Source organism: Hyperolius riggenbachi, chromosome 2 (assembly GCF_040937935.1).
Source record: "Hyperolius riggenbachi isolate aHypRig1 chromosome 2, aHypRig1.pri, whole genome shotgun sequence".
Classification (NCBI taxonomy): Eukaryota; Metazoa; Chordata; class Amphibia; order Anura; family Hyperoliidae; genus Hyperolius; species Hyperolius riggenbachi.
In genome coordinates, this window is record NC_090647.1 from 48,174,354 (window position 1) to 48,383,525 (window position 209,172).

Below are 209,172 nucleotides of genomic sequence, written 5' to 3' on the forward strand. Positions count from 1 at the left end.
ATCTGGTGCTGGCAGTGGCACCACACCCATCACTGCACAGCCTTCAGCAGCAGCAGCAGCAACAGCAGCCACCCGCCCTCCTGCTCCTCCAGCAGCACCAGCAGGAGTGCGGAAACGCACTGCTCCTCCCCCCTTTGCAACTCCTGCCGCCGACACTGAGGCCTGTTCTGGCAGCCAGTCCTCAGTGGCCTCCTCTGCTGTGTCCGCTGATTCCCGTGCCAGCAAAAGGCCACGGCAGAGCCTTTTGAGCGAGTCCTTCCAGGGGGTGGTTAGGGCTCTGCCTCCCAGCAGCCGTCGCGTGCGTCAGCTGAACGGCTTGCTGGCACGGGCCATGTGCTCCCAACTCCTGCCGTACACGCTCGTGCAGGAGGGGAGCGACATGCGTGCGCTGCTTGCTTGTGCAGCCCCAGACTGGCAGCTCCCCAGCAGACACTTTTTCGCCCGCAAGGCCATTCCTGCACTGCACCGCTTTGTGATGGCCAATGTGGAGCGAGGGCTGGAGCACGCTGTTGGTGAAAGGGTCCACGTCACCATGGACTCCTGGAGCAGCCGCTTCGGGACAGGCCGCTACCTGTCCTTCACTGTCCACTGGGTCAGCTTGGTGGAAGGGGGTGAGGATGGGAGAGCAGCAGCGGGCACAGCAGCAGCAGCAACACAGTGGGTGGTGCCACCCCGCAGGGTCAGGGGAACTGCAGCAGGTTCCTCCGATCCTCTGCCATCCTCCGGCACACCTGGCCAACCCCCCCGCCTCAGCAGCAGCGTGAAGGCCCGCCACTGCCAAGCGCTGCTGCAGTTGGTCAGCCTTGGGAAGACCAAACTGACGGCAACCCATGTGTTGGCCAAACTCCAGGAGCCGGAGAGGATTTGGCTGATCCCCAGAGGCCTCAGAGTCGGAGAGGTGGTGGCCGACAATGGGGCCAATCTGGTTGCCGCAATTGACAGGGGAAACCTGACCCACATTCCCTGTCTTGCCCATGTGCTGAACCTGGTGGTGCAGAAGTTCTTGCGCACCTACCAGGGGATGGGCGAACTGCTGGAAACGGCAAGGAACGTTGTGCGTCACTTCCGGCGCTCGGCTGCAGCCTGTGCGAGCCTGGAAGACGTGCAAAAGGAGCTGGAGCTGCCACGCCATCGGCTGATCCTTGACGTTCCAACTCGCTGGAACTCCACCCTGGCGATGTTGGAGCGTCTGGTTGAACAGAAGCACGCTGTCAACCAGTACCTTGCCCTGGCCACTGTTTCCGCCGCTCAGAGAAGGGACAAGACCAGCAACATCCCGTCCATCGTCCCCGATGATGACTGGATGCACATGCCGCAGGTGTGCTTAGTGCTGGCTCCCTTTCTGCAGGCCACTAACATGGTGAGCAGGGACCATACTATGGTCTGCGAGTGGGTGCCCCTGGTTTGTCTGCTGAACAGGGCCCTCGATGCTTTGCTGGAACAGAGAGCGGCAGCCTTGGACCAGCAGGAGCGGCAAGCAGCTGCACAGTCCACCTCTGAGGGGGAGGAGGAGGAGGACTTGATGGAGGTCCCTGACTTTGCTGCTGATGAGGGGGATCAGCACAGCGCAGCTGAGTTGGTGCGGGGGTGGAGAGAGGATGAGGCGGCAGAGGAGGAGGATGAGGACAGCACTGCCGTCGATGTGCCAGCACACGTGGCCCGCCTCTTCCCAATGGCAGCGCTCATGCTGACGTGCCTGCGCAAGGACCCCAGGGTGATCCAGATGAAGCAGAGGGAGGACATCTGGATCAGCATGATGTTGGACCCACGCCTCAAGGGGAAGTTGAGCCAGTTCCTGCCGCCTGCAGGAGGAGACCCAGCGCAACAAATAAGGGGCTTGCAGCAGGCCCTTGTTGAGCGCTTGGAGGAAGCCTTCCCCCAGCCTTCCACCCCCACTGTCCAGCCAGCACAGAGGCAGCAGCAGGTGCCTGCATCCAGCAGCAAGCGCCCCACAGACCTGCTGTCTCTCAGCAACGAGCTCTACAGGACTGTAGAGGCTCCGGCAGCAGTGACTAGAGAGGAGGTGCATGCAGCAGCATCCTCCTCCGGTCACAGCCAGCGCCTGACCCGCATGGTGGCTGACTACATGGGGTCCTACAGCGGGCTTGACAGCGATGCCCCTGTTGATCCCATGGAGTATTGGGTCAAGCGCCTGGAGATCTGGAGCGAGCTGGCGCAGTACGCCCTGGAAGTGCTGTCCTGCCCCCCTTCCAGCGTGCTGTCCGAGCGCTGCTTCAGTGCAGCTGGTGGCGTGGTCACCGAGAAACGCTCACGTCTGTCTCACAAGTCTGTGGACAGACTGACGTTTCTCAAGATGAACCAGGCGTGGGTGGAAGGCGAGTTCCTGGCCCCTGTTGTCGGCGAGAGGGGGACATGAACTGGCTGCCGGAAGAACCATCGTTAATGTGCCTTACCACCTCCTGGCTCCTGCTCACTAAGCCAGCCTGGTTCACTTTGACTATTACGTCGCCTGCAGCCACACATTTTACATCTACAGTGGGCTGCTGTGTACTGCCCTTCTGCTGTCTGTCTGTCTGTGTTTTCCACTGCCAGGGTACACAGAATTACCTTCTGCTGCCACTCTGCCACCAGCTATTACGTCCAACAATAGCTAATCTGTGTAATTTGCTGAAAAAAAAAATAAAATTAAATTTAAACAAAAGTTTTAATTTTTCTGAGGTGCCCGGTTTGAAAACTGTGTTGTCCCAGTTGTGTATTGGACACGATGTGGGCTGCACGACCGCTGTCTGGGACCTCCTGTTGTGTTTATTTACAGCCCTGGTACCAGGGCTATTATGTCACGCTGCCTGCCTCATTGACTGCCTGCTGCCACACACTCATCCTCCTCCTCCTGCTGCTGAATTTACCTCCTGCTGTCTGTGTGTTTCCACTGCCAGGGAGCACATACAATGGCGCTTCCACCATGCGCCACCAGCTATTTGTTACGCTCAAAAATAGCTGCATTTCTTTAAAAAAACAAAATATATATATATACTTTTTATTAATACTTTGTGATATTATTTTTAGAGGTGTCCGGGTTGAAAACTGTGTTGTCCCAGTTGTGTATTGGACATGATGTGGGCTTCACGACCGCTGTCTGGAACCTCATGCTGTGTATTTACGGCCTGGTACCACCGCTAGGTACCACACAGCCTATTATGTCTCGCTGCCTGCCTCATTGACTGCCTGCTGCCACACAATCATCCGCCTCCTCCTGCTGCTGCTGCTGAATTTACCTCCTGCTGTCTGTGTGTTTCCACTGCCAGGGAACACATACAATGGCGCTTCCAACATGCGTGCGCCACCAGCTATTTATTACGCTCAAAAATAGCTGCATTTCTTTAAAAAAAAAATTATATAAAAGAGAAATAAGTGAAGAAGAAGAAGACGATATAGAAGAAGAAGAAGAAGATATAGAAAAAGAAGAAGAAGAAGGAGAAGAAGAAGAAGATATAGAAAAAGAAGAAGACGAAATAGAAAAATAATAATAAGAAGAGGATATAGAAAAAGAAGATATAGAAAAAGAAGATATAGAAGAAGAAGAAGATGAAGAAAAAGAAGATGAAAAAGAAGATGAAGAAGATGAAGAAGAAGAAGATGATGACGAAGAAGATGAAGAAGAAGAAGATGATGAAGAAGAAGATGAAGAAGAAGAAGAAGAAGATGATGAAGAAGAAGATGATGAAGAAGAAGATGAAGATGAAGAAGATGAAGAAGAAGAAGATGATGAAGAAGAAGATGATGAAGAAGAAGATGATGAAGAAGAAGATGAAGAAGAAGAAGATGAAGAAGATGATGACGAAGAAGATGATGACGAAGAAGATGAAGAAGAAGAAGATGATGAAGAAGAAGAAGATGAAGAAGAAGAAGATGATGAAGAAGAAGATGAAGAAGAAGAAGAAGATGATGAAGAAGATGAAGATGAAGAAGATGAAGAAGAAGAAGACGATATAGAAGAAGAAGAAGAAGAAGAAGATATAGAAGAAGAAGAAGAAGATATAGAAGAAGAAGATATAGAAGAAGAAGAAGATATAGAAGGAACATCCCCACATAATCACTTGCTGTTGTTACTTGGAAAAAAAGATGTTTCTTGCATCATTCACCCTCAAAACAAGTGTTGGAAGCTATTTAAGGCCAATTCGAATAGTCAGCTCGAATAATGAGCTCGAATACCGACTCGAATAGTGAGCTCGAAGTCCGAGGTCGAATCGAATAGTAAAAAATATTCGACTCGAATATTCGACTGAATTCGAATAATTTACTATTCGAATTCGACCAAACTTGAATAATAAAAAGGGGTAACCGAGCATCCGATCAGAATTTCTGATCGCTCGAACGATTTTTCGCTAGAAATTGGACCGTTAGTGGCCACTTTAATGCTTACAGTGTGAACAGTCAGAGATGTCAGTATGCGAGCCAAATGTCTTCACGGATCCAAGACCACATATGGCTCTTATAAACAACATAAAAATTCTAAAGGTGGCCATACAGCTAGCTATTTGGCTGTACGATAAACCATTCATTCAACCACTTTATCGAATCGAGAGAGAATCAAGTGTGTTCCAGTATGCCGATCGATACAAAGTGGTTGATATCATGTGGAATTGACCAGCTTAATCTATCAAGCAGTAGATGGAAGATATCAGTTGATCGCACAGAAATAGGCTATTGTATACGTATCATTTGATCAACACTGAATCGATTTTGTCATTCAGCGCATTGGAGACACAACATATGTCAGATAGGATATTGATTGAAGTGTGTGGGCCACTACTTGATCGACTTTCGATCATACTGACGTTGATCGCCCAATAAAGTCGATCGCCTAGTCGATTGAATCAGAATCTCTAGATGTATGGCTACCTTCAGTGCACTCTGTCAAGATGACAGAAAACTATACTTTTATTCCTCCTCAGTCAATATTTCTTATGTAATTGGCTCGGGGTGGAAAAAAAGAAGCCAGGAGCGGTAATACCGAGCCTAACTCGGGGTAGCCGCCGGGGGAGGAATGGGGAGACAGCGCAGCATGGCGGTGTTGTAACTCACCTCTCTCAGGATCCAGACGCTGCCAGCCATTCTTCTTCCGGTCCTCGGAGGCTCTCAATCCCTCAGGTGAGATCACAGTTTGTCATCATGACAACAGACAGCGATCTCACTACACGGTTACAGCGCCATGCTGAGGACGGAGAGAGAATTGCAGCACTGGAACCCAGGGAGGTAATTCTGTGCAGGGGCTGCTGCAGATCTCACTGAGGTGTGATTTTTTTCCCCTACTTTTAAGGTCTAAAAAGGTCCGGAAAAAATGGTACCGCTTCTAGACCCTTAAGCCCAATCTACACGATGCAATTCTTTGTGCAATTCGGTTACGATTCTGTTTACGATCCGATTAAATCTGGCATGTCCGATTGGGATTCGATTCAATTTCGATATGCCATTGCAAAACAATGGCAAATTGAATTAAATTTAATCGAATCCCGATCGGACATGTCGGATTTAATCGGATCGTAAATATAATCGTAATCGAATTGCACAAAGAATCGTATTGTGTAGATGGGGCTTAAAATCCGGAAATAATCACACCGCCAGGGGGGTTAAACAGAGGATGAAAAATTGCCTTCTATAAGCTTTTTTGAGCGCCGGCGATTTCTAAAAACGCCCTGAAATCGCTATTGCAATGAATCTTTATGGGATAGTCCTTGTCAGCGTGTTTTGTCCGCTTTCTGCTTAGCTAAGCGCTGCATGTGCCATTTTCGGGGCGATTTCGCTACAATGGGCTCTATTCATAAAACCTTACCGCAAGTTTTCCGCTCAAAACAGCGGATTTTCCCGTCCATTTAGCAAAGTGGGCATTCATAAAAGCTGTTCCCGCATGAAAATCTACAATCCCCCAGCAGAGCGAGAAATTTCCGCCTTCTCCAGTGTTTTTCTAGATTTATCTAGAAAAAAGTAACAAAATGGCCATTCATAAAGTTTAGAGGAAGCGGTATGTGGACGGGAAATAGTATGTGGACGGGAAATACCGCTTCCTCTGATTTTGCGGATCACATACAAGTAAATGGGACAAACCTCCCAGAGAGAGCAGTGCACGGAGGGACTCTGCCGGCTGAAGTGTTTCCGCATGCCTTCCGACAGCTTACCGCCAGCTTTCAGCGGGAGATCTCCGCTCTTGCATCGCAGCTGGTAAGATTTTTTTGAATGACCACCCAGAAGTGTAAAATACCGCTGCGGTATTTTCCCTCCAGGAGTTTTTTCGCCACAACTTTTTTATGAATAGAGCCCAATGGAAGGTATAGAAAGAATGCAAAACGCTCACAAACCAATTTATCCGGCAATTGCGTTCACGCTTTTATGAATAAATACATTGTATTTATTCATTGCGGGCTGAAAGAGTTCACTTTCTGACTAACTCAGGAAGTGAAAAAACTAAATCGCTCTGCAAAAGCGCTTACAAAGCGCTTTGTACAAAATCGTAGAGTGCAGTGGAGCGCTGGGAGGAGGAAAAAAATGCACAAAAAAAGAAAATTGATGGTGTCAGCAGCCTTTCATTAGCTCTCAGCCATACATCTTCCAGTACAATAAGGCTAATTTCACACCAGGACGTTGCGTTAGAGGGGGCGTTAAGGTCGCATAACGTCCCCCTAACTCAACGCCTGGTGGTGCTGGATCTGGACGTCAGAGTGAGCCGCGTTGTGCAGCTCACTCTGGCGTCAGTGATGCCGTGATGCGCACTCTTGTGCGCATGCGGCATCACGTGGTCCCGCCGGCCAATCGCCGCACAGAGCGGCTGCTCCAGGAAGTAAACACTGCACGTCATAACGTGCAGTGCATATTAATTAGCCATGTGCCTGGCCGCTCTCCGCTCCTCCCCAAAATTACTGAGCATGTGCATGCAGTCTAACGCGGCTCAGCCGCGTCTAAAGTACTGCATGCAGTACGTTGTCTTGTGACGCAGCGTTACAATGTAACGCAACGTCCGCACTGTGAACAGCCCCATTGATTTTTCATTACTGTGCGGTGGGCTGCGTTACAGGCTGCTCTAACGTGCGCCTGTAACGTCCCACTGTGAAACCAGCCTAAGGGTAAACAAATGGTGTGTATTATAACAGTCTAGAGGCAGATCCTGTCTAACCAGCTGTTCAGCAAATTGCTACAGGATTTGTAAAATTCACCAACACTTAAAAAAATGACCTTGGTTGACCTGCTAGTCTGGTAACCCTGCACTAAATGCTGTACGTGCCCGAGGAGTGGAAGATAGCGCACAGTCTGAAATCTCAGGTGCATGGAAACTGATTGATATGAGCATTGCTGCAGGTATAGTACTACAAGGTGGTAGATGATAGGGGCACTATGGCAAATAATTGTAAAATTTAAAATATATGCAAACATAGACAAAAAGGAAGTATGTTTTTTCCAGAGTAAAATGAGCCATAAATGACTTTTCTCCTATGTTGCTGTCACTTACAGTAAGTAGTAGAAATCTGACAGAAGCGGTTTTAGACTAGTCCATCTTTTCATAGGGGATTCTCAGCAAGGCTTTTATTCTTTATAAAGCTATTCCCTAAAAAGGATTTAAAAAATGATGCTGGCCAGCTTCCCTGCTTGCTACACAGTTTTTTGGCAGTTGAACAGAGCAACTGCCATTCACTAAGTACTTTGGAAAATAAATAAATCCCTGAGAATCCCCCCATGAAGAGATGGACTAGTCCAAAACCTGCCGCTTCTGTCAGATTTTGACTACCTACTATAAGTGACAGCAACATAGGAGAAAAGTAATGTATGGCTCATTTCATTCCGAAGCCAGAAAAAAACAAAAACAAATAGATACTCACCTATGGAGAAGGATGGCAGTGGGTCTTGTATTATACCAGTCAGTGCATACCTTTCACTGCATCTGTGTGATTGCACACTGTATTATACCAGTCACTGCATACCTTTTTATTGCATCTCTGTGACTGCACACTGTTTTATATACCAGTCGCTGCATACCTTTCACTGCATCTGTGACTGCCGTTCGCCCGCGAACATCTCTGAATCCCTGGGGATTTTACTACTTCCGGGTCGCTCTGACCTGGAGTAGTACGCCTGCGCTGCCCGGCGGAGCGTGTCCTCGATCTCGCTCCTGTTGCCGGGCACGTTCTGCGCATGTGCGTGACGTCATGAACGATCTAGGACGCACTCCGCCGGGCAGCGCAGGCGTACTACTCCAGGTCAGAGCGACCCGGAAGTAGTAAAACCCCCAGAGATGTTCGCCGGGCGAACAGTTCGCCACATCTCTAGTCAGAAACAGTGTGGAGTGTTGTGTGTCCCTGCAGCTTGGCCTTAAAGTTGCAGTGGCCCAATTAACAAAAAATAGTATGGTCTTTAGGGGGGTTTAGTACTATGGTCCTCAAGTGGTTAAGAAGGCAAATCACACCAAGCATTGATTGTTAGTAGGAGGGCTTTTCTGTCTCTTTTATCACCCTATACATTCCTAATAGTTTGGGTCACCCTAAGCTGCTTGGATACTCTGCTTTATTTCCAAATTGAGTTTGACATATGCATACCTCCCAACAGTTAAGCCACGTCCATGCCACATCCCTAATCACGCCCCCGGCACACCCCTAGTCATGCATGCCATAGAAATTTCATAAGAAAAATATGTTATTTTATAATGCAATCCACACTGGTCCTTTCTATCCTGGGTCATTTTCCTTCATTGTAACATTTGAAGATAAGAAATATATACATTTAAAGGATGGGAATAAAGTTGAGTCAATTAAACAGATTTTTCAGTAAAAAAACAAAAAACAAAAACATAAATGTACACAGATCTGTACATCAGTCCTGAAAGAGGGACACATGAGGAAGGAAGAGGGACAGAGGGACAGGGTCCCCAAAAGAGGGACTGTCCCTCCAAAAGCGGGACAGTTGGGAGCTATATATAACTGTAATAATATTTAATTTAACTATAATAATATCAACAAAAAGTGCTAGAAGAAACAGGTAACATGCAACAGAGAGAAAGCTTCTATCACCATAGCAATGACGTACTGCTTTGCTTTCAAGCAAGCATCGTTGTCTTTGTCTTGGTTTTTTTTTTTTTTTTTTGGGTCCTTTCAACTAACTTTATTTACAACCATCATCCATTCTCACCACCAGGGCCTTCTGAGGAACGGTGGCCGTGCGGAGTCAAACGCCGAGAGCAATGGCGGCGCACCTGAAGAAACGCGTTTATGAAGAGTTCACAAAAGTGGTTCAAGTGAGTGAAGTGTGGGCGGCTGAGGGATGGGTGGTATTGCGGGTTGACGCCGGTATCCAGGTACTGCCAGCAGCAATGGCTGCAGATGGTGTGATGAGCGAGTCTGGCTACAGTATAAGGCTGGGGAGCAGCTCAGGCTGGTGTTATGTGACTGACGAACTACAAGTCACGGCATCTAGGTGTGTCACGGCTGGAGGCCAGATCTCCAGGGACTGACACACAGGGGCATACACCTATACATACAATAAATAATAATAATGGCACTAGATTCCACCAATAGAGCCCTCTGTGGTCAGAGAGGGATCTGTCACACACTGCAAATAAGTGTTTAATTGATTTAAAGAGGAACTCCAGTGAAAATATTGTAATAAAAAAAATGCTTTATTCCTCTTCCTGATTTACATTCTGACATCACATGGTGGCATTTTCACTGTTGGCAGCTGATGTTACTGGAAGTAGCTGCTGCTTGCTTTTTTGGCAGTTGGAAACAGCTGTATATCCCACAATGCAGCTAGGTTCACAGACAGGAAACTGCCAGGACCATGGTCCTCACAGTTTCCTGTAAGAAGTTTTGAATCACACAGTTCACGTTTCTTGTGGGAGGGGTTTCACCAGAATATCAGCCATACAGAGCCCCCTGATGATCAGTTTGTGAAAAGGAATAGATTTCTCATGGGAAAGGGGGTATCAGCTACTGATTGGGATGAAGTTCAATTCTTGGTCACGGTTTCTCTTTAACTTTAAAATTTATATAAAAAAAAAATCTATTAGTCCTTGTTCACACTGCGTTCCGTTTGTGTGGCGTGTTTTTTTTCCCGATTCCTGGTGCTTGGCTGGACGATTCGTTTTTGTGCTAAGCGGTTTTCTAGGCGTTTTTCCTGAGTGGTTTTGTAATTCACTCCCTGATGCTCGGAAGTGAACTCTTTGACCCTGAAAAGAATAAATACAATGTATTTATTCTTAAAAAACGCAATCGCTACACAAAGCTATTTTGTGAGTGTTTTGCGGTTTTCCTATACCTTCCATTGAGGCGGAATTGCTTCAAAAATGGCCCATGCAGCGCTTCTCTGAGTGGTTCGGAAACAAACCGCTCAGATATGAACTCTGTTATAGAGAATCATTGCACAAGTGTTCTTAGATTTTGAAAATTGCCTGAAAAAAGGGCAAAAAGCCCTTAGTGTGAACGAGCCCTGAAGCTGTCTGCCAGGCCTCTCCATATCTATAAAGTGTTCCCCCAGCGCTTGTGCAGAGTGTTGGTAGCACTCACCTGTCCGCTGGAACGCTCCTCCTGCGCGTTCTGGCAGACAGACACAGAACATTTAAATCGCACTTTTCTCCTGGCGGACGCAAAGCGCCAGAGCTGCAGCCACTGGGAAGCGCTCTATAGGCATTAGCAAGTCTTGCCCAAGGTTTCCTACCAATTAGGTGCTGGCTTACTGAACAGGCAGAGCCAAGATTCGAACCCAGGTCTCCTGTGTCAGAGGCAGAGTATCAGATTACGCTATCCAGCCACTGCCCATTCCTTGTGGCAGCCTGTACCCTGTGCTTAGTCACGTAACCTAGATGCCACAGGGTACAGGCGCCCAGCACGGTTGGAGAGAGGACACGGGAAGGAGTGCGCTAGCAGACAGGTGATTATGTGCTCAGCTGCCAATCTGCATGGGCCCTGGGGGAGCTTGTTTTAGATGGGAACACCTAGGGGTAGGTCCCGAAATCTCCTGCCATGCACCTTTCATTCAAGAGCTTTCCGTTTTGGAGCAAATGATCATTTTAATTGATTTTGGCTTGAAATAAATCAAAATTACGATTGGGCAGCCATGTTGTGGTATCAAGAAAATTGACAAGTGTGTGGAGATACTGCTCCCCTGGACCCCCTGTAGAGTATTAATGGCAACTGAGCACAATCAACTGTCTGCCAAGGGCGCTCCCTCCTGTGTCCTTCCATGAACCTCTTGCTTCTCCTTCAGTTGGGTGTCACGTCCTATATGCTAATTAGTGGTTGTACAACTACCTTGCTGCTGGTCTGTGGAACATGTGGACGTCCAATAAAAGATGCTAAACACCACACAGATCATCTATAGGGCCTGGTGCACACCAAAAACCGCTAGCAGATCCGCAAAATGCTAGCAGATTTTGAAACGCTTTTTCTTCTTTTTCTGTAGCGTTTCAGCTAGCGTTTTGCGGTTTTGTGTAGCGGTTTTGGTGTAGTAGATTTCATGTATTGTTACAGTAAAGCTGTTACTGAACAGCTACTGTAACAAAAAACGCCTGGCAAACCGCTCTGAAGTGCCGTTTTTCAGAGCGGTTTGCGTTTTTCCTATACTTAACATTGAGGCAGAAACGCATCCGCAATCCAAAATCTGCTGCAGCCCGGGAGTATGCGTTTCTGCAAAACGCCACCCGCTCTGGTGTGCACCACCCCATTGAAATGCATTACCCTAGCAGATCCGCACCCGCAAGCAGATCGCAAACCGCAGCGGAAACGCTCCGGTGTGCACTAGGCCTAGTAGCGTGATTCCATGGGTAGGAGGTTACCTATACAAATGCTTTAAAGAGAAACCGTAACCAAGAATTGACCTTCATCCCAATCAGTAGCTGATACCCCCTTTCCCATGAGAAATCTATTCCTTTTCACAAACTGATCATCAGGGCGCTCTGTATGGCTGATATTGTGGTGAAACCCTTCCCACAGGAAAATGAGGACCATGGTCCTGGCAGTTTTCTGTCTGTGAACCTCGTTGCATTGTGGGAAATAGTTGTTTGTAGCTGTTTCCAACTGCCAAAAAAAAGCAAGCAGCATCTCCTTCCACTGACATCAACTGCCAGCAGTAAAAATGTCACCATGTGATAAATGTCAGAATGTAAATCAGGAAGAGGAAAGCTTTTACAATGGACAAACACTGTCTAAATCATTTATACATAATTATTGTAAAAATGATGCACTTTTTTATTACATTATTTTCACTGGAGTTCCTCTTTAAATTACACTGCAATATGTGCTGTACATCTCTAGATTCAGACAGCGTCTTTTTTTTGGACCCATTATTATTAATTGGATTTATATAGTGCCAACATATTACGCAGCACTGTACAATAAATAAGGTTACAGACATTTATTGATAATAGGGGTGACTAGAGTTGTTACCATGGTGATAAGGCATGTAGTATTCAGGAAACATTTTGCCTCAGGCAAACCTAAAGTTGACTCTTCTGTCTTTAAGTTAACTCTCCAATCCTTAAAATAACTTCAGAGTTAAAGACAGGCTGTTCATTAACAGCGTGTGAAAATAACTACAGAGGAGGTAACTTAACTACAGAGGAGGTAACTTAACTACAGAGGAGGTAAATTAACTGCAGAGGAGGTAAATTAACTACAGAAGAGGTAACGTAAGGAATGAAGAGATAAGATAACTCTCTCGCTTGTGGAGTTAAGTTTTCTCTTGCCTAATAATCTCCACCATGATCTTCGTGAATTAAGGCCAATGGCCTCAATTCACTAAGCTTATCTCCTGTCTTTAATAACTCTTCTAGAGTTGTTACCATGGTGATAAGGCATGTAGTATTCAGGAAACATTTTACCTCAGGCAAACCTAAAGTTGACTCTTCTGTCTTTAAGTTAACTCTCCAATCCTTAAAATAACTTCAGAGTTAAAAAAAATGGAAAAACCGAGAGCCCGGTATAGTGTAGTATGTATTGGAATAGGTAGGGTAGATTAACAAGTAAGTATTATACTCACAAACGTGGGTTGCCGTCCAGGCAACCACTATATAAGCAGGTGGGGAGATTAGACCTGTCCCCACTCAGGATTAAGATGTCGCTCTCTGAAAGAAGAAAAGGGTGCAGCACCCTTCCACCCAGGGTGAAAAACTCGATATTGCAATGTACAGAGGCGCCAATAGGATAAAACACACTAGAAGGTTTAAAAATATTCGGGTGGTGGTGGTGGACCAACCGACCCAAAAACAGACTCGATGCTGTCGCTTAAGTCAACAACAATTTATTTACATACTCCGAGAACTGTGACGCGTTTCACGGGCAAGATCCCGCTTCTTCAGGCATTAAACAACAGGAGTATCACGCAGCTCTAGGTCCTGATAAAGTTTGGCACCTCTGTCTGTAAATTTGTACGCATTGAACTAGTAAAAAATGTATGTGTTGATGTTCCTGCATTCGCGGGAATGCATAAAAATGTACGCAATGCGTCCCGCCGACCTCCCAGGTCGGCAAGCTGCCAGCGGGGGACTGGAGCAGCAGTGAGTGACTACGAGGGCACAGGATGGCTGCATGGGGCTGGTAGAAGCCCCAGGTAAGTGAAACTCATTTTTTTATTTTACTTGGACATTCCCTTTAACAGCCTAACCTACTTAAAGACCATGCCTCCTAAAAAAATAAATGTAGGCGTTCCTCGAGACCAAAAAAATGTTTGCAGGGGTTCCTTGAGATCCAAAAGTTATTTACAGGGTTCCTCCAAGGTAAAAAGGTTGAGAAAAGCTGATTTAGAGGCTTGCAAGTGCTCCAGGCCAATTTATTTAAGCTATTTTTTATTTCTTACTTTTACATTTCCCTGCTTCTAATTAGTACTAATGTAATGTGTATCTATGGCCACTTGTCACTAGGGGTAGTGTGAGGCAATAACAGAGGACTTCTGCCCTCAGCTTCTATATTTTCTGCTAGTAGAGAGAGATCAAAGCATTCCAAGAATTTACAGCACGACGAGTTCAGCCGATGAAGGTAAAAAGCAGTGCACTCTGCAGATAACTCTGTTGAAGCTGCTAAGGGATTAATGCAGCCTTAGTGGTCGGAAGCTGATGGATAACTGACCTTCGCCATAGCCCTTAGAAACTGTATTCCCCGTGATAATGATTCTAGGCATCCTCTATCTTTTTTTGCAGCAGGCGCCGCTTGAAGATCTCTCGGCAAAGAAGCTGCGACTGACCAAACCCAGCAAGTCTGCTGCTCTTCACATCGACCTGTGTAAGGCCACCTCGCCGGCCGATGCCCTGCAGTACCTCCTGCAGTTTGCCCGCAAGCCTGTGGAGGTGGAGAGTGTGGAGGGGGTGGTTAGGATCCTGCTGGAGTATTACTATAAGGTAGGAGAGAACCCAGGAGGGCCCATCAGGCTTATCTACTGCTTATTGAGCAGTCATACTAATCCTGACTCTTCATTCTTAGGAGAATGAGACGTCTGTCAGGGTGAAGATTGCCTCGCTGCTGGGCTTGTTATCCAAGACTCCGGGATTTTGTCCCGACTCCATCGTGGATGATGTCATCAACTCTCTCCAGAATGAAAGTAAGAATCGCTTATCTCTCCATAGCACAAATCAGAACTGTAAGATTAGGAAAACTGTGATGAACAACAACACAAAGACTAGAAAGCTTCACCACTGTGTAATGATTTGATTTTTGACATTCATACCTTATCAGTAGGATGCTGCCCTAAATATATACTCGCCTCTTACATTTCCTATTACTGACCACGGGACTGCCAACACATATGACTGGTAATAAGCCAGGGTTAGTGCTAAATGTGAACCTGAAGCAAGATTAAAAAAAAGACTCGCCTATGGAGAAGGAAGGCTGCCCCCTGGTGAAATTATTTGAACTGCAGGTCCAATGCATCTTCGGCCTCCTCGGACAGCCTGTGGTAGTACTTGCGTTCCTGAGTACTTCAGAAGATGGGTAGATCCGTACACTCGGGAACGCAAGTGCTTCCGAAGCTTTCTGAAGGGTCCCCCACACACATACAAAAGGCATACATTCGGGAAAGCTTTGGAAGCATTCTTTCCTTCTCCCCACAACGGGACAAAAAGGAGATGGCTTTACGTGTAGTGTGCCACCTCCTTTAATTGCTGTAATTTGGGTAGCAATGTCTGTTACTATCAGGGCTGTGGAGTCAGTACAAAAATCATCTGACTCCAACTTTCACTCGGTGTTCAAAATTGCTACGACCTCGACTCCGACTCCACAGCCCTTGCATGGCTATGGATTGAGTACAAAAATCATCCCACTCCAGGTACCCAAAAATGTATCAGACCCTTCAACAGGGCTGTGGAGTCGGAGTCGGGGCAATTTTGGGCACCCGGAGTCAGAGTTGGAGTCGGAGTCGTGGTTTCGTAAACTGAGGAGTCTGAGTCGGATGATTTTTGTACAAAATCCACAGCCCTGTTAAGTATTAGACCAAGGAGTCGAAGTCGAGGAGTCAGAGCCATTTTGGGTACCTGGAGTTGGAGTCGGAGTCATGGTTTCATAAACCAAGGAGTCAGAGTTGGAGTTGGAAGATTTTTGTACCGACTCCACAGCCCTGCTCTTCAACACCGACTCCACAGCCCTGGTTACTATGCATTTTGGGTCAACTTGGAATGATTAGAGTCTCTACTATAAAACCACGGGCCGCTGTTTGCATTTTACCCTGGAGGTTGGTTTGTTGTGTTTGACCTACAGTTTGCTTCTGCTTTTCCCATAGAGTCCCACCAGGTTCTGGCACAGCTGCTGGACACGTTGCTGGAGATCGGCATAAAGCTTCAGGACAGCGCGGCACTACGGACCAGGCTGGTGGACGTGGCCTATAAGGTAATTAGGGGAACTGGCATGTGTAAGTTAGAGATGTGTCTGCAGCTTGATGGAATGTAGATTTTATGCACTACTAGTGAAGATGAGGAACTTTTTGAAAGTGAAATGTAATATGATGGTGGAGAAAAGATAAAAAATACGTTAAAGCGGACCTAAACTCAGAACTTCCTCTCTGCTCTAAAAGATATGCACCAGCATAATAACCTTCAAAGAAAAACATTTTTGTTACAGCTGATACATATCGTGCAAAAAATCTACTTCCTGCTTTCATGGAAGCATAACAAGGGTTAACATCCTGTGTTGCCCAATTAGCTGACCTGCTGTGGCAGAGGAGATTCCTAAGCTAACACAGCTGAGAGATCAAATTACTCCTTGTGCTTAGTCACAGATGAGGGGGGACATGCTAAACTCTCTAAATACATACAGGGTGCATTTCTCTGTTTACCAACTGTCCTGTGCAAGAGTTCAGGTCCACTTTAACAGATAAATATTGAGGTGTCCATACATTAACCGGTTTGTGGCATCGATATCTGCCCAATTCGATCATGAGATTGATGGCGTAACATGGCTGCCGGATCTATTATTTTTGATCAATTTCCGGCCAAATCGTTTGAAATGATTGATCCGGAGAGCTGTTAAAGTGTAACTGTCGGGCATAAAATCAAAAATCAATTCTTTATTTTTATCTGGTAAACAAGTAATATAGGGGTGCTAACCAGGCAATCCAAAAGTTACAATCACTATTACTTTTCTTGTTTATAAATGATCATTCCCCAGTTTACCTGACTCTTATTTGGTACGTTGCCGCACAAAGGAAGTTGCAGAGCATGCTGGGTTGTCTTTTTTTGCTTCTTTATTTCCCCTCAGACTTAACTAATGTACAGAAGCAAAAAAGGGCAACCCAGCATGCCCTGCAACTTCCTTTGTGTGGCAACGTACCAAATAAGAGTCAGGTAAACTGGGGAATGATCATTTATAAACAAGAAAAGTAATAGAGATTTTAACATTTGGATTGCCTGATTAGCATCCTTATTACTTGTTTACCAGGTAAAAATAAAGAATTGATTTTATGCCCGACAGTTACACTTTAAGATCATGCTTCAAAGGGCTCGGTAAGGTGCGCTGCTGTGGCATTGTTTGACATTTTGACAACTGACTGACTCCTGGCCGTTCTCCCCTATGTGAGTTGTCTTTCTTTCTCCCCAGTCCTGTGGTGGGAGTGGAAGCAGCTCACCTATCTGGCGCACGCGCCTCCTCTTCTCTCTGTTGCCCCTGGGGGCGCTTGTATCCCGTGACTCCATCTTATGTACTAATGTGACACACACGAGACTGGGTCATGGCGTAGTGGTTTTCCCTGACGATGGAGAAAAGACACTAGAGGAGTGGATCTAAGGAGCACTTACCAGTTTCAGTGGTGGTTGCAGGACCAGTAGCCAGCGGAAATATTGTTTCATCCCCATTCACATCGTTATGCCAACAATCATTTCGTAGCCACACAGGGTCCCTTTTGTCAAGGCACAGTACAGATCATGACCCTAAATGATTGTCGACCGATAGCTGGCAACTTATTGAAACTCCAGGCCAGGTTTGTGGATCACTTATTTTCTCCAGCATCCTCCAACTTTAAAATTCCCACTTTAGTTAAAAACCCCACTTTTTTTCCCCCAAACATCTTTAGAAATTAAACTTAAAGTGTACTGGGGGGGGGATTTATACATACCCGGGGCTTCCTCCAGCGCCCCCCCCTCCCTCCCCCCATTCCTTCCCTGGCTTGTCAATCCCTTGTCGCCCTCCTCTGACTTCTGGATCCTCAAAAACTGGCCTCAAAAACTCCCCCAGTCGGCGCATGCTTAGTCTGGCCACGCGAGCTCCCACGTTGCACTCTTGTGGTGGGAAATGTTCTATCCCGTAGTTCTGCACAGGCGACGGGGGTGTACGTGCGGCCGGCACAGTACGCCGCAGACTGGATGACTTCCCGTGGCCAGTTCTAGGAGGCGGAGGACAGCGGCAAGAGAGTGAATTGTGTGTGTGTGTGTGTGTGGGGGGGGGGGGGGGCCTGGAGGAAGCCCCAGGTATAAAGCTTTTCTGTCCCTTCAACTCAGGTTCACTTTAAATGAAATTAGCCACACCATTTTAACATTGCAGATTTTGTAACACTGAGCTGTAATTTGTCCTTTTTGCAGCATTTATCGGACACTTTTCATGGGGTCAGGAACAAGTGTCTGCAGCTGCTGGGCTGTCTCGGCTCTGTAGAAAAAATTGTCCCAAAAGAGACAGAAACCACAGCGACCAAAGACGTGCAGAAGATCATCGGAGATTATTTCAATGACCAGGACCCCCGAGTGCGCACGGCCGCTATAAAAGCCATGGTGAGTTTTCGTTTCTGGCATTTAATGTGTCTAAGGACATTGTCTTTGGTTTCCCGGCTCAGAATGTGTATTTCAGAGCCGCAGTTTGGACTCCTCTTCCTCCATTTCCTCAACTGCTGCTGGGCTAAAGTTCTGAATAAGAACTGACATGGAACCTCACAGGGAATCATTCATGTACATGTCTATATTATATCACAGCAACAGCATTGGCCCGTCCATACCTTCAAGCGCACTTGATGAAAGTGTGGATGACTAAATGTTGTGCATGCTGTTACTGCGATATAAGTAAAAGCAGAATGTGCAACTTAATCAAGTGGTGCCCCAGATCTCTCTCTCTCTCTCTCTCTCTCTCTCTCTCTCTCTCTCTCTCTCTCTCTCTCTCTCTCTCTCTCTCTCTCTCTCTCTCTCACTTCCTCCTCCTCCTCCTCTACAGTCGCTGTGGTTTCTCCCCATGTTCACATCAGCCAATCACGGATCAGCGGGTGCCCAACGCGATCGCACATGCGCACACACGCGATCGCTCACAGCAGCAAAATAAACAGGAAATGCTTATCTACGCCCCTGTGACTCGGTGAATTTTAAAGCGGCGTAGATAAGCGTGGCAGAGGTTGCCAAGTGGTTAAGGCAGATCATTGTTTACATGCAGTAGACCGTCCAACATTTCTGTACACCAGTTACTTCCTGCTCTGACAGAACATAGGAAGGCGGAATTAGAGTTTAGCAGGAGCAGGGCAGGGAGTTTGTTTTGTTCATAAATGTTGCTCATCTGTTGTATGCAGACAGTGGACGTACAGCAGTGCCATGCGCATCAATCAGTATCAGTCAGGTCTTATGGTCTCCATGTCTCAGAACTGGTAGCACAAGTATTACCTGCAGTACTATATCCACAGTATTCGGCAGCGGGTTTAATGGTTTGACTGGTCAGTGTATATTGCTCTAAGGTCACTTGTGAATTCTTGTGTCCTGTCTCCAGTTACAGCTCCACGAGAGAGGCCTGAAGCTAACGCAGACAACATATAGCCAGGTAAGGTGAGCCAAGTTCTTTAGGGACATATAGTAGAATGCAGGAAATTATTCAGGATACCCACTTTTATGGTAAATATCCTGGTTTCAGGATCAGAAACACTTCCTGTATATTTTGGCATGAAGCCCCGCCCTCCCAACGTTGTCAAGCCTAAACGGATTAGCTATGCGTCCTCACAGAGCATTCTGGGAGACCAGGTGTTTCATTGAAACCATTTTCAGTGCCTGTCATGTTAACATATGGCAGGCACTGAAAATTGGCCTGAGGAAGTGGGTTCTACATCCCCACAAAGCGCGTTGCCAAGGTGCAAATCATTAATTTTTTAATTCTGCGGCATCCCTGAGGTAAGCCACCTCAATTTTCTCCTTTAATTGCTTTTATTGCACTTTTTTCAGCCTGGGTGCCTTTTTCCTGCTGTTTATACTGAAAGAGTGCAGTTTAGCCTCCCCCCATGCAAAGACTTCTCACACAGCACTGGTTACATGATAGTGCTGCTGCTAGTCATGTGACCTTATCTACATGAGATCTAAGCTACTGGTATTGGTTTACAGATATTAGTATTTATTTCTTGTACGTAGGAGGAATAGATATACATATGTTTGTTAGGCGGCTCAGAGTTTAGCATTAACATGTTTTGCAGTGGTATGTATGTGTAATTTGTCCTCTCTGTTACACAGGCTTGTAAACTGCTGAACGATGACTATGAACAAGTGCGCAGCGCTGCTGTGGAACTCATTTGGGTGTTAAGTCAGCTTTACCCAGAGAGGTACTTCTCTCTTTTAACTAATGCTTTAACCACTTCAGCCCTCAGTCGTTTTCACTTTATGCATCCAAGCAATGTTCACTTCCCATTCATTAGCCTATAACTTTATCACTACTTATCACAATGAACTGATCTACATCTTGCTTTTTCTGCCACCAATTAGGCTTTCTTTGGGTGGTACATTTTGCTAAGAGCTACCTTACTGTAAATGCATTTTAACAGTAAGATAAAATCGGAAAAAATGCATTATTTCTCAGTTTACAGCCATTATAGTTTTAAATAATACTTGCCTCCATAAATAAAACCCACGTATTGTATTTACCCATTTGTCCTGGTTATTACACCGTTTAAATTATGTCCCTATCACAATGTATGGCGACAATATTTTATTTGGAAATAAAAGTGCATTTTTTCAGTTTTGCGTCCATCACTATTTTAAAATATGGCATACACTAAAGTCAAACGCTACATGGTAAATCAAACACATACAAATAGGGTTGGCAATGCTTAGGAGAACTCCTAGAGAAGCATTTGATTTGATCAGGTGATAGATACAGCAAAGTCCCCATTATCTGGCACCTACGGGGACTGGCTGATGCCGGATAGCTGTGTTTTCTGGTTGCTTGAGACTGAATATTAAAAATAGGCCTAGGTAATACAATACAATCCCCAACTCTGTATACACATCATGAACTCTGTATTAGGTGTTGAAGTACAGTAATTGAAAGTATATTAACCTTGTAAGGGCCATGAAACCCAGTGTTTAAGCGCAGCAGAGCCTACAAAAAGCCTAAGAAGTTGGCCTTCACCGGCCGCTGTGAGTACTGATGAAGATTTGCTCTGGTTAGTTGAGTTCTGGATAACTGTGACTCTGCTGTGTAAGTCTCTGATTTGCTGATCGTGGTCATGCGTTAACCAGGAAGTCATCACAGCAAATCGGAGCTTTGCAAATCTATCAGCTGATCAAACTGATCACATGACTTCTAAGCATTGCCAACCCTACATACAAAGTGTAGTACAAAATATGAACAACTACTGCAAAAAGCTGCTAGTATGCTAACTGCAAATGATGATAGATGATATATCTAAACCTAATAGAGGGACCAAACCACTGAGTTCCCAGCTCGGCTACATGAAAAAAGGGGGCCCGGAAAAGCCGATACAGTAGAATATCTGTAAATGTACGCAATATATTAGTAAAATATTGGTAATAAATACCAATGTTTTATTTATTACAGCTAAACCTAACCCTATTCTTACACTGAACCCTCCCTCTACTGATGCCTAACCTTACACCCGCCCCCCCCCCCCCCCCTTCACGGCTAACCTTGAAGGGACACTTAAGCCAGAAAAAAAAAAGAGTTTTACTCACCTGGGACTTCTACCAGCCCCCTGCAGCAGTCCTGTGCCATCGCAGCCACTCACTAACCCTCTGTTCCCCCGCTGCCAGCTAGTTTCGTGTTTGCCGACAGGACTGGCCACGCGTAGCTTCCTCTGCATTCCCGACTGCAATTAGCGCTATTGCAGGCTATGCGTTGGTAATGCGACAACGCATATTTTTGTACGCGTTGCGGTCCGCAATATCGCTAATTGCAGTCGGGAATGCGGAGAAAGCTACGTGTGGCCAGTCCTGTCGGCAAAAACGAAACTAGCTGGCAGCGGGGGAACAGAGGGTTAGTGAGTGGCTGCGAGGGCACAGGACTGCTGCAGGGGGCTGGTAGAAGCCCCAGGTGAGTAAAACTCATTTTTTTTTCTGGCATCAGTGTCTCTCTTTAACCAGTCCCCACAAAAATACAAAAATGCACCCATTGAAATATTGGCAAAGGGGTGGAAGGGGGGTTTTGGGCTCCCATGCCGGCTAGCGGGGGCCCAAATTTCCTGCTTCCATCCTGCCCAACACAGCTCAGCCCATCCAGGTGTAACTTGCTGGTTTGCGGTTGTATAAATATCTGTGTGCATGAGGGATCACTGTGGAATTGCTGCTATTACACTATTTGATGTTGGCGTTACCACCGCTGTTGTACTCCCTGCATGTAATGCGTTTTTTCTATACTCAGTATTGTCCCTATCCCGTCCTCCAATGAGGAGATCCGGCTCGTGGATGATGCATTTGGGAAAGTGTGTCACATGGTCAGTGATGGATCATGGGTAGTCAGAGTCCAGGCCTGCAAACTTCTGGTGAGTTCTCTGTAACTTCTTCCCTACTACCCGCTGTGCAGATACTACAATGTATTTATTGGTCGATTGAACACCAAAATTGATTTATGTATGACTACCTTTACATGACTAGGGGGAGGGAGGGGTTAGGTTAATGAATTTTGAGGTCGCTCAACAGTATCTACATTCATAACTTCATGAAGTTAATTTTATATTACAAAACTATGAATCCTACCCCATAACCATGGCTGTAGCATATGTGTGTTGTATCCTGATTCGTCAAACCCCCGGCATCCCAACAGGACTTGCATGATTGTACTGGGACTAATAGCGCCTTTTGTGGGATCCCGTTGTCAAGTGAAACACCACCTGTTGGAGAAACGCTAATTTCGGAGAAAAGTGCCCCCTACTAACGCATAGCGCCTGGTCACCAGGCTTCCTCGGGGTTTGTGTGTACGGCTACCGTTACATGACTAGGTAAAAAGTTAGAGCCAAGTCACTTGAGCAACTTGGCCGACATAACTTATAACTGTGAGAACCCAAAACAAATAGAGCAAAGAGGTAAAATAAATTTCCATGGAGATAATTACACTGCAAAACTATTCAAGAAATCCATGATATGTAATGCAAAATTGTAAATCATAACTGTGACTAGACTAGACTGTTGGCCTTGGTTAACTATAATGGGATACATTCTGTTCAGTTTGGTGGGTATGACTCCTTTCCCCAAGCAGAATGCGGACTTTTTGTTTTTTTAAATATATCCTGCTGACCGCTTTTGCTGTCTCTCTCTGTGGTGCAGGGATCCATGCTGCAAGTCAGTCCGCACTTCCTGGAGCAAACGTTGGATAAGAAGCTTATGTCTGACCTGAGGGTAAATGTTCTATTTTCATGATGTTCCAACATACAGCTGTTGATCAGGGGAAGGCTCAACACACACCGTTCAATCTTGGTTGTACAGACTTACCAAATCTATGTAGTGTAAAGGCCAACAGATTGAAAATACTTTGAATGATTGATTGGATAAGCTCTTATACTACATGAAAGTGGTAAGTTTGAACAACCAAGATTGTATGGTATGTGTTTTTAGTCAGATACGTCTAACAGAAGCCTATGTTAACCAGCTTAGCGGCATGGACGAGTTCAGCTCGTCCATGACCGCCGCGCTCTGGATTGCTCCCGATTTTTTTTTTTTTTTAATTTTTTTTAAAACACACAGCTAGCACTTTGCTGGCTGCGTGTTGTTATCGATTGCCGCCGATGTGCCGCTACCCCCCCGAGACCCCTGCGCAGCCTGGCCAATCAGCGCCAGGCAGCGCTCAGGGGTGGATCAGGACTCCCTCCGACGCCATGACGTGGATGACGTCCTCCCGATTGTTGCCATGGCGATGGGGGAGGCCAAACAGGAAATCCCCGTTCTGAACAGGATTTCCTGTTTGCTCTGATCGCCGGAGGCGATCGGAAGGGGTGGGGGGATGCCACTGCACAGCGGCTATCATGTAGCTAGCGCTAGGCTAGCTACATGATTTAACAAAAAAAAAATTTTTTTTAAATGTGCTGCGCCGCCGCCTTGGCCATTCTAATAGAACGCCAGGGTTGTTAATTATCAGTTATCAGCTTGTAGCTGATTGGCTACTACATGGGAATTGATAGGTGTAGGGCAGGGGTGTCAAACTCAAATACAAAGTGGGCCGGAATTGTACACTGGGACCAAGTCGCGGGCCAACTTCAATATCTACTGGCCACCTTCCTCCCTTATACAGTTTCCTGGTGTCTAGTGGCCCCCACCCTCCCCTATACAGTTACCTAGTGCTTTCCCCTACCTCCCCCCATATGGCTTTCCTGGTGTTGTAGGGCTTCACCTCCAGTATAGCTTCCCTAGTGGTCTAGAGTGGGCCATACATAATGCAAAGTGGGGAAACCACTTGAGGGTCAAATTTAATAGCTCTGAGGGCCAAATTTGGCCCGCGGGACGGTGTTTGACATGTATGGTGTGTAGAGGATCGGGTACAATCAGCTGTCATTGCATCGGCACATGATAAAAGCGTGCTCTGTGGTATTATTGTTGTGTTGTTCCCACCACACAGAGGAAGAGGACAGCCCATGAGCGGGCGAAGGAGCTGTACAGCTCTGGGGAATTCTCCAGCGGGAGAAAGTGGGGTGACGACGCCCCCAGGGAGGAGCTGGACACAGAAGCTGTGAACCTGATAGAGTCCGGGGCCTGCGGAGCCTTTGTTCATGGTCTGGAGGATGAGATGTACGGTAAGGAGGCTAGATTGCTGGGGTGTGTCTCATAGTAACCAGGACTCTGCCAAGCAGCACCGAAACTGTCCATGTTATATAAAATGCATATGAATAATATTCTCGACTGGCAGCTTTGTAGTGTTATATTTAGTATCTGTGACTTGGGTCCAGTTTCATGTTAAAGTGAGCCTGAAGTAAAAATAAACTTATGAAATAATGAATTTTATGTGTAGTACGGATAATAAATAGAACATCTGTAGCAAAGAAAAGAGTCTCATATTTTTATTTTTAGTTATATAGCTTTTATTTATAAAATTTCATCAGACTGCCACAGTTGCAGTTTAGAATCCACACTTTTACAAACAAACACAGACAAACACAGAACACTTATATCGCGCTTTTCTCCTGGCGGACTCAAAGCGCTAGAGCTGCAGCCACTAGGACGCGCTCTATAGGCAGTAGCAGTGTTAGGGAGACTTGCCCAAGGTCCCCTACTGAAATAGGTGCTGGCTTACTGAACAGGCAGAGCCGAGATTCGAACCCTGGTCTCCCATGTCAGAGGCAGAGCCCTTAACCATTACTCCATTCAGCCACTGCTGTAAAATAAAGCAGAAATAATGACCCTTTCCTGCAGTCTAACCTAAGCTGTCTCTTAGGGCCTAAGCCCACTGACGCAGTTGTATCCGCTTTTCAGCATCTCTAACATTGATGTTTAACTGAAAAGCAGACACCAACTGCGTCAGTGGGCTCAGGCCCTTAGGGCTTATCTCCACTGGGAGACGCAGCCCGTTTCCGATTCTCCCATGATTTGCGTTCTTCTGTGTAGCTGCAGCCCGAATTGCTAAGCAGGCCATGCAGCTTGCCGCATACATCTGCAGCATGTTGCTCAGATTCACACCAAAGTACGGTCTGGACAGTAAAGGTGTTTGCGCGACCTAGTGGACAGTGCCGTGCGCAGCATGCTATGGGGGGGGGGGGGGGGGGGGGATGGGGTGCTGCTGCATAGCTAGCATAGTTGCCCCAGTATAGGGAGTTTAGTTGCCCCAGTATGGCTAGTATAGTTACCCCAGTATAGCTAGTATAGTGCCCCAGTATAGCTAGTATAGTCCCAGTATGGATAGGTGGTGCCCCAGTATAGTGCCCAGTATGGGTAGGTAGTGCCCCAGTATAGCCAGTAAAGTGCCCAGTATAGCTAGTATAGTGCCCAGTATAGGTAGGTAGTGCCCCCAGTATAGCTAGTATAGTGCCCAGTATAGCTAGTATAGTGCCCAGTATAGCTAGCATGGTGCCCAGTATAGCTAGCATGGTGCCCAGTATAGCTAGCATAGTGCCCAGTATAGGTAGGTAGTGCCCAGTATAGGTAGGTAGTGCCCCAGTATAGTGCCCAGTATAGCTAGTATAGTGCCCAATATAGCTTACTAGTATGGGTAGGTGTGCCCCTTCCCCCTCCGCGGCCACCGCTCCTGTCACCTTATCATGAGCGGGCGGCTTTGTCCGATTAGATTCCCCCGTAGTAGCCGCTCTCCTCTGTGGCATCTCCTATTACAGCAGCGCGCGCTCGGCGGCTGCTGTGATGAGCAGGAAGCGGTACAGCGGCTTCCTGTATCGGCGATATGCATCGCTGTTACCATGGGAACCGCTGTACCGCTTCCTGGTCATCACAGCAGCCGCCGAGCGCGCTGCTGTAATAGGAGATGCCACAGAGGAGAGCGGCTACTACGGGGGAATCTAATCGGACAAGCGGCCGCCTGCTCATGATAAGGTAACAAGAGTGGCGGCCGCGGGGAGAGGAGGAGCGAGAGGCCAGACCTGTACGGCACACCAGGCAACATCCCGACAGCGGTAGAAAAACGCTGCTTTAAAGGATACCCAAGGTGACATGAGATAGACATTTGTATGTACAGTGTTAAGCACTCTTAACTATGCTGTGTTCCTTTTTTTTTTTTCTTTCTCTGCCTGAAAGAGTTAAATTAAATATCAGGTATGTAAGTGGCTGAGTCAGTCCTGACTCAGACAGGAAGTGACTACAGTGTGACCCTCACTGATAAGCAATTCCAACTATAAAACACTTTCCTAGCAGAAAATGTCTTCTGAGAGCAGGAAAGAGATAAAAAGGTTCAATAGTTTATAGATTTTAGCTCTGGCATACTTCAATGAATGTGTCATTGAGCAAAATCAATAAAACAGTTAAAACTTAAAAAGTAGATTTAAACATGCAATAAAACTGTTAAATATCTTTAAAAGTCATTTTTAGGAGAAGGGAGATAGATGCAATAATTTATTTAATTAGTTTATTTTCGCCTCGGGTGTCCTTTAACCATTTCAGCCCGCGGGGATTTTTCCCCTTATGCATCGGAGCAATTTTCACCTCCCATTCATTCGCTAATAACTTTATCACTACTTATCACAATTTATTGATCTATATCTTGTTTTTTCCGCCACTAATTAGGCTTTCTGTGGGTGGTACATTTTGCTAAGAGCCACTTTACCGTAAATGCATTTTAACAGGATTAATAAGAAAAAAATGGAAAAAATTCATTATTTCTCAGTTTTTGGCCTTTATAGCTTTAAAATAATCCACGCTACCATAATTAAAACCTATGTATTTTATTTGCTCGTATGTCTCGGTTATTATACCATTTAAATTTTGTCCCTATCACAATGTATGGCGACAATATTTTATTTGGAAATAAAGGTGCATTGTTTCTGTTTTGCGTTCATCACTATTTACAAGCTTATAATTTAAAAAATGTTTGTAGTATACCCCCTTCAAATGCATATTTAAAAAGTTCAGACACTTAGGTAACTATTTATGTCTTTTTTTTTTTTTTTTTTTATTGTAATTTTTTTTTTTTTTCCATTCAAATTTTTATTTTGGGAATATTTTGGTGTGGGGCATAAACAGTTATTTTTTAATGTTGTTATCTGTGTAAATTGTAATGTACAAAATGTGTAGCTGTAGTTTTACTATTTGGCCACAAGATGGCCACCTTCATTTTTGTTTTCCGTCCTTGTACTTCCTGCTAAGCGGAAGTACAAGGGCGATGCGGAACTCTCTCCGGGCAGAAGAACTGAAGCCTCACAGGTGAGCGCTTCGGTTTTTCTGCGGGGGAAAGGGATCGGTGATCGGGAACCATGTTCCCTTTCACTGATCCCAGGGCTACCGGGCGGCACAATGGGGATGCGGGGGCGCGCCCAAGCGCGGGAGCGCTGCAGAGCTGCCGCCCGGACGTGAGCTTCACGTCCGGGCGGCGGAAATGGTTAACTAGACAGCCAGGCAATGTGCATTGTTTAAACGGAAATAAATATGGCAACCTTCATTTCCACCTCACTTCAGGTGTCCTTTTAAAGAGACACTGAAGCGGAAAAAAAATGATGATATTATTTGTATGTGTAGTACAGCTAAGGAATAAAACATTAAGATCAGATACATCAGTCTAATTGTTTCCAGTACAGGAAGAGTTGAGAAACTCCAGTTGTTATCTCTATGCAAACAAGCCATTAAGCTCTCCGACTAAGTTAGTCGTGGAGAGGGCTGTTATCTGACTTTTATTATCTCAACTGTTCCTGGACTATTTACTTTTTCTCTGCTAGAGGAGAGGTCATTACTTCACAGACTGCTCTGAAAGACCCATTTTAAATGCTGAGTGTTGTGTAATCTGCACATATTATAGAATAATGCAATGTTAGAAAAAACACTATATTCCTGAAAATAAAAGTATGAGAATACTTTCTATGCTGCTAATCTTCTAGTAATTATTCATAGTACACAACCAATTCACTATATCATATTTTTTTTTCTGCTTCAGTGTCTCTTTAAGTGTACCTGAGACGAAAGGAAATAAGTTTTATACATGCCTGGTGCTTCCTCCAGCCCCCTTCAGGCTTTCGGTCCTTTGCTATCCTCCTCTGCCTCCTGGATCCTTTGCAATTCAGTCCGGTAATCTCATCAGTCGGCGCAGGCGCAGTCCAGCCGTGCGCACTCCCCCGTCGCACGCCTGCGCAGTACTCTCCCGGCAACAAGAGCACGACGAGTTATGTGCCGACTGACGGGATTACCAGACTGAATTGGGGAGTATCCAGGAGGCAGAGGAGGATAGCAAGGGACTGAGCAGCCTGAAGGGGCCAGGTGTCCTTTTAACCCCCTTTGGCGTTGTTATTCTTTCCAAATTGTAGCGTGTAAAAGCGGTGCAATTTTTTTGCATGCTTTTAGATCCTAAAGCCTGGAAAAAATCATGCTGCTAGGGAGTTCTGCAGCAGCACAGCACTCGCTCACCTCCCTGGGATCCAGCACTACAGTTTTCCCTCCGCCCTCCGGGTGGCGCTGTAACCCTATAGTAAGATTGCTGGCTGTCGTCATGACGACAGACTGAGATCTCACCTGGGGAAGCAGAGCCTCGGAGGAGAGGAAAAAGAATGGCGGCTGACGTCTGCATCCCCGGGAGGCGTTAAAATACCCGCTGTGCGCATTGCTCTGCATGGACCTCCCGGCGGCTACCATGAGTTCAGCTCGGGGTTACGGCTCCTGGCATGTTTTTCCACCCTGAGCTGAACTCGTCATTACCGCTGAGGAGGTTAAGTGCTGGTTATGGAGAAGAGAAGAAGTAGGCCTGTGATCAGGCTTTGAGTCTTCCTCATAGATAACATAACCCATGCTGTCTCTGCAGAGGTGAGGATCGCCGCGGTGGAGTCCTTGTGCCTGCTTGCTCGCTCCTCCCCTCCATTTGCTGAGAAATGTCTGGATTTTCTGGTGGACATGTTCAATGATGAGATAGAAGAGGTGCGTCTGCAGTCCATCCACACCATGCGCAAGATCTCCGACAACATCACCCTACGGGAGGACCAGCTGGACACCATCCTGGCCGTGTTAGAGGTAAGCAGTAATAAAGCTTGCTAAGTCTTCTCGGTACAGTGTGCTCAATCAGCTTAGCAAGCTATCCCGGAAGCAATAGGAGGACTTTTACTGCTTCCTGTAGTCACAGTATACTGTATAGTTGAGGAAGTGTGTAGGATACACCCAGCCTAAGTCTCAAAGCATGTGTTCAAGTTGATCCCAAATGCACCATTCTACCAATCGATACGGGAAACAAAACCATCCATACACTCTTTTTATTTCTGTGTATAGCACATAAGACAGCGATGTGCAGTTTGGACAGGCTTGAGAAAGGAGCTACACTCTAAAACCTCACAGTCTTATGTCCTAAATAGTGTTGTGCACTACAAGTAGCTTTGAGCGCATAATCGAAATTTAAATTAGATAGCACTGCCCGCAGCAGGGGAGAGGTTAACTTACCTATGCTGCCGCCTATAGCCAATGCGTTCCACCTGTTGTCAACGTAACTCCGCTACTTCCTCTTTAAGAGGTTGAAGGAGGGAGTAGTGGAGTTATGCGGACCACAGGGGAACGCATCGACTAGGTGGCGGCGGCATAGGTAAGTTAACCCCTCTTCCTGCTGCAGGCAGCGCTATCTAATTTAAAGCAGACCTGAACTCAAAACGTCCTCTCTGCTCTAAAAGATAAGCAAAAGCATAATAGCTGTAACAAAGAAATATTTTCTTTAACCTCTAGCCGATCGCGTCACGCCGATGGGCGTAAAGTCCTGGGGTTTTGTTTTGCAAGCTGCGCGCACATCTCCTGCTTGGTGGGCAGTCTCCCAGTGGCGGTTGCAGCTCGGGAGACTGTTAGATGGCGTAATCGCCGTCTAATTACATGTACAGCGCTGCGATCAGAAGCAGCGCTGTACTGGGGACAGCCGTGTCACACAGCTGTCCCCTCCTGAGACACAGAGGTGATCGGCTGTCATAGGCTGAAGCCTATGGCAGCTGATCATGGGGATTGGCTGGTGGGGGTAGGGAGAGAGGGGGGTTTACAATGAAATAAAAAAAAAACAACACTTTTTATATAAAAAAACCCATAAATAAACAAACACAGACAAACAAACATTGGGGGGTGATCAGACCCCACCAACAGAGAGCTCTGTTGTTGTTGGTGGTGGTGGTGTGGGGGGGGGGGGGGGATCACTTGTGTGCTGAGTCGTGTGGCCCTGCAGCTTGGCCTTAAAGCTGCAGTGGCCAATTTAATGAAAAATTGCCTGGTCTTTAGGGGGGTTTAACACTGCGGTCCTCAAGAGGTTTAAAGGTTGATACAAATCCTGCAATAAATCTGCAGTTTGTCTATTTCCTGCCTTCTTGGAAGCAGACATAGGGTTAACATCCTGTGTTTACAAATGAGCGCTTTGCTGTAGCAGCCAGCTGACACAGCTAAAGGCTCAAATTACAACTTGTGCTTAGTCACAGGTGAGGGGGAATTAGACAGACTAATTTTTCTAATAACACACAGGCCAGGGTGCATTTCTATATGTTTTGCTTCTGTGCAGTGCAGAGTTCAGGTCCAATGTAAAGCCCGTGCCCGGTCAGGGGCTCTAAAGGGCACCTGAAGTGAGGAATATGGATATACAGTGGTGTGAAAAACTATTTGCTCCCTTCCTGATTTCTTATTCTTTTGCATGTTTGTCACACTTAAATGTTTCTGCTCATCAAAAACCATTAACTATTAGTCAAAGATAACATAATTGAACACAAAATGCAGTTTTAAATGATGGTTTTTATTATTTAGTGAGAAAAAAAACCTCAAAACCTACATGGCCCTGTGTGAAAAAGAAATTGCCCCCTGAACCTAATTGGTTGGACCACCCTTAGCAGCAATAACTGCAATCAAGCGTTTGCGATAACTTGCAACGAGTCTTTTACAGCGCTCTGGAGGAATTTTGGCCCACTCATCTTTGCAGGATTGTTGTAATTCAGCTTTATTTGAGGGTTTTCTAGCATGAACCGCCTTTTTAAGGTCAGGCCACAACATCTCAATAGGATTCAGGTCAGGACTTTGACTAGGCCACTCCAAAGTCTTCATTTTGTTTTTCTTCAGCCATTCAGAGGTGGATTTGCTGGTGTGTTTTGGGTCATTGTCCGGCTGCAGCACCCAAGATCGCTTCAGCTTGAGTTGACGAACAGATGGCCGGACATTCTCCTTCAGGATTTTTTGGTAGACAGTAAAATTCATGGTTCCATCTATCACAGCAAGCCTTCCAGGTCCTGAAGCAGCAAAACAACCCCAGACCATCACACTACCACCACCATATTTTACTGTTGGTATGATGTTCTTTTGCTGAAATGCTGTGTTACTTCTACGCCAGATGTAACGGGACACGCACCTTCCAAAAAGTTCAACTTTTGTCTCGTCGGTCCACAAGGTATTTTCCCAAAAGTCTTGGCAATCATTGAGATGTTTTTTAGCAAAATTGAGACAAGCCTTAATGTTCTTTTTGCTTAAAAGTGGTTTGCGCCTTGGATATCTGCCATGCAGGCCATTTTTGCCCAGTCTCTTTCTTATGGTGGAGTCGTAAACACTGACCTTAATTGAGGCAAGTGAGGCCTGCAGTTCTTTAGATGTTGTCCTGGGGTCTTTTGTGGCCTCTCGAAAGAGTTTTCTCTGCGCTCTTGGGGTAATTTTGGTCCGCCGGCCACTCCTGGGAAGGTTCATCACTGTTCCATGTTTTTGCCATTTGTGGATAATGGCTCTCACTGTGGTTCGCTGGAGTCCCAAAGCTTTAGAAATGGCTTTATAACCTTTACCAGATTGATAGATCTCAATTACAGTACTTTGTTCTCAATTGTTCCTGAATTTCTTTGGATCTTGGCATGATGTCTAGCTTTTGAGGTGCTTTTGGTCTACTTCTCTGTGTCAGATAGCTCCTATTTAAAGGGACTCCGAGCTCAGACTAAAAATAAAATTTGAACTTACCCGGGGCTTTCTCCATCCCAGCCCTGGTCGGGACGTCCCACGCCGGCCTCCTGGTTCTTCTCCCGGCGGCTGTCCGCATAGCGCGTACAGGCCGGTCCCCCGGGCGACACTGGCGAGTGTCGGGCCTTCTCCTTCCTTATACGTCACGAATGACGTCACACGCCGGCCGCCGCGCGTCATGACGGCGGCCCGCTGACAGCACGGCGCATGTGCGATTAAACGCGCGGCGGCCGGCGTGTGACGTCATTCGTGACGTATAAGGAAGGAGAAGGCCCGACACTCGCCAGTGTCGCCCGGGGGACCGGCCTGTACGCGCTATGCGGACAGCCGCCGGGAGAAGAGCCAGGAGGCCGGCGTGGGACGTCCCAACCAGGGCTGGGATGAAGAAAGCCCCGGGTAAGTTCAAATTTTATTTTTAGTCTGAGCTCGGAGTCCCTTTAAGTGATTTCTTGATTGAAACAGGTGTGGCAGTAATCAGGCCTGGGGCTGACTACAGAAATTGAACTCAGGTGTGATAAACCACAGTTAAGTTATTTTTTAACAAGGGGGGGCAATCACTTTTTCACACAGGGCCATGTAGATTTGGAGTTTTTTTTCTCACTAAATAATAAAAACCATCATTTAAAACTGCATTTTGTGTTCAATTATGTTATCTTTGACTAATAGTTAACGGTTTTTGATGAGCAGAAACATTTAAGTGTGACAAACATGCAAAAGAATAAGAAATCAGGAAGGGGGCAAATAGTTTTTCACACCACTGTATTTGTTTCCTTTTAACCACTCAAGGACCACAAGCTTACACCCCCCCAGTGACCTGGCTATTTTTTTTTACAAATAAGTGCTCTGCAGCTTTAACGGCTCGCTGCAGAGCCACACAACCGAGCACACAAATGAATATAAATATGGCAACCCCCATATCCCTCTCACTTCAGGTTCCCTTTAAGGTTAGCAATTACACACACAAGAATTGGTGCTTGTGATGATCTGTCTTTAATAGAGATGCTTATTTGCTTACAATCTGCCAGATAAAAGCTGTACCTGTGTCTCCCATCCTCTGCAGGACTCCTCCAGGGACATCCGAGAGGCTCTACATGAGCTGCTGTGCTGCACCAACGTGTCCACTAAGGAATGTATCCACCTGGCCCTGGTGGAGCTGCTCAAGAACCTCTCCAGATACCCCACCGACCGCGACTCCATCTGGAAGTAACTATCACACCTCATGCTTTGTCCTTATAGCCATGGCTGGATTTTCATAGTCATGTCTGCTGATTTAAACTAGTCCTCTAAGGAGGAAACTGCCCCTGGGGGATACTTACCTTGGGAGGGGGAATCCTCTGTATCCTAATGAGGCTTCCCCCGTCCTCTTCAACCTCGGGGATCCAGCACTGGCAGCTCCCGAATAGCGTGCAGCAATATTTACCTATCCGCACTTCTCCAGTGGAAATAACCGAGGCTGATTGGACCCGCTTTATGATATAGTAGAATCTGGTTATAGTGAACCTCTGGTGACAGTAAACTCAGTGCTCAGGTCCCAGCAAATGTGTCTGTATAAGGCTGCTTTCACAGTGGGACGTTACAGGTGCACGTTAGAGCAGCCTGTAACGCAACCCAACTCACAGACAGTAATGAAAAATCAATGTGCTGCTCACAGTGCCCACGTTGCGTTACAGCGTAACGCTGGACGTTCAATGAAGGTGCAGCATGCTGTGCATTATACGCGGTTTTAGCCATGTTAGACTGTTTGCACATGCTCAGTAATGTGTATTGTTGAGTAGCCACATGGCTAATTAATATTCACTGCACTGTGCGGACGTCACTGGCGGGACCACGTGATGCGGAGTGTTCCGATCACGTGGTCTCCACAGTCTTTTGCCGCATGTGCCGTTTTTGTTCTATCAGTATAGAACGAAAACGGTGCACCAAGAGACGCTTAACGCGTCTCTATGCAGTGTCCAACTTTAGCACCACCATGCGTTGCATTAGGGGAACGTTATGCAACCTTAACGTCCCCTGCAACGCAACGTCCCAGTGTGAAAGAGCCCTAAATGTACAATGTATGACAAATTCTGGTATTGTAAACTACTTGGCCAGGAAGTTTACTAATATTTGTATTATTATTATTGATTTATAAAGCGCCAACATATTCCGTGGCGCTGTACAAAGTAAGATGCAAACCTGGGGTACAAAATAATACAGACAATAGTATACATCAGTATACAAAATACAGAAACGGTACAAAGTACAGAATTGGTAATAACAGTGACAGATTTAATATGAATATATTTGTAACAAAATCCAAAACAAAAGGGGGAGAGAGCCCTGCCCTTGCAAGCTTACAATCTAAAGGAATGGGGGGAACAAGAGGTGAGGTAGTGTACAATATTCATACCTAGAGGACAATATTATAAGAGGATTTTACTTTATTGTGTAAAACTTTAACGCAATGTAAATAAAGGTGTGCTGAATGTATTGTTTCTGTTTTGCAGATGTTTGAAGTTTCTGGGCAGCCGACACCCCACCCTGGTCTTGTCACTTGTCCCCGAGCTCCTGAGCACCCACCCATTCTTCGATATGCCAGAACCCGATATGGACGACCCAGCTTGTATCCATTTTTAGTGTATGCTTTTGTGCCACATTTACCATAGAGGATTGCAGGCTGAGTAGGAACTGACATTCCTGTGTTGCAGTGAAAGTATTCCCTGTAATGTACTGAATGCAAAGTGTGCGTGTACAGAAGTGGTAAAGCAATACAGTGGATCTATCAAGCTCAGCTACCGACAGGTTTTGGACTGGCCCATCTCCTCATGGGGGGGTTCACAGGTATTTCTTTATTTTCAAAGTGCACTTAGTGGATTGCAGTTGCTCCGACCAACTGCCAAAAAAGTGTATGGTGAGCAGGGAGGCTGGTCAGTATCTTTGTATAAATCTTTTTCAGGGAGTGTTTTTATAAAGCATAAAGGCCACGCTGAGATGAAGAGATGGACTAGCCCAAAACCTGTCGGTAATGTCAGATTTCTACCACCTGCTGTAAGTGACAGCAACATAGGAGAGAAGTCATTTATGGCTCATTTTACTCAGGATGAAACGTACTTCTTATTTGTATGTGTTTCAAATTTTAAGATTTTCGCGACAGTTCCTCTTTAAACCCTAGATTATACCAGTACGCTATCCAGCTGACCTGAAGTATTCAAAATCATACTATGGTAGAAAGCAAAAAGTCTTAACAGTTCTGTTAATTTGCAATAACAATGATAATACATGACAATAAAACACATCCATAAGCAATTACTTAAAAATAATGATGGGATGAGAATAATAATAATAAAGATATATTTCTGCTGTTTGGGAAACATTACTTGATTACTATTGCCTTATAAGTGGTGGCGTCATTCTCTCCTCCCCCTCCGCACTGTTTCACAGTTGGGCGATCAAATTGTTTGTATACTGTACATCTGCCTGCATGTCATGTCTGTTGCTAGCTTAAGGTAAAACTAAAGCCGTTTGAAAAAAAAAATACTTGCCCACCGCTGGTCCTCGTTGAAATTATTCAACCAACTGGTCAAATACACTTTCAGGAGTCCTCATGAAGGCTTCAGAAGTACTCGCATCCCCAGGTTCTTCCTAAGATGCGTACAGCGCATGCATGAGTGGGCTTGCGCATGTGCAGTATTGGTACACCCGTCTTTGGAAGCACTTCGGGGGACGTGAATGCTTCCAAAGTCCTTCCTGGGTGTCCTGAAAGTTAGATGCTTCTCCATAGGCGAGAGCATCTAACTTTTTTTTTTCTTTTTTAGGCTTTAATTTGTTTTAAGAGTTGTACAGCTGTGGAGTTGTCTACCTTATGGCGTTTAAAGGGGAACTGAAGAGAGGGGTATATGGAGGCTGCCGTGTTTATTTCCTTTTAAGCAATACCAGTTGCCTGGCAGCCCTGCTGATCCTCTGCCTCTAATACTATTAGCCATAGCCCCTGAACAAGCATTCAGCAGATCAGGTGTTTCAGACTTTAAAGTCCCATCTGACAAGACTAGCTGCATGCTTGTTTCTGGTGTGTTTCAGATACTACTGAAGAGAAATAGACCAGCAGGGCTGCCAGGCAACCGGTATTGATGAAAAGGAAATCAATATTTCAGCCTCCGTATACCTCTTACTTCAGTTCCCCTTTAAATGGCAAAGTCTATATTGAAAATAAAAAAGTACTGGATCTGTTTCTTACTGCTTTTGATATCCTAAAATTTCATACTTGATGGACAGTGTCTGGGAATTTGCCCCTAAATATATCTTTTTATTTGGCTTCTGTATCATGACGTTGTGAAACTATTTCAATTTAGTCTTAGCATTTAAAAGATTAAACTCTGCTTTAGGCACAATATTTTTTTTGTTAAAACCTTTAACCCTGGTCACCAGATATAGCTGTGTTAGTTTTGATTTTTAATGCGGCAAAGACTTGCCCCACTATGCCAGCGCTGTTCTCTGACCACACCTTCCGGCACTACGCTTACCTGCGAGACAGCCTGTCGCACCTCGTCCCCGCGCTGAACGTACGTACATCGTAGCTCTCTCTTTTTGTTTTGTAATTTGTTGTGTGTTTTGTTAGACACAATGCATTAGTTATTGTGATACTTACCATATATTATCTATCATAGTTACATAGTTACTATCAACTTTGTGTTATGCACTGTGCACCTGTTTGTTTCTAACGTTGTGCAGCGCCATGAAAGATAATGGTGCTAGATCAGTGCTGGGAAAACTGTGGTCCACGGGCCGGGTATGCTGCTTCTATCCAGCCCTCTGACAGGCGGACGGATACCCCCCTTTGCCCCTCCTTCCGTGAAAAGTTCTGAGCAGGCAGCGGGGGATTTAAAACTCGCCTATGACCAGCAGAGCCGGGACAAGGTCCTCCAGTACTCAAGGCTGAGATACCATAGTGCGCCCCTCCATCCCTCCCACCCCAGCCGGCACACACTGATTGCTATTAGACTAGGAGGTGCTTCAGGGCCCCCAACACCTTAATCTCTAGTTATCTGGCTTGCAGTCACTTCCATGTATCCCCTTTTCTTATTTCTCTGCTCCAAACATAATAGGGTAATGATAGCTGAGTTGTGCGCCACCTCCTACACTGCGCCCTGAGGCTGGAGCCTCTCTTGCCTCTGCCTCAGCTTGGCCATGATGTCCCGCGTCATGTCTCCATGACAACAGGGTGTCATACGGCGTGACATCAGGACGCTGGCACGTCCTGAGGGAGGGACGGGGGTTGGAATTTCAGGCGCAATGCGGCCCGGGCGGCGTAAAGTTTGCCCAGGCCTGTGCTAGATAAATTATTAATATACAGTAGGTAACAGACAAACTTCTAATTTATATCAAACTCTGATATAAATTATCGAATAGCTTTAGGTAATATATACAAGTCAGGTTTCATGTTGATGTGCTCCTTCATCCCACAGTTGCCAGGAGTGAAGTGGTCTTGGATTCCTGATTTGGACCAGGGCTCCACCCCCGAGGATCCATCGCAGCAGTTTCTACAGAACAGCCTGGAGCGTGTCCATAACCTGCAGAATCTGGGCACACAGGGAACACAGGAGCTCCTGGAATATACCATCCGGTAAGCAGCGGAAGAGCCCATTGTACAAACGTGTATGCTGAGACAATGTATCCATCTGTTACCAACCAGAAAATCCATCTCCGTAATCAGTCACCCACATGACTGGCTTTGGATCCGCCCATGAGGACCAGGCTTTACAGATATCCCATCTGATTGTTTTCCAGGGACCTCCAGAGGATTGGCGAGCTCCAGTCAGATCTGTCAGGCATGGCTGACTTCTCTGCCACTTACCTCCGCTGTCAGCTGCTGCTCATCAAGGTTTGTTTCTCGTATCAATCAGCGTTGTATACAGAAATGTAGATTGTACCTCCATAACTATGTTAATGTGTTCCTTTGGAATATGTGCTGTATTCAGGCATTGAATGAGAAGTTATGGAGCTTGGCTGCCCCCCTCTATCTGAAGCAAAATTCCCTGACGGGAACAGCGGTGAAACAGGTGAGATTATTCAGTCATTTATATCGATTGCATTAAATGATGCTATTTATTTCCTTTAACCACTTAAGTACCACGGGCTTAAACCCCCCTAAGGACCAGGCCATTTTTCACAAAGTAGGCCACTGCGGCTTTAAGGCCTGGCTGCAGGGCCGCACAACTTAGTACACAAGTGGTTCCCCCCCACCCCTTTTTCTGCCCAGCAACAGAGCTCTCTGTTGGTGGGCAATGATCGCTCCACCAATGTTTTTGTTTTTAACAAATATTTGTTTATTTTATTAATACATTTGTGTATTTTTTTTTTATCCAGCCCTCCCCCCGCCAGCTAATCGCAGTGAACAGCTGTCATAGGCATCAGACTATGACAGCTGATCACTGCAGCTGTGTCACACGGCTGTCCCCAGTACAGCGCTGCTTTAGATCGCCGCGCTGTACTAAGTAAATAGCGATTACGCCGTCTAACAGTCTCCTAGCGACGATCACCGCTGGGAGACTGAAGGCGGAGGTCCGTCCAAACGGAGATGCGCGCACGATCTGCAAAACACGCCCGCAGGACCTTACGCCGATCGGCGTTAGGCAGTCCTGGGGCTGCTGCCACGTACATGCCAATTGGCATGGAGCGTTCCTGAAGAAGTTAAAGGTCAACTGAAGTGAAAGGGATATAGAGGCTGCTATATTTATTTCCTTTTAAACAATACCAGTTGCTACATCGGCTTGCCTTTAACTTCCTCCAGATCCTAGAAGAGACATATAAGATGGAGTTCATGTACTGCGGCCTGGAGAATCGCCAGGTGGCCATTATACATCACATGAGGCTGCAAGCAAACGCCCTCCAGCTCCTGGTGACGGCCCGGACCACTAAGGGGTAAGTGACACCCGGAGCCCACATTGGTCACCGTGATCTTACTGTTAGTATCAGAAAAGCAAGCAGATGTTATTTAAGGACGTCCGCTTATAATATAACAGTGGGGGGAAGAACAGCGCAGTCTGACTGCCTTTCTCAACCTATTTTTGTCCTAAGGAATCAAACAGTTTCAGATATTGGGGAACCCCTGCGCATAGCCATAAATTTAGCCTACTATTTAACAAGTATGACCCTTTGTTGCCCCCTTATTAGAATGTGTCCCCCTTATTTGCATATATGGCCCCCTGTGCCCATTTTATTAGCATATACGGCCCCGTGTCCTCTTTTTTTTTATAGCAAAAATGGTCCTTTGTGATGCACTTGCATACCTCTCAACATTTTGAGATCAGAAAGAGGACCACTTAAGCCACACCTCTAACCACGCCCCTGACACAACCCTAGTAAGTGGTTAGCGCTCTCGCTTTGCAACGCTGGGTCCCCCAGTTCGAATCCCAGCCAAGTCAACATCTGCAAGGAGTTTGTATGCTTCCCCCGTGTCTGTGTGGGTTTCCTCTGGACACTTAGGTTTCCTCCCACATCCAAAAAACATACAGATAAGTTAATTGGCTGCTCACTAAAGTGGTCCTAGACTATGATACATACACTACACGATACATATATAGACATAGGACTATGGTAGGGATTAGATTGTGAGCCCTTCTGTGGGACAGTTAGTGACAAGACAATATACTCTGTACAGCGCTGCCTAAGATGTCAACGCTAAATACGTAATAGTAATATTAATAATTGCTACCCTAAAATAATAAACGTGGCAATTATTTCCACCTTGGATAACAAAACTGGTAAGAGTTACATCCCTGGCAACAAATAGAACAATCATTGATCCTCCAATAACAACTGCATAAATAATTTTCCTTGTATAAAAGTGTGACCCCTCTGTCCCCCTCCTCCCCCAAGTATGATGCTCTGTTCCCTAAATTAGTGTGGTTTCCTATGTTTCCCTTCACATGACTGGTCCCTGTGTCCCCCACTCTTAACACATGAAGCTCTGCACCCCCCCTTATTAGCATGTACGGCCCCCTGTGCTCCCCTTATTAGCATCTACGGCCCCCTGTGCTCCCCTTATTAGCATGTATGGCTCCCTGTGTCCCCCTTATTAGCATTTACGGCCCCCTGTGATGTCCTTGCATACCTACCAACTTTTTGAGATCTGAAAGAGGACCACTTAAGCCACACCCCTGCCACACCTCTAACCACGCCCCTGACACACAACCCTAACACATACTATAATGATCTCATAAAAGCGTGTTGTTTTATAGTTTAAACCACACGTGTCCTTTCTATCTTGCCTCATGTTACTTCGTTAACCTATATTTACACAGATCTGTACATCAGTCCTTTAAACTGAGGAACAGAGAGGGACGGAGTAACTGGGTTCCCAAAGAGGGACTGTCCCCCCAAAAGATGGAAAGTTAGGAGCTATGCCCTTATTAGCATTTATGGCCCTAGCATTTATGATCATTTAACAGTTGTTGCAGTGAATGTTTTTCCTTGCGACTGCTTTTTTTACTGTATATTCCTTGTGTTCTCTGCAGTGAGGAGCCATTGTTTTCCCTCTGTGAGCAGTTCCTGCAGGAGACTGATTTCTTCCAGAGGTGAGAATATTGTACCAGTGACTTCATCCGGCTCCCAAATTATTAGATACCCTTTTTCCATAAAAGCTTATTCTTCATATGATGTCTCACACTGGTGCATTGGAAGTTGGGCTATAAGCATGTTGCCTCTGTAGGGGGCTATAGCCTCCAGCCTGTGTTTGATTGCCTCGGGGGGGGAGGGGGATATAGCCTCCAGCCTGTGTTTGGTTGCCTCTGTAGGAGGGGCTATAGCCTCCAGCCTGTGCTTGATTGCCTCTGTAGGAGGGGCTATAGCCTCCAGCCTGTGCTTGATTGCCTCTGTAGGGGGCTATAGCCTCCAGCCTGTGCTTGATTGCCTCTGTAGGGGGCTATAGCCTCCAGCCTGTGCTTGATTGCCTCTGGGGGGGAGGGGGCTATAGCCTCCAGCCTGTGTTTGGTTGCCTCTGTAGGATGGGCTATAGCCTCCAGCCTGTGTTTGATTGCCTCTGGGGGGGGAGGGGGCTATAGCCTCCAGCCTGTGCTTGATTGTCTCTGTAGCGGGGCTATAGCCTCCAGCCTGTGCTTGGTTGCCTCTGTAGGATGGGCTATAGCCTCCAGCCTGTGCTTGATTGTCTCTGTAGCGGGGCTATAGCCTCCAGCCTGTGCTTGGTTGCCTCTGTAGGGGGCTATAGCCTCCAGCCTGTGTTTGATTGCCTCTGGGGGGGGAGGGGGCTATAGCCTCCAGCCTGTGCTTGATTGTCTCTGTAGCGGGGCTATAGCCTCCAGCCTGTGCTTGATTGCCTCTGTAGGGTGGGCTATAGCCTCCAGCCTGTGCTTGATTGCCTCTGTAGGCGGCTATAGCCTCCAGCCTGTGCTTGATTGCCTCTGTAGGCGGCTATAGCCTCCAGCCTGTGCTTGATTGCCTCTGGGGGGGAGGGGGCTATAGCCTCCAGCCTGTGTTTGGTTGCCTCTGTAGGGGGCTATAGCCTCCAGCCTGTGCTTGATTGCCTCTGTAGGCGGCTATAGCCTCCAGCCTGTGCTTGATTGCCTCTGGGGGGGAGGGGGCTATAGCCTCCAGCCTGTGTTTGGTTGCCTCTGTAGGGGGCTATAGCCTCCAGCCTGTGCTTGATTGCCTCTGTAAGGTGGGCTATAGCCTCCAGCCTGTGCTTGATTGCCTCTGGGGGGGAGGGGGCTATAGCCTCCAGCCAGTGTTTGGTTGCCTCTGTAGGGGGCTATAGCCTCCAGCCTGTGCTTGATTGCCTCTGGGGGGGAGGGGGCTATAGCCTCCAGCCTGTGTTTGGTTGCCTCTGTAGGGGGCTATAGCCTCCAGCCTGTGCTTGATTGCCTCTGGGGGGGAGGGGGCTATAGCCTCCAGCCTGTGTTTGGTTGCCTCTGTAGGATGGGCTATAGCCTCCAGCCAGTGTTTGGTTGCCTCTGGGGGGAGGGGGCTATAGCCTCCAGCCTGTGCTTGATTGTCTCTGTAGGGTGGGCTGTAGCCTCCAGCCTGTGCTTGATTGCCTCTGTAGGGGGCTATAGCCTCCAGCCTGTGCTTGGTTGCCTCTGTAGGGTGGGCTACAGCCTCCAGCCAGTGTTTGGTTGCCGCTGTGGGGGGTAGGGGGCTATAGCCTCCAGCCTGTGCTTGATTGTCTCTGTAGGGGGTAGGGGGCTATAGCCTCCAGCCTGTGTTTGATTGCCTCTGTAGGGGGCTATAGCCTCCAGCCTATGCTTGGTTGCCTCTGGGGGGGGAGGGGGCTATAGCCTCCAGCCTGTGCTTGATTGCCTCTGTAGGGGGCTGTAGCCTCCAGCCTGTGCTTGATTGCCTCTGTAGGGTGGGCTATAGCCTCCAGCCTGTGCTTGATTGCCTCTGTAGGGTGGGCTATAGCCTCCAGCCTGTGCTTGATTGCCTCTGTAAGGTGGGCTATAGCCTCCAGCCTGTGCTTGATTGCCTCTGTAGGGTGGGCTATAGCCTCCAGCCTGTGCTTGATTGCCTCTGTAGGGTGGGCTATAGCCTCCAGCCTGTGCTTGGTTGCCTCTGTATGGGGGGCTATAGCCTCCAGCCTGTGCTTGATTGTCTCTGTAGGGTGGGCTATAGCCTCTAGCCTGTGCTTGATTGCCTCTGTAAGGTGGGCTATAGCCTCCAGCCTGTGCTTGATTGCCTCTGTAGGAGGGGCTATAGCCTCCAGCCTGTGCTTGATTGCCTCTGTAGGGTGTGCTATAGCCTCCAGCCTGTGCTTGATTGCCTCTGTAGGGTGTGCTATAGCCTCCAGCCTGTGCTTACCTGGGCATTTGCTCTCATGTCTCCCCTGCAGGTGTTTCATCTCTGAGCTGCCGCACATGCAGGACAGCTTTGTGGACAAGCTGCTGGACCTCATGCCACGTCTGGTGAATTCCAAACCACTAGAGATGGTGAAAATCCTGCAGGCCACCCTGCGTCAGAGCAGCTTCCTCCGCCTGACGCTTCCAGACCAGGTAAAGCCTCTGCCCGCCTTATGCATGTGGCGGAGAACAGCGCCACCTACTGTTACAAGTTTCATCATGACAAAATTTATGATTGGATTAGATTGCCCAAATCTGTGTTGAGGGGAGCTTTTGCTGCATGCGTTGAGCTTTATCGCAGTGTCTGACATGCCATAGTCATGTCCCTGTGAATATCGGCATTCCCTCCATTGGATACAGCTGAACGTTTCTGTACCATGTGATTTGTCCTCTTTGCCTCCTAGATCCACAAAGCCTCTGCGCACATTATTGAGCCAGCTGCAGAGTCCGACAACCCCATCCGATTCACCTCTGGGCTGGTTGTAGCTCTGGATGTTGATGCCACGTTGGAACATGTTCAGGAGCCACAGAGCTCTGTTAAAGTCCAGGTAAGTCCTCATGGAGAAGAATGATCTAATGTGACATTACTGAAGGGGTTGTACCATTAAGATGGCATGTCTTATAACACTATTCGCTAGCAGAGAGTGCAAGCAGGGTAGGAACTGTCTTCTGTCACGGATAGTTAGGGTTCCGACTAACGATACAACTTCGATTGTACAATCTTACCAAATCTGTGTAGTAGAAGGCTAAACTGAGTGAATAAACACTGAATGGATACTTTAGGTAGCCCCTTGTATTACACCAGGCAACTTGGCGGCCGATCGACCATTCGATTCTATTATCATAATCGGATGAAAATCGGTACCACCAAGGGCATGCCCGATCGAGCATGTGACCAATTTCGGGCCGAAATTGGTCGCATGCACATTATGAACAATGGAGGCCAAATACTACAGGCATTATGGCCCGTACCTTACATGACCACTAGAGGCCTCTAGTGTTTGACCGCAATAATTTGTGACCTGACCACAGGCACCCAGGAAAGAAGAGACAGGAAACTGAGCCCTGCTGCAGATAGAAGACAGGTAAATGGGAGTCCCGCTGCCGCAACTGTCGTCGCGGCATCAAGCCCCACTAGCAACGTGCCTCTGCCCCACCGCTAATAAAGTGAAATCTTGCATCCGGCGCAGTTGACGGAATATTTTGTCCGAAAGCTGATCGATCAAGAATCAATTGCTGCATCGGTTTCTAGACAAGTGTATGGCGAGCCTTAAGGTGGCCTCACACCATACAACATAATTGCCTTATTTTACGGCAACTCGATAAAAAGATGGTTTGTATTGAAAAATAGAAATTCTTTTTTTTTTTTTTTCCCCGCGCAAGAAATCTGATTGCATTTCCTGTTTTTTTTCTTCAATACAAGTCATTTTTATGACAATTGAGTGAATGGTATGGACCCAAGCAATCTTTATTTCAAAAATTAAACACACGCATGTGATTGGTCAGATTTTTCAAATGTAACATTCATTCAGAAAAATTATAATTCTTGAATTGAAAAGACATTTTAAAAATTGTTTGTTGTGTGGCCCCCTTTAACGTGAACCTCCGGACTAAAAATCTACTCAGCAGAACTGAAAAGGCTTGGTGTTTATTTAACAGTTTCACAGCATCAGAACATTGTTTTTCTTACCCAAGCCTCATTTTTAGCTGAATTTTTAGCTAAGCTCCACCCATCAGAGCATGATGTGCCTCTGCATGATGGGATTTCCTATGTTATTCATGTTGCCTAGCAACTGGGAGAGAGGTGCTCAGGACACAGGACAGTTGCTACTGTGTCTCATGCTCCCTGTCACCTCCTTTTAACCAAAAAGATGGCTGCCCCCATGAAATCACAAACATTTGCCTGTTCTTTTAAAACTATGTCGGTAAGAGATTATATTACCTATCTATTTTAATTAACATAACTAATGTAACTTAATGACAGTATGTTTGTTTAGGCTGGAGTTCCTCTTTAAGAGAGATGACGACATACAAATTCTGTGCAAATCTACAGGTGAAACTCAAAAAATTAGAATATCGTGCAATAGTCCATTTATGTCAGTCATTCAGCTGAAAAGGTGAAACTAATATATGAAATAGGAACCATTGCAGGCGTTTTGGATTCATTAGCGGATTAGAGTCTGACACTTTGAGCCTAGAATACTAAACATTTCCACAATATCGTAATGGTCAGAGATTTTGATTTTGGGGTTCTCATAAGCTGTAAGCCAAAATCATCCAAATGATAACAAATAAAGGCTTGAGATATCCCGCTTTGCATGTAATGACTCTATTTCATATATTAGGTTCACCTTTTAAGTTGAATTACTGAAATTAACTTTTACACAATATTTCAAGTTTCACCCGTATTTGCTGCTCATTTCTTTTCAGTAGACCTCTGCTTTCCCAGCCCCCGATCTGGGTTACCCATAAACATTACATGTATCTGATGGATTCCTGGTTTTCAGTGACCTCATTTATTTTGACCAACATCACCTCCAGGAAAATCTTCTGTTTTCTGTGTATTTTGGATTGTACGCTGTATACATAAACATTTGCTGTTCCTGGAAGCATTACTGTATAGGGGCTTTTAAACGCGTTCATTATTGTGAGCTGTCCCTGTCTCTCCCTCACCAGGTGGTGTACCCAGATGGTCAGGTGCAAATCATCCACCCTAAACCGGCAGACTTTCGGAATCCAGGCCCTGGGAGACACCGGCTAATCACCCAGGTGTATCTTTCTCACACAGCATGGACAGGTAATTGCTGGACAGGCTGGTCAATGGGCCACATGTGAAAGTGTTCAGAGAATAACTGCCTGTTTTGTACCTTCTACTGCCTCCAATAGCCTTGCACAGGAAGCACCTGCAGCCTCCACTAGTCCTGCACAGGGAGGACCTACGGCCTCTAATAGCCCTGTACAGGGAGGACCTGCTGCCTCCAATAGCCCTGCAAAGGAAGGACCTGCAGCCTCCAATAGCCCTGCACAGAGGGGACCTGCAGCCTCCAATAGCCCTGCACAGAGGGGACCTGCAGCCTCCAATAGCCCTGCACAGAGGGGACCTTCTGCCTCCAATAGCCCTGCACAGAGGGGACCTGCTGCCTCTAATAGCCCTGCACAGTGAGCACTTGCAGCCTCTAATAGTCCTGTACAGGGAGGACCTGCAGCCTCCAATAGGCCTGCAAAGGAAGGACCTGCAGCCTCCAATAGCCCTGCAAAGGAAGGACCTGCAGCCTCCAATAGCCCTGCAAAGGAAGGACCTGCAGCCTCCAATAGCCCTGCAAAGGAAGGACCTGCAGCCTCTAATAGCCGTGCTCAGGGAGGACCTGTATCCTCCAATAGCCGTGCTCAGGGAGGACCTGTATCCTCCAATAGTCCTGCACAAAGAGGACCTGCTGCCTCTAATAGCCCTGCTGCCTCCAATAGCCCTGCACAGGGGGGACCTGCTGTCTCCAATAGCCTTGCCCAGGGAGGACCTGTTGCCTCCAATAGTCCTGCACAGGGAGGACCTGTTGCCTCCAATAGCCCTGCACAGGGAGGACCTGCAGCCTCCAATAGTCCTTCACAAGGGGGACCTGCAGCCTCCAATAGTCCTTCACAAGGGGGACCTGCAGCCTCCAATAGTCCTTCACAAGGGGGACCTGCAGCCTCCACTAGTCCTGCACAGAGAGGACCTGCAGCCTTCAATAGTACTTCACAAGGGGGACCTGCAGTCTCTAATAGCCCTGCACAGGGAGGACCTACAGTCTCTAATAGCCCTGCACAGGGAGGACCTGCAGCCTCCAATAGTCCTTCACAAGGGGGACCTGCAGTCTCCAATAGTCCTTCACAAGGGGGAACTACAGCCTCCAATAGCCCTGCAAAGGAAGGACCTGCAGCCTCCAATAGCCGTGCTCAGGGAGGACCTGCAGTTTTCATTAGTTCTGCACAGGGAGGATCTGCAGCCTCCAATGGCCCTGCACAGGAAGGACCTGCAGCCTCCAATAGTCCTTCAAGATGGATTTATACGCCAAGTACGGTGGTGCCGTACTCGGAATTGCTTGTGGTACACATGGCTTTAGGCAAAGTACACAACAAAAGTATTACATAAACAGCTACAAATTACACATACTGGCAACATTAACAATACAATACATTTAAAGTGTATTGTATTGTTAATGTTGCCAGTATGTGTAATTTGTAGCTGTTTATGTAATACTGTTGTTGTGTACTTTGCCTAAAGCCATGTGTACCACAAGCAATTCCGAGTACGGCACGGCGAATAAATCCATCTTGAATCTTGAAGGACTATTGGAGGCTGCAGGTCCTCCCTGTGCAGGGCCATTGGAGGCTGCAGGTCCTCCCTGTGCAGGGCCATTGGAGGCTGCAGGTCCTCCCTGTGCAGGGCCATTGGAGGCAGCAGGTCCTCCCTGTGCAGAACTAATGAAAACTGGGGGGGACCTGCAGCCTCCAATAGTCCTTCACAAGGGGGACCTGCAGCCTCCAATAGTCCTTCACAAGAGGGACCTGCAGCCTCCAATAGTCCTTCACAAGGGGGACCTGCAGCCTCCAATAGCCCTGCAAAGGAAGGACCTGCAGCCTCCAATAGCCCTGCAAAGGAAGGACCTGCAGCCTCCAATAGCCCTGCAAAGGAAGGACCTGCAGCCTCCAATAGCCGTGCTCAGGGAGGTCCTGCAGTTTTCATTAGTTCTGCAAAGGGAGGACCTGCAGCCTCCAATGGCCCTGCACAGGGAGGACCTGCAGCCTCCAATGGCCCTGCACAGGGAGGACCTGCAGCCTCCAATGGACCTGCAGCCTCCAATAGCCCTTCACAAGGGGGACCTGCAGCCTCCAATAGTCCTACACAAGGGGGACATGCAGCCTCCAATAGTCCTACACAAGGGGGACATGCAGCCTCCAATAGTCCTACACAAGGGGGACATGCAGCCTCCAATAGTCCTTCACAGTAGGGACCTGCTGCATCCAATAGTTCTTCACAAGGAGGACCTGCAGCCTCTATTTCTGCACAGGGAGAAGCTACTAGTTGCCCTTTGGAACCAGCCATATTCCTTTGTTCCATCTGCATATGAGTATTATAAAATGACAGTGTCAGGGCACAGAGCAACAGACTTCCCCTGTGAGAGACTGAAAACACCCCGCTGGTTTCCGAGAAAGAATATACAAATCTTGTGAAGCAGCGTGACTGGAAGGCTGCAGGTTGGCGCAGATGTAGATCAGACAGTCCCCTCCATACCCTCGAGGTAGATCAGACAGTCCCCTCCATACCCTCGACATTTGGGGAGTGTAGGAGGCGTGGCTGTGCCCGCAGCCTATCAGAATGGGAAATCTCTTTGCATAGTATGGTACTGCGCATGTGGAGCAGCATACATCTTAGGACAGCAACTGCATAGAAATGATTATTATATATTCTCATGCATGACTTTCCATGCTCATTCTCCTCCTTATCCTCAGAGCCGTGTCAGATTGAAGTCCGCCTTCTGCTCGCCTACAGCTCGAGCCGCAGCAAAGTGCTGAACCGATCGTGTAAGCCTGCGTGGGGGGAGAGCACAGAGGGCCTGCCTGCCATGGACAACACTACAGACGGCACCATCCCCTTCAGCAAGCCTGTCAAAGTCTTCCTGATGCCCAAACCTGCCAGGCGATAATGTATAGACCTATGTGTGCAGAGAGAGAGGTTACTGGGAAACACAAACTCCCGACATTGATAAGCACGCAGCAATCGCCTCCTTCTGTCTGTGGGTGGTCACATCTCACTGGATGGTGTCTTGTCATTGTTACTGAGGGACTGCTGCTAAAAGATGAGAGATTGCACAGAACTCAACTCTCTGATGGAGGAATGAAGTAAACCTAGTACTGTGCTGTATCCAGATCCTCACATCTTCTCAGCTCCTGAGTGCCCCCTACAGGCTGTAGTGGCAATTTTCTGTTACCATTAAAGAGGAGTCTTCTACAGGAGAGAAGAAAAAAAGAGAGAGAAAGCCACCCCGTTTATATTTAGAGATAAAAGCCTGTCCCTTATCTGCTAGTAATGAGGCACTGTAATTTGAGCTGTCCACTTTGTCTGAACTGTGGCTGGGTGTGCCTTTCAGACAGGCTATAGGTAAACACAGGAATTTAACTCCTTTCTGTGCTCCCATTAAAGGACAACTGTAGTGAGAAGTCTATGGAGGCAGCCATATTCAGTTCCTTTTAAACAATACTGGTTGCCTGGAAGCTCCTGCTGGTCTAATTGGCTGCCGTGGTGCCTGAATCACACCAGAAACAAGCATGCAGTGAAACGTGTCAGATCTAACAATGTTGGAAACACCTGATCTGCTGCATGCTTGTTTAGGGGCTATGGCTAAAAATATTAAGAGGTAGAGGATCAGCTGGACAGCCAGGCAACTGGTATTGTTTAAGAGGTAATAAATATGTCAGGCTCCATATCCCTCGTGTTACAGTTGTCCTTTAAACCAGGAATTAACCACCCTGAAGAATCTCAGTAGGAGTTCTGTGGGCTCTAACAAATAAATGTTTTTCTGTAAAGGTTATTATGCTATTGCTTATCTTTGAGAGCAGACAGAAGTCCTGGGTTTAGGTCCGCTTTAAAGGGGAACTGAAGAGAGAGGTATATGAAGGCTGCCATGTTTATTTCCTTTTAAAGAGTAACTGTCAGGCTGCAAAAGCTAATTTAAACCTCTATTCTCCTGTGTTAAACAGTTTAGAAGGAAGTCAAAAAGGCAATACTGAAGTTAAAAATTTCTCTTACTGTGATGTGTGCTGAACAGCAAGGCTCTGTATTCCCAAGCCCATAAAAAGGACGAGAGGACGCATACCATACAGCAAAGCATTCTGGGGCCCTCCCCTCGGCTGCTAGTGAGAAGTAGGCTCAAGTTACAACAGCATGTCCAGCTAACAGCACTGATAAATCTCCTGGCAGAGTACACTGCAGGAGTCCGCTATTGTTCCTAGCCACATGGCTAATTAATATTCACTGCACAGTACTGTTATTCAGTAGGAGCTTTTCTGTGAGTGGAATCATCAGGAAGCAGGCAGGACATGACGACACATTTGGCTTCATAGGAGACAGACAAACATGGAACCTGCCATGAGCTGTCAGGAGCATCATTCTCTGCATATACTATATAAAAATTATGTGAAGTCCAAACGTGGACAGTGAAATGCATATGTAATGTAAGTACAGCCAATATTTAGCTACTGATATATGTGTTTATTTTCTCTGAGACCTTATACCTAACAGTTCCTCTTTAAGCAATACCAGTTGCCTGGCAGCCCTGCTGATCCTCTGCCTCTAATACTATTAGCCATAGCCCCTGAACAAGCATGCAGCAGATCAGGTGTTTCAAACTTTAACCACTTGCCGACCGCACGCTTATACTGTGCGTCGGCAAAGTGGCAGCTGCAGGACCAGCGACGCAGTTCTGCGTCGCCTGCTGCAGGCTGATTAATCAGGAAGCAGCCGCTCGCGCGAGCGGCTGCTTCCTGTCAATTCACGGCGGGGGGCTCCGTGAATAGCCTGCGGGCCGCCGATGGCGGCTCGCAGGCTAAATGTAAACACAAGCGGAAATAATCCGCTTTGTTTACATTGTACGGCGCTGCTGCGCAGCAGCGCCATAAGGCAGATCGGCGATCCCCGGCCAATCAGCGGCCGGGGATCGCCGGCATGTGACAGGGGACGTCCTGTCACTGGCTGCACAGGACGGATAGCGTCCTGTGCAGCCCGGATCACCAGGGGGAAAGGTAGGAGAGGGAGGGGGGGAATTTCGCCGCGGAGGGGGGCTTTGAGGTGCCCCACCCCCGCAACATGCCTGCAGGCAGGAGCGATCAGACCCTACCTGCACATCATCCCCATAGGGGGGAAAAAGGGGGGGCGATCTGATCGCTCTGCCTGCAACCTGATCTGTGCTGGGGGCTGCAGAGCCCACCCAGCACAGATCCCAACAAACAGCGCTGGTCCTTAAGGGGGGGTAAAGGGTGGGTCCTCAAGTGGTTAAAAGTCAGATCTGACAAGACTAGCTGCATGCTTGTTTCTGGTGTTATTCAGATACTACTGCAGAGAAATAGACCAGCAGGGCTGCCAGGCAACTGGTATTGATTAAAAGGAAATAAATATGGCAGCCTCCGTATACCTCTTACTTCAGTTTCCCTTTAAAACTGCCATAGACTTCTAATACCTTACTTATGGCCACCTCTGGATCAGGAGCCTGGAGTTTACACACCCTCGCAATTTGTGCCAACCCTTAAAGGACCACTCTCACGTCAACAAATTGTAAAAGGCGCTTTAAATAACCTTTCTCCTATGTTGCTGTCACTTACATTAGGTAGTAAAAAAACTGACAGATCTGACGGGCTATGGAATAATTCATCTTCTCATAGGAGACCCTCACTATTTCCTTTTTATTCTTTACAAAAGCACTCTATGCAAATAATCTATACAATGATGGTTGCCACCCTCCCCACTTATTTGCACTCTATTTTGGAAGAAAGTAACTGCCGTTCAGTAAGTGTAAATAAAGAAATGACTGAGAATCCCCCATGAGATGAACTAGTCCAAAACTTTTTTTCACTACCTACTGGTAGGGACACCAACATAGAAAAAAAAGTAATTTATAGTGCCTTTTACTCTGGGAGAAATCGACGCATCCTTACTGACTGCGTATGCGTGAGCCCCATATTCACGTGCGCAGTACAAACCTACGTGTCTTTGGAAGTAGGCAGCTCTAGGAGGTTCGAAGACGTATTCAACCTGGAGGTCAAATCATTTTATCATGGGGACATCAGTGGGACAAGGACACAGAGAATTGGGACAAGGACACAGAGAGATGACTGGGAAGGCTCTATGGGATCCGGAACCTTCCCTCTCCATAGGCAACACCTGTTTTTTGCTTCGGGTGCAGAACAAAATGATGTGCATTTTATTTACTTAGTATTTTGAACAAGCGTACTGTAGCTTAATTGTGCTTCATTTTATTTCTCTTTTATTGGCCCCCCTATTGCTCTCCAATGGAGGTTTGTACACAGCAGCATTCATTTCCCATAAAGGTGGCCCGAGATCGTCCTTTCTTCTCGTCAGTTGTGAAGGCGGGATGGAGCAGCGGTGGAGCAAGTGCTAACAGCATCCAGGCAGCCTTCTTCTGTTAACCCTTTAGCAGCCAAATAAAGTAATATTTATTTGGCTGCAGGGCCGAATTTTTCCTGCCGCTTGGGAAGCGTGATCGGAATCCAGGAGACCGTGTCAGCGTTAAAGCGCCACCTGGTGGTAGAAGTGGGAGTCTTCCATCACCCCTCTTCCACCACTAGCTGGAGCTGTAATGCTGACATGGTCTCCTGATTACACGTCATATCATGTGAGCAGGAACCAGAAGACCTGCAGGAAGTTCAGAGCCGTTGGTGGAGGAGGAGCAGAATATTACTGCTCCCTGCCGCCCACTTGTATGGCTGCACTAGGCAGCTACACGAGATGTGCCGATAGTGGCTTAGAATGCACCATCAGCTTTCACATGGAAAAATTTAGTTTGAAGCTGCTGATGGGTTGTAGGACCATTATGGAAAAATAAGCAAAGTTAAAAGTCTACACATACATATAAGATGTGAAATGCACTAGAAATGTTTTCTGTGTTGCTGTTGTTTACAGAGAGTAGTAGATATCTGACCGGTTTTGGACTGGTCCATCTCTTCATGGGGGATTCTAGTTTTCTTTATTTTCAAAAGCACTTACTCAGGCCCGCATTTACAACATAGGAGCCTATAGGCACAGATGTCCTGGCACCCTAGACTTCACCCTCCATGAATCTACAAACCCCTGCTGAAGCGCACCACAAGTGTGCTGGCTGGCCCAGCTGCCACTTGTCCCTCACTTCCCTTATCCTGTCATAGGTAGCCAGAGGTACCCTCAGTATCAAGTAGCTAGGGGTGCCCCAATTGAAGGGAAATCTCATCAGTGGGATGTTGAGAGCTGGGTGAGTAACTTCTCATTTACAATCCACTCGAGACTCTGTATAAGGCAGAAGGGAGGCATTAGGGGAGGGGATTGAGCCGCCTTTCCATCAACAGGAGCTTGTAGGCAGGTGCCTACAGTGCCTTATGTTAAAACCGGCCCTGGACTTACTGCTCAGTCAACTTCCAAATTAGTCTGCAGTAAATAGGGTGGCTTGCTGGCATCTTTGTCTAGTTCTTTAACAGGGAATGCTTTTTTTAAAAGAATAAAGGACGTAACTGGGAACCCATCCAAGAGCAGATAGACTAGTTAAGCCTATCGGGTCTGACAGATTTTTACTACCTACTGCAAGTGACGGCTACTTAGGAAAAATGTCATATATACTCGCAAGCAAGCCGACCCTCATATAAGCCAACCCCCCCCCCCCCCCCAACTTTTACCCGAAAAACCAGGAAAAAAAATTATTGACCCTCATATAAGCCGGGGGTAGGAAATGCTGGCCTACGCTGACATGACTCGCAAGCAAGCCGACCCCCCAACTTTTGGCTCACTTTTGGGGGGTCAAAAATTCGGCTTGCTTGCGAGTATATACGGTAGTTAGTTTTCCTCTGGGAGAAATAAACTTTTGTGTACATGTGAATTTTAAATTTAACATTTTTTTCATGGTTGCTTTAGGGCTCATTCACACTGCATATCGTGTGCAGCACACCATCCGTTTTTGGAAAGTTCCTGCGTTGAGTCTTCATGCATTGTCATGCATTTTATATGCGTTTTGTATGCGTTGCGTTGAGAAATTTGAAAAATCTAGCATTTGAAGCAGTAGCCAATCAGTGATGAGCAGAAGTGTCCTATGATTTTCTTTCATGATTATTTTTAAAAAATCCACATCGAAGTAACTTTTTGGCCCCATTATCCTTATGACGCAGTATTTTTTCTCCCCACAGCGGCACCGCTACCTCCTCCACGCTTCTCTGTCGTCCAGAAAGGATGTGACGCAGAGGAAGCTGTCAAGTTGAATTCTGGGAGTACAATTAGCATAGCGTGGCTGCTGTACCGCATTGTAGTCGCATGCACTGTACGATTATTTGCGCTGCCCATAGACAAACATTGCAGTCCATGTCGCATGCGCTTCAATGCGTCAAGCGTTACGAGGTCTCTTGACACGTAACGCAGCACATGAAATCGTGCAGTGTGAATGGTACAATGAAAGTCTATGGACTTTCTCTTCCATAGCAAAGCGCAGCGCTAGTACGTTGCGCTACAGTACTCTAAAACGGAGGCAGTGTGAATGAGCCCTTAGACCTGTCCAAATGAATCAGAGTGTAAACATTTAACTTATTGGTCTGCCATGTGACCTCTATGTACATTACTGAAAATGTTGTATTGCCTTTGACACTGTGCTTTCTGAATGTAAGTATTTACAAGTAAAATATCTTTTTTTTTAACGTGTTAATAAAACTCTGAAAAACTGCTTTGGAATTTAGAAGCCTGGGGCATCTGTTTAGTTACCACCTCTATTAAATGTCAGTTTGCAGACTTACCATTCTGCCCTAATGCTCACCCCACTTTGGGGCTTCTCCTACCACATGGCGGGAAGTGGGCAGGGCCAAACGGTACAAGATCAGTGACCTGTGACAACTATTGCTGAAGTTGGCTAATAACTTCTATAAAGCTGAATTCCTGGGTATAGCTCTGTTTTCAAAGAAGTCATTGAGCAGAGACGAGCCAAATCTCACCTGGAAGTTAAATTCAGCTTATAGAAAATGTGGAACTTGGTAATAAGGTATTGGAAGTTTAACCACTTCAACCTTCAGTGTTTTTTCACCTTATGCATCCGAGCAATTTTCACCTCCCATTAACCACTTCAGTCTATCTGGACGGATATACTCGTCCAGATAGGCTGCACTAACTGCTGCTGGCCACTCACCCTCCTGCCGCTTTCCGTTACCCCGCAGATCAATGAATGGTCCTATTAATTGATCTAAGTCCCCGTATGAAAGACTGACTGCTTCTCTGAAAAGCCACGATCTTTCTAAGTCTCTTCTTTTCACTTCCTGTAAGCAAGAGCACTCGCTTACAGGATGAAAAACAAACAAAAAAAAAAAAAATAAAAAAAAAATGACTGAGGCCATCTTGTGGCCAAATATTAAAACTACATCTACATACCGTATTTGTTTTTTGTTTTGTTTTTTGAAATATACACAATTACATTTAAAATTATCTATTTACCACCTCCATTCCAAAAAACCCCAAATAAAATTTGATAAAAAAAATTACAATTAAATAAGAAACAAACAAATAGTTACCTAAGAGTCTGAACGTTTTTTTATATGCATGTCAAGAGAGTACATTGCAATTATTTTTTTTAATTAGAAGCTTGTAAATAGTGATGGACGGAAATTGAAAAAAAATGCACCTTTGTTTCCAAATAAAATATTGGCGCCATACATTGTTATAGGGACATAAGTTAAATGGTGAAATACCTGGGACAAGTGGGCAATTAAAATGTGTAGGTTTCAATGATTGTAGCATGTATTATTTTAAAGCTAGAATGGCTGAAACCTGATAAATTTTCCATTTTTTTAAATATTCCAGTTAAAATGCATTTAGAAAAAAATAATTCTTAGCAAAATGTACCACCCAAAGAAAGCCTAATTGGTGGTGGAAAAAAGGACAAGATATAGATCAATTCATTGTGATAAGTAGTGATAAAGTTATTGGCGAATGAATGGGAGCTGAAAGTTGCTCAGATGCATAAGATGAAAAAACACTGAAGGCTGAAGTGGTTAATTTGCCAATAACTTTATCACTACTTATCGCAATGAAATGATCTACAGTATATCTTGCTTTTTCCACCTCCAATTAGGATTTCTTTGGGTGATACATTTTGCTAAGAATTATTTTTTCTAAATGCATTTTAACAGGATTACTAAAGAAAAAAAAATTTGAGAATTCATTTATCAGTTTTCAGCCATTATAGCTTTAAAATAATACAGGCTACCATAATTAACCAGCCGGGCGGTATGCACTAGCTCAGCTCGTCCATTACCGCCAGAGGCTGCCGTTTAGGCCCTGGTGGGACGATTTGCATGGAATAAAAAGCAGCACACGCAGCCGGCACTTTGCCAGCCGTGTGTGCTACCTGATCGCCGCCGCGTGCAGTGGCGAAAGAGGGTCCCCCCAGCCGCCTGAGCCCAGCGTAGCCGGAACAAACAGTTCCAGCCAGCGCTAAGGGCTGGATCGGAGGCGGCTGACGTCGGCTGACGTCCATGACATCACTCCGCTCGTCGCCATGGCGACGAGGTAAGCGAAACAAGGAAGGCTGCGTTACTTCTGGTCGCCGGAGGCGATCAAAAGAACGCATCCGGAGCGCCCTCTAGTGGGCTTTCATGCAGCCAATAGTTTTTTTTTTTTTTTAAAAACCCTCCCGCAGCCGCCCTGGCGATCTTAATAGAACGCCAGGGTGGTTAAAACCCACATATTTTATTTGCTCACAATCAGCCGCGGGGAAGCAGCCTTTTGGACGTAGCAGCTATGTCCAAAAGGTTTAAATGGTTAAAAGCTAATGTTGACATACAAAGGGGGGAAAAAAAAAAAAATTGTATCAACCAGATACACTTACCAAAGGAGATGGAAAGCTCAGGGTCCTATAAAGCCTTCCCGCTCCTCTCACGGTCCCTGCCGCGGGAAACTTCAGGAGCCTGAATGCTCCTGAAGACGGGCGGCTCTGTACTGTTCATGTGTGAGTGCGCAAAAGAGCGTGCTAGCATAGCCAGCCTTTGATATGAGCGACCGGAGCAGTCGCTCAGGGCGCCAGCTTCCAAGGGGGGCGCCTATAGCTGGTTGCCTATACTGAGGGCACCTACACCTGATTTCTTATACTGAGGGCACCTATAGCTGGCTACCTTTTACTGAGGGCTCCAACACCTGACTTCCTATACTGGGGACACCTATAGCGGGCTACCTATACTGGAGGCACCTACGCTTGGCTACCTATGGGGGGGATGGAGACCTTCAACTGACTTCCTATACTGGGGGCAACTATGCTTGGCAACCTATATTGAGGGCACCTATACATGGTGGGAGCACTAGCCCCCCGCCAGTACTCCATTCCACCTCCTACTGGGGCACACTGTACCATGGGCACGAAATGGCTGCAATATATTGCCACCCTATCCAGAGATGCTCTCCTTAAATGGGAACCCCTGGACAGCCCCAAGGCTTCATGGGGCTCCGCCCTGTGGGAGGCTGTCACCACCCACACCAATCACCTAGTCTCCAAGCGAGCACCGAACAAACGCCGCCACAGAGGAAGGAGGGCCGGGGCCCAGGTCCGACTCAAAAGAAAAGGTCTACGCTCTCCCGTCCCTGCCATCCTATTCGCAAACGTCTGCTCACTCTCCAACAAACTAGACGAGCTGCTCCTCCTACTTGGAAGCAAACCCCAGATCAGCAAAAACACCCCTGTTCTCTGTTTTACCGAGACCTGGCTGAGTGACAGCACCCCCGACAACTTCCTACATGTACCAGGCTATAACCTCCTCAGAGCAGACCGCGACGTAGCCCTCTCTGGGAAAATGAGGGGGGCGCATCTGCTTTTACATCAACACCTCCTGGTGCTCCAACATCACCACTCTCAACAAAACCTTCACCCCTGATGTCGAGTTTCTGGCCATAAACTGCAGGCCTCAGTACTCGCCCAGGGAGTTCTCTTCCCTTGTCCTCGTCGGGGGTCTTCATCCCTCCCGATGCATGCTCCAAGACTGCCTTGCAAACCCTCGGACTGTATCTCGCGGTGGGAAATTGCCCTCCCGGAGGCCCTGTTCATCATCCTGGGCGACTTTAACAAGGCAAACCTACGACAGGAGATGCCCCGCTACAGCACATAACCTGCCCTACCAGAAACCTTAACACCCTGGACCACTGCTACACAGTCCATAAGAACGCTTAAAAGGCCATCCAAGGTGCCCCCCTGGGTAACTCCGACCATAACACAATTCACCTGATCCCCACTTACAGGAGGCTCCTAGACACTTCTAAGCCTACCATCAAAAAATGGACAGGCGAGGCAAAACTGGAGCTCCAAGCTTGCTTTGACACCACCTACTGGTCGACCCTGGAGACACCCTCCCCTGATGTATGGGCCGAGAATGTCACCTCCTATATTAGCTTCTGCGAAGAAGCGTGTATCCCATCCAAGACCTTCAGGATCTTCCCCAACAATAAGCCCTGGTTCAACGACAAGCTCCGCCGACTTCGGAAACGCAAAGAGGAAGCGCACAGGTCTGGCTCCCCTGAGGAATACAGAGAGGCCAGGTACGCACTGAAAAGAGAACTGCGTTCAGCAAAAAGGGCATACTCTGACAAGCTGGGGCTCTGCCTCCAATCAAACAATACACGTGAGGTATGGAAGGGCCTGAGAGCAGCCACGAACTTCAAACCCATATCTCAGCCTGTGACCCCGAGCCTTCGGCTGGCGGAGGAGCTCAATGAGTTCTTCTGCAGATTCGACCGACAACCAAACCCGCTTGTGGACCAAACAGCCACGGGCAAGGTGACCCCCTCCTCGGGTGTACTCGGCGCCCTGGCTCCTGTTGCTGTCCATGAATTAGAGGTACTCCGGCACCTCCGTAAGCTGAATCCCAGGAAGTCCTGTGGCCCTGATGGAGTGTCGTCAATCTGCCTGAGAACCTGTGCTGATCAGTTAGCCCCTGTGCTCACCTCCTTATTCGGGTGGTCATTATCAGACGGTACAGTCCCCTCCTGTTTCAAGCGGTCCACAATTGTACCAGTCCCCAAAAAACCTGGCAGCACTGAGCACAACTTCCGACCAGTGGCCCTAACTTCCAACATTATGAAGCTCCTTGAACGGCTGGTCCTTGCCCACCTGAAGAGGTTCACGGACACCCACCTCGACCAGCTCCAATTTGCTTATAGGGCTAACAGATCCGTGGAGGACGCCATCAATGGCAGCCTGGCATACATCACTGAGCACCTAGACAACCCTTCCTCCTACGCTAGGATCCTGTTTCTGGATTTTAGCTCAGCGTTCAACACGATCTGCCCAGACATCCTGCTCACCAATCTGGCGCAGCTCGGATTAGATCCCACCCTTCGAGCATGGATCAAGAACTTCCTGACAAACAGAACGCAACAGGTGAAGCTCGGCAACTGCTACTCCAGCGTTAGAACCACTAATACAGGGGTTCCACAAGGCTGTGTACTGTCACCACTACTGTTCTCCCTCTATACCAACAATTGCATATCATCCACAGACTCTGTGAAAAAGTCATTAAAGTGGACCCAAACTAAAAATACAAGATTTCAGAAATAAAATCTATTTTCTAAATTATAATAATAAATAGCAGCCTTTTTTCAGCTGCATGATGACAAATATAAAATATTTTACATTTATTGGAGAAACCTCTCCCTTCCTTTCATATTGCCGGCAAATAATCCGGCAAACTGGTGGAGTAGATGGTGTCCAGCAAAGGAGGAATTGCTAATGGCTGCCACCTGTATAACCCTAGTTATGAAAAGAGAAGGGTGAAAAGCATGCACTGAAATGCTCATAGGCTTGAAGGAGTGTTTATTTATAATAATCACAATAGGGGCCGTGTAAATATATGGTGGAGCATGTACTGCTTTAGCCAATACAAGACGTAAAGCTCAATATCTCAAATGTAACAAATTTTATTAATTGTTGAAACAGTGGAAAAATTATAACATATAAAAAAACACATGGGATGGCCACCCCGCCACGACACAACCGCAACCACACTAGCACACCATTCACACGCCGGCACCTACTGTATGGATAATCCTATGGCGGACCCAGCAGCATTAGCAGTAGTGAATGTAGTTGTAAAGTAGGTCTCAACCATAACATGCCAGATGAAGCCAAAGGATAGGTAAAGATGAGCATGCAGTAGATGATTGTTAGTCTATGCACTATTCCTTCCAAAAAAGCAAAATGGTTAGGCACATAAAGACTCGCCCATGAGAGTCAAGCAAGATGCATGCAGCAGCATAAGCCTCAAATAATGGTGCAAGTGTCCAGCAATAATGGGCAACGACCAGCAACAGGCAACCTCCAATGCATCGATTATGGCCTCCACATACGCCTTCAACTGCATAGCTCAACTACATGGCATTTATGTACAGCTTGTCTCACCAATACGGAAGAGGACTCTCCACTGGTGTGCGCCTCTTAAGTGATGTCAGGCAATCAAGCAATCCGCGATCTACCAGGAGTGGCACCGGATTTCAGATGGCTCACTAGTATCCATCAATGTGTCCGTGTGAGCAGGTGGATGGAGGCCGTTGGACGAGTCTCCGTGGGTGATGGCGGAGGTCGGGGTGGCGTGGCGTCCCATGCAGGAGGTTGGCAGCTCTCCCCGACGTTTCGCCGGCTTCCGGCTTTCTCAAGGGGTATGGCTGCCAACGTCATGTTCTCCAACCTTTAAACTGACTAACACCAATCGCAGCATCAAGCGTCTCACATCCGCACGTCATCACGCACATGGATATATGGGGGAGGGGCTCGAATGAGCAAAACAACAGGAACCCAGTGGACAAACGGCAGGTGGATAGAGGCAGAATGGCAGGGATAACCCCACCGATGCAAAACCGCCCGTGTAGCGCCACAGAAGGTAGCGTCTAACCCGCCAAGGCGGGAAGCAAAAATTGATAAACTCGGTGTAGAAAACTCACTCGAGAATCCTACCCACCATTCGTCCAGCCAGCTGGCCTGTAATAGAACTGGCCCCAAACCCCATGCATCAATGATCTGCCATAATAAAGAAAATAGGCAACACTATGGTTTAATATATAAACCCTTATAACATCCCAACAACAATAGGTGGTAGAAAGAATTGCCCAAAAAAGACCGCGCTCCTGACGCTCAAAAATATTGTTCCTCATTGTTTTTTGAACAAGGAGGAAACTGTAGGGATAACACCCCAACTATAATTCTAAAAAAGACTATAGGGCTTTCAACAATCCCAACCCAACTCCTATGGGCGGGGAAAATTTTTAAACCCAGGGCATTTGTAGAAAAGAATGTCCAGAGGGGCCCCACCAGGCACAAGGACAGTAACGATACGCCCCATAGTGCCAGAACACACACAGGCAATCAAGTAGGCAGAAAATGGGCATAGCTCATATATTCATTCAGGCCTGGTGGTTCCAGGGCCTGTAACCTATAGATGCATCAGGATTCACATCTTAGGAGCAATCTATCTAGATTGCCCCCTCTGATTGTTGGATGAATGCGATCAAGAACCATAAATTTAACTCCTCTAGTGCTATTGTCATGCTCGAGGGAGAAGTGCCTGGCTACAGGAGAGTCCGCGTCCCCCTTCTCAATACTTTTTATATGTTCTGACATGCGTTCTCTTAGGGTTCGCTTCGTTTTACCTATATAGAACGCGCCGCAATGGCACAACAGAATGTAAACTACCAAAATTGTTTTACAATTACCAAAATGGGACAAGCAAACTCTCCTGCCCCCAGGTATGCAAAAAGCCTTTCCCACCCGAACATATTGACAATAGTCACAGCCTCCACATGTATAGGTACCCAGGGTGGAACAATGTTTCCTGGGATCCAACCCAGAAAAATGACTACGTACCAATCCATCTTTCAATGATCTCGCTCTCCTAAAAGTCAGTTCAGGGCGGGTTGTCACGACAGGTCCAACCACCGGATCACTCTGCAATAAGTACTAGTGTCTATCAAGCAGGGGTGCCTCTAGCCCTATTGTCACTCCAGGCAAGAAAATCTGTTGCGCCCCCCCCCCCCCCCCCCCCAAAAAAAAGTGGCATGTGGTAATGCAGAATCTGGGCCTGAGTTTCCTCCTATAAACACAAGTTAGTAAGATAGAGTGTCCTTAAAAGTAATTAGACAACAGTCTCCCCTCCCCGAGAAGGGAATCCACACAGGTTTCTTTTGGTTCATGTATTAACAATTTTGATTGACCAATCCCTGACCAATTTTTCCATCTTCTTGTAGTATGAGGGCCAACAGACTTTGCATACTATGAACAGAGGAGCTCTTATACTACATGAAAGTCGTTACATTGGTGAATACAAATTTGATGTGTGTGAACCAGGCTTTACAGCTAATACTGTACATACTGGAGGTAGTATGGATCATCACACAATGCCACTGGTTTACTAAAAAGCAGAGAGTGACTGATTATAATGTACATACTGAGGATAGAAATGAACGACACACTGCAGCTAGTTTACTATCAGTACATGCACAGAGTAACAGCTTATACTGTACATACTGGGGGGTAGTAGAGATCAGCACATGCTGCAGCTAGTTTGCTATCAGTACAGGTACAGAGTAACAGCTTATACTGTACATACTGGAGGCAGCAGAGATCAGCACACACTGCAGCTAGTTTACTATCAGTACAGGCACAGAGTAGCAGCTTATACTGTACATACTGGGGGTAGCAGAGATCCGCACACACTGCAGTTAGTTTACTATCGGTACAGGCACAGAGTAACAGCTTATACTGTACATACTGGAGGTAGCAGAGATCCGCACACACTGCAGTTAGTTTACTATCAGTACAGACACAGAGTAGCAGCTTATACTGTACATACTGGGGGTAGCAGAGATCCGCACACACTGCAGTTAGTTTACTATCAGTACCGGTACATGCACAGAGTAACAGCTTATACTGTACATACTGGGGGTAGCAGAGATCCGCACACACTGCAGTTAGTTTACTATCAGTACAGACACAGAGTAACAGCTTATACTGTACATACTGGGGGTAGCAGAGATCCGCACACACTGCAGCTAGTTTACTATCAGTACATGCACAGAGTAACAGCTTATACTGTACATACTGGAGGCAGCAGAGATCAGCACATGCTGCAGCTAGTTTACTATCAGTACATGCACAGAGTAACAGCTTATACTGTACATACTGGAGGCAGCAGAGATCAGCACACGCTGCAGCTAGTTACTATCAGTACATGCACAGAGTAACAGCTTATACTGTACATACTGGAGGCAGCAGAGATCAGCACACGCTGCAGCTAGTTACTATCAGTACAGGCACAGCGTAACAGCTTATAATGTACATACTTGAGGCAGCAGAGATCAGCACACGCTGCAGCTAGTTTATCAGTACAGGCACAAAGTGACCGTTTATACTGTACATACTGGGGGCTGCAGAGATCAGCACACACTGCAGCTAGTTTACTATCAGTACAGGTACAGAGTAACAGCTTATACTGTACATACTGGAGGTAGCAGAGATCAGCATGCTGCAGCTAGTTACTATCAGTACAGGCACAGAGTAACAGCTTATACTGTACATACTGGAGGCAGCAGAGATCAGCACACACTGCAGCTAGTTTACTATCAGTACAGGCACAGAGTAACAGCTTATACTGTACATACTGAAGGCAGCAGGGATCAGCACACGCTGCAGCTAGTTTACTAAGGCTCCATTCACATTTGAGCAGGAATCACGTGATTCCCGCTCATCGTAAAACGCTAGCGGTTTTTAAAAAACGCTAGCCCATATAAGCCTATGGCACTGTTCTCGCCGGACACAGTACAGAGGCTGAAAGTGTAAGGATAGCCTATACATCCTCCAGGTAAAGTATATCTTTTAAGTATATCTTTTAACTCAGGTTTAGTGTAAAAATTGAATAAGGTTGCTGCTGGTGAGAGAATTTGGGGTTTGCTGGGGGAGGGGGGTTTATATAAAAGCAGGAGGGCTGATTAGGGGTGCAGGCAGCAGGTGGGTAACAGCAGTTCATCATTGAAGGTTGGGAAGAAGGTGTGAGAATTGGCTGAGTCTGAGGCTGTTATTTTGGTGTAGATAAATGGAGTCTGCACATTGGGCAGGATGGAGAGATGTGAAGCATAGGGTTGATGCAGAGAGGATGGAGAGGTAGTGACTGCTACTCACTTCTAGTGTTGTCCGGATCATGAACGATTCGGATCTTTGATCCGAATCTATTTTATGAGTCGATCATCCGAATCATCAAAATGAGTGATTCGGATCGCAAAAGGGGCGGGGCCAGGAGCGACACGCCCCCTCTCAGCGGGCAGCGGGGTCCTGGAGGCAGAGCAGAGATGGATCGCTCTGTTGGATCGCTCTGTTGGATGGGAGCCAGGGACAGGTAGATGAGAGAGAGGGGACATGGGTGCCACTGCCAGATATGTGTAGAGCACACATACTGGCTGCAATGTGCTGCCCATTATAGGCTGTCTGTTCCGTAGTGCTGCACAGTGATCACATTGGAAGCTTTTGGCTCAGCACAGCTCAGTAACTTTGCAGGCACTGTGACTGCAGCATAATATGATCCTCCTGCACTCGCACTAACCAGCTGCACTTATCTTCTGGGAATGCTTTCTTTCACTGTGCGACCTTTTCTTTCAAAGTGTACAGATGAACATATAGGTGAAATATATGTAAAGCATATGACTTCAGCATGTGGGTATTACGTGCAAACATTTCTGCTCTCTGCTCGTCCCTCCTCCCTTCTCTGTCCATCTTCTCCCCTTCTCTGTGTGTCCACTCCCTCCCCTTCTCCTGTCCACAGACCTGTCCTGCTGTTCATTTCACCCCCGAATGCTTCTGGTAGTAAAATGATCCGAGATTCGGATCAAAGATCCGGATCTCTTCAATGATCCGATTCGAATCATCCGGATCATTGAAAAGATCCGAACTTCCCATCTCTACTCACTTCTTCTGGACTGTCCTGCTCTGCTCTCTTCTGTGACGAGCGGGAGGCGGAGCTTAGCTCGATGTAGCTGGCCAGCATGGATCCTCTCCCACACCTGCCGATGTGCAGTACATTGTGGTGGAGGCAGAGGGGCGGGGCTAACGCCGTCGGGGGGCGTGGCTTATGATGCGGGCTGTCCAGACTCCAGAAAAGAATCCTCTCGGCTCTTCCCCATCCGCCCGCTGTACAGTGAATTGTGGGGGGGGCGGGGCTGGCTCACAGAGTGGAAACAGGAGCCTGAAAGCGCGCCTGTCAGCTCTTGCGGGCAAGGTGAAGAAGAGCTATTAAAAATGTAATGTTATTGTACATCAGATGGCGCCTTCTGATAGGCATGCCGCCTCAGGCAACGGCTTGTACTGCCTGTGCCTCCAGGCGCCCCTGCTATCAAGGATGTTTCTTAGTGCAGGGTGCTGCACACAATACCTCGTGAGAAACCGCAAAGGCTGGGTGTTTATTTATCTTTGTCTGTGTCAGAGTGGTGCAACTAAATATTTTGAATTAAAAACATTTTTGGTTTGAGTCCGCTTTAAGTTTGCAGATGACACCACTATCATCGGCCTTATTGGAAGCAATGGAGAGCATGAGTACCGCAGTGAAGTCGAGAGAATCTGTAACTGGTGCAGAGACAATAACCTAGTACTCAACGCCACAAAGACTGTTGAACTAGTTGTAGACTTCAGGAGCAACCCTCCCACCTGTACTCATTGGGGGTACCGAAGTCTCTAGGGTGGCATCCGTACGGTTCCTCGGCACGACTCTCACTAACAACCTGGGTCTGTCATGTATACCGTTACTATAGTTGTGTATCTTGTCTTCTTATACTATGTCTATGCCATGTGTACCACAAATAATTCCGAATATAGCTCTTTCTGTATTTGGCAAAATAAATATGATTCTGATAGTTTTAATCCAGTAACTTATGGCTACTCTAGTGTGTATTGTATGCCTTTTGTAAAATAAACACTGTGACATTAATATTAGTGTGCAAAATGTACAAATCGCAAATACCTGTTGCAGGAGATCAGGAGTCTTCAGTGCGGACATACAGGTGTGTCATCTCCTGTTGTATGTATGGGCAGATCGACCAAAAGGGCCCTTTTCCACTAGCAATGACAAACGCCAGTGATTGAGATTTTTCATTTGCATTACATTATCACTCCAGAAAGTAAATCGAATCACTATAGTGCAAAATACTTCTCATGATTTCTAGGATAAAGTAGCAACCCTAGCGATTTAAAAATCACTAGCGATTTGCGGTTCAGCTGTGTAATGGAAAAAGGCCCTGAGACAGATCTCTGTGATCAGATTCGATCTGAGAGAGATCTGTCTCATGGCAGATCTTCTGCCTGCCCATAGACCGCAGCCTGATTCCCGATGAAATCTCTCAGGAATCAGGCTTGTGACATCACATCCACTGGTTGCCCGGCCGCCCCCTTGGTGCCCGAGCTGTGTATATTCTCACCTGTCCCGCTGGTGTGGCTCCCGCTGCCCTTGTATGATGACACACATGTGTCTGGTGCCACGTGGTATAGGCACTCTGTAATGGAAAGTTACAGTGGATGATGCCATGAGTCGCTCCAGTGAAACAGGTGAGAATTAGCACAGCACAGGACATTTTACACGTAGGGGGTCCATTGGTCATCACAATATCAAACACCATTATTGCTGCACACCCAGGTGCGCACGGTCAAGATTTTCCAGCATGCTTGATCAATGCATTCCACTGACTTTAACCCGAAATTGATTGGGCAGACATGTTGCAGCACCACTTTTCATCTGATTCAACAGAATTTTCAAATCCGCAAGCACGTCTGATATGAAGCCCCAACACCTACTAAGGACAGCTGCAGTGTCAGAGGTATAATCTGAGCAAGGAAACAGTTTGTTAAAGAGAAACCGTGACCAAGAATTGAACTTCATCCCAATCAGTAGCTGATACTCCCTTTCCCATGAGAAATCTATTCCTTTTCACAAAACGGATCAGGGGGCTCTCGATGCTGATATTGTGGTGAAACCCCTCCCACAGGAAACACTGAGGACCATGGTCCTGGCAGTTTCCTGTCTGAACCCCGTTGTATTGTTTTCTGCCAAAAAAGCAAGCAGCAGCTACTTCCAGTAACATCACCTGCCTGCAGTAAAAATGTCACCATGTCAGAATGTAAATCAGGGAGAGGAAAGCTTTTACAATGGGCAAACACTAAATCATTTATACATAATTATTGTAAAAATGAAGCACTTTTTATTACATTACTAGCTGATGACCCGGCTTTGCCCAGGTATGTGTTTGGCTGGTGTTGGCACCACCCACTTTTTCTAACGTTAACACACAAACACTCATTGACCAAGTTTGTGAGCTTTAGGGTCTTTGGCATCAATAATTTGTATATTCCCATAGCAATTAAACAAATCAGATTGGTTGTTTAGGGCTCAAATGCTGGAGAAGGACAGATCCACAAACAGCCAATCTGATTTGTTTAATTGCTATGGGAAAATACAAATTATTGATGCCAAGGACCCCAAAGATCACAAACTTAGTCATTGAGTGACTGTGTGTCAAGGTTACAAAAAGTGGGCGCAGCCAAAAGCAAATTTCTTTGGGAAAATATAAACTGCAGCCATGTTTACATTGTTAATGACAGGGTTTTCAAACTTTGCCCAGATGGTCACTGGGTGACAGATTATTTTGGGAAGTGGGTGGAGCCTATAATAGCCAATCAAAATTCACCTGTTCATTTTTAAGTAGAATATTTAAATTGCTGCCTCAAACCTGCTACAGTTGATCATTGGGTGACTGGGGCTCAAATGCTGGAGAGGGGCAGATCCACAATCACCCAATGATCAACTGTAGCAGGTTTGAGGCAGCAATTTAAATATTCTACTTGAAAATGAACAGGTGAATTTTGATTGGCTATTATAGGCTCCACCCACTTCCCAAAATAATCTCAGTCACCCAGTGACCATCTGGGCAAAGTTTGAAAACCCTGTCATTAACAGTGTAAACATGGCTGCAGTTTATATTTTCCCAAAGAAATTTGTTTTGGCTCCGCCCACTTTTTGTAACCTTGACACACAGTCACTCAATGACCAAGTTTGTGATCTTTGGGGTCCTTGGCATCTATAATTTGTATTTTCCCAGTGAAATGAAACAAATCTGATTGGCTGTTTGTGGCCCCACCCCCTTTTATGAATTTGAACCCGTCACCCAATGACTGACTGCTAATAGCAGATGTCTCAAACCTGCTACAGTGTAAAAATGGCAGCAATTTAAATATTCCTCCTGAAAATCAACAAATTAATTTTGATTGGCTATTATAGGTTCCACCCACTTCCTCTGAATATTAATCAGTCACCCAGAGATCATCTGGGCAAACATTGAGAATCCTGCCATTAACAGTATAAAGGTGTGTACACACGCACGACAGCAGCCAACAACGGGTCCGTCGGCACCGCTGGGCGGGTTTTCATCAGACTGTAGTACGTGGGTATGCACTGTCGGCGGACTGATAAGGCTGTTCCAGAATGATCCGCCGGGCGGATCGTTCAGGAACACCCTTATCATTCTGCCGACAGTGCATACACACGTACTACAGTCTGATGAAAACCTGCCCGGCGGGAGGTGCCGACGGACCCATCGGCTGCTGTCGTGCGTGTGTACGCACCTTAAAGAGAAACTCCAACCTAGAATTGAACTTTATCCCAATCAGTAGCTGATACCCCCTTTTACATGAGAAAAATAATGATTTTCACAAACAGACCATCAGGGGGCGCTGTATGACTGATTTTGTGCTGAAACCCCTCCCACAAGAAGCTCTGAATACCGCGGTACTCTGGGCAAACTGCCACAATGTAACAATGTTCACAGACAGGAATTAGCTGTTTACAGCTGTCTCTAACAGCCAAAACAGCTAGGAGCAGCTACATAACCTGCCCACAGTAAAAATGTCACCATGTAATAAATGTCAGAATGTAAATCGGGGAGAGGAAAGATTTTACAATGAGCAAACACTGACTAAATCATTTATACATAATTATTGTAAAAATGAAGCACTTTTTTACTACATTATTTTCACTGGAGTTCCTCTTTAAGAATGGCCGCAGTTTATATTTTCCCAGTAAAATTAGTTTTTGGCTCTGTCCACTTTTTGTAACCTGGACACAGTCACTCAATTACCAATTTTGTGAGCTTTGGGGTCCTTGACATCAATATTGTATTTTCCCAGTGAAATTAAACAAATCTGATTGGCTGTGGCTTGGCCCCCTTTTCTGAATTTGAACCCCAGTGACCCAATGACCAACTATAGCAGGTTTGAGGCTTGTGCCATTAACAGTGCAAGAATGGCAGCAATTTTAATATTCCCCTTCAAAAACAGGTGAATTTTGATTGCCCTTTTTAGGGTCTGTCCACTTTTCTGAATATTAATCCCAGTCACCCAGTAACCAACTGTGCAAGGTTACAAAGAAACCTGATTGACTGTATGTGGCTCTGCCCCTTTAGTGAATTTGAACCTCATTCACTTAAAGAGGCACTCCAGTGAAAATAATGTAATAAAAAAAGTGCTTCATTTGTACAATAATTATGTATAAATGATTTAGTCAGTGTTTGCCCATTGTAAAATATTTTAAATCCTTGATTTATATTCTGACATTTATTACTTGGTGACATTTTTACTGCTGGCAAGTGATGTAGCTGCTGCTTGCTGTTTTGGCAGTTGGAAACCGCTGTAAACAGCTATTTCCCACAATGCAACAGGGTTCACAGACAGGAAACTGCCAGAAGTACCTCGGTACTCAGAGCTTCTTGTGGGAGGGGTTTCACCACAATATCAGTCATACAGCGCCCCCTGATGGTCTGTTTGTGAAAAGCAATAGATTTCTCATGTAAAAGGGGGTATCAGCTACTGATCGGGATAAAGTTCAATTCTTGGTTGGAGTTTCTCTTTAATGACCGACTGTAGCAGATTTGAGGCCTCTGCCATTAACAGTGTAAGGATGGCAGAAGTTTCAATATTCCCCTTGAAAAATCAATAGGTGAATTTTGATTGCCTGTTGTAGGTTCCACCCACTATTCTGAATATTAATCCCAGTCACCCAGTGACCAACTGTGTGAAGTTTGAGAACCCTGCCATTAACAGTGTAAGAAAAGCTGCAGTTTATTTTTTCCCATGTAAAAAGTGAGTTTTTGGCTCCGCCCACTATTTCTAGCCTTGACATACAGTCACTCAATGACCAAGTTTGAGCTTTGGGGTCCTTGGCATCGATAATTGCATTTTCCCACTGAAATTAAACAAATCTGATTGGCTGCTTGTGGCCCGCCCCTTTTCTCTAAACCTGTCTCCGTCACTGACTGGACCAAATTTGAGGCCTCTGCCATTAAGCGTGTAAGAATGGCAGCAATGTAAATATTCCACTTGAAAATTAATAGGTGAATTTTGATTGGCTGTTGTAGGCTCCACTCACTTTGTGGAATATAAATCCCAGTCATCTAGTGACCAACTATGTCCTGTCATCTATGCATACTGATGGAACGAAAATGGCGCATGCGTTACATTTAAAAAAAACAAAAAAAACACATTACTGAGCATGTGCAACACACATAACACAGCAAATGTATTGCTAAACGCACAGCATGCAGCACTTTCAAAATATTGTTACACATGACACAACATGTGCACTGTGAATGTCGCACAGACTTTGTATTGCTGTGCATTAGTCTGCGTTATAATTTTTTATAACGTGGGACTTATTACGTCCCACTGTGAAAGCGGCCTTAAAAAGTAACTTACAGCTCTGTTTTCTGACAGCGCCGAAGTGACTCACTAGTCTCCACTTTAGCTGTAATTCCTATTACGGTCTATGGTGGAGCCAGCTTCACCCAAATCTCCTGCACCATTATTACAGCGATCGGTTCTGTGTGATCCAATGCTGTGTAGCTGCTTCCATAGGTGTTCCGCTCCTTGCAGTTCACCTATTAGGGACCCCAAGTCTCACTCAAGTCTAGAGTTCTGAGCCTGCTGTAATTTTTTTTTTAGTGGTTTGTGGAGTTTATAGTAGATTACCCATGTAGTGTATTGTGTGGCTACATAACTGTTACAACCCCTCACTGTGCTACAATAGGGTGAGTGTACTATACTATAAACATTTACTATCACCTGACATTGTCACAAAGTATTTACATAACATCACTGTCTTTATGCAACGATGTAAGACCCACACAGCGCAAACAGCATAAATTCTGACCACGCTGTACTTCAATAAAAAAAATAAAATCAAAAATAGCTTTATTGGTATGATCAAGATTCATACAGGCATTACCAAAGCAAGGGGAAAGTAGGACATGGAAGGAAGGGGGTGGGGTAGGGGAGACAATGGCTAAGCAGTTTGGACATTTTTTTGGTTTACAGTTCATTTATGCTTCTCTCAGGCTGTGGCATGCTGTGACAGTGTGCAGCGATTGTCATTAGGCCTGAAAGATAAATCAAATTTAAACTGAAATCGCGATCACCAAGATCACAATTTCCGAATAGTCAAAGCGGTGAGTATCACGATGATGTAATTTCCGCATGGGGAAGTTTGAAGAAGCGGTTTCATACTTCCCCCAAGTCCCGGCGAGTGCGGCCCGCAGCATCGGCAGTGTAGGACATACCTTCCGCACAAACCCAACCCTGGCCGGCCTCTATCGCTGTCTGCCGACTATTGTGCACGGCATACTTTCTGTCGCAGCTTGGGGGACAGAGGTGCCACAGAGAGACACAGAGGGGCGACAGAGGAGGAACAAAGCTTGATTTGAAGGAAATCAAGAACCTAATTTGATTTCAGACAGAAATCGCTCACTTAATTTTTTACTAAAATCGTTCAGGCCTAATTGTCACAGTGGATTCCTCCTCTGTCTGTGGCATGCTGTTACATAGTGTGCAGCGATTGTCACTGTGTGGATGCCTCTTCTAGTACAATGGTCTGCAAACTTGGCTCTCCAGCTGTTAAGGAACTACAAGTCCCACAATGCATTGCAGGAGTCTTACAGCCACAGTCATGATTCAGAAAGACAAATACATTTTGGAACTTGTAGTTACCTTAACAGCTGGAGAGCCAAGATTACAGATCACTGTTCTAGTAGAATGTAGAGTTTTCTGTGCTAATGTGTAAAAAAGTCTGGGAATATTTCCATCAATTTCTAGAAGGAGGTATCCCTGATTGCGGTATATTTGGGGCTGTGCAGCAGGAAGCGATTCTCATCCTCAAGGGTCTTCTGCTCAGTGTTGGCACAGTCTCTCCTCCCTGGGTTTGCACGTCTGTCTGTCTACCAGCCTGGATTTCGAGGTAGTGAGCACTCTGTAGAGTTTAGACAATCTGGAAAATCTTAAACTCTTGAGAGGCAAATCCTAATATGGGGCCAGTTTATATTCTCTCTGTAGGGACTGGTATATGGTTAGCTTTTGTGACAGCTTTATTTCACTCCTCCATTTGGACTACTTGAAAAAAGTTTCACACTGCACAAGCAAGTTGCAACAATTTCTCATGTTCACATTACAAAAAATCCTCTGCATGCTTTTTTTTTTTTTTTGAGGGAGGGGGAGAGAGAATTTAGCCATTGATTACCCCCCCCCCCCCATTTGTTTGGACATTGGCACCTTTTTATAAGGATAAAAATTGTGGTTGCAAATATTAGTATTGATTTATAAAGTGCCAACATATTCTGTGGCACTGAAAATATGCCCTAAAGGTTTTAATAGTTTCTCTGCCATTAAAGTCAATGAGATCCACCACAAACATTTGTTTGCAATATTCGTCCAATCGCTAGTTCCAGATGTTCCTACCATCGTATCTGGTGCAGGGCAGATATCAATCTTCACATGGATGCCCCTCCCTAATCCCAGTGACTCAGCAGGTGGAATGGAAGACTCCTCCCACCCGGACTCCCTGTGCAGCCAGACTGTTATATTCCTTCACAGCCTTCTCTGTCTGGAAGACCAGCACATCGATGCCCTGGGACTTGATGTAATCCAGAGTAGAAGCTGGCACCTACATGGAAGAAATAAAAATAGAAAAAGCTGAGATCCAGCCAAAATGCAATTTATCCAGAGGTGGGGAGGTAGGGGTGCGGTGTGGTTTGAACTGTAACTGGGTGCACCTGCTTAGCGCTACCATTATGGGACTAGCAAACAATACAGCAGCATTGTGATGCTGAAAACACAGCCTCACAGGTTCTTTAACACTGCATCCTTTGCAGTATGATACAAGATGAATACAAGACAACAAACATTTATATTATTTACTAGCTAATTGCCCGGCGTTGCCCAGGTATGTATTTGGCTGGTGTTGGCTCTGCATACTTTTTCTAACCCTAACACACAATTACTTAATGACCAAGTTTGTGAGCTTTGCTGTCTTTGGTATCAATTTGCATTGAAATGAAAAAAAATCAGATTGGCTGTTTGTGGCTCCACCCCCTTTTCTGAATTTGAACCCCAGTCACCCAATAACCAACTGTACCAGGTTTGAGGCCTGTGCCATTAACAGTGCAAGAATGGCAGCAATGTAAATATTCCCCTTGAAAAGCAATAGGTGGAGCCTAATTTTGTAGGCTCCACCCACTTTTCTGAATATTAATCCCAGTCACCCAGTGACCGACTGTGCAAAGTTTAAAAACCCTGCCATTAACAATGTAAGAATGGCTGCAGTTTACATTTTCCCAGTGAAATTTGTATTTGTCTCCACCCACTGATGACCCGGCGTTGCCCGGGTATGTATTTGACTGGTGTGGGCTCCACCCACTTTCTAACCGTAACGCATAAACACTCAATGACTAAGTTTGTGAGATTTGGGGTCCTTGGCATCAATAATTTGTATATTCCCATAGAAATTAAACAAATCAGATAGGCCGTGGCTCTGCCCCTCTCCAGCATTTAAACCCCAGTCACCCGAAGACCAACTGTAGCAGGTTTGAGGCATCTGCTATTAACAGTGTAAAAATGGCAGCAATTTAAAGAGACACTGAAGCGAAAAAAAAATATATGATATAATGAATTGGTTGTGTACTATGAATAATTGCTAGAAGTTTAGCAGCAAAGAAAATATTCTCATATTTTTATTTTCAGGTATATATAGTGTTTTTTCTAACATTGCATCATTCTATAACATGTGCAGATTACACAACTCAGAATTCAAAATGATTCCTTCAGAGCAGTCTGTGAACTAATGAACTCTCCTCTGGCAGAGGAAAAGTAAATAGTTGAATAACACTTGAGAGAATAAAAAAAGTCAGATAACAGCCCTCTCCACTACTTTGAAAGTCGCAGAGCTTAATTGCTTTTTTGCATAGAGATAACAACTGGAGTTTTTTAACTGTTCCTGTACTGGAAACAATTAGACTGATGTATCTGATCTTAATGTTTTATTTCTTAGCTGTACTACACATACAAATCATATAATTTTTTTTCGCTTCATTGTCTCTTTAAATATTCCACTTGAAAATCAACAGGTGAATTTTGATTGGCTATTATAGGCTCCACCCACTTCCTTGAATATTAATCTCAGTCACTCAGTGACCATCTGGGCAAAGTTTGGGAACCCTGAAATGAACAGTGTAAGAAGGGCTGCAGTTTACACTTTCCCAGTGAAATTTGTTTTTGGCTCCGCCCACTTTTTGTAACCTGGACACAAAGTCACTACTCAATGACCAAGTTTGTGAGCTCTGGGGTCCTTGGGCATCAATAATTTGTATATTCCCATGAAATGAAACAAATCTGATTCACCGTTTGTGGCTCTGTCCCCTTTTCTGAATTTGAACCCCAGTGACCCAATGACCAACTGTACCAGGTTTGAGGCTTGTGCCATAAGTGCAAGAATGGCAGCAATTTTAATATTCTCCTTGAAAAGTGACATGTGATTTTTGATTGCCATTTTTAGACTCCTCCCACCTTTCTAAATATTAATCCCAGTCACCCAGTAACCAGCTATGCTAAGTTTAAGAACCCTGCCATTAACAGTGAAGAAGGGCTGCAGTTTACAATTTCCCAGAAACCAGGAGTTAGCTTACCTGGTAAATTAAGTAACACTCCAGGACAGGTACACATTGAGAGACTTGGCTCCTCCCAGGAACAGGAAATATCCGTCAGCCTCTCTATAAATTAAACATGGACCAAGGGTCAGGCAGTATATCATCAAGGAACAGAACAATATACATTAACATAACCCTACTATATTACATTAGAATACATATAATATAACATGTATATCATGCAATATATGATATATATGGGGGTGGGTACCCCCACCTGTCCTGGAGTGTTACTTAAAATGTCGTTACCAGGTAAGCTAACTCCTGTTTTTTCTAGTAACACTCCAGGACAGGTACACATTGAGATGATCAGCAAGAAATCAATCACCAACCTTAGGATGGGCTAACTGCCTTTAAGACAGTTCTTCCGAAGCCTTGATCGGTCTCCGTTATCCGGTCCAATCGATAGTGCTTCCTGAAGGTTCCCAAACTCTTCCAGGTCGCAGCCTTGCAGATGTTCAGCGGTGAAGCACCTGCCCTGTAAGCCCACGTTGTTGTGGCTGCCCTGGTGTAATGGGCCTTTAAGTTACCTGGAGGATCCTTACCCATAATTTGTATGCCTCCAGAATACAATCTTTGATCCCTTTGGCAATTGTTTTTGTAGAGGTTTTTAATCCTTTGGATTTTCCTGCATCATTTATGAACAGTAATTCTGATTTTCTGAACTCTAACTTTCTCCAGGTAAGTTATAAGGTTTTCTTTTTCTGATTTTGGATTAATACAGAAAGATGGTAATACGATCACATGTGTTCTGTGGAACATGTCACCAACCTTTGGTAGGAATTCTGGGCTTGTCCGGAGAATCCTCGATCATTAAAGGAGGAACAATATGGTTCTTTGTATGAGAGAGCTTGGAGTTCACTAATGCGCCTAGATGGAAGTGATCGCTACCAAAAATACTGTTTTAAGAGTACACATTTTTAATGAATCTTCATTAAACTCAGATGTCAATGCTTGCGACACTAAAGATAAATCCCATTTCAGGAATTGTTTAACCATAACTGGTCTGTTTTTTCTCTTGATTTCACAAATCTGATTATAAAAAGGGTCTAAAGCAAACTTTTTATCCACACAAAAAACTGATAGGGTAGAAATCTGGACCTTAGTTGTATTTAAGGCCAACCTTTTTCCTACGCCCTCCTGCAGAAATTCTAAAATTGTAGCCATTTCTGTTGACTAAAAATTAGAGTTTTCTAACCACAAAATAAAAGTTTCAATACTTTTGGTATATTAGACGAGTATTGCCTTTTCTACTATTTAAGAGAGTATTAACTACTTTTGAGGACAATCCCTTGACTTCAAGCACTGCCCTTTCAGAAACTACGCTGTAAGTTTTCACTGTTCTAGGTTTGCTACAGCCTGGTCTTGTACCTTTGTCATGTTCTCTGACACTGGTATTTCTCATGGTTGGTCTATTAACATTGATAGGAGAAGCGGATACCATGCTCTCTTAGGCCAGTTAGTAGCAATGAGAATCATGTGACAGTCTGATTTCATCAACTTTTGAAGCACTAGAGGAAATAGATTTCATGGTGGAAAGGCATATACTACATTCTGATTCCATATCAGATTCAGGGCATCAATTGCTACAGGATTGTCCATCATATTAAGGGAATGTAACTGTTTGCACTTCCTGTTGGATTTGTTTGCGAATAAGTCCAGTTGGACTGGCCCCATTTTCTCACAATTATTTCGCATAAACTCTGATTCAGAGACTACCATGTGTTCGTTATCTGGAGTCTGCTTAACTGATCTGCCAGAACATTGAGCGACCCCTTCAGGTGCACTGCTGTTAGGGATAGCAAGTTTCAGTCTGCTATGGCGAGGATCTCCAAGGTAAAAAATAATGACCTGGTTCCCCCCTTGCGATTCAGATATGCTACCACAGTTGCATTGTCTGATTGTACTTGAACATGTCACGCTTTCAGAATATATAATGTGCTGATTAGTGCCATTTTTGCCGCCATCAGTTCCCTGAAGTTCGACGAGTGTTCCATCGTTGACTGATTCCAGACACCCTGAACCTGAAAGGTGGCCACATGTGCCCCACATCCTGACAAACTTGCATCTGTTGCCTTGTGTGAGGTTTTGAATTACTGGCCACCATCGTAAACTTTTTTACTTGGGGATCCATTGCCACCATATTGTCTAGTGTATCCTGTTTGTTCCAATTGGTAACATCCAAGATTGTAGAATACTGGTATGCTTCAGAGCCCACTGAATTCCTGGCACAACTGAAGACAGAAGACCCAGAAGCTGCATGATTTGTCTGAGTGTTACTGACTGACATGCATTGAACGTTCCCACTTTGTTTACAATCTTCTGTATCTTTTCCTGTGGAAGAAATATCTTTTGTTGTACTGAATCTATTATAAACCCCAGAAACAAAATACTCTGCGTTGGAACAAGCTGCGATTTCTCTTTGCTCACTATCCAGCTTGCCTCCTGCAGTTGATGTAATACAGTCTGTGTTCCTCTAGTTCTTTTAATGTTTTTTGCCACTATCAGAAGATCGTCCAGGTAAGGTATTATGATAAGGCGTATTCTGTGCATTGCAGCAATCAATTCTACCATAACATTTGTAATTTTGAAGCTGATGTTATGCCAAATGGGAGGCAGCAACACTAAAAGTGCTGAACCCCTTTTTCCATTTGTACTGCAAATCTTAGGAACGCTCGAGATTTTAACTCGATTGGTATATGTCAATAAGCATCCTGAAGATATATGCTTGCCATAAAGCCATTTGGTATCAGAAGTTTTGTTATTGAGTAAATCGACTCCATACGAAACTTTTCGTATTTTATGTATGGGTGGATTGGTTTTGCATTCTAAATTCAATATTATTCTGCATTTTCCTGACGGCTTTTGGATCAGAAATACTTCTGAATAGAAGCCCTCGCCTCTGAATAGAAGCACCACTGAATAGAAGCACCACTGATACCACTTTTCTATCTAGCATGTCTGTGATAATCTCTTGTAACATTTCCTGATGTTAGGCAAAGTTAACTCTTTGGTGACCAAACTTTTTTTTTTTTTCGGAGGTCTTGACTGGAATACGATGCGGTAACCTCTCCTTATCAAGTCTATGACTTCACACTTTCAGATTGTCACTGCCTATTTTGTGTTGCAGGAGTTTTGAAACTAGATATATACAGTGGAGGAAATAATTATTTGACCCCTCACTGATTTTGTAAGTTTGTCCAATGACAAAGAAATGAAAAGTCTCAGAACAGTATCATTTCAATGGTAGGTTTATTTTAACAGTGGCAGATAGCACATCAAAAGGAAAATCGAAAAAATAACCTTAAATAAAAGATAGCAACTGATTTGCAATTCATTGAGTGAAATAAGTTTTTGAACCCTCTAACAATAAAAGACTTAATACTTAGTGGAAAAACCCTTGTTTGCAAGCACAGAGGACAAACGTTTCTTGTAATTGATGACCAAGTTTGCACACATTTTAGGAGGAATGTTGGTCCACTCCTCTTTGCAGATCATCTCTAAATCCCTAAGGTTTCGAGGCTGTCTCTGTGCAACTCTGAGCTTGAGCTCCCTCCATAGGTTTTCTATTGGATTAAGGTCCGGAGACTGACTAGGCCACTCCATGACCTTAATGTGCTTCTTCTTGAGCCACTCCTTTGTTGCCTTTGCTGTATGTTTTGGGTCATTGTCGTGCTGGAACACCCATCCACGACCCATTTTCAGTTTCCTGGCAGAGGGAAGGAGGTTGTCGTTCAGGATTTCACGATACATGGCTCCGTCCATTTTCCCGTTAATGCGATTAAGTTGTCCTGTGCCCTTAGCAGAAAAACACCCCCAAAGCAAAATGTTTCCACCCCCATGCTTGACGGTGGGGACGGTGTTTTGGGGGTCATAGGCAGCATTTTTCTTCCTCCAAACACAGCGAGTTTAGTTAATGCCAAAGAGCTCTATTTTGGTCTCATCAGACCACAGCACCTTCTCCCAGTCACTCACAGAATCATTCAGGTGTTCATTGGCAAACTTCAGACGGGCCTGCACATGTGCCTTCTTGAGCAGGGGGACCTTGCGAGCCCTGCAGGATTTTAATCCATTGCGGTGTAATGTGTTTCCAATGGTTTTCTTGGTGACTGTGGTCCCTGCTAATTTGAGGTCATTCACTAACTCCTCCCATGTAGTTCTAGGATGCTTTTTCACCTTTCTCAGAACCATTGACACCCCACGAGGTGAGATCTTGCGTGGAGCCCCAGAGCGAGGTCGATTGATGGTCATCTTGTGCTCCTTCCATTTTCGAACAATCGCACCAACAGTTGTCACCTTCTCTCCCAGCTTCTTGCTAATGGTTTTGTAGCCCATTCCAGCCTTGTGCAGGTCTACAATTTTGTCTCTGACATCCTTGGACAGCTCTTTGGTCTTTCCCATGTTGGAGAGTTTGGAGTCTGCTTGATTGATTGATTCTGTGGACAGGTGTCTTTTATACAGGCGACTAGTTAAGACAGGTGTCCTTAATGAGGGTGACTAATTGAGTAGAAGTGTCTAACCACTCTGTGGGAGCCAGAACTCTTAATGGTTGGTAGGGGTTCAAAAACTTATTTCACTCAATGAAATGCAAATCAGTTGCTATCTTTTATTTAAGGTTATTTTTTCGATTTTCCTTTTGATGTGCTATCTGCCACTGTTAAAATAAACCTACCATTGAAATGATACTGTTCTGAGACTTTTCATTTCTTTGTCATTGGACAAACTTACAAAATCAGTGAGGGGTCAAATAATTATTTCCTCCACTGTAGATATAGATATATAGATAGATAGATAGATAGATAGATATAGTTTAGTTTAGACTCACCGGTAATGGCGTTTCTAACCATTCTAGGGTATGGCCTTGAAATGAGAGACTCCAGGCTCCTCCTCCTGATGAAACACAATCAGCAAGAAGTTTAAAAGACCCCACCCCGCCCCTCTACCTTCAGTACGTCAACAAGAAATAAGGCCACCAAGACACCCCCCAGTGCCCTAACTGCTGACTTTATATAATATCACACCCAAGTGTGCTTTAGCTTAGAAGATAGAAAAGAGGGAGGGAAGATGTACGCCATACCCTAGAATGGTTAGAAACACCATTACTGGTGAGTCTAAACTAAACTTTCTCTAACCATTCTAGTGTATGGCCTTGAAATGAGAGACAGACAAGTAATCTCCACTTACATCAGGGAGGGACTGCTGCCTGTAACACCTTACGGCCAAAAATCATATCTTGCCCCGATAAAACATCTATTCTGTAGTGCCTCATAAACGTTGTCAGGGTCTTCCAAGTGGCTGCCTGGCATATCTGCTGCAGTGATGCGCCTGCCTTCTCTGCCCATGAAGTGGCCATTGATCTAGAGGAATGTGCCGTGACTTTGTGCGGTGCTTCCTTGCCTCCTATTTGATATGCTTCACTAATAACTTTCCTTAGCCACCTTGCGAGTGTTGTTTTTGAAGCCTGTGTACCCGTTAGGTCCTGTGTATGTTACAAAGAGGTGGCTGGTTTTTCTAAATTCTCTCGTCTTTTTGAGATATTAAAGTATAGTCCGCCTTACATCCAGGAAGCTGTATTTCTTTTCTTTTTCATTTGCCGGACTCTGACAAAAGGAAGGTAAAATGACCTGCTGAGTCCTATGGAAGTCAGAGACCACCTTTGGGAGAAAATTAGGATCCGGCAATAACACTATCTTGTCCTCCAAGATTGTTAGAAAAGGTTCCTTAATAGAAAAAGCCTGCATATCGCTTACTCTTTTTGCCGTGGTAATTGCTGTTAAGAATAAAGCTTTAAGCGTAAGCCTTCCAATATCTAATTCTTCCAATGGCTCGTATGGTTTGTCCATTAACATCTGCAACACTAACGGCAAGTCCCACTGTGGTGCAACTTTCAATTTAACTGGTCTTGATCTCTCCACGGCCTTAAAAAAAAAAAATCTTTAATCAGCGTGACCCTAGCCAGCTGTTTGTCTAAAAAGAAAGATAATGCTCTACACTGTACTCTTAATGTGCTTACTGCAAGGCCCATTTCTACCCCCTGCTGGAGAAATTCTAAAATGTCTGAAATGGAATTTGAAACTATTCTTTTTCCTGCACCATGCTACATATGCCTTCCACATCTTACTGTAGATCTTTTGCGTGACTGGCTTTCTACACTTCAGAAGGGTCTTTATTACCTCTTCCGACAGCCCCTTAGCTCTTAGGACCTCTTCCTCAGATACCAAGCTGTGTAACTGAATACTTCCGGATTTGGATGATATAAGGGACCTTGATGTAGAAGGTCTTTCCTGTCTGGTAGCCTGAGGTACCTCCTGCTTCTCTCCATAGGTGGCTGAACCACACTCTCTTGGGCCACCAGGGTGCTACTAAAATCATGTTCACGTTTTCCTCTTCCCACTTTACTAGTATTTTTGCTATCAACTGTATCGGTGGGAACACATATACTGTCCTGTATGGCCAGGGTTGAGACAGTGCATCTATGGCCACTGCTTGACTGTTCTTGTACAGTGACATGAATTTTTTCAACTTTTTGTTCCTTGGACTAGCGAACAGGTCTATCTCTGCCTCTGTCCATCTTTCCTGAATCTGTTCGAATATCTCCTGATTTAGGGCCCACTCTGACTGTTCTATCGTGTTCCTGCTGAGATAGTCTGCCTCCGTGTTTAGGCTGCCCTTTATGTGAACCGCTGAGATTGATAGTGCCCTTTTTTCTACCCACTCTAGCATCTGCATACTTATGTTCAACAGACCCTGAACTCTCGTTCCCCCTTGCTTGTTTATATACCGTATTTTTCGGACTATAAGACGCACTTTTTCTCCCCCAAAGGTGGGGGGGAAAAGTTGGTGCGTCCTATAGTCCGAATACTAAATTTTGTGACTGCCACTGTCCTTCCCCTTGACCCCTCTGGTGTCTGCTGTTATCCCCTCTGGTGTACACTGCCCCCCCCCCCTCTGGTATCGCTGTCCCCATCCCCGTGACCCCTTTGATGTCCTCTGTCCCTTTAAAATAGATAACGAGAGCGCTGCAGATTACTAGCGAGTACCGGTATATACACACCGAGGGAAGGGGCCACACATCTTCACATATCCCTCCTCCATGCCGGTGTCCTTTGCCCCCCTGATAGAGAACGCTGCAGGTTACCGGCAAGTTTTTTCAGAACACGGGAAGGAGCCACACAGCATCGGAACGCAATACCCAATCAGGCAGGGGGCGCTGTGCGAGACGGCCAATCACAGCTCTCTCTTCTCACTGCTTCCTCCCAATCACCAGCCCGACTGATAGAGCCCTTGTCCCGCCCTCGAGACTATCGGGAAGTCTGTGATTGGCCGGCTCGCGCAGCGCCCCCTGCCTGATTGGGCATTGCGTTCTGAAGCTGTGTGGCTCCTTCCCGTGTTCTGAAAAAACATGCCGGTAACCTTCAGCGTTTTCTGTCGGGGGGCAAAGGACACCGGAGTGGAGGAGGGATATGTGAAGATGTGTGGCCCCTTCCCTCGGTGTGTATATAAAATACCGGTACTTGCTAGTAATCTGCAGCGCTCTCGTTATCTATTTTAAAGGGACAGAGGACAGCAGAGGGGTCACGAGGATGGGGACATCGATACCAGAGGGGGGGGGGGACAGTATACACCAGAGGGGATGACAGACACCAGAGGGGTCACGGGGATGGGGGACAGCGATACCAGAGAGGGGGGTGGGGGACAGTGTACACCAGAGGGGATGATGGGCAGGGGACAGGGATACCAAAGGGGGGATAGTGTACCCCAGAGGGAATGATGAGCAGGGGACAGCAGACACCAGAGGGGGGCAGCAGACACCAGAGGGGGAACAGTGTACCCCAGAGGGGATGATGGGCAGGGACAGCAGACACCAGAGGGGGGGACAGCAGACACCACAGGGGATGATGGGCAGGGGACAGCAGACACCAGAGGGGGGGTTGGGGGGACAGTGTACACCAGAGTGGATGATGGGCAGGGGGACAGTGATACCCGAGGGGGCCAAAGACAGGTGGAAGGGACACAGAATGCTGGAAGCCACCTGCTGGCATTGGTAATGAAAAGCAGCATCTCTCCAGCAAGGCACCTTCCTGGTAGCACTGTCTTCCTCTCCATATTAGGATGCGATCATCCTAATGGCCAGCCAGCTGAGAGGCTGATTTCTTTGCGATCTGCTGCTATAGACAGGACTCAGCTGAAGAGCTGCTAAAGGAGCTAATTAGTTAATGGCAATAGTTTGCAGTTTCTGTGATTTTATGAGAGAAGCCACTGGAGGACAGAGTATGCAGGGACAGAGGAGGATATGGGGGATACAGGAGGAAATAAGGACACAAGATGTACAAGGAGGGCACAAGGGGGACAATAATTGGGGCAGAACATATACAGGATGCTCCTGGACCATGGACGCACCAGGTTTAGTATATTTTTTTTTTCCATGATTTCTATGCTCTAAACTTGGGTGCGTCTTATAGTCCGGAGCGTCTTATAGTCCGAAAAATACGGTAAGCTACTGTGGTGATGTCTGACAACACTAGCACTTCTCTTCCCTGAATCTGCTGGTGAAACCTCTGCAATGCCAACTGAACTGCTCTCATCTCCCTTGAATCTGAAGATTCTAGTTCCTGCTCTTTGCTCCATGTCCCCTGAACCTGCCACGAGCCGCATACTGCTCCCCATCCTTTGCTGCTCGCATCCGTTATTTTTACCACCTTTTGCTGTGACCATAATCTGCCCTGCTGTAGGTTGCTGCTCTGCATCCACCAATTTAATGACTCTTATCTCGTCCGTGACTGCTACTTTTAAGTCGAGAGACTTCTGTGTCCTGTCCCATCTTTCTAGGAGAAAATTTTGTAATTTCCTGCTGTGTAGTTGGGCCCATGTTACCGCCGGCATTGCCGATGTCATGAACCCTACTAGCCTCATTATCTGTCTGATTGCAACTGTCTGTTGTTCCTTTATTTGTGATGATGTCTCTATTAGTTTCTCTATTTTGTCTTGAGGGAGAAAAATCTTTCTTTGGGTTGAATCTATTTGATACCCCAGGAATCTTATCTGCTGGCTTGGCTCTAGATTCGATTTCTGAAGATTTATCAGCCATCCTAGTCTGGAAAAGGTCTGAACTACTATTTGTTTGTGACTTTCCAGCACCTCCCTTGACTGGGCATGTACTAACAGATCGTCCAGGTAGGGGATTAGTGCAATTCCTTGCAGCCTTAGTGGACCCACTATCTCTGACACAATTTTCGTGAATATTCGGGGTGCAGAGGCTATTCCAAAAGGGAGGGCTACAAACTGAAAATGCTCTATCTGTGCGCCCACCCTTATTGCGAATCTCAAATATTTTTGATGCTTCTCCCAGATTGGTACATGTAGGTAGGCATCTTGTAAATCTAGATTTATAAAATAGTCCCCCTTGTTTAGGATTTGTCGAACCGAGTAGATGTTCGCCATCCGGAACCTTTTGTATTTCAAAAATGGATTTAGTTTTTTCAGATTTAAAATAAAACGGAATTTGCCGGTCGGCTTTTTTATCAAAAAAATATGAGAATAGAAACCCCTGCCTCTTTCCTGCAGCGGGACTTCTCTGATTACCTTCATTGCTAGTAGAGATGAGATCATGGCTCTCATCCCTATTGCTTTTTCTAGATCCTTTGGGAGGGGATTGAGAAAAAAATCTGTCCGGAGGCGGAATTGAAAATTCTAGGCGGTAGCCCTCCTTTATAATGTTTAGAACAATAATATCTGGGTGAATGCTTTCCCATTCCTTCACAAAATATTTCAATCTCCCTCCCACCTCTGAGTCATTTGGTTGTTTTTGTGTGGTCTGATCTCCCAAGGACAAAGCCACCTCCTCCTCTGCCCTTGGGAAACCATTTTCTCTGAAAGGATGTAGATCTACGCTGTTCTCCTTTCTCTTTTCTCGGGTGAAATGCTCTTGTACCAAACGTACTCCTCTTTTTATTGGGAAACTGTTTTCCTTTTTCCGCTGACCTTTTTAATATGTTTTCCAGCTCAGGCCCAAACAGTAAATCTCCCTCGAATGGGAGTGAGCACAATTTATTCTTTGAGGTTAGGTCTCCTTCCCATGTTTTTAGCCAGACCGCCCTCCTAGCCGAGTTCAATAATGCAGTTGTACGGGCTGTAATCCTAATGGCTTCAGCTGTAGCATCCGCCAAGAAAGAAATTGCTTTGAGCACCACTGGAATTGATGCTGAATAAGATTCCAGTGGCTCCTTTGTTACCACCTTGTCTATTAAATTCTCTAGCCAAATCTTAAGCAGCCCATACACTCAGCCGATTTTCTGGCCGACCGATCGGTCGATCGATCGATCGATCGCAAATCGGTTGGCCAATCGACCGATCGACGGCCGATTTCGATCGATTTCGATGGATTTCCATCGAACTAGCAGGGTGGAAAATTTAGGTCGATCTGATGAGATTGCTTATCAGTTTGCATTGGCCTTAATGGAAATCTGATGGCAAAAAAATGCCATCAGATCGAATTTCAACAGATTTCAAACTGAAATCTATTGGAATTCTATCCTGGTAAAAAATGTTCTAAAAACGCATCAGATAGATCATCAGATGCATTTCTTATCTATCTTCTGCCAATCTGACGAGTGTATGGGCACCTTTAGGTTTCTAGATATGCATGTAGCCGACAGATTTGTCTTAAAACCAAACGCTGCTGACTCCCAGGCTTTGGACATTTAATCCATTTGTTTTGTTCTTCCTGTTTAAAGGGAAACTTGCGTTTAGCCGATTTTGGTATGAATAGTCTACGTTCTGGCTCTTTCCACTGTGTTAAAATTATGTCCTTTAAAGACTGGTGTACTGGGAATGCTCTAGTTTGTTGCTGCATAAGACCCCCATATACTCTGTCCTGCTTTGAAGCCTGTGCTGTTTCCTCTTTAATATCTTCCGTAGTGTAAACCGCTTTTAACAGTTCCTGTGTCTCCTCTGGTGCAAACAGGAATTTAGGTGTACGCAGTTTAACACTATCTGTCTCGGACTCATCTGCAGAGGGTTTATTAGACTCATCTAATGACTCTACTGCCTGCCCTTCGTCCTCTCCCTCTTCTTCTAAACTTCTGGGAGGTGGCGGAATTATATTAACCCCAGACGGCCCTGGAGGTTCCTGACCCTCATTTTGTGGAGAAGTCTGAGAAAGATTTTCTTTTAAGTTTCTCAATTCTCCTCTGATTTCCTGTCTCATAGCCTCCATGAATTCTTTCACCATTAAAGGGAACCTTAACTGCTGCGGAAAAATAAATTCACTTACCTGGGGGCTTTCCCAAGCCTCCTGCAGCCGTCCTGTGCCCGCGCCGGTCCTTCGGTGCCCTCCGGTCTCCCTCCGCCGCTAAGTTTCGATTTCGGACGACTGCCAGTCGTCCTGGGGCCTCTTCCGCATTCCTTGTCGTAAACTGCAGTAAAGCGCGTCCGCATGACGCCAAACGCGTCATCGCATGACGTCAAACGCGTCATGCGGACGCGCTTTACTGCAGTTTACGACCAGGAATGCGGAAGAGGCCCCAGGACGACTGGCAGTCGTCCGAAATCGAAACTTAGCGGCGGAGGGAGACCGGAGGGCACCGAAGGACCGGCGCGGGCACAGGACGGCTGCAGGAGGCTTGGGAAAGCCCCCAGGTAAGTGAATTTATTTTTCCGCAGCAGTTAAGGTTCCCTTTAAGATCGATTCTGAAGACATTATTTTATCTGTACATTTTCCACATAGGTTCTTTGGCCATGTAGAATCCAACTTTATCTTGCAGTTTGGACATCTTTTACTTCTAATTATTCTAAAAAGTCCGCGCTCACAATCAAAACTTATAAAACAAATGGAGTCTCACTGTCCTTATTCAGGTTATCCACAGACCATCCGGGTCAGGGTTCACACTGCAAGTGCCCTGGATCCTCCAAGAGTAATGTCAGCCAAGATTCACGTTATATGCAAAAATAGAAACAAAACAAACATAGTGTGGTACTGTATGCACTATGGGATTTTCCAACACCTCTCCAATGTGTAGACCTCCGTCACCTAGCACACCACACCAACTGTGCCTGGACACCCCCCAATGTGCCCGCACTCACCCTGTTGCCCTCCTAAATATCCGGAGGTGGGAATGATAGCTTTTGGGGGTAGAGATCGTCCACACTTTCCGGAGTTCAGCAATCCGCTTGTTCCAAACCCAACACTATGACTAAAAGACACTCTGATAGTGTAAAACCTTTAAAACTTTTAATCATTAAAAAGTAATGCACTCACAAGCAGTAGGAGTATCAAGCGCATGATACTCCTGATGAGTCATCTATTGACGAAATGCATTGGGCGGAGCTTCGGCACACGTGACCAGTAGACAAACGTATCCGGAAGTGCACGGAAATACGAGTGGAGGAGCGTGGATCTGATACAGCGCGGATTGAGGCAGCTGCCCGGGGACTGCACCTTGTATCCTATATGCGCTTGATACTCCTACTGCTTGTGAGTGCATTACTTTTTAATGATTAAAAGTTTTAAAGGTTTTACACTATCAGAGTGTCTTTTAGTCATAGTGTTGGGTTTGGAACAAGCGGATTGCTGAACTCCGGAAAGTGTGGACGATCTCTACCCCCAAAAGCTATCATTCCCACCTCCGGATATTTAGGAGGGCAACAGGGTGAGTGCGGGCACATTGGGGGGTGTCCAGGCACAGTTGGTGTGGTGTGCTAGGTGACGGAGGTCTACACATTGGAGAGGTGTTGGAAAATCCCATAGTGCATACAGTACCACACTATGTTTGTTTTGTTTCTATTTTTGCATATAACGTGAATCTTGGCTGACATTACTCTTGGAGGATCCAGGGCACTTGCAGTGTGAACCCTGACCCGGATGGTCTGTGGATAACCTGAATAAGGACAGTGAGACTCCATTTGTTTTATAAGTTTTGATTGTGAGCGCGGACTTTTTAGAATAATTCGAATTTATTGTAACCACAGCAATATTGAGACGCGAACCACGTTTGCAATTTTAATATTGTTTTATCCTAAGCGCATAAGATTTGTTTTATCTTTTACTTCTAGCCTTACTATCAGCCTTGTCCTTAAAATAAAACAAAAGACAATCTGCCATCAGCCTGAGTTTGTCTGCATTGTACACAAGAAAAAATTCCCACATAGCAGCTGTATAAATTACCACCGCCGAGCTGCCTGCGGGAGTGGTCGTGTTCTAGCAGCCTCCACACCCGTCACCTGCTCCATAGCTTTGCGGTGGGGGCCGCCGGAAGCCGCGCTCTTTAATGGCCGCGTGTCCGCTTCCTGCTGGAGTCTACGGCGTTTTCCTTTTATGGTAAGCCGAGCCCTCCGCATAGCTCCGCCTCCCAGCCGCATATAATGACGCATTTATGCGCCGCGCGCGCCTACGTCACATCACTCCAGCCTTCTAGTCCTCTGCCTGGCAGCCGCATGGACCTCAGCGTGGAGCCGATACCTGGAGGCGGACGCCGTGCTGCATCTCCCAAAACTTAAGTTTGTCCGTATGCACGCATGGCCATCCAGTAGATACATAGATATTCCGTTAGGTACAGGTTAGGAATCACTCTCCCAACGCCTGATCACAGGCCAGGAAAGGACAGTGTTCCCCCAACATCCACCTGCATAACAATATCCAGACTATCTGGAAGCTGACTGTGTCCCCTGGTAGGCCGGAAACACAAGAATACTGAAGGTAGAGGGGCGGGGTGGGGTATTTTAAACTTCTTGCTGATTGTGTTTCATCAGGAGGAGGAGCCTGGAGTCTCTCATTTCAAGGCCATACACTAGAATGGTTAGAGAAAGATAGATAGATAGATAGATCTTTATTGAAAGACCAAGTCTTTCTTCTTTTCTGGTTTTTATGTTTGTCTGTTTCGACGAAAAAAAAAAAACACCTCTTCCCCTGTTTAAATTGTCTCTTTTTAGGGAACAATTTCTTTCTATTAGCAGTTCTTTCAAGAACTAATTCTGGGTCGAAAAAAATATCACCCACTACTGGAATGGAACAGACTATTTTTATATGTCATACTTCCATGCAATGTTTTAATCCATACATTTCTTCTTGCTACATTAGAAATACCCGCTGCTTTTGCTGTTAACCTTATTGACTCTGAAGCTGCGTCAATTATATAAGCAATTGCCTTATGCATTGCTGTCTTGGAGTTTATTAATTGATCTTTAGATGTATCCTTATTAATATCTTCCAATTGCTGCAACCACAGTGCTATCACTCTTGCTACACAGGTTGTAGCAGCTGAAGGCCTGAAGTTAGCACAGATAGCAGGCCACAGTATTTTAAATACATATTCAATCTTTTTATCTGATTGGTCCTTTAAGTGTCCAAGATCCTCAAAGGCCAATTCATCATCCTTATTGACTTTAGAAAAAGTTGCATATAGTTTAGGATTTTTGTCCCACATTTTGCAATCTTTCTCAGAAAACGGAAACGGTCTTTTAATCCCCCTAGACATGAATAACTTTCTAATGGGGTTCTTCCATTTACTTGTAATAAGGTTGATTGATGAACTGGAAAACACAGCTCTTGTGGATTTTCCATACCTTCATATAATTCATCATGCATTGAAGCAGGTTCAGTAACTGTTTTACTTAAATTTAAATCTTCATATATGGCCGTTAATAAAATGTCAGTTTCCGCCACAGGGAATTTAAACTTTGACGGTTTATTTTATATTTCTTGCCCCTCATTAGAGTTTGCAGAATCACCATCATTATCACTAATTTCCTCTTCATCAGAAACATTAATTGGTTTATTAGTCTTCCTAGTAGCTTTTTTATGCTTAATGACTTCTGACACCTGAGGCAGAGTCGCCTTATCAGCTTGAGTATTAGCTGGTGTTTCAGGTTTAGAAGGTAGAGTAGTAGCTTTAAATATCTTTAAAGTATCTTTTAAATCTCATCTCAAAACTTGTATGTCTCTTTGAGATGCAGATTCCTGCCTCATTACTTTGTAAGTGCAATCTCTGCACAGCAGTTTTGTTAATGCAGGATTGACTTTTGAATTACACACAGGGCACTGTTTAATTAGTTTAGCAGGGTCAGGTACATTAGTGGAAGTGCCCTGCAAAAAACACAAAACAATATTTTGTTCCACATAAATTAGCTTTAAAGCCCAATGCACAAACAAATAGTTATATCTGCTTAAGTATGCTTATATCTGTTAATCAAGTAGTATAAACACTTTCAGCTTTCCTACACAAAAAATGCATGGAAAATGTAATTCATTTGCAGACTTTAAATGAAAACACAAAAAAGTCATTAAATCAAATCCTCACAACTTATCATATTACTCTTTAACACAGTAGAAAAGTGTGAGCACATTGCTAAACAAGATGATGCATAATCTGTTTCACAAAGCAATGCCTTTGTGCAGCACAACATACCACCAAACAAATTGCTGCATGCGGAAAAAAGCGCTCCCACAAGAGTCACCACCGCAGCCCGGGTCCCAGCAGAGCAATCTTACCCGTCCTGGCTCCTGCTCTATCTCCGACATCCTTCCACGATGTGCCAGACGCTGGGACTCCGGACAGCCACTCCTCTCCACCCGGCAAACCGGTAGTGGCGTCACGCGACCCGGGAGTTCTCCCCGAGGTCGCGGCCGAGAGACTTCGGCAAACCGCCTCCGCCATGCTTATCTGTCGGACGCCACTATCGTGCCGCTGCCTCCGCTTGGTGTGTCCTCAGAGCGGCCCCTCCTGAAGCGATGCCTATCCATCATCCAGGCCGACCAACAGGGCGCAATATCCCTCTGGAAGCAGCTACCTTAAGGCAACCCCACAGGTACTTCCAGGGACAGCAGATACTCTGTATCCAGAGAGCATGCTGCTCTGTGCCAACACATTCCCTAGCCACCCAGGCTCTCCGGGACAGCAAGCACATAGAGAGACCTGGTTCCTGGACCAGGAAATATCCAATACTGCCTGACCCTTGGTCCATGTTTAATTTATAGAGAGGCTGACGGATATTTCCTGTTCCTGGGAGGAGCCAAGTCTCAATGTGTACCTGTCCTGGAGTGTTACTGAAAAAAAAAAAAAATCTGTTTTTAACTCCACCCACTTTTTGTAACCTGGACACACAGTCACTACTCAATGACCAAGTTTGTGAGCGTTTGGGTTCGTGGCATCAAAATTGTGCTAATGGAAGCAGTTTATCCAGCAAAGAAATCTGGCTGTTTTTGGCTCCACACCTTTACTGAATTTGAACATTTTTGCATTTTACCATTGAAATTAAACAAATTTAATTGGCTGTTTTTGGCCTGATCCCTTCAGAATTTAAACCCTAGTCTCCCAGTGACTGACTGTAGCAGATTTTAGGCCTCTGCCATTAAGAGTGCATGAATGGCAGCAATGTAAATATTCCCCTTGAAAATCAAAAGGTGAATTTTGATTGGCTGCTGTAGGCTCCACCCACTTTTCTGAATATTAGTCCCAGTCACCCAGTGGCCAACTGTGTCACGTTTGAGAACCCTGCCAATAACAGAATGGCTGAAATCAATCTAACAAATCTGATTGGCTGTTTGTGGCTCCACCCCTTTAGTGAATTTGGACCCCAGTCACTCAATGACTGACTGTATCAGGTTTGAGGCCTCTACCACTAACAGTGTGAGAATGGTAGCAATGGGAATATTCCCCTTGAAAATCAATAGGTACATTTTGATTGGCTGTTGTAGGCTCCACCCACATTTCTGAATATTCATCCCAGTCACCCAGTGGCCAATTGTGTAAAGTTTGTGAACCATGCAATGTTAAAAATGTAGTTGTTGGCACCGCCCACTTTTTCTAACCTTGACATACAGTCACTCAGTTATCAAGTTTATCGGCTTTGGGGTCCTTGGTATCAATACTTTGTATATTCCCATTGAAAAATAAACAAATCTGGCTGTTTGTGGCTCCGCCCCCTTTCCGAATTTGGACCCCAGTCACCCAGCGACCAACTGTACCAGGTTTGAGGAATCTGCTTTTCACAGTATAAGAGAATGGTAGCAGATGAAATATTCCCTTTGAAAAGCAAAAGGTGAATTTTTATTGGCTGTTGTAGGCTCCACCCACCTTCCAAAATCTTAATCTCAGTCACCCAGTGACCAACTGTGCAAAGTTTGAGAACCCTGCCATTAACGGTGTAAAAATGGATGCAGTTTATATTTTCCCAATAAAAGTTTTTTGGCTCTGCCCACTTTTTGTAACCTTGACACACACACAGTCAATCAATGACCAAGTTTGAGCTTTCAGGTTCCTGGCATAAAATAATATGTGAATGGAAGCAGTTTATTCACCAAGGAAATCTGATTGGCCCCTTTAGTGAATTTGGACCCCAGTCACCCAATGACCGACTGTAGCAGGTTTAAAGCCTCTGCCATTAAAAGTGTAAGACTAGCAGCAGTTTAAATATTCCCCTTGAAAATCAATAGGTGAATTTTGATTGGCTGTTGCAGGCTCCACCCATTTTCTTGAATCGTAATCACCCAGTGACCAAGTGTACCAAGTTTAAGAACCCTGCGATTAACAGTCTAAGAATGGCTGCAGTTTACATTTTCCCGTTTAAATGAATGGCTGAAATTTGATTGGCAGTTTTATGCTCCGCCCACTTTTCCTGGATTTGTAACCTCGGTCACCAAGTGACCAACTGTGCCATGTGTGGGGACTGTGGCTTGATTACTGTGAGAATGGCAGCCTTTTACATTTTTTCCATTGACTTGAATGGGTAAAATCTGATTTGCTGTTTGTAGCTCCACCCAGGTGTGCAGGGGGGGCCACGAGACCCCCAGAACCTATCATCCCAGGTAGTAAGGGATCTGTGTACCAAGTTTCGTTCAAATCGGTCAAGCCGTTTTTGCGACACGCCACACACACACACACACACACACACACACACACACACACACACACTTTTGGACTTACCAGTGCAGTCTTAAGGACCTTCCATTTATCATTTTATTCTAGGTTTTTCATCCCCCCCTTATGTGTCCACACCCCATACCGTTGGTTGACACTACTACATACATCATTTCATCCCACCAATGTACACTAATTTTCTTCACCAACTCCCATCCACCACTACCAAATCCACCCACCATATTCAGCACCCTAGCAGGCCTTTCCCTGCCTGGCAACTTCCCCCCTCTCCCCGGTATATATTTTTTTATGACCCCCTCCTTTTTATGCCCCCTTACCAATGGCTTCAATAACACCCCCCAAACATGATGCTCATTAGTCTGAGGACACTGCATTTGTCTCTGTCTTTCAGTGTGTACTCCTGTTAATTATTGCCTGAGGAAGCGGGAATATACCCGTGAAACGCGTTGCGAATATACCCTGGAGTGTACCAATAAATCTACTTTGTTTTTTGAATACACAGCTTGTTGTGTCTGCTTACAGGAGGTAAGTCCACCAACTGCCTCCAAAACATTTTTTAACCATTTATTTTATCCTTTTGGCGCCTCTGTTATCCATTACACTAGACATAATATCCACCCCTGGTGGAGGGGGATACCCCTTGTTCTTCCTATCTACAGAGAGTGACTTCTTAACCCTGAGTGAGGACAGGACAATCTCCTCACCTGCCTATTACAGTGGTTGCCTGGAGGTAACCCTGTTTTGCGAGTATAACTTTGTACTCTTTTCTATTTTACCCATTTAATAGTACCTACTACACTATATTTGGCTCTTGGTTCTCCCTTTTTATATACACTGCAGATTTTAGGATTTGTATCAGCTGTAAATAAAGAAAAGTTTTTTTTAAAGGTTATTATTCTGCTGTGTATCTTTAAGATGAGAGGACGTTCTGAGTTCAGGCCTGCTTCAAAGCGGACTTGAATTCAGTTCTTCCTCTCTGCTCTAAGATCTGCAACATCTATAAAATTAAAAAAAACAAAAAAAAAACAAAAAAAAAAAAAAACACCATTGCTTTGTTACAGCTGATACAAATTCAGCAAGAAATCTGCAGTGTCTACTTCCTGCTCTCATGGAAGCAGACATAGAGTTAACATCCTCTGTTTACAAATTATCTGCTCTGCTGAGGCAGCCAGCTGACAGATCAAATTACAGTTGTGATTAGTCACAGATGGGGGGGGTTAAGATTAGACTGACTAAACCCTCTAAATACAAAACTGTATTTCTACATGTTCTCCTTCCACACTGTGCAAGAGTTCAGGACCACTTTTATGGAGACTTGTGCAGCTTAGATATGGACCATACAAATGCTGTAGCTTATCCCAAATACCCCCCCACCCCCCACCCCAGTGGGAAAAAAACAAAAAACAAAAACAGGGAGGCGTGGATGATCGCAAAAAATGGGAGTGGAAAGGTTTTAAAGCCAAAAGGGAATCTGTTTCGTGGGGTTTAATGCATTTCAAATGCCACAAAGTTCTATACAGGTAACTAGTAATAGAGTCCATCCTTATTCTTACTGCCAACATACCAGCAGTGCCTCAGTCATGCCACGGCCAATCACCAGCGTCTTCACCCCTTTCTTCACCACCTCATCCACATCTGCAGGCTGCACGCCTGGATGGTGCTGTTGGATATTGGAACTTACATTATTTACACATTACAGAACAAGAGCAATAACAGCTAAATGTTGTGTTGGTTTGAGTAATTTGGATGCATAAAAGTAAGCAAAGGTTTTGTGCAAGACAAACAACAAAACAAAAAAAGGCCACTTTAATCTAACGTGACTAATGTGATTGGGTGGACACCCTCGCGAATGGCTAGGGTTACAGTAGGCTGTAGTAAACTATAGTAAAGTCCTGTTGGATTTAGGAATCTAATCATAAGGTACCGATGGAGAAGTCCCAGGAATACCATAAGGGTACGTTTCCACTTGAGCGGCGCGATTTGCTCGCGGAAACCGCGTCAACGAATCCGCATGCGGTTGCGGATTCATTGACGTTTCCATGCAAATTTTCATGCGGAATCGCCCGCGGTTTTAACGACGCGATTTTAACCATGTCAATGCCGGCGAGCATTGACATGGGTTTTTAGACGAAATCGCACGCGGAAACGCCGGGAAAACCGCAAGACTAAAGAGCTTGCAGTTTTCCTATTTAGTTACATTACCGACGATTCGCGTGCGGGTGTGCGGCGTGCGAATTCTGACGGCTCTGCTGTGCAGATTTTTTCTGCATAGCGAGCCGCACAGAATTCCTGACAAGTGGAAACGGCGCCATCCACTTGTATTGGTTGAGCGAATCTGCATGCAGGATTTCAATTCGCTCGAGTGGAAACGTACCCTAAGAGCTGGATGGATTTAGATGCATACGATTTGAGCTGTCGGTAATTGGTCAGCCACAATATCTGGTGAACGTGAGAATTTGCTTAGTGTGCTGGAATAAGCCTGTACACGATTGGTAGGCCCTAACACTGGAGTGAACTGGGGTGGTTTTTATGAATAAGAAGATCCAACAGAACTTCAGTATATAGGTTTTTGTTATTTCTCTACCCTCTTGCGAGGTTACCGATATCTACAGCTATCCATATGAACATTTGAAGACAGAGGGAATACAGGAGATTGACTATGTGAAGTTGGACTATATATACACATTGTTTGATTATATACTGTAGAGCGCTCTATATTGTATATTAATTTGATTTTAGGAGATTGTCCCCTTCCTACATAGCGCTCCAGAAAACTGCCACCTGCAATATGTAGTAAACTATGCCAACACTATTTGGCCAATCACAACACTTTGTGCTCAATTCCCATCTGCTGAAATAGATTTCAATCAGACTATGCAAAGATCCATCAGCTCCAGAATCTCTGTAGCTCCACACAAGTCCCATTGCCACCAATAGAGATTCGGGTTCCAGTTCAGCAGGAACTTACATATTACGCAAACTTTTAATTCTACAGTATTTGGTATAGATTTTCTAGGGATGGAATTTGGCATAGCATAGGTGATGTAACTCACTGTGGTACTAAATCTGTGTATTCTAACAGGACGCCACTGGCCACAGGTCAGAGGTTGTGGCGACTTGAAGTTTTTGTCTGCTTGTAAGGTAGTCAACTGAGAACATCATGTAAATTACTTCTAGCTTAGGGAAGAGGGGCTTCACACTCCTGACCACCCAACCACTGTGGACCTAGCTTAAAGGGAACCTAAACTGAGAAGGATATGGATTTTTCCTTTTAAAATAATACCAGTTGCCTGACTCTCCAGCTGATCCTGTGTCTCTAATGCTTTCAGCCACAGCCCCTGAACAAGCATGCCGATCAGGTGCTCTGACTGAAGTCACACTGGATTAGCTGCATGCTTGTTTCAGGTGTGTGATTCAGACACTACCTGCAGCCAAAGAGATCAGCAGGACTGCCAGGCAACTTGTATTGTTTAAAAGGAAGCATCCATATCCCTCTCAGTTAAGGTTCCCTTTAAAGAGAATAAAAAAAAAAAAAAAAAAAATCCCCTCGGGAGGTGGAAGCCTCAGGGTCACAATGAGGCTTCCCCCATGCCTGTAGCTGCAGACAATCCAGTGCTGGCTCCACCGAAGCGTCCCACAATCCTGGCAGGACAAGCCTAAGAAGGCTTGATTTACTTACCTTCCCTGGCTCCAGTGGGGGCGCTGTTGCAGCTCTCAGCACGGAGATAGGCGGAAATAGCCGATCTCTGTCGGGTCCACTCTACTACACAGGTCCAGGAGACTTGTGCCTACGCAGTAGAGCAGACCGACAGCGATCGGCTATTTCCACCTATCTCCGAGCGGAGAGTCGATACTGCACCTGTGCTGGAGCCGGGAAGGTAAATATTTACATCCCCGCTGTTCTGAAGGGCACTGCAAGACAACCATGGGACACAGGAGGACGGGGGAAGCCTCGATAGGATGCGGAGGCTTCCCCCACCGGAGGCGAGTACCCCCCAGGGGAACTTATTTTAGTTACAGGTTTTCTTTAAGGCCACGTTCACAGTGGTGCGTTGTGATGCAGTGTAATGGCTGCTTTGTAACATGGCACCTATATGACATTCACAGTGTGGTGGGTTTGTTGCGGTACAACTGGATGCGGTATGGTAACGCAATGCCTGCAGTTTACATTAAGTTCCTAAAACCGCTGTTTAAGGAACTTAATAGTCACGTGAACGTGGACTAAAAGGAGTAATGCAAGTGGTTAAAACCTTTAGCAGCCAATGTATATAGAGCAGCCTTTCTCGACCTTTTTACCCTAGAGGAACCCCAGCAAATATTTTTTTGATCTCAAGGAACCCCTGCTTTATTTTGCAAGAGGCATGGACTTCAATAGTTGGTCATTTTTTTCCCTCTACTCCCCATTACAGTGCCCCTTATTATACTGTCCCCTTATTCTAGTGCTTTTTAATAATGTGCTCATTATTATTCTGACCCCCAATTCAGTGTTTCTTTTTCTCAGTATCCCCTATTAGTGTGCTCTATTATACTTCCCCCCCCACGATGGGGGAAAAATACCAGGGAATCCCTGCAGACTACTCAAGGAACCCTGGTTGAGAAAGCCTGATTTAGATGCTTGCAAGTGCTCCTGGCCAATTTATTTTAGCACATTGTTATTTCTACATTTCCACTTCCTTGTTAAAAATTAGTACTACAGTAATGTGTATTTATGGCCACTTGTCACTAGGGGGCAGTGTGAGACAATAAACAGAGGACTTCTGCTTTCAGTTTCTATATTTTCTGCTAGCAGGGAGACATAAAAGCATTCCAAGAATTTACAGCACAATCATTTCTGCCAGCTGAGGTCAAAAGCAATGCACTTATCTCAATCGAGAGAATGCTTTCAAAGCTGCTAATGGTTTAATAGCCTCTGAAATACTAGAAATGTTAATACTATATGTAATATATAAACAAAATGTATTCAAATAAAGTGCAAAAAAAAAAAACCCCAAACCCTGTAGATTTTATTATTAGGCATGAAAACAAAGATACTTTTTAAAAGGCAACTGCATTCTTTATAGTGGAGGGAAAAAAAAGCTCACCCTTGTGGCCAGGGTTTAATCCAGTGCACTCCCTTCCCCTGTCTGACCAATGTCAGTATGCACACAGCTTATGCTGGTGTGTGTATGGTGCACATGGATATATTTTATTAGCTCCCTTGTGGGATTAGTTTGATGCACTATCTGTCCCAGGAGAGGACATCAGGATATGTGCTCCTAATCTTTTAGATAGGTTTGATGCAATGAATGTTTCATGTCTGCACTATGCAGGTTACAGGGCTAGCGTTAGTACACCTGCCTGGTAGTGTTCTCCCCAGGCTGTTCTAGCCGGGTGCTCCACCCAGCTAGTTTTCGTTAACCCCCGGCTGTTATTAGCTCTAGGGATGCTCAATGAGATGCAAATACTTCTGAAATTATGCAAATATATGCAGCTTTAAAAAAAAAAAAAAAAAAACAACAACCCATTTAAACCTGGCTTTAAATTTACTGGTCCATTTTCAAACTGCATAAATTTGCATCAACTCGGAACAATTTGCATAGCTGTGATCATCCCTAATCAGCTCACCTTTTCCTATGCAGTAAGCAGAGTTGAGCACAGAAGCACCAGCCCTGCATTTTCTCATCTCGTCCCACCCAGCTACTTTTTCATGCCACCTGGCTGGAAAAACATTTCTGGGGAGAACACTGCCTGGGTACCTCTTCATGGTGTAGGTGACTACACAAGAGAATGCATGCTTTTGTACCACGGCCCAGGCTTTTAAATTTGCTGTAGGAATAGCAGCGGTTCCTGGTGACCCATTTCTGTGACAGCATCTGTAATGTGAGTGTGCAAAGGGTTAACTGTCTTTATAGTAAAAGGGTTTGGACTTCCATTCAGCCTCCTCAGCCGAAAGGCTCCAGACAATGGTCACGCAGAGGCATCTGGCCCATCCCTCATAACCAAGTGGTCCTGCCAGGGTTGAAGGGGTGCACTGAGGCAAATACCTGGTTCTCAGCTAGGCCTGTGCTAGCTGCAGTACCACATGATGTGTGATTGTGGTGTTCTGCAGTCATGTTCTGGATAGCTCCAAGTGCTGCGAAAACGTCAACAGTTCTGGTGTAGAGAAATGTACCTGAAGCTTGTGATCATGTTCTGGGTTTACATGGAGATTGTCTCGTCAGACAGGGATAAGCAGGTTTCAATCGGCAGGCCTAGTAATTGATTAATCAGATCGTTGCTTCATGTCTGGACAGCAGTTCAGCATGACAACAAGAGCGTGATTGAATTCTGCTGGCGGTAATAGACCAGTGTAGAAGAGCGGTGCAGCCAGTCTCTGCAGTGTGGAGAAAATATGAGCACATTACACAAGGAGACATGATCATAAATAGGCCACATCTCCAGCTCTGCAGTGGAGGCTCTGAGCCGGTCTACTCCCTCCCTTTATCCCAAAGAGAGAGACACGCAGCCTGAGGCTGAAGTGGAAGCAATCGCCCTCCTGACCACAGCTGACCGAGGGCTATTGCACCCAAGAGCGCTTGGCTAATGCATTTATATGGGAGCATACCAGAGAAATGTGATTCCCCCCCCCCCCCCCCAACAATGGTTCTGCAGCATTTCTGAGACAATTCAACCTCAATGTTAAATAAATATAGGAAAAGTGGAACATCACTCTAAAAACCATTTGAACGGAGCAATTTTTTTCTCTCTTTTTTTCCCCACTAAAGCTGTACACTTCCAGCTCTACTGCACACAAAAAATTCACTTAATTCCGAGGTCAACATAGTGAAAAGTAAAATACCTTATTAGATTCTGGATCTACGGAGGACGCCATCCACACCTCCCCATTCATTTCACCTTACCTCCTGCTGTAATACTGGCCCAGGTCGGGTCCCGACCCCTCCGAATGGTTCGAGTTATCATTCCCCCCTCAATATGGCCACGACATATTGCCGCGGCTGCACAGTCCGCATAGACGTGCTTGCGGCTGCGCAACTCTAAGGCCTCCTCCTGCCGCGCCATCACTCCCGACTGTCTCCTGTGCATACATCTGGCGCATCGGGAGGAGGCCCTAGAGCTGCGCAGCCGCAATCACATCTACGCAGACTGTGCAGCAGCGGCATCTTGGGGGGGGGGGGGGGGGGGAATGATAACCAGACCTGGGCCAGTATTACAGTGGGAGGCAAGGCGGAATGAATGGGAGGGCGTGGCAACCATGAGCATTAGGAAGTCTTTCCCATTGACTTATTGTTTTACATACGGGCTTGAGCCAGGATTTAAACTCCTGTGAAAGGCACACACCTACATCAAACAAAAGACCCTAGCCAGCCAGCTGCTACAACAACATCCTATTATGCTGGGAATACACGTTAAGTTTTTACTTTAGATAGATGGGTTCGATAGATAAATTCCAACCTGTTGGATCTGGTCGATTCTACTTTCGTTTCGATTCTCCTCATTCAAGTGAATGTAATTGATAAGAAAAGATAAGGAATCGAGAGGGGAATCGAGCAGTGAATCGAGAGTAGAATCGATCGAAAGCGAAAATGACGGCAAAAACGAACGCAAAAACGCATCGTGTATTCCCAGCATAACAGGATCCCTATAAGACAAGATTTCAGCACGATTTAGTACTGAGGCCCAGTGCACACCAAAACAGCTAGCAGATCCTCAAAACGCTAGAGGTTTTGGAGCGGATTTCAGAGCGATTCTAGGCATGTTTAGAGAGGTTTTCTAAACATGCCTAGCGTTTTAGGAGCTTTTTTGTGTGGTAGATTACAAATAGTTACAGTAAAAGCTGTTATTGTACAGCTTCGGTTTTAAAAACGCCTGGAAAACCGCTCTGATCTAGCATTTTCCAGAGCGGTTTTCCACTTTCCTATGGAGGCAGAAACGCATCTGCAAACTGTAGTAAATTCAGCTGTTTTCAGCATTTCCACATGCGGAAATGCTTTATGAATGATAAAGGCCTTGTATCAAAGTCTATGTCCTGTCTCTATTGCAGTTCACACTCACCGTGTGCTTTATGCAGCTGACCACTGTAAACCTGGCGTTCATGTTTGTATTAAGGTCTAACTCTAAGCTATTGAAAGTTAATGCATAGTGTAGGTCAGACTTTGGCTAAACTTAATAGTCTTACATTAGTTCCAGTCTCTCTCCAATCCCAGGTCCGGCTTCCTCCAGGCCACACTTTGCAGTCTTTATAGTCCTGACTGCCAACTCTCATGCTACCCCAGGAGATCTTGGAGATTTCTGGAGAAGACATTCTGCAGATCCACTTCAGGAGAGAAGAAGCAGAACAGTATTAAAATCAGGCTGTCCAAGCAGTGAGGCCCCTTTTACACACTTGGGCACTTTTTTGCTTTGGGTTACCGTTGCTGCATGCAGGGGAATGCAAAGAAAGTGCACGGGGCAGGTATGGGCCGATTCACAGCAGAATCAATGGTAGTCAACGGGGAAAAATAAATAAATAAATGTAACCACTTCAGGGCCTTTTTCCACTGCACAGCTGAACCACAAAAATCACTAGGGATTTTTAAATCGCTAGGTTTGCCACTTTATCATAGAAATCATGAGAAGTATTTTCCACTGTAGTGATTCGATTTGCAAATAGCAGTCGCTTTCTGGAGGGATTTTAAGAGGGATATTGCAATGCAAATGAGAAATTGCAATCGCATAATAAAATCAATGGCAAGGGAGGGAAAAAAAAAAAAAAAAAAAAAAAAAAAAAAAACACTTTCTCCATTTACATCCAGTATAGCTTTACAACAAACAGTGCCAACTATGTTAAGCCCACAAATTTTATTTGTTCATCCATCCAGGTTATTCCAACATTTAGATCATGTTCCTAGTACAATGTATGGTGACATTATTGTATTTGGAAATAAAGGTGTCTGTTCTTTTTTTTGCTTTTTCATTGTACACCATCGATGGTTCCAAGACCTTATTTGCAAAAAATAATATACCCTCATGGCATACATATTTATAAAGCCAAGTTCCGAAGGTAGCAATATATGTTTTTTATATTTTATAACGGTTTTCATTTTACAAGTCTTATTTTGTTACAGCATATGCAAAAATGTAATTGCTTTTGATTCAGTTTGTGACTAAAAAGAATACACAAGACATGGGCCTCAACCCTTAAACTCTCTAAACTATTCTACTACTTATCACGGTTAAAAGGTTACCACATGTCTGTTGTAGTTTTCCTACAACTTTCCAAAGTTTGATCATAATTTGAAAAATTACTTTTTATGTTTTGAGTTTGTCCCTACCCATATATTTTAGGTGACGGGGATCCAAGCTTTAAGACCCACCAAAATGTTTTCTACAATTCGTCACAGCTAAAATGATACCACATGTGCCACATTAAAGAGACTCCGTAACAAAAATTGCATCCTGTTTTTTATCATCCTACAAGTTCAAAAAGCTATTCTAATGTGTTCTGGCTTACTGCAGCACCTTCTACTAGCACAGTCTCTGTAATAAATCAATGTATCTTTTCCTTGTCAGACTTGTCAGCCTGTGTCTGGAAGGCTGCCAAGTTCTTCAGTGTTGTGGTTCTGCTATGAACTCCCCCTTCCAGGCCCCTTTCTGCACACTGCCTGTGTGTTATTTAGGATTAGAGCCGCTTCTCTCTTATCTTTTACAAGCTGGATAAATCGTTCTCTGAGCTGGCTGGACTTTCACATACTGAAGAATTACAGACAAGGGCAAAGCTGTTTGCAGGAAGAAACAAGCAGCCTGAAACTTCAGTGCATGAGAACAGGGGGAAAGAAACACACAAATGGTCTCTTGAGATTCAAAAGGAAGGCTGTATACAGCCTGCTTGTGTATGGATGTATTTTCTATGTGTGGACATACTGTACATCAACCTACTTCCTGTTTTGGTGGCCATTTTGTTTGTTTATAAACAAACTTTTTAAAACAGTTTAACCACTTTTAATGCGGCGAGGAGCGGCGAAATTGTGTCAGAGGGTAATAGATGTCCCCTAACGCACTGGTATGTTTACTTTTGTGCGATTTTAACAATACAGATTCTCTTTAAGTAACAAACTGGTGGTGCACTCCACAATTACAGTGGACATACATATATATCCTGTTGTCATAAAGTGGTTAAATATGCGGAATGACGCAAATACATCAGGGAAGCCTGGGAATGCCAGTGACGTACTTCCTGCCCAGCAGAGAGTACATCACTGGGCAAGGAATGGCAAAGAGCGTGCAGGGGGGGTGCACATGACCACCAGCACACTCTGCCGCAGGGTCATAGGAATCAATGTTTTGGTGTAGTTGTGCACTGATTAGTTGGAGCATTACACAACGCTCACCACAAATTTAAAACTGGCATGAAAGTTCGGTAGATCCAGGCCAAAGCAATGGTACACCTTGCTTAACTTCTTCAGACTAGGATCACACTAGAAAGAAACGCCAGCGTTGCAGACAGTGCCACTAATAAAAGTCTATGGGCCGCATTTACATTGCACACTTCTTGAAAAGACAAAGCTTGCTGCATCATTTCTTTTTAATATATTTGTTCATTGAAATTACCAAAAGAAGAAAAATATTACAATGTAGTACATTTCGATTATATCTTATACAATCGTCTCCAAATAAGAGTTTTAAAAACCCATGGAAAACACACAATGTATCTCAACGGAGACAGAGGAAATATATATATATATATATATATATATATATATATATATATATATTTATTTTTATTTTTTTTTTTTACACGTGTTTGATGCGATTTTTTAACCACTTAAGCCTACCTGGACAAATATATTTGTCCAGTGTAGTTGGAGACTGCACCACCAGTTTGTAACTAAATAAGCTTTATGTGGTATCATTTTAACCATGAAGCGTTGTAGAATACATTTTGGTGTGTCTTAAAGCTTGAGCGCATGTCACATTAAAAAAAAAAAAAAAAAAAAAAAAAAAAGGGTGGAGACTAACTCAATCCAACATAAAAAGTAATTTTCAAAACGATGCTCAAACTTGGGAAAGTCTTAGCAAAACTACAAGAGACATATGTGGAAACATTTTAATCCTAAGTTATAGAATGGAGTTTAGGGAGTTTTAGGGTTGAGGCCCATGTCTTGTGTATTATTTTTAGTCACAAACTGAATCAAAATCAATTACATTTTTGCATATTCTGTCCCCAAATAAAAGACTTGTAAAATGAAAACAAAGTGACAGAATATAAAAGAAAACAAGTATTGTTACCTTAGGAACTTGGACTTTAAAATATATTTGTCATGAGGGTATATTACTATTATTTTTTGCAAATAAGGTCTCATAATTGAGTGTACAATGAGAAAGAAAGAAAAAAAACAACAAAAAAAAACCACACCTTTATTTCTAAATACAATATTGTCGCCATACATTGTGCTAGGGACTGTCAGGTTTTCAGTTATCAGAAGTTAAAGATTAATTGAATAAAACATAATTAAAGTGAACCTCCAGACTAAAAATCTACTCAGCAGAACTGAAAAGGCTTGGTGTTTCTTTAAAAAGGAACTCCAGTGAAAATGTAATAAAAAAGGTGCTTCATTTTTACAATAATTATGTATAAATGATTTAGTCAGTGTTTGCCCATTGTAAAATCTTTCCTCTCCCCGATTTACATTCTGACATTTATTACATGGTGACATTTTTACTGTGAGGAGGTTATGTAGCCGCTACTAGCTGTTTTGGCTGTTAGAGACAGCTGTAAACAGCTAATTCCTGTCTGTGAGCCTTGTTACATTGTAACAAACAGCCAAAAGTACCGCGGTACTCAGAGCTTCTTGTGGGAGGGGTTTCAGCACAAAATCAGTCATACAGCGCCCCCTGATGGTCTGTTTGTGAAAATCAATATATTTCTCATGTAAAAGGGGGTATCAGCTACTGATTGGGATAAAGTTCAATTCTTGGTTGGAGTTTTTCTTTAACAGTTTCACAGCATCAGAAGTTTGTTTTTCTTACCAAAGCATAATTTTTAGCTGCATTTTTAACTAAGCTCCACCCATCAAAGAAAAAAACATGGGCTTTTTTTTCTCTGATGCTGTGCAGCGCATGATGGGATTTCCTATGTTATTCACGTTGCCTAGCAACTGGGAGAGGTGCTCAGGACACAGGACAGTTGGAACTGTGTCTCATGTTCCATGTCACCTCCTTTCAACCAAAAAGATGGCTGCCATCATGAAATCAAACATTTGCCTGTTCTTTTAAAACAGTGTGGGTAAGAGATTATATTACCTATCTATTTTAATTAACATAACTAATGTAACTTAATGACAGTATGTTTGTTTAGGCTGGAGTTCCTCTTTAATGTCCTTTAAAAATATAGCCTTATAGAATTGCATGGTCTATTATAGATATTAGCAAGTGTATCCTGATTTAGATTATATATGCATGCATGTTTGATTTATCATATAGTAAATTGCTCTCTGCAAGCAGGGAGGTTTCCTACCTCTCTAAAAGAAGGAATCATCAAGCCCCTTCTCAAAAAACCTTCCATGGATCCAGATGCTATGAGCAGCTACAGACCTGTCTCCAACCTCCCCTTCTTAGGTAAAGTTATTGAAAAGGCTGTCTATCTGCAACTTGAAACCAGGCTGTCAGTAAACAACATCCTGGACCCTCTACAATCTGGCTTTAAGAAACACCACAGCTGTGAAACAGCCCTCATCCAAGTCTGCAACGATCTGCTCATGGCAAGGGACAGAGGGGAATGCTCCATCCTAATCCTGTTGGATCTCTCAGCTGCTTTTGATACAGTTGACCATGAAATCCTGCTTAACAGACTGCAGGAGTACTGTGGCATCAGTGGATCAGTCCTCCAGTGGTTCAGATCATTCCTGACTGACAGAACACAGAGAGTATCCCTAGGACCTATAATGTCCAAACCTGCACCTCTACAATTCGGAGTGCCACAAGGATCAATCCTATCCCCTCTGCTGTTTGCAATCTACATGTTGCCACTCGGTACACTTATCCAACGACATGGCCTGACGTACCACTGCTACGCCGATGACACACAGCTATACCTGTCCTTCAAACCTGGTGGAACAGACCCTACCCCAAAAATAAACTCTTGCTTAGCTGAGCTTCAGGCATGGATGAATGATAACTGGTTGAAACTGAATGCTGACAAAACTGAGGTCCTGTTTGTCCAAAGCCAGTGCTCGCCATCAAAACAGCTCTATCCTAAAGCAACACCAATCAGGATTGGGAATTCAGACATCAACAGCTCCAACCTTGTGCGCAGCCTTGGCGTACTAATCGATGGGGAATTGAGTTTCAGAAACCAAATTTCATCTGTAGTTAAATCTTCCTTCTTTCATCTGAAGAACATTGCAAAGATTAAACATCTGATTCCCCCAGAGGATCTTCAAACCCTAGTCCACGCCTTCATCACATCACGGCTGGACTACTGCAATGCCCTTTATGCTGGCCTCCCCAAAAAAGACTTGCGTCGCCTGCAATTAGTGCAGAATGCTGCTGCCAGATTGCTAACAAACCAGCCTCGCCACTGTCACATTACACCGATCCTTCGCTCACTGCACTGGCTACCAGTAGAATGGAGAATACTCTTCAAGATTGGACTGCTGACATTCAAATCCCTGCACAATCTGGGCCCTGGATACATGAAGGACTTGCTGAAGCTGCACCACACCTCTCACAACCTCAGATCAGCAAGTTCTATAAACTTGGTCACTCCCAGAGTGCACCTCAAAAAATCTGGAGACAGAGCCTTCTGTCATGCTGCCCCTACTCTTTGGAACTCCCTACCACACCCAGTAAAGACAGCACCATCCCTGGAGCTATTCAAATCCAGACTGAAAAGCCACCTGTTTAGCCTGGCATTTCCAGATTTATAAAATTCTTCCCCTGTACCACGATGGTCGGAGCCATGCTTATGCGCTTTGAGTCCCACGGGAGAAAAGCGCTTTACAAATGTTATTTGTTGTTGTTGTTAAATGGATATGGATATACTCTTATATCAAATGCAATTCTGACTCAAAAAGAAAAGCTAACAGTTTCTTTTCCTCCAAGTTCAGACTGCTGACAAAATGGTGATCAAGATGTACGTGACTATTCTTAATCTTTAAATGTGTATAATTATATAGAACACTCTCCGGCGCTGGAAATGGTTACTACTCTACAAGCTGCGTGTTGCGTGGAGGGATTCCCCAACCCTCAAAATTGTACAGGAAGATTATATAGATCACTAACACTCGCTAGTCAGATTTCAACAATTTATTAAAATTAGTATATGGTATTCTCAATCATTACCCACACACACACTTATATTCCACATCCACACTCTAGAGAGGCCTCTCCACTTGCTACAACCTCCTAATCTACTCTTCTGTTTAAAATTGATTGGGTATTCACTTCCTAAAAAAGTAATTAAATACGTAATGGATCTTCCGTCCTGATCCCTTTAAAATTATGTCGCCATTTGTTTACAAAAAATGGAGGAAAGGGAAAAGCGTTGCTCCACTCTTAGTTTACAAAAAATATATAAAATGTCACTTTTTGAAGCTGGCGATATAGTTACAAACTCACAGTTTCCTTTTTGGCAGGTGCATCACTTCTTTAGAGAGTCCCGTCTAGTATCTCCCCCGTGTGCAGTCAGCTTCTGTGCCGCTCCGATCATCCAGGGTTATCCCCTTCTGCCCGCCGCTTACCAGATAGACGTTATTGGACAGCCTACGTCACTTCCACATAGGTCACCGGAAGTCCGCTCGCTACGTTCTCCCCGTCTTCTGGTTGCTGGCTTGTACTACTATGGGTGACGTCACCTCTCTAAGCTTTTTGGTACTTTGTTGGCGGTTGCTGCGCGCTAGCAGTACACCATTTCCAATGCTTATGTAGATTCGTATGGGCATTCAGTTAGCTTGAATAAACACCTCTACGCGTTTCTGCCGATTTAGCCGTCGGCCTTCTTCAGGAGGATTCAAGAATAAAGAGCGATTAGATCCACCATATTTATAGCTGATTTAACCACACACTTGGTCCGCCCCCCCATTTCCAGAAAATAGTTTCAAACATCTAGTATCCGACTCCATCTTCTTGTAGTCCATAGTCCATAAAGTGACCACATTCCATTTTCATGTCTTTCCCTCATTCAATGATCTACGTTAGAACATATAATAATCCTTACTGCTTATTGTTCCCCTCCTAATATCATCACCATATCAGTTTGTCACAAAAAATGAAATAAAATAGTTAGAAAAATGCAAATAATTCCATTTCACTATTTAGACCATTAGGGATTAATGTCCCCAACTGATAAATCCATTTGGATTCATTTCTGGACATCTTCTGAATATAGTCCCCCCCCCCCCTTTCTCCCATGACTTATAACCTCCAATCCAAAGAATATAGTCCCCTTCAAACTCCCCCCATGCACCTCTTTATAATGTTTTGACAGTGGATGTGCGTCGCTTTTCTTTTCGATTTTGTTAAAATGCTCTGCTATCCTACTATGTAACATTCTCTTCGTCCTCCCAACATACAACTTCAAACAGGGGCATTGAATACAGTAAATTACCCCGCATGTGGTACAGGTTATCTGATCTTTGATCCTATACTTCACTGAATCCAGCCCCTCAATCTCTATTACTCTTCCTGGATTACTAGTTCTCCTGCAATTAATGCAGATGCCACATCTCTGAAAACCTGTTCTTCTCCCCCCCCCCCCCCCCAATCTCATCCCCATCTCCCTTATGTTCATTGGCTGCAGTAGCTATTGACAGCCCGATATTTGGAGCTCTCTTAAAAACAACCTTAGGGATTTCAGGTAACAGTTCCCCCAGGATTTTGTCCTGTTTTAATACATCCCAATGTCTGCTGACAATATTCTTTACTCTTTTTGATTGTGCACTATATTGTAGTGTAAGACTGAAGTCGTTTGTGTCCCAATCTTGTTTTATTGTGGGCATCAGTAATTCGCCACGATCTCTCAGTCTTACCTTCTCTCTAGACTGCTCCACCTTTTCCAGTGGGTAGCCTTTCTCCAGAAGGCAGTTCCCCAGTCTATCCGCCTCCAGATCATAGTCATATATTGGAGCAATTGCGGCGTAGCCTGGTGAACTGCCCCCTGGGAATTTCATTGAGCCATCTTGGTAGATGGCAACTTGTATATAAAATATAACTGTTCACGTCCACAGCTTTTTGAAAAGTCCTCGTATTCAAGGATTCCATATCAATATATATCTCTAAATCCAAAAAATGTATCTTCTCTTTACTGATCTCTGTAGTGAATTTAATATTCCATTCATTATTATTAATCATTGCAATGTACCTATCCAAGGAATCTTGATCTCCCTGCCATATCATCAACACATCGTCGATGAAACGGCGCCATAGGACCAGGTCCGCACCATACACCTCATTTCCATACACAAATCCCTCCTCCCAATAGGACATAAAGAGATTTGCGTACGAGGGTGCGAACCTGGTCCCCATCGCCGTTCCACCGACCTGCAGATACCAGTTACCCTCATATTCAAAATAATTATGCTCAAGAATAAACTTGATAGAGCTTAAAATAAAATTCTTTTGTGCATCAATCATCGTGTCATCTTGATCCAAATAGAACTTAACCGCTTCCAATCCTTTTTGATGTTCAATAATAGTGTATAGGGACGACACATCCAAGGTACATAGTATCCATCCCTTCTCCCACCGCAAATCTCCCAAGGCATTCAACACTTCCTTTGTATCCTTAATATATGCTTTAGTGTCTTTTACATATTTTTGCAGAAATGTGTCGACATACCTGGAAAGATTGGCGGTTAGAGATCCAACCCCCGATACTATTGGTCTTCCCGGTGGGTCTGCCAGATCTTTATGAATCTTCGGCAAATGATAAAACAATGGCCTAATGGGATGTTTAACCATTAGAAAAATCATATTCTTTCTGATTCAAAATTCCAGAATCAAGTCCCTCATCTAATAATGACTTCAACTGGTTAGCAAATTTTATTGTTGGGTCACAGCCCAAGACGTGGTAGGTCTCTGGGTCTCCCAACAATCTCATTGCTTCCCTGCAATACACCTCTGTATCCTGTATCACAATTCCCCCCCCCCCCCCCCCCCCCCTTATCTGCTGGTCTGATAATTATTCCAGGGTCTTTTCGTAATTCCTTCATGGCTTTCCTCTCTTCATTGGACAGATTATCATTCCCATACTTGTTCACCTTCATTTTCCTAATGTCTTTATCCACCAGATTTTCAAAGGCTACCATTGCATCACTGTATTCTGCTTGAGGAAAAAATGTGGAGGGGTTCTTTAAAGAACTATGCGTATACTTTGATCTCTCAAATTTCCTTTTGGGTTGGGTTTTTTAGAAAATATTTCTTAAGACAGAGTTTCCTCATAAATTTTTTCACATTTATATACGATTCAAATTTATTCACTTTATTATTAGGGGCAAATTTCAATCCCTTCGCAAGGAGATTGAGTTCTCCCGTATTTAATTTTCGTTTACTGAGGTTAAATACCCCACTTGCATTCCTTGAGTTCTGTTCCTCTGTTATCTCTAACCTTACCTTTTTACACCTTTTCCTACCCCCCCCTACACCCCCTTTTCCGTTTGTTGGCCTGGGGGTCCTTAAAAAATACTGACTTATTGAATTACGTGGTTCCTCCACTATAATATTGTTTCTATTTCTTCCCCTGCCAATATTTCCATTTCTCACAGGGTTATGTGGTATTCTATTGAGATTATGCGTGGATCCACTATTTCTTCTACTCCTATTTAGATCTTGTCCCTTCAAGAGTTGACCTCTTGGGGTTCTATTCTTATTGATAGGGGTATCTCCATATATTTCTTTCCTCTCTGGACTTGATCTCAATGGTGTGAATCTGTTGGATGTCGATATATTGAAGTGAGCAGGACTTCTATAGTTGGGACCTATTGAGCTATTCCTATTGGTTCCCCCTCTACTGTCCACTTTCTTCTTATTCCCTTTATTTATACTCTTGTTAGCCTTTTTTGCTATATTCTTTCCCCTTGGGGGATGTTCAGGATTATGGACATTTTCCTCATACTCACCCTCACTGAATATCTCCTCCTCACTTTCCTCACTATTCAACATAGACTCCTGTAGTGTTGAACATCTCACCTGGTCCTCCTCCTCTATTGTCTCCTCCCCTATTTCATCAATAGTCTCAAGTGTCCCCAACATAGTCCCCATCAATGTGGTCTCCTGAGTATTCTCTTCTTCTGTGCTTTCTTCTACCATTACCCTTAATCCCTCCAATTCATTCATTGGGATTGAGTCCCTTGCGAATTTCTTTAGTTTCTTACTGACTATATCTTTTTCTAATAATTCTAATCTATTTTTTTATACTCACCTCCATACTCTTATATTCCTTCATTGATTTATGTGGATTCAGTATTTTTTGAAGTCCCCTGATCTCCTCCCCTAAGATGTTTGTTTGAGCTTTTCGTGCATCCATGACAAATTGTACCGTTTCCATGGAAAATACATGGAACATATATTCCCATTTGGCCAAAGTTTCCTCATCCGCCGAATCCTCAGACAGTATCTTACTCACTACCAGACCCACCGGAGCTATTTCCCATTCCAAATATTTTCAAGTGATGCCACTTCCCAAATATTTTTTGTTTCTTTTGTCATCAATCTCTCCAGATTTTTCGATTAATTAATTCCCCATTATTCCCTTCCCCAGCCACTTCTCTTTTGATTTTAAAGAAACTCCTGATTCTATCTTCCCTACAGTTTCTAAATTCCCACAAATCGCTTCCTGCCGCCATAGTGTATGGGGATTTATCAAAAAATGTGTATAATTATATAGAACACTCTCCGGCGCTGGAAATGGTTACTACTCTACAAGCTGCGTGTTGCGTGGAGGGATTCCCCAACCCTCAAAATTGTACAGGAAGATTATATAGATCACTAACACGCGCTAGTCAGATTTCAACAATTTATTAAAATTAGTATATGGTATTCTCAATCATTACCCACACACACTTATATTCCACATTCACACTCTAGAGAGGCCTCTCCACTTGCTACAACCTCCTTATTCAAGCTAACTGAATGCCCATACGAATCTACATAAGCATTGGAAATGGTGTACTGCTAGCGCGCAGCAACCGCCAACAAAGTACCAAAAAGCTTAGAGAGGTGACGTCACCCATAGTAGTACAAGCCAGCAACCAGAAGACGGGGAGAACGTAGCGAGCGGACTTCCGGTGACCTATGTGGAAGTGACGTAGGCTGTCCAATAACGTCTATCTGGTAAGCGGCGGGCAGAAGGGGATAACTCTGGATGATCGGAGCGGCACAGAAGCTGACTGCACACGGGGGAGATACTAGACGGGACTCTCTAAAGAAGTGATGCACCTGCCAAAAAGGAAACTGTGAGTTTGTAACTATATCGCCAGCTTCAAAAAGTGACATTTTATATATTTTTTGTAAACTAAGAGTGGAGCAACGCTTTTCCCTTTCCTCCATTTTTTGTAAACAAATGGCGACATAATTTTAAAGGGATCAGGACGGAAGATCCATTACGTATTTAATTACTTTTTTAGGAAGTGAATACCCAATCAATTTTAAACAGAAGAGTAGATTAGGAGGTTGTAGCAAGTGGAGAGGCCTCTCTAGAGTGTGGATGTGGAATATAAGTGTGTGTGGGTAATGATTGAGAATACCATATACTAATTTTAATAAATTGTTGAAATCTGACTAGCGAGTGTTAGTGATCTATATTCTTAATCTTTAGGCAAATCTTAAAAGTTTACTTTGTCTTGGCCAATATTGAAGCCAAGTGTCCTTGTTTACAGTCCAAGGTAAAAGCTGGCCAGAGACAGCTTGGAGTTACGGAGGTGAAGATTCTGATGTAGAATTTCTTATCAGGAATTTTTACATGTATGTCATTATATATCATATATAGTAGTGTAATAAGCATTATCCCATTTTATTTTATATAGTTAAATGGATAGTATATGGGAATATATACTTAAATATATCAGCTTATGCTCAATTCCAACTGTTTTCCCCAGAGACTGTCAGAGCTGGCATGTATATTTTAGTTATAATCATCAACTCTTAGGCCAGACACTTAAGAGCTGTAGTTACTGGGAAAACATTTTTGAATCATAAATGGTTGTTCTCAAACAGAGCCATAACTTATTGTTGACCAGCTGAATTGGCCCAAAGAGCTAGTCTTGACCAGTTTTATGTGTTAAGGAATTAAAAGGAAGGAACCTTTAATGAATTGTTAACATAATGTTGAACATGGTATTAACAGGTCAATAGGTTATTCTTTAGTTTTTTTTAAATACCGTATTTTTCGGACTATAAGACGCACTTTTTCTCCCCCATAAGTAGGGTGAAAAAGTTGGTGCGTCTTATACTCCGAATACTACTTTTTTTTTTTTTTACTTCCCTTGTCCCGTGTATGTCCCGTCCTTTGGCCCCCCCTGTTCTCTCTGCTGTCCGCTGTGCCATCTATTTAGTCCTCTGCAGTGTTGATACCCCCGCACCCTCAGCCCTCTCCAATGTCGCTGTTCCCCGCCCCTCTAGAGAGTGGCCACCATCCTGTCCCCTCCGGCGTCCATTACATGCCTGAGATGACGGCATGCCTGAGATGACGGATGTAAGAATGATGTGCAAGTACTCTGCAGGGGAATGAGGAGATTCTTCCTCTATTACACATTCTTCATGCACAATCTGAACAAGGTTTATGGGTGACAGACAACACCTCTGTGTTCAATGTGCACAGCATTCTCAGTGGATTCCCTGCAGCTCTGTGGGGAGTGCATATGTAGAGTATAGTACTACTGTGTAACAAAGTAAACCTGAGACAGATGAAATTAAAGTTTTATATATACCTGGGGCTTCCTCCAGCCGCCTTCAGGATAATCAGTCCATCGTTGTCCTCCTCCACCACCTGGATCTTCTGCTATGAGTCCAGGTACTTGAGCCAGTCGGGCGTAGTGCGCATGCACACACTCCACTGCCAGGAGCATACTACACCTGTGCAGCACTATTGCGCAGGTGCAGAATGTTCCTGGCTGTGGGAGCGGCATGCGGCCGGACAGCGCTGACTGGCTGAATTACCAGGACTCATTTCAGAAGATCCGGGTGGTGGAGGACAGCGAGGGACTGATTAGCCTGAAGGGGGCTGGAGGAAGCCCCAGGTATGTATAAAACTTTACTTTTCATTCGTCTCAGGTACCCTTTAATTTGTAATCACCAAACCAAATTTTAGCAACATATCAAATTATTTGATTTCATGAGCAAAGGGAGTGCATACATTTGCATAACTCAGAATCAACGCAGAATTATTTCCATCTCATTGACCATCTCTATTAGTGACACAGCTACACATCAGGCTTTATTCTTACAGCATAGATGTTATTTAGTATATATAAGAGATTCCTGTGTACACATCATATATACAGTCACAATCAGATACGTATATCTGACCTTAAAAATACGGGGACTGCTTTATTGAAGCAGCACAAGTAACTAATTTTGATTGGTTTATTTCATTTTTGTGGACTAAGCACAGATATATATACATATACACATACATATACATACATACATACATACACATTATTTTTAATGACTATTATCTGAGAAAAAGAACATTTTATCATATTTTCTATTTTAATTACAGTTACAAATTCATTAGGAGTCGGAGTCGGTGCATTTTTTCCCGACTCCGAGCACCCAAAAATGCCCGACTCCACAGCCCTGGGGACAAGTCTGTCATTGGGGCCAATCACTGCACTTCGTGCACGGAGTGCAGCGATTGGCCCCAATGACGAGACTTGTCCCGCCCGAAAGACCGCGGCTCCTATCAGCAAGGAGGAGAGAGCAGCGAGAGCTGTGATTGGCGGTCTGGGGCAGCACCCCTCCGCCTGATTCGCCGATCTTTTTTAAAGTTGTGAGGCTGCTAGTTCCGTAACCACTTCTCGGTAACCGCGCAGCGATCATGTCCGTATGTAATGGCCGGAGGGGACATATCCTGAAGAATACTTTGGCAGCTTTCACCTCCGATATTTAATGGACGCCGGAGGGGACGTAGCCTGAAGAAACCGTTTGCAGCCGTCATCTCAGGCATGTAATGGACGCCGGAGGGGACGGGATGGTGGCCACTCTCTAGAGGGGCTGGGAACAGCGACATTGGAGAGGACTGAGGGTGCAGGGGTATCAACACTGCAGTAGACTAAGGAGGTGGCACAGCTGACACTAGAGGGAACAGGGGGACAGGCACTCCACAAGACACAGGGATACTGGAGGGCAGGATGACACAGGGTTATAGAGGACACAGGAAAATAAGAGACATGGGGACAGAGGACACAGGGCTGCATAGAGGCAAAGAGGACATGAGGACACATGGGCATAGAGCACACAGGGGGACAAAGGACACAGGACAGAGAATAAAGGAGGACACAAGAGGTATCAGAAAGGCACAAGAGGAACAATCATTGTGGAAGGGAAGGTATATAAGACACAACGGCACTATGGATGCACCAAGTTCAATATAATTTTTTTTCCCTTAATTTTTGTCCTCTAAACCTAGGTGCGTCTTATAGTCCGGTGCGTCTTATAGTCCGAAAAATACGGTAATATATCTTATACGAGTGTGCCCTCTGCTGGAGGAAATTACACATCCAGAAATAATGTCACATGATTTATATAAAAGCAGATAGTTAAATGAGCTGGTTAATTAGAAATGTGAAAAAAATACCAGGGCTGTGGAGTCGGTCCAAAAATCCACCGACTCCGACTCCTCAGTTTAGGATTCCACCGACTCCGACTCCACGACTCCGACTCCTCTAATTTGCATATTACAATTTTGTTGATTAAAAGTATGTAACATGAAATTCGTCTCTTAACTGCCAACGCTTAGGAATTTTACAAGACAACTGAAGTGAGAAGGATATGTAGACTACTATATTTATTCCCTTTAGACTAAAACTAGTCCTTGGTAAGAGTACTTGTAAAAGGTACAAACCGGAACAAAGAACATCTATCAGGCCCTAGGCAGTGTAAGTGTGGGTACATGTAAGAATGATGTGCAGGTACTCTGCAGGGGAATGAGGAGATTGTAAACAGACAACACCTCTGTGTTCAATGTGCACAGCATTCTCAGTGGATTCCCTGCAGCTCTGTGGGGAGTGCATATGTAGAGTATAGTACTACTGTGTAACAAAGTAAACCTGAGACAGATGAAATTATAGTTTTATACATACCTGGGGCTTCCTCCAGCCGCCTTCAGGATAATCAGTCCCTCGTTGTCCTCCTCCGCCACCTGGATCTTCTGCTATGAGTCCAGGTACTTGAGCCAGTCAGGCGTAGTGCGCATGCACACACTCCGCCGCCAGGAGCATACTACACCTGTGCAGCACTATTGCGCAGGTGCAGCATGTTCCTGGCTGTGGGAGCGGCATGCGGCCGGACAGCGCTGACTGGTTGAATTACCAGGACTCATAGCAGAAGATCCGGGTGGTGGAGGACAGCGAGGGACTGATTAGCCTGAAGGGGGCTGGAGGAAGCCCCAGGTATGTATAAAACTTTACTTTTCATCCGTCTCAGTTACCCTTTAATTTGTAGTCACCAAACCAAATTTTAACAACATATCAAATTATTTGATTTCATCAGCAAAGGGAGTGCATACATTTGCATAAATCAGCATCAATGCAGAATTATTTCCATCTCGTTGACCATCTATTAGTGACACAGCTACACATCAGGCTTTATTCTTACAGCATAGATGTTATTTAGTATATATATAAGAGATTCCTGTGTACACATCATATATTACTGTATATATACACATTATTTTTAATGACTATTATCTGAGAAATAGAACATTTTATCATATTTTTTATTTTAATTAGTTACAAATTCATTAGGAGTCGGAGTCGGTGCATTTTTTCCCGACTCCGACTCCAGGCACCCAAAATTGCCCGACTCCACAGCCCTGAAAAATACACCTACCAACTCCAATTGGATCTTAGTTAATCCATGAAGGTTGGATTATTGATAAGAGGAAATAAATAATGAGTGCATTGGACACTCAAGACACTCTCTAAAAGAAACACTCTCCTCTGAAGACACACACACACACACACACACACACACACACACACACACACACACACACACACACACACACACACACACACACACACACACACACACACACACACACACACACCTCTGAAGGAAGGGACATACTTTCAGACAGACCAGACTCTCACACTCTACCAGCCTTGAGGCCACTCCCAGATCAGGTTAGCAGTGCAGGCCTGGCAAGATTCCCGATTTCATTTTATTGGTAACTATACATTTTTAATTATATCAAAGCCAACTAAGTTAGGGGCTTGGATTTTCAATGATTCTATACCTAGTATAGAATACCCTGAACATGTGACCTTCCTGGAATTGCAACTAGGAATATCCGTGTTTGATTTGGGTTCATTTTTCTCTACATTTTTTTTTATTAATGTATGTTTTTCCTCCAAGCTTATAACTGGTTAGAGAGAGATAAAAGATTGGTTGACATAAAGGTTTCATTTACATATCAGGTCATAATTGCATGCTTTCATATCTTTTTCCTTTAATTTAAAATCGAATTCTTTTTTATAAAATAAGTGTTTACAGATCAGTAAACTTTAAAACTTGTTTTATATATTGACGTTTTTAGACAGCTAGTTCTGCTTCCATATTTTTTTTTCCTTGTTAGATTGTGCATTACAATCAAGCCTTGCAAATAAGATGAAATGTATGACGTCTTGTGTTTGCACAGCCTATTGTGATTGATCGATTGATTGATTTTATTGGTTAATCTCTGTGGTCAACTTTGCTCTGAAGTGTATAGTCAGCTTATACCGAGAATCACCTTGTGGTTATGGTTTGATTTGTAATCATTCTGACAACTTTTATATATTTTTATAAATTAATTATTTTAAAAGTAAAGAGTTGTCCTGACTTTTCACTCTTTGTACCAGGAGCTTGAGAAACTCGCTATAAGAACTTAAAGAAAACCTGAACTGAAAATTAAAAGTCAAAATAAGCATACACAAGTCATACTTACCTTCCATGTAGTCTACTCCTCAGTGTCTTTCTCCTTTCCCGCGTCCTGTTTGTTCACTGTGATCAAGGGAATTTTCCGTCCTCCATTTTGAAAATGGCCATTACCCATAACAGCTTTCTGTTCAGCACACAGTTAAACTGTAACATCACCCACTTGAGCCATAGGGAAACATGGACATTACCGGACACATCAGTTTTCCTCTTAGCAATAACTGACAGCAACTGATATTTTACTGACAGCAACTGATATATTTTAGATCTGACAAAATATTGTCAGAACTGGAAGGGATTATTGTCAGAAGAAAATGGTGAGCTTCTGAGAGGAACTGATGGCAAGGTAACTATGTAATGTTCATTTGAAGTTACCTCATGTGTTTATTTTAAATATTTTTACTCAGTACAGGTTCTCTTTAAGGTTGGGCATTTTAATGTGATAAGACTCCTCCCAATATTTTTGTAGGAGGCCTTAGTTTTTGATTTTTTTTTTTTTTTACATACGGTTATAGTTTATATAATCGTATAGTATAAACTCCTGACAGGACATAATCTAAATGTTGTAATAACCAGGATGGATGAGCAAATACAATTTGTGGGTTTAACGTATACTTAGCACTGTTTATTGTAAAGCTTAATTGGATGTAAAAGGAGAAATTGTGTGTTTTTATTATTATACCTTAACCACTTCGTCCACAGGTCAGTAGATATACGTCCTCTGGGACTTCATCTAAGCCACAGGTCAGTAGATATACGTCTTGTAGCAGAAGCAGTGCTGTGCAGGATTGGGCTTGCTCCTGTGCACATTTTTGGTACTATCTGATGCAGGACTAATTGGTGAATGGGAATATAAGTTTCCTGAGCGAATGAGATTGATTTTTACTATTAAAAATACTTGTATTTTCTCATTTCATAGTGAAAAACAGACTCCGTAGCATTATTTCAGAATCAAATATCTTCACCATAAATTGTGACAGGAACATAATCTAAGTTTTGTGATAAGCAGTAAGAATAGCCAAACAAAATTTGTGTTTTTTTATCTACAGTAGCACTTTTTATTTTTAAACTGGAATTGGTAAAACTGAGAAATACATGTTTTTTCTATTTTTTCTGTGTTTTCCAAATAAAATTCATAGAATACAAAATTGTTTGAGGGAAAAAAAATGGCATATAATGAAAGCCTAGTTTGTCTTGAAAAAAAACAATATATATTTCATTTCTGTGTCATAAGTAGGGATAAAGTTATTTCTGATTAAATAGGGACATAGCTAAACTGTCAAAACTACTCTGGTCAATAAGTTGAAAACAAGGTCTGGATGCAAAGTGGTTAATTTCCCTTTAAAATGCATAGAAAATAAGGTAATTAATAAACAACTTCTTCAAACACTAAAAGCCCAATTTGTCCTGAAAAAACAAACAAAAAAAAACAAACAAAAAAAACTCATTTCGATGTGATTAGTAGTAATAAAGTTATTGACGAATGAATGGGAGCAGTGCCGATATGTGAAAATTGCTCTTGTCCTGAAGTGGTTAAACCTGTTCCTGTATTTTGTTCGATTATATATTCCCCCCCCGCCCCCCAAAAACCCAAACAAAATGAAACAAAGCACACACACGCACACACAATTTTCTGCACTGCCTAGTGTGCTGCCAACCTGAAATGCATTAAGCACAGCATCATGTTTCAGCCAAGCCTGTCACACTGCAGTGTGCTCAGCCCAATCAGAGAGAAGCAGGAATGTGGGAGGGGAGATGACAAGCTTCCCCCTCTACTGTCTTTGGCGACGGTAAGACAATAGAGTCTGGGTAACCGAGATAAGATAATGACAGCAGAGTTTTTTTAATAGATTGGAGAGCTTGCACTGCAGGATGAGGTTCCTGGCAGCAATATTAACATAGTGCAGTGTTTAAATGGAATTTTATTTTGTGGTGGACAATCTTTTTTAAGGTTCCGCTCGGGATCACTTTAAGTATCCGAGGCAAACCTCAGGCCAAATACTTATCCAAGAAGAGGGAAGCCACTGGATCCTGTAGAGGCTTCCCACGCTGTCCTCTGGTCCACCATAGCAGAGTGCTGCCCCCAAGGAATACAACAAGGGCTTGTCGGATTCAAAGATAGCAACCGCATGAGTATGGCCATACTGTGCAAGTCTCAGTAGCAATGTGTCAAAGGGTTCCAGGTAGAGGCAGAGGTCTGTGGGACAGAGTGGTAAACTTCTGGAGGATCCAGAGGCTTTCCTTAGGCAAGTACAGTATTTGATTTTGACCCAAAGGTTCACCAGGTTATCTAAAGAAACACTGGGGAGGAGTATGGGATGAAAATCACTAATCTGACAGATTGATGCCCAAGCATCCCTGCCCAATCGCAATTCCAATTGATTTCCAGCTGAAAGCGATCATACCAGACAGTGTCAGACTGGGAGGTGGTAAAGCTGAGGAAATCCACTGGCCAAGCAGCAGTAATCATGTGTTGCTGCTCATAGTGAAGACTTGCTGCAGGTTTCTAATGGAAGTTACAACACAGGGTTTCTGCTAATTGGCCAGCAGGTGGAGTGCCTCAGCTTTGCCACCTCCCAGTCCAACACTAGTACCAGACAGAAAATCTTGCCTGAGGACAGGACAGTAGAGGCAGGAAACTGGCACCTGTAGTGTTGCATCAAGCAGTACAACATATTCAAATGATTTTATGCTAAAATCTATTAACATCTACTGGCAGTGTGACGATGGAATAGATCCCTCTCTGATCAAAGGAGGATCTAACTTTTGGTCACATCAGACAGCCATCTGCTAGTGTGTGGCCACACGCACGGTTGCGCTCTACAATTCCCTTTAAAGTGAACCAGAGACGAAGCACCCTCATGTATTTTACCATATATATCAGTGGGAACATTAGAGAAAACACCTACCCTGCTCTGTTTCATTCTTCACTGTTCAGCTTGCTTCTTATCAGCCTTGATAAAATCCCCTACTGAGCATTCAGTCTGTCTTTGCTCAAAAATTATAGCCGAGACTGTCTTCTCAAGCCCAAGCCTGCCCCCCTCGGGCTCTGCTCAGCAATCATTATAGCAAAGCCAGACTGAATGCTCAGTCAGGGATTTTATCAGGGCTGATAACAAGCAAACTGAAGAATGAAACAAAGCAGGGTAGGTGTTTTCTCTAATGTTCCCACTCATATATATGGTAAAATACATGAGGGTGCTTCGTCTCTGGTTCACTTTAAACGGAATATGGTTACCTGCACTAATGTTAAATGTTCCCCTCTGTGCCCAGTGCATGCTATACATTACCTGTCTGCTGCCTCTGCTTGCTTCGGGCTCCCTCTGCTGTCCATACCCATGCGCCACATTGTTGCCTAGTAACGTGGGCGCATGTGTGACATCACACGCGCCCTTACTAAGCAACTAGGGTGGTTTCCCTCTACTCTGAAAGAAGCAATCGTCAGGCCTCTACTCAAGAAACCATCCTTAGACCCAGATGCTCTAAACAGCTACAGACCTGTCTCAAACCTTCCCTTTCTGGGAAAAGTTATTGAAAAGGCTGTCTACCTCCAACTTGAAGCCAGGCTCTCCAGAAACAACATCCTTGACCCTCTTCAATCTGGTTTCAGGAAATATCACAGCTGTGAAACAGCCCTCACCCAGATTTGCAATGATCTGCTCATTGCAAGAGACAAGGGTCAATGTTCCATCCTGATTTTGCTCGACCTCTCAGCGGCTTTTGACACAGTCGATCATGAAATCTTACTCAACAGGCTTCAAGAGTACTGTGGCATAGATGGCATTGTTCTCCGGTGGTTCAACTCCTTCCTGGCTGGCAGAACACAAAGGGTAGCCTTAGGGCCCTTCCTCTCCAACCCTGTACCACTAAAATACGGTGTACCTCAGGGCGCAATATTATCCCCTTTACTGTTCACCATATACATGCTGCCACTTGGAGAAATCATACAAAAACATGGCCTGACATATCATTGCTATGCTGATGACACCCAGCTATATTTGTCATTCAAACCCGATGTCACAGACCCTACTCCACAAATAAACGCATGCTTAGCTGAACTTCAGGAGTGGATGAATAATAATTGGCTAAAACTTAATGCTGACAAAACTGAGGTTCTTGTTATCGAGGGCAAGGGCTCAACAGCAAAGCAGCACCAGTCTCAACCAACACCGCTAAGGATAGGGAGCTCAGACCTGAACAACTCAGACTGTGTGCGCAGCCTGGGAGTACTGATTGATGGGAAATTAAGCTTCAGGAATCAAATCTCAGCTGTTGTGAAACATTCCTTCTTTCACCTAAGGAATATTGCAAGGATTAAACACCTAATTCCTTCAGAGGATCTTCCAACCCTAGTTCATGCCTTCGTCACATCAAGGTTAGACTACTGCAACGTCCTCTACACAGGCCTGCATAAGAAAGACTTACGCCGCCTGCAATTAGTACAGAATGCCGCCGCAAGGCTGTTAACGAGCCAACCCCGCCATTGCCACATAACACCAACCCTGAACTCACTCCACTGGCTACCGATAAAATGGAGAATTCTGTTTAAGATTGGCTTACTGACATTCAAATCCTTGCACAATCTGGGCCCTGGATACCTGAAGGACCTGTTGCAACTACATCACACCCCCCACAATCTTAGATCAAAAGGACGTAACACCTTGGTCACACCCAGAGTCCACCTCAAAACCTTTGGAGACAGAGCCTTTTGTCATGCTGCCCCTACACTTTGGAACTCCCTGCCACACCCAATCAGGACAGCCCCATCCCTGGAAGCATTTAAGTCTAAACTGAAAACCTACCTTTTCAGTCTGGCATTCATGAACATCTGACTATCTCCTCTGTAACACAACCCAGCCTGAAACCCTGTATTAGGGCTGGTTCAGACGGACGCTTGCAGAGCGTTTACAGCCAGCGTTCAGGGCTTGGTGTTAAACGCTCCCATTCAAGTGAATGGGAGCGTTTGTACCAAGCTTTCAAGTGCGTTTACACAAACGCGGCGTTTGGGTCCCGATTTTCCCTGGCGTTCAAGGAGCCCCTGGAAGCTACATGTAGCTTCCAGGGGAGGTTAACCGCGACGGCTAATGTCCCTCTAGGGGAAGAAAAAACGCGACCGCATCCAAACGCACACGAACTCTGCTGAACGCGACGCCAGCAAACGCAACGCCTCCAGACGTCCGTCTGAACCAGCCCTTAATCTGAGACACAGCTATGCGCTTTGAGTCCTATGGGAGAAAAGCGCTTTACAAATGTTATTGTATTGTATTGTATTGTATAACTACGTGGGGCATGCATGTATGGACAACAGAGGAAGCCTGGAGCAAGTGGGAGCCGGACAGTTAATGTAAAGCATGCACTGGGCACATTAGGGTAGACCGCGTCAGGTGGTCAAGGCGGTCCGATGCGGCATCACAAGGCTGATTCCAGATCAATTTTACCAAGAGAGTGATTGGGAATTGGCCTGCGGGGAATGGGCAGCCAAAAGATCTCTCTCCAATTAGATTAGAGCGATTTGTCTCTTGAACAAATCTGCCCATCATAGCTAGACGATTGGCTACCTTTAGTCTGTCTGCTAAAAAAGGGAGGTGGGCAGAGTTAGATTATCAAAGACTGTTGAAACTTCCCCCTCCAGCTCCTCCATGGCCTATACCCTGTGGGTAAAGTCTGCATAGTTCACAGACTGCTAATGAGTCCAATTAGGCAACCTCATGCTGGGAACACACGTTTCGTTTTCCCAAACGATAGATGCGTTCGAATGATAAATTCCATCATGTCCTATACTCCACTCGATTCCTCATAGAAGTGAATGGGGAAAAAAAAGAAAAAAAAACGCAGCGGAAGAGAATAGAGTGGCAAATCGATCGAACGGAGAATCACTGGGAAAAAAGTATTGTGTGTTCCCAGCATAAGACATTGGGACAGGAAGGACATTAACCACTTTACCACCATGGGTGTGTGTATCTACGCGCCTTTTATCATCCCTTCCCCACCAGGAGAGTAGATACACGTACCCGCTGCCGCTGACCGCGCACGCTGCCGCCCGCCCAGAGATCGATGAACGGGAAAAACTGTTCCTGTTCGTTGATCTAAGCCCCCCCAGCAATGATCAGCTGCTTCTATGAGAATTTTTCAGCCTCACTGAACTTCCTGTAAGCGTACTTCCTATGCTTACAGGATGCAATTACAAAAAATTACTGTGGCCATTTTGTGGCCAAAAAGTAAAACTACAGTCAAAAACATTTTTCATATACAAATACATACTTTTACATTATAAGTTAACTCATTAACTCCCACATTTCGAAAGCCAGCAACATCCCCAGGACTGAACTCCTGAAATATAAGCAAAACCAGAAAGAGGAACGTGTCCCTTTGGTTGTCACCTACAACCCACACCTGGAAATCTTAAGGAGGATTGCTAAGGAACTTCATCCCATTTTACACAAGGATCACAGACTGAGAACAATATTCCCTAAACCTCCACTCTTGTCATATCGGCAACCACACAATCTAAAACAGATGATTGTCAGGAGCTCTTTGAATAGGCCTCAACAAAACGGAACATCACCCTGCCGACAAAAAATATGTGGGACCTGCAGACACATTTACTCCACTGACAGGGTAACGATATCAGGTTCACAACAGGAGTACAGAATACAAGGTAAATTTTCTTGTGGGTCCACCAATCTGGTATATCTGATCATGTGTGCTAAATGCCCCAATGTTATGTACGTGGGAGAAACTGGACAAACTCTGCGCAAACGTATGAATGGACACAGGCACACTAATAATGATACCAAATCTGGACTCCCAGTTGCTACACACTTTCGATCCAACGGACACAGCATGGATGATCTTCGTGTCACTGCCCTGAAGGGCGGCTTCAAAACGTCAAATGACCGATTAATAGCAGAAACAAAATTTATAAATTGTTTCAAAGCTGTGCAGAAGGGTCTGAATAAGGACAACAACTTTCTATATTGGTATGAGATTGATGATATATGAACTGTCTCAGCCACCCTAGCTGAACTTGTGAACTAAGAATTTACGATACCTCTGGGTCAATCCTAATACCAGGTCTGTGAGCAATAAAGTAAACAAGGATCCTTATATTACCCCATTTAGATGGTCTGTTTGAATTAAGGCATCTTAATGACGTATTTATGCTTGAAAAAAATATCTGTTTTTCCTTTTGATGTTGCATGTATATAAGCTGTCTGTACCACCAGCCTGCAAACTAACAGGATATAAACCTGAGGAAGGCTGCAAGGCCGAAAGCTTGTTTATTCTTATTCATTTGTAGTTAGCCAATAAATGGTATCATCCTGATTTAAAACTTCTTGCTTTTACTGATGGCTAACACGGTACAATACCCTACTGCTATTATTTTTTTTGTGATAAAAAAAAAAAAAAAAAAATTACAATAAAAAAAAAAAATACTTAGTTACCTTAGGGACTGAACTCTTTAAATATTTATGTCAAGAGGTTATAACACTGTTACTTTATAAACTATGGGCTTGTAATTAGGGATGGACGCAAAACTGAAAAAAACGCACCTTTTTTTCCAAATAAAATATTGGCGCCAAACATTGTGATAGGGACACAATTTAAACGGTGTAATAACCGGGACAAATACATTTCATGGATTTTAATTACAGTAGCATGCATTATTTAAAAACTATAATGGCTGAAAACTGAAAAATAATTATTTTTTTCCCACATTTTTTTTCCTATTTTCCCATTAAAACACACTTAGCATAAAATCATTCTTGGCATAATGTCCCACCTAAAGAAAGCCTAATTGGTGGCAAAAAAACCAAGATATAGTTCATTTCATTGTGATAAGTAATGATAAAGTTATAGACGAATGAATGGAAGGAGCGCTGAAAGGTGAAAATTGCTCTGGTGCTTAAGGGGTAAAACCCGTCACAGACCCAACCAAGTGGTTTGCATATATTGCTCAATAAAAACAAACAAGCTGCACAGCAAGCGTTCACATATTACATTAGTGTTACAAAGTTAATTTAATGAGCACATGTACTTTGTGGATTTGTTTCAGGTTTAGCTGGGGGTTTAACCCCTAAATTGGAGCTTGAACCTCACGTAGGCCAAGTTGGATACAAGCCCTCCACAGCACAGTCAGCTAGCCAGACGGCCCAAGAGAAACATTCCATAAGGCTAGCAAAGCAGAAAGCTGGGACATAGGACAACATTAACCCCTTACTACACTGCCCCAAAATATTTGTCCTTGGATCTGGGATTTAGATCAAATACATCACACATGTGCAATTCCTTCCCTGCACAGCTGCATCCACACTGTGCATTACAACTGTCTCCCAGAAATATAGATGTCCACTTGGATAGAAGTGGACATTGCATACAAGGACCCTCGCCGCGCTTCACGCTGGAAACACGGATTGGAACGTTTGCACTGCTTGTAAGTATTGTGGGGTTAATTTAAATGCTGCATGATTTTGTGCATGCTCAGTAGCATTCCTATGCTATTATGATGGGTACGCTAAAATTATGGAACACCTGTCAAAGATTTTCAATACTTACTAGCTGAGTAGATTTCCACAAACTACAAACTCAGCCAGCCAAGCTCAGCAGCTACTGGTAAACTGGCTGTGTTTACTTCACCAGCAGGCCACGTTCACCTGGAAATTAGCATTTAGCCCTGAGCAGCACTCCATAAATAGCTTCCTTGTACATTCTAGAAGGGTTGGGGTGATCGCCAACTACAGAGGCAGCTGAGACAGTCAGAAGATGTGCCCAACACTCAGCCCAGACCTCCCAACTTTTTGAGATGAGAAAGAGGGACACTTAAGCCACACCCACCCACACCCCTGATCACGCCCCAGCACACCCCTAGTCATGCATACCATAAAGATTTCATAAGAAAAATATGCTGATTTATAATGCCAACCACACTGGCCCTTTCTATCCTGGTTCATTCTCCTTCATATTATCATGTTAAAATTAGAACTTTATCAATCTAAAGGATGGGTATAAAGTTTAAAGTCAAACACATTTCTAGTAGATAAATATATATACTTGCATAGAAAGCAGGACTAAGTCCTGAAAGAGGGACAAATGAGGAGGAAAGATGCACAGGGCTCCCAAAAAGGAACAGTTGGGAGCTATGCCAGACTACAAACAAGTATAAGGGGGGGGGGGTTATATTACTTTCACATTCCAATTACAGCTTTCTAGTACTACATGAAGCCCCCAACCAAGCACCCCTCCCACTCCCACTCCCACTCCCACTCACCTTTACCACCCACCGTGGTGCTACTGCGTCATCGCAGACCTGCCACTCGTATTTATAGTCTGCTCCCCCCCCCCGCCTGCTTATTGGCTGCAGCCACTCAGCCCCGCCCCTCAGCGAGGCTGGCCAGGAGGCGGGAGAGTCGCGCGCTTTAAATATATAGCAGAAGCTGTAAAGACTGGAGGAGGAGGAGCTACTAGTGCCTGCGCGCTACCGCGGCACTCTCCTCATGCGGTCTGTGAGGGGATGCTGGCTGAGGAGATGATGGTCTCCGATTCTCTGCACGGCAGAACCTCTGTGAGGACCTGCTCCTCCATTACTATAAACGTGAATACAGTGCGCTTGTCAAATAGTGTTGTCCGGATCATGAACGATTCGGATCTTTGATCCGAATCTATTTTATGAGTCGATCATCCGAATCATCAAAATGAACGATTCGGATCGCAAAAGGGGCGGGGCCAGGAGCGACACGCCCCCTCTCAGCGGGCAGCGGGGTCCTGGAAGCAGAGATCGCTGAGTTGGATGGGAGGCAGCCTTGCAGGGAGACAGGTAGCTGAGAGAGAGAGGGGACATGGGTGCCACTGCCAGATATGTGTAGAGCACACATACTGGCTATAACATTCTGCCCATTATAGGCTGGCTGTTCCGTAGTGCTGCACAGTGATCACATGGGAAGCTTTTGGCTCAGCACAGCTCAGTAACTTTGCAGACAGTGTGATTGAAAGGCAATATAATCCTCCTGCACTCGGCACTAAACAGCTGCACTTATTTTCTGGGAATGCTTTCTTTCACTGTGCGACCTTTTCTTTCAAAGTGTACAGATGAACATATAGGTGAAATATATGTAAAGCATATGACTGTGGGTATTACGTGCAAACATTTCTGCTCTCTGCTCGTCCCTCCTCCCTTCTCTGTCCACTCCCTGCCCTCTGTCCATCTTCTCCCCTACTCTGTGTGTCCACCCCCCTCTCCTTCTCCTGTCCACAGACCTGTCCTGCTGTTCATTTCACCCCCGAATGCTTCCGGTAGTAAAATGATCCGAGATTCGGATCAAAGATCCGGATCTCTTCAATGATCCGATTCGAATCATCCGGATCATTGAAAAGATCCGAACTTCCCATCTCTATTGTCAAAGGGTTTTTGAAAAGAATGAGCAATAAAGTTATTTGAAGTGTACAAAAAAAAGCGACACTCTTTGTTGTGTTCGGTACAATGATGGGGGAGTGGCGCCAGGGAGGAAGGGGCGTGTTCGGGGCGGTCCCTCTCCCGGTGCATTGTGGGGCATGGGCTCCAGTCACCCTGGGGCTTCCATCCTCGTCTCTCTTGCGTTCCTCCTGCCTTCCATTGGCGGCCCGTGTGGCGCGCTCCCGTCCCCCCCGCGAGACTGAGCGCGTGCTGCGGCAGTTAGCGGGCGCGCGCACCGCCCTCCGCCAATCCCAACCGCCCCCCTCCTCCAAACTCCAAGATGGCGGAGGCTGGCGAGGAGGCTCCGGTCTCCCCGGTGGTGGCGGCGGCGGACGACCCGGAGGCGGCTTCCAGCAAGGCGGCAGCATGTCCGGATTTCGCGGTGCTCTGCTCTTTCCTGGAGCGCTATGGCGTGGCGCTGGACCTGCCGGAGCTGACGTTCCCGGAGCTGGAGGAGGCGCTGGAGGAGAGCGGAGCAGGTGAGGGGGAGCCGGCCGGGCCTGCAGCGTGACTTCCTCTCTGTGTTGTTTGTATGGAGGAGGGGGCGTGTGTGCTGCTGAGGCCACTGTCCCTCCAGTACCGCCATGATGGCCACCATCCCCTGACCACCATTATCCCAGCACTGCTCCAATCCCCTGACCACCAGCGCTGCTCCAATCCCCATCTACTGCTGCTCTTATCACTAATACTCCATCACTGCCCTGTCCACTTACCTGACCACCATCACTGCTCCAATCCCCTGACCACCATCACTGCTCCAATCCCCTGACCACCATCACTGCTCCAATCCCCTGACCACCATCACTGCTCCAATCCCCTGACCACCATCACTGCTCCAATCCCCTGACCACCATCACTGCTCCAATCCCCTGACCACCATCACTGCTCCAATCCCCTGACCACCATCACTGCTCCAATCCCCTGACCACCATCACTGCTCCAATCCCCTGACCACCATCACTGCTCCAATCCCCTGACCACCATCACTGCTCAATCTCCATCTACTGCTGCTCTGATCACTAATACTTCATCACTGCCCTGTCCACTTACCTGACCACCATCACTGCTCCAATCCCCTGACCACCATCACTGCTCCAATCCCCTGACCACCATCACTGCTCCAATCCCCTGACCACCATCACTGCTCCAATCCCCTGACCACCATCACTGCTCCAATCCCCTGACCACCATCACTGCTCCAATCCCCTGACCACCATCACTGCTCCAATCCCCTGACCACCATCACTGCTCCAATCCCCTGACCACGCTTCAATTCTCCATCTACTGCTGCTCTTATCACTAATACTCCATCACTGCCCTGTACACTTACCTGACCACCTTCACTGTTCCATGCCCTGACCACCATCACTGTTACATCCCCATCTACTGCTGCTCTGACCACCAATACTCCATCACTGCCCTTTCCACTTACCTGACCACCATCACTGCTCCATCCCCATCTACTGCTGCGCTGATCACTAATACTCCATCACTGCCCTGTCCACTTACCTGACCACTATCACTGCTCCAATCCCCTGACCACCATTATCCCAGCACTGCTCCAATCCCCTGACCACCATTATCCCAGCACTGCTCCAATCCCCTGACCACCATTATCCCAGCACTGCTCCAATCCCCTGACCACCATTATCCCAGCACTGCTCCAATCCCCTGACCACCATTATCCCAGCACTGCTCCAATCCCCTGACCACCAGCACTGCTCCAATCCCCTGACCACCAGCACTGCTCCATCCCCATCCTGTGCATCTACTACTGCTCTGTTCACTAATGTTCCATCACTGCTCCATCCACATCTACTGCTGCTCTTATCACTAATTCTCCATCACTGGCCTATCCACTTTCCTGACCACCATCATTGCTCCATCCTCAGCCGTGCATCATCTACTGCTCTGATTTCTAATACTCCTCGACTTACCTGTCCCCCCATCACTGTTCTATCCTCTGACCACCATTACCCCATCACTGCTCCATCCTCAGCATGTGCATCTACCACTGCTCTGATCATGAGTACTCCATCACTGCCCTGTCCCATTACCTGGCCACACATCACTGTTCCATCCCCTGACCACCATTACTCAGCACTGCTCCATCCTCAGCCTGTGTATCTACTAGTGCTCTGATCACTAATACTCCATCACTGCCCTGTCCACTTACCTGCCCTCCCATCACTGCTCTATCCCCTGACCACCATTACCCCAGCCTGTGCATTCCTTCACCGTCCACTGCTCTGACCACCCATCACAGCTTTATCCCCCTACTCTGCCCCCGCATCACTGCTCCATCACCTGATCACCATTAACCCATACTGAGCATCTACTACTGGTCTGATCGCTAATACTTCATCACTGCCCTCAGGGGTGTAGCAATAGGGGCCAGAGGGGCCCCGAAGGGCCCTCCCTCAACTACAGTATTAGCTCTCTATTGGTCCTGTGCTCATAATAATCACTTCTATAGATATGTTGAATAGTGGTAATCAGTAACGAGCTGTTCCCCATTCCCTTCTGGCACGCCTGACACTGTAGTTGCCATTGGCAGGTTTTGGTGTGCAGAATCAATTGTTATGTAGAGAATGCTTGGGGGGGGCCCATTGTAAAATTTGCATCGGGGCCCACCGCTCCTTAGCTATGCCACTGACTGCCCTAGCAACTTACTTGCCCCTTATTGCTGTTCCATTCTCTGACCACCATTACTCCGAACTCAGCCAGTGCATGCCTTCTCCATCCACTGCTCAAACCACCACTACTCCTACACTGCTCTATTCTTGCTGATACCACCATCACCCCATCAACTGTCCTGGCCACCCATCACTGCGCTCTATCCCCTCACCACCATTACCCCATACTCAGCATCGACTACTGCTCAGATCGCTAATATTTCATCACTGCCCCATCCCTTGATCACCATTAACACATGCTCAGTTGACTGTTCTATTCCTGCTGAGACCACCATCAACTGCCTTGTCACCTACCCTGGCTACACATAACTGCTCCATCATTACCCCATCCTCAGCATGTGCATGCCTTCAACTACTTCTCTGGGCACTAGTCTACTTTAGGGGACGCAGCAGTCACCTAAAGTAGACAAGCGTTGTGGTTGGCTAAATTGTGTGGGCGTAGTTTACAACAGCTTAGAGGATGCTGTTCAGCCAATCACATTAGAGGAATTTCATGCTGGGTCCCCTAAAGTAGACTCTGCACTGCTCTGACCACTAGTACTGATCTACCCCCTTTCCATCGTCACTACTCTATTTTTACCCTATGCATTCCTTCTCCATATCTGCTTTGGCCACTTCTACACCATCTTTAGAGTGTACATGTTCCCACCCATCCTCTAATCAGCATCACTATACCTCTTCCACTCCTTGATTACTATTACTCCATAACTTAATTCTTTGCCATCATTGCTAATTTTTAGTACAACTTTTTACACTCTTGTCTATCATGATTTTAGCATCACTTCACACCTAACTCCTCTCCAGCTTGACCATCAATATGTGATATGAACTTCATTCTTACTTTGACCATGTTTCTGCTACAATATACCAACTTTGTCCTCACACTAACCATCATTTCAAACTGACTTCATTTGTACCCTGACCATCATTCCTCCATACTGACTGCATTTTATTACTCCTTACCGATACTGACTGCATCCTCACTCCTTATTCTAGGCCATAATTACTCTGTGCCCACTTCATCCTTACTCTGACCATTATCATTCTGTGCCCACTGCAGCCTCACCCTGACCATCATTACACTATGCCCACTGCACCCTCACCCTGACCATCATTACTCTATGCCCACTGCACCCTCACCCTGGCCATCATTACTCTATGCCCACTGCACCCTCACCCTGGCCATCATTACGCTATGCCCACTGCACCCTCACCCTGACCATTGTTACTCTAGGCCCACTGCACCCTCACCCTGACCATTGTTACTCTAGGCCCACTGCACCCTCACCCTGACCATCGTTACTCTAGGCCCACTGCACCCTCACCCTGACCATCGTTACTCTAGGCCCACTGCACCCTCACCATCGTTACTCTAGGCCCACTGCACCCTCACCATCGTTACTCTAGGCCCACTGCACCCTCACCATCGTTACTCTAGGCCCACTGCACCCTCACCCTGACCATCGTTACTCTAGGCCCACTGCACCCTCACCCTGACCATCGTTACTCTAGGCCCACTGCACCCTCACCCTGACCATCGTTACTCTAGGCCCACTGCACCCTCACCCTGACCATCGTTACTCTAGGCCCACTGCACCCTCACCCTGACCATCGTTACTCTAGGCCCACTGCACCCTCACCCTGACCATCGTTACTCTAGGCCCACTGCACCCTCACCCTGACCATCGTTACTCTAGGCCCACTGCACCCTCACCCTGACCATCGTTACTCTAGGCCCACTGCACCCTCACCCTGACCATCGTTACTCTAGGCCCACTGCACCCTCACCCTGACCATCGTTACTCTAGGCCCACTGCACCCTCACCCTGACCATCGTTACTCTAGGCCCACTGCACCCTCACCCCGACCATCGTTACTCTAGGCCCACTGCACCCTCACCCCGGCCATCGTTTTACTGCCACTTGCATGCTTCACATGACCAATTTTTCCAAAGGCAATTTGTCTGGAATGACTGCATATTAGAATTATAGGAGTAAAGATGTAGCCCCCTATTTACCTCCATTAATAAAACAAACAAAAAATACAAGAGAACTGGGGCTTAAAGAGAATCTGTATTGTTAAAATCGCACAAAAGTAAACATACCAGTGCATTAGGGGACATCTCCTATTACCCTCTGACACAATTTCGCCGCTCCTCGCCGCATTAAAAGTGGTTAAAAACGGTTTTAAAAAGTTTGTTTATAAACAAACAAAATGGCCACCAAAACAGGAAGTAGGTTGATGTACAGTATGTCCACACATAGAAAATACATCCATACACAAGCAGGCTGTATACAGCCTTCCTTTTGAATCTCAAGAGATCATTTGTGTGTTTCTTTCCCCCTGCATCTCTCATGCACTGAAGTTTCAGGCTGCTTGTTTCTTCCTGCAAACAGCTTTGCCTTTGTCTGTAATTCCTCAGTATGTGAAAGCCCAGCCAGCTCAGAGGACGATTTATCCAGCTTGTAAAAGATAAGAGAGAAGCTGCTCTAATCTAAATAATACACAGGCAGTGTGCATAGAGGGGCCTGGAAGGGCGAGTTCATAGCAGAACCACAACACTGAAGAACTTGGCAGCCTTCCAGACACAGGCTGACAAGTCTGACAAGAGAGAGATAAGTTGATTTATTACAGAGACTGTGATAGTAGAAAGTGCTGCAGTTAGCCAGAACACATTAGAATAGCTTTTGGAACTTGTAGGATGATAAAAAACAGGATGCAATTTTTGTTACGGAGTCTGTTTAAATGGACAACTCTCATTGGCAGTTATGTAACAAAGCAAATTTTATTTACAAACAAGAAATGTAAACAATGTTGTAAACTTGGCCTGTATTTTTTTAATATCTCTTGTTAGATAGCAAGTTTGAAAGCATGGTTAGTGGGAGGGGAACAATGCACTCTGCTTTGATGATCACTCTATCAGCAACACATTGGGCTATATTCTAAATGATTTTCCGCATGCGGAAATGCACTTGCGGTAAATTCCCGACTGAAAAAAAAAACATCTTGACATTCACAAATGTTTACGCATGAAATTTACCGCATGCGTTAAATGTTACACATTAATTACCCGCATGCGTAAAAAATGCGGCAAAAGTCGGTAGCTTCCGCAAAAAAATCCAAATTCACACAAAAAAGAGGCGACTTATTTCTGTCTTAAAGGGACTCCGAGCAGTGCAGAAACTATGGAAAGATGCATATCATTTTAAAGCTCTCTTTCTCCTCTTTCCAATGATATATAAACCGCCGCCCTATGGCTTTTAGTTTTCGCTATTTTTGCGATTGAAATTGCAGCGGCCGTGATTTCAATCACGAAAATAGAGAAAACTGAAAGGCGTAGGGCGACGATTTCGGTGTGTCTAGAGAAAGAGGAGAAAGAGAGCTTTAAAATGATATCTATCTTTCCATAGGTACATTGTATTACACAGGGCGACTTTTTCCTAAAGTCAGCAGCTCCATTCTGCTGAATGGAGCTGCTGACACTGGGGAAAGTGTCGCCCTGTGTAATACAATGTAACTATGGAAAGATGGATATCATTTTAAAGCTCTCTTTCTGGCGACGCCCAAATCGTCACCCTACGCCTTTTCAGTTTTCTCTATTTTCGCGATTGAAATCGCGGCCGCGGCAATTTCAATCGCGGAAATAGAGAAAACTAAAAGACGTAGGGTGGCGGTTTATATATCATTGGAAAGAGGAGAAAGAGAGCTTTAAAATGATATACATCTTTCCATAGTTTCTGCACTGCTCGGAGTCCCTTTAACCAGGGCTGTGGAGTCGGTCCAAAAATCCACCGACTACGACTCCTCAGTTTAGTATTCCACCGACTCTGACTCTCCGACTCCTCTAATTTGCATATTACAATTTTGTTGATTAAAAGTATGTAACATGAAATTCGTCTCTTAACTGCTAACGCTTAGGAATTTTACAAGACAACTGAAGTGAGAAGGATATGTAGACTACTATATTTATTCCATTTAGACTAAAACTAGTCCTTGGTAAGAGTACTTGTAAAAGGTACAAACCGGAACAAAGAACATCTATCAGGCCCTAGGCAATGTAAGTGTGGGTACATGTAAGAATGATGTGCAGGTACTCTGCAGGGGAATGAGGAGATTGTAAACAGACAACACCTCTGTGTTCAATGTGCACAGCATTCTCAGTGGATTCCCTGCAGCTCTGTGGGGAGTGCATATGTAGAGTATAGTACTACTGTGTAACAAAGTAAACCTGAGACAGATGAAATTAAAGTTTTATACATACCTGGGGCTTCCTCCAGCTGCCTTCAGGATAATCAGTCCCTCGTTGTCCTCCTCCACCACCTGTATTTTCTGCTATGAGTCCAGGTACTTGAGCCAGTCGGGAGTAGTGCACATGCACACACTCCGCCGCCAGGAGCATACTACACCTGCGCAGCACTATTGCGCAGGTGCAGAACGCTCCTGGCTGTGGAAGCGGCATGCGGCCGGACAGCGCTGACTGGCTGAATTACCAGGACTCATAGCAGAAGATCCGGGTGGTGGAGGACAGCGAGGGACTGATTAGCCTGAAGGGGGCTGGAGGAAGCCCCAGGTATGTATAAAACTTTACTTTTCATCCGTCTCAGGTACCCTTTAATTTGTAGTCACCAAACCAAATTTTAACAACATATCAAATTATTTGATTTCATCAGCAAAGAGAGTGCATACATTTGCATAAATCAGCATCAGTGCAGAATTATTTCCATCTCATTGACCATCTCTATTAGTGACACAGCTACACATCAGGCTTTATTCTTACAGCATAGATGTTATTTAGTATATATAAGAGATTCCTGTGTATACATCATATATACAGTCACAATCAGATATGTATATCTGACCTTAATACAGGGACTGCTTTATTGAAGCAGCACAAGTAACTAATTTTGATTGGTTTATTTCATTTTTGTGGACTGAGCACAGCTATTACTGTATATATACTGTATATCTACATTATTTTTAATGACTATTATCTGAGAAATAGAACATTTTATCATATTTTCTATTTTAATTACAGTTACAAATTCATTAGGAGTCGGAGTCGGTGCATTTTTTTTCCCGACTCCGACTCCAGGCACCCAAAATTGCACGACTCCGACTCCACAGCCCTGCCTTTAACTACCGAATTTTTATCACCTACTACTACTTGGTGATATATTTTGTTTCCCATTGACCTAAATGGAGTCTGGAGCCTTGAGTGCTGTGTTTGGTTGACTTTAATCTTTTTTTTTTTTTTTTTTTTTTTTTGGGACAAGTTTTTTTTTTTTTTTTAATGCAACTTTTTTCCGCATGGTTTCCGCATGTTTACTATGTAATTACGCATGTTTCCCAAATTTTTTTGTGCATTGTTCCCGCATGCGGAAACATGCGGAACATTTTTAGTGAATGTGGAAATTTTTCGGTGTTTTCCGCAGGCAGTAAGTTTACGACCAAAAAAACATTACCGCTCATGGTTTTGTGAATAGAGCCCATTGGGTGGCAATAAACACTAGATCAGGGGTCCCCAAAATTTCTCGGTCAAGGGTCGGGTCAACCTACTTCAGACTGCGGGGGTGCCAGAACATACATAAAATGTGAAGAACATTACATTGAATCTAGGTATTCATTTTCCCCCAATCATGTCTGGGGGAGAACTCCCAGCAGCAAAGCATACCCAGGTGGCAACCTGCTGTCCAGTTGGACAGAAGTGTCACCTGATGCAGAATTAGGTTGGAAAATGACTGCTCCCTGGCTTCTACAGTATGTGGCTGGGTGGTGTCAACACTGCTTTTCTGTATGCTGGCTGACGATATTTAAAGGTGCAGTGGGCCGTATCTAGAAGTGATACATTTTGTGTTTTTTTTTGGGGGGGGGGGGAATGAAAAAGCCTCCGGGGCAGCATTTGGCCCGCGGGCCTTAGTTTGAAGACCACTGCAGTAGATTCTTGGCAGAGACTACCCTGACTGGCCCCCATCAGCTGAGAACAGTCAAGCATGTGTACCAGCCTAAAAGCACACCTGAACTTATATCCCTCTATATGGAGGGTGCCATATTTATCTCCTTTTAAACAATAGTAGTGACCTGACTCTCCTGCTGATCCTGCCTCTAATGCTTTCAGTTACAGCCCCTGAACAAGCATGCAGACCAGGTGCTCTGACTGAAGTCTTACTGGATTAGTCACATGCTTGTTTTAGGTGTGCGATTCAGACACTACTGCAGCCAGAGAGATCAGCAGGACTGCCAGGCAACTGGTATTGTTTAAAAGGAAATAAATATACCAGCCTCCCTATACCTCTCATTTCTGGTGTCCTTTAACACTCCTTCCACACTGCATCTGTTGCAGCAGACAATATAATTACATCTCCGTGTGATGCATTTACATTTCTATGGAGAACGTAGAGTCCGGCACCATCAGTTGTATAAATGCTCTTTAATATAGACACTGACTTTGGCTTGAGAAAGGAGGGGGTCCCCTCCGAAACGTTGCTGCTTATGTCAATGTGTCCTTTATATTAAAGAGCATTTATACAACTGATGGTGCCGGACTCTACGTTCTACATTGCAATTGGAGGCGGGAGTGCTACCTATCTTCTTGTCAAGGCACATCATAAGAACTACAGGAGTGCGATCTACAAGTACTTTCTACGTTTACATTTTTATGGTGCATTTACATCAGAGTATTAACAGTGCAGCGGTTTCTGAAGGAAAAAGTGCAGCACGCTGTATGTTTACCCGGATACAGTGGGAATTTATAGCGGTAGTGAAGCACGGAATGGGTCGCATCACGCTCCTAACAAGCAGTGCGACAACACAACGGGCATAGTGTGAAAGTAGCCTTCGCTGTATGTGGCTCGGTTTGTGGGCTATTCTCCAGTGATCACCGTGTATTTGGCATCCACTGTTATAACTGAAACTTTTACAGAATGTTTTGCATTTTAATACAATTGTAAACAAACGAGTGCATCTATCAAATAAATATGCATATACTAATTTGAGAACACGCAATAAACGTAATTCTTAGCAAAATGTACCACCCAAAGAAAGCCTATTTGGTGGCGGAAAAAACAAGATATAGATCAATTCTTTGTGTTAATTAGTGATAAAGTTATTGGCGAATGAATGGGAGGTGAAAATTGCTCTGATGCATAAGGTAAAAAATACCCCGGGACTGAAAGGAAACCAGAGATTAAAAATAATAAAAGATTTATACATACCTGGGGCTTCCTCCAGCCTCATGCGCACGGATCGCTCCCACACTGCCGTCCTCCGCTGCCTGAAGCTCCAGCATCGGGTCCCGTTATTTCGGCCTGTCTGTGCAAGCGAAGTGCACTCTCTACGTAATTCTGCAGCAGCCGCTGGAGAGCGCACTTCCTCCTATTCTCTATGGCAGTGTTCTCACTGCCACGATCGCGGGCTTTTTGCGATTGTCGCTAATCACAAACGAGTTACCTGCAGCGGTTTGCCGGCGATTCTGGTGCGATCGCGATTAGCATGTATAGAGTCGCTAATAGCAATCGCTCCCAAAACGCTAATTTGTCCTTTTATTTTTCCACGTTAAAATCGCAGAAAAATCACCCGCTGAAATGCTAACGCTAATCACTAGCGTTTAGCTACTTTAGATGTGAACGGGGCATTAGGTGAAAACTTAGGAGAAAAGGTGAATTAAATAAGGGCCCATAGCTGGACAATAAATGTGATTGTTGCCATTGTTTTATAGGAGTAGCTGAAGAAACGTGATGCATTTTCTAATATGCGTCTAGCGGCTCCTGTTCTTGTCTCATGTACATGGCTATCTGTCAGCTTTCATTCCTAACGTCCTGAGATCAGGCACAGCTTTTGCATTAAAGTGGATCCGAGATAAACTTTTACTCCTTGCATAATTGTTCCTTTTATATAGTTTATAGGGCATTCCTCAAGGCAAATACTTTTTTGTTTTAATAATCTAATTCCCTATAATTCCTTTTTTGTATAGTGCTTTTCTCCTGTCGGACTCAAAGCACTTGTGAGGCAGCCACTAAGACACACTCAGTAGGCAGTAGCAGTGTTAGGAAGTCTTGCCCAAAGAGCTCCTTACTGAATAGGTGCTTGCTTACTGAACAGGAAGAGCCGAGATTTGAACCCAGGTCTCCTGTGTAATGAGCCCTTAACCATTACACTTTCCAGCCACTACTATAAACTAAACAAGGGCTTACGGGAGATCAGTCTGGGCAGGAGGAGAGGGAGGTGTTACTAGCCAGAGATTTCAGAGGCAGAGGGGAGGAGGGGGAATTAGGTTTTCAGAGGCTGAGGGCTGGAGATGCAGATCAGCCTGTTAGGGTGTAATGATTACAAACAGAACATGGCTGCTCTCATTGTATCACAGGAATAAACAATCATATTCCGTTGAAGCTGTTTGCAGCTAGATTTGCTGTGTAAATGATCTAAACTTTAGACAAGTTACTTGTTTTAGTTAGTTTTTCATCTCAGATCCGCTATAAAGAGAACCGAGGTGAAAGGGGTATGGAGGCTGCCATATTTATTGCCTTTTAAAAATCCTAATCTTGTCTCTCTAATACTTTGTCATAGACCCTGAACAAGCATGCAGCAGATCAGGTACTCTGACTCAGCTTTTACTTGATTAGCCCTATGCTTGCTCCAGGGTTTTGATGCAGACACTACTTATGCCAGAAGATCAACAAGGCTGCCAGGCAACTGGCATTGTTTACAAGGAAATAAATATGGCTGCAGCTGTATCGCTCTTTCTTCAGATGTCCTTCAACCTCCTGAGCGTTACGCCACTCAGGTGGTAAACATATTTATAGATTCATTGTAATAAGATTTTGTAATAAGAACATATTAGCTAGTTAGTATTGGTGGCTGCACCCACCCGATCCAGGCTGGTTAATGTATAAGTAGCTGTTTCGGTGGGGGGGGGGAGGGGTGCCGGCCACCTATGCTAGCTAGCCTAGTGCTAGCTAATATGATCTGATTACAATTAAATTAATAGGTTTCACCTAGGGGACTCCTGAGCTTGTTAAAGAGACTCCGTAACAAAAATTGCATCCTGTTTTTTATCATCCTACAAGTTCCAAAAGCTATTCTAATGTGTTCTGGCTTACTGCAGCACGTTCTACTATCACCATCTCTGTAATAAATCAACTTATCTCTCTCTTGTCAGCCTGTGGCTGGAAGGCTGCCAAGTTCTTCAGTGTTGTGGTTCTGTGATGCATCTCCCCCCTTCAGGCCTCTCTCTGCACACTGCTGTGTGTTATTTAGATTAGTGCAGCTTCTCTCTGCTCTATTATCTTTTACAAGCTGGATAAATCCTCCTCTGAGCTGGCTGGGCTTTCACAAACTGATGAATTACATACGGGCAGAGCTGTCTGCACTCTGCAGTAAGAAACAGCCTGACACTTCAGTGGAAGATAGCTGCAGGGGGAAAAGAAACACACAAATGATCTCTTGAGATTCAAAAGGAAGGGTGTATACAGCCTGCTTGTGTATGGATCTATTTTCTATGTGTGGATATACTGTACATCAACCTACTTCCTGTTTTGGTGGCCATTTTGTTTGTTTATAAACAAACTTTTTAAAACTGTTTTTAACCACTTTTAATGCGGCGAGGAGTGGCGAAATTGTGTCAGAGGGTAATAGGAGATGTCCCCTAACGCACTGGTATGTTTACTTTTGTGCGATTTTAACAATACAGATTCTCTTTAAAACCACTAGGGCGACATGCCCGACAATGTCGGGCATACCGTTCAGGAGGTTAAAATGGAATGCTGCACTAGGACTTCAAATTAATTGTCCCTAGTTGGAAGGGTGTGGATTCAGACTGATTTGTGGTGTTGCATGCAGGCAGCTGGAGGTCGAACACAGTGAATCTGGCGCAGGAGACTTGGGCGCACAGGGAGTAACTTCAGCGCCGTCAGAAGACGGAGCTGAAGTTACTTTTAAAACACAATAATTTGGCTTCCAGCAATTGATGGAAGCCGAATTATTTCATTCCTCACCGTCCATGGCGGCCTGGAGGGGAATAGTGTTTAATATAGCCAGGACTTGTGCAGCAGCAGGATCAGCCATATACCGGCTGAGTCCTGCACCCAAGTCTCCCGTGCCGATTCCTCTCGTACGCGCTGAAGGTTGCTGAGGAGCACATATAAGTGAATTGCCCATTTCCCAACTTGATGCTAGTTTATGATGTTTACACAGAGCGTGGAACTTGTCCAATTCAGATCATTAGGCCAGTTCCAAGCTACATACAAATTGCAGCAGTCCACATCAAATTAGCATCTCAGGCTGGTGCACACCAAGAGTGCTTCTGAGCGCTTTTTAAAACTCTTGCGCTTCAAAAAGCGCTTGCCTAATGTATGGAGCACACCAGAGCAATGTGCTTTTTTTCGCAAACTCGGGTCCTGCAGCATTTTTGCTGATTTCTGAGGCGACTCAGCCTCAATGTTAAGTATAGGAAAGTGGAAAAGCGCTCTGAAAAGCGCTAGATTAGAGCAATTTGTCTAGTTTTTGTTACAGAGGCTGTTCAGTTACAGCTCTACTGTAACAAAAAAAAATAAAAAACGGTACACCAAAACACTCCAAAAATTGCTAGGCATGAAAAATTTCTTAAAAAATCACTTCAAAAAGCGTTAAGCGTTTGCTTTTGTGTTAGCGCTTTTTGGTGTGCACTGGCCCTCAGTGATTGTTTCAATTGATGAGGAGTTAAGGATCTACAAATTGATGCTGCTGGTATGCTCCATTTTTTTTTTTTTTTTTTTTTTTTTTTTTTGTATACAGAATTCAAATCTTTTAATTTTGCATACTGACAAAACAGAAAATAATCTACAGAACAGCTTGCGAATCTGCTTTCCTGCCAGAGAGAACAGAGAGGCAGCGTTCATACTTATCCATGGGAATTACGCTTTTTTTTTTTTTTTTTTTTTTTTGCATGTCCGATTCTGTTTTAGCAATATTTTCTTTTTTTTTTAAATTTTGTCCTTTGATGTTTTTCCACCTGTGCGATACTGTACTGTGATACTTTGCTGTGCAAATGAAGTTCATTTCCATGAGAATGTATCCCCTTAACCCCTTTCCATGCCCATTACTTACTTACTTAATCCTGGGTCTCCCACTGGAGCAAAGAGCCTCAACAAATGTGTGCCACCGGTTTCTGTCCTGGGCTATTTTTTTTTCCGCTGACGTCAATAGGGTAGTTTGCAAAAATCCGACGTGTGTATGTACCTTAACATCTCATTCACCATCCTGCTCTCTGGACCCCCCACCACACTGTTAACCTGCTGAGCGGTCTGGACGAGCTCAGCTCGTCCAGTACCGCCAGAGGCTGCCGCTCAGGCCCTGCTGGGCCGATTTCCACCAAATAAAAAGCAGCACACGCAGCCGGCACTTTGCCAGCCGCGTGTGCTGCCTGATCGCCGCTGCAGCGCGGCGATCCGCCGCGTGCAGCGGCGAAAGAGGGTCCCCCCAGCCGCCCGAGCCCAGCGTAGCTAAGGGCTGGATCGGAGGCGGCTGACGTCCATGACGTCACTCCGCTCGTCGCCATGGCGACGAGGGAAGCGAAACACGGAGGGACGCTCATTGCGGCCTTCCGTGTTATTCCTTGCCGCCGGAGGCGATCGGAAGATCGCCTCCGGAGCGCCCTCTAGTGGGCTTTCATGCAGTCAACTTTCAGTTGGCTGCATGAAATAGTTTTTTTTTAATTTAAAAAAAACCCTCCCGCAGCCACCCTGGCGATTTAATCAGAACGCCAGGGTGGTTAACAAAGTTTGGTAACTTAGCCACACACTCCCACATGATGGAAAAAAATTCCTTATGATCGACATCACGCACTTTGTGATTGGGGGCCAATGTGCTCAACACTTGCTTAACCCTGAAATCGTCAGAAGCAACCTAAAGTAAACCAATCACTTACGTTCCCAGACTGCATACATAAACGGCTTTCACATCACAAGAATTACTTGCCATGTTGTTTTGCCAAGAATCCGTATGTTTCATTAGTAGAAAGCTTCCCCCAGAGCCTCTATCAGGGGATTCTGCCTAAGAAAAAAGCAGCGCGGTCTGCCTCGGGGGAGCATCGTTCCCGGAGTGTGTCAGAAACCGCTGAGACCTACACATAATCACGTCTGCCAGGCAAATGGCATTTTTAGGAGGGGCAATTGAAATGGTTGCCCCTGTGTTTTTCTTGATTTTATTTATTTATTTTTTTAGCAGTTGGGGTGCGGCTAAGTTAGGCTCCGCCTGGTTCTGTATATCATCAGTAAACCTTCATGTGGAGAGAGCACAAGACGAGCACATTGCCCACAGACTGGAATTTCTGGTCACATTTTTTTTAATGTTACCGTAGAGATCGTCAATTAAATGCTAAAAAAAAATCCTAGTTGGTGCAGATTTCATGCAAATTTATGCAGCTCAAAATTGGACCAATGAAAGCGGTTGCTGTATTACTGGCATCCCAGTGACCTCCCAGTGTTGTAGGTTAAACCCGGTTTTACACGTCTTGATGCAATACTCTTGCCACATGACCCTGCAACCGAGTACACGAAAGGGGTCATATGCATAGGGTCAGATCCCTTTTAATTCAGTTGTCCTTTAAATTTAGGGCTGGCTGCAAAGTCCTGTGATTGCCAGCGCCACATTGTTTTATTTTTAAAGGCTGGAAGATGACTCCTGACTAGTGATGTCCGTGTCTTGGAGAACTCATGGTGAAGCATGTGATTTGTTTGATCAGCTGGTAGAATTGCAAAGCTTGCATCCAGCTTTAGCGCATGATCCTGACTAGCAAATCAGAGACTTGAATATCTGTCACCTGACCAAACTGATCACATGCTTCTCAATGAGTTCTCCTAGACTTTACCATCACTACGCCTTAAACTCTCGGATAACAGGCAGAACATCCTTGCTTCCTCCACTCCCAAAAAATGGAACTACTACCTCCATTCCTGGATGTTAAAACTACACCTTCCCCATTTCCAAATATTGGAACTACCCACTCCTATTATTATTGGGGGGGGGGCAAAACCGCAGCTAAGAGCGGTGATCCCGACCTCTGCTCGGGTTGGCCGCCGGAGGCTGAATGCAGAGCAATGCGCGCAGCGGGAGCGTTTCTACATACCTCCCGGGGGATACCGACGTTGGCTGGCATTCTTCTTCCTCTCCTCCGGGGCCCTGCTTCCTGCTGGTGAGATCTGCAATTTCACTTTAGAGTTGCAGCGCCACCCAGAGGATGGAGGCCTAACTGCAGCGCTGGAGCCAGGGAGATGAGTGATTGCTGGGCTGCTGCAGAACTCCCTGGCAGCATGATTTTTTTTTCCAGGTTTTAGGGTCTGAAAGGGTGCAAACAAATTGCACTGCTTTTAGACCCTAAAATCCAGAAATAATCAGAACACCAAGGGGGTTAAAGAGCAACTCAAGCTCACCACCACTCCCAGAGTGCATTGCTTTTCTTCTAGACCCCAGGGAAGAAAGTACAGCTATGTTGATTGTGCTGTAGTCTTATAATTAAGTTATTAATAAACTTTTTAAAACATGCCTGATGTCATTACTGATGGTGGGGATGCCTAATGCTGCTGCATATGAAAGTTCATTGTCAGGAATGCTCTTTAAATAGAACACTGTTTTATGCTGTGATGGTTATATATGTATAAGTCGACCCCAATATTTGACTCTCTAGTAGGGGAAAAAAAAAAAAGCCTTCCCATTCCTCCCTCTATGTCCTCGTTTCAGCGCTGTCACCTCCATTCAAATTTGCCTTGTTGGAATTTTTGAATGACTCAAGTGTAAGTCTATTCAGAAAATTTTAAAGGGAACCTGAAATGTACTTAAAATCAAAATCTGGATTTACTTGTGGCTTCCTCCTTCGGCATCTTCCTGGCCTCTTCCGTGGTCCCGCTGTCTGGTCCGGTAATCTGGCGACTTCCAAACAAGTCGCCCATGCGAAACTCCCGAAGCGCGCCCACCGCACCATCACACCGGGCGCTGTCAGCCTCCTGTGCATACGCGGTTCTCTAAACGCTGTACCGGGCATTGCAGGAGGCTGACTGCGCCTGGCGTGATGACGTGGTGTGCACGAGCAACTTGCTTGGAAGTTGCGGGATGACCAGACAGCGGGACCACGGATGATGTCGGTGGACCACGCGGGCTACTGGCTGGAGGGAAGCGCCAGGTAAGTCCCAATTGTGATTTTAAGTACAACTCAGGATCCCTTTAGTGGCTGCACTTGGAGACCAGGTAGAGGTTAACCCAGACCTTGGCAAACTGTGGGCCAAAGGCGGCCTGTCATTAGTGTGTACCAGCATGTCATATGATGCCGTCGTCACCATGGAGATAGCTGCTGGAATGGGTGAGTTGCACACAGTCATTCCTGGGCGCAGAAGTCCGAAGGGAGGAAGGAAAGAAGAGAGACATGGACTTGTTCAGTGGGCCCACCCCTGGGTTAACCCTTTCCAATCCTACTTCGGACTATGTTTGGCTTTTTCTTCTATAGGTCCAATTTCCCAACATAGGGAAAAAGTGGCTGCCACTAGATAGCAATGTTGATGGATAAAATTGGACACATCTTTATCCTATTCAGATCAAAGTATCAGACTATCTCCAACTCTCTGAACGCCACTGGCCACATTCCCCGCCGCTGCGCCCCTAATGTAAATATTACGTGGGCGCATATGGGGCTATCGTAGAGTTACCGCTGCTGGATCTGGTTCGGCATGGCATCCCGCTACGTGGATCCCTTCCAGCAGCATGGAGCATTGTGTACTGTGATAAGAGAATTGGCTTTAGCACACTGATGAAAGGCAAAATGGTATGGTCCAGAGGCCTCTCAAATCCTCTTAGAGCCGACCATTACTGCTCAGGAACCTCTTCTTCTTCTGGCAGTTATCCCTGTTCTGTAAGAATGGACCCCAGCTATGCATACGCTAGTGTTGTCTGCGCTTTTTTGCTAGGTTTTGTGTTGTACCTTCAGCTTGTATAACTGAAAAAAAGAACACGGCTTTCTTGGGATTATCATTGAATGAGTCAAGTACAGAATGTCTCAAATAACATGACCACAGAAAGGAAAGTGCGCAGGGGCTATTGTGTAATCTAGCATCCTGTGTGAAGGTAATTTACTCTGCGGTTGAAGCTGTGACCGTTGTCCAGCATGGCTTGTCTTCCGCACATAATGCTGCCAGTGAAAGTGACTGCTATGGGCTACACCTGTTAAAGTGTTAAGCTGGCCATACACTAGGCCGATTCCCCGCCGATCGACAGCAGATTCGATCACTGGGATCGAATCTGCTGTCACATCGTACACGCTAAATTTTGATTTATTTCGTCCCGAAATAGATCGATTCCTGTCGATCGCCCGCGGGTAGGGCGCACGTCGCTAGCGGCGTTCGAGTGCTTGACGACCGACGCAATACAGCAGCAATATATTACCTGCTCCGCCGGCGCGACTCCCCAGGTCTCCGCTGTCTTCTCCGCTCTGGTCTGGTCTCCGGGTCCGGCAGGCTTCACTTCTTCCTGTCCCGGCAGGAAGTTTAAACAGTAGAGGGCGCTCTACTGTTTAAACTTCCCCCAGACAGGAAGAAGTGAAGCCTGCTGGACGCGGAGAAGACAGTGGAGACCTGGGGAGTCGCGCCAGCAGAGCAGGTAATGTATGTGGGGGTGGGGGGGGAGAGTGGCGGCAGCACCACCACCACAGATTGTGAACGGTTTCATGCTGAAATCAATTCACTATCTGTTTGCAGTAAAAACAGCCATACGATCCCTCTCTGATCAGAGAGGGATCTATCTGTTGGTCGAATCTGATGGCAAATCGACCAGTATATGGGTACCTTTATTCCCATCACAGAAACAGGATCGCATTTCTCTTCATAGGGCTACAATGAAATTCAGGAGCCTATTATCGTAAATTGTTTGCATGTTGCTGCGCTTGATTTGCATTGATTATATGCAGATCATTGACCATCCTTATCACTGGCCTTTACTATGGAATTTGCAGGGTTGTAGAGTCGGTACAAAAATCATCTGACTCGACCTCCAGGTACCCAAAATTGCTTTGACAACTCCAGTGAAAATAATGTAATAATAAAAAAAAAGTGCTTCATTTTTACAATTATGTATAAATGATTTAGTCAGTGTTTGCCCATTGTAAACGATTTTAAATCCCTGATTTACATTGACATTTATCACATGGTGACATTTTTACTGCTGGCAAGTGATGTAGCTGCTGCTTGCTGTTTTGGCAGTTGGAAACAGCTGTAAACAGCTATTTCCCACAATGCAACAGGGTTCACAGATAGGAAACTGCCAAGAGTACCTACTCAGTTTCTTGTGGGAGGGGTTTCACCACAATATCAGTCATACCGTGCCCCCTGATGGTCTGTTTATGAAAAGGAATAGATTTCTCATGTAAAAGGGGTATCGGCTACTGATTGGGAAAAAGTTCAATTCTTGGTCTGAGTTTCTCTTTATAGCGGAATATAACCCTGCATTTCAACTTTGCTCTAAAACATTATTTACAGCATATTATATGCAACCAGCTTTTTTTTTTTTTTTACTAGACCAGCATTGGAAGGGTTACACAGTTTTAAAGTTCCTGGAGATTTCTGCAGACGCATCCGAAGCTGAAATAGATACATTTTGTTTACATAAATGTATTTAAGTGTTGAATGTTACACACATTTTGGCTGTCCTCCAGCTCAGTCAGAGTGAGTCACATTCAACACTTAGATACATTTATGTAAACAAAATGTATCTATTTCAGCTTTGGATGCGTCTGCAGAAATCTCCAGGAACTTTAAAACTCTGTGTAACCCTTCCAATGCTGGTCTAGTAAAAAAAAAAATGCTGGTTGCATATAATATGCTGTAAATAATGTTTTAGAGCAAAGTTGAAATGCAGGGTTATATTCCGCTTTAAGGTGTTCATACATTGTACAATTTGTTTCTTTTTTTTTTTTTTTTTTTTATCCGATAATTTCGTTCGATTATTCCATTAGATGCAGCAAAGTTGTATAAATGCACTACCCCAGACTCTATCTAGCAGATGTGCCACGGCCAACTCGATCACCACTCGAGCAATATCAGAAAAGGAAATGAAGCCGGCACCATCCAGTTGCTCTTTTACTTGTTTATTTACAGACTGTCATACAATATAGCAACGTTTCAGAGCATTGGACCTGCTCCTTTATCAAGCTATGACAGTCTAATGTTATCACATGCAACCACAGTTTAAATACCATATCATACATTTAAATCAACCAATCACAGGCTCTGTATTACAAGCAGCCATTCCCTTCACGCCTTATTATTTATTATTATTAATTTATAAAGCGCCAACATATTCCGTGGCGCTGTACAATGTAAGAAAACAAACAAGGGATACATAATGATACAGACAATGATATACATCAAATATAAACACTGATACAAGATACAACACTGCTGATTACAATTTGATTTAACATGATGAATAAAATGTATAAATGTCTAACAGTGTGCAAGCAATTAAATTAATAACATTCCATGAACGAAAGGGTGAGAGCCCTGCCCTTGCAAGCTTACAATCTAAAGGAATGGGGTGGAAACAAGAGGTGGGGAAGTATACAGTATATGTACAGGCAGTGCGTAATTAGGTTATTTAGTGGGTGCATGGCCTAAGCTACAATATGCTTGTCGGAAAAGGTGGGTTTTGAGGGAGCGTTTAAAGATTTCAAAGGTGGGAGAGTGGCGGATGTGTTTCTGGAAGGGCATTCCAGAGGAGGGGTGAGGCACGTGAGAAGTCTTTTACACGTGAATGTGAGGAAGTAATTGTAGAAGAGGATAGAAGAAGCTCGTGTGCAGATCTGAGATTACGGTTGGGTTGGTATCTGGAGACTAGTGAGGAGATGTACAGGGGAGAGAGATTGTGGAGAGCTTTGTAGGTTAGGGTTAAGAGTTTGAACTGAATCCTCTCATTAATTGGTAGCCAGTGAAGAGCTTGACACAGAGGGTCAGCAGAGGAAGAGCCATATATAGGCGGACCTGATGGGGAACTCTTTGACAAAGTGTAAGAACCATTAGATCAAATATAAAGATTGTTCCAACATGTCTGATCGGATTTGTATTGAAAAAAACTGGATAATCGTTCATTTTTCTTGCTAAAAAAATGATTTTCTATTTGTTTTGGTCGAAGAAATGGAAAAATCAAACGTTTTTATTGTACCGTGTATGAGCACCATTACTCTAATACTTACCAAGACTGTGGAGTTGGTACAAACATTATCCGACTCCTCAGTTTATGAAACCTCCGACTCCAGGTACCCAAAATTGCTGCGACTCCTTAGTCTAATACTGACTAGGGTTGTGGAGTTGGTACAAAAATCACTCAATTTCGACTCTTCAGTTTCCAAAACCTCCTACTCCAGGTACCCAGAATTACTCCGACTCCACAGCCCTAGTTATTTGTTAGTGCAGGTGGTGCCATTTTGTGCCAGTTTTCCAATCTCAAGGATGCCCAGGTTACATTAACCGTGACCTGCCGTTTTCACTAGAGATATCAGATTCTTGCTGATGCTCAGAGGCACTACATATTTCATTGTGATTTGTGTTCAGTACTATATAGTGTATTTAAAGCAGACCTAAACTCAGAACGTCCTCTCTGCTCTAAAAGATAAGAAACAGCATAATAACCTTTAAAGAAAAACCCTTTTTGTTACAGCTGATACAAATCCTGCAATATATCTGCAGTGTCTACTTCCTGCTTTCATGGGAGGAGACATTGGGTTCTCATCCTGTGTTTTACAAATTAGCTGCTCTGCCGAGGCAAACTGCTGACATGGCTGATAGATCAAATTAAAGTGGTGATTCATCAGATGAGGCTAAATTACAGGCTAAACTCTCTAAATACATACAGGGTGCTTTTCTCTGTTTACCTTCTGTCCTGTGCAAGCGTTCAGGTCCACTTTAAACAAGACTTAGAAGCACACAAAAAAACTTGCACTTGTCTTCAGTGTGGTGTACGATTGCTAGTGCTGTAAAAATATTGCAAATGTTTGGTGTGTTTTCACGGTTTCAGAGTAACACCATCTAAAAAGGGAATGATGACAGAGAACGTGCTTTCATTGTTTCACACCTCGAATAATGAAAGCACGTAACGAGTAGTGGATGTAGATGTGTGGGAGTTTCTCACTTTTTGCTAGTTTGTTACCATACAGGATTGTAGCACATGAAGCTGAGATAACCTGTGCAGTGGCGATGCTTACAGCTCTCTAGAGCAGGGTTGTCACTCCAATACAAAGTAGGCTGAAATTGTACATTGGGACCTAGTCGCGGGCCAACTTCAAAGTCTAGTGGCCAACTTCATCCCTTATAAAGTTCCTTGATGTCTATGCCTCCCCTCCGACACCCTCCAACCCCTATACAGTTTCCTGGTATTTAGTGGTCCACCTCCCTCCCTTATACAGTTCCCTGGTGTCTAGTAGCCACCTTCCTTCCTCATAAAGTTCCCTGGTGTTTGGGCATACACGGTTAGTTTCTGCCGCTCGATTCTCCCGTTCGATTGTTTCGCCACTCAATTCTGCAGTCAATTCTCTTATCTTTCTTTATCCATTCACTTCTATCACAAATCAAGCGGTTGATCGGACATAACAAAAATTATCTATCGAGCCATCTATCTTTCTCAAAAACGAACCGTGTATTCCCAGCATAATGGCCCCATTCTAAACCCTATACAGTTTCCTGGTGTCTAGTGGCCCCCTCCCTCCCCTATACAGTTCCCTGGTGTCTAGTGCTTTCCCCCTCCCTTCCCCATATGGCTTTCCTGGTGATCTAGGGCTTCACCTCCAGTAGAGCTTTCCTGGTGCTCTAGAGCGGGCCAAACAAATGCAAAGTGGAGAAACCACTTGAGGGCCAAATTGAATGGCTTTGAGGGCCAGATTTTGCCCACGGGCCGGAATTTGACGTATGGTAGAGGAATAATTGTAATTCATCTTCTCTTTTCCAGTGTCTAAAGCCCTGGTTGAACTTCACTTGAAGCTGATGCGGAAGATTGGGAAGTCTGTCACGTTTGACAGATGGGAGAAATACCTCGTCAAGGTACTATACATATATAGTGATCTACAGGTGGGGCTGGACAACTGCAAGTGAACCTGTAAGAAAAAAAAGGGCCCCTATGGGGTGCTTACCTCGGGAGGAGGAAGCCTCGGGATCCTAATGAGACTTCCCCCGTCCTCTTAAAGCCTCAGAGAACCTGTATTGGCTCCCCTGACAAGCTGTGCGCAATTAGGGTGCTGCAATATTTACAGTGTGCACTCCTGCTCAGGCTGAAATAGCCGAGCCTGATCCAGTATGCTCTGCTGCGCAGGCGCGAGTGACCAGCGCAGTGAAGCGGATCCCAATCGGGCTCTGCTATTTTCGCCTGAACCTGATCTGAAAGTTGACACGGCGGGAGCGCAGATTGTAAATATTGCTGCACCTGGTGTTGAGGGATCTAGCATTGGATCCTGGAGGGCGAAGAGGACACGGGGAAGCCTCATTAGGATCCAGATTACCCTCCCTTGGGTAAGTACCCCCCCAGGGGCAGGGTTTTTTTTTATTATTTTTTACAGTTTACCTTTAACCTCCCTGGTGGTCTATTAAAACCGCCAGGGGGCAGCGCAGCACTTTAATTTTTTTTTTTTTAAATCATGTAGCTAGCTACATGATAGCCGCTGTGTAGTGGCATGCCCCCTCCCCTTCTGAACGGGATTTCCTGTTTGCTGCGATCAGAACGGGATTTCCTGTTTGGCTTCCCCCGTCGCGGTGGCGACGATCGGATGACGTCATCCACGTCATGGCGCACGTGGGAGTCCTGATCCACCCCTTAGCGCTGCCTGGCGCTGAGGGGCTAGGCTGCGCAAGGGGTCGGGGGGCGCGGCGAATCGGCGCGGTGGCGATCATAAAGTACACACAGCTAGCAAAGTGCTAGCTGCGTGTAACAAAAAAAATTGTACAAATCGGCCCACCAGGGCCTGAGAAATCCTCTGCGGCGGCTTAGCCCGAGCTCAGCTCGGGCTTACCGCCAGGGAGGTTAAAGCAGTAGATTTAGCCATACTATGCTTGGGAAAAAACACACATATAAGTAGATAAATACTTGATCTACTTACATATCACATGTATTGTACTGTCTTCCTGGTGGGGACCATGTCTTTTGCCCACAGTTTGAGGCTAAATACTGTTTATCGTTTTTTTTTTTTCTTTTCTCCTCCAATTGCTGAGTCACCTCCAGCCTTGCTTGTAAACCCAAGTGAGCAGTGAATTGTGTTTCAGATAAGCAGCTAGGCAGGGAAATAAGTGGAAGATGAGGAATATATTCTAGATTAAAAGATCCCCCAGCATGCAACTGTTTGGCACTGACTATTAAAGGTCCAATGCTCCTTAAAGAGGAACTGTCGCCAAAATCTTAAAATTTAAAACGCATACAAATAAGTACATTTCTTCCTGAGTAAAATGAGCCATAAATTACCCTTCTCCTATGTTGCTGGCACTTACAGTAGGTGGTAGAAATCTGACATTACCGACAGATTTTGGGTTAGTCCATCTCTTCATGGGGTATTCTCAGCATGGCCTTTATTCTTTATGAAGACATTCCCTGAAAAAAGATTTATACAAAGATGCTGGCCAGCCTCCCTGCACACTGCACGCAATTTTGGCAGTTGGACGGAGTTCACTTAGTGCTTTCAAAAATAAAGAAAACCCTGAGAACCCCCCCTTTATGAGAAGATGAGCTAGTCCAAAATCTGTCAGTAATGTCAGTTTTCTGCTACCTACTGTAAGTGACAGCAACATAGGAGAAAAGTAATTTATGGCTCATTTTACTCAGGAAGAAATGTACTACTTATTTGTATGTGTTTTAAGATTTTCGTGACAGTTCCTCTTGGGAACTGAAGAGAGAGGTATATGGAGGCTGCCATGTTTATTTTCTTTTAAGCAATACCAGTTGCCTGGCAGCCCTGCTGATCCTCTGCCTTTAATACTATTAGCCATAGCCCCTGAACAAGCATGCAGCAGATCAGGTGTTTCAGACTTTAAAGTCAGATCTGACAAGACTAGCTGCATGCTTGTTTCTGGTGTTGTTCAGATACTACTGCAGAGAAATAGACCAGCAGGGCTGCCAGGCAACTGGTATTGATTAAAAGGAAAGAAGTATGGCAGCCTCCGTATACCTCTTACTTCAGTTCCTCTTTAACCATTTCAGTGATGTTCTGCTACATTTTTTTTCTGTGATAGTAGCTTTAAAGCTGTAAGAAATCTTTTAGAGCAGGGGTCCCCAACCACCGGGCCTCTCGCCCCCCCCCCCCCCGTGGCTGCCGCTAAGGATACCTTAGCTGGTGGCCGCTTCCTCTTTAATTTTGCTCTGTCCGCCCCTCTCCTCCATGCCCGTCTTTTCATTCACAGCAGCGCGTCCCCCGGCTGCTGTGAACAAGCCGGAAGCAGGACAGCGGTTCCCCTGGTAATGGCAATATACATCGCCGCTACAGGAAGCCGCTTCCCACTTGTTCACAGCAGCCAGGGGGAACGCTGCTGTGAATGAAAAGGCGGGGCATGATGGAGAGGGGCGGGCAGAGCAGTATGAAAGAGGAGGCGGCTGCCAGCTAAGGTATCACGGGTGGGGGGGGGGGGGTAACTATACTGAGGTTACTATGCTCCCTATACTGAGGTTACTATGCTCCCTATGCTGAGGTTACTATGCTCCCTATGCTGAGGTTACTATGCTCCCTATGCTGAGGTTACTATGCTCCCTATACTGAGGTTACTATTTTCCGGAAGAGAAGAAAGAGAGGCACCGTACCTATGTTACACCTTTATTGGGCTCCAATGGACATCACATAAGCGGTATGCAGTGGGGGTTAGGTGAGGCCTGACAGCCGTTTCGCGTACTAACGCGTCATCAGAGGCACTAACGGTTACTATGCTCCCTATACTGAGGTTACTAGGCTCCCTATACTGAGGTTACTAGGCTCCCTATACTGAGGTTACTAGGCTCCCTATACTGAGGTTACTAGGCTCCCTATACTGAGGTTACTAGGCTCCCTATACTGAGGTTACTAGGCTCCCTATACTGAGGTTACTAGGCTCCCTATACTGAGGTTACTAGGCTCCCTATACTGAGGTTACTAGGCTCCCTATACTGAGGTTACTAGGCTCCCTATACTGAGGTTACTAGGCTCCCTATACTGAGGTTACTAGGCTCCCTATACTGAGGTTACTAGGCTCCCTATACTGAGGTTACTAGGCTCCCTATACTGAGGTTACTAGGCTCCCTATACTGAGGTTACTAGGCTCCCTATACTGAGGTTACTAGGCTCCCTATACTGAGGTTACTAGGCTCCCTATACTGAGGTTCCTAGGCTCCCTATACTGAGGTTCCTAGGCTCCCTATACTGAGGTTCCTAGGCTCCCTGTACTGGGGCAACTGTACCTAGAAACCCTGTACCCGGCTACCTTTTCCTGACCAAAGCCCCTCCTCCATGAAACCAGCCATGCCCATCAAACCACCAAACCCCCCCGGTCCCTAGGGAAAAGTTTGGTATGGATAGTGCTCCCCGGGCCACTTCAAGCCGGAAGGAGGAAAAGCGCTGTGGTGAGGCTTGCAACGCTACCGATAGGACGCATGCAAGCGGTTTGGAGCGCAGGGTGTACAGTGGAAACATGGGTGACTAACCCCTTGTAATCCAGCCGCTCAGCTGCGGCGATTAAAGAGACACTGAAGCGAGAATAAATCTCGCTTCTTGTCTCATAGTCAGCAGGGGCATGTGTGCCCCTGCTAAAACGCAGCTATCCCGTGGCTAAACGAGGATCCCTGACCCCCCCCCCAACTCCCCCCCCGCAAAATCAACGACCAACTTGGTCGTAGATTTTGCTGCTCTTCAGGCGGGGCTAACCGCCGCAGCCCTGCCTCTCAGCGCCGTCTATCAGCGGTGCATCGCCGCCTCTCCCCCGCCCCTCTCAGTGAAGGAAGACTGAGAGGGGCGGGGGAAAGGCGGAGATATGCGCTTACAGACGCGCGTGAGGCAGGGCTGCGGCGGTTAGCCCTGCCTTAATCCGGAAGAGGGGATGCGCTGCTCAGAGGGGATTTCGGGTGGTAAGGGACCCCCGTTTAGCCGCGGGATAGCGGCGTTTTAGCAGGGGCACGCATGCCCCTGCTCACTATGAGGTCTGAAGCGAGATTTATTCTTGCTTCAGACTCTCTTTAAGGCTCATTTGAATAACGAGTAAGCACTCGTGATTACTCGTGAGCCTATCGATGGAAGCCTGTTTTGTTCCGATCTCGTTCTGCTGCTGCCTGGGGTGTTTAAAAGCTTGTCCCCCCTGAGAAGGCTGCGGGTCCTATCAGATTCCACCATTCACAGTTGCAGAAGACGGGCTGTATCTATTGTCTCCCTGCTCCTGTCAGTCACACCTCTCACTGCTTCTGTTTGTTACTCACAGCTCCCAGCACAGTGCCCTCCCACAGACTCTGCACTATTTTCACCACATCAAAGCAGCTGGTAATGTTTTGTCGCTTTACCGCATGTTGTAGGTTTCATGAATTGACACTTACTGGCGTGTTGAGGTATTTACCACACAAGTCGGTAATTTACCTCACTGCTCGGTAATTTCAGCTTGCCATGCAGTGACAGCCTTGATGAATTGACATTTTACTAAATGCTCCGTAAAGTCAGCTGTTTTCTGCATTACCGAATGTAGTAGTGCTTGATGAATCAACGCAATTTTCTTCTGTAATGGGTGATGTGGCTTATCTGCTACTCTCCACAGGGGATGATCAGTGAGATGAAAATAATTTCTCCTTGCATTCAAATGTCATGTACATGGTATGCAGCTTGAACTTGGACCAATAGAAAGTGACAGGATGTCATCCTGATTGGTCCATTTTCAAGCTGCACATAACTTACATGAAACTTGAATGCAAGGAGAAATTATTTGCATCCCATTGATTATCCCCACAGTCACAGCCCTTCCCATGCAGGACTCAAGAGGCAGGCATGGCCAGGCTGGCATTCAATCCGTCCTCCCATTCAGATGAATGGGGGGCGGCTGGGGAGGCAAGGTAAGGCCAGTAGAGGGGAAGTTCCCAGGAAATGCTACTGCAGAGCCTGCAAGTCATCAGAGAAAAGCACTGTGCTGCAGAAAACGCTAAAAAGTTTTTTTTAAATGATCTTTATTTATAGAAAAATGTATCTTCCAGCAAATATACAAATGCAATGAAGTGTATGCAATATAATATCAAACACATCCTAAATCCATTTAACAGTCATACCATACTAAAAATGGAGGGAAAGAGGTCCCTCCTCTCACAATCCCCATTACACCATCCTCGGGGGCAGGTCAGCTTTACCCCTATTCAAACATGACCTATTAAATTGGACTCTATCCCCCAGAGTTAGTCTCCCAAGTCCCTCCCCCTTTTACCAAAGTTACTAAGGGGAGAAAGCCGGGATCCCAGGCCCACCAATCTAAACATACAAACCATCCATACAAAAAAAAGGGGAACACCTCATGCCACTGCCACGAGACATCCCAGACCTGGTCTACCATCGACGAGCAGATTCATCTCACTTGTCCCTCACACACCCAGTGACCCTATGTGTCTCGGGCCCATGCATACTCCTCAGAGGATCTAAACTCCAACCATTTTGCCCATTTGTTATAATAGAAATCCGATTTATTCTGCACCATATGCATAAGATCTTCCATATTTACGAGATCATCTATCTCTCTGATCCAATCCCCTATTGATGGAGGGATAGCCTGTTTCCACCTCCTGGTTATCAAGATCTTAAGGGCATTCAAGAGGTGCCTCAAGAGTGAGTTTTTATATTTCCTGATGCTCCACGTATTTACATGCAGCAAAAAGAAAGCCGGGTCATCTGGGGGGGGGGGGGGGGTGAACCCCAAGATCTTCTGTATTCTGTATATAACACTTCACATCCGTCCAAAAATTTGCCAGCCCCTCACGTCCCCAAAACACATGTAAGATCGTATCTCACTCTTTATTACATCTCCAACACATAGGTGAAGTGTTCGGAAAGGCCTCATTTAACCTGTCGGGAGTCCAGTACCATCTCGTGAAAAACGTATAGTTCGACTCTTTTGGATTAGAAAACACTAAAATGAAAGGATTTTTTTTTTTTTTTTTGCAATGAGTGAAACTTTCATTATAGAGGTGTGCAGGGCAATGGAGATCAAAAAATTCACATGTATCTTGTGGTAAATTGATTTTAAAGGAAACCTGAGGTGAGGTAATATGGAGGCTGCCATATTTATTTCCTTTTAAGCAATACCAGTTGCCTGGCTGCCCTGCTGATCCTCTGCCTCTAATACTATTAGCCATAGACCCTGAACAAGCATGCAGCAGATTTGATGTTTCTGACATTGTCAGATCTGACAAGATTAGCTGCATGCTTGTTTCTGGTGTTCAGACACTACTGCAGCCATATAGATCAACAGGGTTGCCAGGCAACTGGTATTGTTTAAAAGGAAATAAACTGGCAACCTACATATGTCTTATGCTGGGAAGACACGGCTCGTTTTTTAGGTGATTAGACGGTTCGATAGATAATTTCCGACATGTCCGATCTCCCTTCCGATTCCCTTGCCGCTCGATTTCTGAAAGAAGTGAATGGAAAAAGATCAGAAAAACGAGCAGAAGATAAGAGAATCGACTGCAGAATCGAGCGGTAAAAAACGATCGAGAGGAGAAACGCACGGCAGAAACGAACCGTGTATTCCCAGCATTGGAGTAGGTTCACACTTGTATTAAAAACATATCCGTGGCTCCGCTTTTTGGCCTGCATCAAAAACAGAGCCTCGGATACCAATGTTAAAAATGGCATCAGGCAAGATCCACACTTGTCCGTTTCAAGCAGATTCAATTCGGTCTTGACAACTTTTGCGCAAATAGCTGGAGGGGAGCGGGGATGGTGGAGCGACTCCCATCCCCGCTGACCGCTGTCACCCCGTCCTGGCTGCTTTCGCCTCTAGCTCGCTCCCCCCCCCCCCCCCCCCCTTCCCAGCCAGGGCTGGGCATACGTTTCCACGGACTGGAAACGTATGCTGCAAATATATGACTTTATAGCAAAACCAGAGATTTACCAAATCGGATCCGTTTGAAACGGATTCGATCTGCAACAGACAAGTGTGGACCTAGCCTTACCGTGGGTTCATGTTACCATGTGACATGTAAGATATGCATTCAGAAGGAGGAAGCATAAGCCAAGACCTAGGAGAAATACTTATGTGTACCACCGTTGTGATGTTGGTGCCACAAATATAAACTATTTGTATTGTTTTACAGTGCTCATCAGTATATATTTCCAAAACAAACACACGCACACACTTGAGAATATGACCCAGTACATAAACTGACCGTATTTCTTCTCCCCAGATATGCCAGGACTACAACAGCACTTGGGCCTGGGAGATGGAGAAGAAGGGGTACCAGGAGATGTGCGTGGAGTGTAAAGTAGGCCTGCTGAAGGTAATGCATGTTTTCTATCTGCCCACAAGTATACATTTAAAAATAGAGTATTTGCTGCTATAAATTTTCATTTCTTTCTGGTCCTGCTCCCATCTTCTTCACACCCCTTCTGCTCGGCCATGTGACATGGTGCTGCCCATCTTTCCCAATTTGCATTTTGTTCCCCAGCCCCTCGTATTGGTGCAGAGGGGCGGAGTGAAAGCTTCCCAAAAGCCTGTTCTCCTGGCATCATTGGTGCACACCCATGAGGGGCCGGGCCATGGAGCAGCACAGGCAGGGGTAATGAGGAATTACCCAAAGGCAGTGATGGCTAACCTTGGTACTCCACCTGTGACAAAACTACAAATCCCATCATGCCTCTGCTTCCCCGAGTTATGCTTAGAGCTGTAAGAGTATTGCAATGCCTCATAGGACTTTTAGTTCCACCACAGAGTGCCAAGGTTAGCCATCATTGCCCTAAGGCCTCAGTACGGCTGTTGTAAGGCAAACTTTCTATAAAAAAGGGGAAAAAGAATAAAATTCAAAAACTAGTTTCAAAACGGCTTTAACAAAATCTTTATCTTTTAAAGAGATACTGTAGGGAGTCGGGGAAAAATTAGTTGAAGTTACCCGGGGCTTCTAATGGTCCCCCGCAGACATCCTGTGCCCGAGCAGCCACTCACCGATGCTCCGGCACCGCCTCCGGTTCACTTCTGGAATTTCAGACTTTAAATTCTGAAAACCACTGCGCCTGCATAGCCGTGTCCTTGCTCCGGCTGATGTCACTAGGAGCGTACTGCAAAGGCACAGACCATACTGGGGTTGTGCTATATACTTCTGGTGACGTCAGCGGGAGCGAGGACACGGTAACGCAGACGCAGTGGTTTTCAGACTTTAAAGTCTGAAATTCCTGAAGTGAACCGGAGGCGGGGTCAGAGCATTGGGGAGTGGCTTCCCCGGACTCAAGATGTCTGCCGGGGACCATTAGAAGCCCCGGGTAACTTCAACTCATTTTCCCTTGACCCCCCTACAGTATCCCTTTAAGTTCTTGGTAACTTGTACTCATGGAAATGTTAAATAATAATTGTATCAGCAATGAGCCCAAGAAGTGGAAATTGAAGCCTGTGCCCTTAACCACCTTATCCACCACTACAGTATATCTACATCCTCTTCATCTAAGCTATGAGGACGTAGATATACGTCATGTAGCAGAAGCACAGCTGTACAGGATTGGGCTTGCTCCTGTGCAAACCACTGGCACTATCTGCTGCAGCACTAATTGGTGAAATGGAATGTGTGTTCCCTGAACCAAGAAGATTGATTTTTACCATTGAAGGGAACCAGAGAGGATGACACATACATACCTGGGGCTTCCTTCCAGCCCCATACGCACGGATCGCTCCCACGCCGCCGTCCTCCGCTGCCTGGATCTGCCGCCACCGGGTCCCGTCATTGCCGCGAGTCGGCCGGCGGACGCGGCTAATTCTCCGCATCACAGGGTGCTCTCTCCATACAGATACGCATGTGGCTGCCTACTGCGCAGCCGCATGCGTACGGGTATGGAGGGAGCCCCTGTGATGCGAACAATTGGCCGCGTCCACCGGAAGTGACGGGCCCGGTACCGGCGGATCCAGGAAGCTGAGGACGGCGGCGTGGGAGCGATTCAGGCTTATGGGGCTGGAAGAAGCCCCAGGTATGTATGAAATCTTTTCCTTTGTTCACCCCCCGTTCCTCTCTGGTTCCCTTTAAAAATGCTTTTATTTTCTCAGTTCATAGTGAAAAATACACACTGTAGCATTATTTCAGAACCAAATATCTTCACCATAAATCGTGACAGGAACATAATCTACGTTTTTGTAATAAATGGTAGAAATAGCCAAACAAAATTTGTGTTTTTTTTTATTGAACATAGCATTTTTTTATTTTTTATACTGGAATTGGTAAAACTGAGAAATGTATTTTTTTTTTTTTCTATTGGTTTCCTCTCTTTGTCATCAAAATGCATAAGAAACTTGTATGAGGGGAAAAAATGCCATACAATGAAAGCCTAGTTTGTCTTGGAAAAAAAAACAATATATATTTCATTTAGGTGTCATAAGTAGGGATAACATTTATTGCTGATTAAATAAGGACGTACCTAAAATGTAAAAACTGCTCTGGTCCACAAGGGGAAAACAAAGTCTGGTTGCGGAGTGGTTAAACTACTTCCAGCACTGTATGTAAACAAAAAGACACCCCTTTGTCTGGCTGTGTCTAAAGTAATTATAGCAGTTTAATGCTGGCCATACACTGTGAGATGGTAGTTGGGCAAGGGGACCTTTCTGATTAGTATTGAGCGGTAAAATTGAAAGATTGCTCCATGCTGGTCTTTAGTCCAGTGGTTCCCAACCTTTTCCGGCCCGGGGAACACTTTCTGACCATATTTTTCTCCGGGGAACGGCGGGGGGGTGTTTGCGCGACCTAGTGGACAGTGCCGTGCGCAGCAGGCTATGGGGGGGGGGGCTGGGGTGCGGCTGCATAGCTAGCATAGCTAGCATAGTTGCCCCAGTATAGGGAGTTTAGTTGCCCAAATATGGTTAGTATAGTTGCCCCAGTATAGCACCCCAGTATAGCTAGTATACCTAGTATAGTGCCCCAGTATAGCTAGTATAGTCCCAGTATGGATAGGTAGTGCCCCTGTATAGTACCCAGTATGGGTGGGTAGTGCCCAGTATAGCTAGTATAGTTGCCCCCAGTATAGATAGTATAGTTGCTCCCAGTGTAGCTAGTTTAGTTGCTCCCAGTGTAGCTAGTTTAGTTGCCCCCAGTATAGCTAGTTTAGTTGCCCCCAGTATAGCTAGTTTAGTGGCCCCCAGTATAGCTAGTTTAGTGTCCCCCAGTATAGCTAGTTTAGTGTCCCCCAGTATAGCTAGTTTAGTGTCCCCCAGTATAGCTAGTTTAGTGGCCCCCAGTATAGCTAGTTTAGTGGCCCCCAGTATAGCTAGTTTAATGGCCCCCAGTATAGCTAGTACAGTTCCCCCCAGTATAGATGCCCAGGAGGGGGGAAGCAGCGCTAGGAGGGGCAGTGGAGGCAGCGGTGGGGAGGGGGGAAATATCCCCCCCCCCCCCTCCCTCCCTCACCTGGGACCCCTCCTTCTGCCTCTCTCCCCCTCCATTTAGCGGTGGCAAGTGCGGGCTCGGCGGCGGGGAGACATGCGCAGAATTACTCACCACGCCACGTTCCAAGCGCCGGCAGCGTCATGTCGTCACAGATCTCCGCCTTCAATGCCGCCCACTTTGCTTCCGCTAATCAGGAAGCACAGTGGGCGGCATTGAAGGCGGAGATCTGTGACGACATGACGCTGCCGGCGCTTGGAACGTGGCGTGAGTAATTCTGCGCATGTCTCCCCGCCGCCGAGCCCGCACTTGCCACCGCTAAATGGAGGGGGAGAGAGGCAGAAGGTGGGGTCCCAGGTGAGGGGGGGAGATATTTCCCCCCTCCCCACCGCTGCCTCCACTGCCCCTCCTAGCACTGCTTCCCCCCTCCTGTGACCTGTACGGCACACCAGGAAACATGCCGCGGCACACTAGTTGAAAAACGCTGCTTTAGTCGGTTGAAGTCCAGTCAATTGTAATATCTATTTGAAAATCAAATTGAGTTATAGTTGAATATGATATTGGCAGTTTTATATGGATTGCAGTGTTATTAGATCTGTACTACCCAATGCAGAATTAAGCTGGCCATACACTGTTCTACCAACCAATAGATCCCTCTCAGATCATTATCTGAGTGAATCCCACCACCCACTACACAAAGATTTTCAATAGTTTTCAGCATGAAATCGATCGAAAAATCTTTGTGCACTGCCTGCTGAGTCCCCAGGTCCTACTAGTGATGCGCTCCTGAGGCACAATCCATAGTTTTAAACTGCAAATTGATCCAGAATCGTTAGCTGCATTGATTTCTAGCAGATTGGATCAAATTATTAAATCGGCCGGTTATGAATGGAAATAATTGACCCGTGTATGTTCATTATAAAGCTACTCAATCGTCAGTTTCATGCCATGTCTACAAGTTCATTCAAATTCGCTTCTTGATGCAGTATTTTTTGCTGCAAAAATGCTGCTCTGAGCAAAGTGTAAAAGCCAGGCCCAGTCCGCCCATGATACTAAGTAAGGTGACTTCCTCAGGTGGCAGAAGTCTGGGGGCAGCACCAGGCAGAAACGGAAAGTGAGGAGTGCCTGGCCAACCTATACTGGGGGCACCTATACCTGGCTACCTACCTATACTGAGGGTGTTTTTTGGGGAGGCTCACTGCAGCTATGTAAGGTGCAAATTGTTGGGCGCTGTGCGATTATTTCAGTTCAGGGGGAGCGCACATCCTCACAAGTTTGACTCGGGCAGCAAAGAATCTTGAACCGGCCCTGGTAAAAAGCATCTTATAAACGAAAATATGTTGGAAGGAGTGATTACAGTGACTGATAGAACTAGTGGATGCTTTGATGTAGCACAACGCAGGAGTTCTCACTCTACTAGAGTATGGTTGGCTGAATTGCATTTTTGGGTGAGGAAAGTAATGGGGAATCTCGTTGTCTTCTTGCAGCACTTGTGTGAGTGTCAGTTTGACGACAATCTGAAGTTTAAAAACGCCATCAATGAAGAGGACTCAGATGCGATGCGCGTTCAGCCCATCGGACGTGACAAGGACGGTATGATGTACTGGTATCAACTGGATCAGGATCACAATGTCCGCATGTACATCGAGGAGCTGGACGACCAGGACGGATCATCGTGGAAATGCATAGTCAGGTTGGCTTCATGCTGCAGTCTTGCAAGTGTGTGGTTAGGCATTCTGGCAGGCTTCCTATTGGCTAGACACTGAAGCTGTGGTTTTGAGTGTTTAACTTGGCGCACATCAGGGGAGCTATGTGTTAATTCATTCATTTCAAGTCCAATTCTGCATAGCTAATCGGCCTAGGCTAAGCATCACTGGGAGAGAGGAATTATGTACCAATATACTATAAAATCCCCATTATCTGGCACCAATGGGGATCAGCTGATGCCGCACTAGTATAGTTTCTGGTTGTCTGAGAGTCCATGTTAAAAATAGGCCTAGCTGAAAAAAAAAATACTATACCCCACACTATACTAACCATAAACTCTGTATTGATGTTGAAATACAGTAATTAAAAACAAATTAGGACAAAGGACAGACTTAAAGGGCCTCTGTCGCGAAAATCATAAAATTTAAAATACATGTAAACCTACACAAATAAATTACTTTTCTCCTATGTTTCTGTCACTTACAGTAGATAGTAGAAATCCAACATTACAGACAGATTTTGGACTAGCCCATCTTCTCATTGGGCGTTCTCGGGGTTTTCTTTATTTTTAAAAGCACTTAGTGAATGGCAGTTGCTCCAACCAACTGCCAAAAAAGTGTCCAGTGATTCATTTTCAGAGAATGTCTTTATAAAGGATAAAGGCCATGCTGAGAATCACCTATGAAGAGATGGACTAGTCCAAAACCTGTTGGTAATGTCAGATTTCTACTACCCACTGTAAGTGACAGCAACATAGGAGAAAACAGTGTAATGTATGGCTCATTTTACTCTGGAATAAATGTACTTCTTATTTGCATGTGTTTTAAATTTTTTAAGATTTTCGTGACAGTTTGTGTTTAATGTAACAGAGGTCTATTACTGTATAAGGAAGTGAAAAAGTAGATTTATGCATCCTGCAAGGCCAGAATTTTTTTTTCTGGTTGCTTGAGACTTCTGGCTGAGTTCGGATAAAGGGGGTTTTACTGTACTTGAATAACTAGTATAATTACCATAAAAGTGGGTATCCAGAATAATTTACTGCATTCTGCTATGTCTTTATAGTGCCGACTGAAATAATAAAAGGTAAATGCACTATTGGATCTTCCGTTAGTTTTAGTTGAGCAACCAGAGCTAATGCTATTGGGAGGAGAGAGGCTGATAAAAGAAATGGATGGAGACCGGGGAGGCGTGGCCCGCTGTGGTGCTGCTGTATATGTGAGTGAGGCTGTCCTGTGATTCAGACAGCAGTTATGAGGTGAGAGGCTGGTGAAAGACGGCATGGAACTGCCGGTGGCTCATGTAGTTCGGTGGAAGAGAGAGCGCAGGATGTTTGGAGGCACGCTGTGCATGAAGCTCTTGTTGCTGTCTGTGGCAGCCGGTACGAGGGGGAGCAGCCTGTATTTAACGAGTTGCTTCCAATGGTGTAGAGGCATAAGCATTATCCCCATGGTTGTATGGGCACCTGAGGTCACGGCTAGTGGTGTGGTGAATGCTGAGCAATTAACACAGAATTGCACTGTGTATCCACTTTTTTTTGTGCCTCAGGGACATCGGTCCTGAGAGGCTGAGTGTTTGTGAAAGAGGATCAGAAACAGTAGAGGGCAGTAACAGTGGATGTGGATCTCACAGGAGTGTGTGATGTGACTATATGCCCACATAATAGTCTGCCACAGTTGTGGCTACAGAATCATGACCATAAAATAACAGTATATATCTAGAAGTAACATGGCTGAGCAGATAGACGTATTGTCGGTTACTGGACTGAAAAGTGGAATTTCACTTTCAGATTTGTCTTTGCAGGACCAGAAACGAGCTGGCAGAAACTCTGGAACTTCTAAAAGCACAAATAGACCCGGCTTTACTGAAGAAATCTGAGCCACAGGAAGGTTCATCTCAAGAAGGTCCTAATGCAGAGGACGAGGAAGGGAAGAAACAGGAGAACGGGGGTAAGACTGCTCACCCTTATGGAACACACAGGGAGGGGAGCTCAGCCTCCTGGAACACTTGGGGAGGGGAGCTCAGCCTCCTGAAACACTTGGGGAGGGGAGCTCAGCCTCGTGGAACACTTGGGGAGGGGAGCTCAGCCTCGTGGAACACTTGGGGAGGGGAGCTCAGCCTCGTGGAACACTTGGGGAGGGGAGCTCAGCCTCGTGGAACACTTGGGGAGGGGAGCTCAGCCTCGTGGAACACTTGGGGAGGGGAGCTCAGCCTCGTGGAACACTTGGGGAGGGGAGCTCAGCCTCGTGGAACACTTGGGGAGGGGAGCTCAGCCTCGTGGAACACTTGGGGAGGGGAGCTCAGCCTCGTGGAACACTTGGGGAGGGGAGCTCAGCCTCGTGGAACACTTGGGGAGGGGAGCTCAGCCTCGTGGAACACTTGGGGAGGGGAGCTCAGCCTCGTGGAACACTTGGGGAGGGGAGCTCAGCCTCGTGGAACACTTGGGGAAGGGAGCTCAGCCTCGTGGAACACTTGGGGAGGGGAGCTCAGCCTCGTGGAACACTTGGGGAGGGGAGCTCAGCCTCGTGGAACACTTGGGGAGGGGAGCTCAGCCTCGTGGAACACTTGGGGAGGGGAGCTCAGCCTCGTGGAACACTTGGGGAGGGGAGCTCAGCCTCGTGGAACACTTGGGGAGGGGAGCTCAGCCTCGTGGAACACTTGGGGAGGGGAGCTCAGCCTCGTGGAACACTTGGGGAGGGATCACACTTGGATGATTTTTGTTTACCCACACATGGGAATCATGTGATGTTAACCTTTTATAGCTCTAACAAACCTGTGTGTAATATTGCAGATTCCAAGACCTGGTTGGCAGATTGTTGGTTTCAATATAGACTTCATGGCTAGGAGCATGCATAGCGGAAAACGCATTTTTTTTTTGCATAAATTAGTCTATGGGCCGCATAAAAAAAAATAAAGTATGAAACTCACAACTTGCTGCATATTTCTGGGAAACTCATCTGAATGGCACATAATGGTTTTCATTCAAGATGCCGAAGGGCCTTTTTACATGACTTTTTAAAGAGAACCAGAGACAAAGCACCCTCATGTATTTTACCTTATAAATCAGTGGAAACATGACAGTAAAAACCTAATCTGCTCTTTGTTTCATTGTTCTCTGTTTAGTTTGCCTGTTATCACCTCTGATAAGAATCCCCGACTGAGCATTCAGTCTGGCTTTGCTACAGAATGATTATAGCTGAGACGGTGTTCTTTGGTGTCTTTTCAAGCCCAAGCCTGCCCTCTGCTGGCTCTGCTCAGGAATCATTATAGCTGAGTCATAGCGAAGCTAGACTGAATGCTCAGTCCGGGAGTCTTATCTCAGCTGATAACAGACACTTTTAGCAGTGAGGATGAAAAAGAGAGCATGGTAAATGGTTTCTCTAATGTCCCCACTGATATATATGGTAAAATACATGAGGGTGCTTCGTCTCTGGTTCACTTTAAGCATTTTTATAAAATAAATAATGCTGTATTTTTCTCCGTTGAAAATGGAAAAATATTGAAAAATGCACCAAAACGCATAGAGATCACAAATTCGTAGTAAAACGCACATAAAAATGCAGAAACGCACAATGCAGAAAACTCACGGAGTTCAGCACAGCCAAGTATGCTCCCAGCTTCAATCTTTACTACTTAGCAGTAAAACTGGAATCTGTTTTCCATTCAAACCAGAAGGGTGAGCTCCAGAAAAGGAAACCTTTGTTTTTTTTAGACTAAGTTCTTTCTATTTCCAGGGCTCTCTTTTCTGTTTACCCCAACTCTTTTGTTTGATTGTTTTTGTTTACAGTTTTGTTCTGAACTAGACTTATTTGTCCACTGCCTTTGTCATTATTGCATTGTTGAGCTGTCTACTAATTACCAGGGCTGTGGAGTCAGAGTTTTTATTTTGGGTACCTGGAGTCGGTGGTTTCATAAACTGAGTCAAAATATTTTTGTACCAACTCCACAGCCCTGGTAAGTATTAGATTAAGGAGTTGGGGAGTCAGAGCAATTTTGGGTACCTGGGGCTGGAATCGGAGTCAGTGGTTTCAATAACTGTGTCTGAGTCAGAAGATTTTTGTACCAACTCCACAACCCTGCTAATTAGGTCCTGCTTCCTGTCTAGTGATGAATTTCTTTGTCGTTTCCTCATAACTTTTAGACGAGGAGTTTTCCTCTTGTGACATTTTTGTTACATGTTTGATCATTTACTTTATTTACAGAGAATCCTGAAGAGGAGAAAAAGGTGGAGGTGAAAGAGGAGCCATCAGACCCAACAGGTGATGCAGTGAGCGCTTGTCCAGCAGAGAATGGCTGTAAATCCAACAATAAGGAACCCCTAAAAACAATCAGTGAAATAAAACGTGAACCACCTGACATAAAAGAGGGGAAGCAAACTGCCAAAGACGAGTGCGACTCCTTTAAGGAGAACGTGAAGCCCGTCAAAGTTGACACTAAAAATGAAAAAACAGAATTAAAGGACTTGAAGGAGTTAAAAGGGAACTCTGAAAAAATTCCTACCACACAGGAGCCAGAGCACTCTGAGATATCCGTTATCGTCAAACGCACTGAAGATCACGTCGAGAAGTCTGTGGAAGATACAGAGAAAATAAAGAATGACCAACAGGCCAAGATCCCGCTGAAAAAACGTGAGCTAAAGCTCACCGATGACTTTGATGGTCCAGTTAAAACACCGTTGTGTAAGTCACAGACCCCCACTAAAGAGCTGCTACAAAAGGAGGAAGAGAAAGTAGATGATAGCACGAAGACCTCTGCAGGTCTTGGTTCCATTTCTGAAGGGAAGCAAATGGTAAATGGAGAGGTAAATAGTGATAAACCACACAAGGCAAAGCTAGACCCTGTGGAGAAGAATTCCATACCCCAAAGAGAATCCGTTATCGGCATAATAAAGGAAGAAAATGGTATTATTGAGAAGAGGACTTCTAGTGTCATCAAAAGTTTACACGAACTTAAGGAGAACAGCAGACCCAAAGTTGCTGATCACTTTGATAAAAGTGTGAAGGTTCTTGATAAAGCCAAAACTCCTACATCTGCTTCATCTGAAGAATCTTCTACAAAGACCCCTTCAAAAGAAGTTTCGGTCTTGTCTGAAGCATGCAAACCCAGTGTTGACCATAAAGTAGAAGAGGAAAAGGCAGAAGCTTCTTGTACAGATAAGGAACAGCCTGCTAAAACCAAGAGAGACCCTAAAGACTCTAGTGATCAAAGTCTGCAAAGAACTCTGAGGTTCCAAACAAAGACTCCATTGAACTAAAATCTGCAAAGAACGCTGAGGTTCCAAAAAAGGACTCCAGTGATTCAAAATCTGCAAAGAATTCAGAAGTTCCAAAAAAAGACTTAATTGAAGTAAAATCTGTAAAGAAAGCAGAGGTTCAAAAAAGGATTCCAGTGATTCAAAGTCTGCAAAAAACACAGAGGTTACAAATAAAGATTTCAATGAATCAAAGTCTGCAAAAAATGCAGATTTTCCAATTCAATCTAAAGAGCCTCCTTCAGAAAGCCCTGATGTAAAACCTTCATCTCAGGCAGAGAAAACCGAGCCACTTGTTTCTGAAGAAAAAACAAAACCGTCTGAGTCTGAAAAACAAGATGAAGAAGGCAGTAAAGTAGACTCTGAATCACATGTTGGTCCAAAACCGAGAGAGACCACAAGGTCAAGGCAGACCTCAAGAAGAACCACATCTTTAACAAGAAATGCTACGCTGAAGAAAGGGGAATCCAGTGCGGGTAAAGAGAAAACTGAAGAGGTAAAAAGTGTGCAAGAGACTCCTGCTGATAAAGGTGAGGAAAGGAAAATAAAGTAAAAGAGGCTCCTGAAACAGAACGGAAAACGTTCAGTTTAAGGAGTAAACGCAGATCCGCTGTGAAGGAAAGTGACAACAGCATAGCTTCTGCTTCAAAAGAGGTGGAGGCAGCAAAGGTGGGTGGCAAGGACAAGCCCTCAGAAAAGTCCAGTTTACCTTCCAAAAATAAACACAGTTAGAGGCCTCTCCCAGAAGAAGACAACAGTGGCTCAGAGAGCAAGGAGATGACTTCAGAGAGGCAGAAGGAGGGCATTAAGTTGACTATTCGCATTTCCAACAAAAGGAGGCGGCCAGAGCTGCCTGTTGAGAGTACACCACCTGTGGATGATGCAGAGGATGGAGAAGCTGAGGACAGTATTGGGAGGAGGCTGAGAAGATCACCCAGAATTTCAAGGCCTTCCGTTAAGGTTGTGGAGGTCAAGGAACGCAAGCCTGATAAAAAGCAGATTGAAGAGGAGGAGGAGGAGCCCTGCTCCACCAAAGCCAGACCGAGAAGAGAAGAAATCAGAAAAGGAGACTTGCCTGAGCACAAAGAAGGTATGTAGTCCAAGCATTTTTAGTGTTTTATGGTTTGTGCAATATTTCCATGCAAATATAAAATTTTAAGGTTCAAAAGTTAACCTATGCCCAGTCTACTACCAGTTTTCAGTTGACAAAGCTGTCATTACAGAGTTGGGTCAAGCTCAGCTTCAGAACTGTTTAAAGGGCATTGGATTCCAGAACTGCATGTACCCCAGAAGTGAGCACATACATTGTGGGTTAAAGCCCATGGTGACCATTCTGCTGCTTTTTGTCTTTGGGGTCCTTCTCATTCCCATCATTTTTAATAGTAGACTGGCTTCTCTATCGAGTATTCTCCAGTAAGTGTGAGGACATCTAGTGGTCAAAAGTAAAAATACTCTCATACACTATGAAATAATTCTCTCTCTCTCTCTCTCTCCCTCTCTCTCCCTCTCTCCCTCTCTCTCTCTCTCTCTCTCTCTCTCTCTCTCTCCTCTCTCTCTCTCTCTCTCTCTCTCTCTCTCTCTCTCTCTCTCTCTCTCTCTCTCTCTCTCTCTCTCTCTCTCTCTCTCTCTCTCTCTCTCTCTCTCTCTCTCTCTCTCTCTCTCCCCCTCTCCCTCTCTCTCTCTCTCTCCCCCTCTCTCTCTCTCTCTCTCTCTCTCCCTCTCTCTCTCTCTCTCTCTCTCTCTCTCTCTCTCCCCCCCCCCCCCCCTCCTCTCCTGGGACATTTTTTTATGTATGTCACGAGGGTATATGAAAACACACTAAGAAATAATTTTTGAAAATGTTTCTTCTTCCCTTTGAAATGCATAAAAAAATAGCCAAAGGTACTACCCAAAGATAGCCTAATTTGTGGCGGAAAAAAAAAAAACCTGATTGTGTGATAAATAGCAATAGGTTTTGGCGAATGAATGGGAGGAGCATTATGTCAAATTGCTGTGGTTTTTAAGGGGGGGGGGGAACACCTGTGATGGAGAAGTGGTTGAATATTCAATTAAATGAATGTTAATATATTTTAGTGTGTTGTATTACCCAATTAGATCATTACTTAATTTTTGAGCATTATTTGCGTCTTTTCCATATATGTCTTTTTGCTTGATAAGTTAAGTGTTTAGTTTGGTTAATTGCTCTAGTTTTTTCTAACAAATTTAGGCCTTGTTTCTACGGACTGTTGATAGGCAGTGAATGCCTCTGAAACTCTCACTGCTGCCTGGTAACTGCTTGCCGAGCACACAGCTCAACAGTCCGTAAAAGGAGGCCTTCGTTGTGTCATTGAATGAGGGTGCTGGAAATTCTGATCGCCCTGAAGTTGATGGTTTTCAACCAAATTATGCCTTAGCTTCTCTTGCATTAAAGTGAAGTTGTCAGCCATACTATCTCAGAATCAAAAAACACATACAATAAGTAAATATTTGCTCTACTTACATATGTATTGCACTGTCCACATTTTGATTTTAGTGATTTTTCTATAGGAAAAAAGGAAAACCCTTCTTAAGATGTGTCCATCTTGAAGCAAGTCCTGACATAATTTCCTCCCTTACTTATTCTTGTGCATCATTGCAACCCCCCCCCCCCCCCCCCCCCGAAGTCTTCAGACACTCACACCCAGGTCTGAAGTAGAAAGTGCATTTAGAAATATTGACCAATCAGAGAGGACCAGAGGTGTGGGAGGGGAAAACAGGAGGGAAGGGCAGAATGTCTTTATACCCCCCAAAAATCCTGGGGCAAAATTCCACGACTTCCAGGTCGTGGATTTTGCTACCCAGGGGAGGCAGAGCTTTGCGCTGTAGTTCTACCTCTACTCGCGTCAATCTCCGCTGATCTCCACCTCTTTCCGCCCCTCTGTGTAAGAAGACCGAGAGGGGTGGGATGAGGCAGAGATTGAAGCGAGCAGAGGCAGAGCTACTGCACAAAGCTCTGCCTCTACCCGGAATTTTGCTCCCGGGATTTCGGGGGTATTAATTGATCATTCTGCCACGGGAATGCAGTGTTTCAGCTATGGTCTTATTTCTGAAGAGGACTGCCCAGTAGAAAGAGGTATTTTTTTAGGCTTCAGACTCGAAGTCTGATGGGTAGGTAAAGAAGAAAAGAAGAAAACCCAGCATGCCCTGCAACTTCCTTTGTGGGTCAGATGCACCAAATAACAGTCAGGGAACTGGGGAATGATGCTTTATAGAGAAGGAAAATAAGTGATTTTTTTTTTTTTAACTTTTGGATTGCCTAATTAGCAGTCTTATTACTTGTTTACCAGATATAAATAATTATCTTTTGATTTTATGCCCAACAGTTACTTTGCCGCATGGGGAAATTGATTTTCAATTATTATTATTCTTTAGTATTTATATAGCGCCAACAGCTTCCACAGCACTGTACAGAGTATATTGTCTTGTCACTGTCCCTCAGAGGGGCACACAATCTATCCCCTTTGTCTATCTAGTCTAGTCTATCCCCTTATGCTGGGAATACACGGTTCGTTTTTGCCTTTGTTTAAACCTTCGATTCGTTCGGTAAACGAATCGAGTGTTGAAAACGTATGTGAAAATAGTCATAATCTCATTATAGTTTCGATTAATAGACCCCAAAAACGAACGACTAGTGATCGAACATGTTTGATATTATCTCTCTTTATCCATCTAATCGAGCCATTGGTAGGCTTGATGGCTGTTCAGATCGATTATATATTCGTTTATGCTAGTCCGTCCCTGTAAAAAGGGATTTTCGTTTCGTTTCTTTGCAGCCTTCGATCATTGGAAAAACTAAACCATCAGAATCGAAAAAAAAAAAACGAAACCGTGGGTGGTGATATTAACCGTATGACCGATTATTTCGGGATCGAAAAGGACAAAAGGCACAATCGAAACGAAGGTTTAAACGAAGGCAAAAACGAACCGTGTATTCCCAGCATTAGTCTTGTGTCTGTATTATAGTCATGGGTCAATTTTAGGGGGAAGCAATTCACTTTTCACACTCCTCCACCAATTGCGGCCATCAATTTCAAAGTGAGCGTTGAACATTCTCCTGCCCTATCTTTTTTTTTTTTAAAGATAATTTTTTATTGATTTTGTAATATAGTTGCACATTAACAAACCATTACAATACAACAATCATAGAACAAAACAAGACATTTGGGTGTTCTTCCGCTACTACATAAAATTACCTATTCATGTGTCAAATCTTCTTGCACAGATCTTATCCAAGGAATCATACATAACTAGTCGTCACTTTTTTTGTATATACTCGTAAGCATTCAGCTGATCATTAAATAACAGCATTAACAATATGATCAATGAAGATCTTGTATCATCACAGATATGTCAAGGTGAGGGATTACCGTATCAAAAGCATTAACCCAAATACTCCATACCTTTTCGAATTTTCTAAACTGTGATCTGGACTGATATGTGAGTTTGTATAGAGGTAGTACACTGTTTACATTTTCCTTCCATTGTTTTAGCGAGGGTACCGAGTTTTGTTTCCATGTGGAAGTGAGGGATTTTCTAGCATAGTACAGTAAAATATGCGTCAGTTTTTTTGTGTGTACTACATCCCATGTCCCCCAGTATACCTAGCATGCATGCCTGGAATGACATTATAACAGGAAGTTTGAGTTTGTCTGATACGAAGTGTATTACTGTCCTCCAATAAGATTGAACCTGGGGGCAGTACCACACACAATGTAGAAAATCAGCGCTTCTCGCCGTGCATTTAAAGCATGAGTCCACAGCCCCTCTTCCCATCTTTGCTAGCCGAACTGGTGATAAGTAGGCTTGGTGCATCCACTTAAGCTGAATTACTTTATCCCGTGAAGTTATTACAGTTTTGAAGTATGTATCCTGAAATTCCGACCACTCTGAGTCAGTAATGTCCACCCCCCCCGCTCTCCCACTTGTATTTGTAATTATTACGGATATTATTCTGTTTGGCAAGGAGCATAAAGTTCTCCTGCCCTATCTTTAGTCGGTGGAGTGACTTTGAAGCTGTGATATAAACCAGGTAGTTGTGATGAAGGTGAGGAAGACAACATCACAGGAACATTGCTGCACATCACAGTGGGAGTTTTCATTGCCAAAAGACTGACCTTTTTATAGTTAAACTGTGGTCAGAAGAGTTTTATAACATTGTCCGTACCAGATCGCATGCATCTAAGACTTATGCCTCTTTTATTTTTGTAGCAGAAACCAAAACAACGGAAAAGGGCGAGGTGGACCAACTCCAGATCGAGACGTAAACGCAAATCATCCAGCGAGGAAGAGTCCGAGGAGGAGTCGGACAGCGAAGAAAATTCAGAGGAGGATTCTGAAGATGAGGAGAAACGAGAGGGAGTACCAGGGGAAGATGACGAGCCCTGCAAGAAATGTGGCCTTCCCAACCACCCCGAGCTGGTGAGTGTCACACTCCATTTCTCACGACTGGCTGAATCCCAGGAGCCAGGAGGGAAACCAGTGAGCCCTAACCATTTTCACCTTTTGACGTGATTTTCATGTCCAAAAGGCTGTTGCGCGCTCCTGTGCCCCCCTTCCCGGTATCCTGAAGATCAATGAATGGAAACATAGTTCCCTTTCATTGATCTAAGTCCCCGGTAGAAAAACCAACGGCTTCTTCTCAGAGGTTGCGTTCTTAAGTGAGCAGTCTCTCTTACAGGATGGGAATTAAACAAAATCACTGTAGCCAAATAGTAAAACTACATGCACATACAATTTTTTTTCACACATAACACAATAAATTACATTTAAAATTAACGGTTTACCTCCCACATCCAAAAAATACCCAAATTAACTAGAAAAATATTTTTTTTTACACAATGGTATTATAACTGGGACAAATGGGCAAATAAAATGTGTGGGTTTAAATTATGGTAGCATGTATTATTTTAAAGTTATAATGGCCGGAAACTGAGAAATGATGATTTTTTTTTTCTATTTTTTTTTTCTTAATATTCCTGTTAAAATGCATTTAGAAAAACATAAATCTTAGCAAAATGTACCACCCAGAAAGCCTTATTGGTGGTGGAAAAAACAAGTTATAGATCAATTAATTGTGATAAGTAGTGATAAAGCTATTGGCAAATGAATGGAAGGTGAAAATTGCTCGGATGCATAAGGTGAAAAACGACTGAAGGCTGAAGTGGTTAAAGGAGTTATCAAGGCTAATTTTAAGAAAAGTGCTACTTACCCGGGGCTTCCTCCAGCCCCAAGTTCCCAGTATGTCCCTCGCCGCAGCTCTGCCTCCCGGTTCCCGGCGATGTCAGGCCGACCTCCAGGTACTGCGCCTGCACGAGCGGCGCTGTCAATCACCGCCTTGTGGACCGGAGCGAATTGAAATTTTACAAGCAGACAGAAAAATGTATTTTAAATTCTTGAATTTAACAGATATCTATAAAATTGTATGGTGTGTGGCCCCCTTAAAGCGGACCCAAACCAAACATTTTTTTAATTCAAAATATTTAGTTGCACCACTCTGACACATACAAAGATAAATAATTGTTCCTTCAAGCCTATGAGCATTTCAGTGCATGCTTTTCACCCTCCTCTTTGCATAACTAGGGTTATACAGGTGACAGCCATTAGCAATTCCTCCTTTGCCAGACGCCTCCTACTCCACCAGTCTGCAGGATTCTGTCCCGGCAATATGAAAGGAAGGGAGGGGTTTCTCCAATAAATGTAAAATATTTTATATTTGTCATCGTGCAGCTGAAAAAAGGCTGCTATTTATTATAATTTAGAAAATAGATTTTATTTCTGAGATCTTGTATTTTTACTTTGGGTCCACTTTAAGGAGGCAGAGTAATTTTGAGGTACCTGGTATCCACAGGCCTGGATCACAAGTATGGCAAAATCCGCTTTTTTTGAAACGCATCTATCATGTCATTATGCATTTTTTTTTTTGGCAGGAGTCACACTTGAGGCTGCATTTTCCACGGATGAAACTGCACTGTTGACTGACAGCCAGTGAGCTCCCACTGCACTGCGATTGTGCATTAGGAAGCATTATGTACGTTATCACATTGTGGAAGTCGCACATGATTTTTGGCATGTGTGATAACTGCCTTAAGATGTTTTCCTGAAGTTCTCTTAGACAGTGACTCTTTAGATGCTCGAATTGGCCTAGATTAACACATGTATGCTTTGCTTTAGGTACATTTTCCCTTTATAACTATTGGATGGTGAAGATGAATTGTGTTGCATGAAATCTTAAATGGTTGTAACTTGGCTTTCCTCTGTTTTGTGATTGCAGATCTTGCTGTGCGATTCGTGTGACAGCGGATATCATACAGCGTGTCTCCGGCCGCCGCTCATGCTGATCCCTGATGGAGAATGGTTTTGTCCTCCTTGCCAACATGTATGTATTTACATTTGTTTGTACGCTGAAGGCTTATACTTTCTAGCAATGCCTACAGAGTGAATGTCAGTGCTGTGCCCGAGGGTAGGGAAGAGGGGGGTCAAATCGCCCTTACTGCCACCAATGTGCGCTGCTCTCCACATTAAGTTTCAGCTCTCCAGCTTACCAACAGTGGTAACGACAAGGCGGTTTCCATACTGACGGGAGGGCCAGAGAAGCAACCTCTGCAGACAAGTAATAACGATCACCCCCATCAATCTATTATGAGCTCAGTTGCCTTTAACAGTTTTCCAACCATTGCGTCGTGTACCTACACCCCTCTGGACTCCACGTAAAAACCAGAGGTGTAGATGAACGTATCGTCTGTTTACACACCATGCACGTGCGCCCATGACCTCCACACCCCCCACGTCCCCAACATGCAGAAGAATAGGGATTGGTGGATAGGAACATGTTCCCAAAGCTTATCAATCTGCCTGTAATAAATGATCACCAGCATCAGCAAGATGCCGGTGATCAAAGTGAAAGTAAACTCACAGGAACACATTACTTCTTGTGTACTGTTCAGTACACAGGCAATTGTGGTGACATTTAGCAAAAAGAAAAATACATAGACTACATATAAATTTAAAAACTAAATAAAATCCCCATTAAATATTAACTATTTATTCCCCACTCCCCATTATTATCAAAATAACACTTGTAAAAAAATAAAGACTGCATTTAACAAAAACACATGAATAGTTACCTTAGGGACTTGGCTTTTTAAAAAAAAGTATCTCGTTAGTTATTTTTGCAAATAAGGGATTTGTAATTATTTATATAGTATAAATGCAAAATGGGAAAAAAAACACTTATTTACAAATAAAATATTTTTACCATACATTGTACTAAGAGCATGATTTAAATGTTGTAATAACTGGGACAAATGGGCAAATGTGTGGGGGTTTATCTATTGTAGCATGTTTTATTTAAAAAACATAATAGCTGGAAAGAAAGAAATTAATTTTTTCATTTTTTTTATTCTTCCCTTTAAAATGTATATAAAATGAAATAATTCTTAGCAAAAAGTACCACTCAAATAGAGCCTAATTTGTGCCGAAAAAAATTGTATAGATTATTTAGCTGTGATAAGTAGTGATAAAGTTGATGAGTGATTTGGAGGAGCCTGAAATGTGAAAATTGCTCTGGTTTTTAACGGGGAAAACCTTAGTGAAGAAGTGGTCTTAGTATGTATGGGAAGGCAACATCTGTTATATGATAACAGGTTTTCAAATATTGTTTAGGCAGGTCTTATTCTAAATACTTAAAGAGAACCCGAGGTGGGATTTAATAATGTTAGTGTGGCACAGAGGCTGGTTGTGCACACTAACACCAGTCTGTTGCCCCATGGTGTGCCTCCAGGACCCCCCTGCGCGCTGCTATACCCCCCGCAGTGCGGGCGACACACAGCGTGTCACCAGCACAATGTTTACCTAAGCGCTTTCTATCAGCGCCGCTCCCCTGCCTCCTCTGTATCGGCGCTACCCGCCCGCGTCACTTCCCTCCCGCTGATTGGAGGGAAGGGACACAGGTGTGTAGCGCCGATACGGAGGAGGCGGGGGAGCGGCACTAACAGACAGGCATAGGTAAACATTGTGCTGGCGACACGCTGTGTGTCGCCAGCACTGCGGGGGGTATAGCGACGCGCAGGGAGGACATGGGGGCACACCATGGGGCAACGGAGGCTGGTCTTAGTGTGCGCAACCAGCCTCTGTGCCACACTAACATAATTAAATACCACCTCGGGTTCTCTTTATGGTAAAATTAGGTAGATCGGCCAGATTGTATTGTGTATGGTTGGTTACCACTGATGTTATCAGACTTGAATGATCATAAACTTCCTGTATTACATGTTAGAGAGATATTTGACGTCGGAGATTTCAATGAAAAGCAACCTAGCCATATGTGCTGCATGCTATGCTGAATGTGTCTGTATTCCGAGGGGCTCATTGTGGGGGTCCAGAATAATTTGCACTGCTACAATATGTAATAAATACTTCTGTGGCTCAGTTAATGTAGCAGTTAGCTTTAAAGAGCAACCGTGACCAAGGATTGAACTTCATCCCAATCAGTAGCTGATACGCAATTTCCTACAAGAAATAGTTTCCTTTTCTCAAACGGATCATCGGGGGGTTCTGTACGGCTGATATTGTGTTGCAACATCTACCACAGTGTGATGTCAGGACCATGGTGCTGACATCACACTGTGGGAGCCTTGTTGCATTGTGGGAAATAACAGCTGTTTCCAACTGCCAAAAAAGCAAGCAGCATCTCCTGTCACTGACATCACTTGCTAGCAGTAAAAATGTCAATCGGGAGAGGAATGATTTTACAACGGGCAAACACTGTCTAAATCATGTATACATATTTGTAAAAATTAAGCACTTTTGTTCATTACGTTATTTTCACTGGAGTTCCTCTTTAAAGTTGCTAAAATGCAAATTTTTTTTTATGAACAGAAATTGCTTTGTGAAAAACTGGAGGAGCAGTTGCAGAATTTAGACGTGGTGCTAAAGAAGAAAGAGCGGGCTGTGAGAAGGTAATGTACAGTGTGTGCACAACAGGCAATACATTTTAGAAGGTTGTGCATTGATACATTAACATTTTAACCCTTCGTGCCCCCCCCCCCCCCCCACTCCCACCTTCTTGCAGGCTTTGGAATGTATCCTGTAGGTGAGCATTGTAGTTTCCTGCTCTGCTGCTCTGAGACAGCATTGGTTTCACCTGCCACACTGCTGTCTCCTGCGTCACATGACACAGACGGCAGGCAACAGTACAGCAATTGAAGGCGTTGAATTCACTGCCTGTCAGCTGCTCCCATCCACCAGGCACATGCTAGTGCACAGCACGGGTGGTGGACATGCGCCATCACCATGGGGTTGCATCTGTGTGTCAGTTGCTGTGCTTAGACACGGTTCTGGCCATCGGGTAACGCCACCACATGTCAAACGTGACATGTATCGTTATCAAATGCTTTCATTTGGCGGCATGTAATTGTGTCCGGCATTCGTGATTTTCACCGTTTGGTTTCGGTTTCACAGAAGTAACTTCACCTTGGTCCGAGTTAGACATGCCTGCTTAAAGTGGACCTGAACTCTTGCACAGGACAGAAGGAAAACAGAGAGAAATGTGCCCTGTATGTATTTAGAGAGTTTAGCCTGTCTAATACCCCTCATCTGTGACTAATCGCCGCTGTAATTTGATCTCTCAGCTGTGTTAGCTCTAGAATCTCCTCTGCCAAGGCAGAGCAGCTAATTTGTAAACACACTCGCCGCTCAGAGACTGTTAACATAGTACAGCGCTGCGATCTACAGCAGTGCTTTACTGGGGACAGCCGTGTGGGAGAAAGGGGGGGATCGCTTGAGTTGTGTGGCCCCGCAGCGAGGCCTTGAAGCTGCAGTGGCCAATTTAACAAAACGTGGCCTGGTCTTTAGGGGAGTTTAACACTGCGATCTTCAAGTGGTTAATGTTAAAGCCCAACCCAAGCAGAAATGTTCTTCTTAGTCACACGTGGCACTCAGTGTACAAGAAATCTCTCTTAAAACATCTGATCGCTGGTATGACTGCTTCCTGTACCACAGACATCAAAAGCTGCAGCCTGCAATTTTCCCAGAGTACTCGATCTGTGGTTGGCCCCCTGAACAGCAGAGTAATGCGGAGGTAAGCGTTAGGCCCTGCCTGTAGAATCTCCCGCTCATTCCTTCAGCTCTGTTGCTTCAGGTCACAAGATCATTTTTATGATATAGGATTGCTGATGGCTCTTGTGACAAGGAAAAACTGGTATCGGATATCTAGCTTGTTAATTTTCCCCCTGTGCACTGTGTCCAGTTTCCAGAGAAGTGAAGCTTTCAGTACTTTTAGTTCTAAAAATGTTCTCTTGCGCAGCACACAATGAAGATACTTTATTCCACACACAGTTCACTTCTCTGTGTTTTGTGGTTGTTTAGTTCTCATGAGTAGCTGTAAATAGACTGCAGAGGAGCACCTGTGGCTCTCTCCCTATACAGTAAACACTGAGGCTAAACCCCTTTAGTGCTTCCTGCATAGTGAAACCAAGTTCTAAACTTCTGTTTGTTTCCATAAATTGTAAAAAAAAATTATTTTGCTGTGTCTAATCTTTTTAGAGCAGAGAGGAAATTTTCAGTTTAGTTCCACTTTTTGACCCCTCTAATGCTTTCTAGAGTGTTTCACAATTGTGTTTAAGTTGTGCATGTTTTTGCATCCTTAGGAGGGAACGTTTGGTTTACGTTGGAATCAGTATTGAGAACATCATTCCTACACAAGTAAGTCTGTTGCCCAGCATGATGATATTGCCAAGTCTGATTGGTGATGGCAGTATGAGGAACATCCTGCTTTTCCTTGCTGTAGGAACCAGAGGAGGTACCACAAGTTCAAGAAAAAGAAGAGAAAAAGAAGAAAAAAGTGAAACCATTGGAAAGGCGGTCAACAAGGGCCAGGAAATTCATCAGCTACAGGTGAGGGGTCACATTGGGGGGCATTAAAAGGGGAGATTAGATTTATGCATTAGGTGGTGGGAGGCGTGTCGTTTTAGGCACTGGAAGGGGGTATTTGGCTTAGGCATGGGAGGGGGTTACACATTAGGGGAATGGACACCAGATTTGTGTATTGTAAAATATCAGTCATTTTAAATTAAAGTAGATAAATGAAAGTACCATATATACTCGAATATAAGTCGACCTCGTATAAAAGTCTTTCCCAATATTTGACCCTCTTAAGCTGGCATTTTTTAATGTCTCAAATATAAGACTACCCAGCAAAGTTGTGGTCGAGTCCAAACCTTCTGTCTTTGGAAGAAGTCATAAATACAGGTAAGAGCAGCACGGAGCCATAGTAGTTAGTGCTCTCCCTTGCAGCGCTAGATCCCCGGTTCGAATCCCAGGAGGGTCAACATCTTCAAGGAGTTAATATGTTCTTCCCATCTCTGTGTGGGTTTCTTCTTGGCTCTGCACTTTCCTCCCACATCCCAAACAAATACAGATAAGTTAATTGGCTTTCCCTTAAATTGGCCTGAGACTGATACATACACTACACGATATAGACATATGGCTAAGGTATTCAACAAGGAAGAAAGCTGGCACATCCAAAATCAATCTTTATTGGTTCCATGTAAAATTATGGCCAATGTTTCGGGAGTTGGGAGTCTGTCTACTCTTAACACTCACTGTCAGCGATGTGTATCCATCTGGGGTCAGCAGCAGAGGCAAACTTGTTTCACAACAAAAGTTGTTTGATAATTGTGCTGCATAAAAGACCGCTGTTGAGTGTGTGTATGGGGCTTAAATTGAACCAGAGACTAAGCACCCTCCTGTATTTCACCAAAAATATCAGTGGGAACATTAGAGAAAACACCTACCCTGCTCTTATTCTTCACTGCTCAACTTGCTTGTTATCAGCCCTGATAAAATCTCAGACTGAGCATTCGATCTGGCTTTGCTCAGGAATCATTATAGCGGACTGTCTTCACTGATGTCTTTTCAGGCCCAAGCCTGCCCCCTTGTGGCTCTGCTATAATGACTCGGCTATAATAATTCCTGAGCAAAACTATACTGAATGCTCAATCGGGGATTTTATCAGGGCTGATAACAAGCAGGCTGAGCAGTGAAGGATGAAACCGAGAGCAGGGTAGGTGTTTTCTCTGATATTCCCACTGATATACTGTATATACTCGCATATAAGCCTAATTTTTCAGTATAAAAAATGTGGTAAAAAGTTACCCCCTCGGCTTATATGAGAGTCAGTGGAGCAGAACAGATGGTGGAGCAGGTTTTGTTGCTGGCAGGTTTTGCTAGTGGCTCCCTGCTGTGTCCGTGCCTCCCATCCCCTGCAACATGATGTGCAGAGTGCGCTGCTTAGGACTACCTGTGTCCCCTGGCTTGTGGAGCGGAGTATGCAAGCAACGTGTCAGCAGTGCAATGATCGGGGATTCTTTCAGTGTGGCAATCGCTGTGTATCATATCTGACACCATCTAGTGGGGCCTTGAAACACAGCTGTATCATCCTTGGGGCACATCTGCCTATGGAGAGGGGGGCAAACTTGTACTGGGGGCACACCTGGCTACTGTGGAAGGGGCTATACTGGGGGGGGGGGGAGGGGGCGCTTAACCACGAGTCAATCACTTTTTCCTGGTTTCTGAGGGAAAAGTGGGTACCTCGGCTTATATGCGAGTGTATATGGTAAATACATGAGGGTGCTTCATCTCTGGTTCACTTTATCACTCCCAGTCACCGCTGATATCCTCCACAAATCACTGGAACATAGTAGCTTCAGCTTCCATCTAGCGTGTGTCTCGCCGCTCTGATCCCCTCCTCCACTTCCTCATATGTTACTAGATAGGGAGACCAATGAAATCTGAGTGTACTAGTCAAGGGGAGACCTAATGCAGACTGCTTCAATTCTGGCTGACTGGGTAGATAACGCTACTCTCCCCAGAGCTCTACAGCAAGGCCTCGTTCACATCATACTCGCTTCCGTGTGCCTTTGGAAGCGCGTATGACGTGGTGACACGGCAGAAGGGCATGTAAGTAGCACGTCCACATCAAAGGCACTGAGCAGTATGATGCGCTATGATGTGCTAGCGTACTGCTGCCTGCATTTTTCCCGCAAGCGCAGAGCTGACCCAGGACTGTCAATGGATGGGATCAGCAGTGCAGCGGGTAGCTGTGCAGATATCGTGCGCGTTGCGTTTTGATCGCACAGCCATCTGTGCTGCATAGATGTGAACGAGGCCTAAAGCGGTCACTGTATCGGCAGCGCTGACAAGGCATCGGATACAACGGAGGATTTTGAGCTGCTCCTACCCCCGCTGGCTGTTGGAGAATCGTGCTATCAGAGCGGGGGTCAGTCCATTCTGCAGCTTGCAGGGGGAGCTGCATGATGGCGACCAGGCATCTAACTAAAGCAGGGGACACAATCTGGCTGGCTGGCAGCACTAGGGGGCAGAAAGCAGCAAATGTAGAGCAGAAGGGGACACTTGATACTTGGCTACAAGTCAGAAATTTAGGTCTGATGCGAGTATAAGTCGAACCCCCCCCCCACACACTTTACAAAAGTAGATCAGACCTAAATTTGACGACTTATAGTAGAGTATATACGGTAGTCAGACTGTTACTAGAAACTGAAAGTATTCTGGAGATGCATTCATACGTTTGCAATCCTGGGAGGAGCAATTCTTTTTTTTCCCCGCATGTTAGATTGTGTGACGCTTCTTTCTTCTGGACACTTCACACTTTACTCTCTCTTCCTCGTGGTGTCTCGGTTGTCTTTGTCTCCCTTGCTTTATCTGCACCATCCATACGTCAACACAGATTCCACTTGTACCCATATGGGAAAACTTGTATTCCTATAAAACACCACTCGGGAGCGCTGACCGGTGTGCACAGTTTCTGGAACTCTGGCTGAGATCTGCTAGGAAGAACTTTGGACTAAACCAGGGATAATGTTTAGGGAGTAACATTTTGCTTACAGCAAGCTCAAAGATGGGCATGGGAATTTCCCCCTATTTCAGTTGTTTGCTGGGAGTTGACTTTATTTTGCCATAAGACCTGTAAGTGACATTGTGATTCCTGTGTTTTTAGATTTGATGAATTTGATGAAGCCATTGATGAAGCGATAGAAGATGACATCAGGGATGCAGATGGAGGAGGTAACGATGGATTTTTTTATTGTTTATGCTATATTACTTTATAGGCACCCCAGTCCTATGAGTTAGGCTACTTACACACCAGGATGTTGCGTTTTAGGGGACGTTATGGTCGCATAACGTGCCTCTAACACAACGCCTGGTGCTCCCTGCTTTGGACGTCGGAGTGAGCCGCGTTGTGCAGCTCACTCTGGCGTCCGTGATGCCGTGATGCGCACTCTTGTGCGCATGTGGCATCACGTGGTCCTGCCGGCCAATCGCCGCACAGAGTGGCCGCTCCAGGAAGTAAACACTGCACGTCACTGAGTGCAGTGAATATTAATTAGCCATGTGCCTGTCCGCTCTCCGCTCCTCCCCAACGTTACTGAGCATGTGCAAGCAGTCTAACGCGGCTCTGCCGTTTAGAAAGTACTGCATGCAGTACGTTGTCTGGTGGCGCAGCGTTGCTATGTAACGCAACGTGGGCACTGTGAACAGCCCATTGATTTTTCATTGCTGTGCGGTGGGGTGCGTTACAGGCTGCTCTAACGTGCGCCTGGAACGTCCCACTGTGAAACCAGCCTAAGGGTTGATTGTCGGCCTGGTACATGTCCGTTTATATCCCATTGCTTTAATGAAGAGGTGTATGTTTCTCATTCTTAGTTTGGACAAGGAACTTAAGTTCTACTTTCAAGATTTCACAAATAAAACGGAGGTCTTTTTCCTGCAGAGAAAACTCTTGATCGCACTTCTTTGTGTGTTGAAGGTGCTGGCCGAGGAAAAGATATGTCCAACATTACCGGCGGTCATCGCGGCAAAGACATATCCACCATCATAGAAAGCGAACGGGCAGAGGAAGAACGGACAAAGGAGGGAACGGAGGGAAAGCGGCCACAGAGAACGGTCGTACGCCGGAAGAAACGCCGGCGGCTGAATGACCTGGACAGCGATAGCAACATGGATGAAGAGGAGAGCGAGGACGAGTTCCGTATTAGTGAAGGGTCAGTCACCGGCTGTGTTGTAGTGCACCTGTGTTTGTTAGGTGGATGCTGGCTCACCCTTTACCATGCCTCTTCTTCAATCGCAGCTCTCAAGAGGAATTTGTGGTATCCGAAGAAAACGTCGAAGAGAGTGAAGACCAGCAGTCCAATGACAGCGACTTTGGTACGCGGCGGCCAAGGAGGCACTACCAGCGGCCAGTGCGGAAAAGTACGAGGATAAGGAAGCGCGCAAGGAAGTATTCGGATGACGATGACGACGATGAGTCCGATGAGGAAGGCCAGGAGTCAGGTGTGACACTTCTAGCTCCTATAAACTGTTTTGGGTGGTATGCTATATTCCAAGTGCACATTACAATCGCCGTTGCACAATGTATGCATACAATAACATGGTACAAACAGGTGAAAGTTATTATACACAGTTACACAGTTTACATGGGGTAATTGGCAAAAAGACTAGGGTTTTAATATTGGGCATTGGAGGGGGGGGGAGTTAGTGTTAGGCATTAGGAGGGGAGAGTTGGTGTTGGGCATTAGGGGGGGGGGGGGGGTTAGTGTTAGGCATTAGGAGGGGAGAGTTGGTGTTGGGCATTAGGGGGGGGGGTAGTGTTAGGCATTAGGAGGGGAGAGTTGGTGTTGGGCATTAGGGGGAGGGGGGGGGGGGTTGGTGTTGGGCATTAAAAGGGAGGAGTTTGTGTGAGGCACAAGAGGGTTAGTGTTAAGCATTAGGATGGTAGGAGGTTTGGATTTGGGCATTAGGAGGGAATGGTGTTCGTATTAGGCATTAGAAGAGTAGGGGGTTAATGTTTGGCGTTAGGAGGGTAAGAGGAAAGTGTTAGGCATTAGGTTAGTGCGATTAGTGTTAGGAGGGCAGGGGAGTTAGTGTTGGGAATTAGGAGGGTAGGGGGAAAAGTGTTAGGCATTGGGATGGGGGGGGGGGGGGGGTAGTGTTGGGCATTAGGAGGGCAAGTGTTAGCCATTAGGAGGGTAGAGGGGGTTATTATTAAAGTGAACCTCCGGACTAAAAATCTACTCAGCAGCACTGAAAAGGCTTGGAGTTTCTGTAACAGTTTCACAGCATCAGAACTTTGTTTTTCTTACCAAAACATAATTTTTAGCTGCATTTTTAGCTAAGCTCCACCCATCAAAGAAAAAAAAGCCCAGGCTTTTTTTCCCCTGATGCTGTGCAGAGCATGATGGGATTTCCTAAGTTGTTGTTCACATTGCCTAGCAACTGGGAGAGGTGCTCAGGACACAGGACAGTTGGAACTCATGCTCCTTTCAACCAAAAAAATGGCTGCCATCATGAAATCAAACATTTGCCTGTTCTCTTAAAAAAGTGTGGGTAAGAGATTATATTACCTATCTATTTTAATTAACCCAACTAATGTAACTTAATGACAGTATGTTTGTTTAGGCTGGAGTTCCTCTTTAAGCATTACAAAGGTTGGGGGTTAGTTAGGCATTAGGAGAGTGGGGGTTAATGATAGACGTAGGGAGGGGGGTTAGTTTTAGGCATTTATTTGGAGGGGATTAGTGTTAGGCATTAGGAGGGTAGGGGGTTATTGTTAGACATTGGGAGGGTTAGTGTTAGGCATTAGGAGGGTAGAGGGTTAGTGTTAGGCATTTGGAGGGAGAATAACGTTAGCCATAAGAAGGGGGAACGTCTGAAGACAGGGTGCCAGGTAACTCCTTGGTAAAATATCGGTAATGCTATATTATTGATAATTTCACTATCCATATCACCGGGTGCCCAACTCACCAGGCGGTGCCACAATGCGTACTCCACAATATTGGTGCAGAAGGTGCTTTAGGATTCCACATTAGAACAAGGTGGGTTTCATTATTTAAAAAAAAAACAAACAAAACAAAGATCATAATTTAATAAGTGAGACTGGCTTTAGTTTTAATAAGGGGAAAATCCTGGCAGGGATGACTTTCGTTGGGCTCTAAAGGAGCCTATACACTGGTCGATTTCAGCCATCGATCGATTCTATGGAATATATGGAATCGATCGGAAATTGATTCTATCAAATTGATCAATTTGTGGCTGATTTTTATCGACTTGATCTATCTGACAGGATGGAAAATGCTGGCAGCAGATTGATGGCCCAAGGAGTTGCATTGGATCTAATGCTCAGATAATGCATTTAGATCGATTTCCAATAAATTTCATTCTGAAATCTTTTGGAAATCTGTTCCTAGTGTGTGGCACACATCAGATTCCTGTCAGATTTGACTTGACAGGCATCTGACAGAAATCTATCTGATGGTCGAATCTGCTGCAAATCTATGTGTATGGCCACCATAACTTTATATGGTTAGGTGTGGATTTTTGAGATGAAAACTTCAGTTACCAAAGGTGGTAATTATAATTTTCACTGATTTAACACAATTGCTTTGAGAACTTGCCTTTTAGGGTTAAGTTGGATTTTAAGCTGGCACGGTACACGCTATATCCCTTAGGGATTCGTCGATGAGCTGTGAAGAAATCATAGCTGATACAGATGATGTTCTAAATTTTCATCTGCTTGAAAGTAGACCAGTCAAGCATAGTAGCTAGTCCGCTTTTGCCATGACCCGATGCGGGAGTCCCCCAGCTTGTCATAAAATGTCAGCTGTGGTCTAACTATGGACTATACTTGGTCACTAGAGGTAAGCCAGAAGTAGGAGGGGCCTGCTTTTTACCAGAGCACATGGTAATGGTGAACTAATAGGGTTTTTTTCTGGATCCATCTTGGGTGGGCTGTTTTAGAGCCAAATCTTTTCTGCAGCGTAACAACTTTTTCTTTCTCTGCAGAGAGTGAGCAGAGCAGCGATTACAGCGATGATTACTTGGACACCAGGAGGCGGCGATCACGGAGAAACCAGGCGCGGCAAGTCAACTACAGGGAGGAGTCTGAGAGTGACGCATCACAGAAAGCAGCAGCAGCCGCTCGCTATGGGAGAGGGAAGGAGATGAGGCGAATACTGAAGCGCAGAGTGTCCAGCTCTGAAAGTAATGGTGAGTGCAGATTCCGAGTCTCACAGTGCAACTCCATTCACAGAAGTAGAACACTAGCCTCGTAGTCAGGCTGAGATCACATTATCTGTTGGTAGAAGTAGCCTTTGTGTTATACTGATATTTGAAGTGTGTATAATGTCTCCTGCTTGCCCCAGGCAAAACAAGAGCAGCAGTGGCAACTGCTAATCTTAGTATAGCTCTGCTAAAGTGTACCTCAGGTAAAAATGTCATGGCAGCCTCTGTGTTGAGGAAGGGGGGGGGGGGGGTTGCCCACCCAGGTAGATGATTGCCTCACCTCCTCTGAGATGTTGCCCTGACACCTAACAGGTATGCTTTAAGTGCATTGTTAAACCCCTGTCTGTTTAATCATATCAACATTTTTTGATTTTCTAAAGGCCACAATTATGTGGATAATTCACTACAACAGACATAGCACCCATTTATTATAATCTAAACAAAGGTCATGTCTAAAGTATTTGACTTTAGTTTATTCCCAACTTCACTATTTACCATTAAAGTGAACCAGAGACTAGGCACCCTCATGTATTTTACCATATAGATCAGTGGGAACATTAGAGAAAACACCTACCCTGCTCTCTGTTTCATTATTTACTGTTCAGATTGCTTCTATAAAATCCCAGACTGAGCATTCAGTCTGGCTTTGCTATAATGACTCAGCTATAATGATTCCTGAGCAGAGCCACAAGGGGGCAGGCTTGGGCTTGAAAAGATATCAGAGAAGACAGACTCGTCTATAAAGATTCCTGAACAAAGCCAGACCGAATGCTCAGTCGGGGATTTTATCAGGGTTTAAAAGAAGCAATCTGAACAGTAAATAATGTAACAGATAGCAGAGTAGGTGTTTTCTCTAATGTTCCCACTTATAAATATGGTAAAATACATGAGGGTGCTTCATCTCTGGTTTCCTTTAAAGGAAATCTGAAGTGAAAATAAACGTATGAGATTAATTGTATGTGTTGTACAGCTAAGAAATAGAACGTTAGTAGCCCAGATATGAGTCTAACATTGTTTCCAGTATGGGAAGAGTTAAGAAACTTCAGCTATCTATGCAAAAGAGCTTCTCTAAGCTCTCCGAACAAGCTTGGTCAGCTACAGTGCTGTTTTCTGAAGCGCTGCTTCTTGTTTGTTTAAGGTTTTGCTGCAAGAGAGTTCACAGGATCATTAGCTCTGCTCTGTTTCATAGTTTAAATGTAACGCAACGTGGGCACTGTGAACAGCCCATTGATTTTTCATTACTGTGCGGAGGGCTGCGTTACAGGCTGCTCTAACGTGCGCCTGTAACGTCCCACTGTGAAAGCAACTTTAAGGTTGTATAAAGGCTCAGAACGCTTCCATTAGCGGTGGCATCCAAGGTTCAACAGTTTATTCCTTTCAGGAGGCTCCACAAGTAATAGCAGGTCTTATATATAGAAAACAAAGGCAGTACAAAGGGCTTGTTCACACCTAGGGCGTTTTGCATTATTTTTTTAAGCGCCAGCGATTTTCAAAATCGCTCTAAAAGCACTTGTGCAATGATTCCCTGTTAGTGTTCACATTTGAGCGGTTCGTTTCCGATCCGCTCAGCAAAGCGCTGCCTGTACCGTTTTTAGGGAGATTTTGCTACAATGGAAGGTAAAGGAAAAACACAAAACACTCAATCGCTTTGTGCGGCGATTACGTTTATGCTTTTAAGCATAAATGCATTGTATTTATTTTCTGGGTCAAAGAGTCAAAAAATAAATCGCTCTGCAAAAGTGCTTTACACAAAATTGTAGTGCGCAGGTAAGTGTCGGGAGGGGATAAAAAAAATGGCAAAATGCGTCCGTCAGCGATTTTCTATTTTAGTTGTGAACAAAGCTTAAAGAGAATCTGTATTGTTAAAATCGCACAAAAGTAAACATACCAGTGCGTTAGGGGACATCTCCTATTACCCTCTGTCACAATTTCGCCGCTCCCCGCCGCATTAAAAGTAGTCAAAAACCGTTTTAAAAAGTTTGTTTATAAACAAACAAAATGGCCACCAAAACAGGAAGTAGGTTGATGTACAGCATGTCCACACATAGAAAATTACATCCATACACAAGCAGGCTGTATACAGCCTTACTTCTGAATCTCAAGAGATCACTTGTGTGTGTTTACCTTCTGTCCCCAGCTTCTCTCATGCACTGAACATTACAGGCTTCCTGCAGACAGCTCTACCTATGTCGTTAATTCCTCAGTATGTGACAGACCAGCTCCTTTCACAGCCTCCAGAGGAGGATTTTTATCCAGCTCTCTTCTATCACTGATAAGATAGCAGAGAAGCTGCTGGCTTATGTAAATAAAACACACACTGGAGTGTGCATAGAGGAACAGTTCAACACTGAAGAACTTGGCAGCCTTCCAGACACAGGCCGACAAGTCTGACAGGGGAAAGATACATTGATTTATTACAGAGACGGTGATAGTACAAAGTGCTGCAGTGAGCCAGAACACATAAGAATAGGTTTAGGAACTTGTAGGATGGCAGAAAAAACGTTGTAATTTTTGTTACAGAGTCACTTTAAGTGCAGGCTTTTTATTTAAAAGTGCTTTATTATTTAAAATGAACACTATAACTTAAAGGAATACTATCAATGCACAAGTGTTCTAAAATGACAATGTACAAATAATGTCTGCAGCTGTGTAAACATTTTCCTACTATTCATGTTAAATATCAGAGGCTAAAGCTGTAATTCATTGTGCATAGATTTTAGCAATGTTTGGAATGTCTAATTTGCAAAGGGGTGTATCTCTGCAGTCTGACATGCTAAGAACAGTGTAATATTGAAGCAGTTATATGAAAACAAAAGCCAATCAGGTTTCACACAAACAATTACAGATATTTATGTTGCACATAAGATACATTTCCTCTGCTCTCTGTGAAAGAAGGATCTGCCCATCTCTGACTGAGCTCTCTGCACACACAGGGTTAACAGATACACTGCGAGGGAATTCCCTGGGGTCAGACTGACTCTGAGGTCAGAATTGCAGCAAAGCAGACTGCAGTTGGAAAAATGTGAAAGGAATTAAATAACAGTAAACAAAGAGATAAGGATTCAAATGTATACACCAGTGCTTAGCAGCACTTCCCAAACATTTCCTATACTAATTGGAAAAAAATGTTAGACGATAGTGTTCCTTTAAGTCAGTGGTCCTCAAACTAAGGGCCACGGGCCTAATGTGGCCCACTGAGGCTTTTTTACCGGCCCCCCACACACCAAATGTATTATAAATGCGGTCAGCTACATCTTTAAATATTGATGGTCCACATATAGAATGCAGCCAGAAAGCAGTAATTCGCTGTTTTCCATTCAAATTCTACAGCAGGTGACACCGCTGTCCAATTGGACAGCAGGTTGTCGCCTGGGTATGCTTCACTGTCTGTATAAGTGGAGAGAGATCGGATTCCAGCACTCAACAAGGATTGCAGCAGGGGGCTGGGCTGTGCTGTGAACTGCAAGGGTATAAGTCCCTCTAGACTGCGTGCTCCGGCAAAAGTGAAACAGCAGACTTGTAGGTGTGGAGAGAGAAGGCAAAGCCAGCACTGCAGTTGGGGTTCTTTATTGGTAAAAGTATATAAGGCACTTACAGTTGAGCTGCAGCCAGATGTCAGAGCAGGTTAAGTGGGCGCCAGGTCTGTGTCCCCCTGCGGACGTCCGTTTCGCGCCAACAGCGCTTGTTCACCGCAATGGCCCGCAGAGACTTCTACATCATTTTATGTATACTCCGGCCCCCCAGAGTCTGACGTATGTTGACCCGGCCCTCGACCCAAAAAGTTTGGGGACCCCTGCTTTAAGTTAAGACAAGGACTAAAAGGGCCAAGGATAAATCATATTAAAGTTAATCTAACCTTGTAAATAGTTACCAACATGCACCATACCAACTGGAGTCTCATATATGATCATGGGGATGGACACTGTTTGTAGTGGGGACTGAAGCCTCACTACATGTTCAATATCCAGTGGAAGTGGAGGCCATTTTTAAGAGTTAGAGGGGTTGTTTTGGTTTCATACATTATACTATTTTGATAACAGGTTTTATTGCTATAATAGAGATTTTATTTGTACCAGCATGCACCCAAGAGCCGATGCTTTCATTTGTTTTTCTATTATTTAAAATGGCGATATCACAATTGATAAAATATTTAAACTTAAACACTCACATGCAAGGCAATGCATTGGGAACACCGATATTAACCTCCTTGCGACCGCCTAACGCCAATTGTCGGTCACAAGGTGGCAGGTGGCAGCCCCAGGACCACCTAGTGGCGATTGGTGTCAAGTACTGGGGTGGGGTTTGCAGTGGATCGCGCGCGCTAATGCTCCACTCCGTCATCCGGGTCCCAGCAGCAATCGCCGCTAGGAGACTGTTAGACGGCAAAACCGCCATCGATTACATTGTACAGTGATGCAATCTATGGCAGCGCTGTACTGGGGACAGCTGTGTCACTCGGCTGTCCCCCTGGAAGGTTTAGAGAGAACTGCTCTCATAAGCTGTCGCTGTTAAATTTTATATATATATATATATATATATATATATATATATATATATATATATATATATATATATATATATATATATATATATATATATATATATATATATATATATATATATATATATATATATATATATATATATTATATTTTTCTTCATTCCATCAATATCAGAGCCCACCAACAGAAATCTTTACTGGTGGGCAGAAAAGGGGGGATCATTAGTGTGCTGCGTTGTTCGGCTCTTAAAGCTGCGAATAGCCTGGTCACAGATAATAACCAGACAGTAGAAAAGGTCTATAGGTGCCGCCTGTCTCCTTCCCGACAGGTTTCTTTCGCAAACTTGCGTCATCAGATCAGGAGTATGAGTGTCCGGCACTACAAGTTGATTAACACAGACTACGTTTAGTAGATAATTTACAGTATGTTCTCCAGTAATGAATAAGGGCATTTGAGTAGGCAATCAGTAAAACTTTACATGAACCTTTTATTGTTTTGGATTTCTGTGCCAACTTATATTTAATTTTATTACTGCTTTTTCAGGGAGCGGCTTATCTGGGGCATCTGAAGATGAAAAACCTCGAAATGCAAGGAAGCACTTGCTGAGAAAACGCATTAGAAGCTCAAACGATGAGCTCTCCGACGAAGAACCAGAGAAACCTGTCCGAAAGCGGCTGAACCGCATAGAGACTGACGACGAAGATGAGGAAGAAGGAGACACCAAGGTGGACAACGCCAAGGTCGACGACGGTGAGAAGAAGCCCGCCACGGAGGACAAGCCTTCCACAACGAGCACCGTCCCTGAAAGCACTAAGAAGCATTGTTATCGGATAGAGAGCGACGAGGATGATGACTTTGAAAATGTTACAAAAGACGGGAGCCCTTTGGACTACAGCTTGGTGGATTTACCATCTGCCAACGGTCAAAGCCCGGGAAAAACTATCGAGACCTTAATCGGCAAACCAAGCGAAAAGGGTTTAACTTCTAAGGACTCTACAACTGCCGTCAGCCAGGCTCCCAATGGGACGGGGAGCGGGACGGGTAGCGGTTCAGAGGCGGCGGTTCCGGAGGAGGATGAGGACGAACTTTTGAGAGTAACTGACCTTGTGGATTATGTCTGTAACAGTGAACAGTTATAAAGGAAATAGGTCCACCTCTTCCATTTTTTTTTGTGCTAATTTATTCCACAGTCGCTCATACCAGCGGGCCAGTTATGCGGTTTTATTCCTCCTGGGAAACCCACCTCACTACAGAATTTTACCTTTTCTAGAAGCGAACGTTTGACCAGTCCTGCAGTCTTTCTGTGAAGTGACCAGTTTTTGAACTCTCGAATAATATCTGTACATTATTTTTTTTTTTTAAACCAATCATTTCTCTCATTCGCATTTGTGGTCATGGGCAATTTCACTGACTTGTAACCATCGAAAAAAAAAATGAAATGAGAAGCGACAACAAGAATTTGTGGTTCCTGTGGGAAGGTTGTGAATAGGGGATGGGTGGGCAAAGGGAGGGGGGAAGGAAGGGGGCAGGTGCAAAAGTAAATGCATTCCAGATATCCCTAAAAAACTAAAATCCACACAATTATTTTTCTTTAGGGTGTAGAATCCAATCCGATAAAATGAGGGGGGGGGGGGGGAATGGGAATAAGCACTTGATGCTTTTAGCTTTTTTTCATATGAGATATATATTCTATTTAAATACTCAGTACTTAGGTTACGAAAAACAGGCAGTTATAAATAAAATTTACCAACTACTTTACTATTTGCTTTGTGAGTCTTAGCTATATATGGTTGGTCGCCCCATTTTTGTATACATAGTCTAGAATTCAGTGACCACAGGATGTACATTTAACCACTTCTGTGTCAGAAGGCCTAATAACACAATTATGTTGCAATTTGCTGCTGTAACTTCTAAAAATTTGATCAAGAAGAGAAATTTTGTTTCGTTTTTTTTTTTTTTTCTTGTTTTTTTGTTCCGAGGGTTTCAAAACTCAAAGGAATTGTGCATTGAAGATCTCATTTTTCTACTGATGTGCCACAGTGTATAACTGTTTCTCCTGCCTTCCCTTGTGATATTATAGACTTTGTACTGGCACCACACTGGAGTTGTGAGGGTGTTCTGATTGGCGTGTCTGTTTGTTACTGCTGCCCGGTGCTTAATGTTGTCAGTCCGTCTGTGACTGGGGGTAGGGGGGACGTACCGGTCACAGATGTGCACCTCGTTCTCCCAGGTCATGTGCTCATCGGAATGTGTAGCTGTTACTGGTGTCACATTATCTAATCTTGTCAACCTGTAGGAAACATTATCTAGAATGGTCAACACAACGGGGAACACCTGTCTTTAAGTGTAACTGAGGCGACATGTAAAATGAGATAAACGTGTATGTACAGTACAAAACATTAATAACCAGGCTGGTTTACTTGTTTTATTTTGCTGCCTGAAAAAGTTGTCGGGAATATAGTAATCATCACTCATAAGCAAATTACAGCCATAAAGGTTTTCCTGACAGAATACAACTTTTGAGGGCAGCAAGAGATAAAATACATGAATTATTGACCTTTTTCTAACTCTGGGACACCTAATAGGCCGCCACCGATTAGAGACAGTGAAACGTTCAACCTACTTTTTAAATGTTTAAATATAAAAGAAAACAATGGGATATTTTAAAAAGTCATTTTTTAGGAGTAGGAGGATAAGGATAATGGTTTCTCATGTCGTTTATTTTCACCTCGGGTTCACTTTAAGGTGCCGATACATCAGGCGAAATCTGTTACCTGCCCACATACCGCAGACCGATTTCCAATAGATTTCAGCATGAAATCTGTCCGAAATCGGCCTAGCGCCACAGTCTGCCTAGCTGCCCCCCCCCCCCCCCCCCAAGTTTAAAAATGTCCCCCTGGTTCCTGTGCTCCCCAAAATCTCATCTGCGCGCTGGCACGATTCCTGGTGGTGTCCGCCGTCACCGCGATAGCCTGTACCACACGGCACCAGGCTGTCGGCAGAGGCCAGGAAGCACATGGGCGGAGAGGGGAGATTTTAAAACGCTATGCATGGCAAAGGTGGGGCATTTCATACTTGGGGGTGGGGACACAGGCCATATCGAACATCGTTACCATCGGGCACCCAGTCGAGCGCTTGCAACCCAGATTTCCCATCTCGTCCGATCGATCCATTCAACTGATTTCAGCCAGAAAGTGATCAAAAACATCGATCGGGTGAACATATGTCACAATTTTCCTTTCCGAAAAAATTATGAAAACGGGAGATCGATCGCCCCACAAAATCGACTGATGTATAAGGCACCTTTACTAGTCCCCGCCCTCTTCTGCCAGCTCACATCCTGGCCTTTAGCCCCACGAGCGGTTGGAGCAGGATTGGTCTGGCTTTGTATGAAACGGAGATCACAGCCTAGGAATGGGCAAAGAAAATGTAACGTTGTAGGTCCCTCAACTCATCATGGATTCTTTTAGTCAAATTTTTTATAAGGAAAATATTGAGTATTAAATGAAAATGCATGGTCCGTTAATGTGTGTATCAAAGGACCACTAGCACGAATTTAAGGTTAATTTTTGTAAAGGTACAATAAAAAAAGCAGCATTTTCAATATGCATGAGTGCATTTTTTTTTTCATATTCAGAGAGCAGCCTTGGATGACCTCCGGTGTCTTTTCAGCACAGCACTGAAGTGGATGTGTGACACAGAGAAAATAGACCATATTTAGGATTGGTGAACAGAAGACAGATTTTCGTACACATGTATGATGGTTCTTGCCAGAGTTGGGGGCAGGGGGTGGCCTCTTCTTGATGCATCATTGGCAGTTGATCTGTGGCGAGCATTGGTTTCTCAATAAAACAATCTTTATTTGCTCAAAACAGCAGCAAACAAACACATATGCAAGTGGTTATAGAATATAAGGTGTACTGAATACTTCTTATAAGCATATGAGGGATAAGTCCGGTTCGGGCCAGAAATCCTCAGCTCAGAGCTGTAACCCCGAGTTGGATCCATGGGGGTGTGTAATGTGCAGGGCTGCCCCAGATCTATCTAGCGTATGATTTTTAGGGACTAAATGCGTGTGAAAAAATTGCACTGCACTAAAATCCAGAAATAATCAGAATGCCAGGGAGGTTAAATAATACCGGTTGCTTGGCAGCCCTGCTGATCTATTTGGCTGCAGAAGTGTCTGAATCACACACCACACAAGCATGCAGCTAATCTGTCAGATCTGACAATAATGTCAAACACCTGACCTGCATGCTTGTTCAGGGGTTAGGGCTGACATTATTTAGAGGCAAAGGATCAACAGGATAGCCAGACAACTGATATTGCTTAAAAATAATAAATGTCAGATAGTGTACTGGTTAAAGGCTCTGCCTCTAACACAGGAGACCAGGATTTGAATCTCAGCTCTTACTGTTCAGTAAGGCAGCACCTATTCAGTAGGAGACCTTGGTCAAGACTCTGCTGCCTATAGAGCGTGTCCTAGTGGCTGCAGCACTGTTACTTTGTCCGTCAGGAGAAAAGCGCAATATAAATGTTCTGTGTCTGAGTTATCCTTTAAATCAGATAAACTGTCAGCCAATCGCCCAACATGTTTCACCCACGAAAGGGCTCTGTCAGGGGTATACATACATACAGTGCAGTACAGATGAAGCAAATTATTTCTATATACATTGGAATGGTCTTGCCTCATTCCGCCAGGTGTGTTTAGTCAGGTGGCTTAGGGCTTACTGTAGGAATATTGATTGCTAACCTCCCTACATGGCCGTTTCTAGGGCCGTGTGGCCCGTGCTGCTGTCCTGAGCGCAGAGGGAGGGGGGTGCTGTGATGGAGGGGGAGCCGAAGCTGCGGGGAGGGCAGCCCGACCTCTCCCTCCCTCTCGCCGGGCCGCCCTCCATGCTCCCCCCTCGGACTGCAGCAGAGTTAGCGCGCAGGGAAGCGCTGCTATACACAGTTACTCACCTCCCTAGTTCTGACTGTGTAGTCCCTTGCAAGCTGTTTTCAGTACACCTCATATCCTATAGCCACTGCTGTTTTTACTTTTAAATGATCAAATAATGTTTTAGTGCATATTCTGAGGTGGATAATCTAGCTGAACATTATTATTCCCTGAATACTTGTTTCTTTAGTATTTCTTGTTCTCTCTCCACCCTCTCCATCAGAACTCAACCTGAACAGTTGATAGAGGGATTGAGTTCTCATTCCTGCCAGGTGACGTTATCGTATGTGTGGACCCAGATAAACCGCTTCATATACAGGAAAGGAGCTGGCTGCTCTGCTGCTGCTAATTCAGCCCCATATAGTGGGAAATCAGTATTTTATATCAGCTAGTTGTTTTACTGCTTTTGATTGCTGTAATCAAAAACCTGTTGCTCAGCCGAGAGGAATGCAGCTGATTCACTCCACTTTCATTACTGATGATTTCACTTCTCAGAGCGGTAATAAAATGATTAGTCAGCTGACACATACATACAGGTCACACTGAAATATCCATTTATAGAGTCCAGCAATGTTTTCCTCCTGCGAGGCAGCTGTTGTTGACCTCCTATTCCTTCTTACATGGACTGTTCCTAAATGCCTATGGTGCATATTTATTACAGTGATGTGTATAACTAAAGTTGTGGATTTTCTGATAAATCAGTTATACTAATTACATACAACATGCTGAAATGCTGCCCATTTTAATTAGGACTTTACCTAAATGCCATTAAATTTATGATGGTGGTCCTTTCATGAAAACCGCTGAACAATTTCTCTGGTTGAATCCTACCATGATCTGTTGACACCCTCAAGCCCCCAATCGGATAACTCCTGCTCTGTATCAGAGTTAATGGGGTGATAGCATCATCGGTAGAAGCTGTAAGGGCTGGGACCGACTAGAGCGTTTTGGGATCACCGACAATCGCTGGAGATTCCCAAAACCGCTTTGCCAATGAAAGTGGGTGGTGGGGTACCCACTAGTGCGATTGCAATTGGGGTAATCACAATCCCAGGACATGAATCATTTTGAGTGCGTTTGTGCTCAATGGTGGAAAGTGATTTTGCAGCGATTTAGGGGGTGATTGATTTTGAATATTAATGCTTACCGGGTGTCTGTATTTCTGGCTTCCAACTGTAGACCCGCCCCCTAGCAGAAGAGGTCATGGGTGCTTCTCTGGTCCTAGAGAAGCACCCATGACCTCTTCCTTTAGGGGCGGTGCTATGGATGGAAGCTGGACACCTGGTAGGTATAATAAATTTTATTGAAAAAAAAACCTGCTAATTGGAAATGATGCACAGTTTACTGTACAGCGCTTCTAATTGCTGGGAAACACAACACTAGGAATCGCACTATTCCTGGTGGGTTCCAGGCCTTAAAGGGAACCTTAACTGAGAGGGATATGGATGTTTCCTTTTAAACAATACCAGTTGCCTGACTCTCCTGCTGATCTTTGTCTGCAGTAGTGGCTGAACCACACACCTGAAACAAGCATGCAGCTAATCCAGTCTGGCTTCAGTCAGAGCACCTGATCTGCATGCTTGTTCAGGGGCTGTGGCTAAAAGTATTAGAGGCAGAGGATCAGCAGGAGAGTCAGGCAACTGGTATTATTTTAAAAGCAACAATCCATATCCTTCTCAGTTTAGGTTCCCTTTAAGGTCTGTCGAAGAGAAGATCAACAGCTGTTTATACTGCATTGTGTAGTGCAACACTAGCTGGGGCAGCAAGTCCATTGCTTCCTAATCAGATTTGTGCTGAAGCTTGCGAGGTCAAATTGGTGCAAGGTGTAATGCTGGGCATACATGGGTTGATCCGGCGGCCGCTCATCCGCATGGATCGGTCCCTGCTCGTCCCCGCGGGTGTTCCTAATCGGCCGCTCAATTCTCCGCTATTGTCTGCCGGCGGGGATCGAGCGGGGAATCTATCTGGCAGGTCATCGGACCTGTTATTAATCGAGATAAGCCTGCACAATAGCAGTGTATGCCCAGCATAATGGATTGCTTACTGTATCAATCTGCTCTGGCCTGTGTGTGGCATCTTCAACCTCTTTTACCATCTGCCGTTTTGTTACTAACTGCAGACCCTGAACTGACTGGACAAATGCCACATATGTTATGATCATCGCTCTAATTACTGCATCATTTAAAGGACACCTGAAGCGAGAGGGATATGGAGGCTGCTGTATTTGTTTCCTTTTAAGCAATACCAGTTGCCTGGCCTTCCTGCTGCTCTCTGGCTGCAGAAGGGTCTGAATCACACCCCTAAAACAAGAATGCAGCAAATCCAATCAGGACTCTTCCGGGTCTATGGATAAAAGTATTAGAGGCAGAGGATCAGCAGGATAGCCTGGCCATTTGCATTTCGTAATAGGAAATAAGTATGGCAGCCTCCTTATCCAGCTAGTCTGATTAGACATAGACTTAAGGTAGGTCTTAAAGTGTACCTGAAATGAACTAAATATCATGTTTTATACTTACCTGGGGCTTCCTCCAGTTCCCTTGAGGCCACTCAGACCCACACTGTCTTCCCGGGCCACTCCTGGTACTTTGGTCGCGTCATGCTTCATCACATGTGCATGGCCTGGCCACACCCTGCTCCTGGCCATAGGAGTGCAATGGTGTAGCACGTGGCCGGACCGCACATGCGCGACTAAGTCCAGTTCATCCAGAGTACTGGGCCGTACAGCAGGGGACAGGCGCTGCCTCAAGGGAGCTGCAGGAAGCCCCTAGGTAAGTATAAAACTTTAGACTTAGTTCATCTCAGGTTCCCTTTACAATCTGACAGTGGAAAGTAAGGATCCTATATCAGTCTGCTGCACTGCAGGCAGATGCTCCCATCATACAGTGACCTTGAAGTAAGCCTGAGCAGTAGAAACTCAGCCTATAAAGAGCATGGCCCGAGCTTTCCTACTGTTCAAAAAAAAAAATGGCAAAATTAGTTTTGTTCCAAAGAAATATATCCAGGAGAATTGTATGCAAATGAGAACTGTTGTCATAAATTTCAGGAGGAAGACCCCCTTTTGACCTTTTTAAGGTATTCCTGTTAGAATTTTTTTACATCTCATTGACCATCCTTAGAAACTAACAAGCAGCTGTTATGCTAATGTTTGTACAAATAAAGGCAGTCCCCTACTTACAAATGAGATCTGTTCCGGGAGGTTGTTTGCAAGTTGAATTTGTAAGTCGAGTCGTGTGTTATACATACTGTAGTGAAATGTAGATAAATGATTTACTTTTGACATTTAGATGTTTTGTTTTTTTTCAACTTGCTTATAATTTGTTTTGTAACTACTAAGAACAGTTTGTATAATGCTGTACATGTTACAACAAAAATATGTAATAAAAACAGTACATTTTGTATATGAAGACAACTTTGTATGAAACGCAACCGCAGTTGTTTGTAAGTAGGGGACCGTCTGCAGCTTGAAAATGCAGCAGCATAGGAATGGTTTTGAGCTGCATAAATTTACATAAAATTAGCATACACTATTTGAATCGAATAATTGACTGTCCCTAGTAGATGCCTGCGATGGATGATTTTCATGCATCTCTGAAATTTCTGGCAGCTTAGACGTGTCATTTTCATTGATTGCAGCTTGTAATTGTATTTTACCAAATGCTCTATTATCTGTGTTTGTGTTAAAGCATGCTTGAAGTCAAGACATGAATTCTCTTTCAGTAGTTGCATCAAACTGCAGCTTTTTAAAATGGTTGTGTGAACAACGATTTTGTAATTTGCACAAACTACTCTATGAGCAACTAAAGTTTAGCAAAAAGCTGTAGGGGGCACAGACCATGGCTGAAGGAGGGTAACTCACCCGTGTTGCTGCCTCTCGCCTATGCGTCAGGGCTGTGGAGTTTTAGGCAGTCTGAGTCAGTGATTTCATAAACTGAGGAGTCTGAGTCGGATGATTTTTTACAAAATCCACAGCCCTGGTAAGAATTAGACTAACGAGTTGGAGTCAGAGTAGGTGGTTTCATAAACTGAGAAGTGAGTTGGAGTCGGAAGATATTTGTACCGACTCCACAGCCCTGCTATGCATTGCACACTGCTCTCCATGCTCTCAACACATTTGCCTTCACAGCAGTGTGGGGAAGATACAAACTTCACAAGGCTGGATTTTTACTTTTTCTGCCCCTAGGTCAAGTATATTGGGGTTCCCCTTCCATGTGCAGCCGTGCCCCTCCCGTTCCCTGTGCAGCCTCCGTGCTCATGTGTAACATCCAAGTACTGCAGCCCTTGATAGATAGAAATAGATAGAGATATATATATATATATATAAAATCTGTACAGCTCCCTTGGGCATCAGCTTTCTTTTTTCATGTGTGGCTCCCCATTTTCAGTCTTCTCTTTAATTTCACATCTAGGTGCCCCTTTGAGCTGCAGCTGCCAAAGACCCGGGCCTTTGTGGCCCCTTCAGAAATCCAGCCAATAGTAATTGACCATTCAAGACTTCAATAGAGAGCACTTCCCAGTCCTAGAAAAAAAAATGTCCACAGTGCTAGCTTCTCAGCCTTTTTCTCCTGTTTATCACTCGTTTCACTGTGTTCAGATGTACTGTATATACTCGACTATAAGTCTCTAGAAATGTAGGACTAACTCACTACATAGAAGTATAGGGGTCGACTTATACACGAGTTATGGGCAACACTGAGTAATGTGTGCACTATTAGTGACATTCCCATTTGCAGCAATTTACCTAGTGGTAATTGGCACTTTCATAACAAAGGAAATGCTAAGAAAACACAGGTCTGAAAGTCCTGGCCACAACAATTACCAAGGAAAGGGGCAGGGGGAAAGGTACTGAGGTGCAGGAGGGAGTGAATAATTGCTGCAGTTGGGGGCCAGGAAAAGTTATTGGCTGCATGTTAAAGGGAACCTGTACTGAGTAAAATTATTTAAAATTAACACATGAGGTAACATCAAATGAACATTACATAGTTACCTTGCCATCAGTTCCTTTCAGAAGCGCACAATTTTCTTCTGACAATAATCCCTTCCAGTTCTGACAATATGTTGTCAGAACTGAAATATATCAGTTGCTGTCAGTTATAGCTGAGAGGACAACTGATGTGCCAAGTAATGTCTATGTTTCCCTATGGCTCAAGTGGGCGATGTTACAGTTTAACAGTGTGCTGACCAGGAAACTGTTACGGGGTAATGGCCGGTTTCAAAATGGAGGTTGGAGAATTCCATTGATCACAGTGGACAAACATGACGCGGGAAAGGAGAAAAAGATTGAGGAGTAAACTACATGGGGGGCAAGTATGACTTGTGTATGTTTATTTTGAGTTTTCATTTCAGTTCAGGTTTTCTTTAAAGAGACTCCGTAACAAAAATTGCATCCTGTTTTTTATCATCCTACAAGTTCCAAAAGCTATTCTAATGTGTTCTGGCTTACTGCAGCACGTTTTACTATCACCATCTCTGTAATAAATCAACTTATCTCTCTCTTGTCAGACTTGTCAGCCTGTGTCTGGAAGGCTGCCAAGTTCTTCAGTGTTGTGGTTCTGTGATGCATCTCCCCCCTCCAGGCCCCTCTCTGCACACTGCCTGTGTATTATTTAGATTAGGGCAGCTTCTCTCTTCTCTCTTATCTTTTACAAGCTGGATAAATCCTCCTCTGAGCTGGCTGGGCTTTCACATACTGAGGAAATACATACAGGCAGAGCTGTCTGCACTCTGCAGGAAGAAACAGCCTGACACTTCAGTGGAAGATAGCTGCAGGGGGAAAGAAACACACAAATGATCTCTTGAGATTCAAAAGGAAGGGTGTATACAGCCTGCTTGTGTATGAATGTATTTTCTATGTGTGGACATACTGTACATCAACCTACTTCCTGTTTTAGTGGCCATTTTGTTTGTTTATAAACAAACTTTTTAAAACTGTTTTTAACCACTTTTAATGCGGCGAGGAGCGGCAAAATTGTGACAGAGGGTAATAGGAGATGTCCCCTAATGCACTGGTATGTTTACTTTTGTGCGATTTTAACAATACAGATTCTCTTTAAAGAGACTGCGTAACAAAAATTTCATCCTGTTTTTTTATCATCCTACAAGTTCAAAAAGCTATTCTAATGTGTTCTGGCTTACTGCAGCACTTTATACTATCACTGTCTCTGTAATAAATCAACTTATCTCTCTCTTGTCAGACTTGTCAGCCTGTGTCTGGAATACTGCCAAGTTCTTCAGTGTTGTGGTTCTGTGATGCACTCCCCCCTCCTGGCCCCTCTCTGCACACTGCCTGTGTGTTATTTAGGATTAGAGCAGCTTCTCTCTTCTCTCTTATCTTTTACAAGCTGGATAAATCGTACTCTGAGCTGGCTGGGCTTTCACATACTGAAGAATTATAAACAAGAGCAAAGCTGTTAGCAGGAAGAAACGAGCAGCCTGAAACTTCAGTGCATGAGAACAGAGTAAAAGAAACACACAAGTGATCTCTTGAGATTCAAAAGGAAGGCTGTATACAGCCTGCTTGTGTATGGATGTATTTTCTATGTGTGGACATACTGTACATCAACCTACTTCCTGTTTTGGTGGCCATTTTGTTTGTTTATAAACAAACTTTTTAAAACTGTTTTTAACCACTTCCCTACCACGCTATTTTGTGCTGATCTGTGCTGCGTGGGCTCTCCAGCCCACAGCACAGATCAGGTTGCAGCCAGGCCGATCAGACTTCCCCCCCCCCCTTTTTTCCCCACTAGGGGGATGTCCTGCTGGGGGGGGTCTGATCGCCGCTGGCTGCTTGCGCTTGCGGGGGGGGGGGGGCTGGCTCTTCAAAGCCCCCCTCCGCAGCGCTTCCTGGCCTCCTTCCCCTTCCCTCTCTCTCCCTCCCCCTGTGAGCGGCGCAGGACGGATTTCCGTCCTGCGCCTGATGGGATAGGCTTTAGCCTATCAGATGCCGGTGATCCCCGGCCAATCAGAGGCCGGGGATCACCGATCTCCTCTACGGCGCTGCTGCGCAGCAGCGCCGTATACATGTAAACACCGGGGAAGGTCTTCCCCGTGTGTTTACATTTACCCTGCGAGCCGCCGATCGGCTCGCAGGGTGTTCACGGAGACACCCTCCGGGAACTGACATGGAACGGCCGCTCGCCATGGAATACACTTCAGGATTCAGGGGCGTGTATATACGCTCCGAGAATCCGGAAGTGGTTAACCACTTTTAATGCGACGAGGAGCGGCGAAATTGTGTCAGAGGGTAATAGGAGATGTCCCCTAACACATTGGTATGTTTAATTTTGTGCGATTTTAACAATACAGATTCTCTTTAAGGACGGGAGGGGTAAATGGCTGCAATAATGTATGCAGTGCAGTCATTAACTTTGATGTGTACACTTATGTGAGTAAAGCCTTTTTTATTTTTTTTATTTGCCTGATTCCTTTTAAGTGTCCCTCTTTCTTATCTGAAAAAGTTTGGAGGTACGCAGTCTGCCTGTGGATATACCTGGTGACAGCGCTGATCCTCGTCACACTCCATGTACAAGGTATCACTGGTCTTACCAGGGGGCAGCAAGTTACAGTAGGGGAATCCTCGGGATGCTCCAGAGGCTTCCCCGATCCTCCGCTGCCTTCCGGGACCCTCTTCATTTTACCCTCCATGTACGAGCGCAGCTGCACTGTGCAGGCCCCAGTGGGTTTGACTGAGCTGCAAGTCTATGGAGAAAAAACATAGCGGGCAGCGCGACTGCAAGTAAATTTCGACACTCTTTCTGCCACTGCTTCGGCAGCCTGAACGCTCCTGAGGACGGGACACTCTCTCGCAGTACAGTTAAAATACAGTGATTAAAAATATATTACCCGTGTGGGAGCCGTGGAAACCAGTCCTTAAAGTAAACCAGCGACGTCGCTAGCTACAGATGTGATACTTACTTGGGGCTTCCTCCTGCCCCATAAACACGTCTAAGGTTGGGCATACACGGCATTTTCAGCCCTTATCAATCGAGCCACTGATGGCTCGATTGATAATATCCGACAGGTCCGATGACTTGCCGGATAGATTTCCCGCTCAATCCCCGCTGGCGGACAATAGCGGGGAATCGAGCGGGTGATAAGCAGCGCCGGCGGGGACGAGCGGTGATCGATCCGCGGGGATGTGTTGGCATCAAGCCAGCGGCTCGATCCAGCGCATAATTGGCTAGGTGTATGCCTAGCATTATTCCCATGCTGTCGTCCTGTGGTCTGCCGTTCAGCCCCGGTAATAGGCTCAGTCGTGTCAGTCCACACTGCGCATAAAACCTAGACTGGACCCGACTGAGCTTATTACCGCGGTTGATCGTGGCTAAATGGCAGACCTGCAGGAGGATGGCAAGGGACTCTGGTACACTTAAAGAGAATCTGTATTGTTAAAATCGCACAAAAGTAAACATACCAGTGCGTTAGGGGACATCTCCTATTACCCTCTGTCACAATTTCGCCGCTGCTCGCCGCATTAAAAGTGGTTAAAAACAGTTTTTAAAAGTTTGTTTATAAACAAACAAAATGGCCACCAAAACAGGAAGTAGATTGATGTACAGTATGTCCACACATAGAAAATACATCCATACACAAGCAGGCTGTATACACCCTTCCTTTTGAATCTCAAGAGATCATTTGTGTGTTTCTTTCCCCCTGCAGATCTCATCCACTGAAGTGTCAGGCTATTTCTTCCTGCAGAGTGCAGACAGCTGTGCCTGTATGTAATTCCTCAGTATGTGAAAGCCCAGCCAGCTCAGAGGAGGATTTATCCAGCTTGTAAAAAATAGAACAGAGAGAAGCTGCACTAATCTAAATATCACACAGGCAGTGTGCAGAGAGGGGCCTGGAAGGGGGAGTTCATAGCAGAACCACAACACTGAAGAACTTGGCAGCCTTCCAGACACAGGCCTGACAAGTCTGACAAGAGAGAGATAAGTTGATTTATTACAGAGATGGTCATAGTAGAACGTGCTGCAGTAAGCCAGAACACATTAGAATAGCTTTTGGAACTTGTAGGATGATAAAAAACAGGATGCAATTTTTGTTACGGAGTCTCTTTAAAGCACAGCAGAGTCCACAAATGGCAGCGGACCCAAACTGAACATTTTTTTTAATTCAGAATATTTAGTTGCACCACTCTGACACATACAAATATAAATAAACACTACTTCAAGCCTATGAGCATTTCAGTGCATGTTTTTCACCCTTCTCTTTTCATAGCTAGTGTTATACAGGTGGCAGCCATTAGCAATTCCTCCTTTCCCGGACACCTCCTACTCCACCAGTCTGCCGGATTGTGTCCTGGCAATATGAAAGGAAGGGAGGGGTTCCTCCAATAAATGTAAAAAAGTATATTTGTCATCATGCAGCTGAAAAAAAGGCTGCTATTTATTATTATTAGTTAGAAAATAGATTTTATTTCTGAAATCTTGTAATTTTAATTTGGGTTCACTTTAAGAAGTTGGCCTTCACCACTGTGTGTACTGCCGGTTGATTTAGACTGCCGGTTAGTTGAGTTCCGGATAACCAGGACTCTACCGTATATAGATGTAAGAAGAGCTTCTGATGCTGAAACCAAAATGATGAAGGTAAAAATGGCTATCCTGAATAATTGTTTTAGGCCCTATTTACACTTAATGTGTTGCATTGCATCCTGTTTGCTAAATGGGATGCAACTCAATGCTGCGCATAAAGTGTAAATAGGGCCTCAATGTTTTGTTATGTTTCTCTTTAAGCTGTCAAAACCACAAGTTTCTATTCTCACATTGTAAAGACCAATTGTTTTTTCAGTATCATTTTTTCAATTTATTTGAGTTTTTTTTATGGAACATGAAGTAAGGCATATACAGTATTGCTGTGGGATTGTTCTGCAACAACACATTTTACCAGAGGGTGGCACTGCAAGTCAACAGTTGGCATCTTTTAGGGCTGGTGCACACCAAAACCCGCTAGCAGATCCGCAAAACGCTAGCAGATTTTTAAACGCTTTTTTTTATTTTTATGAGGCGGTTTGCTAGCGTTTTGCGGATTGCTGCTGCGGTTTTCAGTATAGTAGATTTCATATATTGTTACAGTAAAGCTGTTACTGAACAGCTTCTGTAACAAAAACGCCTGCAAAACCGCTCTGAAGTGCCGTTTTTCAGAGCGGTTTGCGTTTTTCCTATACTTAACATTGAGGCAGAAACGCATCCGCAATCCAAAAAATGCCTCACCCAGGCATTTTTCGTTTCTGCAAAACGCCTGCCGCTCTGGTGTGCACCACCCCATTGAGATACATTGACCAAGCAGATCCGCAGCCGCAAGCGGATCTGAAAACGCCCAAAAAGCCGCTCGGTGTGCACCAGCCCTAAGTCCGGACTAGAAGCAAAAGGGTAATTTATGTGTCACTGATGCTATGTATAGCACATGGAGCTTAAGCGGAATTCCCCTCCTTTCTTAAAGGAAACCTAAAGTAAAAAAACAACAACATTTCACTTACCTGGGGCTTCTGCCAGCCCCCTGCCGCCACCCTGTGCCTGCACCATTCTGGGACGATCCTCCAGCCCCTGCCACAGCTCAGTTTCGTCACTGTTGACTTACAAGTCAATGGCCACTGCATCTGCGTCCTCGTTCGTATGTACAAGAAAACCTCATACTGCGCCTGCACAGGGCGCTTTCAGTGACAGGACTGCGCAGGCACAGTGGCCGTCAACTTTGCAAGTCAACAATACCGAAACTGAGCCTCGGCGGGGGACTGGAGGATCGTCCCAGGATGGCGGTCCAGGACGGCGTGGGCACGGGGCAGGCAGAAGCCCCAGGTAAGTGAAACTTTTTTTTTTACTTTTCCACTGTTCACACTGCTCTGCTTCCACATCTCCCCTCCCTACACTGGCTCACTATCTGCTTGTCAGTTTCAAGATTCTGTGCTTGGCCTACAAATCTGAGCACCTGCCCAACCTACATCTCGGAGCTCGTCCACAGATATACACCAGGTCGCCCCCTCAGGTCCTACAACAACCTTGGCCTGCATACTCTGCACATTCCCACTCCCAGCCATGTGTTCCTGCAGGTGTGTACACACACCTAGGGCAAAATCTGTATAATTATGAGATTTATTGTGCAGACTATCAAGAATGATCAGTGACTGTAACAACATTTGTTATGCTGTATTAGGATGGCTCACCAAGTCTGGGGACTTTGCCTTTGTAATTCAGTCATCCCCCTTGCTTTCTACAGTAGTAAATAGAGGTGGTTTTCTGCTCACAGACCATTGGACAATCATACTCCAAAAATGTTTTTATTTGTAACATTTCATAGGTTCTGAACATAAAAATCAAATATTTTTTAGTGCTGGACACTGAAAAAAATACTCATTTAGGTGATCTTGTACATTTACTATAGCAGCATCTTATGCAGCCTTACTACCACAGCGGCCCTCCCTGCTGCCCCTAACAGCCTGTAAGCCCCAGCAGGTCACACAAATCCCACTGATACAGAAGGAGCTGAGATTTCTGTGCCACCTCTCTAGGTGGTGATACATTGGTCGATATGGCTAGCAGATAGATCCCTCTCCGATCATTATCTGGTCAGACAGGGATCTGTCTGCTCAAATCCCTTGACCCACTGCACACAGATTTTCAGTCGATTTCAGCCTTTGAAAATCTGCACAAACAGCCTGTGGTCCTCACCTGCCCGCCGCCTGGTCCCGGTCTCTGCTTCTCCCTGCCAGCTGCTTGTCTTCACTTCAGTGTCCCCAGGCGCCTGTGTGATGTAATACAGGGGAGTCTAGAGGCACTTTGACCACTAGAGGCCCTTAATGTCTATCCCCTGCATTACGTCACACAGGCACTTATGGACAGGAAGAGAAGAAGAGAACAGGGAGAGGCAGAGACTGGGCTGTGTAGTGGACTGGTGAGAGTACCTTCCCGTTGGTCACTGAATCAAATGCCGCTAGTGACACCACACAGTACTGTCCCACTTGTTCTCAGAGGGGAGTGGGGATATGAGCAATATTCTACATTAATTCTAAATATTGTAAAAAGGGTCACAGAGGAACGTAGGGGCCTCAAAACTATCCAAAGGCTTTTTGCTACTGAGGTAAGTAACTTTTTGGTACTTATCCGTTAGCCGGGCGCATCCGGCAGGTGGCGCTAATTACTATTCCCCCTCCAGGCCGACATGGATAGTAGGGAAAGATGTAACTCTGGTGGAGTTTTGTCGCCACCTGCCGGATGCGCCCGGCTAACGGATAAGTACCAACTTTTTTTTGT

The 209,172-nt window shown here is 44.9% G+C and overlaps 3 protein-coding genes across 6 annotated transcripts; 2 read left to right on the forward strand and 1 right to left on the reverse strand.

Moving 5' to 3' along the window:
• The first annotated feature begins 7,691 nt into the window (after positions 1-7,691).
• Positions 7,692-49,562, forward strand: INTS4 (integrator complex subunit 4). Of its 2 annotated transcripts, none has more exons than XM_068266764.1 (24): positions 7,692-7,769; positions 9,139-9,238; positions 14,132-14,329; positions 14,412-14,529; positions 15,703-15,809; positions 17,993-18,178; positions 19,152-19,202; positions 19,880-19,968; positions 22,023-22,143; positions 22,925-22,996; positions 24,210-24,384; positions 29,034-29,239; positions 33,228-33,370; positions 34,654-34,769; positions 36,572-36,705; positions 37,609-37,766; positions 37,931-38,024; positions 38,122-38,202; positions 38,934-39,064; positions 40,660-40,719; positions 42,987-43,146; positions 43,398-43,541; positions 45,670-45,790; positions 48,484-49,562. In XM_068266764.1, exons 2-24 carry the CDS (start codon positions 9,185-9,187, stop codon positions 48,675-48,677), a joined length of 2,913 nt encoding a protein of 970 aa, XP_068122865.1. In that variant the 5' UTR covers positions 7,692-7,769; positions 9,139-9,184; the 3' UTR covers positions 48,678-49,562. The 2 variants fall into 2 exon arrangements, with proteins under 2 accessions (XP_068122865.1, XP_068122866.1); XM_068266765.1 differs by having other exon boundaries at positions 14,135-14,329.
• Positions 49,563-70,992: 21,430 nt separating this feature from the next.
• Positions 70,993-128,937, reverse strand: AAMDC (adipogenesis associated Mth938 domain containing). Of its 3 annotated transcripts, none has more exons than XM_068266768.1 (4): positions 128,917-128,937; positions 100,817-100,954; positions 94,226-94,321; positions 70,993-72,750 (listed from the first exon to the last, which is right to left on the reverse strand). In XM_068266768.1, exons 2-4 carry the CDS (start codon positions 100,940-100,942, stop codon positions 72,610-72,612), a joined length of 363 nt encoding a protein of 120 aa, XP_068122869.1. In that variant the 5' UTR covers positions 100,943-100,954; positions 128,917-128,937; the 3' UTR covers positions 70,993-72,609. The 3 variants fall into 3 exon arrangements, with proteins under 3 accessions (XP_068122869.1, XP_068122868.1, XP_068122867.1); XM_068266767.1 differs by lacking the exon at positions 128,917-128,937 and adding an exon at positions 128,008-128,034; XM_068266766.1 differs by lacking the exon at positions 128,917-128,937 and adding an exon at positions 127,022-127,127.
• On the forward strand, positions 128,277-193,152 carry RSF1 (remodeling and spacing factor 1). Its single transcript, XM_068265873.1, is given in 19 exon segments — positions 128,277-128,682; positions 150,850-150,941; positions 158,272-158,364; positions 162,927-163,132; positions 164,947-165,092; positions 167,346-168,394; positions 168,669-168,890; positions 169,127-169,410; positions 169,412-169,484; positions 173,621-173,830; positions 175,683-175,787; positions 178,289-178,368; positions 180,058-180,112; positions 180,198-180,304; positions 183,426-183,493; positions 184,236-184,470; positions 184,557-184,759; positions 187,268-187,471; positions 192,532-193,152. Coding segments are annotated over 19 exon segments (4,227 nt in total). The 5' UTR covers positions 128,277-128,483; the 3' UTR covers positions 193,128-193,152.
• The last annotated feature ends 16,020 nt before the right edge of the window (positions 193,153-209,172 follow it).

Bases quoted from the DNA above. Each gene is read 5' to 3' on its own strand.
- INTS4 (XM_068266764.1), top strand. From the start codon at position 9,185: ATGGCGGCGCACCTGAAGAAACGCGTTTATGAAGAGTTCACAAAAGTG. The intron at 34,770-36,571 runs GTATCCATTTTT...CCTGGTCACCAG, and splicing joins CGATATGGACGACCCAGCTT to ATATAGCTGTGTTAGTTTTG. The intron at 40,720-42,986 runs GTGAGAATATTG...TCTCCCCTGCAG, and splicing joins GAGACTGATTTCTTCCAGAG to GTGTTTCATCTCTGAGCTGC.
- AAMDC (XM_068266768.1), bottom strand. From the start codon at position 100,942: ATGTCTTCTCCAGAAATCTCCAAGATCTCCTGGGGTAGCATGAGAGTT. The intron at 94,322-100,816 runs GTAAGACTATTA...AATATCCAACAG, and splicing joins GGAGAGAGACTGGAACTAAT to CACCATCCAGGCGTGCAGCC. The intron at 72,751-94,225 runs GTATGTTGGCAG...TCTTCCATGTAG, and splicing joins GCATGACTGAGGCACTGCTG to GTGCCAGCTTCTACTCTGGA.